Source organism: Calonectris borealis, chromosome Z (assembly GCF_964195595.1).
Source record: "Calonectris borealis chromosome Z, bCalBor7.hap1.2, whole genome shotgun sequence".
Taxonomy (NCBI): domain Eukaryota; kingdom Metazoa; phylum Chordata; class Aves; order Procellariiformes; family Procellariidae; genus Calonectris; species Calonectris borealis.
This window is the reverse complement of record NC_134352.1, coordinates 51541980-51778472: the sequence shown is the minus strand read 5'-3', so window position 1 is coordinate 51778472 and position 236493 is coordinate 51541980. Positions and strand designations below refer to the sequence as shown.

At 40.2% G+C, this 236493-nt stretch overlaps 3 protein-coding genes across 10 annotated transcripts; 1 reads left to right on the top strand and 2 right to left on the bottom strand.

The window, feature by feature from the left end:
• Positions 1-63084: 63084 nt before the first annotated feature.
• Positions 63085-138159, bottom strand: TTC39B (tetratricopeptide repeat domain 39B). The gene is made up of 19 exons (XM_075138073.1): positions 138055-138159; positions 112828-112862; positions 91937-92041; positions 89335-89466; positions 87343-87419; positions 86159-86226; positions 84104-84168; positions 83832-83937; positions 82403-82468; positions 80632-80740; positions 79682-79749; positions 79534-79593; positions 79064-79225; positions 77942-78033; positions 77500-77620; positions 75237-75348; positions 71350-71467; positions 67932-68048; positions 63085-66860 (listed from the first exon to the last, which is right to left on the bottom strand). Exons 1-19 carry the CDS (start codon positions 138100-138102, stop codon positions 66764-66766), a joined length of 1758 nt encoding a protein of 585 aa, XP_074994174.1. The 5' UTR covers positions 138103-138159; the 3' UTR covers positions 63085-66763.
• A 22046-nt stretch (positions 138160-160205) lies between these two features.
• SNAPC3 (small nuclear RNA activating complex polypeptide 3) lies at positions 160206-184666 on the top strand. Of its 2 annotated transcripts, XM_075138412.1 has the most exons (9): positions 160206-160495; positions 167293-167370; positions 168591-168675; positions 170590-170694; positions 171218-171367; positions 179186-179268; positions 180635-180799; positions 181830-181937; positions 183706-184666. In XM_075138412.1, the coding sequence occupies exons 1-9, from the start codon at positions 160275-160277 to the stop codon at positions 183851-183853; spliced, it is 1143 nt and encodes a 380-aa protein (XP_074994513.1). In that variant the 5' UTR covers positions 160206-160274; the 3' UTR covers positions 183854-184666. The 2 variants fall into 2 exon arrangements, with proteins under 2 accessions (XP_074994513.1, XP_074994516.1); XM_075138415.1 differs by lacking the exon at positions 167293-167370.
• A 6641-nt stretch (positions 184667-191307) lies between these two features.
• On the bottom strand, positions 191308-230696 carry PSIP1 (PC4 and SRSF1 interacting protein 1). 7 transcript variants are annotated; one of them, XM_075138406.1, is made up of 18 exons: positions 230596-230696; positions 229851-230031; positions 228701-228777; positions 224417-224555; positions 217916-218032; positions 217139-217204; positions 214511-214618; positions 213868-213930; positions 211515-211653; positions 209702-209777; positions 208576-208801; positions 207794-207912; positions 205334-205389; positions 204048-204118; positions 198156-198257; positions 197232-197451; positions 194825-194936; positions 191308-192076 (listed from the first exon to the last, which is right to left on the bottom strand). In XM_075138406.1, the coding sequence occupies exons 2-18, from the start codon at positions 229920-229922 to the stop codon at positions 192013-192015; spliced, it is 1827 nt and encodes a 608-aa protein (XP_074994507.1). In that variant the 5' UTR covers positions 229923-230031; positions 230596-230696; the 3' UTR covers positions 191308-192012. The 7 variants fall into 7 exon arrangements, with proteins under 7 accessions (XP_074994507.1, XP_074994506.1, XP_074994511.1 ...); XM_075138405.1 differs by having other exon boundaries at positions 230569-230658; XM_075138408.1 differs by lacking the exon at positions 191308-192076 and adding an exon at positions 192819-193452 and having other exon boundaries at positions 230569-230658.
• Between the last annotated feature and the right edge of the window lie 5797 nt (positions 230697-236493).

Below are 236493 nucleotides of genomic sequence, written 5' to 3'. Positions count from 1 at the left end.
CCAGTGCCTCTCTACTCTTCCTGCTATAGAGAGTAACTATGTAAGGACATCAACATAGAAACATATGATGTGGCATTGTTGTCCGAAAAGCGGATTCGTGCCCGGCGTGCAAGTAACCAATTCCACACGCTCAGAAGAGATATTGTTTTATTCAGGCCTGGGTGCTCAGTGGACTTGCCACAAATCAAGCACACCTGGTCTAGTCACCTTTCTGTTTATATCCATGCTTTTCATACATATTTTAAAATTCTCTTTTACATATTCATTACATTTCCAAGAACTAATTATAATATTACATCATCTTAAACACATGCACACTAAAGCCTTTAGGGTCTCCTTGAGGGTCTCGGATGGTCTCTGGTGGTCGTCAGGGTAGTGAACTCTTCATGAACTTATTTCCTCTTTACCTTATAGGGTCGCAATTTGTCCCTGAGCCATGCTTGGACCACGTTTGTTTATAGTTTCCAAGATTATTCTTCACTAGAGTCTAACAATGCTTCCAGGATTCACAATTTAGACTAGTTACAATTCTACACACCTGCAAACACAACACCTGCTAGTTACCTAACTTCTAAGCAACAAGTCTTCGTTGTTTAGAATTACAGAAGCGAACAGTAGAATTACAGAAGCAAGCAGTATGGCATAGTAGATACTGTACCTACTACATCAGCATGACAAAACTGAATTTTTTCTTTTTCACAAAAAAAAAAGTTATCATTCTGAGGCAAATTCAGTGGAAATAAGGAACAAAAGATAATATGGGAAAAAAATTACACAAGCTCCTCATGCCCCCAGTTACAGTGAATCTTTATCTTTCGTGTTTATAAAACTCATAAGAAAAGCATAGTTCTTCTGACATTGAACAAGCACTATTGAAATCCCTATAAGACCCTAATTTCTACAACCCTCCAAAGTAACTGAATCTATGGCCCAAAGAATAGGCAATGGTATTGATTTAATTAAATTTGATAAGATCATAAGAATTCCAAGCTAGTAAATATCTACATTCCTTCAGCTTCTTGTAAATTTTTGGTGCCCTGACTACTTACTTGCACAATCTAATTTAATCACAACCCTACCACCAAGAGTGAGCTTTCCTGAAAGTGAATAAAAAGCCAAATCCGTGTATCTCTATTTTCTTCATTATTGTTAACAGATAAGTGTTCACTCTACTGTTTCCGGCAGGATGACCTTCTGAACAACCTACAATTGTATGCACATATCCACCCAGTTTTACATTTCACTGAAAAATGATCACCAGTTAAGAGCTTCTTTAAAATTATTCACTTCCTAAAGTAACACAAGACAGATCCACTCACCTCAGCTCAGATTCAAGATTGAAGACATTGGGACTAACATGTGTTTAAAGTTAGATGTATGTTGATTATGTAGTCTGGCCTGCAAATCTTAACTCTGGTTTTCTAGCTTTTTATGTGAAAATCTTTCCATTTTGGTCTAAAACTATGCAGCCAGATTGGTCTGAACAAAATCTGAGGGAAAATGTAGAATTCTAGCCAGAGGAAAGGGAATGAAATTCATGGTTGAAAGTTTTTTAACGTATTCCAGAAACAAATCAAAATCTCAATTCATTTTAAAAAAGTTTACTTACACAGACAGCTTTTACTAAACTCCAGATATGTAAATGTGCCCAAAGTACTTGCTAATTTTTGTTTCTTTCTAGTGGGATGGGTATGCATAGCACTTCATTGAAATAAACACATCTGAGACAGCACTCCACTTCCTAAAATTCACAGTTTTGAAACACAGTGTGCAATCCTATAGAGGACAACTTGGAAAAAGTGGGAGGAAAACAGATTACACTTCAGCCTCCAAGTGAGAAAGTATGGTTTGCAGCAAGTGCACCCTTTTAACCTGAATATCTGACTGGCATTTATCACATAGTGCACGGATTGCTAGCATTTATCAAATATAAACTGCATTTCCTTAAAATACCACCTGCAAAACATGGAAAGAAGTTCTGAGTGAAAACCTTCCCTATTGCTGTGCCCTCTTCCTACTTCCTGCATCAATCAACATGAAGATAGGACTGAGGGAAATGAAATAACTTCCTTGGCATATGTCTCATGTCTCCTCTGACTTCAGGCATGCTGGGATCCCTGGCCAGCAGGAAGCTCCTGGCACAGGGACTGCAATGCATTTTAAATCCTTTGACTCCAGCCCTCGATGAAGAAGCAATGCATGAGTAAGTCTCAGCTAGTTTCAGAGGAGATCCAGTTTCTTAAGCCATAGAGGGGCTCAGATAAGAGGAAAATAATTAGGAATTTTAGACTCTGACTAGGACCTGGCAAAGTGCCGAGAGGCAGTCAATGACTCTGAAGCATAGACCTGGTTTACAGCTCATGGCAATGCCAGTAACTTTCTGCTCTATAACACCAAGCTGGGGCATTGATTTACAGTGCAAAATGCCTTTATTCACAGGGCACTAGGTCCCTTATGAAAAATTATAAAATTAAAGCCTGGACAGTTTTGACTTTCTCCACTCCCACCTGGATAGCTACCACAAAAACATGTTATAGTTCAGAGACAGCCTAATCACCAGTTCTGAAATGGCACTGTTCAGGAAGTGTATTGTTCTCTTTACACCTTACATAGGTGCTTACAAGAAAGGAAGGCCAGCTGTCTCTCTCCAACAAGCACTGCCAGAGTCATTCATGCGGAGACGTCTGCACCTCGACTCTGATGAAGCCCAGGTTGATCTGTTTCTGGTGCCTGCCCCATAAACCCCAGCACTGGGTGCAGGTATAAACCTCAGGCACAGGCGGTCATTTCTTTGCTGCCTTTTCTTACCCTGCATCAAACGCTAAGAGCAGAAAGGCTCTAAGAGGAGCCAGGAGCATTTTGGCCAATTTCGTGGGGGTTATGTGAGCCATTCTCTGCTACAAAATTGGTCCCATGTTGTCACTGTGTATTACAGTCTTGCTTTGACTGCTTTTGCTTGCAGGCACTGCTCCTGTGTCACTATACACGTTTGCCCCATAGATTCCAGCAATTGGCCCCTACTTGTCAGCTGCAGGTCTGTCTCCTTATGTGACCAAGTGAAGATCTTGAGTAGTATAACCTCACTTTCTCAATCATTTATCCAATGACAGCAAAATGAAATGACAAGAGGTCCTTTCAGCACATAACAGCAATAAAATGAGAAGGTTTTGGAGTGAATGCCATCAGATTAGCATTCTCCCATCTGTGTGAAGGCCATTGCTTCAGCAAAGTCTCATGTGTGCTACACGCTACTTATGCTGATCCAGAGCGACAGTGCCATGCTCTCTGGCAGGTGATGCCGCTGCCATATTTTGTCGCTGCTTTGGACTTCCTTACTTCTCTGCCCTTAATATCACAGCTGAGCCTGATTCATCCCTGCTATTCCTTGGCATGTCACCTGTGTACCCAGAATGAACAAATGACTGAGGCACTATTTAATTCCAAATGCACCACAATATTTCAGATATACTTAAAGGCTTAATGAAATAATGGTGTTCATGAACAACACATTAGGAGAATCAGTATTTTTAAACTAAGCTGTTTCCTCATTGACTTTCTAAGGGTCTCTCTATATGGCAAAATGCCTAAACCAGGTCCAGGTGCACTGTGTGCCTACAAGCTCACAGAAAGCTACCAGCTTTAGCCCCAGAAGTAAAATAGCCATGTCAGTTCAGTGATATATCATATATTAGTTGTTATCCCTCAGTGGGGGTGGAGCACATGATTTATGAGGAGAGGCCAAGACAGCTGGGTTTGTTCAGCCTGAAGAAGAGAGGGTTTATTGCTGGTTTTAGACATCTAACAGAAGAGTGCAGAGAGCCTGGAAATGCACAGCAAAGAGACAAGATGCAACCCACAAAATTCGCAACATGAGAAATTCACATTAGATATTAGGAAAAAAAAGCCACAGTGAGCATGGTCAGTGGAACGGGTTTCCCAGAAGGGCTGTGGAGTCTCCATCCTCAGAGATATTTAAAAAACAACTAATCCGGGCCTGAGTAGCCTGATGTAACTTTGAAGCTGGACTTGCCATAAAAGCTGGCTGTGCTGAGAGAAAAGGATGGGAGCAGTTACCTGCAGAAGTCTTTTATATCCTAAGTCATGTGATGACTCTAAACTGAAATGACAGAGCTGTCTGGCTTCCAGGACCCAAGTAAATTACCTGGTGGTTTTTTGCAAAACACTGCATTGTATCTGTCCTGATTTCAGCTGGGATAGAGTTAATTTTCTTCCTAGTAGCTGGTATAGTGCTGTGTTTTGGATTTAGTGTGAAAATAATGTTGATAACACACTGATGTTTTAGTTGTTCCTAAGTAGTGCTTATACAAAGTCAAGGACTTTTCAGCTTCGCATGCTCTGCCAGGTGCACAAGAAGCTGGGAGGGGGCACAGCCGGGACAGCTGACCCCAACTGCGCAAAGGGATATCCCGTACCATATGACATCATGCTCAGCATATAAAGCGGAGGAAGAAGAAGGAAGGGGGGACGTTCGAAGTGACAGCGTTTGTCTTCCCAAGTAACCATTACATATGATGGAGCCCTGCTTTCCTGGGGATGGCTGAACACCTGCCTGCCGATGGGAAGTAGTGAGTGAATTCCTTGCGTGCGGGACTTTCGCTTTACCTATTAAACTGTCTTTATCTCCACCCACGAGTTTTTCACTTTTACTCTTTTAATTCTCTCCCATCCCACCCCAGGGGGGAGTGAGTGGGCGGCTGTGTGGGGCTTAGTTGCTGACTGGCGTTAAACTATGACAGTACCCTGCAAACTGTCCAGTAATTCCCATGAGATCCAATATAAAACCATACTGGTATAAAAAAATGGGGCGACAAAAGGGAAACCTTCTTTCCCATAATTAGAGGTAGACTGGCGAAGCTGACCCCGAGATTTGGGAGCCTGGAAAAGGAGTCCCGAAGACATGTCCAAGGCTTTGTGCAAAGGACACTCAGAAAGGGGAACTCTGAGAAGCTCCTCATCTGCTGCCCCACTCTGCAGATGAGCCCAGGGGAGAAGACAGAAGGAGAAGGGGCCTCTGAAGAGGCAGCGGATGTGACTCTTTAGAGTTAACAGACTGACAGACCAGACTGGGGACAATGTGGGGGAGGGTTACTGAGAACTTCAGATGTTAAAAATTTGTTAAAAGTTTCCTCCAAGTGCCAGAAGAACTAGTTTTCCCTCAGGACTGCTGGTGCACATGTGAGAAATGATGCAATGACTAATTACAAACATTAGCATTCTCACCAAATACAACTGGTTTTCAAGATTCTCAAAAAAAAAAAAAAAAAAAAGAGGAAAGAAACACTGTAAAAAAGGAACTCAAAGACTGCTGCAGACTTTTCATCATCACAAAATATCTGACAAAACTTTCCAATTTGTCAAATGTTCATTGGCTTCAGGAATCTGGAGAACTGCGTTAAGTCCCTAAGAGCATCCATGTGTTATTGAAAACTAGATGTTCTTCCAACAGCAGACTCTGGAGAAAACATATATCTGTGCAGGACGCATCCAGAGGTACACATAGAAACTCTCATTTTGAAAATTTTTTTTTGTCATTACAACTCCTGCATGCATGAAATTTACTTCAAAAAATGCAAATATTAATACATTGGTAGGAAGGTTTCCAGAACTTTTTTTTTATTTAGAAGTTATAAAGGTACAGATTCCTGAGTCTGATTGTGAGGAGAGCTAATGTGATGTAAATAAAGACTAATCCCAATGATTTAGATAGCTATCTACCAGTGCAAAACAACCAAAAATAAAATCAGAAACAGCATCAATAACTCTCAGTTGTGATACCTAAAGCCTGACTAGAAAATCTGTAATCACTAGTGACCTTGAGCCAAGTCTTCAGTGGGATTTGGATGAGACCTTAAGAGTTTCTCCGTGTGTGACAAAATCTCTGGTTGCCTGGGAAATTTCACTGAACAACTGGATCCAAAATTGCCCTCTTCTTTTGCAAAGCTTGAAGGGGATTATGAAGGATGATTGTTGTGGGGTGGGAGTTGGACTGATTTGTTTTAATGAACACCAGAAAAAGTTTACAATAAACAGAAAGAACATAGGATTTTTTTATAGAGGATGGGATTAAAGAAAACAAATAGCAGCCTTCCATGATTTCTAGGAAACAAAACGAATATTATTACAGCAATTAAAACTTAGCCCAGGGCAATGAAAGAATCCTGACCTATTAAGTTAGGGGGCTGTCCCTTCAGAATGTGCAATTAACACATGCATCCCTTGGACTGTTTGCTATTTAATGTTTTTGTTCCATGCAGTACAAACAAGGATTATAGGTCACACAGAAACTAAGTGTTCAGCAAGGTATTTGCTCAGTTAAGGAATGGTAGATAACAGTTCCCTTCTTTTTTTCCTTTCTCAGTTTTGGTCTGTGAACAGAAGTCCTAGGCACTTTTTGACAAATCCTGTACACTTTTTAGCAAAGTAAGGAAACAAGAAGTGTTTCATTGCATGGTCAATGAATAGACCTTTCTTCATCAGGGAAAACAGCTGAAGGATGTGAAGCACATCAGATATATCCAGGTTATTAACATTTTTTTTTCCTTTATTTCTCTGTTGTATTAAAGCAGGATACTATAACGTAGAAAAAAACTTTTTCTTCATTCCATCCTCTTTCACATTATAGATATTTTAACAGTGATTATCAGATTAAGACCTAATACAGTTTCAATTTACAGAGATTTTTTCTGACTTCCATGTTCATTCTCAGCGTGGCAGTGTCACTGTCATACACTAAGTTATGATTCACCCAAACTTAGGATATTAGGTAGTGGAAACTGAGAGCAGAAGTATCCCCATATCCTGATGGGCCTATATAAGACTGAAAGCATATTTGACATTACACAAAGGCAGACGTGTAGTGGAGGAGAAAAATCTGAATATAACACCATAAACATTATTGCACCATAATGCCAAGTATTGCAGCTTAATGCAAGGCTGAAAACTGAGGTATTCTTTTCCACACGGTTCGTCTGTAGCCCTTGCTGAAACCTTTTAATTTCCATTCCTTATGAGACCCCCACCTGCATCAACCAGAAGTTGTAAAGCCAGAGGGGCTTCTATCTAAAGAGCAGTGCTCCACTCTTTCCCATTGAACAGAGCTAAGCCACAGGGGGGCAAGGTGGGGGGGTCAGACAGTGACTGACAAGAAAATAAAGGGAAAGAGAAACACTGCGAGGAAGAATTTCAATCAATCAAGAGCAGAGGTACTTAACAGCTTGGGCTTCAAACATTACACAACATACTTTTAAAAAGGCAGAGCAGGTCAGAGTCCCAGACTGAGACTAACAAAAAGGAGCCATTGATTGTGGTTGCCCCTTAAAGACTACCTTGAAGACAATGCATTGTTCCCTTTTAAGTGTTAAATAGATCTGCTTATATTGTTAGAAGTACTTCAAATTTTGAGATAGAGATCGAGATCGCATTGTTAACAGATGACTATTATACTGAAGACAACTGCAAAAACAAATAAAATCAGGTCTTGGCTTTTGTTTTAATAAAGATAAGAGACTAACAGCTAAACTGCATTTTCTGAACAGGTAAATATTTTCTCCTCAAAAGACTTTGCCCTCTACTCTTTTGAGCCCAGAAAACTGTCCCACATAACACAAGTTGAGAAGATAAAGATGAAGTGATTTTTTTTTCTCTTAGTTACTCTTTATGTGTTTTTAAGATCATTACAAAAATAGGAACTGCCACCCTCTGACTACCCATTCTCCACCAGACATAAACGCTGAATTGGAAGAGAGTGCCAATGCAGAAATTACTCTGAAAAAGAAATAATTATACCTTCTTGACAGCTGTCTGAGGAAGTCCATAAAACACTCCAGCTTCCAGTGAGGTTCTTCCACTGATGCTATCCATAGGTTACTATCCTGCACATGACCCCCATCCTCCTGGGTTTCAGTACTCACTGATTTCCCATCTTCCCTTTGGGAATATAAGGCTGTAGGGGATAGCTCTTTGCAGGGAAAGTCAAGCCAGCCTAGGAGAAACACAAATTGAACCAACATCTTTGCTATTTCCAGGACTAATTGACTTTGCAGAGGTCTGAATATTTCCACTTTAAATTTTTTTTCAACCATCCAAACACAGCAAAATATTGGTTTTTTGGCAGTCAAAGGGAGTGTAAATGTTAACACAAACCACTATATTTTTTGCTGTCATTGTTTTGTAGTTTAATATCATAGAATCATAGAATCATAGAATCATTAAGGTTGGAAAAGACCTCCAAGATCATCGAGTCCAACCGTCAACCCAACACCACCACACCCACTACACCATGTCCCTAAGCGCCTTATCTACACGTCTTTTAAATACTTCCAGGGATGGTGACTCAACCACTTCCCTGGGCAGCCTGTTCCAAGGCCTGACCACTCTTTCAGTAAAGAAATTTCTCCTAATGTCCAATCTAAACCTCCCTTGGCGCAACTTGAGGCCATTTCCTCACGTCCTAACGCTAGTTACTTGGGAGAAGAGACCAACACCCACCTCGCTACAACCTCCCTTCAGGTAGTTGTAGAGCGCGATGAGGTCTCCCCTGAGCCTCCTCTTCTCCAGGCTAAACAACCCCAGTTCCCTCAGCCGCTCCTCATAAGACTTGTGCTCCAGGCCCTTCACCAGCTTCGTTGCCCTTCTCTGGACACGCTCCAGCACCTCAATGTCCTTCTTGCAGTGAGGGGCCCAAAACTGAACACAGTATTTGAGGTGCGGCCTCACCAGTGCCAAGTACAGGGGCACGATCACCTCCCTGCTCCTGCTGGCCACACTATTTCTGATACAGGCCAGGATGCCATTGGCCTTCTTGGCCACCTGGGCACACTGCTGGCTCATGTTCAGCCGGCTGTCAACCAGCACCCCCAGGTCCTTTTCCTCTGGGCAGCTTTCCAGCCACTCTTCCCCAAGCCTGTAGCGTTGCCTGGGGTTGTTGTGGCCAAAGTGCAGGACCCGACACTTGGCCTTGTTGAACCTCATACAGTTGGCCTCAGCCCATCAATCCAACCTGTCCAGGTCCCTCTGCAGAGCCTTCCTACCCTCAAGCAGATCAACACTCCTGCCCAGCTTGGTGTCGTCTGCAAACTTACTGAGGGAGCACTCGATCCCCTCGTCCAGATCGTTGATAAAGATATTGAACAGGACCGGCCCCAGTACTGAGCCCTGGGGAACACCGCTCGTGACCGGCTGCCAACTGGATTTAACTCTGTTCACCACAACTCTCTGGGCTCGGCCGTCCAGCCAGTTTTTTGCCCAGCGAAGAGTGCACTTGTCCAAGCCGTGAGCCACCAGTTTCTCTAGGAGAATGCTGTGGGAGACAGTGTCAAAGGCTTTACTGAAGTCCAGGTAGACCACATCCACAGCCTTTCCCTCATCCACTAGGCAGGTCACTTGGTCATAGAAGGAGATCAGGTTGGTCAGGCAGGACCTGCCTTCCATGAACCCGTGCTGGCTGGGCCTGATCCCCTGGTTGTCCCGGACATGGCTCGTGAGCGCCCTCAAAACGAACCGCTCCATAATCTTCCCTGGCACCGAGGTCAGGCTGACCAGCCTGTAGTTCCCCAGATCCTCCTTCTGGCCCTTCTTGTAGATGGGCGTCACATTGGCAAGCCAATCATACTGGTATTCTCCTAAGAGCATGACACAATTGTAAAGATCAGGACCATATTTAATCTCTCTTTTTTCCCCTTTTCCTGTACAAGAAGGGAGAGAGGGATCCTGGAGATTCCCAGTTGGGGAGGGGGCGGGCAGGTGGGAGGGATAGGGGAAAACTAGTGAAAATAGTAAAGTAGAAGGACTAGATTAGCCGTCCTTTTTATTTCATGTATAATCGTACGCACTGGAGAGAGGGAATAAGACCTAGTCTTCTTAAGAGAAGAGCAGTCCATAACAACATGTGGGTAGCAGAATGGCTTCCCCTAGTCCACCCCGAGAATGACTCAAAAATAAAAATATAAACTACCCCTAATAATGGAAACTGTGGATAGGTGAAGGGAGTGTAGTGGATAGAGGAAATCTCCCAAGACCATTGACTTCGAAAAGACATTTCATTTTAGCAAGTAACTAGTGATGGATAGAAAAGAAACTAGTGAAACTCAGCAAACAGCCTAGGATTAGTCAGTGACCATCGTGCTTGTGTTACAAGGACAAAGGCGTTAGCTTCAGTTGATCCATAACTTTGGCGAGTGAAGACAGAAATTACAGTATGGCATTCAGTACCTAACATGACAACACAAGGCTTCCAGCTCTGGAGCCCCATGCTTTTACATGACCTTTGCAAGCTGTGGTCGGATCTCATGCATGAGGTGCTAGATGAGCTTGACTTATGGCAGAGCAGCTCTACCAGTGAGTGAACACATCTCTGACCCACAAGTGTGAGGGTGTCAAAATCCACAGAAAAGGAGCACGAAAAGCCTCCTGCACAAGGAATAGCAAGGTGAGGCGGCAGGGACAAGGACCGTGTGACCAGCTGTCCAACAATGACATTGTTTCTTTACACCATGAACTGCAAGGTCTGATACTTCTGTGAAACAATCGTCGGGCAGTGGTGGTGAAATGCAGAATCACTGGCATCTTGCACCTCTCCATAGTGTTACACATCTGCTCATGTACTCATGTAAGTTTTATGTGATAACACCCAACCCTGCTTTACAGGGAAATACAGAGCAACGAAATGGCAGTGGACTTCCATCTCTGGCAGACTCCTTCTTACAGATAAAAGCACAGCATGTGGTTTTGATGTTTTTAGAATAATTTCTTTATGCACTACTATTGGTTGGCTGGTTAACTGAGCGTGGGGGAGAAGGCTGAGCTTTGAGCTGATGAGCCTTAAGGGTAATGGCAAAGGTTTTGAATTTTTTGAGAAGGAAGACTTTGCAGACTGTTGCTCACAAAAGCAAGCTCACTGAAGGGTGTGCTGCATCTAACAGTGCTAAACAAAAGAAGACTTGCAATCTGCTGCACATGCTACACAGAGGATTTTTTTTGAACGCTTAAATTTTAACAGCTGGTAGATGGTATGGTTTACACTTTCCCACAAGCACACTGGCTTGGTTCATCTCTTTGCACCTTAGATATGTGAAACTTAGATGCTTGCTTGAGCTTTTTGCCAGGATTACTGCTATATTCCAGGAGCAATTGCTCCAAAGAGCAATTCCTTCCTGTTTATATAGCTATCTAAGGGAAAGATTTAGCCCAGACACAAATTTAGGTTTCCAAAGGTATGTGAGGGGACTCCACTGGGAGTTTGTTGTTCCCTACATACAAGTCAAAAGTGATTTGAGGTTCTTCTGTGAAATCTGTAAGTTACTTAGATGTGGTATGGTTGTCTTCAAATTATGTTTCATAAACAAGGAGTATGCACTAGATTAAACAGTTACACATCTCATAAAAATTAATCTACATCCACTACCAAAAAAGCCCAAAACCATAGTTCCTCTTTTGTTAACAATTTTCATTGATAAAGGTATATCCTTACTCACTCAGGATGCCTGCACAGTGCAGCTACAGTCTGTCAGCTAATGTATTCGCATAATGGTTTTAGACAACATTGGTCAGAAAATCAAACACAATCCAGCTACAGTTTATCTTCACAGCCAGCTATTAGTGTTCCTTGAAATACTGTTGCAAGCTTCACAATGATAGCAACTGGAGACAGAAAAAAACACATTTCATTAGGGAGTGTTTAACAACTTTCCAAAAGTAGTCTATTCAGGTTTTTTTACCCAACTGCACAAAAGGCAGCTGAATCATCCTGAGGATCTCGTGTTGCAAGTTGTGAAAGCATGAAGCTGTGCATGGACACCCTAGCTATAGTAATTGTAGCCCACACAGCCATTAGCATGAGATAAGTTAATCTGTGTCCACAACTGACTGCCATGGAATCTCAAAAAATGAAAGAAGCAAAGTTAAAGTATTGGTGACAAATGATCTGCTCAGTTTCCCTTTATGCTCAACAGGTACAGTCAAGCGGATTGCACTTTTAATGTATATCATCATTTAACTAGCATGTGCTATTTTACCATGATGTTTTTACTACACATACTGTTGTTGCCATCAAAATTCGCTGTTAGATTGATGAAGTCAGTGATCATTTCTTTTCCCCATGAATAAATTAATTCCTGTTGTGCTGTAACTAATATTATCATAGACTAATATTATCAAGACTACTTCAAGGACTGCAGAAAGTAAATGTAATGAATGAACAGGCATGAGGTACTTTCATTTTAAAAGTCAAGTAGTTGTCTAGGGACTTGTTTAATCATTTGTCCTTGTACTTGCCTAATTCTTCTCAGAGCACGGATCTATGTTGGAAAAAATGTTCAAAATCTAAAGGTGCCCAGATCCAAACCACCTCATTCTCTAGGACAAAACGATCTGCATACAGTCATGCTGCATGCAAAATAAACCCTAGGGAAGAATCATGAAGAAAATGCTGGCAGGCCCACAGCAGTAACACCCGAGTAAGAAAAAAGAGATGGGACAACTTCTACAGATGTGTGTGCTCTTTTACTGTGAAAGCAGCTGGTGATTTACAGTGCCAATGCCTCCCACAGACATCTTGGACACATGTCAACAGCAGAAATGCATTTTGCCTAAGGTAATATGCAGTCCTGAGTTAGCTGAGGTGATAAACTAGTAGAATTCTCTAACTAGCAAAAATGTAACTTGCAAAATCCCCTTTTAATAACTGTTTCAGGAAAACTGTGTATAATTATCTACAGGATTTGTTGAAGTGTCTCAGCACAACACAGAATGAAAGCAATCTCTAAAAGGTGATGTTTTAGAGTTTGGTTCTAGATAAATACATAGAAATCAGCAGGAAATGTAAAAACTGTGCAAGCATGTATGTATGTGTTCTGAAATATACATAAACATTTACACATACATATGACCAATGAGCATCTGTCTAATTCAGACGAATGAAGTCAGCTGCCTGAAAGTACATGAAAATGTGAAAACTCTTACAGACCCCTACTGCAAAATAAAAGTCTACAATTTTAAAACAAGCATTTAAAAAAACAAGTTCTCACAGCTATATGAAATATATCCTTTAGAAAGACTTGCTAATATTGGAAGTTTTCATTATGTTTTTCAGTGTTTTTTATCACATTCCTCTCTCCCAATGTGTCTTACTAAAAAGACAATTTTAAGAAAAGAAATCTTGCTTAGTGTTTCCAAGTTTTTATAAAAGATAAAACCACAAAGTTTTATTACAGCTGATGGAAGAAAGCCAGCATAGTTGAGAAATCCGTATCAACTTGAACATTAGGATAAACTAAGTTGCTTGGAATCCTTAACTTCCAAGTTAACTTCTACTAAACTACTGGCAGTGCCTGTTTTCCTCCAAAGTTAGAACGGAGCTTTCATCCATCCTGAGTACAAAAATTACTGTCCGGCTGCTTTGCTGCAACATTCAGCAGCAAACTGAACGTTGCGAGCTGTTAAACACTATTACGACCACAAACACAACAGCATTCAGTGTATACAACAAATGAAGCAGATGATACTTACAGGTAGCAGTGTTTCTCCAGGAGGCTGAACATGAGATCTTACTAGAATAAAAGGAATAATGGATGTCACTGACCCAGTAATCTCTGGTTTAAAAGGCTGGCAGAGAAAGAAATCCAATGAGTGGGTGACAGAGAGAAAGACAGAGGGGGTGGGGGGGAGAGAGAGATAGATGAAATTCCAGTCTTTCTGGTCAGCTTGGCTGTAGTTTTCTCCGTACTAAAAATCCACAATAAACACTCTTTGCTTGCTGCCAGACTGCTCCTGGCTGCAGAGTCCCAGAGTACAAACACTTTCGGGCTCCCTATGATAAGGGCATTCTGAGATGCCTTGGAGTGTTTACACTCAGCAATGCTTCTCTGGCAGCCAGCCCCAGATCTTCCTTTCCCCTTCTGCTAGTTAAGTCTGTTGGGACTAAAAACTGAGCTCCTGTTAGTAAGGTTTGCTCATTTTTTCTCCCACTTCGGCTAGTTTATTTCCTTCAACACACACACACACACACACTCTCATGTATGTATTAAGGACTCAAAGAGGTGACTTAAAATCTTTTCAGATCTATCAGTTTTCCCCTACAAGAAGGGAAAGAATCTTTACTGAAACACAGACATGACTAATTTCCTCCATAAGATAATAGCAATGCAGGATTCATCTTATTTCAAGGTGGCCGATGAAATTAAAATCAAGAGAATTATCAATTTAATAGTAATGCATATTGCCTACTTATAAATGTGATACTTTTTACAAGCTGAAATGTTCAGTTGACTGCTGTTCAAAATCCTGGTACCTGTTAAAGTATTAAGTATTAAAATTAACATATATTCATTTTACTGGCTAATTGCAGTTGCAACAAAGGAAAATCCAGAAGTATTCAGGTTTTTTTTTCCATTCAGAACAGCAGGAAAGAGGAAGAGTATAGGCCAAATCCCACCAATTATTTAATACCTCGCAGAATTCAAAATATCTCTCCAGCCTTCTGTCACAAGATTCACATTAGATTTGCAGATTTGACTGGCTGGTGGGAGTCTAAGTAAAATTTGCTACCGCACAGTGGCTCGTTGGTGCGTCCTGAGGAGTAAACTTGACAGCCCACATTTTCAGAGCACAGAGGCTGTATTGCAAAGTCACAATACAGGGACATAATTACCAGCAACAGACCACCCTATGCTCGCCGCAGCACAGGGGCCAGGAGCACTTTTAAGCGTAGGGGACAAACAGATTTTCAGCCCAGCCACAGGGCACTGTTACAAGTGGAAGAGGGACAGCATGGGGAAGCGCTACTGACTCTCAGGTTCCCTGTGTAAGCAGGGGCCAAATCCAGCATGACTGTAACTCTGTAGCATGTTGCCTCCCCTCGCCCCTTTTTGAACAAGCAAGCTGGCTTTGACCCTCATATGGAAACAAAACCGCACTATAAAAATGCAAAACTGAAGTCAATAGTATGAAAGAAAAGAACCAGCAGATGTTCCTGTGGCATGACTTAAAGGCAGATGAAGAAAACAGATGACTGTTAAAAATTAAAATGAACTCAAAGCTACACCATGTGGGCTATATTTGCTTATGAAAAAACACTAGGCAAAAAAATACTTCCTTGATGTACAATACTAGTATCAGAGTGGTATAATGTCCTGGTTTTCAGACCTGTAGCAATCCTCAGATTCTATCAAGTCTCAGAAAAACTTGGAAAGAGTATTTATCTCCTCTGAGTCGTGTAGATGGCTGTGGGTTAGCTTGTGTGTTTGTGTTTGTGCTTGCTGGAACATAGCTTCTAATTCACCGTCATGAATGGCCTGTTTGTATTGTACAGTGGTCTGGTTAGGATCATCAACATAACTGTACTTACAGGCTGATTAAAAAAGTGGTGGCTTATTCTGAAGTATAATGCCTGTGACCCATTAATCCATAACATAATCGCAGAAGCTCTTTTCAAACCAGTTTGATTACTCCAGCAATGAACTTGGCATCTCATTTCTTATTGTACTCCTTAACTGCAATTAATTTTTGCAATCTGTCAAGGTCACATTATCTAAAGGATAGACTAAAATTACCACAGCTTTTCTTGAGAAATTCCAGACCACTGAAGAGAAGACATCTCTTTTGTACACATACTCACTCTTTTTATTTCAACATTTGTCCACACAGGAAAGTGAATAGCTTGGTTTCCTGTAAACGAAACTTAAGCACAGTATATATTCCTTCTTAATTACTAGCTAAAATCATGCAGCCCAGACTGTTGATATGAAGGTAATCAGTCAACTTTTTTCTGTAAGCTTTCTTTAACAAGGTATAGTCATAATCAGTCCCTTTCTTTCCAGGTTTTTATTTGGAAAAGTATAAAAGTGTACCTGAGGCACAAAACAGGCAAGAACACACACACACCCATACCCACACACACCGCACGCACCCCCCATCTCTTCTCTTTCATTTCAACTTGCATTGATAAGCAATGGCCTAAACCGCACATTGTCTGTCATCTGCACATTCAGTCAACACTCCTATAAGGAGGATGAGGTCCTCAAAGTAACAAAAGACTCATGCTCATCCCAAACCTGAAGGCTGTACACAGGAGGATCTGCTGAACTGTGGGGGGAAAAAGATACAGTAATTTCCCAGGTATTTACTACACGGCAGAAATTTTACTCTGTGAGCAACAGTACCTGACTACAGCAGTCTACTCTTCAGTCTCTAATGCAGGCTGAGGAGAACAGGGTGAAAGATCCTGTTTAAAAGGGGAAGTATTAAATGTCCTTCTTGTCCTTCCCCAGCCTATATATACTCTGTCCATAAAAATTCACTGTCCTCCTGGCTACTGCAAATGTGGGAAGGCCCCTGAGTGCACTAAGTTATGTTCTTCCTAAACATAAAAATGCAAGATCAGCAACACGAGGTCAGACAGTGAACAGGAAAATAAGGGCAGATATGTTAACACACAGCTGCTCCTGCAAGGGGTTGTCATTCGCTAGGCTTGCATGGAGATTCGCGTAGTGGTTCCCACAATCAAGTTCATAAGAACATGATAATCATGTTCTTGCCATCAAAAAACCAGAACACTTCCTATAGAAGAAACAAGGATAATCTGGGACTAGTGCAGGCTCGTGGCTGGAGTCACTGGCTGGGACTTCTTCGCTGCGCTGTGCACCGCCACCACAACTAGGAGGGTAATGCTGCTGCTCCAGCCTGTCATTTTCATCCACAATCACCCAGAGTTTACAAGCAAGAAGTTAATAATGAAATCCACAACGAAATGGTCTGCTGGTTATTTCTCCTCTTTATCCAAAAGTATTTTCTGGAGCATTACCAAGCAAGTACTATACAAGATATTCCTTTGAGTTCTCTCACAGGAGACTGAGGATCTGTTGGTTATCAGGTATTACCAAGCAAGAAATGTGCTTAATTTTCACGGTATAAAACAATTAACGTATATAAGACAACAGAGGAGATGGTCCTTGCTTCAGGGAGTACATCCATTTCCTCTTCCACTTTTGAGGCACTGAAAAGTGTCATCCAAGACCAAGACATCAGAAAAAGCTTCTCTGTTTGGTTAAACCCTCACTCACCCATAGTCACCGAGTGGCAATAATGCTCTGGAAAGTTTGCTGCAGTAGCAAACTGAATAGAGAAAGATACCTACGCAGAGACATTACAGCCCGCAGACTCCTTGTAACACGTGTCCTACATATCCTCACAGTTGGAACATAGTCCTGGGTGGGTTTGGTGACTTTGATAACGAACCCAATGGTTTGTGGCCTGGCAATCAGGAGATCTGGATTTAGATGGCACCTACCCCCTTACAAGCATGGACGTGTGATGAAGCAGCCCTTGAGAGCTGGCAGTACAGCTGCGTGAGTGAAGAGCATTGGTTTTGGCTGTATTCCACAAAACCATTCTTGTACTTGGGAAAGAAAAATCCTGGAAATTACATTTTATCAGTGCTACTGAGTTTTATGCGACTTAGGTTTAACTCTCTCTGTAATCAACAATAGGAATGTCAAGTGACACTCCAAACAGTGTGGCAAAAGTTTCTACACTAATGAGTCCAAAATGAAAAGGCATCACACTGTTGACGTTCCTCCCCTGATAAGTATCAGAAAACATTCTTTTCAAAGGACCATTGTCATAGAAACTTGCCAGTATTTTAAAGAATCTCCCAGAGGCCTAATCTTTAGGGAGATATTTTCAGCTCCAGTGACAAACAATTGACCTCTTAATTTATGAACCATGACATTGCTGTGTTGTCTGAAAAAGGAAGCTGTGACCTAAAAGGGGTTTTAACCCCCATACACTTCCACTAAAGTGATAGAAAGGCAAGCTGTTAATCTTCAGGGAGTGAGGGACATTACCCAGATCCAATCCACTGGCAACAGCCACTTACTGAATATGTGGAAGCCTGTATTTACCCTACTGCAAAGCCTCAAACCAGCAGAAAAATTACTGTTATTTACTTCAGATTGCATTTAGAGGTTTATTTTGGATTAAGTAGCATGGAGAATTTCTCCGCAAGCACAGCTGCCCTTCAGCTTACTTCTAACAGGTAATGAACACGGCAGAAACATGCCAGCATGTCAAAATGCTCGCCAGATTGAGCATAACATCTAAAGTTAGAAATTCTGGATAATGGTTGCATCTTAAAAGCTTTAGTCCAGCTTCCTGGAAAGCATTTTGCATCTCAGTTTTCTCTCAAATGAAAACTCCGCTCACCTCAGTCATGTTAAATGACCTGATCCATTGATGCCCAAGTTGTATCAAAGCTATTTGAAGGTATGATTGCTCTTAAGGAGTCAAGGTGTATGCTTGTAAAACACTGAGATTCTCAACTGGAACATGTTATAGAGAAGAACAATGCTATTTATTTCACATATCATGGAAAATGATTTATTTATGTTTACTAAGATTGCTTTCTAAAATAGTGTGGTCTTTTGATTAAAACAAAATGGCAAAAATGTTCTTTCTGGCAAAGGACAAAGGAGAAAAAGAGAGCCAAGGTGTTATTTTTACCTATGTTGCAGCAAATAAAAAGTGGTTTTTATGAAGCTGGAAATCTAGATGAATCATTTTTTGGGTAAAGCCATCGTTTCTACAAAATCTGACTTACACCTGCAAAGCCTTCCTCTCCCAAATGGTCTATGGCTGTGTTCCTTAACATCTGAGATTATTACAGGAAGCCTGGTACAGCACGTAACTCATCTTTAGAGTAAACCCTGCATGATCAAATGAGGACACATCACTTGCTTTTGCAGAATTTCTTCTAAAATTACATGCCATGTATCCTGGCACAACTAACATTTCTCCTCATTTGGTGCGGATAGGCTCATTAGGAGCTCTTTCCGTATTTGTTTCAAATCACAGAATCACAGAATGGTTTGGGTTGGAAGGAACCTTCCAAGATCATCTAGTCCAACCCAATATTCACTACAATAATGTAAATGCTCATCAAGAGTGTTAAGTCTCTCAGGCAGTCACTGTAGTAGAGTCTACCTCAGGCCATGTCCCTGTTTTCGAATTCTCAGCAATGCAAATTTGAAAATGTTGTTGTGTGGTTCCCTTTGCTTCTTCATAAGAAAAATGGAGCACAGCTCTATAATGGTGCCCTGCAGGCAAGAAGGCTGGGAATTGTGATTGCTCATCAGGTATTCGGATACAATAGGAAAGGGCTTGAGGAATAAAAATCAAGTGCATGCTGAATCCATAGTCAGTAATTGACATCAGTTTTTGAAGTCTTCTCTATTTTTAGTAATTGCAACTCAATAAATGCACTATGTGTTTGTGAAAAACAGTTGTCTGATATTTCAATTAAAAGCAAACAAAGCATTGTGTCACAGATGATAGATAAAGGAAATAACCATTAATTGAGCCTCATGTAATGTCAAGCAATGAGTCTAAAAATAACCCACTTCAGGTTTGGGTACAGCTCTGGGGAGTAAAGCCATGTATTGCAATGCAACAAGTGTTAGCATTATAGTCTTTATTAATCTCACACAATTTTTAAAGAAATTACTCTAATGCACTAATGTTTTACATGGAGCACAGCTGTCAGGAGATCAAATGCACTGTGTCACTGCCAGCTGCTTCACTGGGAAATACATGCAGAGTATGTGTAATAGCAAAGCCCTTGATCACAAAGACAAACTATTCAAGTTTTTGACTGCGGAAGAGCCACTAAACATAAAGCTAAGAATGGCATTCTGGAAAATCAAACAAATAAAAAGCCCTACAACAAGGGAGCAACAAAAACATTTGCTTTGTGTCAAGCAGATCCAAAAATCAGAATGTTGTCTGGAATGGAAGTTTGAGACAAAGATGAGTAGCATTTTCAGTAAAATGAGTAGCTTCATTGAAAAATCCATACTTGATGCTATTCTCTGTATTTTTAAACAGTTTGATTCTTCTCAAAGTTCTTCGTATCTTGGGCTAGACCCTCAGTTGTTGCTGAGGAACAGTAAATGGACATCTTCAAGGACTTCAGCATCTTGGCAGCCCCTGCAGTCCTTGGCCTGAATACACCTAGGGCACATCACCACTTCTACGGTTTCTTCAAATTACACAGCCATAAGAATCAGCATACATACTGCAAATTATAAAAACACCTCTTCATAGCCATGGCTTTCTTTTCGGACATGTGAGAGGGACTAGGCACAGCTGGCAGCACGGTAGCAGAGCCCTCTCTCCATGCTCTCCAGGCAGCCTCACTGGGGGCTGCATGGCCATCGGCGCTGTGGGATTATGGACCATCAGATTGGCCTGTCCCGCATTGGATCAGAATAGTAGAGATACATAACGATGCAGTAGGAAGAGAAACTCAGGCTACCACTGTTCTTGCAGAGCATCTTCTGCAGCGTTAAAAGGCATGCTTATGTGTTTAAGCTTCATCACAGAATTTCAGTTCCAGAAACTGTAGTTATGAATATTTGTACTTGTGCTTCCAGCATCTATAAAGGTATTGATTCTTCCCATTTCCCTTCCAGGCTGCTGCCGTACACTGCTTATCTAGGGTAAAAAGATAGAGGTTGGGTTTTTCAAATCTTAGGGTAGCATAGTATGAAATGGTTGGCAGCAGCTAAGATGACCATCAGCATTTCTAACTTCTGAGCGTGGGGACAGTCTGTCACACAGGTGTCACACATGAGGCCCAGGATGAACCCTTTTCCATTCTTTCCTGACACAACCAGTATGCTTACAGAGGGCAAAGACAGGTCTTGAGCACCACAAAAGTAATGAATTTGGCACAGCTGGAGACAGGAACTTAATGAAGGCACTGGAGGAGCAACAATGTCCCCATAAAAGAGGAAATAATTACATTCCAGCTTGTGAAGAGCTGGCCTATTCTTTAATGTACCTGACAAGGGATAGAAAAAGCAATTTTTTTCACATCAAGAAGCGCAGGAGAGAAAGGGTAAAGACTACATGTTCAAAATGTAGTCAGACACCACAGGCTAAAAAAAAAAAAACCCTACATAAAAGACTATTGCATGTTGGCAGTCTGCTCACTCCCTGTAACAATCCTCACAACTAGGCTTCAAAATGCATGTTCAAAATGCCCATGTTTTCCCTCCCTTTCTTTAAAGTCTGTTGTTCCTGTTCCAGTCATTCCACCAAAAGCCTCAGACCACACGGCCCCATTAATGCAGATGGGGAATTGTTCTCATAGTTAAACTACCCAATTTACTACAAACTAAGGGCTTTTAGGAATATTACTTTATTGCCATTAAAATAATATCAGTGCACTCAGAAAAGGTTCCTTAGTTGTTTTAATTGAGATCAATCAAAGTGAACTTAATGAGGCTCTGAACATTTTTACCCACAGCCTTTGAAAACTGAGCCTTTTGGGGGGCAGGGCCTTTATTTTGGCTTACATGGATTTAGACCACAGCTGGCACAACTGGATTTTCATCTCAGTTAATGCTTCTAAAGTTTCACTGACTTTCCTTGTTTAGCTCACACTGCCACTGACTATGAAAAATCTGCAAAAAAAAGTGCTCCCAACAATATCATCTATTTTATTTCATTTTCTGCAGAAAGTTGCAAGTTCTGCAAAGGCAGAATGCTTCTCGGAAGCATGATCAGGTAGGACTAACACGTAACTGATACCACTCCTGACCTCAATCTGTAGCTCCAGTAAACTCATACATTTTAGTATATTGAAATCACACTGTGCTTATCCTTGCATGTGCTATACACAGCAACCATACTGAAAAACCAAGAATGCTAATCTTAATAAAGAATTCCCCTTCCCTCTGAAGTCTATATTTTTACTCACAGCAATGCTTTAATAAGTGTAACAACATATTCTGAAACCATTGCAATCCCTAATTGTTTGGAAGGTATGCTAAAGTCTTTAAGCACAGGATGGTGCTTTAATCTGCTATAATCCTCTAAAAAGATTATTTTCTGAAGAATTTTCATATCTTGGCATTCAACCAAGATATTATTAAGACGACAGTTTAATTAGAGAAAATTGAAGGAGCCTTCTGAGATACAGGAAGAAAAAAAAAACCCACTGACATGCACCTAGAGAGGGCTTGGGGAAATCGAGGAAGGTGTGATATTTTAATAATAACAAAGCCACTGCTTGCTCGCAGTGAATGAAATTATCATCAACTGCAAAAGTCAGACTTCTCCAAAAAATCCCCACTTCACATTAGGTATTCATGCGATTTTTCTGCTTTAACATCAAAGCCCAGCCATGGCCCAAGCAGTATCCACTGTTGTCTGGGCAGATACAGACTCGAGGATGGGAAGTATGCAGGAAGGTAGGAGAGAATGGGCAACCTGGGAGGTTTGAAAGATAAAGCCAAAAAGGAAAGCAAAGTGCAAAACAGAGGCTACATTAGGAAAGGGGAGCTTGAAACCTAGGCATCAGCCGTGGCCTACAGCTCCACCTCATACAGCCCAAGGCACACCTTTGGTTTTGGTACTCTTACGGAATAACATGCTAGTGTTAAGCTATGATCTGTTGAGGCCAAAGAAACACTTCCCCAGCCTGACACAGGTGTACAGACGGATAAAACCCAGCAAGAATTTGATAAGAAATTATGCAAGTAATGCAATTAAGTCAGATCAGTGGAAGCAAGGAATGATTTTTTCCTCTTTTTTTATTTTTAGAGTAGCTCTTAGGGTGACAGAAGATAATACAAGGAGAAGGAGAAAATTCTCAAGCAAGAACTTCTGAATGCCTCAGAAACGGTTTTGAACAAGTGCTTTGAGTTGTGTTAACTTCATGACCTTCCATCTCTAGAAAAGGAAATTGTAAAACACACGTCACAAAATACCTAGGCAAGTTACCAGAAGCCGAGACTTTTCTAAAAATTTAGCATGTAGTCATGTCTGTAGCTGGTAGCATTTTTTTTCTTTAAAGAAACCCAATTCTTCCTTCTCTTCCTCCTTTATTGCTTTTTCCAAGTCTTTAAATGACCAGATGTAGCTTCATTTAAGTTTGTCCTGGAAGTGCACAGATTTTATCCTCTGTCTTTATTCTGTTTCTTACTTGGATTTTTACTTTGTAAACTGGTTAGCTAATATCTTGGTTTCCTAAACCTCTGTGCTAAAATTTGGATGCTCAGATGCTTTCTCTTGAATTGGATCAACATCTACTGCTAGTTCTGGTTTCTTTTTTAGTTCCTCTTTTTCAAAATTCCAACTAGACAAGGAGTCAGAAGTCATTCAGCTTCCTCCTCACACTGGCCAGAGGGTAAACCCAGTAAAAAAATATTAAAGGAAATAAATCAACTTCATTTAAAACCTATTTCAGCTGAGGTTCTTTACAGAGTACAGTCAATGATAATGTGAGACGTCTTTTCACTTGGAAGTTTATCCGAACAGAATTTGAAATTAACCAGACTAGGTCTGAGTAAAAAAGCAAAGGAAGTCTCTTGACTTGCAGTTTGTTGGCCAGAAACAGTGGTGTTTCCAGAGAGAGCTGGGTGTTGTGGAAGAAGAGAAAATTGACAAAGTGTGACAAAGAAAATTCTCCCATTTTTTGACCTTCCCATCTCAAAGGTCAAGGTTACATTCAAATAGCAAGAGTGCTAGATCACAGAAATTGAGCCAGTTGTGAAATTTCAAGGCCACCAACAAACCTCATAGAATCATAGAACCATAGAATGGTTTGGTTTGGAAGGGACCTTTAAAGATCATCTAGCCCAACCCCCCTGCCACGGGCAGGGACATCTTTTACTATATCAGGTTGCTCAAAGTCTCAGCCAACCTCATCTTTGTATGGATTTCACAGGATGGGTTGGGGACACATCTCAAGTGTCGGTGTTAGACTGAAATATCCAACTACTTTATTGATCCACCCATACAGGCAGAGAGAAGAGGCAGCGTCTCCCCCAGAGTCTGGGCAGGGTAGTTAGAGACCTACTCAGCCTTAACAGTGGTAGTGTGCAGGGACATAACTATGGAAATAAGGGGTGTATGCACCTAAATTTTAATTGCCCATCTCAGTCCCTCACAGCTTTTGCAAATGGCTCTTTCCAGACTGAGTTCAGAGCCAAACTAAATGTTCTCAAAAAAATAACCTACCTGAAGGTCAAACCAGTTCAGTTATTTGGAAGCATCTGTGACCACAAGCCCAAAGGAAGCTTCACCTGCAGGACCACCACCATGAGCAAACACTCCCCTGGCTGGTGCTGAATGAGTTCACTTGGCACCCACTGATGTGCAGCCACGTCAACATGGAGCTTTCCCTGGAGGACATACCCTGCTTTGAGCAGAAATAATGAGCTGAGGCATTACACTAACACTCGCTGAGAGCTGCAACGGCATCCGTTTGTCCCCACCTCCCAGTAGCTTCTGACCAACCGTGTTCCAGAGTTCACTGGTCTGAAGCAGGGTCATCAGAGGAGATGGCCTCAGTGCTCCTCAGCATCTTCAGCACAAGAACCGAGATAGCCACCAGGCTATTTTCAGGATGCAGCCAAAACAACTGAGGGTTTAGAACTGAAAACCAGCATGAATTGAGGTTTTATTGAAAGCAGGCAGCTCTACTTTAATCCACAAAAACAGGGCTTTGATCAGACATGATTAAAATCTTTACCAAAAAAAAAAAAAGGCTGTGTTGTGAGCATATATGGAGTTTTCCAATGGTTGGTTGTTCATTTCCAGAAAGATTTGCTCTTTAGCCATCCAGACCAAAGACAGTGCCCAGTGAAATGGAAGTTCTGCAAAACTGAACTTTTTATAGGTTTTGAGGAAAGAGAATCTTTTCCTCTGCAGATGTCAGAATTGACAACTCTTACCTCCTAACAGTTTAGCATGTCATGACCCGTAGCAACATCATTGGATATTTAAGGAGACTTCAAAAACTGAAAAAGACATTCTGTTAAATACCTTTTTTGATTTAAAAGAAAAAAAAGAGTTTTAATATCACAAAGGTGTAGGCTGCACTTGAAATTGTTTGGGAAGAGCAGAAATTTAAATGTGCATCATAGGATTACCATTATAAAGTGTACCAAACTCCTCTTCACTAATGTCCAAAGTTTGAACCAAGACAAGCCAAAAGCCTCACCAGTGGAATTTACTGAACTATTCAGTCTCACAGCCAGTAGCTTTATTAAAACCAACCAATGCAGACAACAACAAAAACTCTATTAAGAGCCTAGCCAAAAACTGTAGTTTGATCCTTTTAAATCACAGACTCAGGTCACGTATGTAATTACATGGGAAGGAATTACACAGGCAGTATCAAAGGCCTCTTACCTGTGGTGATGGATATGATCTTGGCTCATGGTCTTTATAACATACTGAATTTCACTACTTCGAGGCTCTTATGTTCTGCTAATTGCTCTTTCATCCTAAGAAAAGGTAGAAAGTAAAAAAGTAATTAAAGTAAATGAGATTGAAAACATAACCCAAGAGAAGTTTGCCCTTCTTTTCTTCTTTTTTTTTAAAAAACCCCTTCTTTGTATTTCCGTGCATGCAACATGAGAGATTTGAGTGTGGCTACTGTGTTGGGGAGGGCAGGATATATGTTCGTAAGTGATGAGATTCCCCAGTTGGAGCCATTTAAATGGGAACCAAGTTTATAGGAAAAGCCATCCAAACATTGCTCAGGCATCCTTCTCTGACTGACAGTTTAGACCAAATATATGCATCCATAGCATACATCCCCCCAAAATTGGCTTCAGAAGGAAGTAGCACTGTTGGGTGCCACTGTCGGAAGACACTTTGTGCACTGCATATATCCTGGGAAAGGCGAGATCATGGCTGCTAATGCAGCACTCAGCTCATGCAAACCAGCATCAGACAGACCTGCTCTCCCCAGGTGTACTACGTTGGCCCCAGACCATGTGGCCGTACAACACCACAGTGGGAGACACTGGACCTCAACCTGGGTGCACCAGCTTGGGTACATAAGAAGCTGAAGCCCAGTGGTAAATATGAACATGGCAGGAGCTGGGTGGGACCCTGGGGAGCTCGAGGCTGAGCACCAAGCTGCTGGCAGGAATCCCAGCCTTAGCAGACCTGGCCCCTGTGAACACCTGCAAACAGCAGTCCTTCCTCAGGCACGACCTGGGCTGGTCTGGCTTCCCAGTATGAGAGGAAACCGGTCTCCTGTGAACTGCTAGGTCTGACTGGGGCCGGGGTGGAGGACAAGGAAACAGCCGACAGCACGTGTTTCTTTCCTTTTACCAAGCCTGCTCCCTTCTTTCACAACCCTGCCATAGCACTTTTACAGAGAATTAAGGTGTCAGCTAAACCTCATCCTTCCAACACTTAGCTCAGACATACAAGCAAGCATATGGTGTTTTGCTAATGGCTGAAGAAGGCAATGACTTACATAGGCTGTTAGCTTGCTTATGCATCTGGTCTGAAAAAAAAAAATATAAAACTCTGTGGCATTTAAAACAACAACAACAAAAAACTATTGGAGGGAGAGGGGGTCATTAGTACATGTGAGGGAAAAAGTAACAACCTGGTAATTACTGTACATTAGCAAATTATGGAGGGTTTCAGTGTTTTTAACAAAAATGCATCCTTTATACCCTTGACCTCTCTCCACTGTAGCTCCCCAACATAGCTTTCTTCCCCAAAAGAAGAAGAGAACTGCTTACTCAAACTTTTCTAGCCTTCAGGGAAGTACAGCCAATTACATTTATAAGCCTCATCTAAAGGGCAAGTTCTTAACCAGACCTTAGTGTTCAATGTAAACTAAATGTCGACTTCAATATAAGCTAGAGTTGGCCAGAAAATCCCCCTCACTTCCCCACCAGCCTTTCCCTTTTTTCTCCAGCACTATGCAGGATACTGACCAACAAGATACCAGACAAAAGAAATTGTCTGAGTGAAAACACTTCTTTTTTTTGTCTCTAATACTGTGCCTTTATTTCCAAAGCTGACCTGGGTTACATGCAGGACAGCTGAGACACTTAACAGGAATGTTATAAACAGTGATGCAGGCAAGCCACAAAACCACAGAGTTCTGGTCAGGTTTGGGGTGGAAAACCACGTCCACTAAAGCCAGCGAGAGCTGTGACAATGACATTAGTGGTTTTGACTTTTAGCACCAGGCTTTACCCCTTAGGATTCATGGATTTTAATTGAATACATAGGAGACAACCATATGAAACAGATGAAAGACCATTTAGCTTAACCACTGCTTTTTAAAAATCTATGTATAAACCAACAGCCTCAGCCAAAACACATTTTAGACTTTTGTTTCCGAAGTTTTTATTTTGAGTAGGTTGCATGAATAACAGAAAGTTACTGTGTTTCAAGCAAAAAGGAGAGGGGGAAGGTCTCACTGAAGTTATAATAAAAAAAAATTCTTAACTCAGACTGATATCTTGTGTCTTCTGTTTTACCATCTTCAGCCCACGTTTTTTCATTCCCAATCTTCATACAGTCATAGATGTAATCCTCTGGAGTCTCATTTCTGTCAATTCTGAACCCATCTCCTGACAATTTTTAGCACCTTCCTCTTCGCAGGAGTCTCACACAGTCTTGTCAGTACCAGACAGGGCCATGAAACTCCCATGTATGGCAATTTGCAGTTCTGCATTTGGATGTCACCACGAGATACTCTGATTTGCAGAGGTGCTGAGCATCTGGCATCTCAAAACTGCTGGCACCAGGTGTTAAGGGTTTCAAGTGACAATTTCACGCCAACAGAGATTTGACAACAAGATCAGAGTCAGTATTTTAACAGTCTGTACATTTCAAACCAATTACTGGCAATGTGCATCAAAACTAAAATATTTCTGTTTAGAAAACTTTAGTTACTTCATTTTAAACCCTAGTCAAACAGCCCTCCTGTCCTGTGTGCCAAGTGTCCAACCTGTAGTCCTGCAATGAATTAACATTGTCCACCCATAGGTGGATCTTTGCACTTGCATGGATCCTGACTGAAATAAAGTGAGACCATTCAGAGTTTATCAGGGGATCCAAGCCTCGTTGTTTATCGACAATCCAATAGAAATATTATTAACAGTACCTTGTTTTGCAAGCAAAGCAGAAGTCCTGCCAGGGCCACAAAGCCTGCCAAATGGATTGTTAATTGCATTAAAAAATTAGGTGCAACTGCACAGTGCTGTCAAACAGAAATGCCTACTTTCATTTTGCCCTGCGTGTTGAGGGATCCCCGCTATGCTATCTAGCATTCAGCCAGGACCCAGCAACACAACAGTGTTTCCACTGCTCTCTCATTTTGCTAGGCTGAGCTCGGGCAGGCAAGAACTAGAAACCAGAAAGGTCATCCCTTTCTGAGTCTGTTTTACAACAGATGGTTACAATCAGCTTTTTAAGCACAAATGAGCAGTGATGTTTAAATTCTTAGCATCCTCTAGATAACATCTCATGTAAACAGAAGTAAATTGCGTATAAGAAATGTCTTTAAATGTATTTAAAGGGACCACCTCTATTTCAGCATTCCTCTCTGACACTGAGAGCGTGAATTCTTGAATACCCACAGTTCAAGGGGCCCCAAGTTTGCATCTTGCTGGATTAACTAAACCAGCTCTTGCTAAGAGCACTGCCAAATACTGGAGATGACACCATATGGAGCATGTATATCACCCTCCATAAACAATGTAACTACCAGAGTAACTATTCGAGCTGGCTTTGTGCAATATATTTTGATTCTGTAATGAGAACAATCTCTCTTAACTCCCTGTAGCAAATATATTCATAAGATTAGGAGGTCTGTGTTACCATCCATATGACTAATTAGCATGCCATTCTCAGCCTTGCTAAAACGAGATACTAGTATACTGAAAAGTGTATTTCTGAAAGATGGGGGGGTGGGAGGAGCAGGACAGGAAAGTTCCTTAAAAAACCAAACTGCTAATAACTGCAAGTATCAACAAGTATCCATTGCATCATTTACAGTTTAACAGCAAAATAAATTAATTGTTTAGGAAATTAAACTTAACACTACTTACTGCAAAGAAACACATTTCTTTTGCTAATGCTGCTTCATAACCCTTTGCTGCTTACACTGCTGAAGCATTTGCTTACTTTGGAAGAAATTTACGCCTTCCCCATGAGAAAAGTGTTTCCCATAATTTTTGCCATGAGCAGAGAGAGCTCAGGGGTCAGTGGCCAGCCCAGAATATTTTTTGTAGGAATGCCAAAGTAGTATTTTGTTTGTTAGCTTGCAGTCTTACTTTCCCTGCTTCTTTGTTCTCGTTATTCCACTCCCATTTCCTTTAGGGACATATGAAAAAAAAAAAGAATAGAAAGTTCAATTTTTTTAATTTCCTTTAAAGAATTCTGGAAAGAAAGATGCAAGTGTACAAGAAAGACAGAAACTGGGGATGAAAGAGGTCTACTGTAGCAGACACTCTTTTCCTCTTTGGTCAGAACATCAAGTTTTGGCTGCTACAAATTGCTTTAAGATATATAGGGAACTGGTAAAATGATTTTCTCACTAGAGTCAAGAAACTGAAAACCCAGGGGAAAAGAATGTTAAAAACAGACTTTTGGGAACTTTTCAGCTTTTTTTAAAGCTTTTGTTAACAGCTTTTTATCCTGATTTGTAATAATGGTTTGGTTAACACTGTGAAATGTCTTCCTGTCAATCAAATAAGACATGATGACAACACACATGTAAGCCTTGTCCTGGGCCAGGAAATCCTTCACCAAAACAAGCACAGAGCAGGGCAGCTACTCCTGACGCTTCTTAGGAAAGAAAACAACCAAAAAGACTCTTCTTAAAAACAGAGAGATGGTTGGGAAGAAGAACTCAGCTCTTTTTAAAAGCCAGGAAAGCCGAAAAATAGATTAAAAGCTGATTTGAAGGCTCTTTTAGGGGTTATATTTCAGTCCACCACAAAATAATGTAATAATGGTAGTAACAAAGCTTTTGTTTCCTATGCAAAACAATCAAATGTTTACTACTCAGATTTCACTGCATAATCTTTCAGTGCATGGCTGCTCATGAACACACAGAAACTCACTTGACTGGAAGATGTTTGTTTTGGAGCAAGAAGAATGTAGATTGATAAAGTGACATGTTGATAACATGGCATGATAAAGTAAACATATTTATAGTCCTCCTTTGTATTCCTGAGCAGTGGATGGATCCCTTTTCCCACAGAATAGGAAGGACAGTTCTGTAATTCAACACAGATGCATAGTATCCTCTTGAAGAAAAAGCACTTGTTAATAGAATATCCAGTTTAAGTTTCACATGGACTAATCTTCCCAACCATATTCTGCCTTTAAAAAGCATTCAACAAAGTACCTTCATGGTTTTGTCTCTTTTTTCAAAATCACTAGAAGATTTTTTTTCCAGAGTTGAAGGAGTCATCAGATTCAATTCATTATTTCCACAGCAGCCCTGCAAGTTAGAGCAAAATAAGCAGGGGGACAAACCTAAATGTAGGCAGAAAAGCACCTACATTTCACTTGCAGCAATGCTATTAATCCTTGCATTTTTCTGAATCAGTTTCCTGTGACTGTAACAGTAGGTTTCTGTGGTACAAAAAAAGTTTTCCAAATCACACCCAGTTGGTGTGATGGCCATAGCTGGTCCTGTCCAGGACTGTGGTCTCCACACATCGTACTGGTTGCAATATCCACCCCTTGTGAGATGTCTTCTTAGAAATGAAGTCTAAATGTGTTACATGACTTAAATTGCCAGAAAATCAAACCATGAAAAGTCACATTATCTAGCCTGAGCTAATAAAATTACTCTGTGATTAGCATAGCCAGAGACAGCTAGATTTACACAAACTGCACTGAGACCTCCTCTCACTACAGACAGCTGGTAAAGTATAATTATAGTGTATCCCAGACTATTCTGAAATCACAGATAATCATGAAATATAAAGCACGTGTCCCTTAGATCATATATTAATATACTTTAATTGTTTTAGTGAAAACTAGCAGTTTTCTCAGGGTGACTGATTGTGCAGCTTCCCAAAGCATCCAGCGTATGACTTCGCTCCATCATTTTTACCATGCTGCTTATTCACCATTTTCTCTAGAGCACGTTTGGTAACAGTGACAAAGAAACAGTGTTAGGACCTCTGGTGTAACTCTCAGCGTACAGAGGCTTAGGAGAGAAAAAAAAAAATTCCTGTGTTTCTTCTGACAGATTCTTAAGCTCCCAAGATAGCCAGAAAACATACCAAGTAAAGGCTCCATTAATCATTTCCAGTGCGTTGCACTTTATTAATTAAAGTTATGTAAAGTTATGCCCTGGACAAGCATTTAAGTGCTTCAAAAAATTCCATGTTCTGTAAGGCTTAACAATATTTATTCTGAGCTTTGTGCACAGAATAAAGTTAAAATAAGGCCCAACTTACTAAACTAAGCCGCATTCTGTGCTCAGCTAGACGTTAAGCAGGCTGTATTAACTTGATCTTTAATCCTACGTTAATGAAATACTGAAAGGAAGGACAAACCAACAGTGATTAAAATAACTACAAGTAAATATTTGGCAGACTTACAGAATACAATTAGGGACACATGAATGTTAATATAGAACACATACCTGTGTAAACTGTTATTTATTAAAAGTAAGCCACAGGTAATGGAGAGACAAAGCTGCAACCTTAGAGTTGCTAGAAGCTGCTGTTCAATAGGTACTGAATGCCAATACACATGCTATTCAATACATGGTGCGATCATATTGGTGCTTAGACATTCTCAGCAAGAGGATCCCTAGACTCCATCAACCTACGTGGATGATTGTGTCCCTTCTCAAACCTATCTCGTAGTTAAACAGGAGTCTGGTGTAATGGCTAGTGGGTTTTCTACTAAATCCACTGCTGTCTCACTTCTGAAACATTAGCATTTTTAGCATGCAGACATAAGGATTATTTTTTGTCTTAGGACTTTGCTTCCATGGAAATAGCAGAGGTTTCTAGCAGTGACAGGTCCAAGTCATGGAGTGTGGATCTCAGTCTGGGGATGGAGAAATGCAAAGATCCTGGAGAAGCACAAAGTTCGTGGGGTGCTCCCCCCAGCAGTCTCTGGGGGGAGGGGGGAGAGAACAGGGCACAGCTTCAGAATGGTGGCAGAACAGGGAATGAATTGTCTGCTCTTCTCTCCTTGGGAGCTTCATATCAATTCCAGAGGCTACAGCTGCTTTCCATGCCAATGGAGAAATCCATTCACATGCAAAGATTTGCTTTTTACCTCCATGCATCACCGTTTTAGTCCACTAAATCTTAAAAAGGGGAGAAAGGAAATGCAAGAGAAGCTTCTCACTCATCACCGGGAAATGTATTGAAGATACTTCAAGATTTGTAAAATCAGAGAATATGAATACCAGAGATGTGTTTTTAAGTAGCTGATACGTTCCTGCCCTGAGGAGACTGCCATTCAGGAGCAAGCACAATGGCCACGTTCTGCCATGAAAAGCTGCTAAGCTAATTTGCTTATGTGAGGTTTCACTGTCTTCAGTGGGTCTCCTGTCCAAGTGTTTTATGTAGTACTACATCTAGTTTTTGTCAAATGGTTAGAGAAAGTTTCTGCTTGTACAGAAACGCAATTTTTCTTGAAACAAAATAGTTGGGATGTTGCCAGAGACTTTTGGTAGGTCATCAGAATGATGACCCAGAATTACTTTCTTCTAAAATGGACAATAACAAATACTATCCATTCTAATACCAAAATTCATTACCATTAAAAAAATTTGACACAGGCTTCTCATTAATAAAAAATCCTGAGTAAGCATGCTACTACATTCTACATTTAATGATTCTGAAGGTCATTAAATAAGTCCTGTGAACTGATGCATTTCATTCCTCTTTTTCCCAAACGTAGAATAAACAAAACATTAAGAACGCCACAGAGCAAACCCAACCTAATAGTAGTAAATTGTCTTAAAGGGCTGTCTTTTCTTCCCCATTCAGATGAATCTATATACACACCCGAGAGATTTCAAACATGGACTGTGCAAGGGCATATCAGGTTCACACCGCTGCCCACAGCTTGTCCGGTGCAGTGGTAAAGCAATTTGTTCTGTGTCAGTAACAGCATTCATGCCATTGTGCTGATAAGGGGGCCTAGGATGTGATTTATTCCTAGAGCAGCTGAAGATGAAATTCCAGCTGTGTTACATCCTCTTCGTTAAACCAGCTGTATGTTACAGCCAGATCCCTGCAACACGCAGGGAGATACTGAAAAGATGAAAAAGGAAAACATCTCCAGAGACACAGCACCTCATAGGCTCCGGGGCACTTGGCAGTCAGCTTGGCTTGCCTAATGGTCTTCTGTGTGACATGGAACACACGGCTTTCACAGTTAAAAAAGTTATCGAAAAAACATATCAGAAAAGGGGATATTAAACCACAGGCAGCTTCATTTGGTGAAGGGCAAAGGGAGGGAAAGGCAATATCTTACCTGGCAAGAGCTAAAATAAGCCCAAACGTTCTTACTGGATCTGGAAAATGAAAATTACAGCTAATGGAAAAAAATTTTATTGTAGTGTTCCATATGTTCCCATCCATGGAGAAATTCTTCTGGAGTCATACAGCTGAAAGAAAGAAAAGAAACCCCTAAAACTCCCCCAAAAATACTCTTTGGTGGAGTTCCACACCTCTCCAACCTGTTGAATCTGGGAAAAAAGGACTCCAGGGCATTAAATGGTTGTCTGTTTAGGAGCAGTACATGGCCACATTGTCTTTGGGAGCTGCTAGATATAAGCTTGAATTTGCAGTTGTGAATTGTTCATGTACAGCCTGCAAACGGACTCAGGTAGGAACCAGCCTCCACCTCCTATCTGATGTTAAAGAGAGAAGCAGGATAGGCAATAAGAGAGTTTTAGTTCAAATGCAAGTGTCAACCCTAAGAAAACACATCATTGTGATATAACTCCATAACCAGTGTTTAAGCATACTGACTGTTGCCCTCTTTAGTGTTTTTTGCTCAAAGAAACAGATCAACTAGAGCTTCTCAAAGCAAGAAGCATTGCTAAAACTATGCACTTGACCTAAACTCATAACCAGAAATGTCTAAGACACAGTGGATGGACCTCACTCACCACCCTGACAAAACTTTAGTCTAACTTAGGTTGAAGAAGAACCAGGGATCAGCAAGCAAAGCTGGCAGGAGGGGGATTTGCGGCAAGCCCAGGTAGTTACGATGTGGAACTCCTTGCCGCAGGGCAATATGGACCACAACATTTTATACACATTGAAGGGGAGTCCGTTAATGGGGGTTAATGGAGAAGAAATCCACTGAGCTACAAAGTACACAGAAACCATTTCTGGCTCATCAAGATATGAATGGGAAAGACCAAAGGCTTGGACAGCAAGGAGGGCAGGAAGGGGAACAAAAAAGCTGAAATGTCGTGTAGTCGTCCCTCTGTTTCTATGCTCTTTCCTCAGCATCCACTTTTGGCACTGTGGGAGGCAGAGCCTGGGATAGAGACCCTGCACAGATCTAATGCAGATCCATTATATTTTTGCAGTTTTTTGAAAAATATGGTTTTAAGATGAAAATGAGAAGAAAAAGTAGGTCCCCATAAAACCATTAATAACAGGGTTTTAATTCCTTTTCTTATTAGTGGCAGTGTTTACTTTATTGGAGAAAGAGCAGCTTTAGCCAGTGCCTTTTCTGAATAAAGCTTTCCATTTTTATGTGGACATTTTACATCTGGAGATAGTAAAAAAAAAAAAAAAAAGCAAAGTCACATAAACATGTCATTGTCCAGTTGCAGTAAATTTCCATCACAGCACTTAGGAACCTTCTCTACTCTCTGAAATTAAAAGATTAAAAAAAAAAAAAAACAAAAAAACAACAACCCAAATAAATTGCAGCTGGGTTGCTTAAAACAGAAAATATAGCTGCTCTTGGCAGTGTTAATTTGATCACCCCCATTTTCAAGTTGCTTTTAGAAAGAAACAACAGTTTCTTTTTCCATTTCTTGTTAATCTGCTTGCCTTCATTCTCCAGGTCCTATTTAGTTTCAAAAGATATCCATTAAAAATACTCATAAGCGAAAACAAACTGAAAGACAAAAATCACAGCTAAAATCTAACTACAGAAAGTTACACTTTTGCATACCACAGGACCATGTCTTTTCTCTGCCCATCATGTGACCTCTCTGAGGGCACGTACATCTGCCGGAGCCATGGACATTGGACCAACTCTTCTCCGAAACATGAAGGATGCAGGAAGCAACCGGAAGAGAATATTCTTGGAATGTCAACTCCACCCCACTCTTGTTCTGTGTTTTGTGGGCAGGTCCAGACTTGACTGTAAATAGAGCTCAGTACTAGTTAAGGGTGATGTTTTTCCTATAATAGATTCAAACAACCTCAATTTTTATATTAAGAAGAAATGTTATTGCCTTAAATATTTCTGAACATTTCCAGATGGGTATCACAGGCCTGTGAATAACAGATAGTGTGGAAACACCTCCAAAAGTCCAATCTCAGGCTTGCTCAGAGACAATCAAGAAATTACCACTGGAAATCTTGTTCTCCTGAAAATTTCTGCAGGAAAACTCCAATTGTCACATTATCTTCTTAAGTCATTAGTGCACGGTGAAAATATCTGCCATAAAAAGGACAGCCATTTGTGAAGACTTTGAAATTGATGTGTTTTACTTGACTTACAGCTACTACGAATTTTGATAGGCCCAATAAAAATTTCTGCAAAAGTATGTCTGTTGAAAGACTAAGCTGCACTATACAGCATGGACTTCATCAGGTGAGGAGCAAATCCAAACAAGATTACAGTGCAGTTGCAGTGACGGCTAGAGGCATGCAATGAACAAAGCGAGAACTCCCATAGAGATGGCAGCAATTCCCAGCTGACACTAAAATTGGGAAAATGTGTGAGAGAATAACATCTGCGCACTCTAATGAAAGAACAATACCAACAAGACCTCCTCCTCCACTCTGCAAACCAAAAGGTCTTTTATTAGTTAACCAGCAAGACCTCCAGACAGTGGGAGCCGAGGGAGTGAAAGCTGCAAGATGATGTTGCCAGTCTTCCTGGATGACTGATCTGTGACTGCTTAATAGAAAATTAAATTCTCACAAGAAGCAATCAAAGACTGATGGGTGAACAGGACAAACTCCGGCTAAATACAGGGCCTGTAGGCTATAAATTTTGTCTTTCATATCAGATCCCAGGAAGCGTTACGGCAACACAATGGCAGGAGGTCAGAAAACTGTAAGCAGTCAAACCTTTCAAAGTCATTATCCTGCATTTTAACTGTGGAAACTGGGTGCATGTTTTTTCTCCATGGCAAATTTAGAGTAAAATACACTGGCCAAAATCAGGAAGGTGAATAACACTGAAACATTTTATGTCACCAAGCTGTGCAGGTTAGGACCTCCAACAAAGATCTTATATATCAAATGTTAATTTGTGAAACTGCAATTATGAAGTTGTTTCTTGCAATTACTTGCCAGAATTGAAAGTGAAGCAAGGTCAATCAAATGGATACCATAATGCACGAACACAAGTTTTGCAATATCTTCCAGAAAAAGATCTGTACAAGTAGTGACCCCTAATATACCTCTTGTTATAAATGTAACATTGACTTTGTTCCTCAGGTGTTTCTATGAATAACTGTATATATTTTGAAGAATTACTGATTATAAAATAATTATTCCAAATGGTCTAAATAATCCTAAGAAAGGACACAAGAACTGATGGAGAGAAGTCCCACGAAGGTGAATACCAAAGAATGCACCTCAGCAGTGGAAAACTGAGCTTTTTACAGAATGTGTATTGAACAAAGCCATTCCAGAGAGATTAAAAACAGTTGTCAGAACACATCTTCCTGATGGAGAAATTACTGGCATTCATGGGAATATAAACCTATTTAGTGACATTCCTTCTAAACCTATATAGGATTCCTAATTCCTCTACAGATTTTCTGGAAAGCGACTTTTTCTGGTCTTTGGAGGAGAGAATTCAATAATCAAATCCCTCAGGCAGCTAATAATATTGTTTACCAGCCTTCCAGCTTATAAATGGTTGGCCAAGTGCCTTGCAAATAGTTTCATTACCTGAAAGATGCATCTCTATTACTAATGGATGAAGAGCAGCCAACTGAGCCATGAATAATAACTACAAAGCACAAGAGAAATTACAACCAGACTAGCAATAAGTTACTTTCAATTGTGCTTTCGTGCTTTAAATTCCAACAACGAAGCCAGATCAGATATCCCAGTGAGAGAGAAAACAGGATCGTGAAATCCCAGGAATGCCACAGCTACAGACAGGAGGCATACTAAATTTTCACTAGGAAAATTGGGAATCAGTTGGTTACCACTCCGAATTTTCAGAGATTGCACAGTTAATAGATAAACTAAAGGATTACCAATTAAAAAAAAAAGCACAACAAGCCAAACAAAACATATCAGAGCTTCTGAAAGACATCTAAGTTAAGAATGTTACTTTGACTTATATTCAAAACAACAGCACAGCTGGTGAAAGGCAGTTACAGGTGAAGACTTATGAGAATATTAACCTCAATTAATTCTCTCATACAGGAACACATTGTGGAAGATGAGACTCAAACACCTGGGATATCACTAAGACATACATGAAAATACTCAGTATTTGCACCACAGTCAACACTCAGATAACAGATGGGGCCACACCAGAGGTCATTGTGACCACCGAGGACCCACTCCACCCAGATTCTAATCCTGCTGCTGCCCCAAGCCTGTCCTGGATGCTGAGACACGCTTGGTGCCACGCTTGGGTTGCTGCTGTAAAAAGATCACAGCCCAGCAGCAAGATGAGCTCGCCTAATTTCAAATTTTACATCTGCAAGCAGATGGGAAATTACCCTGAGCTGAGGTCTATTAAGAGCTATCAAGACCTTTTTCCAGCTAACTTTCATTTCTGAGGTCTCGCTGGCTTTTAGGGGGCCTGATCACTTGTCCTTTAAATTGCATTACTCGGCTCCCTGTGTGGTCTTCTGCTAGATGCTTGATTAAAAAAACGTTGCCAGAATTAACTGTTAAAGAACATGCCATTGTAAAGCGGTTTTTGGTTCATGAAAGCTGTGGAACATACGGGGGAATATACAGAATAAGACTTTGCAACCTTTTCTGTAAGATTTAAAGTGATAAAGGCCAGATTTTTTCATAATTTTTAATGAATTTGCACTTACATTGTGCTGAAACAAAACAACTTGCAGGCAGTGGAGAAGCTTTACTAAGGATTTTAGCTAAATATATTGGCTGGCTCTCTAGTTTACGGTAGGCACTCCATTCCCCTCACCGCAGCTGTGAGAGATTACAGCAGCGGTTGAGCTCTGACTGAAGCTGGAAAGCTGTGTTGTTTCTTGGGCAAGAATCTGAAAGGTTACAGAGCATGTAAATCCTACATTGCATGGAGAAGCTAAAAAGCCCAGGGCAGCCTAGCTTTGCTGAGTTGGTTATGTACAGCCTGGGCTCCTGAACCCTCTTTCTTTATACTGTCCTGTACTCTGCTGTGTGGTGCAGGCATGAGTCACATGAAGCTGGCTGGTCAGTCCTAACCAGCTCACCTCATTCCTTCTTGTACCTCAGTTTCTCCACCTGTGAAATGGGAAGACTAATATTTTTCACTGCGGTGCTTCACCATCTACAGAAGAAAGAGCAAGGCATGAAAACTACGACCTTGCTATCAGCACAGGTTCTTGTAAAGCTCAGTGGTTATCTTTGTCACTAGTTGTGTATTTTCATTCAAAACTAACCGGAAAATATTTATTCAAACCGAGGACATGGGAGAATGGACACCAGATAGAGTCAGCAGTTCATTCTCACCTTGTAAGCAAGTACATTTGCTTACAAAGCTAAAGCAGTTCTTTGCCACACTTTCAGCTTACAAATGACTGGCCAGGCGCCTTGCAAATAGTTTCTGCAAGTCAGTGAGACACAGTAAATAAAAGGAAGGCTGTTTAGGAGGTCACTTTTTAGAAAATAAAATTGTATTGCACATATCCTTTCATGTGGCACATTCCTGTCCCTATTGTCTTCCCTTTTAGTCTAAAATATTTATTGAGGAAATAAAAAGGTAAAGTTAGCCTCCTCAGACTCCCACGCCAAGCTTTGAACAGCTGTGTTATTACAACTCAGGATACCAAAGAAAAAGTTTCCAGGTTTTTAGCACTCAGGAACAGCAGCAGAATCACTCCTGTGAAAGAGATGAATGAAAATGTGTTTCAATACAGCAGCATTCGGGTTCATTTTTGCAGACCTTTACATACTTCCTTGAAAGGTTTGGAGATGGGAAGGTGTTAGAGAGGTTTCTTAGATGAAAGGAAATATCCAGGTCTGAGAGGGGGTGGTGCACATCTAGGATAACAATACAGAAGGAAATGTCAACAGGAATGTGAAACTGGGGGTTAAAAACCCATGAAATGGACACACTGACTGGGCACCAGCCTGAAAACTGCTCCATGCCCATGACTATCCCTGAAGTGAGCATAAAATGAAAGGTTTTTGCAGGGCAAAGCCCTTAAACACACTCTGGGTACATTAGAGCACTTAGTCCACATGGTTAATTCCACCGAAAGACTGCAAGGGTTTGATGCACGCAATTCAGAGGTCTTTTTTCTATTGCACTAACATCAAGAATTTAAGACAGGAAATAAGATATTGCATATAAGTTCACATATTACAAAAATGAAGGAACATTAATAAAAAGCCATTAATTTCATGTACATACCAAAGGAGAAGGATTTAAAGGGGAATGTAGTGATGTAGCTCATTAGTAGTGAAAAGAAAAAGCTATACTCAAGCAGCAAGAAAAAACATTTTGAAGAGGAGTCAGAATAATCAGTACCTTGTGGGACTGAAGCCCAAGGAATTATACAAAGTTAAAATCACAATGATGAACCAAAGAATACAGCAAAAGATTTAAAAATGTCTGGAACCAGGGAGTGTAGCTCAGACATTCCAGACAAAATGCTCCACAAAAAGGCATCAGACAGTTTTTTATGAGCTCTGCAAAGAGGATATTTGAGCTTTTTTCTATTCCTGAGACTAGGATCCTCTTACAGAGCAGACACATCACTTCTGTTATCAGATACTTTACAGTCCCGGAAAGCTGAAACAGAATGGTCAGGGGGCAAGGATTAGAAGAGGGCCAAGAAAAAGCTGAAAAAGCACATAGCAATTCAGTAGTCAAAGCAGAGAAAGACAATGGGGGTTCCCTTAATGTTTTTCACCGCATTTCAATTTGTTTGTTAACTAAGGAAGGCAATGATATGTGATGGTATTAATCAATGAGCTTTTGGAGAATGAAGGGATAACTAAAAATAAAAGCAGGGAGGTGTTCTGTCAAATAATGTTTGGCATTATTAACCATGCAGACACAATTGTGTGAAAAAACGTGAAAAGAGGTACTGAGGCAAGCCCATAGGCTCTGCTTAGGAGCTTGAAGGCATTGAGGAACTGCTGGAGAGTCTTAAAATCGAGGGACATACTTAAATTCGATGCAGTGAAAAGGAAAACCGGTGAAGAGGAGAGATAAAAAGTACAGCAACGTGGTTAGGGTGAGGGGGGATAAGAAGGCAACGCCTTTGCAGACGCCAGCACGGCCAAAGACAAAGCTAGAGTGACCACGGTGGTGGTGAAGGACTTATGAATGATGTTTGAGGTCCAGTCAGTACTTTGATATGTTGTGGAGCAAAAAAGAATGCAAAGGACAAAAGGGGATGAAGTCAGAAGCCCTCCCTGGTCTAGCAAGACAAAAGATGGTAGATCAAACAGGGAAGACAATGGCTGCAAGATAAGGGAGGGGAGCAATTAGACGGGAAGAGTGGGCAGTTTTTCTAAAGTACAATTCAGCGGTTTAGAGGTGAGTTCTCAGCGAAGCAGAGTGAGGGTGCGCTTTCCGCCTCACCGAGCCAAGAGTCAGAGATGTGATCAGAAGGGGTAAAACACCCACTCATTGTTGCCACAGGACGGAATATTTATGTGGAGGAAAGACTGATACAATCAAGAATTATTTCAGGAACATGAGGAGGCATCTAAGTACGTAAACAATCCAGGTCATTTTCTACAGATTCCCTTTCTAGTGCATTGAAGCAAGAAAGAAATTACTAGAAAAAAAGATTAATTCTGGAGCTACAACCAGGGAAAAGATGATGAGTTAAAGGGTGAGAGCCCAAGTTCCTGGAAGGATCTTCGTAAGGAGGTCATTCTTATTACTCTATTACCATAGAGCAAATTGGAAACTGGTCCGTCCTAAGACAATTACTTCACAGCATGAGAGCTTTTCTGCATTCTATATTGGGCAACTTTTTATGAAGGATTTACACCATGAAAAGGAGCAGGTTATGTTTCTTTGAGAGGAATCAGTGGCTTTGAATAATAGGGTAGTTCACTCTGATTTTGGTGATGAGAGTTTAGGACGGGAGTAGATCTCTAGATGTGGGTATGATTGGCCTAAACCAAGAAAATATCTCTTTAATTTGTGTAAAATATTTCAACAAGTAACACCACAGATGGATTACATTTATCCTCATTTAGAGACACACAGGAATAGAAAGGTGAGCACTGACTTGCCCAAGTTAAACCGTGCGTATAGGGAGGTGGAAGACTTCTGTCTCCAGTCATGTGTTTTCTAACTTCCAGATTCTTTTATGTCTAGGGTTTTTATTCCAGTCCCTAGATTCTCTGCGCTTTACTGAACCCTAACCTTTGCTCCTGTAAAACAAGATGGAAAAAATCAGTAGGCAAGACCTATGGATTGGATGGACAGTATCTAAAAATATCAGTGCACCACTTCTGATCCCTGGAAAAAAGCTTCTGTGGCTCTTGCCAGAAGCTGCCTTTCATTGAGAAATGAGATTTTTATGTTCCAGCGTTCTCTGCCTCACTTCCTGAGGACTGACATAAAACTATGCAGATTATCCAGGGAAAGAGCTACCACAGCTGCTGATGCACCAAAACAACCAAGGGAAATACTCCAAAAATAGTCATAAGGGACTGAATCCACCCAAGGCGTAACTCCACGAGGGGGCAGAGAAGGTGCAATTATGAAAACAGTTCCCATGGGCATGCCTTAGTGATGGAATAAGCCAAACTGGTCTGTGTACTTCCTCATTCTAAACTTCTCCGCATTTCAGACAAATCAGAACAAAGCTCTTTTTTTGTCTTTTCACTTGTTTTCATGCAGGATTTACTGTTTCTGCCATGCCTGCATGTACTGACAGGTGGAACTAATGAGCTAAAACATCACAAGAAGTTATTGACAGTTTGCCTTCATCTCACACATAGGCATTCACTAGCACTAAAATTCCCTGCCTGACATTGGGATTTCAGAGTCTTTCAGAACAATTTCAACTGTGCTTTGCACAGCAGTGTGAGACATGCCTCCTCATGGGCACTGCAAACTCAGAATTTGTCCACAGTCTTCAAATGTATTCCTCAAATGCAGCTCCTGGAAAATTCATGATTCTGCACAGAAAAGCAACAAATGCTTCAGCTTCAGCTAAGTTTCAATCTCAGCTGTGTTGTGTAGAAGAACTGTAGGGCAGGTTGCTTTTGTGAAAAGAAGCCTTGGCAAGAGTGACTGTAGCAAGCTGAGTTTTCTCCCTCATTTCTTCGTAACATTGCAGGAGGAACCAATGTTTTGCCTTCTATTTTCATCTTTTCCATTTCATTCCCCTCATGCTGCACATCAGGAAGAAGGTGAGAGGATAGCTGGACTACTAGGCTATCCGCTGCCTCCAAAACAATGCTTTTAAAAAGCCAACAATCAAGTTTTCTTGACAGAAAACTAGAAATGTGAAATGCACTCTCTTTGGCTAAACTACCTTCAATATTTTTATTCCTAGCTTGATTCTATTCTTACTTATTTTATCTAGTTTGCTGGTGTTGTGACACCTTAATTGTTCCAAAACTACGGTTGGTATTAGACCTTAATGTTTGTTTTTTACTTTGCCACAATTAATACTGAATAATCCTGGTATGGTAACAGCTACATTTCCTCCCACCAGTACTGAACTTCCACTGAAAGGTGGAGGCTAGAAGCCAGGGAGGTTTCGCACATACTATCAGAAGAGATCCTTGTCCACCCTGCTTAACTGTTGTATCCTGCAAAGATCCCAGTCAATGGGGAACTCATATGGCCATTCTGGCAGCAAAGTAGGGTCTTGCTCCCGAAGTTCTTTTCATTCTCACAGATCACTGATCCTCAGAGGAACTGCAAATCCTAGATATTTTTGAACAATTTGAAGCCCAAATGACAGGATAAGTAAATAAACAATTAGAGAAAACGACAGTTAAAAGAAAAGACAAAGCCTGATTTTGTATTGCATCTGCTGAAGGTCCTTTTTCTTATGCAAAGCTGTAGTGATAAAACAGTGTGGCAGCTGCAAGCATGAGGCCAAGTGAGTAGTGAAATGAGGGAAGAATTGTTACAAGTTTTACAAACACTTTCCCTTTTTGTGTCAAAACAGGAATTTGTAAACAATTTGATTCATCATAATTCCACTGAAAAGGACAGTCATTGCTTTTAACGGGTTTTGTTTCTAGCATTTCCAAGCATACAGACCAGAAAAGGTGGTCACAGTAGGACTGTAAAAAGTTACAGGTAATGAAAATCACAAATGACAATTTGGTGTGCAGCTCCAGGAAAGGCACAAAGCAGAGTAGTTTTTGGTGGACTTTGCATTTTCCATACGCAGGCTGAGCCACATGTGTCAAACACAACATGTACTTTTAACCCTGACCACCTGTTCTGAAAAAAACATGTGTGTGCCAAAATCCAGAAAGATGACACAGCCTCAGTGTGGATTACAGTATTTTTCAACTGTGTGTGACATTACTTACTGCAAACCACGTGGCCACAAAGAGGCAGAGAAAGCATCCACTGCACTGCTACTTGCAATTTTTGTCTTCAGCCCCCATGGAGCCCCGGCTAAGCTCTTCCTTTCTCCGGCAGGGAGCCTGTCAGATTGCACAGGACCTCGGTAAACACTCATCTCTTTCTCTCAAACTTTCTTGCATTTGGTAAACAAGCTGGCTTGGCCGGGGCAGGATGCAAAGGAAGGAAGTCCTGGCCTAGGAGGGCAGTGCAGATTGCTTCAATTTGTTCCGCCAGCAGGCAGAGGCTGGGGAGGTGGAGGAACCGCGCTACTGATGTTAGCTGTAAGAGTCAACCCAAAGCCTGTGCAACGGGGGATGGGAGGCCCAGCTGAGTCAGCCCTTTGTGAACTACTGGTTGTCTTGGCCAGCAGAGCAGATCACGGTCCTTCTTCTTCTCCTTCTCATCAGCACCATATACCCCCATGAAAGGTACCTCAGTGGGACTTCGCACTCTTCATAAATACTTACCCTTGTGGTTTTTTTTTAATTTCTTGTCATGTAGTTAAAATGAAACAAGGGGAAAAGTAATTATTTTCCTCCTGAGATGTTTTTGACACCATGTTGCCCCTTTAGGAATATTTAAAAGCCCTTTTCCTGAAGAGGCACTCATTAACCAGCTACTCCCTAAACGCACGGGTGTGTGCGCTGCTAGAGATCCCCGGTGTCCAGGCGCCGCAACCACGCAAAGACGTCTGAGCTGGACTCAGAGCAGCCGTTTGCCTGTTCTGGGGTAGCAGATGGAGAAAAATTCACCCTCTCTACAGCAAAGGCAAGAAGAAACTACAACACTTTTAACAAAAATCGTCTTCCAAGAGGATTTTTACTTTCTCTCCCCTTTTTTAGACTTTCAAGGTTTAATGTGAGAGGAGGCAGACCTAACCCTTGGAGCCTGACGCTCCCTTACAGCAGGAGACAGGGGACTGCAGGCTGGTGCAGCCTGGGTGGGCTGGTGCCTCCCTCCCGCAGCTACGGTGCGAGGCCGCGCGCAGCCGAGGCTGCAGCCTCTGCGCTGTCCGCCTCCCCTCGCTCCCACCCGCGGCCCAGCAGTAAGAAGGGGCACAGGCCGGTGTGGGCACAGGTGGTGATGGCGGCTGAGCTCGGGCGGGTGGCCCTCTGTGCTGCCGGTCAGCGCGGTCCTCGGCTCAGCCGCCTCAGAGGGACCCTGGGCCGGGCCTCAGGCTGTGCCAGCAAGGAGCGGAGAGGGAAAGAAACCAAGCACTTCTGGTTGGACATCAATGGCCAGGTAAGTATATTTCAGCTAAACCCTCAGGAAAATATTTTAAGCTATGTTCAGTCTCCCTCCCTCCCACCGTCCCCACCATCTCCTTCCACCCTGTAAATCATACTGTATTTCCCAAGACACTCACTGCTTGGCTTCCCAAGGGACATGGTTCTCCTCAGCATGAGCTCCACAATGGCTATGCCTCCCTACCAGCTTCTTTCTCTGCGCTCAGCTTGGCACATGCACCTCAATCTGCTTCCACCATTCCCTTAATTTCATCCCCAACATTTTTGCAACTCTCCGGCTTTGATCTCCATTTTCCTCATGCCTTTAAGTATCTGCTTTATCTCGCCTGACAACCTGACTGCATTAGCCAGGTCAGCGCGAGATGGCTCCCCTTCTTCTTTCTTCTTCCACAGCTGGCTGCAAGGGATGAGCCTGAAAGGGCACAGTCTCCCTTCTGGCTTGGTGTCCCAGATGCTTGCAAACATGACAAACCATGATATCCAGGCACCACCTTTGCTCTCCACTTTCCCCCCAGCTGGTGAGTTATAAAGTTCAAGCTTTTTCTTTCTTCGTATAAGGACAGTCAGAGGCAGACCATGGGGACCACCATTTCAAAACCTTTCTCCATTGCTGTGCTTTGAGCCCCTCTTATTGATTAGGAGAGGCACATTTTCCTCCCAGTGCTACACTGGACTTGTCTTCCCACATACAGTAGTGTTTTTCCTCACTGAAGTGAGTCTTAGACTCCCATTTTAGCCCCAAAGGGGCTAAGATAAAGATGCCGATGCCTATACCTACTCAGGAAGGCTATGAGCTCCTACGGTTTTGCTTTGCTTTGTTAGGAGCAGTTTTCCCCCAGGAAGGATGGCTGCTACATCACAAACTGGGGGCATAGATGAAAAAATGAGGATGTGGGTGTACGCAGAGAGGACATGGAAAAAAAGAGGAGGAAACAACAGGACTAGAGTATGGAGAGAAAATCTCACCTTAAACCTTGGGATATGACAAGATTAAGAGGAACACACATTCAGACAGGCTTAACAGGGAGGACCATGCAGAGCAAGAGTAGAGGCATAGCAGAAGTGAGGAGATAGGAAACAGGGTATTGTATTGTGAAAATGATCACACTAGGTGATTGTGTTAACAGATTTACTGAGGGTGCAAGTGGGGGGATGAAGAAATACAAGGGGAGGCGGGGTTTGCAAAGGAGAGTCAAGACTTGATGCAAGAATGAGGAGAGCATTAACAGAGTTCTCCCACAGAAAGCCAATATGCTTTCCTCAGTTTATATGAACCCTGCATGACTGGGCCCTCCAGCTCAAAAACAGATGTCAGATTTTAAAACAACTCTTAGTATTGTTTCAGGACCTCATGGTCGGCAGTGTAAATAAACAGAGGCACAGAGTAATGAAATGACCTGCCCCTGAATGCACAGCTTGTCATCGTGACCACTCAGAAGAGCAAATTCCAGTTCAGACCCCAGTATCTTACCAGTCCAACTGGTTTCAATCTTCCTCTCCAATACACTTCATTCTTACTAATGAAGCTAATGAAGCAAGCAATCTCTCCTTCACAGACCCAGCAACATTCCCACAGAGGACTTACTTGCTGTGGAACAGAGGGGCTTTGTTCTTTGTCTAAACTCAGTATCGTTAAAAGTAAGCCTAACAGCTGCAACAACAGTTTCAACTGAACTGTCCTCCCAACTACTGAAGCTCTCCAGCTCTTTCCAAATCTTATATTTGGAAATGTTTGTTTCTCCAGTTTTCTTCATTCTCTCTTCCTACTGTGAGAAACACTACAGAACAAGCATGTATACAAAATAATATGCAAATTAAGTGCACAATCTCTTACACTGTTAATGTGATAACAAATACTTCTAGAGATTCTGATAAGAGTCAGGCCAACCTGCCACAGCCCCTTATGCTTTAAACTCTTTTCTTAGAGCCCTTGTGCATCAGATGTCCATCTTGTTTCCTTCCAAATGCCTCCTGAGACATCAGTTCCACTGCAAAGCCCACCAATGCTTAGTAGAAATGCTAAGTGAAAAGAAATGCTGACTGAAAAGAAAACGTGCCGGGATCCCAAGGCAGATCCTGTTCTCTGTACCACTCAGCTACTTACTGTGTATCACTACTTGAAATTAGATTATACAGTTGCTGAAACACAGGAGTTGTTTTAGGTATATGCTGGACGGACCTCTTAAGTTTCTTGAAGATTACCCTTGTTTCTATGGTATGAAGAATGCCAAGTGCTCTTCCCGCATTTAATAATGATAGTAAACAAACGGTAGCACCAGAGAATATTTATTACACAGAAAGAAATGGCAGTGCTTTTTCTTATTTTAACTAATGATTGTTCTATGGTATCAACAAACCAGGCCTGTGTTTCATGGATGGAGTTGATGTGAGGTGTTTCTTTTTTAAATAGCAAAAAAGGGGCATTTTCCCTGTTGTTTACTCAACAATCTTAAAGAGCACTACACACAGAAAGCAAATACTCTTTTGCAGCAGCTATAAGCTTTTCACAGATCAGCCCAGAAAAGAAAATGATTGAATTAGGAGCAATAATGGCTCCTTTTTTGCAAGTGAAAGAGACTAAATATTATTTGGAAGAGGTCCAAGCAAAGCTTTCCCAGCACATACTTTTTATTTGAGGTATAAAGGCCTGCAAAAAAAGTCCGGCCAGCTACAGCTTGTGAAGTTTGCCACCTACTGAGGAAAGCACAGCACAGCAACGCCAGAAAAAGGCAAAAAAATTTCAAAATGTGCTGAAGCTGTTATATGATGTAGCCATATTCACTCTTGGAGACTATGGCCATAAAGGCCATATGACCTCTAGACAGCTGACAATGGATCCATTGACAATGGAACAGAAATACTTCTCCTCCTACTACTTTATACACAAAGCCTTAGAGGCAGTGTTTTATTCTGAATCCGTCCTAGATTTTGTCTTACAAACCTAGAAATGACTGAAAAAAAGACTCCCAGGGAACATACAATTTCCTAGAGTTCCAAGGTGTTGAGATGTCCTAAGTCACAAACTGCTAGGTAATAAAAAGTCACACTGTAGCTATTTGTAAAATTATATTGGTAATTTTTACTCACCTCCAAGGCCTATAAGAAGTACTAAGAGTTTGTCTTTACAACAGGAGGCATATGAGAAATATTACCTGTTAAAGTTTAGAAATACCTGTTATGATTTAGAAAACCTCTCAGTATGCTTTTGTGTGAAATGCATGGCATATACGCAGCCTCAGAGCAAGGTGTAGAGTCTTTACACAGGTCATGAAGACATCACTGACCATGAGAGGGTTGCTCTCCTTTCAAATTCACATAGGCAAAATATGTATAAAATTCTGAAAGTGCTATTAAAACCTTTAATGGAGCCACGAAAAAAAAAATCAGAGTGTAAAAGCTTCAGAAGACTTAGAGCCCAGCCTGGTGTTCCTTCACATCTGGTCATCACAGTGTAAATAAAGCCTCATCAAAATAATATTCCCCATCTGCAGATGAGATGATTGCTGCCTGGCACAGCAGAGAGCAACAGCTCCACAGTGGAGCTCATCTCCCTCCCTTTGGAGCAGAAATCATCAGCACTGGCTGCTCCCAGGTGGGCTCCCATTTGAATTTGGAAAGCCTAAGGACCATCAGAGCTACCAGGAACATCTTGCACCAAAAGGAATCACAGTACATCTCTAGCAGGTGAGTACCTCTGCCCGAGCACACGGCAGTGACCTCGTGGCCCTCTGAGGGGAGGGATGCTCAGACTCCAGAGTCAGCTGCAATAAACCTTTTTGTGTCTCTGCAACTACAGAGCAAGCACTAACGGGGGAGAAGAAGTGTTCTGCAAGCAGCTAGAAATTCATAATTCTAAGGTTGACATTGTTATATGAAATTATGCCTAAATGGAATAACTATCCATTTATTTTAAAAAGATGTTTAAATAGCATATATACATAGATAGATATATGCATACATTTTTATACGTATGTATGTATCTGCATGAATGTATGTATATACACCACAGCAACTGATACCATATAAAAACACGTTAATACAGAGATGTACATGAAATACATGGAAAACAAAGATGCTGAACAATGACCCAAATTCTGGTAACTGGGTAATGTCATTCAAAAACATCACCTCTGACAGAAATGGTTCCGCAGACTATCACCCACATGGGTATATATGCAGATATATTGCATCTTACACAGACAGAAAATCTGGGTTTGACTGGCACAAGCTAAAAACCAGACATACTTCTTGGCAATAAATCATGATTATTATTGCAAAGCACTGAGAATGGCATACGCTACTCTACCCGAATTCCTGCACCCACAGTGTACTTTCAGCTCCGCACAAAGGCATAATTCACTACACGCTGAGCTGGTGTCCACTGCTGTGAACTGCTGTGTCAGCACTTTCAGAGCACCACACCGGCGCTCATCGAGGCTGTGCAGAGCCCGCAGGGCCAGCAGTGCAAGGTGCCGGGCAGCTCCGACACACACAAGGCGAGTGAGTTCTGCTTCCCAGAGCAGCAGCAGCAAAGGGCAATTGCTGTTCTTCCAATATACAGGCTGAGAGAGTGACTGGCTGAGTGAGCGGCGTCCTTCTTCAGAAGGTAAACTGCATCCCCTGCCGAGATACTCCCGGTCAATCAAATTGTAATGCTACAGCAAAGCTGATATACTCACTTTATGCTGTGATTAAGAGAGCAGTAGCTTCTAGCAAACTTGTCCTGAGAAAATCTTTTCACTTTGGCCCCTAAACTAATAGCAATGACTTTTAAAATTATCATGGTCGATGCAAGATAATGAAATAGATTTGTACACTCTACATTTCTTTGGCTTTCTTCCTGGTCAGCTAAATTAAGTTAGGGGAAAACATTTTGTTTCTTAAGTGCATTAACAAACTTCATTTACAATTGGAAGTAATTTGTCTCAGAATGTCCCATAAAATCAGCTGCCTACCCACCTGGTCCTCGTGCTTTATTATCTAATATTTCTTGCAGGTCTTCTTTATTTCTTCCATGTCACACTGCTCTGTTAAGTCTCTTGGTTCTCGTGCAAGGTAGCAAGCACAGCAAGGTGCTGGCAGTCAGGACATGTAGCCTCTCTGGGTTCTGCTATGCTGCCCTCCGTGGTCACAGCACGCACAGCTATTTTCTCAGTAGCCCCGGTTTTAAATTCCTTTCTCATTTTGGGCACCTACCTAAAATGCCCTGGTAGGAAAATGACAGATTTTCAAAGTTTTGCAACACTTGCTTTCTCTCCTGTGGATGGAGCAGAACATCAATGCATCAGGACCCTAAGCCCAGTCCTGGCATCAGGCTCAGCATCTACATGCCCACCTCAGTCTGCTCCTGCTCTGCTCCAAAATGGGCACACGCCCCAAGTGTGAATTGCATGAGATCCAAACGAACAATGCACAAGACAGTCTGAGAAGTTTGAAAACAATTAATCTCCATCTGTCTTAACCATCCCCGCTGATGTAATTTCAGATATGTCATTACCCTTCACACCCTAAATATCTGAAGGAGGTTGTCCAGTCCCATATGGCAGTTCTGTGCTTTGGATGTGCCAAATACTGTGTCTACAGGGCTAGAGACCTCCATGTCAAAGTGTACTCTCAGCTGGAATTTTGGCTGTCCCCCGCTCATGTCCTTGTGCGTCTGCAGCCAACAAGGCAATGACCAGTTCACAGCTATGGAGCCAAGAACCCATGACAACAGTTTTTAAAGATGTTTTATCTTGGTGATACCGATAGGATTTTTATTATGCCTTTACTCTCCAGACCTTGCTTTCTGCTTTTGAGACTGCTGTTTCCTCTGTGAATACCGTCTGCATTCAGTCCTCCAACTGCTTCTCCAGTGATCAGAACATCATCCTCAATAACATTGCACACATTTCTCAACTTGCTAATCTTGTTAGGGCTACAGCCATTTCTTTCATATCCTGAGAAATAACTCCCACAGCATCTTGTATTCCCAATTTCAGTTAGCTCCTGTGAAGAGCAACCCCTTTTTCCTCTGCAATTTCAGAGTCCTCCTTTGTTGTTTGTGTCGGTAAGGGTGAGGATAGCTCCTGGCAGCCATCGCTCTCCCTGGGGAGCAGAGTCTTTCCCTTCTGGGAAGTGCTGATCTGGTCATTTAGGTTATTTACTTCGGATGAGATAAGGATAGTAGAGGAGATTAACTTAGAAGAGGGAAAGAAAAAGCAAATGTGAGAGGCTGCAAATCACGAGATTCGTATCGTTCCAGGGTCCCTGCCCAGGAGCTGCTGCCCAGCCACTGCAGTTTGGGGCAGCGCAATAAGCCTGCCTTTTCCGCTGTACTCGTGTCCATCCTGCCTCTGCCATGGTCAGGGAGACCGGGGTGCTTTCCCTGGCATTGGTGAGGGAGCCTGGGCAGCACCCTCCCAGGCCTGGCAGGGGACCAGCTGGTGGGTACCACCCGGCACCGCCGCTCCCCCAGCATCCTGCAACCGGAGCATCGCTGGCGGCTCTTCCGGGAGCTTATTCAGATTTTGTCTGACTGGACATAAAACTGTTCTAAAGCCCCTCTGGATCAAAATGCTTCCTTCCTTTTAGAAATATATTATTCATATGTTTTCTTCTCTCTGACCAATAATGATACACCACTTTTACAAAACTTAAATTATTTAACTGCTTTTTGAATTTGCCTTCCCATGCAAGGCCTAACGTTTGGTAAAGATGCAACCATCCACACTCCCATGGTAGGAGACAAATCAACCTCCCTCACTCCTGATTTCTTTCTGGTGACTGGTTGGAAGACAGAGCAGTTTCAAGATTAAGATCAAGCCTAATTACTAATCAGCTCAATTTCAATATCTGCATCTGTCACTGGAAAAGTGCCACATCACCCACAAGCCCTACTGGGAATGCCCTCTCACGTGTTAAAAATAGTACTCGCTGTGCAGTTTTTTTAAGTAGGAAAGTTCAAAGCTGTAATTTTCTTTACATCATCTACCCTGTTTAAATTCCCTGTTTAATAAGTGTAGGATGGCATCCATACCATCTGTATGAAGAATGCCTGCAGCATGTTAAGAGGTCTGGAAATTTATGGAAGAGGCTCAAGGCCCTGTTTTCGCACACACAGTGAGTGTGCTTATTAATTTCACATGAACAGCAGTAAACATCCTGATCATGACCAGCTCCACCTGCAAAGCTTGAACAGGGAACAGCGGGAAGGAACATTGTGTCCTTGCTGGTCCTGGCCACTCTTTGGGACTGGGACACCCCCAGGCTCTGCTGCTGGACTTCCCTGCCCTGGATAGAGGTGTGGGACCGTGACTAGGTTATTCTCACTAGTGGTGGCTTGCCCCACATTCAGCAGAAAAGCTGGATTTCTCTGCTGGCCCCCTGGCTGCTTCTGGCCGTCCTTTTTCTCTTGCTCTGCAGCTGAGCAGGCTCACAATGTCATTTTTGCTACTGCTGTCCAGCTTAAATGGTCCGAGTGCAAGAGAGATGGCTGATGCGATGCCTGCTGGCAGAACACCTCATGTCCAGCCGGGTGCCAACACTGCAGTTCAAGCCTGGAGAGACTGCAAGCCTGGGGTGCTCTGCTTGGAGGAAAGCCTCACCAGAGAAACCGCTTGGGTAGTTCCCAGCATGCGCTCCCCAGCCAGCAGACGTGATCATGATTGCCCAGCTGAGAGAAGTCTCACTCCATACTACCCGTGCGCAGCAACCCACCCGACAGACTAAGCCCGAGGTCTGGTGAGCCAGAGGTCTCCTGCAAATGTGTTGCTGCCAGAAGCAGGTCTGTGATAGAGAACATAGGGTTCTTGGGTTTTTTTCTGTAACAGGGACATCTTGCAGTTTTTGGCATCATCTTTGTTTTCTCACCTGTGAGCTCATGCTCACAATGTATCCCCATCATTAACCAGGGCCACTTCAACACACAGCCACCCTGGAGGGAATGTGAATCCACAGCAGGCAAAGCCAGGTGCCCAGGACATGGGCTGCTCCCCTTGCTGTACACAGTACCCCTGGTGCTTCTGTCTTCAACACAGCGTGCTCTTCCCCTGCATTGTGAGTTGCTGGATTGTACGTACACCATCTACTCCCTCCATTTACCTAGCAGAGGAAGAGGGCTGTGCAGAAACCAGCTGGATTTGGGCTTGAGTCTTCATGGAGTTAGGAGAAGAGAGAGGTTAACTGGGTCTTGCTGAGGGTGGGCAAAGGATGTAGAGAAAGGGGGCAGGAAATTATCATTGAACAAGACCACCCCTCCCACTACCCCTCCCAGCTTCTCTTCCAGGTACGAACCCTGGGATGGTCCAGACCCACAGAAGGCATCAGTCCAAAAAGGAGAGCGGAGTGTACTAGTGATGAAGGGCCTCTTGTCCACTACAGAGGTTGGACAAGGTGCCTACAGAATAAGATTGAGGAAACAAAACTTTGTTCTGTAACTATTATTTTCCTGCCAGATACTTCTGCCCCCTGTGCTTTCTGCTCAGATTGAATTGCATAGTGCTCAAACGCCTACCTCCAAGCCTCAAAAGAAATGGTTTTAAGTGGCACGTGTGCAGGGTCAGTTGTCACTAAGGTATCTTCACTTTGTAACTAAATAAGCAGTGAACACTCTTCGCCACTACTGGGTGTTTCATCCTACTTTGTTTAGAACTAAACCCTTTCCTGAGTCTGCGAGAGCCAATTTCACTGGTTTTGAAGGAACCAAAATGCTTGTATCCGAGACTGCAATTTGGCCCTTAAAAGGCTCAGACACAGTATCACAATTGTTAGCAAACAGCTGTTTTCATATCTGCTCTTAAACAAATCATATGATGTAAAATAGAGAAAATACAAATATTAAAGAACAAAGGAGGCGTAGGGAAAAGCAAGAAAAAGTAAAAAGTGAAACACTCTGGAATCCTAAGACCCTGGCTGACAAACAGATCTTAAATAAAACAGAAATTAAACACAGGCTAATAGAGTTGTAAGTCTCAGTTAAAAAACTAAAAGCCAAATCTCAGGTGATGTCAAAAGCTGCACTGTAATGCTTATTCAGTAGAAGATTGGATCAGCGAGATCATTAACAAGAAATGCTTTTTATAGCAATGCTAGGTATCATTACAGGCCTAAAATCATATGCTGGGTATCTTAGTTGCTTAAAGGACAAACACTTCCCTAAGCAAGTCTGTTCCAGATTGAAGTTAAAGTCCACTCAAAAATGCATTTCAATAAATTTTCTTAAATCAAAATCTTATGAATATCCACGGGAATATTACTGAAGAAAAAAGGTAACACTCTCTAATGACATTTCAATTTAATAAAATGCAGCTTGTGCAAACTACTAACAACATGAACTGAAAGGAAGTAATATAGCTTAAACTGGCTGAATTTCCAGAACATCAGCAACAAAAAAATCTCATGCTGCAACATAACAATCCATTTTATTTCAAACAAAATGAGGATTTCAATACTATTCCATCTGGCTTTCTTCAAAAGCCTTTGACAAATCAGCCACTTACTGAGTTAAGAGATTGAACAGACCTTTCAAAAAGCCTAAAGTATAAACAAACTTGAGCTCAGATAATCAGTTTCTGCTTGATTGTCAGCTGTTTTTGTGCCATAGAATGTTTTCCTGATTATTCTCCAACATCCAGAAACTGGTATTTCAGGGTGGCTGTGGCTTCATATTTCTTACATGGAATTGTCCCACAAGGCCTCCTGAACTTTTTCTGAGAAGATAGCATCATCCAGGCTCTGTAACAGAAATGTTCACAGCCCCTTCATGGCGCACAGAAACATTACATGGAGACTTTGATGAGAAAATACTTGAAACCATTTGAAAATACTTCAAATTCTTGAACCACCACTAGCTTTTTATGCCTTAAAAATGTCAGCCTTTTCTGGATGAAACTGCCTCTGATGTCACCGGTTGCCAGCTCCCCTGGAAGATCAGTTCTTCAGAAAGGTTTGAGATGTTGGGGGGGTTTTTTTTGTCTTGTTTTTAAAAGTTGCACTGTTTGAGCTAAACTGATCTAAACAAGCTTTTGCTGATGGTATATTGTTTTCTAGTGCCTGAGGTACACGGCAGTAGCCAACACAAGGTCTCTCAAAAATGTCAGCATGGTGCTAGCGGGGCGAAGAAAAAACTACCCCAAGAAACCCTGCTAAATGGCACAGCAGCATGGTGTGAAACTCCAGATGGTGCCACTGCAGCTCTGGAAACTTCTGGTTTCTTCTCAAGATGTTGCCAGGTACTTCTAAACCCTGTTCAGTAATGTAAACCACACAAGTGTTTTACAGTGCTACAGTAATAGCTGGCCATTGGAAACCAATTAGTACGATCAGATAGTCAGGTTACACCAAGTACACTGGAATCTATATGGATGCACTGGGTGGATAACGGTGGATTATTTGTCATTTAAAGTAGGAGTTACAATGCAAACTCTTTCCTGTGAGATCTAGTGGGGCTACTGCCCCAGGCTGCTGCCATGCAATTTGGGTAGCAGCTGCCAAAATTCAGGTAGAACCGGAGAGTTTAATTGTACTTGAGCGTTCACAAAGAAATAGCTGGGAGACAGAGCCTACAGCTACATTTATCTAAGCAACTTACTTTCTGAGAAACAATGTTTTTAATTATAATAATTAACAATACAATGGATTTATGTCCAAAAAACTCCTGCGTATGTCTGCTGTAAACTACCTAGTCACAGCAGCTGAGTCCTTGCACTTTTGCAGTCAGCCTGTTACAACTTTTACCTCGCCTAGCTGTATCGCAGCAGTAAACGGGATTAACAAAGGCTAATACCAATCCTATTAACTTCTCAATCAAAAGTGTATTGGAACATTATCTTTTTTTTTCATTTTTGTATTTGTGGAAACTTATTGAACATACTTCTAGACGTAAACATAGAAAGATGTGTTACGTGACCTCTCCCTAGCTAAAACACTATTTTAAATACTCCATTCATCCAAGATGCCTTAACTGCATGTTTATGACCACCTTAGGCCAGTATGCAAGTTACCAAATGCAGAATGTGCATGTGCTGGGGGAACAAGATGACAGAATAGGATGTTGGAAACATGCTTGATTTATGGATGAACATACTTCACTCTTCAGGTAGTAGATCAGGTCTTCTGCCCATCTCTCAGCATTGCTTCTGGTTCACCACAGATACGACACGGTAGACTCTCTCTAGCAGAAGGACTACTGGACTAGAAGTAGAATAGTCCAACCCCACTCACTCTTTTAATAGAAATCATCAGTTCCTTCGATGGCGTCACAGCAACACATGCCAGCTAAAAGTTTGCCCCCAATCTGTTATTTCAGTGTTATGATTTAACTGCATGCTTTAAATTGGTCAAAATAATGGTTTTCTATTCCGAATGAAATCCAACTTCAAACTTAAGGTTCTGCTTGAAGGTCCTACTGTCTCTCCCCGGAAATAATCCTCTGTTAATGTAAGGTACTTATTCAGATCTTGTGACTGAAAGCTGAGAAACCTGAGAGTTAAAAACTGTGCACGTAAACAGATAGTTCATGAAAGTCCAATGGATTTAATCATTGCTAAAAATTTTCACCTATTGGCAGAGCTGTCAGATCCATGCTACAAAAACAATCTTGTAATTTAAGAAGTTTCATTTACGAAAACACCACAAGCTGCAATTAAAACTTAGAACAGGAAGAGATGAATTGACATACAACATGTTCTTCACGAAAACCTTCAAATTCACAAGGCAGTATGTTACTGCAACACATTCAGAGTTCCTCTTGCCAGGATTACTAATCAATACTACGGCTCTCTCCAGGGGTATCTCTTCAGGGATACTTTTTCACAAATGCATTGCATTTTAACATACTTCTCATGCGCCAAACAACTCAAAGAATTGCGTAGAAAAAATTTTAGTAAGAATATGATTTTTCATGTTGCCTATCAAGTGGCAATGACTTCCACTGGGATTTTTTACTCTGCTCCTTATCAGTGTTTTCTTTATTGTTTTGTGTGACGAGATCTTGCAATATAAGACCTTCACATGGCCATTGCACTACATCATCTCATTTTTATAGTGACTGTTACAGAAATTGATCCATTGAATCGATCCAAGAGGCTCTCTTCCTTGAAAGAAGTATGTACTTTACTATGTAGCTAATTATTTACTGCATTGGGAAATACAGTTAAATTATTCCATACCACAAATTGACTAAAGATGTATGAGCTTTCATTAAATGAATAGCAACAAAGAATGGAGTTTTCTCAGTTATTTCTGAAATAGTGTAATATCCCAGCTCATTCTAGGGGCCCTGGTGCAAAGTTACGTGGGCTTTTGTTTTTTAATGTACACCTAAAACAGGTAACACAGATGATACCTTTCCACCCATCATAACTGTATTACCCCCTGCAAAGAACAAATTACTTAATGAACAGACAGAACTGGGAAGGGAGGCCCTCAACTCCGCACTCCCCCAGCACACACATGCTGGTCAAACATAGATTTATCAGGCAAAGCAGAAAGAAAAATTTGTGGTCTGCCTTCCTCTCCATCCCCTTACACCCCATCTAGATAAACTAAGCAGGTCACCCCATGGACGTACTCATCCCTGCCAGGTGCTGTCTTGGCACAGCAGCATAAGGTATTTGGGGAATCTGAATGCTGAAGAATTCACTTGGTTTTATGTAGTAGTTGGGCATGTAATATAACCATTATGCGATTTATATTTGTATGATTTTATTGTCAGAAATGCTTAGAAATGTTGTTCACACACACAATGTTTCACTGATGGTTTAAAATCAAAGAACCAGTCTGGAAATCATCCAGATCACAGTAAACATGTTAGCATGAGCGTTTCTCATGAAGTCAACTGGTAAAATGTAAACATCTTTTTATAAAGAGTTTGAGCTCTTTCTCAGTGGCTTATGGAAGGCATCCTGCTCTCCCAAACCTTAGACTTCCTACCCAAGTCAGGAAACAAGGGATTAAAGCTTCTTCTTAGCCTGTAAAATGGACAGTCTCTTTGGTTGTATTGGTAAACTATCCCCCTCAAAGTGCCAGACAATCACCTCCAAACAGATAGCACACATTTTTGGATTGAAACAATTTATTATGTAGTGAAAAATACAATTGCTGCAGTCGTATTAGCTTCTGTGTCAAAAAAGCACAATCCACTGAAGAATAGCTTCAAAATTAAGTGTAAAGGTCCACAAACATTACAGATTTCACAGGAAATTCAACAGCAAGAGCTTATAGGACGACTGACAGAACATTAACTAAAACAGCTGTTCAAAAATTTGGAAAAGACTATTTTATTAGCATTCTGAAAAAAGCTGTACTCTAATATCAACTCATTTCTAGCTTTTTCTTCTAGGACAATAGGCTCTGTCCTCTATATCCTCTACTCAAACTGTTGCTGCTATTAATTCACTAAGTGATTTATTTATTTATTTTATCCCCTCAAAATGAGTGCAGGTATTAAACTGTGCTATAGTGGAGAACAGACAGTTGCTACGAAGTCTACAAAAACCCTGTTTTAAGAACAGTGCTCTTGGGAAAGCTGCTTATTCTATGAAAATTGGGCCCACCTAAAACCATTAAATGTTTAACATCTGGCATTACAAAACTTCCATGTTTTTTCCACAACTTAGTATGTTTTTTTAGACATCGGTCAGCCTAAGAAATGGCAATTAGTCATAGTTCTGCAAGGTTTTCACACAGGCACAGAATCCTGTTCAGGCTGTACTGATGACAGAAAGCCTTCATGCAGGAACTCTAAACACCGTTTCTCTGCAATTATCAACAGGGAACTCCAACAACATGAAATCAGCAAGTGCCTAGATTTCAGGAGCTGGAAGGATTTAAGGACTTCAGAGTACTTTGTATTAACGCTGGTTTGCAATTTGTACATTGTTTCTTCGAATATAGTCTCTGTAAGAGCAGAATTCACTCTCCATAGCCCCCTCAGGAGCATAGCTCCTTCTCCCTAATTTGGCCTGAAGGGACATCTGTCCCCATCAGCCCTTTTCTTAAGCAGAAAAAATTGCAGAAAAATAAGCAGAAAAAATTATGTTCTGCATTACCCTCTGGATCATATTGCCTCCTTTTAGCCAGCAAGTGATTACTCTGCACTATGATTTTTCTTACTTGACACTTTTCTATCACAATCGATTTGCTTTATCCTTTCACATTATTCTGTTTGGTCCCACAGTCTAATGTGACATCAATGGTTCAGGTGCTACGGAAATCCCTATCCAATATATCCCTAACTTCTACCCCACTCTTATCCTTCACACCCAAATTTCTCCTGCATTTTCCACCTTGATCCTTTCCTAATGGCTATCCCTCTTTCCCATCTGAATGGGGGCATCTGCTACAGCTAGCAAAGACAAGCAGGTATCTCGGTTCTGCATTATTCCAGGGAAGCAGAGAGCACAGATACTAATGACAGACAAAAGATTTTTCTTTGAAGGCTCTGCTACCCATTTCAGGCAGACAGGTAAGAATAGGATTCCAACCCAGCTGCCATAGGCAAGTAATGAAAAATTCAAGGAAGAAAAATAAAAGCAAAGAAATGGCTCTGTTTTACCTTTTTAGCTTCAGAAGCGTCCAGAAGGAAAACAGCTACCGACAAACTTCTCACTGTTCCAGCTGGGTTTCACACACCAGAAACACTGGGCATGTAAGAGTTTTCAAAGTCCACCAGGATGTCACACTGGAGGGCATTCAGACTGGTAGACCTAATCTCATTTAGGTGCATAGGTAAGATTCCTGAAGTTAAGGAAACTTGCTTCTGTCAGAAAGCAGGAGTTAACTTTCCAATGTCAGTCAGTAAAATTTAAATTCAGTTTTGCAGTGGACCCAAAATCAATTGGTATCCCTATTGCAACATACTATTTGAGTAGCATATAAAATAAAAACCACAAGAGTTTTAATATAAGTTAACTGAAAAAGATAGAAAACAGAGCATTCATAATATAAGGTCCACCAGTTTACCAAGTGGCACTGAAGACTATCCACTGGAAATGTTCAGACAAGAAAAGATAAAATTTGACTTTAATTAGATTGCATGACTCCAGAAATCCCAGAGATATCAATGCAGTAACTTTTCACTTACAACCTGTAAGCAGAACATGAAGCTAGCTTATTTGGCTCCTCTTCAGACTTCCTTAAAAGAGGATGACTTGTTCAATAAGCAGAACTGTTACTACTCAACAGCATACAGTATTCCGGGTGAAGAGTTCTAATTTTCAGGCTTGTTTATTTTCTTCTGCTTAAACTATTAAAATCTTAGTTTGAGGAAAAACAGCCACAGCACATCCTGTAAGTTGTTTCACATTCACTACATGCTAAAACATATGGATTGTCATTGGCCTCGAGAGTACACTGCATTTTAAGTAGCACCCTGTTTAACTGTTCATCTTCTATAGAGACCTTGAACTCCCCACAACGCATTCCTCTTTCAGCCCTCTTCCTTTTCTTTCAGCTCACAAGAATCTGATTTAAAGCAGCTACCACTTCAAAGATTCATTTTGCAATAGACACAATGATTATTTGTATTATTTGTATTATTAACTGGAATAAATTAAATAAATTGCTTCCACAGAATACAGACAGACTAGCAAAATTCATGTAAAATACAGGAGGAGCAGTTTCCATTTGGGTTGTGAAAAGAAATTGATCTTGAACTTTAGTTGTATTATACATAAAACAAATGTAAACTTTTCTTTCAATTCGTTTTCTATCCAAGTGTATAAAACAATGAATAGTAGGTGAAAAAACAGCTAACGTTTTCTGATTGTCAACAATGATGGGAAGTTTTGAATGTTCCTATGTAAAAACTAAAGCAAATTGATTTGAAGTAATTATATTAATGTGACTGTAGTCTGGAAAGAGATTTAAGGCAAGCTTGAGCATACACATTCTAAACCATATAAAATTTTAAACTACAGCTGGGTTCCTTTGTAGAATATTGTTTAAGCAGGTTCACCAACGCATGCAATACACAACCTCTCTTTTAAGAGAGATAAATAATCTAATCAAGGTGAGTTGGGCGTATTGGATGGAAGTTTTATACCTGTACCTCAGCATATTTAGACATTGTGTTTTGCCTGGACATAAGCTCCATCCCCTTGGGTAAAACTGTATTAAAAATAAAACCATACTTAAATTCATACTGCCCTCTTTTCTACACCAAGTTTAATTCTGAAGATCTCCTAATGCTCTGAAACAAGTTAAGCCTAACGTAAGCTATATAAGTAGCATTAACCTAATTTTACATATCCTTCCACCCTGATTTTAGATACTGAAGTAAGAGCAGGTCATTTAAGCATCTCAAAAAAAGTTATCTTAATATAGTCTTACATCCATTTTACAGTAAGAAAATTAAGCTTTGAGATCCACATTTACAAGCTTAAGTATACAAGAATATTAACCTCTCAAGTGGGATTTCAGTAAAACCTTAACAGTTTTCCCACACAGTGGCATGTCATCAACACTGAGTATTCTTCATCCTATGGCTTCAGACGAGGTAGGTAATGAATCTGGCCCACTCAGCGTGGATGCTCTAACTACAATTTTTATGGTACAAAAGCACGGCACAGACAACAGACACCTCCTACTGATAATGCATTTGAAGAAGTTATCTCTTTACATGAGTGACTAAATCTAGGAAGGTATTCCTAGCTGTGATTACTAGCTGACATATAGTTCTCCATAGACTGGAACTGCATGCTTACACTTCTACAAAGAGGAGAATATTTAATTTTGCATTCATTAAACATTGAATTTACTATGCTAACCATAGGCTCTGATTTTTTCCAGAGTTTACTCTTCTACGAACTGCAAAGTTCAGAGCCACAACGCTTAAATTTCTTTATGAAGCTGTCCTACAGGATTTATTAAAAAATGTGTAAATAACAAGACCAGATTTAAAAAACAAAAATCCCAACCAAAAAACCCACAAACAACCAAACTGAGCTAAGGTCCCATCACCACTGATATCCTTCCCCTGGCTCAAATACAGGAAGTCCAAATGTTGAGCTGATCAGGTAACTATAGCTTAGACTTATAAATGTCACATAACTTCTGCCAAATGCTTGCATTAATGCAGATGTAGTTCCTATCTTTGTGCTTATATCTTTCTTCAGTGTGTCTTCTTTTCCTTCTTCTATTCAATGTACTTCCTTTATTCAATACTCTACAAGCACTTTAATCTAGCTTAAAGGTTTTATTCTGGGTTATGGTATGTCTAATAATTGAGAGTAAACTAGTGTCTTACAGACAGCAACAACTATACAGGAGCATCTCCATTCTTTTCCCTTTCTGTGAGCTAAGTTTTCTACTATCTCTGTTCTTATGATAACCATAATCACTATTCTCATAATTCAAACCATGGTAATTAAGTTGACCTATTTGCTGGGAAGCACCAGGTAAAGTTACATGCAACTATGGAATTGTTTAACCATTAAAAAATAACTTTGAATGTTTACTTTCCTAAATGTTACTAAAACTAAGCCCTGCACACATGTAAAAAGATCGTCTTCTCCCTGTTTTTAATGCTAAGATTTTAAAAGAATCCTAGGAGTATATTATGTCTAGTTCTCACTGAATTTAATGACATAACTGATAACAGAATGAGTTAATTATTAATCACTCCTGTATTTTATACCATTTAAAGGTATTCTTTGATCTCTGGTGAGAAATGAAGAGTAAATTAGTTTATTTTATATTTGCTAACTACGTTTCAAAAGACCCTCTGTTCTCTCCTGGACCTTGATAGCTTTGTACAACCTCTCAGCCTGGATAGGTTGTGTAAGAGAGCTATATGCCCAAGATAGCGTGTTTAACCTTGAGATCAGGCCTTTTTTTTGATATTGTTTTGATAAATCTCAGCTGAAGGTTCTTTATGCGCAACTAGAATGCAGTGCCAAATTCAGCACTTGGTAGCACAAGCATAAAATGGAATTTATTCCTCTGAAGTAAGAAACCATTCCGATGCATCAAAATGAACATTTCTACATGCTCTTAAAACCAGAAAGTACTTCATCATCCCTCATCCTCCATTATTCTGACCTTGGTTTTACTCAAGTACCAGATACGAACATGTGCAAACCTCAGTAGTTAAAAAGCAAATAAACCGCACCACCACTGCAAATATAAACATTCTTTGTTGAACTATGCAGTGTAAGAATATACAGAAACAAAAGGACATTAAACATTAAGATTAGTAATAAAATAATTGCAAAGTCTAAGTTGGATTTGTTACAAGAAATTACTTCTTTTATACATCAGTTGGCAAGGTGTTTTAGAAACATAACAGGATCTGATTATTGTACATTTTTCTGGCCATAAGGTGCTAAATACAGCTGCTACCCATGTGTATTAGAAGAGAGATAAAACAATCTTTAATCACCTTTCTTTTAACATGTATTTCCTTTCAATTTTTGTTAAAAAGCTAGGACTTAAAAACCATAATACAATGATCTTTCACCAACAGACTGAACATTTGAATGATATGCACAGACAGTAAGTTTTTTGTAATATTTTTCTAAGTAGACAACTCTTAATCAAACAGAAGCTTTGTCTTACAACCAGGCTACTTCATTATTCCTCGCCTTAAAAAAATATACATCTATTATCAGAAAGATCTTGTCATAACATAACTAGGTAAGTTTAGCTTTGCTTGCCTAAGCTAAGGACTTAGTTTTGCTCTTGTATATATAATAACTCCTACTCTTATCAATGAAGGTTATAGCATCATAGGTAAATGCTCAGATTTGCTCAGTTTCAAAGTTTCAGCACATTATTCAAAATTCCCATGGGACACAAGCAAGTGAGGTGAAGATTATGAAGAGCAGTAAGACTAAGTCAGAGTTGTATTTAAGGCCCAGTACAGATACAGCAGGTAAAAAAAAAAAAGCTATAGACTTTTCATCCGAACTCGTAGCCGCAAATCGCTTAACTTAGATATAATGTACTAAATGATACTGCAACAATGACACATTGTGTTGGGGAGACATGCACTTCTTCCACAGCATTTGGAAGACAAAGCATCTCTACAGCTCTACAGAGACCTACCTTAAATGAAGGGTTACAAATCACTCTCACACATTTATATTTCCACTGTTAGTAAGTTGGAAAAAAAATGCAGAATAAAGCTCAGAATCTTGATGAATCGGGCTTTCTAACAAACGAGTTTGGAACAGCAGCACAGAAAAGGAAACAAGCTGTAAATAGTACTTATGCTGGGAACCGCAGGGCATCAAAACACTACAGAGGGTGCTGCAAACTTGTGTTGATACGCCTGTTCTCTGCATGAGTGCAAAAAGGCTGATCCCAAAAGAGACAAAGTGTAACATACACAGGGCGTTAACATTGACTTTGGAAGGCTGAACTGAAGAAAACAAAGTTCTCTTTTACTCTCTCTGCAGTCAGTATCATTATCCATGAAAAAAGTATACTGCTACATGACACTTTGTACTAAACTTTCAAAAAATCAGCTTCTAAGGAAGCTCATTGTTTACTTTTTGTTAATTTTGATTTCTATCCCAAATCACCCATAAAATACTAACTGTAAGACACTCCCCACAAAAACAAGAGATCAGAGACTACTTCACGCTCCACCCTGAGAGTCTGTAGTCCCAGTTCTAACTTCTGTACAGTGAATTACTATTTGAAACACAAATTATGAAAGTTTTACCGGCAATTGTTTTCACTACCTTTCAGGAGAAAATGAGTGGTACCATTTGATTGCTACAATCCAATAATCAGATTAAACCAAAATAATGCTAAACTGAACATGTAAATACCCAAAGAGGTACTAAAAGTATTGTCTGAAAATACAGTGTACAGAATTTTATTTTTGCTGCCTGCAGCTTATAATTAGATATGTATAGATGGGCAAGTAATTAGAGAAGTCTGCTGGTAGCATATGCTAATCTCCGTTGACAAAGAGACAAATACCTTTTGTACTTCAGCTACAATCAATAGAATATATTTTAGAATAAGCAAGCTGCATTTTTTCAGTGATTCAGTGTCGCAGGTATCTAAGCTTCAAACCTACATGTGTATAATTTTACACAATAATTTAGTTACGCATTTACAATAGGCACAAATCCAAACCAGTGAAGACAACAGACTTTGGATCAAGTTTCCACTTTGAAAGACCCATTATGTTTATTTAGCTAGTATTTTTAAACTCTTACTTCACCTGTATGCCACTGTATTACAGATTTATATGCAATTAAATGACTCAGTTATTTATAAAGTCATAGAAGAAAGCTGTGCTCTCAGCCACTTGAGAAGAATAACCATAGCATTTACACTATATTGACTGCTTAATTAGAAACTTTCAGTTACTCGTTTACTGAAGACATGTTTTTCACCTATTTATTTTGTTCTGTTTTTTCTTGGGTGGGAGTTAAGGGCAGAGAATAATATACAGGAGCATAGTTACTAATTAATTTACTGTGCAGAAGTAAATATACTGGCATTAATAAAATATGGAAATGGGCAAGTTTTGCAGTAATTAGTGAAAAACAATTATTGGGTGTAGACTTAAATAAAAATCAAGTATATTCTTATGTTTAAGAATAGACAGATAGCAGAATCTGCACATACAATGAATTGGGAAACTCAAATTTGATACTGCTGTTCACATATTAATGTGAAAAGAAAAACACATGCACTTATAAATGTACGTCAATTTTACATGGTAGAAAGTAGAAAGTTGTGATTAGAATATGCACATTGTCCTAACTCCAAGTTTAAAAGTGGATTCACTTTTTGATGCACAATCAACTTGCATTAATAAGAGTTATTCCCATTATTAGGAAAATAAATTCTGCAAATTTTTATTTATTTTGGTTGGAATCCAAGAACAGAAAATACCAACAAGGGGGTTAGACTTCAAATATTAGAAGACTGCTTCAAAAAAGGAAAAGAACAATCCTTTCTCCAGATCCATACAAGGGAAGATGAGAAGCAATCAGTTTCAGTTGTGCCAACAATTATTTGGGGTAGACATCAGGAAAAATTTCCCGATCTTCTCCCACTGGGAAAGACATCCTGTGTAAGTTACAAAATCTCTCACAGTGCAAATTCTTTTTTCAAAAAACAGGTTAAACAAATCTGTCAGAAAGGACATAAGACTTGATTCTGCTTTAGGGCCCTGCTTTTCTATGACTGAAAAATATCCCCTGTAACCACTTATTTTGAGTGAAATAGACCTGCAAAGACATTATACTTGTAGCCCTGCTTAACTTTATCTGACAGTGTAAAAATATTGCACTTCAGACAGGTTCATTTTGTTCCCAAAATGAAATTAAGTCAAAGATGATGAATTTTTCCCTCTGGAACACAAATTTCAGAATATGGTATGCCAAATGTGGGTAAGGTTATCTGCAGACTTTGCACTTTTGTTCCAGATGCAAAAAGGTCTCAAGCATACTGCAGAAAATCAAACCTTCAAAAAACGCAGAAATTATCACTAGTTCCACTGCATAACCAGCATCTGTTTTCATATAAAAAAATAAAGTGTTTGCATTAAACTTTATTGCACCATCAACTTTTTGTTAAAATATCCCCCATTCAAGTCAAATATTAAATTATTTTTATCAAACAAAATATAAGGTCTTCTTTAAAGTATCAAGTAGATATAGTATATGCGCTATACAGAGAAAGAACAGTCTAAAGGAATGACATACATCAAATCAGAGATGACAGAAAACAATCATTAGGTTGTTTCTTTTCCATGATTAAAAAAAGATTGCAAAAAGATTGTGTAGGCTATTGAATGCATTATATGCATGAAAAGCATCCCTCCTCATTCAAGGTGTTGAAGCAGGTGACACCTTCAAGCTGTCAAGTGCTGCATGAATTCTGAAGTGCAACCTGGACTCCATAGAGTATTCTTTGTAGTTGTTTCTGTGAACAATAAAGTTATTTTAAGAAAAACATTTTTGGCCTTGATTTGTTCTACTGCATACATGCACTGAAGTACCAAAGTTAACAGCCTTTATTGCTTTAACTGAAAACAGAGGCCGATACACAGATGAGTTATGAGACATTTAAAGCTACATCTACAAACTGAGCAAAGACTTATACCAGTACTAACAATTAAGTGTCCTGATAAACTGAATCCATGTCTTAGCATCTCTCACTTATTTTGATCCTTTCAACAGCCCTCCCAATTACTGAAGCTTGCTATGAAAAGACAATCTAGAAGACTAAAGAAAAGAAAGGTTGTTAGCTGAAAGTGTATGTTCAGCTTCAAAACACAACTCAGCCAGAGTAATAAAAAAAAAAACACAGGGAAATCACATTATGTAATCCAAACGGGGGAGCGGGGGCGGGGGGAAGGCAAAAAACTACTATCTTTCTAAAAAAGGTTTTAGAAGATTGTTTCTAATTCACATTTACAACACTATTGCATGATTGGTATACTTCTCTGTGCACACAAGGGGCAAATTCTACCCCACGCTACAATCTACAGAGGAAGCGAACGTGCTGCTCTACAGTAAATTGAGCTCCCTACTGCTCTTCTGTGACAGGATGTAAAAGCAAAAAGGGAGGTGGTCAGAAGTGTGTATTGCTTTTAACCTGCTCCCACTAACACCTTTACTGCAAGCAGATGTAAGCCCCCCAGCTGCTCTCTGGGACAGAGGCGGTATAGATCCTTTCTCCGGACTCTCCAGCTCCATCCCATGCCTGCAGTGCAGCCTCAGCATCTCTGAAGTCTAAATGAAAAGGAGACGTTTTCCCTTCATGCTGTGTCTTGTTTGATATTGTCTACTCCACTGTGTCTGAAGGACAGAGTTTCTTGAAACTGTAAAATTCAACTCCATCGGACAACTTTTTCAAGTCAAGAACACGGATTTATAATTACTTGTATTTTGCACAGAGGCTGGCGGGAAGAAAAAACATGTCCTCATTGCTAAAGTTACTCAGTTATTCTTAATCTACAGGCTGATACAAATAAAAAAAAAATCAACTTACTTTGCAGTTTCTATGTATCTTATTGCTTTTTCTCTCTCATCCTGTTGTTTGTACAGAAGGCCCAACTCATACAGGGTGAACGGCACCAAATAACTATCATATTTTATTTGCTTCTCACTAGAAAACCAGAAAAATACAGAAGTGGTTAATTACAACCTTTCCTCAAGTGACCGGTTAACTTTTAAATGCAATCACTGCCTGTAAAAATACATGGCCAGAGAAAACATTCTGGAACCTTTTTTCTGGTTAACTGTGCACATTAATTATACCTGTAAAGAGTGAATGTAACATACTACCAACATGACCTTCTAGGAGCAAAAATTTATTCTTTCCTACTTCCCATTTGTATTGCGGCATGAACACAATTCCAAGACAGGGACCCTATTGCGTGACACAGTTCAAGAAAAAACAAGAATTCAGAAAGATAACTTGAGATAAGAACAACAGGTTAGGCAATGTAATACAAATACTTCTTTCCTACACACAGATCCCTTTACCCTAGCTTGCCTGAACAAATCAGCAGAGAAGTAAGAAAATTCCACTTTTCCTCAATACAAGAAATTCTCAGAATCACTGTGGCTGGAAGGCATCTCTGGAGATCACCTAGTCCAATCCCCTGCTCAAAGTAAGGTCAACGGCAGCAACCTGTCCAGGACTGTATCCACCTATGTTTCATATATCTCCAAGGATGGAGACTCCACAGTCTCTCTGGACAACCTGTGGCAGTGTTTGACCAACTTCACAATAAAAAAAAAAATTCTCCTTATGTTTAAACAGTGTTTCCTGTATTTCAGTTTGTGCCCATTACCTGTTTTTTTTTAAAAACACACTCCCTTCAGGTAATCCTTTCAGGTCTTCTCCCGGCTGAACACTCCCCGCTCTCTTGGCTTCTTCATATATGACAGATGCTTCAATCCCTTAATCATTTTGTGGCCCTTTGTTAGACTTGTCCAGTATGTCCATGTGTCTCTCATACTAGGACTAGACACAGTACTCCAGATGTGGCCTCACCAGTGCTGAGAGGAGAGGAAGGATCACCACCCTCGACTTGCTGATGGCACTCTTCCTAATGCAGTTCAGGACACTGTTAGCCACCTCTGTTGCACAGGCACATTGCTGGCTCACAGTCATCTTGGGGATGACCATGATGCTCAGGATCCCCAGGGCGTTTTCCGACAACCTGCTCTCTGGCCAGTCAGCCCCCAGCCTGTACTGGTGCACGGGGTTATTCCTCCCCCGCAGTGGTAGGGACTGGCACTTCCCTTTGTTGAACTTCATGCGGTTCCTGTCAGCCTATTTCTCTGGCCTGTCCGGGCTGCTCTGAATGGCAGCACGCCCATCTGCCTTATCAACCACTCCTCCCACTCTGTATCATCTGCACATTTGCTGAAGTTGCATTCTGTCCCATCATTCAGGTCCTTAATGAAGATGTTGAAAACTACTGGCCCGGGCATTGAACTCTGCATTATTCTACTGGTGACTGGCCTCCAGCTGACTTCATGCTGTTGATCACAGCCTTCTGAACACAGCAGTTCAGCCAGTTTTCAATCCACCTCACTACCCACTTACCTGGGTTGAGACTTCATCAGTTTGTCTGTGATGATATTGCGGGAGACGGTGTCAAAAACCTTTCTAAACTCAAGATAAAGAACATCCACTGCCATCCCCTCATCTACTGTGCCAGTCATCTCATTGTAGAAGACTATAAGGATGCTCAAGCATGATTTCCCCTTCATAAATCCATGCTGACTACTCCTGATCACCTTCACACTTTTGGAAATGGTTTCCAGAATTATTTACTCCACCTTCCCAGGAACTGATGGGGAGCTGACTGGCCTGCAGTTTCCCAGATCCCTCTTCTTGCCGTTCTTGAAGATAGGGGTGACATTTGCTTTCTTCTGGTCCTTAGGAACTTCCCCTAATTGCCATGACCTTTCAAAGATAATGGAGCGTCACAACGACATCGGCCAGCTCCCTCAGCACTCATGTATATATGCCAAAGTCCTATATACTTAGGTATGTCCAGTTGGACATATGCATGGACATATGCATGTCTAGTCTGTTCACACTTTTCCTAACCTGACTCTCCTTCCATCAAGGGTAAATTCTTGCTTGTTCCAGACTTTCCCACAGCTTTCATGGATCTGGAACTCCTGAAAGTCGGTCTTGCCACTACAGAACGAAGTGAAGAAGGCATCACACACCTTGGCCTTTCCTGTGTCTTTCACAATCAACTCTTCAATTCTGGTCTGGATAGAATAACATCAACCAATATTGCAAAACAAAAAAATTCGCAACAAGCACTGGAAAAGCTCTCAACATTTGAGAGCAACGCTTCTAAAGAGGCAACTCATCCACGAAGACAAGCCTTGATGCACAGAAAAGCGTATCTTACAGCAGGAAGACTGCTTACATGATAAACAGCCTGAACGTACTATAGCAGCCCAAGAAATGTAGAGAGCAAAGCTGACCAGAATGTAGATATTTAATTCACCAGAAAACTCCTCCACCTCCCCATGCAAAACATCCGCTTTATGAAGAGGTATTGTCTGAAAATTTTTGAGATGTCTCAGCTCTAAAAGCCTCCACTGGGTCAACTACCTTTGGAGCAAGATTTTCAGAAACAGCATTCCTTTAAACTTGTAACCGATCAAAACCCACTGCCCTGTAACTTGCAAAGTGCTTGACTAAACTCACTTGGGGTCTTAGAAATGGCAAGAGAAGGTGAGATGGCAAGAAACTGATAACAAGCAATAGAATTATACGTAACACATTCTCCTTAAATATTAATTTTTCTAAATAATTTATTAGAAAAATTGCATGTGTAAAAACTGCTTTTTCAGCCTCATTACTCTAAAAATTCTAAAAAGTTTACAACTACAATCAGTACATGACTCAATGTTATATAACGAAAAGTTATTACAGTAGATACGGATCTGACACCTAAAGTATTTGATAAATCCATAACACAGGAGACTCAAGTTTTCAGCTGAAACAAGTAACAACAACAACAATTTCTCCTCTACATAGAGAAGCATTAACAAGTGAAGTACTAAATCCTAAAAAAAACCCAGGAAATCCATGTGAATTATCTTTACTTACATTGATAGTTCTGCAAATACAAAAAATACTAATTCCAAATGTGTTTAGATAAATGCGTTACCTGTTAGTTTGATTTATTTGGTCTAAAATATCACATTTATATAAAGCTATATAATGTTAAATTGCTACAGAAAAATACTAGCAAAGTTTTGTGGTTCTCCAACTACTGTCAGAGCTATTTTAATTCCAGCTCCTTAATAGGATGTTGAAGTTTAGTTATTCAAAATTCTAACATGATGGCTTCTACAGAAGTATCAGAAATTTCACGCCAAGCTACAAAATACAAAGGTTAAAAGTCTGTTTATGTTATTTTTACCTTTGAATTACTTTACTGAAACACAGTTCAGCTTGCATGAGTCTTCCCAAGTGTTTCAGGCAGAGGCCCTTCAGTAACTGCAACATGCACACATCATCCATATAGTATTCACTGCGATCTAAAAGTAAAGGTGAGATACATCAAACAATTTGAAGACATCATGAAAGGGGAAAATTAGATTTTCAGTAGAGAGTATGTATTCAGACTCAGGACTTTGCTTCTCAGATTTTATACCTCAAAACATACATCACCTTCAGGTACAATTTTAAATACTGTCTACTAAAGAAGATGTGTGCATAACACCTATATTTTTCTCTTTAAAGATACAGGCTAAGAAGAAACAATAAGAAACTGAAACATCCAGACATTCCCGAGTCTTCTATAACTGGAAGTCAGTACAAAGCAGGCATAAACTGGCATCAGTTAAAGACTTCTGTACTTGTAACATCTAAAACAGGAAGCACAAGTCTTGGAGCACAAGTCTTATGAGGAGCGGCTGAGGGAACTGGGGTTGTTTAGTCTGGAGAAGAGGAGGCTGAGGGGAGACCTCATCATGCTCTACAACTACCTGAAAGGAGGTTGTAGCGAGGTGGGTGTTGGTCTCTTCTCCCAAGTAACCAGCGATAGGACGAGAGGAAATGGCCTCAAGTTGTGCCAAGGGAGGTCTAGATTGGACATTAGGAGAAATTTCTTGACTGAAAGAGTGGTCAGGCCTTGGAACAGGCTGTCCAGGGAAGTGGTGGAGTCACCATCCTTGGAAGTATTTAAAAGACGTGTAGATGAGGCGCTTAGGGACATGGTGTAGTGGGCATGGTGTGTTGGGTTGACGGTTGGACACAATGATCTTGGAGGTCTTTTCCAACCTTAATGATTCTATGATTCTATGATTCAAAACCTATAGTGAGACTGAAACCTCCTTCGCACTACGTTATCTTAATAGCTTCCACTGTTGCAGAGTACTGGCAGACCTCCAATAGTACCAGTAACGTGAAAAGCACAAGAACACACTAGGACTGTCCTGCAGAACTTTTTGGAAGCATTATTTGGCAGTACAAATTCAAGAAACCATGTTTATTAGTATTCCCATCATCTCTTAACGATTAAGAGGTTTCACTAGTAGTGTATAACATCTGGAAAATTCAAGAAAGCTTTAAGTTCAATTGGATAAAAATATCAGATGGAAGAGCTTTTGTGAAGCGATTCAGAAATATAACCTTAACGAGTGTGGTCCTTTTTTGTTGCCTTAGTTTATAGCATTTGCTGGGTACAGGAAAGGAAAAGAAAGGAAAGAAAACACATATGGATAGACAGATGGAGGCACATACATTAACAATTCAGGAAGCAAAACACGCTCCCTTCAGATCATGTTGTTTACAACTAATTACCAGCTCTCTAAGGTCACGTTAATTTTTTCTTAATAGTCTGCCAAAAAGATCCTACGTAAACAGTTCTGAAACATGCAAGACTAAAGCATCTCATGATTCAGCGAAGCGCTTTGCCACTACATTTAGGTTTATTTCTGTCTGTGTTTAAACCCAGAAAGTCTTGATAGATAATAACTGACAGACTGCGCTTTTAGTGACAGGTAGAAATGCAGTGGGTGAGTATTTCGCACTCCCTCTAGCCTGTTTTGCTAGGCTAAGGCATCGGATTCATGTGGCTGTTTCCTAAAGGACTCATTCATTGAAATTACTGGGGGCAAGCACTGATGTCAGTAAAAGCTTGCCAGTCTTTAACAACTTCAACTAGTATCTCCCTGGTATTTCCCACAGGAAGAAAAGCTATTATGCCAAAACACTGACAGTAAATGACAGTAAAGGCACAGGCCAATTTAATACAGACAACCTTGCAATAAATGTGGGAGAACCATCTTCCCGCAGTCCTCTATACCAGAGGAAATATCATTATCAGGATTACAAAACACACAAGAAATGAATTGTTTGTGGAGTCACAAGTTCCTATTTTATATCTTGGAGATGACACAACTGTGGAAAAATAAGATTTCCAGAAATCCTCAGGAAAAAAAAAATTCTAATGTCTTTCATCTGTTCCTTCTACCATCTCTATTTTCAGCTCCATACAACATAAAACCACTTTCAGTCCTTGACAGATTCCTTGCTGTGCCTGTTCACTTGAAGCACATGAAGTATCAGCAGCTCTCTCTAAGAAGTCTCAATCCCTAAATGACCTCTGTGTATAATTAACACACTTTTTTACAGTACCTTAGCAGTCCTTTAAAGCTATCTAGTACCGACAGCTGTCTCTTAAAATAATATTGTATCCTTGCCACACTCTGCTAATAGCCTTAATCACTTTCTTTGGGTCTCAATTCAGCAGCAATTCTGGTAATCAGAGTCTTTAACTTGTCTGAGTCCGTATGTTTAAAAGCAAATCAGGCTCACAGATGCAAAGTCCAGAATAAAACTACATTTGACTGTAGTCAGTCACTGTAGTTATTACTGAAAAAGATACAGAAAGCATAAAAAACAAACATGCTTCCATATTACATCCTATTTGCAAACTGCATGTTTCCATAAAAAAAACATACTGGGTTTATTTCTGCTTCTTTTATTTTGGTACCTTGTGCATCTCTGCTTAGGAATTTGACAGGAAATTTACCTCACTGTTACAACTGATCAGCACTTATAGTACAAGCCTTTGCATGATGCAGCACTGGATTCCCAACAGCTTCTGCCAGAACCCTTCGCGCAGAACTCACGGGAACATTACTTTATTTGCAGATGTCTTGCATATTGCTACATTTTGGTTTTAATACAAGAACAACACTTTAAGATTTAAGAGGCACTCTACTGATTCTGGACAAATGTGAAGAATAACATAAAAAAAATTAAGGGACCAGTTCAGTCTCGGCCTTGCAAGTAACCCTCGTTTAGTTTATTATACCATCCAGATTTTACTACTATGCATTTCTTGTATGTCTTTGTATAACTTCTGATGCATCACTTCAGTTTATATGTAAATCATAATTAGATGTATTTTTACATTTCATAATTAATGTTTTAATCATGTGGCAAAACTAATTTTTGCTAAATTGTTGGTAAGTGTGATTAAAATCTGGGTTCAATAGAAATTATTTTAGTGAATTACCATTAAAAAAAAGTTTCATGTGTGAAAAGATAATATTTATTCATTCTAGAACAACTCCAAAGAGAAGTCCACTGAGAAGTTCACATGATAGATGAGAGCACCCATCTGACAAACCCTGATAAAGCCAGGTACTTCTGCAGTAAACCTGTTGTAATAATGGAACTCAAGTTCCTTTAGGAATAAGTTATGGACTGATTCTTTAAACATTACCCTGAACATCTATGCTTCAAATACATCAAGATCTAAAACTATGGTCAAAGTTTATTTGTTAAAAATGTTTTACTTTACAACTAGCAAACATGTTTTCTTTTGCCAGAAAGTAAAAAAAACAGACTCATGCATAGTACTTCATTATTTCCTTTATACTTAATCATATTCTGCTCCGTACAGAATATGTACGTGTCCTCCGTAATAAAGTGAAAGTGTGGTTAAATTGCTTTAGAAGAAGTATTTTTCAGACATTTAAGAAATTAGCAGATTGCACTCCAAGAACGCTCTCAAGACACTGGAATGCCTTAGTAAGAATCCGTTAAGTTCTGTAACTAATGACCTCACATCCTTGAGTTTTCTGTTTTCTTCTGCAGCATCCATCAAGCCAGATAAAGAACATATTGAAGAATCACTGCTAACTTTCATGCGGCTCCAAAATTTCCATACTCAGATTTAACAGCACATTGCCCGAGTCAACACTTACCTTACAGAACATTAGTAGACAGAAGCAAAGAAAAATGTCAGCATTTCTTACCAGCTTAATAATTCCATCTTAACTGATCACTTACTAGTTTCATTTTGTAGAGCAGTTTCTTCTTTTTCAATTGTGACCAGTAAGTTTTCAGTGAGGTCTGCTCTTTTGCCCACAATTGCAAAGCCGTTCCAGACATACATCATTTCCTGAGGGGGGCAGGGGGGAAAAGACAACCTCATGGAATTGCATAAATAATTAAGTAAAGAGTATCCTTTGGAAGGCTGTTATGGAAAATTTTGAATACATAAAAATACTGCCTACAGAAACTTGTTTTAAACAATATGAACGGTTTCAAAGCCGAAACACTCACTGTTGAGAAGCCCATGAATAGAAGTATCTGTACGACTTCAAATAACCATCCACAATGAGAACAGGACATTCTGTCAGTTACGTGCAAGTTTACAAAGACAATCACATTTGCCGTAACTTTAGTTGAAGTTTCATAAAAGTATCTATGCATAGGGGAGGCAAAATGACATTGAATGTGTGTGGGCAAAGTTAACCTGGGTTTCTAAGTTTTCAATATTTTGACACCTTTTTAATGGATTCTACCATGTATTTTCAAAGATCTTTAAAACCAAAACTGAACAGATTTTACCACATAATAGTTTACCATCACCCAGGTAACACATCGGCAAAACTGGGTATTTTAGGTTCAACTTGTGGCCTCTGCCACATGAACTAAAGAAGCAGCTGAAAGTAGTTACTTTCTACAGGATTATAGATAAATTTGTGTATTTGTGGGTGTGTGCATGCATATACAGTATACATATATATGTGTGCACCCAAACACACACTCGTACGTGTTTATATATAGATGCTACAATCTATAGGCTGTTACCTTCCATATGGAGCAACACTGGAAGTACATAAAACTTTCTGGAAAAAAATGTGTTTCCAGTACACGCATCCAACACACACTTCCAATATAATTCCTACAAAATTTTATTTAAAAAAAAAAATCAAGGCAAATCCTGGCACAAAGCTTCCCAGATGCTTCAGTACAATAGTAAGCAATATGCTTGTTTTGATGCATTAAATATTATCACATTGTAACACATAAAGAGAATGAGAGAATACACATACAGAGTTCATGGTAAGCAATACGAAACTTTGCTGAGATCTTTACTGAATCATTGCAAACACAAGAGTATCATTTGTTCTACTGTAGTTGAATTGTAATTACATCTCTGAAATATGAAGCCTGATGTCATTCTGAAGCTGATACAATACACTGTTGAAATATTTCCGCTTATATTTGTGCTGTAACTGTGGGTTTTCAGAGGGAGAAAAAAACTGGTTATATCAAAGTCTGAAATAGCATTATTGACACTATGAACTACATTATGCTAGATTCATTTCAGTTCCGTAGTACTGTCTGATTTATGCTTACTGCAGTAATACCATACACTATGTTTATTTTTGCTTAGCTCATGATGGAAAAATTCTTAAATTAAGAGATACTGGATTTGACAGCAAGACCAAAGATATATATTCACAACTGAATAGCACTGTGCTGTACAAGCCCAAGACAACCTTATTACTTAGCTCTTTATATGTAATTGAGTATACAGTGAATTTTAAAACTGACGGATTAATTTTCTTTGGACTCCTCTTTCTGCATCAGTGAGTTTCAACAGAAGAAATTCCTTCTCAAATTATGTTTTTCATCTTCAGTTGTTGCTAAATTATGCATGTACAAAAATTTTAGCATAAACATTTGCAAAGTATCATTGCTGTGCACACATAAACTCACTGTGCACTACTAATGCCTCTGAAGTTAAAAGCATGGGAAATCAGAATAGCAATAGTAAAGTATCATTTCTTCTGCACATTTTACTCAGACTCAATATAAGAAAAAAAACAAAAAAACCCCAAAAAACACAGAAACACCACTCTTCATTTTCACCAGAAGAACAGAAAGTGCTTAAGTACTCCTTAACTTCCTAATGAGTCTGGAGGACAAGGACTGAAATCCTGCCAAACTAATGAACATGAACACATATGCTAGAAACCCATGCAAGTTTCTAGCTAAAAGGTGACTTTCAGCCTCATGTGGCAACAGCAATCATTCATTGTCTGTTTGACCTTGCTGGCTCTGATTTTGGAGTGCTAGTAGTTGGTAGCATGATCCAGTCCCTTGTACATTTCACAAAAATCCCATTGCATGAATGCCATAATTCTTTAATTAAACAAATGCAGACACATACTACCTGATATTATTATTTCCCTGCATAATGAATTACACTTATTTCTTTTCTATTTGAAAAGGACAAAAAGAAAGCAAGCATAAATACCAGGGCAGGTAATATCAGCTTCACTGGTTGAGGACTGGCATAGCGTCGAGCTTTCCTTACTGCAAACTTCTCAGTTGGGATAGATTTTCCTGCAATTCTCTGTTTTAGACCATCCACTTGTCTACAAGGAGGGAAAATGGAAAACAGAAGTTGCTTTATGTAATTTTTACTTCATTTTATTTCATTTGGTAAGATTTGCTGTTTGCCTCTGAAGTATAACATCTTAAATTTGGTGTTTCACACCACTTAGACCGCAGTTGTAGGACGTATGTTTGCTGGCAAAAGAAGCATTTTAAATATTCTGATGCTAAAAGCAAAGAGAAAAACTGAAAACTTGATGGTTATAAGTAGGAAGTAAGTCACACAAGACAAAGATACTCAAGTCAAAAACTTTTATATGGGTGAAAAAGACTGCACATGTAGTTGCTTTATAAATGTTTACCTGAATAAAGAGACAATGTCCTCACCAGTCCTTTTCAAATCATCCTCTGGGAGCATACATAGAATTGCTGCTTTCTGGAATACATATATTGCCTGTTTAAAAAAGAAATAACAACATATTACCACATCTCATTTGCTGTGTTCAGTCAATACACCAAGGACTCTCACCCCACTTGCTGCAGCAAAGTGTTCCAGTAATTCTCAGGCAGGTGGAACTACAGAAGTTTAGCACTTCCTTTGTCACACAATTTATGCTATAATTTTATTTTAATATTCTAAATAAGTTAGTCAGAATACTAAAAGTGTCTCCTGCAAAGAACAGGACAATTTATTATGCAAATCACTGATAAAGAGATGATGTTAAATGACACAACTATTCTGAAGTTCATTACTGTTATTATGTGATCTGTTATATGTAGAGACATGCCTGAAAAAAACAGAAGAAAATATCTGAGTACCGATTCAAGGAAAGTTCAATAACTAGACTTTGCAGAGAAAAAAAGAAACATCTATAATTCTATTCAAGACATTTGGACTCCTTTTTTGTCAAGAATTGGATGTAACCCCTTTTCCACTAAGCATAATAAAACAGTAACCTAGAAAGGAACAGACAAAAATGATGTATCAAAAATTATTTGCACATTGTGCTTGGTTCATACTTTGAGAAACATTTTTACAAGGAAAAGGTAGGTACCCCAACTTTTCTCATGAGACCCTGTCTCCAGCAGCCTCCTCATTTCATGTTACAAACCATCTGCTGAGTAGGCATGCTCTTGTCTGTTTATAATTAACTAACAAACACAGTTTCTTCAGCCAAGTTTTATTAATGAGTGTTAGAACTTGACTTGAGATCAAGTTAACGGTTTTCCTCTCCCTCTTCTTTCTCACAACTCTGGTAAGTACCTCTGGTTTTAGAGGGGCTGAAGTGTTAGTTATGGCTCTGGTGCTTCAGAATGTGAAATAAAATTTCCTCCTTACCTACCTAGTTAAACCTACCATTTTGTGCCTTTGCTTATGGGTTTCAGAAGAAAGCAAAAATTACACTTATTGTGCGAATTGAAATGCAAATGTAACTGTGGAGAGTCTACTGGTATATCATAACAATGTCCACCTGCCCATTTACCTTAGACCACCTGCTCTCTTTGCTGAGCAGGTCTGCATACCGATATGCTTGAAGCCAGTTCTGCTGGAAGGTGTAGCACCACATCAGTTCCCAGTAACAGAGATGATGAATCTGTTTCCACTCTTGCTGGGCTGCTATGCATTCTTGGAACCTCAACTGCGCCTATGATGTAGTTAAGTAAGAATGATGAAAATTGGCTCAATTACAGCTCCACATGAGAGCCATGTCTAATTACAGAGCAAATTCTTTCCTAGCATGCAAGTGGAGAACACCTGACTAGTAAAGAGAGATAAACCTCCCTTTCAGTCTCACTTATAGAAAGCTGGAATCAATATTGACACTGAACATGAACAGGGATAAGAGCATAATTATCAGTGCAACTAAAATAAGTTACTTAGATGAATTAGATATTTTTTCCCCAAGTTGAACAATGAACAAATAAAAACCTTAAAAAGAAAAAATTGATTTACCTGTTCAAAATTTCCTTTCAGTATATCTATTCTGGCAGCATAAAAAAGAATAATGGAACCCTTGAAAGGAGATGAGAAAAATACCCAGTTACTATTTTAAGCTTAAGGAAGTCACATTGCTGTTATAAAATTTGTTGTGAATACACACATTTGGAAATTTCTGGAGGTAGGGTTTGAGGAGACTGTCTGCTTCCTGAAGATTGGCTTCCCCTGTACCTAGAAAACATAACAAACCAACCTCAATGTATTTAAAAAAATGAGTTTCATAGATTAAGATTTTAGTTCCCAAATCGTATTATGGCTTGAATAGATTAATGTATGACTGCTTTTATACAAAAGCAGGATTATTTCATCACATTGTGTTTCTATAAAAATGAATTCTTGTCCTGAAGGTACTAGGTGCTTTTAAGATAGTAAGTGTCTGTAAGTAGAAACAGAATAGAATATATGAATATTCCTTAAACTGTTCCATTATAGATCCTAGTTATATTTTTAAATCCCTTTAATTGCTTTATCAAGTTAGGAAAACATTCCTCAGCTGCCTCCTTTCCTAATTTTGAGCTCAGTAATGAAGTACAGGTGATTCTGAAAGAAATGAAGTTCTCCTTAATTTCCTGATGAGCCTGAGGGACAAGGACTAAAATACTTCCAAACTCAAGAACGTGAAAATATGTGTCAAAGATGCATACAGAATTAATGGTGACTTTTAGCCCCATGTGGCAAAAGCAATTAATTCTCCACGTTTGAACTTCCAAGTAAGTTTGGGAGTACAGACTTCTTTCTGGAGATAGTTTTCACAATATCTGATGTTAATTTATGGATAAGGACTTGTCTGAACTTAAAGGCGTTTTGTGATATTTTGCTGTTGCATGTTGAGACAGCCCTGCAAATGGAACAAGATGTTGGTATAATGGTATCTACCCTCACTGTTTCTGCAGACGTAGCTTTGTCAGAGATACTTGTTTCACATCATAATTAAGCATACAGCAATCTCCTGTTACAAAGCTAATTGGCCTCAATTTTGAAATTAAGTTCAAAAAAATCACAATATCTAGCATAATGTGTAGTATGACTGAACAGCCACACAGTGGGTCTCACCAAGGATTAAGGAGACGTAAGTATGATAAACCAACAGGGTGAAAGTACACAGAATGGCCCTCAAACTGCTGCCAGATGCGCCTTCCCGTAGTTGACAGAGGCCCAACTCCTAAGAAACATCACAAACACATGCAGAATTAACTATCAGTATACAGAGTTACTATTAATAGTTTCTGGCTCCCCCAAATCCAGTTTTCCTTTCAGATGTAAGTATTTTTTAATTCAGTATTTTGTCATCTCAGATTCAATACAACCTTCTACCAAAACAGTTCTGCCACAGCTGATAGCACTCAGCAAGGAGAAGATTAAGCTAACACTGAATAAAATTACCCATGCATCTCAGTGCTCTGGTGAAATGGGAACACCACACAGACCATGCAGACACACAGGTCTACATCCCTTCCCCACTATTTTCTGGTTATGAGCCTTTCAGAGTAACGTCTTTAAATCTATGTTCAGTGAGAAGTTCTCTCAACTGTTCCAGTGCTACTTGTCAGCAAGAATCTTCCTTCACAGAAATCCCTGGTTATCCTCAATTTTCTTCCATCAAGTCAGCCACTATTTTGAGGTCCTGATCAAAATATTAGCTCTGCTAACACAAACTGCTGGACACTGTTTCCAGAAGCTACAATGGAATTTCTGTGCACTGAGAAAAGAAATCCAGATTCATGGAGACTTATTCAGCTCTTAACACATGAAAGTTCTTCCCATCTCCAGTTTCTGCCCATTACATGACAGCTTGACTGCCTGCGGGATTGTTGAGACTAACTCAGAGCTTCCTTGCTCAAGAGCAGTGTCTTTTCAGAAACGTATCAGATTTTAACAGTTTTGCCTCAAAACAAATATTAACTTAACAGAAGTTTTATGGCAGAGCAACTTGATGAGTTATAGGAGAATTCAAGCACCATACAAAACAATGTGCTGATACTCCAAAATTGTTTGTTCTTTTCGTTTCAGCTTTTATTGCCTTTTCAGTCAGGGCAAAAACGTGTATTATGGAAGAGCTTCAGCATGAACCAGGTCTTTCACAAGAATAAACAGAATAAACAGGTCTCCACTGAAGTCTAATTTTACATAAGCAGAACCATATTTGTGGACAAACTAACAGCAATAAGACCATATGGTGACTCTTTGTCTCATTATAACAACTTGAAGTTTAGTTATGTATAATTCTATGGCTTGCTTTCTTTGGTTTGGTTTGTTTTTTTTTTTTTTAATTTTTTATGGGTGCCAAAAGCAGATTTAAAGGGCTGTAAGATACTTACAAAACAAGGCTAGGTTTACAAAAACAAGATTATGATTACAAATACTTTCCTCATCCATGAGAAAAATATGTACTGAGATTCCACAGTGACACATGATATTCAGAAATTCCTTCTCCCAAAGAAATGGGCTGGGATTGTGGGTGGAAAAATGTAGAACTCTGACTCTCCCCTCAATTACTGCTATGAGGAACATTAATTTCTGATTGTATAAACTAGAAAAGAAAGCTGATATCCTCTCTAAGGATCAGCAAAAGGAAAGGAAATTGCAATTTGAAAGTCCCCTCTGAAGCAGACTGGTCATTTCCCATGGTTGTTCAAGACCAGGATATCACCATATGTGCTTTTATGCCTGCATCATTTAGCCCACTTCTCATCTTTTTAACAACACTAAAATACAGATAAACAATATAGATCATTATACTTTTAGTGTGAAAAATGACGTTAAATCCATCCAGTCTTTATCTGAGAAAAGACTAATTTGAAAAAACAAATATCAGCTCCAATACCCTATTGCCAGAAAATCCAATAAATTCTAGAAGTCGGAGAATCCTTCCTGGTAAAAGCGACAGCATCTGAAACACATTTCAAACAAAAATAAGATACTAGAAACTTATATACATTTAAAAAAAAAAAAGTAAAACCACGATAAACTTGAGCCAAAAATGCCAGCTACCATGTTAAAGGCCATTACACATTAGTGAAAAAGTAAAACACAAAAGAACTCCAAAATAGACATGCATGATCAACAATATACAATCAGTCTGTAGCTTCAGGGAAATGCAGACTTTTGATGATCATTCAGCATGGAAACAGCAAGACAGAGTCCAGCTGATCAGAATTGTTCGAAACTTGCGGGTCACTTGGACCAAAGTATTATCTATTTTGGTAGTACTTACAATCTACAATTGTCATCTTTCTTTACTCCCAATCAAATGACAACAAAAGTTCTACTTGTTCCTACTGTGGGAGCACTGAATTAGCAGGCTAGCAAGCATACTTGTTTTAGAAATACTAGTTGTTATTCATCCTTTAGCCCTCTATTACATGCACTTCTTGTTCCCCTTGTAACTACATTCTCCACATCCTACACAACAGAAAACTTACAAAGATCACAACGACCTTTTCAACGAGCATTACAAGAAGGTCTATTTGAAGGTCAGTTTTTGAAAGCTCCATTCTCCCTAATACACTCTGCCCAGCAGAGACTTTTTCTGTTAAGTTTCCTACTGAGGAGACTTGATGAAGAATAGAAGAGGTCAAGAGCACTTATGGACACAGACATCTACCAGTTGCTTGGGTTTTAAAGACTGACAGGTGCAGACAGACCTGCGTTCTTCTGACCATACTCAAAACTGGCCAGCTCCAGTCTGGAATGATACACAAATTAACACACCAGCAGAAATCAACTCTCACCATTGCCACGACGAATGTGAAAAGGCAACTGTAGTAAATTGTAAAGAAAAACGCTAGCGGATGTACCCAGTTTTCTTTTGCACAAACTCAGTAAACTACTGCTCATTCTTCTGAATTTGTAATTATCTATGCTAATCTACAGTATGCCACTGAAGCAAAGGAATGGTATACATGAGGGTGTTACAATAAAAGCGATCACTTCGGGTATCCTGTAACCAACAGCATAAGCATCTTAAAAATTCCTGCTACACAGGTAGATGTAGCTGCTTTTCCTCTTAAGAAATACATACATATATTAGTCCAAGAGAAATAAACACAATTCAGAATAAATTAGTAGAAAGATCTTAGAAGGCATGTATGCAAAAAGGTGCTGCTGTTTTCATATTGCATAAAACCTTCAAAGCTTGTATCTCCATTTTACAAATGTGTAATTTTTAAAACAGGATTACAGTACTGCATGTGCAAACAAAGAATCCTACAGAATAATCCCAATGGCCTCTCTGTATTGTGAAAAAGACATACCAAGTTGAATGCTCCAATTCCAAGTTTTACTCCTCCTTCAAACTGGTAATAAGTTTCATTTTTGCTTTTGTTCCCCTGAGTCATCTGTAGCACCTGATGACATTCTCTTTTGATGCAGGAAAAAAAGAAGGGAGGGAGAAACATGACTTAATTATTATACTTCGTATAATTTCTATGATTGCTATGAAAATACTTATTTTTATTTTGGAGGCATTAATGCAACTGCACCTGCTTATACCAACATTGAATCTAAGTGTTTTCTAATGGCTTACTTGTATATTTGGTAACTTGTCCTAATTTTGAGGCCACCTTTGATAAAGTTGATCATATTTTCATCCTGGAAGAAGAAAATTTAATTGTACAAAAATGTGCATTCAGCTATTACATATAACACATACATAAAAATCTTCCAGCTACATTTAAATTTATTTATAACTTAACCGTCATTGGAAATACTAAAAATGTTTTTCAGTTGTTATCTCTAAGACTAAAATTAACACTTGCTTTAAGTTGTCAGGGAAATATTTCTCTGGTGCATGTTACAAATTTTAAAACTTAAGAGGGGGGTGAAAAGAAGTCAAAGAGTTACTTCTAACAGAATTTTCAATGCATATAAATGAAACAAGGAAGCTCTCCACCAGATGGTGCTGTAGGAACTTTTTAGAAAGTTTTGAAATGCCGATTCTGACACACACCAGCGAGCCCAGGACCTGGCAGAAGACAAACTAAAGAATCCCCTGAACAGATGAATTCCCATTGCTGACCAACAGTAACCACATGTACTACCCAACATATGTGCTTATTAACCTCTAGAAAAAATCAAAGTAAAGCCACAATGTACTAGGCATCAAAAATAAATTCCTGAAAAGCAAGATGGTTAACAGTTCAACAGGGCAGATTTTTTTTCTCTTAGAATTCACACAGAAGGGGAACATGTGCAGGCATTTCAGAAAGGCACACTTAAATATTCGGGGACAGCATATATGATGTGGAAAATGAAAAAGCACAAAACCAGCCTCAGAATCATCAACCAAAGGAAATTCTGGCTTCCATAAAAGAGTCACCATTTCAAAAGACCTCAACTGTTTTGTCTGCAAGACTGAACACCCAAACGCAAGTGTTCTGGTACAAGCATTCTTGCTACCTCTTTCTGAATGGTTACATTTTCTTTACCATCATCATCCTCAGATGAATCAAGGTCAGTCAGGGATGAAAAATATGGGGCATGACAGCAATCAGCAGAGCAGGGTATTATAGTCAACAGCAGTGGATCTCTGACATGATGGATAGCGAGGTGTTGCTTTACAGAAAGTATACCCCTAAGGTTTTTTTCATTTTATACAGTCCTAAACTCACCTCCTTCAACAACTGTTTAAAAATTCTCTTCATGCTTAAAAAAAACCCACCCACAAAATAAAAAAGAGGGTTGCTTCATTTGGTTACTGAAGGAGAAAGTCAGTTATAGAAAAGACTGACGTTCTATTGATAATACTTCCTAACACTTCTGGCTAAAGTACTGTATTAAGTGGTTTATAAAGGTTTGCAAAATTAACTTTTTAGGTCCATCTGATTTTAGTATCTTTGTGCCTTGCTTCTTTTTCATAATTTACACCTGAAGGGATTATCTAAAATACATTCATTAAACATCTGTAAAACTCTCACATACATAAAAGAAGTATGACTAACAACAACTGTTTTCAGGAATCAAATCTCAAATCAAATTTGAAAACACTGTAGCATGAAGCCCCTGAACCACAAGCTAAACAAGAAGCACCAGACAGTATTAAACAGCAGATCTTTCTGTGAACAGAATTATTACCTCAGCAATGCTAAGGCATGCTCATTTTATAATCACTTATTACTATATTGTTCCTGACACCATGTCAAAAGTAAATGGAGAGTGATACTGAATTGGAGACAAGTACATATCGGTTGAAGTTTTGTTAGTTGGGAAACATACTATCCTTTTCTTGCGAAAAAAGAATTGCACTTTCAAACAAGATATTTCCTCATACTTGAACATCTTTTTAAACAAGTGCTGGACACTGTCAGAGGTGATGCAAGTCATTTAAACATACCATTTATATAACAATGCAATATACCTCTGGTTTTTGGTTCCTGTATATCAACATCATCTTTGGTTATTCATATAAACAAACAGAGGATTTGCACAGCATTTACCGTACTTTCAATCACTGCCATGAAATAACATTCATTCAGCAGGAAAAAGTTTGTGTTTTAAATACCGTATCTATTGTGTTTTACAAGTACTAACATCTTTCCATTAAACTGCTACACAGAGATACAAAAAACACAATTGACTTTACCTGTACGAAGGTGAGAGCTGCTTTCTGTAGTAAGCATTCAGCATAGCAGATTTCAGCATGCATTTCCTCTATATAAGAAAGAAAGGTTATTTACTGTCAGCAAAGATACTGTCAATATTCTCTTCTCTGGATCAATGGAACAAATAAAATGCTGCCAAGAAAAGAAAAAAAGCAAGAAACTGCTATTGCTGTTTTGGTAACTGCTGAATAATAGCTGAAACACACAAATCCCAATTTCACTTCTGCCTCAGACAAAATCTTTGATCTTGCCAGAGCTGACTTCAGCCTAGGGCAAAAGCTACTTGTCCTCTCCTATACCTTCCATTGATCCTAATTTTAAATATCAACCTACAGCAACTAGGCCTTCCAACCCTCCTTACATGTCTTAGAAAAAACTTTTACAGATGAATAGTAACACTTACTGTGGCTCAGGCTTTTCCCAAGTCCAGTAAGACCTTACAAACACGTTTTCACCAAGTCATGCTCAACAAACCGAAAGCCGCAGGCAGACTTTCTGCCCTTATGCAGCACTAAAGTACATTTGACTTAACACACATGACACGAGTTACTCTGCACCCATGCTGCAAGACCAACCACGTGCACAAGGCTGCTGTATGTACAGTGCACACGTCCAGTATTACAGGGCATTCTTTTGTGTCAGATTAGGAAAAAAATGCGTATTTGATTCTGCCTGAATCAGAAATAGGAGATCAGCATTTTCAGAGCCATGAACAACGTACTGATACTATTTCCCAAAACACCTTAAGGCAAAACAGGCAAGCACAAAACTTGTTAATATATTCAGATTCCAATGCAACCATTGATAAGGACGTATTCCACAGCAACAATGATTCTTACACTTTTGGGAGCTGTCTTAAGTTTAAAAAAAAAAAAAAAGAAAAAAGAAAAAAAGGAAATTTCTCTTCAGTCCTATAATGTGTTGTGAAAGGCATTCCTTTCTTAATTCATGCATGCTCAGAGCCAAAAAAAATTAGGCTGAATCCCCCATTTTGAGAAGCTCTGCATTCAAATGCAAAAAAACCACCACACATGTGGTTTGTTTGTTTGTTTTTTTACTGTAAGACACCAGTCAAGTTACAAAGTTAAGCATATTCGTACACATCAGTAGGGTGTTTTTGAGCTTTTTTCACTTTGTTATTTTAATTGTATTATAAACCACTTACCTTCACTCAACTGATCCACTGACTGTTTAGAAACTAGATTGGACAAGGATTCCACCACTGTGCTTCTTTTCCTGAATCTAAATCAGTTGTATGTGGAAGAAAAGAAACCCACACAGCATGAGCAACATTTCAAAACAAACTTGAACTTAATTAGTTATAATTCTTAACCATTTCCAGCCATAATTGATAGACATTCTTAGTAAAGTGATGATTTGCCAAATAGTTGCAATTCTTTGAGTAGTCTAATCATGGCCACCAGCATGCATCTAGGCTCAGAAGCCTATCCAACCTTGATGTTCCAAGCATGCATTTAATCTACTTTAAGTGTACAATAGCTTCCACCCACTTCCACCCACCAGCTGCAGAGGTCTCTCTGATGCTGGGCAAGCCACTTGAACTGGACTTCAAAGTTTTATGAATTTCTTTTTTCCATTTCTTAAACTTACACTCAGAATTGGAATGAAAAATCAAAAGGAGCTCTGTTTTCAATATAAATGAAAATATAAATACTTCTGTATTTTATGGTGGTTTATGCCAGATATGACGCCAACACAGTCACATATTTTACTTTCAACAGATCTCAACTGTCCATTTATAAATTGCTAGCTTATTTTAGTACAGCATTCCAAAAACAAATTCATTACCATTTACAACTCAGCTTTACGACGAAGCTAAAGAAACAATTCTACATTCAGAAAAGGAATATACTATGTAAGCCAGGAAGTCATCAATTATAAATACTGCGCATTAGCTTATCGTTTGTTTACACTGTTCTGCACATTGGAAAGCACACGATCCTGACAACGAGATTATGACACTATGGGTTAACATAATGCATACAAAAAAAAAGGTCAATTAAGGCACATGTAGTTCTGGCAATTCTTCACCTTTGAGTGTTTGATTACCTTCATCTTGCATTTTTATGAGTTTTGTGACAGACTAGACCAGAGCACTTATGCATAAAAGTTCATATCCTACAGAGATGGAGGCCCCTATTGAAACTATCTGAAGTACAAAGAGGCACCTAATTTTCAGCCTTACTAAACAACATAGTCCAGATGAAACTGTGAATCGATAGCACACCTGAAAAAGAGGCAGAAACTCCTGACCCTTTATTTTCTTCAGGTATTATCTGATAATTTTGTGCCATTTCCTTTTCTTTTGTTTGTCATTGCTAAGGAGGTGATGTTAAATGTCTAAACTAACAACATTTGGTGGTAATTTCTTTGGAGACCATTCATGATAAATTACGGCCTAACCAATATGATGAAGAACCAGCACAGTAGAATAAAGCACTCATTTCTGGTTTTGTCAGAGCCTTGTTAAGCACTTTGGCTTTGACAACCCATTTTCTAAGTTTTTTCTAATTAAAAAAAGTAAAGGTCACTAATAACTTCTATTTTCTACTCTATTTCATTGTTGTTCCAAGCAAGACCAGAAGCAAAAGGTTCAGGTCATTCTTGATAGCAATAATAGCCCTTTAATTTTAAGGTTACATTTGTAACAATAAAACAAAAATTGCTTTGGTTTTAGAAGAAACCTTAGTACAAGCCTAATCCTATTAGACTAATGGGTCCACCTTTGAAAACAACTTTTAAAAAAAAAGAATATTTTCATAATGAAAGGGAAAATTCAAAATATGGAGCTTTAAAATTGTTGATCCCCGTGGAAAACAAAGTCACAGGTTGAAATAGCTCGGGCAGTTCAATCAGGTAGTGTCAGTTTACGTGTAGGTCTACATAGCCAACCAACCATTTAACTAACTTTAGAGGCTATACATGCCCAGACCCAACAAGTCTGTTGCTTCCACAATACTAGGAAACATATCCTTACTAATAATAATTGGATAGTGAGACTTACTCCACCTTTCCAAATTTAGATCACTATCATACTGAAAATAGCCTGCTTTGCAAGCATACAGACAGCTGGGATATCTTACAAAGAACACTTAGTGGACTGAGTACCTCATAAATGTTCATTGCTTGGGCTTACCTTTGGCAGGTTTGCAAAGCTTCCTTCATTGTAGCAATTCCCATTTGTATATCCTGCTGTTCAAAGGTCATAGCAGCTTGCATAACTAAAATAGTGCTGTACCCAAGGGCATGGTACATACTATCTTTAGACCTAGGGCAAACATATAAATCTTGTGCATTTAAGCAAAACTTTAAATTACAATACAAAATTAAACGCTGAGACACTTGCATTAATTTGTGAAAAGACAGCAGAATAAAGCAGGAAAGTGATGGACATGACAGCATAACCTAGCAAGTATCATCTTCCACTGGGTGCTACATGTCTGCCTCCTCAGGATACTGTCGCAGCAAATTCCAGAAAATATCCAAACTGGGTTACACAAACATTTCTACTTAATTATATCCCATTTATAGTCTGCTGGTATATCTATTTAATTTAGCTAATTAATCCTTGACATAAATACTCGTTCGTCTGCTTTCGCTTAACTAAGAAGTAAGGACATCCTTTTAACATTACTACTTGATCCAAAGACACAAAAATCTGCATTTGTGTCATAGAAAAGTCAGTACACTTGCTCAGTCCTGCATAAAAGGCTACATTGAACCAGCCTGGCTTTCACAACATAACTACACAATTTAAAAAAAAAAAAAATTGTTGGAAAGTGGCCACGGGAGGTCACATACTCAAACCTACTAGTTGCAGCAGCACTACTGCCGATGTCACGTCACGCAAACTCAGGTTTTGTCTAATCAAGTTTCAAGAGCTTCAAGAAAATGAAGACTGCATACCCATCTGGTGGCCTCTCTGCTACTGTACTATCAATGTACTTTTTCCTAATGTCCAGTTTGAACTTCCTAAGCCTCAACTTGTGGTGACTGCCTCTTGTTTTACCATCTGCCGCTATGGAGAAGGATGCCTCTATCTTTGCAACTTCCCCTTAATAGCTCCAGACCACTATTAGATTAACGCCCAAGTCTCCTTTTTGCCAAACTAAAACAAACCCAGCTCCCATGATCTTGATCAGTCATACGTTCTAGTCTTCTAGCCATGCTGCTAGCCCTCAGTTAGATCCTCTCCAGTTTCCTCAAACCTTTTTCTTCCCCTAAATCAAGAAGCCACCTGCCAAATGTAGTTTTGAAGACAGGAAACTTTGGCACATCAAGATAGACCCTTGGGCCAAGTGTTTATTTCTTAAATATATCAACACTTTCCTTACAATTTTTACATTTTTTAAGGACTTAAGTTCAACTTTCATTAAAAGGCTATTTTTCAGTAAAACAATTGGGTTTTTTCTTTTTTAAAAGTGGCTTTTTGTTTCCTTGCTAGGCTAGATCCTCCTTTGCAGATTAGCTGAATATGCTATATAACAAGCTCAAAGTCTATGAGCTGCCAGGGACTCAAAGCATCAAAACCAAGGAGTTCAGAATATTTTTTTTACTTTGTAGCAAACATCAGCTAAAACAAATACTTCACTTTACATAAAAACACCATTGTACGAAACAAGGTTTTTTGTTTTACAACACAAAATGAAATACATATATGTAACATACAAAAAACATTTGGGTTATATGTGTGTGTATTTAGCAATACACACATGCACAATCCTTGCATGTAGGACTTAGTATTTTGCAATACTACCCAAAAATAGTTTTAGCACACACAAGTGTAGGTGGGTCTTCTCATAGCATTGCTTTATTACAAATAACACTGCACAGTGCTCAGAGAAGAGAGCTTGGGTGTAAGTATAGCTAATTTGAAAAGGTGTTACTCCTGCCTACCTCCTCTACACTTGAGCTCTCCATACCACTAAAAGCAAACACTTGGTAGCTGTGTCATCCTCTCAAGGTTTCATTTAACGTGTTCTTCCACCTGTCCATACTACTGACCTAACAACACCAACCCATCATTCTTAATCCAGTTTTACTATGACCAAACTGCAGAGCGAGAACTTTACCTTGCTCAGTGAGATCCCTCTCACTGACAGATCCCTCAACGTCATACACATCTCTGAGAGACAGACAGGAGAACAGTGAACAGGATTCAGATCCCAGTCCTAAAGAACAGCCTCCAAGATTGCCTCCCCATGCAGCTAGGTTTATCCTGTGAACCTTTTGGTATTCTTTAGTTCCCTACATCTGCACTGCCACCAGGCTTTTTTTCTCAGCGGAGCAAAGGCAGAATTAGTCAGAAGATCAAAAGGTGGGCTTTAAGGGTAAACACTACTGTGACTCAAATGTAATATAAAAAGCAACAAAAAGAGTATTCTGGAGTTTTGTTCCAGCTTTGTTGTCTTGTCAAAAGCAGTTCCATTTTACAAATTCTTTGATCAAAGATATATTGCATAAGGTCTTGCTGCCTGCTTTTCCCCTCTGCATGAGGAAAGACAGCTTGAATAATAAACTCTAACAGAACAATTCAGTGCTTCGTTTACAGGTTTTGCTATGGTCTTAAGGAGAAAAAAGCACACTGCTAAAACCCAAAGATACTGAGAAATGCTTTTGGACAAAAGGGAATAAATGAAAACTACCATCTTCAGAGGCCTTAAATTAATCTTCAGCTACCAGATAGCATACTTTACACTATCTGTTTACAGTAACTTCAGCAAATAACAGGAGCTCACCATGGACGAAGTAGTTCCAGGGCTTCAGAGAACTTATTGTTTAGAAATAAGTTCAGTGCCATTGAACATTCTTCCAGAGCACACTTGAGATCCATCTTGGATGCCCTAAAAAAAAGATTCTTAGTTTAGTCAAACTGTAAATATAAACACAAAATTAAAACTTTTTTTTCCTTATATAACACAGAAGGTCTTTTATAGCCATTTTATTATTTGTTTTTAAAATCTAGCTTTTCAAAAACGAGTCATATGCTTAACACTTTATCCATGCTACATGGGTGTACCCTCTTTGTTTATTTAAGTGATGTTTATGGCTTTGTCCTCCTTTTTTTGCAGTCAATATGCAATAGAGTAATTTTTACTGCTACTTATATAACACGAATACTCAAAACTTATCACTGTGTCCAAGCTCTCAATTCTCCATATCAGTATAAATGCAGCTCTGTATTCAGATCTAAATCGAGAGAGAGATGACAAAGTAATATTTTCGTTCAAGAAAGCAGTAAACAGACACTCACTCTGCAAACAGCTACGCCAAAAATAGTCCTGTCAGAAACCTGCGGCTACGCCAAAAGCTTTTATTCTTCCTAATTCACTTGAAGTAAAATCACTTGCACTTGCTTAAGAGGAAGCCATTTAACAAAACCGCTACCTCAGCCAGTTTTGTCTGAAAGACTCAGGAGCACTCACAAATTGCTTCATGGCAGAACTGGTGACAAACTGGACATTCATGGTAGTGACGAATAGCTAGAAGCTACATAGCCTTCAATGTGCACAGCTGCATCTGGAAAAGATAATCTGTCTACAGCTTTAAAACAACAGGTTTAGGCTCTGTAATGGGTTCTATCCAAGTAAGGTCAAGCAGTGGTAACCAACAGATCATGTCAATGAGATGAATATTCAAGTGCTGACCAGAAGAGAAGAACCCTGAAGGAGAAATTTAAGAAGAGACATGACAGACAGCTGCTCTAAATCTGACAGTAACACACACACACACAAAAAACAAACCAAGAAAAAAGAGGACACGAAAACATGGCTGGACGGGTTTTTACACAGCATCATCAATTTCCCCTACCCTCCTCCTCTCTCCATCACCCAAAAGCTTCACAAACATTGGCTCTGTTTTTTGTACAGCCTCTGGGACAGAAAATTAGGATAAGACTAAATGACATCCCAAAACTCTTTTTCAGCTTTATTTTCTGTCATTTTTTAGTGGCAGTACTTGAAAAATTTCACCTTTTGTAGAAGAATAAAATCTCTAACTCAATACTTGGCAACTACTAGAATATTTATTATTGAACATACCAAGAACAAGTCCTGCCCTTCATAATGAAGTACTGAATTGCCCAACAGTTGAAATCCGGCAGTTTTACCATCAGACTGTTACCAACATTTTTAAATACAATTTAAATACCTTTATTTTCTCCCATACTGGGATTCAACTTGATTATTATGTATACAATTTTAAGATTTATGTCATTTTATGTAGCAAAAAACCCACAGTTCTTAAAAGCTGAAGCATTTTCAGCTCTGCTTCAACTGCTACCGTTAGCCACTCGCTAAGCTTTCACATCCTTCGGCTGCATACACACTGCAAGAAAGGTCGTATTCTCAATGCAACCTACAGCCCTGATTTCCAGCTGTCCAAGAAAAGTACCACTGTCACACCAGCGGAGAAGGGGCAGATCCAGTCACCCAGAACAAGTCTTACCAGCAAAGCAGCCACCTCTTTTCCCATGTGCGTAGGATTCCTGCCAGCCCATCACACCCCAGGTTTCATCCCAACATCTAGTCCTAGGTGAGAGCCTGAGCAACAAACACTGCAACGTGGCCCATGTTTTCTGTACTGTATAGGGTATAGGTACAGGTACCAAAGTCTTTATTAACCTGTTCTGATTAGTACTGTACAGCTAGTGGAGAGCAAATCTACTACATTTGTGTTCTCTTCATTGCTGCTATGCCACCAATGCTATACCGTCCCATGGCCACTATCAGTTTATGTTCTCTCGCTTAAATACCCTTAAGCTAGATATCTAAATTGCCTTCCAATTTTCTTAAAGGTATTTCAGGGAAGTTACTGTACAGCAAGTTTACTTAGGTCTATGTATAAATACACAAGTCCAAATAAAAATCCTTCAGATAAAGCAATAGCAGTATCTTTTCTCCTGCTGCAGGGAGACAAAAAAAAGTCACCATTTTGTTGTTGTTTATATACCACTCTTCATATCATAGACTGCACTGGAAAATGTAGAATATAGAGGTATTTATAATTCAGACTACTCTGGTGTCATGGTTTAACTCTAGCTAGCAACTAAACACCACACAGCCACTTACTCACTCCCCGGCCCCCCAGCGGGATGGGCAAAAGTATCAGGAGGGTAAAAGTGAAAAAACCCATGGGTTGAGATAAAGACAGTTTAATAATTGAAATAAAGTAAAATAGTAGTAATAATAATAGAATATACAAAGGACGTGATGCACAATGCAATTGCTCACCACCCGCCGACTAATGCCCAGCCAGTCCCCGACCAGCGATCGCTGCTCCCCAGCCCCCTCCCCCAGTTTATATACTAAGCATGATGTCATATGGTATTGAAGTGTTGGGTTCCAAACCCCACCCCCACCCCACCCCCCGCCCCCCCCCGCCATTTTCAAAGTCCTAAATCTTTTGGTATATAAGCCTGTGTGATTCATCTTTGCAAGATAGTTGACAATCAAGGCTACTCAGTGACAGAAGTGTATCTGAGTAAATCCATAAGTTTATTTTTCAAATTTCCCCCACTACACATACTACATCAAAAGTTTCTGAAACACAGCTCTCAATGAAAAATCAAGATAGGGGAAAAAATAGCAGCGTTTTTCCAAGGTGGTTACAAAATGAGACACCATTTTCACTATGAATTCAACAGGATCATGCACAATTTTTGGTTTCCCCTTTTAATACAGTTTGCTTAATCTCTTTGATTTTTTACTTTCTCCTCTGTCTCTCAAACAACCCAATTAATTCTTTCCATTTGGCTCCTTCTTGATGAGGGGAAAAGGAAAGTGGTATATCAAGCATACGAATTTTTATCAGAAAGCAGCAATTTGCTGCTTTTCAATTGGTCACATAGGGTTTAAAAAGTTTCTTCTTCATGTTTCAGCAGACACAGCTTTTTATCTTTACGATGCTACTTGCACTGAAATTAACAGAGGACTTAGCACTTGAACAATCCTTGAAAAATTAGAACATCAGACATTAAACTGTAAATGCAAATCATCACTTCATGTTTACATCTTGCACGGATTTACAGGCCAAAATGCAAATTGCCTTACAATTCTAACACAGAGACATCTTCCACCATTCCTTCCTGAAAAATGAACCTGTAGACCAAGAAAGCCATGTAGGAGACACGCAGAATATCTCTATTTCCTCACATTGCAAATTCACACCTTCTATACTTCAGGAAAAAAAAAAAACAACCTATCAAGGCCAACCACAAACTCATTTTGTATTTTGCACATTCTAGCTTCTAAATCCAGAAAACAAAATAACCTGGCTAAGCATTTAGTTTGGATACCTGCCAACGCCTCAGCCTGTAACACCTCTTCACATTCCCAAAGTAAAGTTCTTTCCAGATACTGGATCAAGAGAAGCACAGACTCTAGATTACGAAGCATCCCACCTATTTGGCGAAAGAATGGATTTAGCACTTCACACTAAATCTGCTCAACTGGTTAAAGGTTTCGCATTAAAAACAATAATCAGAAATAAGTATGCTTAAGATTCTACACTTCTTAGCCAGTAAAGCAGAATTAAAATGTTTATCAAAACAAATATGAAAAAAGCAATTGTTTTTTAGTGCATTCAGACAACTCTGAAAATGTAAAAAAAAATCTGTCCAAATTAAAATATTTATACAAGGCAGTAGAGAAATGTACGTGTTTACATGTTCTCTTCAAATGTCTTAAATAGTATGCCCTCCAAAGAACAGTGTTAAGAAATAAAAAAGAGACTCCCTTATAATGACTGAAAGTTTTGTAAAACAATTTTATTAGCTGATTCCATGAATACCATCTACTAACAAATCACTTTCAAAGAACTAATTTTTAGCTGGATTTAGAGGCTGTTTTTTTCTCCTGGTACACAAGCAAGGACCTGAGTTAGTCGAGTTAGTCCCTCAATAACACACCATCACCATCACTGTGTGTTCCCATGCTTCCATATCCTCATTTCACATTTGCTTTTTAGGGAACTACATTCCACTCAGTCCATGCCTGGTTAGGTTACACATTCCATTTGCTCTGCCTTTCCCGCTAGGAAAAACACCTAGCTGCTTTCAAATCATTTCTCAAGAAGGGGGAAAAAAAAGGCGGGGGGGGGGAGGGGGGCAGGGAGGATTTTCTTTTTTAACTACCAGATTTGCAGTGATTGTCTTTAAAAAAAATCCAGTAATCAAAGTTGAGATATACTAGATGGCAAAAATGAGTTTTTACTCTCTCATACTTTGCACCACAACTACTTTGTGACTAGCACTGAAGCAGTGCCCCGTTCCAGGTGTCTTCCAATACAAATCCCAGTGGCCATATTCAGTGGGAGGGGGGAAAAAAAAAAAATCTTCATAATTGCAGAGGACAGATGGACCTTCTGCTGTCCTCCCCTCATAGCACGTTTGCTAACTTTGAGGTGGGCCAAGAATTCTGTGAACTATTGGAACAGAAAAACCCAACACGAGGCGATGACCTGCTACAGAGTATGAAGGAACTATGAATGGTCATCTGAAGTAAGACAAGGAAGAAAACCACAAGCGAGACATGTATAATCACATAGTTTATAAAAGAATCTGAGGGAAGGTGGATCATTCATAACAGCAGGTAATTTAACAACTGATCACTACTTTATTCACTTAGTTGTAAAATATTTGGGTTCAGCCTAGAAAGAGTAAGAAAGTTTCCTACCATTTCATGTGAAAAGTAATAGAAAATAAATAGATTAAAGTTTTACAGTACCCCACTGCTGTACTATTTTTCTGAATGCAAGCATCAAGGTGTAAGGGCAATGTCCTATTTCTACTGCTTCATTAGGCCTCATCTCAGTGAAAAGAAATACGTCTTCTGTATTTGTATGCTGTAAATCTGCACACTTCCTACCCTCTAATCAGCAACTGCTGGAATTTCCTTTGGAAGGAAAATCTAATCTTTATTTTGTGTAACATAGCTATGGACATGCTGGCTTTTTAGCTGTTATCAGAGAGGACCATTAGCTATCAGGCTCCTAAATGCCATCATACCACCAACTCTGGCATCACCAGGGTACGTATCAATATTTGTAAAATGATTCCATAAACAAGGTTCCTTAAAACAACGGAGCTCTGGCACCCTGTCAAAACTATCTTTTCCTGTTAAATGGGTAAGCAGCAGATCTCTCCAGCACATTGCTGTCATGTTCTTTTCCTGTGTTACGGACTATTTCCAGCACTGCTGCCTTTATGTGTGACTAAAGCCTGCAGACAATGTAAACAGTATCCCTTATGTCAATACATTTTTCTGTTCCTTACATCAAGCAAGCTTATGAAATTATTCTGCCACTTCAGATATAAAACTTGGGAAGCCCGTTTTCTCAGACTCTTATTTCTGATAAGTGAATCACTTCCGCTACCAAAGAGTCTCACTCCTGTTTAATTATCTTCACATGTATTTTCTACTGTTTTCCTACATCCTGCAGCAGAAGAACATAACCAGACGGAATCACTCCAACTCAGATTTATAACTTGACAACTCAGATTTATAACTTGACACACAAGTGTGTCAAGTCAGAACAGTCAGAAGAAAGGAGCATACTGACTCAGAAGCAACTTGGCTACCTTCGCTGGCAGACAAGGCATATTTCTATGCAGAGCCTCACAAAAAGCACATTTCCTCCTCTCCTCCCAAAACATCACAAACCAATTTTACAGCAAGTTAGCAGACCGATGAACAGTTCAGTGAGCAATGCTCACTCACGCTCTCTTTCTGACTCATGTTCTTCTCCTTCTGACTCAGTCTTATTTTGGCAAACTCATTTTTTTCCCTACCTCCACATACAGTTTCCTAGAATTGACAGAAACTTAACACATTTTATCACCTCAGATGAGCATATGCTTTAATTTATCCTGGAATAGACTAAGTTAACACTACTTCAGTGAAATTACTATGGATTTGACACCCAGTGAATACAGTTCACTTCTAAATGAAAAAAGGAGAAGAAAAATGTGCTATATTGGGTGTTACACAAAGAGAACAATGTCACATTACAAGGAGAATAAAACACCACTGTGTTACTGTCTAGGAACCTTAAGGATACCTTTTCCCAACACACAGAATTTTTTGAAGTTATCTTCTCACTACTATTTCAAACTTCTTTTATGAAAAAAGAATAAACGTTCTGAATTCCAGCAATAGCTTATGTATCTTGGGCTTGGTGCTGACCTACTCGTGAAACTGTTCCAATACAGTGGGGATATACTGTCCATAAGGAAGTTATTAGCAGCTTTAAGTAGCTTCTTCTCATCAGCTACTTGGAGCTGCAATAGAAACAAAGAATAAGAATACTGATTTGAAAACCCTGAGATGTATTGGAATATTCACTATTAGGATGACAATCCTCAGGATGTACACAAAGCAAGAACATTAGTAATTTAAATGTCAAAACAGTTTACAGCTTATTTTTTCCCTACAGATTAATTAAAAAGAGAGCATAACTACTAGCCTAAAACAAATGAAAAAGAGCCATTGCTCTAACATTTAAAAGAAAGCAGTTTAAACATGTAGTGAGTTAGGCAATAACAGCTATCTGTCCACACCAGGGCTCAGTGAAAGAACATTCCTGAAAGGCAGTTATATAGCTAAGGTTAAGTATTAACCCGGTACATGCTGCTGTCTTTGTATCTGCAGGAGATTTAGTCAGCTTTTAATACAATCACCCCTGGTGCAATGATCTACAAACTCTTCTCTTGAAAGGGGATTGAGGAGCTAGAAACAGGAGAACTGCAGAACAGTTTACCTTTAATCTAATTATATTTTCCACATTTTAAATCATATATTTAGGACTGATTTCCACCTCATTTTATTAACATTAGCTGGACTTAAATGTGCAAGCAGTACTTTGCATGAATAGGGATCGCAGAATTTAGTTTTTGAACTTCTAAAACCATTTGTTGGCTCTTTTACAACATAGCCAAAATAATCAGCCTCACCTGATTAATTGTGAGAGACTTGGTTTTTTACAGCTACTGTTCTCACTAACGAAAGTCTCACTGGGCTACAGTTACTGAAAATATTTGAAGTTATTAGTGGTCGCAAGGCAAAACGTCAAGGGGAAAAAAACACAAAAATGTGAAACTAGCAATAACAATTTAGTTTTAAGATACCACATTAAGATGCATATCTGACACAAACAAATGGAGTGAAAATAAGGTCTTCTAAAAATTGGGGATATACAGAGAGGATGCTACTTTGATGATAAGGATCAAGAAAACAAGATGCATTACATCTAAGAGAACACTTTTCCAGGAAATGAATACTTTGGCAAACAAGTGACTCTTAACACTTACAGAAGCTTCATCAGAAGAAGAATCTTTTAAAGGCATTTGTTTGCTTAAACTCAAATGAAAACCATTTTGGGTGTCAACCACAGTATCCACAGGTAGGGCAGCAAGAAACTACCATCTGTAGTGCTCTTCTTGAGTAACATATATGCAGGCATCTGCTAGAGTATTTACTGCCAAGTTAATGATGACAAAACAGCATTGAAATGTATTGTTCTCAGGCTGTTCTTGTAGGATGCTTTGTAGGAGTACTACCTACCTACCACAGAGCAGCAGGTGGCACCACTCCTCATTACAAATACCTACCAACAGTTCTACGACATGAAGCAAAGGCTAACATAAAATAAGCTTACTGCCAAATCCTACTGACATATTCTTGTTAGGTCTACATTTTATGTTCAGGATAATTCAGTGAAGGGTGGCTGAAGGCTTACATGGCCCTTGGTAGCACAATCCACAGACATGCATACAGTGAACATCTGGAAATGTTCATAAAAGCAGAGGAGTAGCTTTCTAGTTAAGTTGGATTTTCTTATTACAAGGGACTACTCCTAAAACTCACAAGTGTGGGACTTCTGTTTGGTTTGGTTTTGTTTTGTTTTAAAATAAATAGAAGCAGAGAACTTGTAGGAACAATTTCTGTATCAAGTTTGAATCTAAGGAACCCTCATGAAAGCAGAGCACGTATCATTCTCTCTGAGGACTACTGACCTGACCCCTCACCCCCACACTGTGCTAGTGCTGGCACATGTCCTTCAGTATCTTCCTGACTCAGGTTCTGAAAAAGCAAGGTGCATCAGGCAAGCCTCCGTGAGGCTGGATTTTCTTCTTCTATCTGTATGCATGCTATGCATTCCTCCCATCTGGAACCAAACTGAGTAACATTTCTCACATTTAGATGTTTCTTGCAGCTAACAAATTAAAGCATGCTAAATCCTTTACGTTAAAGGGATCACAGTATTTTTAAATTTTTTAATCACTTCCAGTTTATGAACAAAAAGGATTCTTAACCCAATGTGTTAGTTTAAAAATAATCAGGGAAAGATATAAGACCATGCTATCAACGTTTTTTCCTATTGTAAACAGAAAACTTTTTGCAAACTGTTTTACTATTTCATGTAAAACCCAGACTTCAACGCCACTTACAATCACACAACAGAAAAAACTTAAGCCATACGGCTAGAGGTTTGAAATTATTTCCAACTTATATAAATCACTTCCTATCCTAGGTTCTTATCATTAATATAGAAAGTCTACAAACTACAGCTATCTGATCAGTATAGCAAATGCTAACTTATTTTATACAGTAAATCCACTAGTCATAGTTTACCTCCACAGCAAATTCTGCATTCATTATGCACACATCCCTTTTTATGAGAAGCATGAATTTTAGATAAATAAAAAGTTAACACATTTAATGGAAATGTTATCAGCTTATGGGAATCATTGAAAAAAAGTTCATGCTGATGCAAGACAGATTTTATTCCTTGGAAGGCGTTGTGTCTTCACTGTTTCAGAATTTCACCAACACATGCTGTAGTCTGTGTGCTAAACATTCATTTAAGGAAACCCAACTGGCAGCAAAACTATTCAGTGCTGTGCTAGTCAAATTTGCAAACAGGCAGAAATTACTCTAAAAGCTTACTATATTATGATCCATTCAACAACAGGCAGTTTCTTAAAAACAAACAAACAAACAGAATCAAAAATCCCCACCTGAAAACACACAACAGACACCCCCCCTCCCCAACAATGGTCATTTAGTTTAAATGATATTAGTTTACACAGCCTGGTATTTTAGCAAAACCATTAGGGTAACACACCTATTTTCACTTTTTCCTCCCTCGGGACTTTCTTGCATGCTGTATTTAAAATGACATTCTATAGCAGACAGAGGCAAATAGCGCCGCTCTTATCCAAGCCCTTCCCGGGTACTAGCTTTCACTTGAATTTTGGAGACATCTATCCACCTACAGAACCAGTAACAGCAGAGGATGGAAATGCCATGCTATGAGGCAATTCAGTTCAGTAAGGTTGCGCCTTCCTCCTCAACGCTACCTGATTATGAGATAGTAGCATTTAGCCAGTTATTTTAAATCTGTATCAGTGAGTCCCTGGATTGTTGTTGCAATACCAAGGGATCTGCTTATATTATCCTTTGCATGATCATGCAATCTCACCTCTAGGGCATTTTCCTTTTCTTTAATAGTGTTTGTTTGGTTGTTTTTTGGGGGTTTTGTTTATTGTTGGTTTTTTTTTTTAATTAGATTCTTTCTTCTCCCTCGTCTTAAAGCTGTGGCAGAAATGCTGGTGCAGAGCGAAAAGAAGAAACAGTAGCTAACTGATATTATACATTTGTATATGTAATAAAATAAAGAGAAAGCATCAAAAACTGTATTTTTCAAAAGGAACAGCTGTAGAAAAGGAGTTGGAGCTCTCAGAAAAACAGAGGCAGTAAGAAGGGAAGAGGTAACTGAGTGAGAAAAAAAGAGGTAGTTGCCCCTGTTGAAAATCAACAATTTTTAAAATGATATGCATGAATGAGCTGAGAATGACTTTACAGTTTTTATCTCTACCTTAGCATTGCCAAAAAAAGTTCAAACTGACAGCTTTTCATAGACTACTGGAATTTCACTAAGAGAGTATTTCAGTTGATCTATCATTAATACCTTACCAGACACATGTAATCCAACGACAGGCGACGGAAGGCAGATAAAGCTCTGTTCCTCATAGACCAGAAGCTGGGGCAGGGAGGCGCTGCTGGCGTTTTAGGAGGGGTGTTTGCCCTCTCTTCCTTTTTAGAAAACCAAGTTCTAATTTTAGCTTTTCTAAACTTCACAGATATATATTTAGCTAGAGAGACAACTGTTTTGTTTTAGGAATTACTACTGCTCACAGCAGTAGAAATATTTGTACTACTGTCTTATGAATGAAATGTATCAAAAAACCCTCAAACACACCACAAAAACTTTATATACAAACAAAAAAATCCTTCTTAAAAGTCTCATCTGACCTTAAACTTTAAATGCCAGACCACCACCTGTCAGGAGTCCGATAATGTTTCTTTGCTTTACGTTCTGCATGTGAGTCTTATTTGTGATCTCAAAGTTTGGGGGCATGCACAGGACTGTCTTTGTTCTAGGTAGAAAACAGCCCAGCACCTACGGTGCTGCTTCATGAGAATTTGGTAATTGGATACAAGAAAGTGATCAAAAGGGTTTGTTTCCAAGCATTTACTTTATGTCCATAACTGAGGGGGCAGGGAAGGGTGATAAGGTAAAGGAACTTTCCTAATGGTCTTTCTTATTGAAAGTGTGGAATTTGCTCATCTATATATTTATTATCAATGCAGTATCTGAACACCACAAGAAAATACTGATTGCTGTAACCTCACATATTATTACTACTCTACAGGTGCAACAAAGCAACTGAATAAGCACAAAGGAAGAAAACCAAGGCAAAGCTGATCATCTGCTTGAGTCTCGGGTGCCACAGGAAATAGTGCCAAGACTAAACTCATCACACTGGCTGACCAGCATCCACCATTGCCAACATCACTATCTGCCCCTCTGAAAAACACAAAGAGACAGGCTACATTTCTAGCCACTTCCAAAAAAAAAAAAAAAAACAAAACCAAAACAAAACCATGAGCATTCACAAATGTTTCCGTTTTGGACTGACCATAAGTCAGATTCAGTAAGCCAATAATCAATTTATTGCAAGTCAGGTGTTTTTACAGCCTGAGGGGAAAAAGAAACATCAGCAGCTTTATCTGACACCAAGTTCTTTAAGTTCAACAGTGAATTGCACTGCACATGCACAGTAAGCAAGACGCAAATTTTCCATAATGAATCAGCCATCCTGTGGGAGCAAAACACATGACAACTACTTGGGTTACTATTTACCCACCTGAATATGCACATACAGTTTATCTGATCACTAAAATGACTGTGAAATAATCCTACTCAAGCATATCAAGTTACTCCAGCATGAATTTGACAAAGCATTGCAAAATATATGTAATCCTAAAAACAGACAGCAAAACAATCAGATCACAGGTATGTAGAAGTGACCACAGTTTGACAGAGGGGAAAGAAAAAACAAAGCAGTGTCAGTGTCAGTTTGCAGGTAGGAGAAAAATCTGCTTTACGCTGTTCTGCTGGACACTAATGGAAATGCACAGCACTATAAAAGGTTGTTATCAGATTTATTAATAGAACTCAGTGGTTCAACGGTATTTTTAGCTGTATGTTTTAACATGAGATCTTTGCAAGTAAAACTGAGAATTTACTATGTTTGAATCCCCCTTGTCAGACTAATACTTTATATCAAATAATCCAGCTGAGGTCAATACAGGCAATACTGTGTAGAAAAATGACCACCTGTATATGCCAGAGAGCGATACTGCCAAAACTTAATATACAATATGTAGATATAAATAGAGATTCACGAAAAAAAAAAAATTTAATCTCTTCAACGTTTCCCTTAGAAAGTAGGTCTAAATAAGACGTACTGACAAGAAAATAGGTTGAAAAAGATTCTCCTGAAAGAGCTAGGATATATAAATAATAATGACAGCTTACTGACAGTTTTACACAAAACAAATAAAAATTCTACTTACCCTGCTATGGAAAAAATAAGAAATAAATCATGCAGCAACTAGGACACCAGATCAGGCCAGATGTTTATAGGACTAACACTGCGTCACACAAATATTGGCTCAGATCCAAAGAGACAATTAGGACAGTGTGATCCTAGTAAGACACTCTTCCTAAACTTCAAACCAATTTACTGGAATTTATTACACAGTGAACTTATAGCTGATGTTGGAGTCCTTAAATTACAAATATCTCTAAAAGCACACTGTATTATACTTAACATTTAGTACTTAGAAAGCACAGAACTGCATCCCATTAAATAAATTATTTATATTTAAGGCAAAAATTACATAACCTCAAATGGTTAAATCAGCACAGCTACCAAGAGTAGAAGACATACTCTATAAATGGAGAAAATAACTACAAATCTGATACTGTCCTTAAATTACCACATTTTAAAGAATGGCCCCCCAAAATACACACCTTGCGGTGTTCTACAACCTACAGCATCTGAGCTGATTAAGCACTGACATCAGCAGAGAAGCTTCTGCTCTCTAAAAGCATTGTTCACCACTGCAAAGTGCAGAGGAAAAACAATTACTTCATAAACCCATTGTGAATATATAATTTTTCCCTCCTTTTCAAGGAAATCCATTTTAAAAAATTTTTTTTTTTAGTTTAAGTGTTCAACATACCTGCCAAAGTAAATTTTCACAGATAAAACCCCATAAATCTGACCACCACGTTCATGATTTCAGGACTAGTAGGCAGAGATAATATACTTACAGGATTAATTCAGTTAACTTCAGGTATGTAAATATAGTCCTTACGCAAAAATAAGTGCTGCTTCTTTCACTCTGTTCTTTTTCCACTGCACACACAAAAACAAACCACAGAAGAAAAGGATAAAGAGAAAACTGATTCTGTTTTATTTCTCAATATCCATGAGGTTTCATTAATGAGTTAGCAAGCAAAAAGAATAAAAGGATAAAAGTTCACAAGCCAGCAGCTGGCATCACAGGCACTCTTCATAGCCGAATTCAAAAGAAATGTCAGAGTGGCAGCAGCTACAGTCAATGCTGGAAGCTGATGCCTCTGCGGGAAGAGGATGCTGGGAGATTTTCCCAATCTGTGCTGCAGCCTAATTCTAATCCATCACTCCTAACTGCAAGGAGAAAATGGAGACACTAGGAATGCAAAGTGATTTATATTTAAAGGCAAAAGGGAGTTACCTCAGTATTTCCTGGATAAAAAAAAAAAGATGCTACAATTGAAGTCAGACAGAAAAGGAAAGTATACTAATGCAACTGCAGTAAAAATAGATCAAACATACAAGAGTTGGTAGCAAGCAGCACTGAAGAAAACCAGCTCGTGTTTGATTTTCATTATTTGACAGTACTCAAAGAAATCAGCATTTTTTTTTTATTAACCCTCTGGCATTTTTTCCCCAGAAATCCAAATTTTTAGCTAGAGTCCCATGAACTAAAATAAATCAGTAGCACAGAGAGGCAGCTAATAAACAGTTATCTTCATGAATATCAGCAGCAATAGGAGAAAGTAGGAGTCAGAAGCAAAACAGCTGCAACAGAGATAGTTTCATCCCCTTGGTCTAATCTCTTCAAATGAGATATGGGAAAGCTCAGCACATGGGAGCTAAGCAGCAGAAAATTAAACTATGTCCTCCACCATTACCTTCAAAAAGTATTCTTTAAAGCTGTACCACCTGGGCTAATAGTACCTATTCCTAGCTATGTTTACTGTCATGAACCAAGATTTACTCACAGAAATGCCTCAAAGAAAGCCTTTAAAACACAATGCAGGAAACTACAGATTTGCATTTACTCATTTCATATGGGTGCTAAGTAATAAAAGCAGTAATAATTCAAACCAATCTATTTAAACAATTTACTTTAGAAAATACAAGTAAGAATGCAACATACTAGGAAAGAGTTGCACAGTATTTCCTAGAACACCTGAGGAAACCAAGGGCTATGATCAGGTAAGCCAGGCTTTGCAGGACATAGATGAGATGGACAACAGTACCTTTAAAATCAGGATGTTTCTACCTTTTCCCTGATAGTGTTAAAGACCAAGGAATTCAGAGATATCCGAGTTCTCCACCACGTGACTTGGAAGCAGTGCTTGTGTATATTGCCACTTATTATATTAACATTATTCGGAGCAGGGAGAGTCAAAGTGCCAGGATTTCTCTCATCTTGATTGCACATGAAAGGTAAACCAGTTTCAAATCAAGGTTGAGCAGTCACATAAAAATCAACTCAGTTGATTTTTAAAAACATACAATGTTCTGTGTTTAACTCAGCATAAGGTGCAGACAGTCCACACTTAAGGCCTCAGAAAGTATTTCCCAGTAAAAGCTGAGAAAGAGTCAGGAGCACATTTTCACAAAACTGACAAAAGCAAGCTTTCTGCAAATATCAACACATGTTCAAAAGATTTTCCCTGGATTGTCTTAAAGAAAAACCCATTAATACACACTCAAGCCACCTTCCACTCAGATTGTTTCCCAAAATGCTCTGCAACAGTTTTAAATCATATGCGGAGGCGGAACAGAAAACAGACCAACAAAACAACCAAAACACAACGTTATTAAAGACCAAACGTTTGTTGCTTTGTGGCTAATCTGGTTTTCAATCCTTTTTCCCTAAAAACAATCCTCCTTCTCAATAGCTGAGCAAGTCATAGCCTGCAAGTTTTTATTATTTTCATCTATGAGTTAGAGCTCATCGTTTCATTTTCTTATCTAAAGCACTAATGACTTAAAGATTGTACCACCAATCCAAAACATTAAGAGTCTACATCCCTTTCAAAGTCTCTGAAGTTACTCAGAGAAGGCAATTCTTGAGTTGCATGACTGCAAATAGCATTATGCAGTCTTCGTTAAAGCACAGGATAAACATTAATTTCCTGAAAGAAATTTAAGAAAGAAAACACAGATGTGATCAGTAGATCATGCATTCCAGCACAACATTGAGATTCCAACATGATAATTAATAGACTCCAGAAGTCTCCAAGAACCCCCCCAAAAAATATTATGCGAGTTTACTCCCACAGTGTTAATTTATTTTTCATGGAAGAGCAAGTCACAAGCAGCAACCCAAGTATTTAGGCTCAAATAAGACAAACTTCTTTTGGCAAACACTGGATCACAACAAAACAGGCTGTGGTATCTTTCTGTGCATGAGCCTTTCAGTGAAGGCTTCCAAGAGAGTAGCATGGTGAAGAAGAGATGCAGAGTTTTGGGCAGTTCTATGTAGCATGTCCTTGAGATGTTCTGTTTGGGGTTTTTTTTCCTGCCCCCCTCCTGTTTTTTCCCCTCCTTGTTTTCTAAGAAGCTATGGACACAGGTGGAATTGCACATTTCAAAGTCAAAAGATACCAATATAAAAATTTGCACAACATGGCCTGAAGACTTCTACTCAAATACACACACGAAGAAAAATCTCACACCAGAGGCAAAAGGTGTATTTGCAATAAACATGGAAGAGTTAGGAATGACATAATTATTGCCCGCTCAAGCCCCTTCAAAGTTAAACATTTTATAATCCAAGAACTGTTTGGGGTACAGAAGGACTAGTGAAATTAGGCTGGTGTCTCAGTACTACTGTTCCAAATCTTGAGACTGACAATATAAAGTAGCTACTATGTCATATTTATGTAACTATGAAAATACTATTTACTGGATCAAAAAATCACCTTTACTTGACTTTTTTTTCTCTTGACCTTGAGGACCAAACAAAAGAAAATAAAACTTTGATCATTTAAATTGTCACATCTGTTTCTCACCATCTTAAGGCAATGTCAGAATTTGAGTTCAAACTTACGGATACAAGCACTGTTCTAAAACGTTTTTGGCTCCCTGAATTCAAATTTGAATTTAGGGCCACTTCCTCAGCTGTTCAATTTCATTCACTGACAAAACACACACATGCGCAGGTATAACTGAAATCTTAACTACACTTCTGAGATTACAAGGATAACCTGCTCTAACTTCCTTAAACACTTCTGGTCCTTAATCTATCACCCCAGTAATACCACACAGAGCTGCTTTGGTAGGATCAAGGATTAACAGTATCAAGCTTTGGGTAGGAAAAGGAAATGCAAAAGAGGAATGGTAATATAGCAATGAAATATGCCTCATTCTGCTGAAATTGATAAAAATAGAAAATCCTAAGAATTCCATTATTCATCAAAAATCATCTGTCTGCTTTTCTACAGAATTCTAACTTCCACCTTTTCACTATTTCATTTTTAAAATGTGTTTAAGTGAGATCTCACTATTTTTCCACTGACGCCAGAACTCAGGGTCTGGTGTCAGAAATTTCTATACAAATAGTGCAACATGAAGACTTCCTCTGCATATGAACTGTTTGCAGCAGTTAGGCAGACTACTGTTTTTCTTCCCAAAGCCAACTACAAAGCATCTTCTGTAAACATACCCAGGCAGCTACCATAATACAGTTACTCTAAATGTTGTTATTCACTTGCATAAGTCTCTGATAATGGGGTGGTAACTGAAAACACCATCTTGCCTTTACCTCAAAGAAAAAGATTGCATGCCAACCAGTACTGTGGAAAAGCATAGTAACTTGATGGTAACTTATTCCTGTCATATACAGATGACGTTTTAAGGAACAGTAAGTAAAATGAGATGGGAGGAAATCCAAATACAATTAAAATTTCATACAAGTTCCTAACAAATTGAGAACTTCAAAGGATAAAATACATATGGAAATCAAAATAGCAGTGACAAGGTCAGTACATGCTAGGCATAATATGGTGATGGTTAAAAATTGTGAGAACTCCAACCTCTTTTAATCTTCTTCTTGTAAAAACAAAGAAGAGATCGTTTACAAAATCATACTCTGGCAACAGAAAACATGGATCTCTGCATTCCACAAAAAGAATTTCTGAATCATTTGGGGAAAAATTAAGGTAGTAGAAATAGATAGGAAAAAAAAGTCATAGAAGTTGAGAATTCTCTTGTTGGGTAAGGTTGAAATTAAAGTTCGTAGTTTTTCCACAATAAGACTCACGTACTGATGAAGTATTTTTACCAAGAATTAAATAAAAGAACAAAACACACATAAATCTGTTCCATCCATGTATGTGTTTGAACCTGTAGATGCTTGGCAGGTAACAGTATTAGGTTACCTTGCGAAACAGATTTGCCCAAAACTTAAAGTAAGCAGACACTCCAGTGGAAACTGAGGGAACTATTTGGTAAAAAGTAGCTTATCACCTCAAAACTTCTTGGCAGAGGCTTGAATTTCCGAAACAGAAAGAAGCATTTGTCTCCCAATTACTAGGTTCCTTTTACAAGAGAATATGCCAACCTGAAACCACTTCTCAGTTAACACAACCATGTAATGGCAAATTTACTTTCACATATATCCCACTTATCCTCTTTGTAAGGTTGAAGATGCTGTATCAAAAGTTATCACCAAGCCCGTACTTTGAAAACTTAGTACCTCTCTTTGGCAGAGAGATACTAGGTGAAATGCTACTGCTTGCTTTAAGCAAAATGGCAGACTAACCTACTTTCTTTGGCTTCAGCACCAGTGAGTAAAGAACTGCGTGTACAGGTGGAGCTCCATTTAATGGTCCCTCCACATTTCTACAAAACAAGTCTTTGGGGCTCATTACACAAACTGTTTTGGAGTTGCTGTGTATACCTACAGTAGCCACCGTAAGTACAAGATCACAAAAGAGTCTAGATAAAGAATCTAATCCATTTAGACAATCGGAGCAAAGACTGATTTCCTCCTGGACCTGCCCTCAGATACGACAGCCAGCACTAGAGATTTAGGGAAGGATTTTACCCTATTAAGATAACTCATTGCCCTTTTAACATCTAACCTGCACAACCTGGTATCTACAGTTAAGCAATAATGTTTAGGGAATAAAGCCAGTTAAAGCCAAGTTAGATTAGCAAAACCATTTGCTAGCATTTACTGGAGCAATATACAGAGCAGTGTTACTCTTCATATTTTACATGAAGAATTAGAGAGTGGTGTAGGAAATACTATGAAGACAGGATTCCCACACATTCTTTCCGAATTCTCTAAACCAACAAGTTGATCTGACAGAACTTGAACCAGCTCTGATCTCGTAAGTAAACATCAATAGTCTTTATAGACACAACTCTATAAAAAAAGGCCATTTTACTTAAATTCAGTCCAATTTACTTAAATTGGGTATAACCAAACTGCAATAAGCCACTAAAATCAATGCCAGGCATATTATTATCACAGAGCTGTAACAATGCCACTTTCTTACCTAAAATAAAAGAGACTGAAACATTGATACATAGGAGAATTTTAAGACGAACGTTATCAACAACAAAATCAAAAAAAAAAATAGATACAGCTTCCTAAAAGGTTGAACCTCTGGTAGTTCATTGTTTCAATGTAATAATGTTTCCAAATTTCTGCTACTGTATTATTAACAGAAAAAACTACCATTAATGCTAGACAGGGAAAGGTCAAGAATAACCAGTGTGGCACTAGATTTGGGAAAGGATTCCCCTCAGGCAAACTACCAGCACCATTTGAAAACTACAGTCAAAGAGTTTCAAGGGAGATAAGATTGAAGACTTCCACAAAAAGTCCCAAGGTTTTTTTTCAGTTCCTTAGGCACTTTTTTAAAATACGTGTACCTTCTGAAGAATTTGAGAAAGGAGAGAGTCTAATCAAGTGAAAATCCTGCCCAGATACAAAAGAATACACACATTTCTGTATAATTTCCGTAACTGCAGAGTAGCTAATTGTCTAAACACAGAGCAAGTCATCAGCAGCAAGTATTCCAGACAAGATTATGCTACTCTTGTTGCTCAAATACTCACAAACTGAACTGCCTCTCTATGAACATCATTTCCAAAGGAAACAACATACACAATTATGCTGACTTTCCACTTATGTGTCCCCACGCTCTTAACATTTCAACCTATTGGCCAGTTTCAATCAATTTGACAGAGAAGCAGTGGACTCAAGAAACAATTAAAATAAATAGCTGGATAGTGCAGAAATATCTGAACGGTACCTACTAAGAGAAAGGCTACAGTATAATACTTAATTTTCTGTTTTGTTGGCCTGCTGAAAAATCAAGCTCCCTGTTGCCATCCAGGAGTATGGAGGACGCAGGTGCAGCGGGGTGAAAGGAGAGGTAAGTAGGTCATGAGGACATGTGCAGGGATGAGTAAGAGCTCAGGGGATGCAGTTACTCACACTGTGCTTTCTCCTAGGCTTGTGCAGGACCACCTGAACAAGAACTGTGGGTGGTCCTACGTCACTGAAATAGGCTGAACTAAAGGCTGTGAAACCTGAACATGGAAAGTTAGTTTTAGAATACACATATACCAGAATCAGTCAACAATATAACAGCACAGGCGTAGTATGTTTGGCCAGTGGACAAGGACAGCAACCAAGTGACAACTGTTCAACTAGAGACATTAATCACAACATGATTTCTGTCTCACTAATATTCTCTCCATCATCCCACATTTACTCTTCTACATAATGGTTATTACAGACAGAAGCAATACCAGTCAGAATAAACTAACATCAGTCTAACTTCCACACAGTTATAAAAAGTGTCTCTGTACAACAGCTATGAGCACCCAAGAGACTCAGGAAGAACAAATCAAAGCTCTGCATGACAATAATAAACATCTGTGCCCAACTCAGATATCAATAAAAACAACAAAACAACCTTCTCATAGAAGGAATGAGTGTTGGATAAATATTCTCACAAAGTAAATATTACAGAGTCACTTTCTTCCCTCTCCTGAGGGACGCAAGGGCCAGAGAGAGAAGTTATCTCATCATACAGCAACTGCTAGGGAGTCAAAGGAAAAAAAAGTAATCATTAACATGAGAGGTTCTCAACACGAATATATTATATTCTTATTTCCTTCCTTCTGAGTCTCAGGAAGCAACGTGTTTAATTTTTCAGCTACAATTTTACATAGGGAGCACACCTTACTACTCTAGGTATGATACAAATAGACAGTCTAGAAAATCTATGAAGTATAACTTGCCAAGGCCATGGAAATTTTAGCAATCAAATTCAGTCCAAAGCTATTGCTCCTGGGTCTACCAGTGTTTTAGCAATCTGAGGATATCACTAGAAGTCTCCTTCTCATGTGCTTCGTGGCACAAAAATGCACTAAAATCCTACAGAAAAACTAAAACAACTTATGAACAGCATCATCTGTTTCCATCACAGCTTAAGTAAGGTGTTGCTTCAGCATGAAATCTAATGCCAGAGAAGTGACTGTATCTCTCTTCATTAGGCAAAAATATCTATGCAGCGGTACATTATGAGGTATAGCAATTTCCATTTCAAAATCTTGCTTCGATAGTTTTGCATAATGTGTGATCCAAAGTTTTTCCACTAATGCTGAGCTATATTTTTTTCACCATGCAGAAACATCTAGAGCCATCAGTATGTAACTAAAAATTACTAAATTTGTACTTTTAATTCTTTACAACTTTCATATTTGTTGACAAATGCTTCATCACATATATCAACCTTATATATATCAACACTTCCATTTCCCAACTCTTGGGAACCTTAACTATTCTGGAAAACGTGAATGTAGTAAGTGCATATAAAATGATGCTTCCCTGGAATGGTGTGCATGCAGTATTTCATTGCTGTATAAATACTTTTAATAAAAACATACGTATTTTAAAAAAATTCTACTTACACGGGGATGTTTTCAAAGGCATCTTCAAAATTTTCCTGCAAAAGAAAAAAAACTGTTTCAATCAAATGTGCATGTATTTTGGAACTCTTTCTGTAACACAGCAGAAAGTTACCATTACCAGATAGCACTTAATTCTGCAACATACAGTAATAATTAGAATATTCAGAGTCTACTGGCCTTTTGTTATGCTTTCAGGGCAAATCATTACCCAAACAGATACATTTCCTATGGGCCTACTACATCAAACCACAGCTAAGTTAAACCAAAGACCTCTTCTTTTCAGACTCCCAAACTTGCACCATATAAATCACAGAAGGCAATACAGACTTAGGCTTCAGGAGTTTGTGCAGCACATCTGACGTATCCAGGATGCACTCGCTGACCAGTATATTTACACATTAAAAAAAATATAAAAATTAAGTGTTCTAAGGATATAGCTGATATGCAGGTTGGCCAGAGTATACATACTAGGACTAGGATGCTTTGTAGATAGCGTGCATATACAGCCAGCTCACGCATTAGTAGCAGTTATGTGAACAGCTTGATCCAGACATCCGGAGGATGTCTCTTTCCACCAGATTCAAACCTCCTTCAATTTAGGTTCAAATTTCAAATTAAAATAAAGGAAGAGATGCACAAATGTAAAAATGGTCAGAATGGTTCAGCTCAAGGGCCATCTGTTTTTGTATCCCGTTTCCAAAATTGGTCTGTAGAAGTGTATAGCAGAGACAACAGAGCAAACAGCCCTCCCTCCTACATCCTTCCCTCCACTCCACACTTTCCAGCTTTTGGTATTCAGGGAATTCCAGGCCTTGATGTGGTTTGTCCATCTGCTGATTTTTCAGTAGATCTCTGTTCCAAGTACTGGTCTAGTCTCACGTTGATCCCATGTAGACTCCTTTTTATTCATGAGGTCATAACCTTGGTAAGGCATTTCACAATTTGTGAAATTTTGTGCAAAATAATCATTTCTACTGGAACCTGGCTCCTACTACCTTTGTTTAAAAGTCCCTAGCTTTTCAATTGAAAGACAGTGAAGAATCAATTCATACTTGCTTCTTCCTAGACACGATTTTGAAAACCTTTGTTCTATCATCCAAAGCATCTCTTTTCCAAGCCACCTTAGTCACTCCTCAAACAGAAACTATTTCCTACTTATGACTGTCCTTTCTGCTCTTTCCATCAGAGAAACTGGAAGCATGATGGAACAAATTGTTCCAATTTTTAACATATCCCAGGAATAACACTGACTTGGTGTGCAAAGGAGTAAGATAATACAAGACTCACACAGAGTATGTGACCACCAGTGGCACAAGCACTACAGTGCTTGCATCAAACCTTCCCAAAAAGTTTTCAAACCAAAGCCAACACTAATAAAAGAAACAACCTAAATGCCTTGCTAAAACACCAATTGCAGCTTACTTCAAGGCTGTCCACCCAGTTAAGACAACGCACACACTTGGAATATTGTTAGACTCACTGGCAGTGAGGTAGAGGACTAGTGTTTTAGTGGTATTTACCTTAAGCATGGTAACATGAGATTGAAGCTAACTTCATTAATACTTCAGAAGACAGACCCATGTTTCATGAAGTTTGCATTTCTCAGCGAATGCACCAGTAAATACAGCTAATAAATAATCAAACATAGTAATGACGCATTACATACTGTTTCTCTGCCATAGGACAAATTCAGCAATACACTATGTGACTGTGATCCACCCTCCAGCAAATGTTACTTTACTCATATTTTTAACAGAGGGAAAATTTCTGTTCACAAAAAACAAACTGTTGCAAAAGGACAGGACTTTTATCAACCTTCACATATAGAATATGCTACTACATCAGTTTTCAACTACTGCAATTGCATGTTCCTTATTGCCTGCAGCTGCCCCTGCCAAGGAGTAATATTAATGTATTTAAAGAAACGTTCTTAACAGACTGCCCAAATGCGCTCTTTCAAGCTAAATTTACCGGACGACAATACTATAGTAGGCAAAACACGACCTACTGTGCAGAACACAGTAATCAACTTAGAAGAAGCCAATAAAACAAAGCCTGATCTGAGAGCGGAACTGAGTTTCGAAAAGCTGAACAGAAACCAACAGGAACAAACATCCTGAACAGAAACCCTGCTACTCGTATCTCACCCCAGACACTGATAGAAGTCATCAGTCTTCTAATAAAGTGCTTCTCTGAAGACTGTTTGCCTCCTTGAGCCACTTCTAGAGACAAGAGGAGAAATTCAGCAAAATAAATAAATAAATAAAACACACTGGCAGCTTTTTGAGCACACCTCCACTTTTCCTATAAGAACAAACTTGACAAAGAAAAGTCAAGGTACTTTTAACTGTCAGGTACTTATAAAGAACAGTAACAATCAAAAGTTTACACCAAGACGTAAAAATTATCTGCGACGTGAACCTCTTGCCTGCTCTTTCAAACCTGAGAGCAGCAGCTATGTACAAGAAGAAAGGGAAAGATAATTTGCACTGTCTAGATAAGGGCCTTTTCTGCCTGGCTACTACTCGATTTTGTTCCCTGCTGTTCACACTGGTCAAATGCATGTCAAATGCATGCTAAAAAAAAAAATACCATTGCTGAAGGTGACTTCTTCTATGCTTAAAAAAGCATAGTTTTTCTGAAGTTCTCTGTGCGTTCCTATTCCCACTGCATGCAAAATGGGTATTAGAAGGCATTCAATTTGACATCTTGTTCTCATTTCCTTAACTGTCTCACAGAAGTTTGTAGTTGGCTCTACACACTCTTAGATTCCCTATATATAGAACAAAGTTGAAGGCACTAAGAGAGAAGCATAGCCATTTTCTACTCCATTCCATGCCTATTACAGCAAAAAAAGTTATATCATCCTTCCTAAGGTGTAAGGGAAAAGACTGCAATTGAAATACCCAGAACAGCTCCTCCCAGATCAAGTTCTGGGATTCATCATGTTCCTACCAAGATATAAAAGGTTTCGGAAGTACTCAGAACATATTCACTTTTTCCAGTAGTCTCTTAAAATTTACTTATAAATTAAGCCTGTTCAAGACGAGAAAAAACTTAAGAGTGAAGTGTTGCATAAAATACAGAGCATTTTGAAGACTTTAGCCTGTATATAATACACAAACGTATAGGTATGCATATAATATATATCAATTAAAAAAAAAAATCAAGTGATTGATAAAGTTTATCCATTCCACAGAGTATAGAAGCAGCCAAAAAACATGGTCAGACACATTCTTGCACATTTGACTAAAGCCTAGTAAAGTTCCCACCTTCAACTGCTCATCCCAACACTGCAACTTCCGGCTGATATGCCATAACCAAGTTCCAGAGGTGCTTGTTCATTTCAGTCTACAGCAAAGCAGATTATTTAATTCAAGCTAAATAGTTTTACTTAGCACCGATGACAGGCTGCACACAAGTTCCTTCAAGCCTAAAGTTGTGTGCAACTAAATCAACCATATTTGTGACCTCTACATTTTATCAGTGTTAGTGTAGGAATACAATTTCTTTTATTTACATGGCGGGAGAGTCTTGACAGAGACTGAGATTAACCCAGTCCTTCATACATTTCTTTCACCTGACCCAGGTCCATCCTGCAGCAAGTCCCAAGGGTCCTGCTTCAGTATATCCTTGTTATAGCAGCCACATACATTCAGTAGACATCTTCAAGAAATACAAGCTGCAATTAAATCCACAAAAAGCGCCACACAGCTTTTTTCCCAGATATGCCTCTCAGAAAAAGAAATATATTAACATTTAAATCAGTACCAAGAGAAACAGTTTAACAACCATGTCTCTCAGTACATAATGCTGGCTAATGCTGCAATCCACACATTTTTATTGCACCTTTTCCAGAAAACACGTCAATCCAAGAATTCAAAACACATGAATTTAAGTAAAACTGCCACTAGATGGCATGACAAAAACTGATTCAGATTTTTCCACAAATTTGGGAAAAAAATTGGCATAAGATTTGACAAAATAAACCTGTCTCAAAATTATTTCTCTTGAATTACATCATCTTCATTTTCTTCTGGTTGATTATTGTACCATTTCACATCTTTTTGATGCATCATTTTCAAAAGATGTGAGCAGGTGTGAAAAGAATTAAGTTTACACAACTTAGAGATAGTCATGTTTTGCAAATCCAAGAAAGTGGAAGTCAAAGAGAGACATAAACAGACAGAGCGTATTAATGAAGAAAAACCGACTGGAGTTCCTGTACTCTTTAGCAATGAGAGCAAAAACCATGCGCAGCAGACCACAATTCACCTATAAAGCCTCAAGAAAAACAACGTGCAAGTGAGACTCTTAAACTACCATAGGACGTTTATCAGTGACCGTACTCTTGTTGTAATACATTGGTAGAAAGTAGAAACAACTGCTTGCCTTGATTATTACAGAAATCCTAGCATCAAAAGTGAACTCTCCTTATTTCTACATTCACAGTAAGTCATTTAACTTTAAGCAACTTTTAGACTATATCCTATGACTCTTTGTAAATTACTGTCTTAAGTTTGCTAATTGTTTTGTCAAGCCAAGTGTTTAAACACTTGCTCTTTTCAAAGTGAAGTTGGCAAACTTGGCCAATCTAAACTATTCCTTTAAAATGCAGATTTATGACAAGATATGATTACCAAGTAAGGTATTAACGATCTAGATTCTCCCCACTGATAACAACGTAACTTCAGAAAACTAAGTCCAATAATATCTAGGATCACTAGCCATGATTTGAAGTCCATACTATACTAGGCAAGGGCTGAAAAAAAAAAGCGCCTTATCTCAAAAACATCAACATAACATGAATAAGGCTGCACATTGATTCAACAGACAACTGAGACCATTATGTGGTCTCATAATAATACTAATGATAATGGTGAAATAATACTAGCCAGAATTAAATACTGTTGCTATACCACATTTACCTGCCTAGTCACAGCTTTCTTTTGTAGGTACTAAATAGAGCACGGTTTAAGGAAAGATTTGAAGAACCATAAACTTAACAGTAATTCTCCTCCCTGGAAAGCCCACATATTAAGATATTGCAAAGCATGGGAATCTATGAAGACAGTTATATACTTAGCAACTTTAAGCTGCTTTTAGTCCTGATGCTTTTGAACAAATTTCTATTCAAGTATGGGTATACCTAATTATTTTTGTCCTCTTTTGTCTTCTGTAATTCAGCCCCATACCGTCCTTCTCATCAAAAAAAATCAATGCTAGGTGAAAGAAGAAACTGATCTACAACACTGATACTATGGACTGATACTATGGAAAAGAGGCCTTCCATATGATCTTTGTTTCTACAGCAGAACCAGTTTCCAGACAGTTTCTGTAAGTCAGCAGTCACTGCACAGTTTTATTACCAAATGGGACAGAATATTAAAAAAAAAAATATTCTGAACAAAATCTAAGTACATATGCTTTTTTTTTTCCCTTTTCTATTATGTAACTTTGTAAATATTCATTTCTCCTTAGCCTTAGCCAGGACTACATTAAAAATGATTCAAAGAAACTGATGGCTAAAAATTTTAAACTCCAAGCCCACAGGATCGACAACTTAGAATCACTGGGCATTTAAAACTTAATGGACATTATAGCAATATGCAAGCTCCTAAGAATATTACTCAAGGATACGAAAGGACAACATAACATCTTCTCCCCTTATAATTGCCTCGGCTGAACTGAGAACTGCTAACAGAGGCTGGAAAATCTCCTGAGTAAACAGCAACGCAATTAGCAAAACTCCCAGATGTGCAGCTACATGAGAGCATGGCTGACTCCAAGCCCACTGTCAGTTCTCTACTCAAGTGTTGCGCATTTGCATTATAAAAATATTGAGATTTTCTTAGTCTTCCAAGTAGACTCTGAAACTTTAACCAAAGAATTGCTAGAATAGCTCAGAGCTATCATCACAGCAAGCAACAAGTAACAAAGACCTCAGTTACTGTAATCTGGTTAACATGACACCAATCTCAGGAAAAAAACAACACAAAACATGCCACAAAAAAACAACACAAAAACCCCACAAAAGTGATATTTAACTAACAAAGAATTAGAGTAGAGTTGACACAGTTTGAAAAAAAAGGCTGATTTGAGAATATTAAAAACCTCTCTTAGTTGAAGGAACTGTAAAGACAAACACTTCAAACCTGACAAGCCCTTTTTTTACATGCTATGCTGATCTAGTTTTTAAGAGGTATCCGATAAAACATACATGTTAAGAATTAGCTGAGTAAATAAGAGGAAAAGCAGTTGTCAGTGGAAGACCGTAATTAAATTGTTTCTAACAGAATTTCTCCAAGGCTTCTTTCTGTTCAATACAGTTTTTAATCAATACTCTCAAAACGAAAATAACGCTAATGAAATGTTCAGTCATAAAGAATTAGTGGAATACAAATCAGAATAACAAAAAATACATTCCCTTTAAGTGACTGGGATCATTGAGTAAGTCACTCTCAAATGAGGAGATGCACATGTAAAAATCAAAGAAATCACACACACGGGTTGAGGTTGTATTATGGAAAGCAACAATCCTAAGAAAGACTGAAAAGTCATTTTGACAAGAAATTCAATATGAATTCCTGTTGTTAATGTGATCCTTAAATTAATCTGCAATCAGTAGAAAACAAAGTTTTAGCGTCCAACGCCAAGAGGATGAAAACTGTAAAATTTTGTCCTTTCCTAGAGTTCAGCCTTCTTGAATGTTGATAAATATGTAAGATAACAGAAAAGATCACATGAAAATAGTTCAAGAGGTAAAACACATGACTTACTGTAAAAGCTACTTAGAAGTTCAATCTTTTTGAATCATCAAATGCAGGATAGCAGAAGTACTTGCTATCTCTGGCTCATCTAAACAAACTCACAGAAACAAAATCAGTACCAGGCAAAACCTCTTCAGCTTCTTGTAAACATTAGTTTTCATTACGCCTTTTTTCTGCTGCGTCAAATTCACATTTTTCAGGCAGAGTGCTAACCACTGGAGAACACCAGTGGAATAACCATGGACACTGTCTTTCATGTCTCCAAATTAAGAGTCTGAAAAGCACACATTACAGCTAAGCACAAATTACTACGTTTGACACCAGCCAAGTGTCATGAAACTGACGGCTTTTGTTACACAAGGAGCAATTATCTGTAGTTCTGACATTACACTATGGAGAATTTGTTTAAATCAACTCATAGGCTATGACTTGAGCCAAAGATGCTTTTATGCTATCAAATTTACTGTCAGAATCCCTTTCATAGAATCAAAACAATAATGCATGTATAGATTCCTTTTTAAGTAGTTTCTGAATACTGCTCTTTCCTAGCAAAAGCATGCTCATTCTCCCTGTAACATAAAGTATCTTTTTCACAGATTACATGGATTTGATCTTGTTGCTTTAACCAACACCTACCCATGCCCCCTCCCAAAACCACTCCACTGAAGCATCAAATATCAGAAATGACTACTTCACAAAAAAGAATGATGGAGATGAACAACAGTGCAAGCTCACTGATCCAAAGTTGTGAAAGTTCAGCTTGTAATACTGCTCAGTTAAGAATAAATACATTCAGCTAAGGAAATTGGGTTTTTTGATTCATCTGCAGTAAGAGAAGTAGGGCAACATGTCTACATCCACAAACTTCAGACAGAACCTGCATGAACTAAAAAAAGAAAAGTAATTCTGAGAACTTGACCTATGAAACATAATCTGTTATGGACACCTTTTCTGCGTACTAACAATCGGATGATTGTGTCACACAAGGACAGAATTCAGCTGTTGCTTAAATCGGCAGTGGCATGAGAAAACATTACCTAGGACTGCAAATTTTTTCAGATACTAAGAGAGAAAGTAATTCCCGGCATTCAACAGGACCCAGAAGCTAATGTGTCAGTTATCTTGAGCTAATTCATGAAGTATTGATGTAAAGAATTAGTATTTTGATGAGCCAAATAACACTCAGGTTTCTTTTCATTTCAAAAATATAGATGCTTTTCACCTACTAATATTTATTCAGAACTGAGAGTATTTTGCACTATAAAGAGCTTAAAAATCACAACTTTTTAGCTACCGCTTCATTAGACTTGATGTAGTCATTTCTTATAGAAGACAGCAGTCCACTTTACAAACTAGCAGAAAAGAAAAGTAACCTGGGAATTAAATGGCATCTTAATGCTTATTGTCAAAAAAACCCAAACATATGACAGGAAAGGCATTTCGATGTTGTCTTGGCAGAGAAACAACTTGGGGGAGTATGGGAGGAGAAGACATCCCCCCAACCCTTCTTCTCTGTTGCTTTATTTGCCACTGTGACACTGGATCCTGGTATTAACAATTCGTAGCCTAGGAACAGAAACACATGAGAAACACTCGGTTCAAAGCGGAAGGAGACAATGTAGCCGTTACAAAAGAGGAAAACGATTTCCCCCTCTCAGAGCCAGAAATAGCCTTGAGACAGCAAGAATTGAAATGCACAAGTTCTGTTCTACTCGATACAATCAATTTTTACATGAAAACTAAAAAATGAAATTAATTTCTGTAAAGGAAAAAATGCATGTATTTTTGTGCTTAGGTATTATTTCAAACTTATTGGTTTGAACTATAACTATAACCCATCTGCTTTTTAAAAATTGTTCTCAAGAATATTTGCACAAAATATCAGTGTTTTTTCAGAGAGCTGAGTGGATTAATTGGTGGCTGTTTTGGAGGACCTGTGTTTTACTAGATATTTTCCACTGCAGATGAAGAACCTCAGCTGTCAGAAGCCAAAGATCAAGCTCGATCATTCAAACCTACTTATTCAATCTCATCCACGTAGAACAGCATGCTACGTTCAAGATCTCTACTACTGTGGATTACTTGTTCGGGGGTCATGCTTTAACAAAAAAAAAAAAACCACACCCCAAAAAGAAAACAGGAGTTGGTAAGATAGAACCCAGCTTTATTAGAAATTTGGTTAACTAACGAGTTGCTGAACAGTTAGTAATCCAAACAAACTTCAGTGTCATTTAGCTCAAAAATTACATGTCAGTACCCACATGAACAAAGGTTTCTCCATTACAGTCTGGAACGCAGTGGCCTTTTGATGCAGCTGCTCACCCCAAAATTACCAGAAGACATATGAAAATTGAGTCTTAAAAAATCCGCCCTCCGTTTTTTTTTTTACAGAAAACAGATGTTTGGAATGAAAGGGCCTGCCATAATTAAGTCCAACTAATCAATGTTTTAAAAAGTGGACAATTCTTACTTTGCCTTCAGCTGCATGCAAGCCAGACAATTCTTAAACGGCACACCAGCCACACTGTATACACCAGGGCAGGACTGAGAATGAACATCAACTGAAGGAATTACATTCAGTGATGTCAGTCGTTGTGGGATGGACTGGTTACATACCAGAAGAAGAAAAAAGATGTAGGCTTTTCTAAACCTACCTCTAAAGATAGGGCACAAGGCAGTCACTCTTTAGTAAACTGACATCAGTCTCGCTTGTTCTGAACGCAACTGCCTGAGTTTGTGCTGTTTTAAACAACACCTCTCCCTCATGACTGAAAAGGGGAAATAAGCAGATTCAGTTACACAGTCAGCAAGTAAAGGATCACAATATACTTCACTTTAATTGACATGCAAATTGCTGCTGTCAACAGTTATTCATGTTCAGATTCATATCCAACATTTTGCATAAAAGCAAGAGCACAGTTTCAGTTAAAGTTGGCTGAATACCAAGCTGGCTTCCCTTACTGTTTACACTGGCACCTTCCTGCTATTTGACCTGAGGGTTTTTTTGCACAAAGAGCACTTCTAAGAAGCAGAGGAATAGGTAGAACTTCATTGCTGCAACAAAGCTTTTTCCTTCGTTTTTAAATTAGTTGACCATCTTTCCTGTCCGTATCACACACATCCCTTCCGACACCCCCCGAGTCCAAAGGAGTGTCACGTAGGTTTGTATTTGTCTGTGAGTGGCGGGGGCGGGGAGACACCAAACACACAACAAAACAAACAAACCACACAGTCAATTGGGAGTTCCCAGTCCAGAACAAATGCACCGAAGTACGCTCCTCGTTGAAAATCTCTGCAGAGATTGTATATGTTACTATTCTTGATCAATTTCATTGGACAAAACCAATTGCCAAGCAATTCTAAACTGAAAGGCAAATACAGATGCACCTTGGCTGGATAAATCTTCCTTTTCTTACTGTATGAAGAGTGATTTGAGAGGAATATGAAGGCAACTAAGGAGACTGAGAAGGAGAGACAATACACAACCATTCTTCTCAAAACAGACACTACACAAGGGAAAACACTGTAAGCTTGTCCTCTCTAGCCGTAAGAAAGATTATTCAATCAAATTAATTCTTCTTGCAGCAGACATGCCTCTGAGTCTTGCAAGAACTTCGTGTCAAGCTCATTAAAGTTTTTTACAAAAACTTCAGTGTCATCATGCAATCATTTCACAGAAATTACATAAAACCCCATTAAAGTCAAAAGTAACTTTAGTATGCTATTTGTTGTGACTACGAAGTTGGCAAGACCCTTGTTACATCTTTCTAGACCTAATTTTTCTGACACATAACCATAACCAATAAGTACTAGGTACATCTCTATTTCCCAGGACACTGGACACAGCATGGATATCACTGTTGAAAGACAAAGCTGGTAAAGACTTTCCTACTTTCAGTCATCAGGATTAGCAATACACATTTAGCAAACTTCTACAAGGTTCCAAATAGACTATTCAGTTATTTTTTTTCATTCAGTAGAAGAGATGAAGACAGAATGAGAGGTTTCAGAGACAAGCAGAGGGTACTTTCAGACACTAACTGAAAGTAAGGCATTAGGTAGAGCATCAGAAACAGAACAAGTGTTTACTTTCTTATCTTGCTTGTATACAGCCAAGGCATGAGCAACCTGAAAGTCACTAGCCTCCCTGCGACTGAAATAAAAAAGCTTAGTCTTACCAATTCAGGGAAAGTTAATATTTCACAGCCAATGACATTTCACCCATTCTAGTTCAGAACTGGCCATCTCTCATCAAGTTTAACTTTCCATGACTGGCTAACCTTCACAGAAATTTCAGCTCAGACTAGACAAAGGACCACTAGACAGTTTGCTGCTAACAAAATGGTATCACTTCAAGAGATACAATCCTAACACATACAGAGGTAAGATGCCCACTTGCACTCATTTGAGTCAACACAACCTAATAAATAAAATAAAAGTTACCGTGAAGAGGAAAGAAAAACATGGTTGGAAGATCCATTCGACAAACATCAGACAACACATCTGTGCTCTTTTTGGAGCTGGAGAATCCCGATTCTACCCCTCTCATGAGAGTAGATCCGTTCAGCAGTCTCACCTAACCTTCCCACCTTCATTCCCGTATTTCAGTGTTCCTGATGTGGATGATGGGGCAAAACGTGGCAGTTTTCATCTAGGCTGCCTTATGCATTACCTTACACTCAAAATAAAAAATAAAAAAAAAACAAACCAAAACACAGTAGAATTGGAAGCGACAACAGCCAATGTAGCAAGGTCTCTAATCCACCATTAAAAGATTTTCAATTTGCAACTGGAAAAGCAGCGAGAAGTGAATGAGAAAGAAAACAAGTTCCTTAAATCACTTGTTCCATACAAATGGCCTTGGACAGGAAGGAACAGTATAGGGTTAATTTTACCCGCTTCCTACTTCCACGTTAGATATATTGCCACCATGAGCATTGATCGAATCATCTGGTAAAAGCAGTTATTTTATGGCAAGTAAAAATATTTTGCATTGCTGTTTTGTTCATTATTTGAAATCTACAACTTCCTATTTTTGCTCTGCAAAACTTCTTCATTAGTAAGTATAAGTATTTGCTACTAAACCAACTTTTCAAAAATCTGAAATCCTTAGATGTCAAGAACCAGTTTATTCAGAACCAAAGACAAAGAAATTATCTCTCCCCCAATCAAATACGTACTTTTTAGTGGGAGTGCTGTTAGTTGCAACTGAACTGAGCTGTTGACCCAGCTGATCAACGTTAGAGACAGCAAAAAACTACAACCAACCAGTACTCAAGACCAGGGGGTTAAAGAACTGGGAGGTAAAACGCATTGAGAAGGTGGTAAACACAAATATCTAATGCTGAAACAGATTATAAATCAAGACCATTTCTAAGCCACCAGTCAAAACATGTAGTAGAAGAGAGAAATAATAATAGCTTTACCCTTCAAGCAATGTGGAAACATGCCTATTTCTTGACAGACAAGGCTTAATCTCGTAATAAACAAGTGTGGGAAGTCAAAAAGACTCTACAAACTGCGTCCAAAAAAAAAAAAAAAAAATCTTTACTCTGGTTTTGTAAGAGCCATGAATCAACTTCAGAGTTATCCTGAATTGAAGACCATCTTTCCAAAACACCTGGCTGTCATAACAAAGAATCAGTCATTGATTTTCTTCCCAATTCCAGTGCTCAGAAGAGAAATAATGCCATCATTTTCACTACATGAAAGGATATCAGCTATACTTTGATGGCGTAATGCTTGATGCCATAGCTATAGGCTTTGGAACTCTTCTAGTATCATGTTTTTTCAGGACAACTGGTGTCTTATCTACCATGAAGAATTTCATAGCTTATACAAGGAGGCTTTCTAAAGATCTCATTTAAATGCACTTCAGTTGTCATACTTCCAGACTTCCTCATCTCATTCACACAACAATGTGCTTTATGGGTTTTAAAAAAACAAAAAAGTACACACAGATTAGTCCAACCAAGACAATAAGAACTGCTCAAGTCACACCTATACTGCAATCCGCTGTAAGAAAGGACTGCACGATCAGCATAAGGGGGTGCTGTTGCTAGAGCATTCACATACTTTAGAGAGAGGTTTATTATTATTGCTTGGTATTTGGTACAACTGGAAGCAGTTTAAAGAACAGGACTCAAATAATTTCTTTTTAAATAATAATAAAGAACTTGCAGTTTTATCTTGGTGTCGTGACACACCGATAGCACATCCGAACAGAATGTGAGGTCTCTGAAGTAAAACATCAACTGTGCTTGTACCATGAAGAGAAACAGTCACTTATGAAAGAGCAAGCAAGAGGAGTATCAGTGCTTGCCATCAGTTTGTCATTAGATAAAATTCTAAAAGTGTTATCGGAATTATTAATAATATGTTCTCATCATTACAAGAGTTAGTATCCAGTTCTGTCAGTCCTGGGCATAAGAGGTTTAACATTGTTTGGTGGTGTTTTTTTAGAAAAAACTATGCTAAAAAAAAAAAAAGCATTTGCGATTGAGATCTAAATACATTTAATAAATTAGCAAGCCCTTCTCCAGCAAAGATCTCTTGTTAGCATACAACAGTTCCCAAGCCTTGATGAGGTCTCCAATTCCACGACCAAGTTAATGTTAAGCATGGGTAGCTTTCAGCAGGAAGCAGCAAAACTTCAGTTCCAGTCTCTCTGTCCTCATCCCACAACATATCTGACTTTTTGTAATGCAACGTACCACATTGCAGACAGAAAAAAAAAAAAACCAACAAAAGAAACAAATTCACATAGTTTTGCCATTTTTTAAAATAGAAGAATCTCACACAGATCAGTATGGATCAAACAGAAAGATATAGTGTAAGTCAAGCTGCAATTACAAACTGAGAGTCAGTCTTGACTCAGCATAAGAAAGTAGACACAGTGGAGACCACTTTCCAGTAAAGGAAAAAGGGTAAAATATAAATAGCTAAGCGGAAGAGCATATTGTGTTGTCCTGAACTTTACTAAACAATTTCAAATAAAGATGCTTGATGCTCACTACTTCCATAGATTCCTAAATCTAAGAAAATTATGTAACAGGTTCACCACACACTTACTATAGACTTATCCACACAAAAGCATCACCTCTTACGAATTACGGTTCCCTTAGAGGGGTATTTTGACAGCGTTCCAGAATGCTTACCAATTTCAATGTAATCAACAATACTAAATAAGTGTCATTACAGAGGCACCACCTTGGAACTGCTGATATTAATACTTCTCAGAGATGACCCCAAGCTGGGGAATAAAACATGTTTACCTCATATTAAAGATGATTCAGTGCCAGCTTTGCCTATAACTAGTCAAAAAAGAAAAATATGAAAGAGACATTAATATGAGCATCTTGGGTATGCCTCTGCCATCTCCCTCAGGTTAAATATCCTCTTGACTACACAGCTGATTACTCATTTGTACAGAATGCAACAGCAGTTGCTGCATATTTATCACCACAAAATTCTATTTCATAGTGAAAATCAATTTAAGTGATTTTTCTTAACTGGTTCATTTCCTTTAAAAGAAGTTCTTGCTGCAATAACAGTAATTCCAACAACCCTATTTACAACAATGTTGTTCTCATTACGGAACTTGAAAGTCTCTACAGGTATCTTCTGATCCACCAGCAGTACTAACTGCAATAACAAAACAGCAGAGCTTTAGAAGCCAACATTATCTACAGTTAGAAGTGTCTGTAATACAGGATTAAAGCAATGACTTTTGTCCAGAGCACAGCTTGTTCCTCCAATGCAAGACAGATACAGGCCACCTTCCATCTCTCCTAGAAATAATCAGATGTTTTTCATCAATAGAAAAGCATCCTTTTAAGGACACAGCAACTTAACCTCATTACTAGTATAAAATAAACTAATTATTAACTGATTTATACACATGTTCTAGAGAGTTTGTTCTTTCCACCAGGAAGAAAGCGAGACAGACAGACACCTAACACAGAAATATAATGTCACATTCAGACCAAGTGTCACATTAAATTACACTAAGCAGAATCAGACCTTGACTTAACCAGGCAGTAAGCTAAAGTGTTAGTTCTTCCTAGGCTACTTACAGGCAAGCACAAACAGAACACATTCTCATCTGAAGTCATGAGGATAACCCTTACCAAAAAAACAAACAAACAAAAAAAAAACCACCACAAGTAACATGTGCCTTCAAATTTCATTAACATAAAGTAAGAGTTAACCTATTAACATCCCCCTTCAGTTTTGTTAATGTGTCAAGTGTCTATGGCTTTCCTTCTTCAGTCAAGACTCGCCCTACTTTAACTCCTCACCCAGTCTATCCCCAAGCGGAGCATGGTATTTCCTCAGGCATTGCAGGACAGCTGCAAGATCCAGAAGAGGGACACCGGATAGACTACACAGGTGCACAGAAAGCAGCATGCATTTCCCCTATAGAAGTCGTAACATTTACTTAAGCATTGAAGCTTGTCAGAAAGGTGCAGTTCCCACCCCACATGCACACTCCCCGTACAGCTTACTGATGTCATGAGGAATTTATAACCTTGGAAGTTCTTGCTGGAGTGTAATAACAAGGACAGAGTAAATACACAGCTGTTACCAGATTCATCACTTCTTCTACCCGAAGGGTCACTTTACCACAAATGTAAGGTTACAGCATGTCAATGCCTCTAGGCAACTGGCTCATGCACACACACTCCCTCCTCCAGAGAGGGTTATAGCCCTCATTTGGTGCTTTGCGTTGTATACTCACAGGCTATCAGAGCACTGGCTCCTTTACACCAAGCCCACACTGTAGCAAGTGTCCGGTGAACTGGCCGCCATGACACTGCGCAAAAGGCAATCCCACATGACCGCACGGTCCAATCTACAGCGCTGAACCTCTGCACACCACTTCCTCCCGGCAGCACCCAGAGACAAAAAAACAGAAAAGCTGAACCCGTCACACAAGACATAGTATACTACTTTTAACTATGGAAGGAGAAGTATCAGCCTGACAATTATTCCAGGCTGCCAGGGAACTATTTATGTCACAAGTGACCTCTGCCCATTGCTGGTATCCATATCCATTTTCACTATACCCATGGTCATTATATACTAGAAAGTTTTTATTAATTTGTGGAGGCTGTTGCAAAATTTTTTGAAATCTCACATGTGACTTTTTAACTACTTCTTCAGACCATGCAAAAAACACTTACCAAAAGGCAAGACTTCAAAGTAAGAAAGATATAATTTAGGCCAATTTCTGCAACTATTAAAATGTAAGTTCAGTAGTTTCCAGAACTCACCTACGTAATATAAAGAGACAACTGCTACTGTAAAGTATGATCTACACAGGTACAAAACAGACAACTCATATGAAGTTTATCTTCCCAGCGTAAACCTGCATGCTTTATTGCCTCTACAGCATAGACCAAAGCTAAAACAAACACAAAAGTCCAAACACAAAACTTCGTGTTTGACTTCAGTCAAGGACAAGAGGAACGTGCTTCAGAGACCTGTGAGAAGGCAAGCCCTGTATCCTGGGTTGCCATCAAGAGATGTAACCTCAGCTTCCCCTTCTTGCACTCTACCTGTCCTTGTAACAGCAGAGGATTTCCACAAGCACAAAGCAACACACATCAGGGAAGTTACGTGGGTTTAAAAGAAAAAAAAACAAAACCAACCCAAAATGTTAACAACACCAGAAAAGTCAGCTCTTTCAGGTAAGTTCCCTTCGCTGCTCCACCGGAGCGACACGCACACACGAACACTGACAGGAATTCAAGGCAACGGCATAAATCCCACTGGCCAAGGGAGGCTGCTTTTTGTAGAGAAACTAGCTAAAACGGACCATAAAGTACATCCCATGGTTGCAACTCTTAAACCATTCAGAGAAAGCACACAAGCCCCCTCCTACTACCCCATCTCTAGTCCTTGTCCCCAGCTCTTTTTTTACTTCTCCTTCAATTGTGCCAGTGCAGTTACCTTTGATGACACACCTGTAAGCTGAACAACTTAGCTGATTCAGCATGAAACCGCAAAAACAGGCACCATGGACACAGAGCTGTACAGTCTCCCCAGTAACTACTTGCTGACTTTCCCTTAGAGAACCAACATCCTCCTCTTCACTCAGGCACATCGCTACTTAAAGCTGCAAGCTCACTTTTTGACGACTCCAATGTACAAACTCACAACAAGCGCTAATTCAGAAAGCAGTTAGGAGGAGTCCTCCACGGTGGAACTCTGAACTGCAGAAGAAGAGAATAAATACAGAGTATGACTTCCAAGAGGGTCCTCCTACCTCGGACCTGATTTGTGATGTTGGCATCTATACTTCTGTTTCCAGTTCATAAAAAAGTACAAAGCTGGGACAACTTGCACTTACTTTGCACTTCCATGACAAACATATCACTGAATCGACTCAAATGGAAGATAAAAATCCCACCATTCAAATAAGCAAAATGGATTTCCAAACAGCCTACCATAATATTTTTTTTTTTACCTGGACCTTACCAGTCTTTTGGTGTTCACTTACTGAGAAATATGTTCACTCTGAAACTTAACTACACAACTTGTGCCACCTCTTCTACTCAGCATGACTTGAATTTACATAGTTCACATTTAGCAGAAGTTGCAGCACTTTGGCAAAGTGTCAGACTAACCATTCCATCTTCTAAAAGGGACTGGCCATGAGCTACCCCGTATTTTCTGCTGATAGAGGGAGCTATAGCCATATATAGCTCTTTAATCCAAATTACATTAAAAGACACAGACACTGAGCTGCTGCTGAATCTCTCTTTCCCAAGGTTTTAAAGAGACTTTGCTTAAGCTCAGTAGAACGCAGCTTAACAGAGCCAGCTACTTCAGTGGTGTCAAGTAGCAGTACACAGGCAGATATGTTTAACTGGATTTTCCAGAGTTGCGTGTGTTTTTCATGCTAAGATTCTCCATCTGGACAAGGCACAGATTTAGATATTCGTTAATACTATGTTTAAGCCACTGAGTCTTACCTTAAAGTTCTTCCTCTGGTCCAAGTCACACACTTAAATTTAGCTAACTGCTTTGTCTCCAAAGTTTAGTTCCTATGCTTTCCACACTTCCCTTGACAAAGAACATAATAATTAACATGACTAATATATGATAAAGATGTAAGGATATAATAACATAATAATTAGATTAAAATGGCTCAAACACACAGACTCCACCCCCTTCTCCCTCAATGCAGTTAACAGGATTACTTTCCAAAATATTTTCCTTGCTGGGAAGGTCTTAACAAACTGTACTTCATAAAGTATTCAGTTATGCTACAGTTTATTAAAAATTAAGTCAAGAAGCACTTAAGCTTCACATCACATACTATGATTCTTTTCAAAGTCATTATTTGTAACTGTTTTCATGACAAATTATTGTGTCCCCAAATTAAAGTGGGAAAGTTTTATAGAGAACGTGGAATACTTCAGTTTTTGACATGTTTCTTCAGCACCTTCTAGCCAGGTGAGCTACAAGAACCCTAAAGATCTGCATAAGCTTGTCTCATCTAAAAAGCCTCTTTACCAAAGCCACAACTGGTAATTCTACACCTCCACAGTATTTTCAGCAGCAAGCTCAGGTTTTGCCACAGGACCTTAGAGCAGCCATTTAACAGTGAATTACTACTCATACTTCCTTTAAAAAAATGAAAATATTAAATGAAAAAAGTAATTTGCTCCAGCCCTGGAAGCTTACTAAGTTTGCAGAAAAGAAAAAAGAACCATGACATAAAGAACAAGTTTAGCTAGCTGCCTCACTGGTGTGGGTATCAACAGTCCTAAGGGACAGAACCCAGGTAAAACATCTTCTTCCTAGTCCATTATTCTGTGTTGAAAACAAAAGCCAGTGTGACATATTTTAACTTTATAATCACACTTCCCTCAACTAAAGCTAATAAGAATATTTCTTCTTTCTTCTGGCCACCTACTACTAGCTACAGCCAAGTATTATTACTCACTAAACACTATGCTTCTTAGAACAACCAGTACTGCCAATAGGTGCCCGGCACAGAAGTTACTGTCTTCAGAAACAGGTTTCCTCCAAACTTCTTCTCTGTTTTGATGACAGACTGTCCTTGTACATCCTCTAATAAGAGGATTTCTGGAGAGCAAGAGTGCGTGTGATGCTGGCTTCTGGGGACGAGAAGAAATCAAAGCAGTGCTGCACACCGGAACACTGGCTTGCAAAGTTTACTTACTACTCTGTTGCACAGTGAATGCATAAGAGAAGTGCAATAAAAACACAATACATTCACTACATCATAACAAAAAATATCACTGCTACTAAGGTCTGAGGTATTAGATTATTTTGCCTTACTCTGTGGTAACAGCGTTGCTTCCTTACTCCAGACTAAGATGACAGGCAAGCCTTGCTTGATAAGAAAATCTTGCTTTTAGCACCTGGTGTTTGGGCGAAAGTCCACAGGTCTGTGATATTTACTTACTATTGGCTTAGCCAAAATGTTCGTTGAACGTGAGAGGGCTTAGAAAAGCAGCAGAAGAAATTTTTAGCACTCATACAAATTCTCACACTTCTGACTATCTAAGCAGACACCTCACCACCTATGGCACAAGGGTCTTGGACATGCACAGGCTCTAACCAGAACACACATCAACAGCAGCACAGATCCACCTCTGACAGCCGATTCTCAGATCTTCAGTTGCACGATTTTGCTCCCTTTTCAAAACAAGAGCAGTGATCCACCATTTCTGCTCCCTCAAGTATAATATTGTTTTTATTAATCCAGAAAAACAGCATGTGTGAAAATCACTGCCAACCAGATGGATGTGGTCTGTCAGGCTGTATTCCTGCCAGCCTGTCGCCAGCAAGTATGATCTTATCTCCACTTTCTGTGCTGGTGCCACACAGGAAGAGAAAGCCCTACTACTTGTTTGAAACTTTCCTTGCTATTGCAAGTCCTTTTTGTTAGGTAAGCTATAGGAGACTTGCTTAACGAGACAAGAGGCATAAGATCACAGACGCTTATCACCTACTCATATATTGAGTCATCCTGGTCCATGCTGCTAGGTAAGGTGTGGTCTGCCAAGAAGCAATTAAGCTCCTTTTCTCTTTCAACATGCAACCTCTTTGCCAAGAGAGGGGCCCAACAAGAATCTTTATCCAAGCCATTGACCTCTGGCAGTTCCAACAAGCCCATCAGGTCTAGAGGTTTTTCCAAGCCTACTGGCACCAAAATGTCAACAAAGGAAGAACATACATTTGCAGAATCAAACATGCTTCCACAAAGTCGTAATTCTCACACAGATTTACTGGAACTACAAGAAGCAATCTATCCCCCTTTAAGTTTATGTATAAAGTAGAACTGTCTTTCCATATAGTGGATGGCAAGCTTTTAGCTACAATTACCAAGACAGCTGTAGCCATAAGGACAGTAACTTCCACTGCTCAAAGTAAAGGCTTCATTAAAACATACTAGATGGTACTTTCCACAACAGAACAACAATAGCTCAAAATACAATGAAAACCCAAAACCTTACGAAAAAAGCTGACTCTTTTTGTTCTACTTTTTTTCCATCTGTATACAAAATAAATATCACCACCTCACCCCCCAAAAAAAAACCCCACAGAAAAGAGAAGTAAAGGCAAATTATAACAGACAAACAAATTCACTTCATGGGTACTTAGCTCTCCCAGAAGTTTATCTGTCAGTTCTGCCTCCCTAAGAGGCATCTGGTGCTTTCCACAGTAACCCCACCTTTTCCCATATCTCCAGTATCTTTTATCCCTCACTCTGAGGAGGAACAGCACACTGATTAACCCAAGTGAACATTAAATAAGAAAGTTTAATTGGAACACGTTACATACACTTCCTTTTCCCCTCCAGGAAACAAATAAAGACTTAAGCCACACTTTTTTTTATCTACCCGGCTTTCAAATTCAGTCACAGGCAACCAAGGGCAAGCTCTAGAAATGGAAAAATGTGAACAAAAAAAATTAGCCATCTCAGAACAATAAAGATAATATAAAATTGGAGTACACATCCCTACCTTGAATAGGTGGTCATAAGGAAAAATGACACCTCACAACAGGTACATCTACAGGCAAAACAAAGTTTTATTTGAAATAAAGAACCTCAGAAACAGAGACAGCAACCTAATTTTATTTAATAAAGAAGAAATTACTAGTCATGCATAGTTTTCCTGTGGTCCTTTTCTCATCTGTGCTGCTGGAATAGCTTGCCCCTCATCTTAGATGTAGATGTGTTCTGACAGTAGGAGAGGCCAAAACAGGAACAGGAAAAACGGATGAGCTATGTGCCAAAGCACAAGCCTTTGGAATAAGCTGACAAAAGGAGTACAAATTTTATGTTCTTCAGTTAGGCAAGATCTACTTCTCAAAGAGACAAAACCATACAAATCAGATTAGAATGTTTTAAAAACAATCCCCCTTCATGAGAGCAAGTGCCCTCACTACCCCTTCCCAACTCCATATTCCCAACATATTCTTCACTTTTTAAGGTAAAAAAGGCACCACAGCGGCTTGTTTCCAGCTTCTCAAAGTCTTTGGGGGACTGCAGCTACCACAGTTTCTCACCACTGAGACTCTTCTTCCAGGCTGGAATTACCAAACAAAACTGGTGAAGAGTCCTCAGTGTAAAAATGAGAGAGAGAACGGCCAGTAATGCATGGTTCTATAATTTATTCTAAGGTACATTATTATATTAAGCTACTGGCGGAAAGAAGCACACCACTAGCAAGTTCTTTGATCATAAGTGCAGCAGCCACTGAAGTAGTGGATGAAAAGCTTGAGTACTTAAACAGAGTACTAACCAGTACTAAACAGCTTTTGAGTTAAAGACAATGCTGGTTTCATTTTGAAATTAGCTCTGAAGATAAACTGTCCAGGCTGATAAAGCCAGCCTATACAGTGTTTGTCCCTGCTTGGGCAGTTCAAGAGAGTACAGCACGCATCATTACCTAAGTTTTCCTTAATAGGTTAGTTTAGAGCTGAGGCACAGATTAGCTGAATTGGCCAAGCTGTCCTTAATACAAGCCTTAGAGTTAACCACAGCAAGGGCACCAAATCACTTTCAGATTTGTGTATAATCCTTAGTCTGGCTGACTGTGGCCAAACAAGGCATTTTTTTTAGCATCTAGATACTTCTTGATCGTGATCCCTTTCTGCCTGGCCACAACCCTCACATGCACAAAGGCCAAGGTTGGGTTTGGTTTTTTTTTTTAATGGATAGGGAATCCCCAAGTAACCAATTAAGCTGGCTTTAAGACTTTGAAAAACCAGGGCAGCACAGAGTGAACTTAATGGGAAGCAGATCTGACCCACTATTTTAAGTAATCTTTAGAGGTTGGGGGGGGGGGGAGAAGGCTTAAAGTTTTGCTTGAAGTCTCTGCAGTAGCTGGGAGTGCTATTTTGCCCTTAAAGCTAAGCATATCTGTCCTAGATTTGCAACCTCTTCCAAAAGAATACTAGTATGAGTACTTTTAGTGGGTGAATTTAGTGTCATATAGCGGTTTATGGGCCGATGGCATATCACATTCTGAGTTCACAAGCACACCACAGGTGGGCACTTTCACTCTGATCATGTAGCATCCAGGAAACTGCTTCCTAGTAGAGGACGACCGCGTGCACTCTAACATCCAGAAAGCAACACTGCACAGGAAAATCCCGAGTTTAATAACCATTTGTGTTCCCAGATGAGCATACCCATAACACCATCTCATTAATACAGCCTCTTCGGCTTAGGTCTCCAATTCCTGTTGGTGTTTTTTAAAACAAACAAACAAAACCCACCAGACTACTACACTTGCATTAGTTGGGGAAAAAAACCAAAAACTTATTTACACTTCATACCACTTCCTCGCCATGCCCACCGGAAGGCCACAGCTGCAGGACAATGAGGCATAAATCAGCAAAAAAATTAAATATAGATAAACATGGTATCTGGGCACTTCCTTGAGCTGCAAGAAGCATAAGGGAAACCACAAATTTTACTCATCAGGGACTACAGCAGGGGGCAGCTACCTGCTACCTTAAGCTTGGACTTTAGAAGCAGGGTTCTTGCTGGTCAGTGTCCTTTTAAGTAGGAAACAACTTCAAGGTTTAACGTAAGATATCCTTCTTCAAAGCTTCAGGGATGAAGAAGTATTCATCTGTCCCCGCAAAGCAAAATTCTATGCCAAAAGCTATGCTCCTATAGTGCTGAGCATGTACACTTAAATCAGGAAGCGGAGTTCCCATCTGCCATGTTCCATGTAAACAACATTATTTAGATGCATGCAGTTCTTATGAACAAAGCTAATAGTAATATTCCTCAGCTTCAGTTTCCCAATATCATGAATGTTGCAAACACTTTAAAAAAAATCTAAGACACTTAAAAGCAATTACCTCGTGCATGAAGTGCTGAAATTGCATCTACCTTAGTAGTAAAGAGATTGTGGTGAATCTGTAGACGCATGCAGCCTACAGTGGTCTAGACAACTTCTATTACAGAAGCAGTGACTCCCCAAGATCAAGCCACTGTCTGCCCTCCCGTCCTGAACTCTGGGATCTCACCCTGAAAAATCCAACACTCGCTCCATTACCAATTCTGGTCTGTTTCAGGCTCCAGGGAATCAAGCACAAGTCTCTGCAAAAAGCATGAGGTCTTTCAAGCTCATCTGGAAAAAGCTTTGCACTTTTAGCAGACTATTGCTCAAATAAAGCCTCTTCCAGGTGCTTTTATGCCTACCTTTCCATTTGTTTGCATGGCAGCTTCTTTTCCTCTAATAAAGCATTGACACTTAACAGCGAACTTTCTGAAGAATATTCTTCCCGATTGCTACCACAGGGCAGCTGGCTACAACTAAGTTGCTAAATACCTGTTTTAACAATTGTGAATTCCAACTACTTGCTTACTGAGAGCAGCAAGAGTTTATTAATAACTTGTTTTCACTGGTACTACTCTTTATATCTGAAACAAAACTCAGCTCCGCAGAAATCACTCCATGACCTTGCAGTGATTCACTCCAGTATACAATGAGATTTAAGCATTTCACATCCTCTTCATGTTATGCCTCCACACTATAACCTTAGAAGTAGCAACTTTTATAGCACGCTCTGAAATACAGACTAGTATATATCCCCACTTTCCAACTGAGAAAAAGCTGGTTTTTATCATCTCTTCCAAGAATGGCTTCTGCAACTGCCAAATACAAAACATGAGGATTCCACCAAACTACATAGCGTACCAAGTCCTACATACACATTTGTCAGTTGCCCTGTTGTATGAAACACTGCCTCACCTCAGAAACGAGGCACTGGTTGCATGCCTGTTTTCAAAACTCACCCTAACAAGTTTTTAAAAAAAAACAAAACAAAACAAAAAAAAAACAACACAACTATTACATAATCATATGATTCATAAGTTTTCTTCAGCAAAGTTCAGCCGGAGGCATGCCTTACAAACCTTTTTGAAGAAGCTGTTGAATGTACGTAATGCTAAAATCGTTCATTTTAGACTGTACAGTCAGAAATCAAGTCAACATTCCCACATGCACAGCCTCCAGTTAAAACTGCCTCAGTTTTGCAGTATCCTTCTCAAAAACTAGCCTAGAAGATCCCTTACTACCACCAACCTTCTGAGACGTGTTATCAACGATTCTGCTATGGCATTTTTCTGGACTGAGAGGATACGAGGAAAATCTAAAAGTTAAAAAAAGGTGATCACTTGAAGGGATCGTTTTTTGGATTAACCGAAACAACAGGGAAATGATAAACTCCAGTCTATAATACCTCTCACATCAAGTACGGTCCTGCCTGATTTCACTTCCCAGCCATAGAACCACCCAACCCGCCTGTGGAAGACCCACGAAGGAGGATCCGCACCCTCCCGGACCACCCGGGCAGCAAAGGCTTTCCGTGCCACCCGCCCCCGCCTGGCGGCCGCGCTGGCCCTCCAGCCGACGGCAGGCAGCGGTGCCGCCCGCACACCTGCGCTGCGCCCCCCGCCCCATACCGGCCGGGCCGGTGGACGCGCGGGGGTCGCGCCTCCCGCCGCCGCCGGGAGAAACGCGCACCGGGGAGGCGGCGCAGCAAACTCGCTCGGAGCAGCGGAGGGGCGCAACTCTGAGGCGGAGCCGGGTTTCAAAAAAAAAGAAAGAAGAAAAATTTAAAAAAAGGAGAAAAATAAAAACAAAGGCGGGCGGCGAGGGGTGCGGGAAGGGGCTGCCCGCGGCTCCGCCGCCGGGACAACTTTCCCCAACTCCCGGCGGCTCCTCGCCCCGCTGGCGGCCGGGCCGGCCCTGGGAGGAGGCGGCTGCCCGGCTGGGCGCCCGCCCGGCCCCAGCGCGGCGGCAGGCGGCGGCGGCGCGGGGCAGGTGGGGGGCCGGGATGCCGGCGGAGACGGGCCCCCGCCCGCGCCTCCCGCCGCCGCTGCGCCGGCAGAGGACGACCGACCGCTGCCCGCACGCCCGGAGCCCTCTCGCCGCCTCCCTCCGGTTACCTCCTCGCCGCCGCCGCTCTCCTCCGTGCCGTTTCCTACGCTCGCCATGTTCCCGCTCCGCTGCCCGCCGCGCCGGGGTGACTGCAGCCGCCGCACCCCGTCCCGCTCCCCACCGCCCAGCGGCGGTCCCCGCCCCCCGCACTTCCCGGCCGCCCCCGCTCGGCCCGGCCCGGCCCGGCCCCGCCGCCTGCCCCCCGCCTCGTCCGTACGGGGCCGCGCTCGCCACCTCCTCCCCGCCCCGGCCGCCTCACAACTCCGGTGGCCGCGCCCCCTCATTTGCATCGCGCGCCCCGCCCCCGCCGCTCGCGCCCTGCCGCTCGCGCGGCGCCCCGGCCGCCCAACGACCGTTAGTGGCCGGCCCCGGCCAACCGCCAACCCTGCCGCACGGCCGGGGCGGCAGGGCAGTGCCCCTGACGCCGTCCCGGCCCCTTGGGCCGGTCGGAGGATGAGGTTGGCCGGCTCGGCCTTTGGGGCAAGCGGCGCGTCGTCCCAAGCTCATGCCGAGGCCTCCTTCCCGAGGCCGTGCTCCTTCCTGCCGCCCCACGCCCAGCCACCCTGCGGCTTGCGGGCCCGCGCCGCCGTAACCACCAACGCCGGCCAAAGGGCCGTGAAGCTTCGTTCAGTCATTCCCTCAGTGTCCCTGCAGTCCCCTCAGTTGCCTGAACGGTGCCCAGTTCACCTGAAGCAGTGCTGCCGGACTGGTGCTTCTGTGCCGTGTGCCACCGGCCTCCTCGCTGGCCCGCCGCGGGGCCCAGCCGGCTGCTGCAGAGGAAGGAAAGTGCAGGCTGTGCTGCCGTGTCTGCTTTGGAGCTTGTCTGAAGGGACCTCAGACAGCACTGCGTGCAAGCGGACCACCCGATGCGTCCGTTGTTGTCAGTCTGCTCCAGGTATTCGCTACCTGAAGTCCAGGAGAAACTTGAGCCTGCAATCCTTCAGCACCCTGCGGCCAGGCTCTGTGGAAGAGCTGCTCCATCACCATTGACTACTACTTGAGAAGAAAGTTTGCAAAGCAGCCGGCTCTCTGCGAAGAACTCTTAGATTCCCCCACCCTGCCTTATCCTGTTGTCAGTTAACAGTATCATAATGCTCTTCGCTAAAAATCTACCAATTTCTGCTTCTCCCTGTTATGCCAGCTGAGGTCAAGTACTACTAAAAAGCAGGTAGTGTGACGGCCATCTCCACTTCCTACAGGTTACTTCTCTGTCACAGGGCCTGTTAAAAAATACATATAGTTTTGATATACTAGTTTTGATTAGAACCAGAGACAGATGAAGCGAGAGAGAGAACTGAACAGAATCAGCTAGCCAGGAGGTAGATACAGTTTAAGAGCTTTTTGCAAGATGGGATTACAGTCTAGAGATAAGCAAGGTCCTTCAGTCTAAGAAGAGGCAGAAATACATGCTTTCAGTGTAGACTAGCAACTTAAGTGTTCCCATTAGTCTTAGGTAGACTGTACTGCTGTATCCGCTCTGCTATTTTTACCCAGCCAAGCTAAGTAAAAGGGGGAGGGGAACCTAATTTGAGTATGTTCATTTGTCCTGCAAGATCGCACTCTTCTCAGTTAAGGTGTCACAGACCCATTGTTCTCCCATATCCCTACTGCACTTGAGTATGTTTCTTCACTGGCAACTTGTTGGAAGATATGCCAGTGATATTAATATACTTCTCCAGGACTGATCTGAAGCACATGAAGCATACCAGCAGTGCAAATGCAGTAGACAGGCCCATACATGCTTTGTATTTGACTCACAGCACAGTCATGTCTGCCCACACAACTCCACCTGAAGCTTGAGATTACCATTACATCAGAATTTTATACTGTTCATGGGAATTATACAAGTTATCATCCTCTGTTGAAGACATGACTCCCTTTCTATTTTTCAGCTCCAAAGGCAATCCCTTTGAGATGTCCTTTTGCTTAGAGCAGCAGGCTACCTCCATTTCAAAAACAGTTTTTAACCGGTATTATTCTATAACAGAATACTGTGGGGTACATAACGTACGAGTAGGATAGCTAACACACAAGGTCTCCAAGTTCTAGAAACATGGTCCTTAAACATGAGAACCAGTTACACCATTCCGTAGGAGCCACACACCTAGGCAGTTATGCACTGCCAGTTTTAGCCACAGAGAATAAAAACTTAGCCTGATTCCTTATGTTCCTGTAGAAACTGTTAATGGACTATAGCACCAGCACTTTTAGAGTTAGGTTGAGGAAATCACACTAACATGCAGAGTTTGTAGTCATGAGTAGTTACTCTCTGCGTAGGAGATAGAACTGTCTGAGTCAGAGGTTCAGTTAATACACTCAGCAAGTTCAAGACCAAGGTCTAGCTCAACACCACTTTGTCATGATTACCTCTTGATAGGTTTCAGTTATATTGTTGTATTTTTTCCTCCCCACCAAGTCCTTTAGCTCATTTACACTCTTTTGGGCAGATTTAAGGCTATATCTATCAGTGACCTTCCTCTGGTCAGGACAAAGATGCATGCTAAAATAATCATGGTGGAGATAACTACATCATGTCATTCCCAACCGAGGTAGCTAAGGCATGAAAATTGCTACTGAAGTATGAGTACAGGCCCTGTGAATGGCAGAGCCATTACTGAGTTTTGCCTGGTCTTTAGCAGGCTGCCACAGGGCATGCTCCCATTTAACTCATTGTAATAATAGTCAAAAGAGTCTCAAAGCCACCCCACCCCTCATCGGCTTTAATCAATTTAATCATTATTCCCCTTCTCCCTTGAAATTTAAGCATTAAAGAAAAGCCTTACAAATTCCTCTTCCTCTTACAGTTTTCCATTTGTAAAAAAACTAAACCAAACAAAAAACACAACTTCTGAAGGAATATGGACAAGAATTAATAGGTCTTAATCCTCTGGGAAGAGAAGCCTGCTGCAGTTCCCAGACAGCTCTAGTTTCTATCCATTTGAATGTAGGTATCTTTGCAGCAAGAATTAGGAGGATTATGAGCTGATTACTAATCTTTCAGAGAGCATTCAGAGAGCATTCCAGTGGAGGTGTTGAAAGGATTTTGCCGAGATCTGACAGAGAAGTCAAGACCTTGAGAGACCGTTCCTCTCTAGCTGGCATAGCTATATAGAATTCCCACCCAGAAGAATCTTGCCTACATTTTCCCCCATCTTCATAAGCCATCACCTGCATGCTGCTGTGTTAACACTACCTGCATATTTGATAGGTCTGCTAGTGTTTCCTCCTGCAGTATAGCTATTCACTGGGAATTTGCCTCATTATAAGAATTCATGGGACAATGAGGAAAAATAAATCTTTTTTTGAGCTTCTGTAATCAAATAGAGATCTGACAAGGATGAAAAGTCTTATTCTGCCCCTCATGATCAGACAATATGGAAGAATAAAATCAACTTCAGTATAAACACCTGGTACTGATCTAGTTTTCTTGAGGACTAGAAAATAGTCCTTGAGAATAGGCCCACAGTGAAAAGCCTAGGAAGTTGCCTTAGCATTCCTGCAGCTACTTTCGAGTAGGGTTAGACTGTCTCAGACCCATTCAAACAGAAGAACTGTAGATAACAATCATCAATTAGCAGATTCCCTGATGGAGGTAGGGCAAGTGAGCAAGACAGAAACCAAGTCCCACCTAGCTCCAGAAGTACTGTTTCATAAACTACCTATTAGGACAATGAGTACTCTGAGCAGTGCAAACTGTATGTGAATCTACCCACATAAATACACCATGAAAGATTTGCTGAGAGAGTAAGAATCACCATGTTTGAGGAATATCTTTCAAGATCAAGAGACTGAAATTTGTTACTGCTGCACTGAGTTAGAAGCCAGCTAAGCAAAAAAACCAATTTGCAGTAACTTAGCAAAGATAATAATTTACAAAAAACCTGTAACAAGAGCCAGATGTAACAGACGAGAGAAAAATTGATGAGGGTGCATTCTGTTATGGATTATAACAGCCATGCCGTAACCTCTAGGCAATTAATTTTTTTTTAGCCAGCACTAATTTTGCCAATTAAGATGAAGCAAGGCCTCTTCCTGACAGGGACCAGTATAAAAATATTGGTTTTTTCGCAGAGATTACTATAGCAACAGCAGTAACCCCTTTAGAGTTAAAACACATGAGAGTGCATTGATGCATACATGTTGTTGTATGAGAAGGCTAAGATTGATTATAAGATTATTTTCTTGTCAACTATCCCCTTCCTGCACACATACACACATGGTCCTTTGCCACTATCCAGCCCTGCAACAAGAAGTCTCAGGTTTTACCTTAGTCTCTAGAAAGAATATTAACTCATGGTCCCAGCACCTGTTTTCCCACACTCAGCTGTAGGGAGAGCTTAGCAAGCCACAGAGCAGCCCACCTAGTCAAGTAAATGCAACAGTTAAAGTTACTAAAAAAAGGAAGGTCAGTGTCCTCAAAATACGTTCTTTGGCCTCAGGCCCCAACAAAAGGGCATAAGGAACTGAACAAAGCACACCAACATACACTTTTTCTGAAAGACATAAAAGAAAGCAGCCTCTCCAAGACACCTCTTGGCATGCATGGAGGCAGTACTATGGCATAGAGTATTCCTGTACTACTGCAGAGACTACAGATACAGACATCAAATAAAGCTTAAAGTACTGGGCTGTTACAGTTAGGAGTGAATGTTTTCTACCCTCAATAAGCTGCTTCATCTAAATCCTGTTTGTTAGACCTCGCAAGAACTTTATTTGGAAGTGAAGAACCTATTTCTTTGACAAATATATCGATGCAGCATTTTTATTTAAATATTTAGACTTTCACCTTCTGTTAGGCACTTTTAGAGAGCCACAGTGGTTTCAAACTCCCAGATCATGTTTCTGTACTTAAAAGTGATAGCTATCTTGAAGTACAGCTACCATTTCTTTCAGTCAGACAGCCGTATTTCCCTTCACTCACCATACTAGTATGTAACAAATCTTGTAGTGGTGAAAAGACATACAGAACTGCTAGTTTACATGCCCGAGACTAGAATAGGGGTGATCAGGCAGTTACCAGACATTTCAGCATAAGCAGGATCTTGAACAATATCCATAAGAAAGCTTCCTCTACTTAGGGAAGCCCTGCCTCTTTCCCAAAGCCAGGGAAAGGACAACAATGAACTTTGGACAAGATATGGTGGTTTACCTCAATTACCATGCAACTTGTTTCTGTGTACCTAAGAGAGGTTGTGTAAGTGATCCTTGGTGAAAGCATAATGCAATTAATGCACCTAGCTTTCAGTCTGCCTTTAGCGCTTTTACCAATGTATCTACACAGACATTATTTGCATGCTAGTTTCTAGCAACACTTCTACAGGTGTCACCTCTAACTTCTGGGTTATTTTGGATTATTTTGCATATCTCCTTATCACCTTCTTAAGGGAGAGCCCTAAAAGATGTCACTCAGAATGATTAGTTAAATTTTTTATCCCTAGAAACAGGCATACCCCCCCAACACTTACATACCACGTCTTTCCTGCTCCAGGTGGAGACAAGATATTCTTAGGCTTACGCCATTTAAATTGTATGTATCCACAGCCAGTGCACAACTTTTCACAACAGTGTAAGTCACAGAATACTTCAGGTTTGAAGTGACCTCAGGAGGTCACCTGATCCACCCACTGCTGAAAGCACAGCCAGGCTCAAGGTTAGAGCGGGTTGTTTATACTGCATTATACATGTGCCTTAACAGAGAACAGCTAATACACCACATAAATACAGACCTCCAAGCAAAACATCAGAGTATTGAGTCAGACTCAGTAGGATGATACATTAGGAAATTGGTAAGCCATGCAGAGTAAAGAACAGCAATAAACAAAACAAAACAAAAAAAAACCACAAAAAAAACCCCACAAACAAAACACCACAGCATTTATTATCTCTTAGGAGGTTTAAAAGTCACCCAATTTTCCACCATTCTAGACAACAAAGCCAAAGACCTACCTCATATTTCACTACATTTGGAAGCACAGATAGGCAATCCCATCACCTAAACTCTTTTTCCTCATGATATCTTTACTGATTCTCTTTTCTCAACGTGCATTGCATTGCATTGCATATCCCATCCCATTCTCCGACATTCAGTTGCGTTCCATTCCCTTTTCCCCTCAAAAAAAAAAAGGAAAAGTTCCCTTTGTTTTTCTTGTATTTATCTCCTCATCCAGCCAAGAGCATTTTCTAGCAGGTGCTTAAGGGGCCCCACCTGTAACGCCTTCCATCAGGCCAGACAATTAACCCTTTCCTGTCCTACAGCAGATGGTACATTTATTTATCTTGATATGCTATGTCTCATCTCTTCGCAGTTTTCTTCCCTTCTCTCCTCTCCTTTACAGCTAAGCAGTTTCCTGCTATTTCAGCAAGATATTCTCTGTGCTTGTCCCAGTCTTATCTCTAAGCTTCTTCCTGTTTATCATTACATTTCATCTTATTTATTTTCATTGGAAGTATTTCGATGTTCCTTCTCCTAGCCTCTCGTCAAAGTGCATGTTTCAGAGAATTATAGAGTAATAAAGGTCAGAAATGACCTCTGCAACTGTTCTTACCAACTCTCCATTTTTTTAAGATATAAAAAGCCATACTAAAATATGGTATTTATTTAGAAAATAAAATACATTAATGTGTCATCACTCCCCCTGATACTAGCATGATGCTTGATGTTTGCATGATATCTTGTGAATGACTGATCACCTCTTCGTGCAGAAAGTTTTGTTAAATAAACACTTAAGGATGTTAGTGCATTGCTGCCATTTAGTAGGGTTAATTTCTAATCGGCTCTTTTTTCCCTTTGAAACCTTTGGTCCTATAAACAATCTAAACTGTATTTTGTCACGTGGTACTTTTACTAGTTTCAAGAAATGGAGCAGTTTACCTGTAAATCGTCTAGTAACTAGAGCCAATGGCATCTTTGAAATGATATTATTTATGTAGCTGAATCATTTCCATGTGCTTTTTCTTCACATACTGTGCTATTTGTACCAGAAAAAGCAAAGGAAAAAGGTCTAACTTCATCTTACAGGAATTTTCTTTGCCTTACTAACAAAAGTTTTCAAAGTTACGTTTGCCAGAAAATATGTTACATCTTTTGTCTATTCATTTTGTTATTCTTTCATTGCTCTGAAAACAACATGTTCTGGATTGATCCATCTGAACAGATGGTTGTTATGTGTCCAAGTCATCAGGGAATGAAAATGCCTGAATGGAACCCCTTCCTCCCCTCCACCAAAAAAAATCCCCAAAACCAAACCTGAAATGTCACGTATACATAACAATGTTCCCACAAGGAAACAAGAATTGTATCTCTGAGTGAGGATCCTATGACTTAATGATAGGACAGCAATTTATAATTGCTAGATTGTACCCAAAGGCCTTTCCTTCACACTGTAGGAAAATACATTTTTTTTTTAATTCATTTATTTAGTTAGTTGTATTTTAACTCCTCTTAATTGATGTAATATCCACATCAAAGGTACTTTTTCTAAAAAACAAAGACCTGCAAAACAGATGTGTGTGCTTCTTTCCTCTTGTCATGTAGGCTGCCATGTTCAAAAGCTCCTACTGTAATGGCAGGTCTGGGTCCCTCTGTTCAGTGAAGAGATTTTGCTGCAGATTGGGTAGGGACTGTCTCTGTGCTTTGCAGCTAAATGCATACGTTTAGCCGAGAAAAGGCTAAGATGTCTCATCTGGGGACATAAACCTTGTTCAGTACATCGTGGCATTTGGCCAGTATATTAGTAAGAGTTCTTGCAGCTTCAATATTACACTTCTGGCTCCAAAATTCCACATTAGCCAAGGGAGAGAATGGCATGTGTTAAGAATAATGTGAGGAGTTGTACTCTCCTACTAATATTTATTAGAGTGAAAAGTATTCATTAATAACTTAAGTGCAAGTACTGTAGGTTTTAAATACTCCCTGTTTCTAGAGTTTACTTTGAATTTTAACTGTATTGATTATTTAATTAATTCATTCAAGCCACCTGTTATTTCAGAAGTCCTGAAAATGCAAGACTTAGATAACCAATTTCTTTTAAATGCTTTTATTTACTTTATCAGTAAATGAATAAACAGATTTAGAGCATGGACAGTTACAGATAAACCCAAGCTTGCCTTGACCACGCTTTACACAGGTTGTATCTGATCTAGCTCTTAATCAAAAGCCCAGTAGGCACGTTAATATGATGCTGCGCCCAAACTAGTATGCTTTCACGCCAGATTGGTGTGCAGCAGTTTTCAAATGTTCCTCCATTAGAGCTGAAAATACGCATTCTGTATCAAAATCTTCACATAGTACTTTGTGGCAGCTCACTTGGCCAATGATTTGGCAGACCCTCTGAAAGAACAGAGAAACAAAGATAACTACTTCCAAAAGGGATCTGAGAATGAGTGGACTTGTGGAGGACTATGCAAAAAAAGCATCTGCTGAATTTACAGTCTTTTTGTAGCTAATTTTGAGCTTCCTAGAGAAATGAGCTAATATATCCTGTAGAATGCTCTCCTGCAGCTATGCTCTTTGTGAAAATATTTGGTTTTGCCTTATGCTGACTGTAGGCCACAGGCAGACTCTGATAAGGAAATCAGTGTACTAAGGGCGTGCATTTGCCTTGTTTTGATCCAGTCATAAAACCAGTAAAAATTCTCCTGGATGGATGGAATTCAGATGGATGCTTCTGTTTGCAATGAAGAGAAATTCTCTCGGGTAATTCTGGCTTGATTAATATCCTCGGCACAAGTCCAGATGTCAAAACATGAAGTAAAGGGTAGATATTTCCTGAGTAATCATTTCCTTTACTGGCCACATATAAGCAAAAGAAAATTTCTGTTCATGCACAGGCAAAATACCAAACGTTGAAGAGCATGTAGTCAGGGATTGCTGGACTGTATACAAGCTGTGAAAAAAACGTTTTCTGAATGCTCTGAGTTTGATTTACAGAAAAGTACAAGGAGAAGCTTTCATCTGAGAAATAGACGGGCTGGGGCACACAGGTATTCTGACAAAAAAACTGACAACTATGTCCTTGTCCAAGTCATCTCAGGATATGAGATCCTTTGGGGGACAAGGTGATTTGGTATTCCTATCAGTTATGCAGTGAACAGGTCCTTTGTAAGAAAATCCTTTATTCTCAATCCACTTAGGGGACAAGAAATAGTTAAGCAGAGCGGTTACATTGTGTCAGTTTAAGGAAGTCACACAGGAAGCATGTGGCAAAGCAGGCAACAGACTCCAAGTGCTGTCCATATTCTTGATCTTGCGAATCAGGTCAGTCAATGCCTGGAGGTCATGAAAGACATGATAAAAAACGGGAAAAGACCAGCTGACAGCAATCAGTGCGGTGCTCCCCCTGCTAGCATGCATATAGCATGCATTTCCAAACACTTGTCACAGAGCTGTGTTTCATTCAGGCTCCTCAGCACCAAATGCCTTGGCTTCTTCCATGGCAGCAGCAATTCACATTCTCACCCTTCTGGCAGTGGGAGTGGTGGTGCAGTGACTAGGAGTGCAGGAAATCCCAAGACTGCTTCAGAAGCTGCAAGCGGCCTTCAATTCTATGATGCAAGGATACGCTGGGATTTCTTCATCTTTGCAACAACCCTGGAACTCCCTTCCATGTTGAGCCAGTTTACCTTTGTTAGATGTGGGTACTATGTATTTTATGAACAGAAATATGCACATAAGGATTTCGTTGTCCTGGAGATCATAAAGTGGTAAGAACAGCTGTGCTTTACATGTTCCACAAATGTGTTCCTGTTTGTTACCTGAAATGTGAGTGCGCTCTTTAATAACATCTTGTAAAAAATATCAAGTCCTAATTTGATCTGAATTCCATTCTTTGCCAATGAGATTTATGAGAAACCTTGGGTTTTAAGTCTTTTTGCATAATCACATTCACAAATATATAGGTAGTCTAGCAGAAACATAATTGGGTTGCTAAATAAATTTTGTGGCTATTCCTGGCTCTAGCACTGGTCAAAAGACAGTTTGCTGACAGTCTGAAGTTAGCTAACATGGAGAAATGGAGAGTTCCCAAATGTCAAACTGAGGTGCCCCCAACACCCCCCACACATTGGGGAAATTAATGGGTTTGGCTTTTTCTCATTTACATTTTGACTGGTTATTGAATATGTACTGGTTATCTGAATATGCAACCAGGGCTAGAGGACCAGGAAGGGTTTGAGGCAGCTAATAAATGCTTCCTTACTACTGACAACAGTCTAATAATCTAATAATCTTTTCAACTATCAATAATGCAAACGCATCTTTGAAGCACTACCTCAGAGAACTGCTAGATTGCTTAGACCTCAAAAAAAAAAAAAAAATCTGTGCAGACACTTATACCTAGATGGAGACAGCCTGAGACTGCAATAGATGGAGAGTGAAAGAGAAAAAAAGAAAACCTTTGGGTTTTGATACTGTTTACAGACTAATGCATGTGGGCGATCTCTTACTGTAAACACAGATGGCTGTGAGCCACAATAGGTCATACTGCGAAGCCAAGCATATATTTGCAGGCTTCCTATTTCCCACTGAAGCAACAATTACTCGGCAGAAAGCATGTATTTGTAGTCCTTAAAATAAAATCTTTTGGATTAGACAGTTTTGAATTAAAATACATTGTAGATGTATCAAGTTGAAGCTTAAGAATGGTGTGTCTGTTCATGTTTTCTTTACTGAGTGCAAGAAAGGGCTGCAGATTTAGGTTTCAAAATTTTCTTATAAAGATGGAATAAGAAATTCAATGTCATGACATGTGATCACAAGATTTTATGCCTGTTTGAGCCAGTGTGCAAGGTAACCAATCATGCAAAATAAGATGGAGCACTGGATGCAGCCGCGTGCAAAGACATAGATGGATAGGAAAGACAAGGCAGAAGTTCGAAAACTAGTCTGGAGCTTGAGTAACTAGTTCTACTGCCTGCCCTGGTACATACTGACTGGATGACCCTGTGCTGGCTACCTAGTCTTTCCATGCCCCAGTCCTATAATATGGGATAACAAGACTGGCTTGCACCAGCAGGGTGTGATTAGGATTGGTACTCTCATAGGTATTTGTATAACCCTGTGAGACCATATAATTACCTAGAATATATATACACTACCTGCCTATAATAGGTCTGTGTACAGATAGCCCAACCTACAAAGGTCAATGGGCTTATCTCCAGATTAGTCTTGGCTTATAACTACATATTCCTCTCACTGGGAGCTGTGAGGTCGGAGGTAAGGAGAACCACAGCGACTGTCGTCTTCTATCGCCAGTCTCTCCCTGGGTCAGTCAAACCAGAGCAATGGCATTAGTAGCTAATAGTAATCAAAAGGAGTCTTGTCTCCTAGGGAGTAGCAGTAGTACTTAAACCTGTGTCCCCATACCATAAACCCCTAGGACAGCTGAGATGGCACCAATTCATTTGCTTTGTAGGAGTCACCCCATGTACTGGCAACACAAAACAAGGACCTATCACCTGATGTTTCTGCAGCGCAAAGCTGTTCTGTTCTATAATGGCAAACAAAGGAGAGTACAAGGAAGCAACTGACCAGACGGTGATAGTTTAGTTGTTCCTTCCCCCTGTACTGCTGGATTGGTCCGTGGCTCAGAGGAGAATGTGGAGACCATCAAAAATTAGAAGGCCCGTGTGACGCAGAGCCAGGCTCAGCCAGCTGCTGTACAGAGGGCACATTGCCACTGAGAATGCGGACAGCAGACATCCTGGGAGCCGCAGAAGAGACAGCACAAATGCAGCCAGGGAGAACAGTATTTTGAGGACCAAATCAGAGTAATTCTCTGAGGTCACAAACCATCTCTAACCGTGCTCCTTTTCTTGCTGTTCTGTTTAATCAAAGTGTCCAGTTATATACAGTAATTCACAAAGAACTCAGATGTGCTGAAACTGCCCATTTAACAGAATGCAGAATTATTAGCACAACATTAATAGATATTACTTAAATGGTATTTGTTGTAGAAAATCTCATTAATTTAAGCATCACATTTGCAAAATGCCATTTGTAAGAAATTGAAACAACTTTTCAACCCAGCGTTTAAATGTTCAAAATTTTGTCTCACACCTACAAAGCTTACTTGCATGATCAGTAAAAAGAGGGGCACAGATGATGCTCTCCTTGAATTTTTTTCTATGCTCTTGTGGCCTAATAGTACAGTTCCCTTCCTCATGCATTCCTCCTCTCTCCCTTTCATTGACACTAGTGCTGACCTGGTCACACATTAAGATCAGCTCTTTGTTCCAGATGAAAAAAATGCAATAACAGCAGCAACAAAACCCACAAGAAAAAAAATCGTTTTTAAATGATTCACATGAACTGCCATTTCATTCTTATTTCTTTCAGTACTGGAAACTCAATTTATTGATTAATATTTAGATGAGTGCCCGAACGCCCTAAAGAGACGACTATAGAGGTGAGGATTAAGCAGTCTTTTTCATAAAGGTTTGAGAGATCTATTTACTCACACATGCAGTATTGTTCTGCAGTTATCTATGAGTTTGCTACATCTGTGTAATCAGTTAATGAATGCTCTGTGTGCTTGAAAGCTTGTCATCTTTTTCCAGCTGTACCATCTGGTCTCACAAAAGATCTGATTTCTTCCAACAAATCTCAGGCAGCATAGCTTCCAGGGTGCAAATGAATTATAACAACTTCCCTTTTTCCTTTGACCTAGTCTAAATCTCTTCTACCAGAAAGATGATTTCCTCTTTCATCTGACATCCCTTATTTTAACAGGCTTTAGGCAACAATTCCTCCTTATTTTCAAATTGAAACTGTGAGAGGCAGTATAGATTTCAGCTACTGAATACTAGCTTTTTCCTTACTGAGAGTTATTGTTAGAAGCTAAAAATTAAAAATTTTAGCCTGAACACACACCCATGTGAAAAACTGCCAGGCTGTCCCTATTTTGGAATGTCTAAATCTAGACCGCATTAGCAACCGGTGAATAATCACTAGTAATTATCATCACTGGCATTCGACAGATTTGTTTGGAGGAATAGCTTCCAGTTTCTGATCGTAGCGTACCTCCCTGAATTATGCCTACACAGTAAGAAATGTGTGTGATTATTGTCAGTCTTGTCGCTAACAGCTGGGCTTTATTTAGTAGATGGGAGATTATTCTGTTGGTGATGGAGTGGGAAGCCTATGTTGAAGGAGGTTACCATCTATTTTGTTCTGAAGACATCAAGGTTTGCTTTTATTCTATTCTGGAGAGGCAAGTTGCAAATTAATTTGCTTGGCAGCATGAACAGTCTATCTGCCTCACACAGTTGATATTTTTACATCTCATAAGGAGATGAAGTGATGTAATCTCTCTAGTAACTTGGACCATAGCAAGATATGAAGATGATGACTGGAACGCTGGATTTAACCTAGAATTCCAGAGAAAGCCATAGGTGAGGCTATACATATTGGCAGCTGAACAAAATCGCAGTTTTTATGCTTGCTTGTGGTTTTTCAAAAGTGTTTTTTTTTAACCAATTTGTGTAAAAAACCAGAATAATCGGCATGGAAAATCATGCTTTTGTTTCTGTGCAATGACACTAGAACGTACAGGAAGCTATGCAGATCCATTGGGAATGATCACTCACAGCTGAGATTTTTCTGTTCGTGATTGTCTGGATACTACAAAATACTGAAAATGCCCACTGAGCAGTCCAGTTGTCTATACTCAGGATCAGAGGTCAGATGCTCTCAGCAGAACATGATATGATGGAGATTGATGTGCTCCCTGCCCTATCAAAACATCATTTCACTCTTTGCAGCACTCACTTTTAACCTAAAGGTCTTTGCAAAAACCTCAAAAGATTAGGGTTACTCTTTGTGCCAGATGAAAAGGCAGTATACAGTTATTTGCCTATTGCTAGCATTGCAATCTGTGCTATCACTCAGAAGATGAGTGATTTTTTTTATTAATTTCCAAGCCCTCTGATTTTATGCACCGTTTACTAGTGAAATAGAAAGTAGTTGACTTGTGCACAGCACTGCTTAAAGGTAACTTTTCTCTGTGTTAGAGTTTTGGATGCTATATAGGATGGAAGACTCCATCATACCTATTAAAGTATAAATGGTACCAACAGAATAAATTATTGTAAGATTAGCCTAACAGAAAAATTAGCCAGTGTCAAAAATAAACTTCCAAAAATTCAGATAAAATATCCTGCTATTATTTCCATTCTTTAGAAACTCCGGTAAACATTTCTTGAAAAGATTCATAGGCCAATTAATCCCTGCAGTCTGGCCTGGGGAGTACTAATGATGATGGAAGATGTTCGGTGAGGGTGGGACTTTTCTGCACCTTTTTCTCTTAAAAAGTAAAACAGCAGTGAGCTGAGTGCAATAAGAACACAAAAATGGCCACAGTGTCCATCTAGCTTTGTATCCTGGCTCTGCCACTGTCAGAAAACACAGGCTTGCAAAGAACATGAGAAATGGCAAATATGTATAATCCTTTACCCAGTTCCATTATTTTGCAGCTCAAGAATTTCTTGAGCATGTATATAAGAATCCTCACCAGATTATTCTTCCATCAATTTGTCTGAACTTCTCTTTAATCAGCATAAACCTTCAGCATCCACCACTTTTTGTGCAAGAAACTCCACAGCTTAACTGAAGAAGGAGTTTCTTCCAAAGCAGAACATGAGCTTTAGCCCTTTAGATTCAACTCTCACAAACTACTCATTGAGCTACTCAAAACAAATCAGACTTGCTGGTCTGGATATAAGGGACAAAGACTGTGAGTAGCGCAGCACAGAAAACAGCCTAAGAGGCCCAAAACACCTTTCTCTTGATGTCCCTTCAAGACCCAAGGTGATAGATCTATGTACAGACAAACTGGCTTGCCCTCCGATTGATAGCTGAGAAGCCTGTCACTTTCATAACTGGAGAGACTGATGACCTCAGCGGAGTTTACTAAGCAAGAGTCTAACTATACACAAAAGCATGTATCATCCCTTGGTATAACAGAAAGACCTTAAAGTAGCACAAAAATTGTTGCTAGGGGTAATCTGTGGAGATGGTACAAAGGGTAAGATGGGGACAAGACCCTCAGGTGCTGTCGAGAACAATCATTGTCAGGCTGGAATAGGGAGGGGACTCCTCAGTCGGACATCACTGCTGGCACCCTAGGCAGAACACTGTGTCACAGCTATTTACTGAACCAAACATCTGCGGCCACATTAACACTGTCCTCTTCCTCTCTTTGTTCTGTGTACATGGCAAAATGGGGTCCTTGCTCATGACTAAGGCTCTTGGGGGAAAAAAAAAATTAAAAAATAAAGAAATAATAGTTGGTTATCTATCAGATGAAGAACATACCCTAAAATACCAACAAGGGCTTCTATAGTAGATTTGAGAGTCAAAAAACAATAACCACAATATAGTCTATAGGCTATATCCATCTCTTTGAATGGACTCCTTGACCATAAAATAATAACAAATTTATGATATTACAGCCTTGCTGGAGTGGTCAGCATATGTCCTTCAGTTCATCCTCTTCTGACTTAAAAAGGCAGCTGACAAACACTCATGTCTGTTTTCAAGTCAGTCTCTCTTCAGGAACTTCGTTCCTTCCCTTCCATTCTTCTTTTTTTCTTCTTTTTTTTTCTTTTTTTTTTTTTTTTAATGATGCCAAAGTGTACAGATTAAGAGCTGGTGATTATAGCATAAAATGACTGTTTATAGCAATTACCCAATTCGCACATTGAAATACTTTTCTGAAGTCAAAATGTTTCATAGATACAAGGACTTTATTTACTAATTCAAATTTCAAGGAAAGTTAGTTGAAATCTGGCTCCTTTGCTTTAGGTTTCACAACTAAGCTACAACTATTCAAAATGGTTTGTTAGATAGATACAGTCTTGCATATTTCCAAGCCAGTGAAATTTTCACTGACATCAAATGCATCTAGCTTTTCCTTGAAAGATATACAAGAACAGACAAGTCAAGTTCTTTTTCCTAGAGAAGTAGAGAGTACTCCTATGATCAGCCCTTCGAGCCTATAAAACAGAAATTAAAAATTTGAGCAATGAGTTATAGTGTTGTGTGACAAGGTTTCCTTCATACTCTGTAAAGGAAAATTCTGAAATTGTGGGGACAGTTACACATCACGCAAATGAAAGATTCCCTACTGAGTCTTCAGCCCAAGAGAGCTGATGGATCAGATGAGACATCTTGCAGGACCTTGGCTATAGTCCTGCTTTGTGTTGCATAAAATCTTTGCACATTTTAACTAGAAAATACTTCTACTACAAAGGAAAAAGTGCCTGGAAGAATTTTATAGTTTCTTAGGTCTTAGTACAATCACACTGGAAATTTATACTGGCAAAGTGCTAAGTAATTCTGTTGTAACACTACCTACCCCTGCAGATCTGAGCCTTTTCTATACTATTTCACCTCCTCATATAAACTGATATGTAAAACTGTACCAGTAAACATTTCCTTAGTCTTTTTTTAGATATGTGATATACAGCTAGACTGGCAGAAGGTTCCCATGCCATAGGAAACAAGTAGTTTGGCCTTAGAAGCTGAAGTTTTGTTCACTGTCATTGAGACTCAGATCAAATTTTCTGGCAAGAAGACTTAAACGCCTAAAATTCTTGTGTATTTTTGAAATTATTTTAATGGATATATCTAAGAAAAAAGCTTCAGGTGGTCTGGTATGTAGTCTATAATGTTGTTAAGAACCAAACTCCTGCTTGTTAATAGTCTCAGCTGAAGTTGAAATGTGACACATTTTCATTACATAATTTCACAGAATCATTGCTTATATGACTGTATAAAGCATTTTGCAATAGTCCCCAGTCCACAGTTCTCTCTGAGATAAATAGATTTTGGATCTTGATGATGGAAAAACCTTGGCAAAAATTTCCTGAAAGAAGAATGTATATGATCAAAGACTAGTGTGAACCTCGAAAAGAGATCCCATCAAGGTGGATCAAGAACTTAATATATCCTACATCTTTATGTAGGATACAATTCTTAAATTGTAATTGTCCCCATAGGCTGTATTATTCCCCTGATGCAAGAAGCAGTTTATGTAACACCGTCTTCTGTTGTCTAAAATGCTTTTCATCCATTCATCCAATCTGAAAACTCCATTAGTTTCACAAAAACTCAATTTTCACAAAAAGAAAATGAGTAGTGTATCTGAAGAGGGTTTGACTCTTAGGCACTAAGGAATAAACCCAGAAGGTTCTCTGACATGTAGGTAAAATGCAAAAGCATCTTCAATTAATAGAATTCCTTGTCCTACAAATATCACAGACATGTCATGTTTTCTAGCTGGGAATTTCACCAATGGAGTTTCAAGTCCAAATGTGATTTCCTGAAGCATTCATTTCCAACTTGTAACAAAAAGCAAACATGATCTAGTGCATGCCCAAATCCAAGAATGTTATTTATGCTGAATCTCCAAAGAAGCTGCCAGTAAAAACAGCATCTATAGTTCGCATTTTTGTATTGCTGGAGTGCTTCACTGCACAAACCAGCTTTGAAATGAGAATGCTGGGAAATTACCACTGGAGTAGAAGTTTGGTACTACTGCAGCAGCTTGAGTTCCCAACCAAAATGTTATTTATGGATGTGCTTGCTCATGACTGAAAAGAACATGTAACATACTCCACAACTGTAGATAGTGTCTGCTCTGTGATACTACTGTTGCTTTGTGTCTGACGTTGTTTTTTCCTTATTCCAGTAATATACCCAAATTCAGCTGTAAAGATCAAAATGACTTGGGTCAGCAATATTTAAGCCCTGAAGATTAGACCTCTGTTTGGTCTGGTTTGGACTGCATTTTGGACTGCATCCCTGTCATCGTCTTCCTCTTAAGCTTGTCTTCCTCTTCCACTTTCAGCTGTTTCAATGGCCAACAAGAACAAGCATTAGACGTAGATGGAAGTCAGGGAAATCATTCTGACTGCTCAACGTTCATGAGATGAAAGCATCCTGCGTTCATTTGACTCTCACTCAGGTTATGTAAAAGCAATATTCACCCATGAAGTAGTTCAGAAATTACCAACCACAGGATGTTTCCTTCCTTTTTTTTTTTTTTTTTAATTGTTTCTGTGTACCTTGGGTGATAGCAAAACAACATGCTGTACCCTGGCAAAACAACATACTATCCTTGGGAAGTCCTCTCACTTTTGGGGAGAGATGTAAAAATCAGTTTAACTTCTGTCTTTGGACAGAATTATATTTTAGTTACACAGCTTTCAAATTGCCTGCACAGTTTTTTATGTGATCTCTTTAAACATAAAGATCTGTGCAGAGTCTTTACGAATGTATTAATGTGTACTAATATTTTACCTTATTGTAAAAGTAATATAAGCTACTTCTTGTCCTACCTATAGCTACCTTTTAGAAATGGATCATTCCTGTTCAGGTGTGATAGTGAAAGATGCTAGTGGCTGCCTTTGAGTGTCTTTGATGCAAAGATTGTTATACCCCGAGGCCACTGTTCATTGGCATGGGAATTTTGGCAACAGTAAGAGGCAAGACATTGCTAGGCCTTCCCATTCATTCCCACTCTCGGGGAACACCAGGCTGGTTGTACCGATGCAACCCTGTGTGAGATCATACTATAAACACTATGGCTTATCTTAGGCCAAGTTTAAAACTGCTCCCCCAGAAGGACTGGTGGAGTACTTTCAACTGCGTTTGATGAGTGCTTTGGGTGCTGCTGTTCAGAAGACAGCTGCATCCTCAGAACAAAGGCCTCCAGTACAGGACATGGACAAGAAAAACTGACAGCTGTTGAAGCCCCATCTCCTAAATTATAGCCCTGGAACCTTTCTGTATCTCTGTAATTGCTGTGCTGAGACAGTCAGTGCTTAAAAAACAATGACAATGTTCCTTGTCTGCCAAGATAGAAAGGTACCATGGAGCTCAAGACTGAGGTAATGAACAAGGATGGAGCCAATTCTAAAATATCGAATAAAAATAATGCTTAACACAGATTCTCCAAAGTTTTTTCAAACTGCCTACAAACATTAATTTTGTTAGTGTCATGACACTCCTGTTGGAACGTAAGTGATGATCTTGGTGATTTTTCTGGGCTGCAGCAGAAGCCCAGGGTACTTTAAATGACTTTTCTAAATTTAGTGATGTGAGCCAGGGCTGTGAATAGCATAAAATCTGATTTATGATTAAGCCAAAAAACTACCCTTTCATAAACATTACCATGTCATTATATTAAGACTATGTCTGTTAGAGCAAGTACTATTCAATACTGCTATGGAATGTGATTAGCTTGACAAATATTTATGTATTTCTGAGGCTGTGTGAATCAAGAAAGGAATGAAGGGTGTTTCTTGTGGTGAAAGACTAGCCTGGAACTAAGCGGTTTTAATTAAGGTCTTTGCCTTAGACTTCCTGGACGATTTAGGACCGGCTTTTCAGAATGGTTATGTATCCACAGTGTTTACTGACTGTAGCTGGAGTTGTGCACACGTGAGCTCTGAAAATCAGCCTCTTAAGCTCACAGGATACCAGAGTACTACAAAATACAGGCTACCTGATTACTTCAGTAGCACATTAGTTACAATTTCTCTTTATTCCTCGTGCATGTAGGGTGCTTTTATTAGCTTGTCTTCCAGTCGTCTTTTGCACTATCTCCACTTCTCCTCTAACTTTGATGGTCTTTCAATGCTCTTTGGATTTCAGCACTTCTTGTCTTAAAGAATTCAGCTTAATACCTGCCTTGTTTACACTGCTTGAGTTCTTCATACATCCTTCATTGCTTTAATGTTGAATTATTAAAGTCTCTCCAGCACAGAAAAGTAAGTACCTCTTGGAAACCTTGAAATGCCCATGTGCCTTGTGCCTAGTATATAAAGGGCAGATTAATTCCAAGCTATAAAAATAAATAGCTCTCTTTGTTCTTAAGAGGATTTGGATTGAGCAGAGTTGCTTTATAAGTATATGACTTCTTAGTATTGAAGTTTGGAAATGAAACAGAAAACATATTATCCACTCATGGCTAAAAATTATCAGCTTTGGCATTTTCAACTTAGCTGCTCCTTGAGCTTTTACTTACCCTGCTTGAGGTTTACGTGCTTTACATTGGGGTTTTTTAACTAATACAGAACAACTCCAAAATCAAACCTGTCATGAGGAGAAGGAAGAGAGGCAGTGAGGGAAATTCATGTATCTAACTGAACAGCTCAAAGGGATTATTCCAAGAAGCATGAATAATTACAGCATAGCAGTCTCTAAACCCTTTCCAAACCATGCTCCCCTCTGTGATAGTGCTGTGGTTGGCAGTGACTGCCCTTGTACTGGGGAATTCTGTGATGTCGTTTTCACGTAGTCTTACAAAAAAATCCAGCCCGCTAATTTCCACACGATTTGGCATGTTTGGTTTTCCAAGGAAGGTTTTTGAAACCAGTATCTTACTTCCTTTCTATGAACACTAAAAATCTCTGATAGTTTTCTGGAACAGTAGGGTTTAATCCTGCTACTCGTAACCCAGATTGCTCCTACACGTTTATGTCAACACTGCAGTTAGATCAATACAGCCCTGATGTGGCTACATCAGATAAGTGATGGCATGTTTTCAAAATTCAAGTGATGTTGCAAGTACACAAAGGGGAAAGGTATGTTCATAACATAAACAGAGCATAGGAGATAACAACAAACACATAAAAAGGCAGGCATGGTTTTGGAAATTGGAATGAGAATCCCTCATGGAACAACTAGTAGGTTTCAGGGAGGATACAACAGGAAGTGAGGGCAACAGCCCTTAATCAAGAGCTTCTTCCAGAGCTGGGGAGTGTCATGGTGCACAAAGGTGATGGATGAAGAAAGCAGAGGGTGTAGCTGAAGAAGGAAACAGAGATTGTCAATAACTACAGGAAAAATGGGCTGAAGCTTAGCAAAACTTCCATAATGAGGAATAATAACTGCAATTAAGAGGCAGAGGTGAGTGAGAGCTAATAAAAGTATTCAGCATTGAAATGCAGTGCATTTGTAAATATAACTGGGGGAAGTAGAAGGGCTTTAGACCGTGCTGTTATTGCTAAACAAGGCAAAATATGCTCTTATATCATAGGGCTGTGCTATTACATTCTTACCCCCTCTTAACTACATTCCTTTGCGAAAGTGGTAGGCAAATGGGACAACCTTCTACTCTTGGCATCCTACCCTTTCCACTCAGCTTGCAAAACCCAATATCCTTTCATGAACTTTTTCTGGGCTTATCTTCACCCTCCGCTCCAACAAACCACCAGCTTCTTTTTGAGTATTATTTTCATATTTAAAGAAGTAATAGGTTATTTTGGCTTGAAGCGAATGAGAAGGCTGTGGTTCAGCTGGTACGTGCAACAGGTGTATCAGGTTAGCTCAATCCAGAATTACTTCTGCATCTTTCTTAACAGGTTGTGCTCATGGCAGCTTTGTCACACTGTTCCAGTGGGGCATTCCCAGGTACTCTAACACAAGAATATTCTGCAATGGTCCACTGTGGCATTCTTTGTATATGCCCTAAAAAATCTCTCCTGGAGCAACTGGAGTGCATTGTTAATCCCACATAGCTAGGAGGAAAGGTGGAGGCCAGCGGTTATGTTTTTTTAAAGCGATGGTGCTACTAAAGTAAATTGTTACCTATCTCAGAAACCTTCTTCATTGTATTATTAAACACCCTAATGCTATAAAAGAAAGCGTTGGCAAGCCGTCAGTGTTCACTTTAAGAAGAGAAAATTCAATTTTTCAATAAAGCATGATGAAAGTCTTTGTACCGCTTTTTTAATGACTTGAGATTTTTTTTTTTTTAGAGTTTTTTAGCGAACGCTGCCGGGCACTTTCAGGCATGGCAGGAGGCGCTCCGCAGCCGCTCTCCCGTCCCGTGACCGCTCCTCTGCCCGGCACGGCGCCCCGCGGGCTCGGAGGCCCGGCACCCGGTCGCAGCGCCCCTCCTTCGCTCCCCGCAGATGCCAGCCGCTCCGGCCGCACCGGCTCCTGGGGCGGCAGCCTTCCCGCCACAATTCCCCCTCAGATCACCGCTCGGCAGGCACCGACAGCGTTTCAGCCAGCAACGGGCGGCTGACAGCGTCCCGGGCAACCTCCCTCCAGCCCGGACGCCGACCGCTAGCGACCCGCCGCGGGAGGGCCCCGCCGCTCCCCGGGCCCGCCCACAGGCCCGCGGAGCCTGAAGCGACCGTGACGCGTTTTCGCGGCGGCCGTTAACAGGCCTCGCGGCGGACTACAGGCCCCAGCGGGCCGCGCGCGGGCCCGGCGGCCATGGCGGCGGTGGAGGCGGCGGGGGCTGCGCCGGACTACGAGGCAGCGGAGCTGTACACCCGCGTCTTCCGCGTGGGCGCCCTTGGCCGCTGCTGGCGCCAGCAGCTGGGACCCCCCGACCTCTCGCTGGCGACGGAGGCGGCGGCCGAGGCGGACGCGGCCGTAGCGGCGGAACTGGGCTGCGCGGCGGAGACGGCGGCTGAGCTGCGGGCCGTGTGCAGGTGGCGGCGGGACCGGCGGCGGGCGGGGGGGGGGGCGGTCCGCGGAGCCCCACCGAGAGCCGGGGCTCCTGCCGGGGCTGCTCAGCTCAAGGAAGGGCTAAAACGACCGGCTTTCTCCAGGCGGGGATTTGCGGCCGCAGTCCTAGCAGGAAGCTTTCGGCCTCGCTCGGTGCTGCGCAGGCGAGGCCGCCCCGGGCCGGCGGTAGTACGTGCTGTCGCTCAGACGCTGCACCGATGCCTCAAAAGAGGCGGGAGGTGCCCGGGCAAATCCGCTTCTGAACAGCTTTTTCCGGGTCTGTGCCATGTGGGGTTTTTATCTCCTGGGTGAATATGAAGTGGAGAAGGAAGGCATCGTGTTTCTAGAGGGTAATGCTCCACCGGCGGAAACTTGCATGTTACGGCCTTGAACTCACGAACAAACAGTTCAGCACTTAACAAGTTATTTAAGTAAATACTTAACAACATATTACTCGTTAGGTAAAACTTAAGATATCTAAACGTGTACATTGTTTCAGGAGGCCCCAGTTGCAAAATTAAAGGCATACCTTATATGAAGAAAAAGCGCCAGGCATCTGTTTGTGTTAACGTCATTTAGCTGAGTTCTGGTAACTGGCAACATACATTAACTGCTGAGCTTGTCTGGGCCCTTAGCCTCTGCTAGTTGTTTCTGTCAGGGCTGGTGGTGAAGTCAAAGCTATGCAAATGCTTCTTTGTGCGGGGCATAGTGCTGCTTGCCCAGGCAGCCGAGGTGGCACTAGGGCTGGGAAAGGAAAAATGTTCTCTTGTTTTGCACTTGTAACTTCATTCATATTTGTGGACCAGTGAATTGCAAACTAGTGTTGAAAGAAGAAGAGAACCATCTAGGGGTTGAAGCAGGGGGATCTAACATGCTAAGGCTGAAAGGCTCTCAGGTCACATGAATAGTGAGAATCATCTCTAGCCTTTAGAAAAGGTCTGATTTCAGGCAGTAATTCCTGCAGAAGGCATCATAGTTGATAAGTTGTCTGTAGCTCATCCGTAAGGAAGACATGCCACAGTCCTATTGCTATCTGTATAGCTTTGAGCAAGTTCTATCCTTCAGTTATTGTTTCCTCAAAGGTGCAGAAGTATTTACGAGCTATTTCAAATGCAAGATGGAGGTTTTTCACTTTCATGTACAGAAGAGAATAAACATAATCTCAGAAGTGATGCAGAAGGCATAATTTAGTGAATGTAGCTCGAATTGCACTATATATTGAGCTCTTCTTGACGGCTTTTCCTTCAGTGCCCTGCATGCAAGATGCATATAAAAAAATGCAGGTGGTGTGTCGTGAGCATGTCCTTCTAAATGTTTTCAGTTATATCCCACATTATGGGGATAACATGACAGCAGAAACAACATTAGCAATGTTATCTGAGATAAAGTCATTAACTGGACAAAGTTCATTTAATAATTATTGTTTGTTTAAATGGTGATGGTGCTTCAGAGGAAGGAGAAGGATGGGTAGGAACATCTCTTGCTTTAGTAAAAGGCAAGGAACAAACAGAGAATAGGAAGAGGAGCCCAGGAGCACGGAGTTCAATGTCTGAGCCAAAATATACCGATGTGAGTGTTGTGTGTATTGGTGAGAGCTTAGTAAGCCATTCAGAAATCAAGACTTTTAGAGGCATTTTTAATCAGGAAGAAATCAACACTTAGTGAATTATATCTTGCCTTGCCAACAGAGAAGAAATTTGCCAAGAATTCGCGCTTTTTCTGATGCTAGCTTAACTAAAATAATGCTTTACTTCAACTGTCATAGTTCTGGTGATAATTGGATAATTTTTTACCGTTACTAGGCTTAGTAAAAATAGAGGCTGATTTTAGTATTAAAAACAGTTCATGTATTCTGGTGTTGCAGCAACTGTGGGAATTATTCTGTAAGCTTTCCCAGTGCAGATGTAGTCTCTGATTGCTGCTATGCCGTGGCTTATTCGCTGCAGTGGCCCTGTTGCTTGAGCCTGTCTATTGCTATTTTCACTTTAATTCCAAGCAGATTTTCTATGCTTTGTTTATTTTTCCCTTCATTCACTCTGCTTCTTCTTCTGTTTTGCTTTCTTCAATCTATGACTGCTACATTTCATCTGCTGTCTGCGTTTGCTGGTGTTACAGAGTAGTGCTTTCTTTTTGCTGCTGAGTGTACTGTGGGAAGTGGTGCTGTGTAGGGAAAAGGTTTGGGAAAGAAAAAAAGTACAGGCAGTCTATGAGGGAGAGAGAACAGATGATCTGGCAGCTGCTGTTGGCTTTGCAAGAGAATGAAGATAAACCTGCACATCCTGGTGTGACCTTTCCCCTGTGCAGGCTGAAAATCCCAATCCCTAATCTCCATGTGCTTTTGCTTTTAAATTAAATAGTCCTAGCCTCTTGAGTCTCTCCTTAACATTGGCCAACCTCAAATCACTACCTGTGATCACTTTCACTCGCCTGCTCTGAGCTGTTTGTATTCCTCCCGTGAGAAGGGATGAGAACGCTGGACTACACCAAGATCTGTTCTGTGGTGTCTTGGGGTCACATTTATTATTGGCATAAATATAGTTTTCTAGGCACTAGAGTGAACACGTCCTGTGTATAAACGTATATTTTTCTGACTGTGAACTACTTGTAAGGGAACTTCTGGCAAGTTAAGGAGGTTTTATTTGAGTAGAAGAGAGATGGAAGATGTGGATAGTCCTCCTGTATCTATTTTTAAAATAGTAATAGGTTAAGAGAATCTTTCAAAGACTGAGGATAAAGTTTTTCAATATCCATAGTTAAATCTTTTTTTAGAATACAGTGACATAGTGTAAGTATTCTTTATGATTTAGAGTCTCCTGGTGAGGAAAAATGGTGTAATGTTTAAACGTTGTTTAACTCTTTGTGCATCTCAGTGTGTTGTAGTTAATTTTTTTTTTTCCTTTTTCTTCTGTTTTCTTCCTGTAATACATTTCTGCAAACAGAATGCAGAAAAAAAATTCCATCTTCACTCACTTGAATTTGACTCAGTAAGAATGCTTTGCATACTACTCAAGTTGTATGCAGACAGTTGTTATAGAGATTGCTTGGGTTTTCATCAGATTTTAAACAGGTGTAAAATGGTGTCCTTAGCTAGGAGATTCCATCAATAGTTCTCTTAAATAACCAAGGTGTCAGGAGGGTAAAGTTTTAAGTTTTGTTCAAATGCCTTAGCGGTCTGTGAGCAAAGAGATTTACCTTGGGATTCAGTGCTGGTGGTTGAGCGTTTGAAGTGCTTGAATGTTGGAGATGCTAAGTTATGTTATTCTGTTTTGCCTTCTGAGTGATTTGTTGTGTACATGTAGGACAGGCTAAGACTCAAATCAGTGTGGATTTTAGGTAGGTCAAGGAAGATGAGGCTTACAGATACCTTATTCCACTTCAGCCCTAATTCACCTTCTTGTTTTATTAGAAGGGGTAGTTGTAAATATCTCTAGGGATGTGTTATAAAGCTGCATTAAGCTAGCATTAGCGTCTTAACGTATTAGTATTTAGCGTCTTGTAGTATTAGTGTCTCAAAGGTGATGAAAGTACTGCCCTTAAAATATATGCAATATAAAGAGTAATATAAACACTGTATCTGCTTACTATGAAAATATCAGGCAAAATGTGAAAGCATCTTCTAATTTCTAAAACTGAGAAAGCTTGTTGTGCTGCCAGAGTATTCTGAGAAAAGTAACGTCACAGTGATTAAAGGCTTCGCTGATAGTCTATTTCCATGTCCAAATTTCCACAGACTTGCCTTTGGCCTTTTTATTTCTAGACACCTTAAAATATCTTTCTCGGGGACATAAATTTCATATAACACTTTGCATGTTTTTTTCAAGTGAGACCTTCGACTGTTGTTCCTTGTCACTCTCCTGCAGTTCACTTCAGTGTCCATTAAACAGTATGGCCAGTGTTTTCCCCTTTACCATAACTGAGTGCACTGAGTGTTTTTATCTTGCGTGCAGGGAATATTCTGTGTGGGCCCATGGTGGAATCCCATGCTTGTGGCTCTCAGGAGTGAGGTGTGCCCGGTGCAAACTTTGTATTGCCTGCACTTTCATCTGTTAGGTGACTGACTACTTAGCCTTAATTCCTGGAGGGTTTAGCATATAGTTTCCATTTGTAAAGCCTGGTTTCCTCAGGACCATGGACCAAATATTAGTGATGTGGTTCCACTGGCTGCAGTGCAGTTACGTAGGAGGAGCTCCAGCGTGGCCTGTGTAAAAGGCCATATAGCAAAGCCTTTCAATGCTTCAGTGCATGTGGTATGATGACATATGTAATGAACTATTGGACTGATTCAAAATACTGAAAAAGGTTCTCCGCGTATAACATTCCTTTAGAAATTGAGGGTTTCTGACTTTCCAGGAGTGAGAAATGGCACTATCTGGGCTCACAAGGGTCCTCGGAACTTGTCAGTGATTCAGTGGCAGTTTCTCTTTGTACTAGCTACCTTTCTGTCTTTACAAGGAAAAAGAGGAAGCAGCTTAAATGCCAGCTATTTTACACTATGTCTGCTTGGAGCTGCTTTCTGGGGAACATTAGGTTGTTTTCCTGCAGCAGGCCTTTAGTGGGCATGGTGTGGATACCACAGCCACAGATGCCTGGTCTAGAGCTGTGGGAGGGAAGGAAAGCACAAGTATTGTTGGTGAGTTCTGACATCATATGTATGCACAGAAGGGAAATGGGAAACTGTCACCTTTGATGCAGGTGAAACTTCACAATGGTAGGTAATAGACATTTTCAGATCCTGCAAATAACCTATGCGGTGTTAAAGACCAAAATACGCAGTTATTTCTTCAAAATGGCAGGTCTTCAAGTGACTCAGGGCTTTTTGGTGAATGGGGTCACTGAGCCATGTGCAGGAAGACGTAGATAAATAGTCTGGTCATGCTGGTGGGTTGTCAATTCCACAGAAGGGTCAGTTGTGAGTTGCTTACCTGTCAGGGGCTACACATTACTTCATTAGGTGGGTTGTTCATAACACTAATCTATGCTGAATGGAGAACAGCCTCATCTAAAAGCTAATGCTTGCTCTGTATTCTCCAAAGTGCTGTTCTTCTCCTTTACTTTAAATTACTCTTCCTCAGCAGTGGTTCAGTCTGCACTTGATACAAGACTCAGTCAGTTGCCTCTGCCTCCACTCCCTCAAGTGGGAATCTAAGGATAAGGTTGATTCTGTTTCCGAGAGGTTGTAACTAATCGCTGCATAGTTTCTTTTGAAATGGTGCTTCTGAAGGAATCCTCTTTTCTCAAAAAGAACGATTTTCTGTTTGGGATGAAATCTGTAAGACGGGAAGGTTAAAACTCTTTGTGTACTGTTGGATGGTAAGAAACTAACTAAACAATAGTAAACTCAAGTTATCTTCAATACAGAGTGACTTTATTGGGTCATCAGAACTAGGCTATCTACCCCCAACCAAATTTTGTCTCTGACTTTTGCTTATTGTCAGCTGATACCAGTTGATTCCAGACTTCCATTTCTTAATTACTGTACGTTCCTATGCAGCTCCACTCTAAAAGCTTATTCATTACTGCAGTGATGGTATTACCTAGCTTAGTATTGTTGACATAGGGAACATTATAAGATTATGGGGAACATTTTAAGATTATAATGAAAAAGAATGTAATCACATCATAAATTATATCGAGAATAAGTGGTACACTCCAAAAATTTTTCCTGGACTTCACCAATGGTTTGTTTGTCCCACAAAGACATGGGTTTGCACAAGAGTTTGCTGGGATTCAAACTGCACAGGGACTTAGGCAGTGGTATAAGCCCTGCCTTTATATAGACTGCAAACAGTAGAGAGACAAAAGAGATCAAGTCTGAGTCAAAATGGGTGATACTTCTCTGTTTTAAATAATATTTTCTCAGACTATTTTTAAGTTGGACAAAATTCTTTTGTGATTAATATCAAAGTTATTACTGTCTTTGAATCAGCATTATTCTGTATGTTTCTAAACAGGGGAGCAGATATTCAATTTTTTGTGGCATGTTTATGAGAAATTTCATCTTCATTTATGTTAATGAAAACCGAGCGTTTGTATAATCAGTTTAAATCATTGCTGCAGCCAAAAGCAGTTCCATTTTTCCTTCCCACATCCTGCAGTGATTTGCACTACAGCAAAAAACTATGGTTAGCTATATTTTGGATTCTGTGCAAACACAAGAAGAGTGAGGGTGAAAAGGGTCTGAGGACGGAAAGAAGGATGCAAGGAAGAACAGACCTGTCACTTTGGGCAGAAGTGTTGTCTTATTCCCACTGGAAGAAATGTGGCATAAAATAATGCCTTAATACAGCAGTGACAGCTCGTGTAAATGTGGTGGCTTGCCTGTGTTTGTACCTGAGGGTGGGGAGTGTTAGCTTTACCATATAGGTTGAGGTTGATGATTCCTTTTGGTTGAATCAATTTTGCCGTATATCACCAGAAAATCAGAGTAAGTGGACGAGATTTGAAAAAGTCAAGTGGCAGTTTTAGTTTATAAAAAGTATTGGACACATATTTTGAACGGGGCTTGTTAAACCTCTCTAGGCAGCTATGCTCCATTAGGCAGAATGCAAAATAAAGATAAAATTTAGCCAATCTCTGTGAAAGCCAGATATAAACTCCAGGACTCTTTGTCTTCTGGTTCATTATCTTAACAACCGTACTGTCCTTTTGCCCTGATTTAGGCTATACAAGCTGTCTTGTTTATTCACATTTGTCTTTGTTCCTTTTAAGAATAGCTTAACTGATGTTTGTTATGAAGTAAGTCTGAAAAAATGTATAATAGTTATTTTCTTTATTGTCCTAGCATTGATATGTTAATGTCTTCTGATAAAGAAAAGGACCCAGATGTTATTCCTGAAGATAGCACTCTGCTAACTCTTAGGTATGTCCTTACGGTGTACTCACGGTGCCCTGCTATGGGGTGGGGTGGAAAACAAGCCCAAAAGCATGGCTGGCTGCTTGTTCCCTTTCCAGGCAATGGTGTACTTTCTGAACCAGTGGCCAGAACTACTCTAAGGGCAGAAACACCAGCCTATGGTGGGATAATTGGTATGAGCCTTCTCCCTGAATGTTACTTAGGATTTTTTAATTAAGGTATACAGAATGTTCCATCTTTCTTATTGGAAAAACTTAGGATTTCTGAATCTAGGTACTTCTGAACTAGAACCTAAATTTGGAGCATGCAGGGGACTTCTCTTGACCATGTGTGGGAGGTTTCTCCAAAGCCTTGTGAAATAAATCTGTAGCTCTTACCTTTAGTAACCCACAGTCACATTGTAACAGGCAAAGTGTAAGTACTAAAGTCGTAGCCAGATACCTCTTTATCTGAATCCACTCTTTATAGAATTCATTGATACTACTGGTGCATTTCAGAGCTTGAGCAATATATGCTAAGTTTCTATCAGTTAGTGAACTTTGAACTCATACTTGGCCAGTTCAGACCTTTGCTGTACTTGAATTTCAGTTTGCGTAGTACTAATGTAAAGAAATGTGTTAAGGTTGTGATCAGTGTTAAGTTTGATTGTTCCTGAAAACCTTCAGGAAGGTCTGGAGGGTAAATAAATTTGTCCTGGAATTTAAAAAGGATTTGGTGTTTGTTCAGTGGTTAAATACATGTGTTTTAGTAGATATTCTATGTATGATACTCTTTCTTCTACAGATGATACTGAAGTTTTTATAGGAAAGTATCTATGTCACAAGGTTCAGAGTTTGTGGGTTTTTTCTTGGTTTTTGCTTGAACAGGAATTGAATTTCTCTGAAGTGGGAGGGATAGTTGAAACAACTTCCTCAAAGTTAACAAAGTGTTCTTTCTTGGAGAGCCTCTTCAGCCAACATTTTGTTGTTTTTTCTCAAACAACCTGTAATTTGCACATAAGGGGAAAGAAAAATACAAGCTGAAATCCACAAGCTGGCCTGTGTACAACCAGGTTTTATGGGAGTCAGGAGACAAGAGTGTTGTAAGTTAGTCTGTCATACTAAGACAGCCACAAATCCTGCTCTTTGAAAGCTGCACTGTAGTAGCATGTATCGTTTAAAAATATACCTAGAGATTCTGCATGGAAGTTGTTGAATGAAATTTTGTCCTGTTTTCCTGACCCTCAGAATTAGAAAGAAGGCATTAGAGAGGAGAGAAGAAACAATTATTGTGGATCGAGCTTGCAGACAAGAAACTCTTGCTTATGAGATGGTAAGTTCCCTGTCATCTCGTAGGGTCTCAAGACAGTTACGCACAGCCAAAATCCAACTTCTAGTTGTTTTTTTTCATCGCTATGAATCTCTGTACACTGTACATGTTTGCAAATATGAGTTTGCAGGTAATGGTTAATATTAAAGACATTTTATAGAAAGATAGGACAGGAACTCTGCTCTTACAGTCTGTTAGTACCGAATGTAGTAAGGAGGAATTCCAGCTCATTACTACTGTATGACTGCTTTTATTTGGTTGCTACTAAAGCATTGTGTAGGGGATGAAGTCTACAGAGCATCATGTGAACTTATCGTAGAGCTAGACAAAATACATAATGTTTTTGCTCCTGGAGTCCTGTGTTGGAATCTAAGCTTTAATGTGTAAATGATTGAGCTAGTTTCTGTGGGCCTGAAAGAGGAAGACAGTAGGAACATGATGGCAGTAAGTTCCTAATTCTGAGCTTTGTAACCCAAGTTTCTCAGCCATTCTGAGCTGTCAGGAACCAGGACTGTAGTGATCAGCCCCTCAAAAGCCATCTTGGAATTCCTTTAACTATTCTTAGTACCTCTTTTTTTAAGATTTCTTCACAACTGTTAAAGTCCTAAACAGGAAAACTTAAGTTCTTAAATTTCACAGTGCTGGAGTCCATGGCTTGAATAAGCAAGCCATGAACTACTGTAAAAATTAGGGATGGAGGTGTAGTGAGGAAGGACCCTCACCTGTGACTATTAAACATTTTTTCCTCTTAAGGTTTCCTGGTCTGTCATGAGTGATTTTGTTTCAACTGTCCAGAGGCCCAGGCATATGATGTAAACATCATGCGTCCGCTGAGATGCATCATCTGTGTTGGGCTCTTAGCCTAGGGCATAGCTGAGAAAATATTTGCAATAGGAATCTTCATAAAGGGTTTCAATGAGTGGTGTATTATTTCTATTTCTGAAGAACGAGCACGTGGTCAGTTACTGCATCCTTTAAGCAAGCTGTGGTAACTGGTTTGTGTGTCAGAGCTGGTTGTGACCATGGTGTCCTAGAACAGGATGAGAGCATAAAGAAATGTGAGTTTGGAATGTATTGCATGAAGAAGGGAGATACAAAGCATAGAGCACAAGTATCTCTGAACTGAAATCTCACAGAGTACATGCTCCTGTTATTAAATCTGAAGAGCACTTTGTGCTGGTGGAAAGTGTTTATGCAGTCAATATTCTCTCTTGATTTGTTGAAAAAGGAGGAAACTGACTGCCACAGCAAAGTGCCCTCCCTCATTCTCACAGCTAGGCTATGTCTTAAACACAAAGTAGGATGGAAATGTGGAAATGCTTTCACTTCTTTTCTAAAATATAGCAGTGTGGCAAGGGCAGTGCTGGATTTTGGTTTTGGATTTTGGAGAAATTGAGACCTCCAGCTATATCAAGCTTCCCTAATAAGAGGCAGCGTTGCACTGCTGCGTATTTTCATATACTTCATCCTATGGCTAGCTTCTAGGTCGGTCTTTCTCAAGTTGAGGGTTGCAATCCCCCTTTACACGTGAAAGCATTCAAAGAGCATTTCAAAGCATTAAGTGATGGAAGTTGGTAGCAGCTGGGTTCCATGAGGGCAGAGTGGCAGCAGGCTTTAATTCCTTTATGCAGGGCCTCTCAGTAGCCAAGGAGTAGCCAGCTGTGTCATAATTGCTGAAAGCACCTCAGCTTCTTCAGGGCTGAGGAATGAAGCAAAATGCTTGAAATCAGTAATTACAGCAGTTTCTCACCTTTTCATCTTGAAGGAAGTAGGCTGTTACCAATTCAGAAGGCCACACAGTTAAAAACGAGTTAATAGTTAGAACAGCATTTCTCAGATTTTATCCAGGGTCTATGATATATAAGTGGTTGCCAATAGAATATATATATATATATATATGTATCTTCATTTTTGCAGGAGTCACATGCAATTGGAAAGAGGCCAGACAATCCAACAGATCTAGTTGAGGAGGGAGAACTACTTTTAACTCTGAACATCTTCTATCCTGTCATATTTCAGAAGGTTGGTACTAAATTCTCTAGGTTGTATTCTGATGTCTCTTCCCTACGCAGGTAATATCTTCCCAAGCAGTTAAAATCAGTGAGTCCGCTGAGGGAGTGTGGTAAACCTTTCAACTGTGGTAACTTCTTAAGGCTTTTTCAGAATTTGGCTTTCATTCTCTTAGTGGTTTACAGAAAGAAATTTTTACAATAATTACTCAGCAGTTAATTGATTTCACAGGAAGCTCAAAATCTGAAACTAAATACATGAAAATTACAGTACTCTTTCTGGATTTGGGATAAGTGTGCTCAGACTTTCTACCTTTCCTGCACTTTCCGATGGGGAATGTGACTTTTGAGTTTCTGAATAAAACTAATAAATGGCAGCCTTAGGAGAGGCTGAGGCAAGATGCTGTTTAAAATCTGGTGCAGAGAGGTGGTGTGCCATATGCTGCCATTAATGACCTCAAGCTGTCAACTGAAGAGCAGTACCAATGCTGACAAGTGATTTTTATTTGAAGCTTGTATGTTCCTCTTCTTCGTAGCATAAAGATCACAAACCCTATCAGACAGTCCTTGTACTGGGCAGCCAGAAGCTCACAGAGCTGAGAGACTCGATTTCCTGTGTCAGTGACCTTCAGATAGGTGGTGAGTTCAGCAGTCAGCCAGATCAAGCACCAGAGCACATCAGCAAGGTAAAACCTTCTATTTGGAACCCTCTACATGTGTAAGAGCTTCGAAAACCTACAGGAGAGAGGGAGGCAGAGTTTTGCTTTGTTGTTTTTTCTTCAGCACTAAATTAGGCTGTGTTGGTTCTTCCTGTGGGTTGCACTGCAAATACTTCCTGGTGGCGTTACGAAGCTGACCTGTTTTGTGTGATGTCAAGAAAAACATCATTAATGCTACTGCGGGGAAGTAGTCACACTGGCAGCGAGTTCTTGCATAGATGTATCCCTGTGGACTGACTTTACTTTGAGCTGTATTCTAAAACACCAGAGGTAATAGAAAGCTAAATGTAGGCCATCCCTCTCTGAACTCGCATGCTTTGGTGTTTGCAAGTGGGTGGTGATCAGAAGTAGGAATGAAGATTATTCCCCTCTCCCACAATTGCCAGGTGTTCTCTGGGGATGTGCAAAAGGGTGTATGAAAAGTTGAAAAGTTGAAAAAAGTTGAAAATACTGAAATTGCATCATTTTGATAATATATTATATCACATATATATCATATCACAGAATGGTTGAGGTTGGAAGGGACCTCTAGAGGTCATCTTGTCCAGCCCCCCTGCTCACGCAAACGCCACCTACAGCCAGTTGCCCAGGACCATGTTCAGATGGCTTTTGGTTATCTCCAAGCCTCCCTGGGCAAACTGTGCTAGTGCTTGGTCACCCTCACAAGGAAAAGCATTTCCCGATGTTCAGAGGGAACCTCCTGTGTTTCAGTTTGTGCCCATTGTCTTTTGTCATGTCACTGAACACCACTGAAGAGAGCCTGGCTCTGTCCTCTTTGCACCCTTGCTACAGGTATTTGTATATGTTAATAAGATCCCCCCTGAACCTTTTCTTCTCCAGGCTGAACAGTCCCAGCTCTCTCAGCCTCTCCTCATAGGAGAGATGCTCCAGTCCCTTCATCTTCATGACCCTTGTGGGACTCTCTGCAGTATGTCCATGTCTTTCTTGTGCTGAGGAGCTCAGAACTGGACACAGGACTCCAGGTGTGGCCTCACTAGTGCTGAGTAGCGGAGAAGGATCACTTCCTTCAGCCTGCTGGCAATACTTTGTCTAGTGCCGCATAGGGTCCCATTCGCTGCCTTTGCTGCAAGGGCGCATTGCTGTCTCACGGTCAAGTTGATGTCCACCAGGACCCCCAGGCCCTTTTATGCCAAGCCGCTTTCCAGCTGAGGGGCCCCCAGCATATAGTGGTGCAGGGGGTTGTTCCTCCCCAGGTGCAGGACCTTGCACTTCTCCTTGTTGAACTTCATGAGGTTTCTGTTGGCCCATTTCTCCAGCCTGGCGAGGTCCCTCTGGACAGCAGCTCAATCATCCGATATATCAGCCACTCCTTCCAGTTTTGCATCATCTGCAAACTTGCTGAGGGTACACTCTGCCCCATCACCCAGATCATTAATGAAGATGTTGAACAGGGCTGGACCCTGTATTGACCCCTGGGGTACTCTGCTAGTTACTGGCCTCCAACTAGATTTGTCCCACTGATTGTCACCCTTGCGGCCCAGCTGTTCTGCTAATATTGTATATTAATAATATAGTATATTATCAATATAATAGAAATCAAACAATATATGTTATACAATCATATCGCATGGTTATATTCTCTGAGAAACCAGAGGATGTTATATATTTGTATATATAATAGTGAAAAGATTGCACATTCTTGTTTAAGGAGACTGAAAGACATCACAGATAGTAGTCTTTTCATTTATGTAAAGTAAATGGAAGAGTCTTTCTACCATTATTTAATGAAGCACTAGCTGTTGAGTTCTGAGACTCTTCTCTGGGCATGCAGAGGAGTCATGTGAGGCTGTCATGGCCTCAACAGGGTTGAGATTAGGCTTCCTCACATCAGTAATTTCCCTAAAGTAAGTGCATGCCACTATGCCTAGCCTCCCAGCAGGAGCTGTTAATGAACGGTGTGCATTCATTCAATTTGTTTGTTTTCCTCAAGTATGATTGTGAATTTACAACTTGCGTTGACATATAGGCTCAGTGTGCGGTAAGTCTTCACAATAAAATTCGCATGTTGCTGCAGCAGACAGGTAATCAACCATCAGTGGGGTAGAATTTTCTTCCTTGCAGTCTAGGAAGGAACGGGCACCATGACCTGCCAGGTGTATGTTAGCTTTTCCAAAAAGAGAAAATAACTTCTCACTAATTTAAGGATCTTACAGACTGATTTAAATCAGAATGGCGCTCTGAGAATCTGCGGGAAAGAAGCTGTGTAAGTCAGTTAGCTGCTGATGCCAGCTTTCGCTTCTCTTGAAGTGCAGTTTGAGCACACAGGCTGAGTGAAAGGATCAAGTTGCCGCTCTCATTGGTTACGTAAACAAGTGTAGCTTGTCAGCTGATACAGAGAGAGTAAGAGAGACTTCTTGGGTTTTATTGGCATAAATACATCTAAGTTCTCTTTCATTCTGCTACTTTTGGGTTTTGTGATTTTATTTTTTGCTTTTTGTTCATTGGGCAATGATTAATGGGATGAAATTTAGTAAGTCCAAATGCCGGATTCTGCACCTAGGACAGAGTAATGCCAGGCACAAGTATAAATTGGGAGAGGAGTGGCTGGAGAGCAGCCCTGCAGAAAGGGATCTGGGGGTGCTGGTCGACAGCAGGCTCAACACGAGTCAGCAGTGTGCCCTGGCAGCCAAGAGGGCAACCGGCGTCCTCTCGGGTGCATCACAGTAGAGGCAGCCGATCAAAAGAGGGGATTATCCCACTGTGTTTAGCGCTGTGCGGCCTCACCTTGAGTACTGTGTGCAGCTGTGGGCCCCACGATTTAAGAAGGATGTGAAGGCACTTGAATGCGTCCCGAGGAGGGCAAGAAAGCTGGTGTGAAAGGGCCGGAAGGCATGTTCTATGCGGAGTGCCTGAGGACTTTGGGCTTGTCAGGTTTGGAGAAAAGGAGGCTGACGTGCGACCTCATTGCTCTCTGCAGCTTCCTGAGGAGGGGAAGTGGAGAGGGAGGTGCTGACCTCTTCTCCCTGGGATCCAGCGACAGGACATGTGGGAATGGTTCAAAGCTGCGCCACGGGAGGTTTAGACTGGACATTAGGAACCATTTCTTTACTGAGAGGGTGGTCAAACTGACACAGGCTCCTTAGAGAGGTGGTCGATGCACCAAGCCTGTCAGTGTTGAAGAGGCATTTGGACAATGCCCTCAATAACAGGCTTTAACTTTTGGTCAGCCCTGAATTTGTCAGGCAGTTGGATTAGATTGTCATTGTTGGTCCCCTCCAACTGAAATATTCTGTTCTCTTCTATTCTGTGCCTTTTTTGATTTGCTTTGGTTTTTTTGTAAACAAACACCTTAGTCAAACCAACATCAGGAGGATGTTTAAGAGACCTGGGCAATATTGAGGTATTTTATTCCACAGATATGGATACTTTTAACAAGGATCCTGACTCGTTTATGTGGCTACTACTACTGTTGGGCTTCCCTGGAGAAACATAATAGGGCATCCCTCCTTGCAAACTGAAGGATAATGCAAAATCTGGGAGGAAGGAATGTCTGAGTCATACCTCTGGCCAGCACTAAGCAGGAAAGACCTGACTCAAATTCCCAAGAAGTTTATAACAATGACTCCCTTGGCCTTCTGTTCACTGTGACAAACAGCTGTTTTCTGAAGTTTGGAGCAGCTTTAAAGAGCTGCTGAGACCCACGAAAGTTGGTAAGGAGTTGCCAGAGTGTGGCAGTACTTACACTTTGTGGCTGGAGAGCCAGGGAGTGTGACAATAACAGAGCTGAAACACATTGTCTGAGTGCAAAACACATTCTTACAGCTGTGCCTTTGTGCATGTCATCTCCAGTCATGAGTCCCATCTCTGGCCTCAGTGTCTGCATTTCCTGTCTTTTGACACCTTAGAGTTCATAGCTCAAAGAGACCTCTGGGCACAAATGAGCATTCTTTGATAATAAAGACACATAAGACTGGTCTGGGGATCCAGAGTGCCTAGTTGTCCACGGTTTTCTTATTTGATTCTTGTTTACTCTGCTTATGCCTCTGTACCCAGCCTGTAAAATAATTCATGTTCATTTCTTGTCTTCCACTCTTTCTCTGTCTTTTCCGCTGTAAGCTCTTGCAGGCCATAGGCTGCCTCCCAACAGACATGTAAAAAGTTCATCAGGATTCTGTGACTTAATGAGCAGTGAGCAACTCCCAAGTTATAGAATTGGAGTGAGCCAGTCACCATGTTAATCATGGAAAGGAACCAAGCTCCTTGAAGTTACCTTCCCCAGTCATTATCTGTCTGACCTGCCTGCACACGCATCTGTTGATGAATAAATATAACCTTTACTTATCTGAGAGCGGCACACAGTGTAATTAGAGACGTAAAGGCTGGGACGACTTCACTGTGATAAAACTGTGTCAATGCACATTGGAGAGATACTTTATCAAAATGCGGTTAAGGCCCATGAATGACAGATCTCTTGCAGTTTTCCATACACTTAAAGAAAATACAGGATTTAAATAGGCTTTGCGCAATAGCTGAATGCCAGTATATAATTGCAGATAATGATTTTTTCGCTGAAAGGTCATGAAACACTGCTTTTCTTCAAAGTGCAATTGAAAATATGGAAAAAATTTTATGCTGTAACTTACAGGTCAACTGTATGTGTATACAGTGTGTCTTAGCATCGCTTGTATGTATTGTAGCTGTGCATAGTTGCATATACAGCATATGCAGAATGGCTCCCTGAGCAGCAGTCAGTACAGAAGTGTTCCACTCTGAAGTGATTCAAGAGTTTAGTCCGCGTCCTTCAACCACTCCTCAGTAATGAGTGCTGTGCAAGGCAGCTGACCTCTGTTCCCCAGCACAGGATAGACTTGCGTGTTAGCTGTATTGCTCTTGCAACAAAGGTGATTTTTTTTTTTTGCTACTATTTTTGTTCAGCAAAATATAATAAAGTACCTAAACGATATGGTTCCTTGCTTGCGGTGCATTTTTTGATCTGAGGCATCTCCCTGCTTCAGGGTCCACTGCAGAAGGCTGTGTCCTGCTTCTTGTAACTGTTTTTTAAGCCCTTTACATGCGTTGTCATCAGTTTGATAACGTACACTGCTATCTGACCTCAGTCTGTAAGGGGTATAGCACAAACCAAAAAACCACACTCTTATATGTCAGAAAGAATTGGAAGAGCACAATTTAATGGTAAAAAAGTTATATGAATAAAAAAGCACAACCTTTCCTGGTTGTCTTCTCTGCTCAAGTTACTTGTTTTTATAAAGGCTGTTTTGACAGCAACAACAGAAGATGGAAATTATGGGAAGCAGATAAATGCTTTAATTAAGCAATTACTCCTTTCTTAGATGTTAAATGACATTTATATCTAAATAAAAAGTTTGTATGTTTTTCCCCTCTTAATTTTGGCTCTATATATGTATCATGTAAATCTGTTCCATTTCTCTCTCCTGTTGTATAGCTGTTTTTAAGTTGCAAAACCACACACAATATTTTGTGTAGAATCATAGAATATTTCAAGTTGGAAGGGACCTATAAGGATCATCGAATCCAACTCCCTGCTCCTCGCAGGACTACCTAAAACTAAACCATATGACTAGAGCGTCATCCAGACACTCCTTGAACTCTTGACAGGCTTGGTGCTGTGGCTACTTCCCTGGGGAGCCTGTTCCAGTGACTGACCACCCTCTCAGTGAAGAACCTTTTCCTAATGCCCAACCTGAACTTCCCCTGGCACAGCTTCATTCCATTTCCTCATGTCCTATCACTGGTCACCATAGACAGGAGATCAGCACCTCCCCCTCTGCTGCCCCCCGTGAGGAAGTTGTAGACTGACATGAGGTCACCCTTCAGCTTCCTCTTTTCCAAGCTGAACAAGCCAAGTGACCTCAGCTGCCCCTCCTAAGTCTTGCCCTCAAGACCTTTCACCATCTTGGTTGCCCTCCTCTGGACACACTCTAGTAGTTTGATGTTCTGCTTATATTGAGGTGCCCAGAACTGCACATAGTACTGGAGGTGGGGCCGCACTAATGCAGTGTAGAGTGAGTGGGACAATCACCTCTCAACTGGTTAGTGATGCTGTGCTTGATGCACTTCAGGACACAGTTGGCCCTTTTGGCTGCCAGGGCACACTGTTGACTCATATTCAACTTGCCATCAACCCAAACCCCCAGATCTCTTTCCACGGGGTTGCTCTCCAACCTCTTGTCCTTCCAATCTGTAAAAATACAATATGCCTCTAATTTTTAGCTTTAGGAGAAGACAGCTCTGTGAATGTCATTGTGCAAGCAGTCTGGATAGATAAACAGAACGGTACTTGATTGTGCTATTTCCACAAGATGTGTTCCTGTTCTTATGTATTTTGTTCCTTTTCAAGGCGATGCTTGCAGCTGGAGTCTGCTTTTTTATGGATGGATATGATTTTATCTAAATAGTTCTGTAGTCCTGCTGCAGAATCTATTATACGTGTGAGGGAGGCTCATGGGTTAGCTCCGTTTCTTGAGATCATTTGGAATCTGATGACTCTTGCACTGCCGGTATGAGTGCCATAAATTGTTAATTATCTTTGATAGCGAAAACTGGTACAAATGGCCTATCTGCGTGTGACAAACTTCGTAATTAAGGGGGAGTTTTGAATGATGCTAGATTTTCTTCTGAGCCCCCAGAAGTGAGGTGATTGGACCTTCCAAAATTGCATGTCTGTCTTGTTTAGATGGATGTGACGAGGGACTGCTCCCATGTGGCTGTCGTGTGTGTGTGCGCACGTGTGTGCTGGGGACAGGACTGCAATAATTCTCTGTTACTCCAGCAAAAAGTATTTTCTGGTGTGGTCTGTCCTGATCAGGTGTCCTGGATCTGGCTGGGATGGCGTTAACTTTCCTCACAGCCCCCAATGTAGTGCAGTGCTTCGCTTTTTTGGCTAGGCAGGGTTGATAACACACCAGTGTTTTGGCTATTGCTGAGCAGTGCATGCAGAGCCTTGAGGCTGTCTCTCCAGGTCCCCTCAAGACCAGTGGACTGGGGGTGGGCAAGAGACTGGGACACAGCTGGGACAGCTGACCCCAGCTGACCAAAGGGATATCCCATGCTGTATGACGTTGTGCTCAGCAGTAAGAGCTGGAGGAAAGGAGGAGGGGGGCCATTCATGGTTAAGGCATTTGTCTTCCAAAACAACCACTATGCATGCGGAGGCCCTGCTTCCCAGGAGGTGGTTGGACATCGCCTGCTGATGGGAAGTAGAGAATAAATCTCCTCTTTTTGCTTTGCTTCTGCGTGCGGCCTTTGCTTTTCTCATTAAACTGCCTTTATCTCAACCCACGAGCTTGCCTGTCTTACTTTCTTTCCCCGATCTGGTCGAGGAAGGGGAGTTAGAGAGCAACTGGGTGGGGGGTCTGGCAGCCAGCCAAGGTCAACCCACTACATCTTGCTAATTTTTTTAAGTCTTATTAGTCTTTTTTTAAGGCGGTGCTGTACAGTTACTTAATTAGTGAGATTTGTGCAATGATGCTTGTGTTCTTGTTCTGTGTTTTTGCAGAAATCCATAACTGCTATAATGGGAATAGTAATAAAAGAAGAGCACTAAAATAACCTGTAATGGCTTGAGATAATATCAGCAGAGCCACTGCATAGCCGGCAATCAAATAAGCCTTGTTGTCACATCAGCATCTAAAACCAATGCAAAGCTTTTCTTAGAAAACTGTAGAATGAGATCTCTTAATATAATTTAGATACTTAAAGTACTTGGGTTTTGACATGTTCTTGTTTAAGATGTTTAATCTCTCATAACACTAATGCAGACTTACCTCTCTCTCTCTCTCTCAGGATCTCTACAAATCTGCTTTCTTTTATTTTGAAGGCATCTTTTATAATGATAGAAGATGCCCAGAGTGCAGAGATCTGAGCAGGTACAGTATCTGTAGATGTTGACTAAGGAAAACCTTAAAGGACAGGAAATTTACTTCATTTTGTTTATGATTTGTGGTGGTTTTAAGACTGGAATGTCCAGTGTGTGAAGCTAGAATGGACTTTTCTTACCATCTTTTCATGTTGAATTGATTTTTACATAGAAGTTTAACTTTACTTGCTCTACTTACTCCTTCCACTCACTTCCCTTCTGAAAAGGGAATGAATGTGGTTTTTCCCTGGCAATCCTGTTTTGCTCTGTTGGGATGGGATTGCTGTGGACGGTGCCAGGTGCCAGTCTGTAGTGGCTTTTTAAGTGCCTCCCTAGTTGTGATGACCACCAAAAGACTTGCCTGTGAGGTAGAAGATGGATCAGAAAGACAACAAGCTCAGCTGTGTGGAAGTCAGTTGTTCTGCTCACTGTGAATATGCTGAATGCCTTCATGGTAAAGTCAACAAGGGGACTGTGTGACTGTTGGGAAAAGAAATCTGAGATGACATTGCCAAGAGTCTCAGGTATCTCTTGTTTAGAACTATAGTTCACACTGGTTGAGCATAAGTCATATCCATTTAAACTATACGTAGTAGTTTATTTTGAGGAAGTATGGGCTTGCTGACACACTAGTGAGATTTAGGAGATCAAGATATTAAAATGGATGGTATGGAAGAGCTGTGAGTTTGGATTCTGTTCTTGTTATGCCAGACTTGGTGTGTGACTTCAGAGAAATCAATTATTTTGCTCCTTCTCTTTCTGTCCATGAGCAACATTCATCTTCATGGAAGGACTTGTGATAACATACGCAGTTTGTAGAAGTAAGATGCTTTGTATGTAGGAGTGTGCTGAAAAGCCAAGACGTAATTGCAACAGTGGCCAGTGCCCTTCCAGTGCTAAATTTTGGAAATATAACTGTGCAAAGTTGTCAGCTTTGTATTTCTCCTTGACAGAAACAAAAAAAGCTTTTTAATACTTTAAAACAAAGTTATTGACCAAGGGAGTAAAAATGGCATGCTGGTAACTTGAATTATTGGAATGCTTGAGAAGTGTCGTTCTGCAAGCAACTTGACCTGGATGGGTGCCATCAGGACACTAGAACGCTGACTGGACTCTGACACTCTGACTAGAACTCCTCGGGAAGCTGCTTGGTGGGGATTTAAAGGCAGGTGTTCCACAAGAGCAGTGCACAGTTCTGTGGGATTGTGGTATTGCTGTGAAATTACCTTAAATTGTTACAAAATGTTGTGAGCTATTTTGATTTTTATCTTTTTAACTGTGTCCCAGTGAAGAGTTTTGCATGTCCCCCGAGGCTTTCCTTTTCTGTACATTCACAGTTTATAGCATTGCTATGCTGATGACCTTTCTGTTTTCAGAACAATTATTGAGTGGTCAGAATCTCATGACAGAGGCTATGGAAGTCTTCAGTCTGTTAAAATGGAGGACTACACATTTGGTGATTTGTCCCTCAAAATTGGGTTTCCATACCTTTTCTGCCACCAAGGGAACTGTGAACACATCGTTATCATCACAGATATAAGGTAAGTTACTGCTCTTTGGGAGTACTTAGGCAGTTGAAAGCAAGGCTTCTGTGGACATTAAATGCTGAATATTTGTTAGACTAACTTTAAGATTATTCTGCTGCCTTCTGCAGGGCTTATTTAAGATTTTATTCTGTATACATGTGACTACCTCTGCAAGGAAGAAAGTAATCTCCCTTGCGTATTTTTTTTTAAATAATTTGTATGCATAAAAAGACTGCTTTCTAACTAGCATGGCATGACTGTGGTATGGGAGGCGTAGCACCCACAGTGAAAAGCCCTTTCTATGCAGAGCCAATATGTGGCAGATGTACATACTGATTCTGGAGCACCAGGGAGCAGAATGCTGTTAATGGCTCGGCTGAAGTCAGCTGGACTTGTTAGTTTAGACTTGGTGCTAAGGGGCAGGAACTGAAAAGGGAACAGAGGAGTGGAAATAGTGGGCTGAGGTGAATAGGCAAGGGAGAGAAGGAGGAGGTGATAGCGGCTGTGAGGTGGGAACCACATCAGCAGTAGAACTATTGTGTATACTCTGTTCAGGGTAGAGAGAGCACTCCTCTGATTGTCTGTAGTGGGTGACAGATCATTTCCAGTTCCCAGAAGCCTGATGTACCTAAGCATTGTTAATAAATGGTGCCTCCCAGGAGGAATATAACCCAAAGAAGAGATGTTGCAAGTAGATGATCTCAGGATTATGAGCCTCTAAACATTCACCTGGTGATGTTTTTGCCTATTAGTCTATGTAGGAGACAAAAGTTTTGAAAAGACCGTTTAAAGTAGATGGTCTGAAGACTTCCTGAGTTACTACACAAACTGAATTTACTCCTGACCATAAAATCCACAGATGGTGCAACTAGCAGTCTATCTCCAGGACTTCATCTCTGTTAAGAAATACTAAGCAGAAGTCTAGTCATAGTTTACACAGGAATTTAGATCATGGCTTATCTTCAATGTCCATGCCTATGTTCAGATAAATTCCATTGTGGCTGAGTCTTTATTGTATTTTATGTATTTATTTATGTCCCTCAAGGCTCATTCATCATGATGACTGCCTGGACAGGAACCTCTATCCCTTGCTAATCAAGAAACATTGGTTATGTACCAGAAAATGCTTTGTGTGCAAAATGTATACAGCCAGGTATGCTACATTCTCTCGATCTTTTTAAGTTGTCTTCTTAAATAAGTCTTTCTAGGTGCTGCTACTAACTTTAAAAAAAAAAAAAAAAATCAAAGCTCTGTATGTATTTGATAAGGTGTGTGAGTAATCTTCGTGCAAGTATTCCGAGATCTTACTCTTCAGGCAGTCGTCCACTCCCTACCCAGGAAAAGCCCTCCTGCAGGTAGTGTTCATTTGGAGATGATGATTTAGGATGATCAAAAGAACTGAAATGATGGAGAGATTAATTATTTGGTTCAGGTTCTTTTGCATACATAGAGCTCAGCTCTCGATCAATTACTTTTGAAAATCTTACTTTTGGGGGAAAATGCTGCATTTTTCCCCTATGACAAGACAGACAGCTGATTCCAATTCATTTGCCAGAAGTCGTACAGAGCTTTCATTAAATCTAGCATCTAAGTAGAAGGAATTATGGATCTGTCTAACTTTAATATAGTAAAATCTAGAGATTTTTAAAAGCCATGTAAGCTCCTAACCTCTACCTGAAAATTCTGTGCTGTGCAGCTGTACTTGAAGGAACTTTTTGTGATGCACAGATTTTCTGCAGATGGGAGAGCAGAATGTGAATTCAATGCTCGTTATACACTTTAGTGCTGTTTACTTAGATGTGAGAAAGCCTTTCAGCAGACACAGTAGAAATTTCTCTAAAGGAGTTCTGCAGACAGGCTAGGCTCCCTGATTTTATAGGGCTGAATGATTTATTTACAGAAACAGGCAACTGCCCTTTTCCTCCCCAGGGCAGCTTACACTCTCAGCCTCAGTTTGACACAGCAGCTGTGTCCTTGTTATCTTGCTCCTTTGGCCTCAGACTTCCCTGGAATCGGGCAAAGAGCCAATTCCCCTCGTGATGGGAGCCCATCCTAGTGTTCCTAGCAGAGCACCTAGGATGCCTTCACAAGTGGCTATAATCTGCGAGGCATTTGGCCATAAGGGGAGGTGGAGCCAAAGGGTCAATATGGGGGAAAGATGGGATGGGGAGGGCATTACCAGAGGTGATGTAAATGCATTAAATTAAAACCAGGATTAAGCACTAAGCTTAAGTGGGGAGATGCTAAACCATGGATAGCAGAGCTGCTTTGGCTGGCTGTCCTGCATGTTCTAATCTGTGCAGATAGCGTCTTTAATCACTATAGGCCTTGAGCTGTCACGGCCTCTGAGTGCTACCATAAATTAATTGCTTGGTGACATGGCAGGCCCTCCTTGTGCTGGCAGCTGCGTTCATGTTAACTTCAGTGCTTGCTGGAGTGTGCAGCAATCCTCTCCTTCTCTTGTCTGCATCATCCAGGCCCTTCTTTCAGACTTGTAAATGGCTTCGGTTATTACTCAGAGTAGTTTGGGTCAGTCACATGTCTGCTCTGTATCACAGTTTCTTATCTTAAAGGAAAACATCTATCTTTTATGACTTAAATGGCCATAGGACGGACAAAAGATTCCTGTTCTTTTTTTCTTTTTTGGTTAGCATTGTACCAGCTACACAGGTTTGGCGAGTTCCTCAGGAAATGCTGCTGTAGCAGTGTAAGATAGCAGCTGGGATTGACACTGGGTGGGTGTGGTGGTTGGAAAAGAGCTGTATGCCTGGAGTGGGAGATATGCAATAGGTAGTACCTGGTCAGTATAACATTGTTGCTGATGTTTGTTGCTGCCATCCCCAACTCTGAGTAAATGTTGAGATGTTTGTCACAAATATGTTGGACTCGCATGGAAAACACTTGTATTTTGTAACCTGCAGGTGGGTAACCAACAACGACAGTTTGGCACCAGAGGATCCTTGCTTCTTCTGTGATGTTTGTTTTCGGATGCTCCATTACGATGTGGAAGGCAATAAACTGGGGGAGTTTCTTGCATATCCTTATGTCGATCCTGGGATTTTCAACTGAAACTGATACGAGCCAGAATGAATTCAATGAACTACATTGGTGAATCTGTTGCTCTGGCTGTTAAAAACACCAAAAACACAGTTTTGAGCGTGCTGCTCTGCATTTTGGGTTAGGCTTTTAATCCTCTCTCCTGAGGTGGAAGGAGCCCTTTGCACTTTAAGTCTTTCCAGTGTGCTTTTCTGAGTAAGTAAGTATGATTTTAAAAGATAAGTTAGCATGGAAAAATATGCTCAGACATCTACTTTATTTTAATCAGTTGCATTTTTTTAATAAACTTTGACAACAAGACAGTAGTTTGGAGACTATGGACTCTAAAAATATGGATGTTTAAAGAGAGAATACCTTGTAAAAGCAGCAGTGGTTTTGAGAAGTTCTGTGCATCCAAGGCTCTGTTAACCTCAAAGGATGAGAACATGGTCTTTGGGCATTTTACCTTGAAAACTCTGTCAGTTGTCATCTCTGAACAAGGGTGGACATCACTGAATTTGTGGGGAGGAGAATACTTTCTGAGAGAGAAGCTCAGGGTGCTTGTTAAGTTCTAAGGTCTTTCCTGCAAACGGGGGTGCTTGTGTCTGTGAGCTGCTGCTATCCTTGCGTTCTGACTCTGAGGGCTGATTTCATGAAGAGTAAACTACATTTTGCCAATTACTGAATTGTAGCTTGCCTTCCAAATGACTGTGTTAACTGTTCACAGTGCATGCAGTTTTAACTGTTCCTAAAGTAGTGTTCATTGTGCACTTCTTTTTTTTAGTATCACTCTGTTATTGTAATATTGTTGGTTTTTATTAGAACATGACCAATTTGTACTTGCTAGTCTGATGTTAAGTTGAAACTCTGCTTGCCAAAACAGAATATACTTACTTAGTGCCTTGCTTTTTAAAGTCATCTGAATTCAGAGGATTCTAGGTGATATCTTTGCTGTTTAGGAAAGCTAGTAGTGCTAACTGCTTTTCTTTTGAAAGCTTCAGCTAGTTCTCAAAAAAAGCCTAGTTCTGGTTGGTGTAAAAGACTCTGATAACCTGCATACAGAAATATATTTGACAAATTGAATTCTGTTCAGGTCCTGTAGCCGCAGATTCTGCAAGTGCTTACTTGATTATCTTAGATGTCAAAAGCATCTTAAGTGTTTGCAGGACTCCATTCATCATAGAATCATAGAATCATAGAACAGAATCATAGAATCATTAAGGTTGGAAAAGACCTCTAAGATCATTGAGTCCAACCATCAACCCAACCACCATACCGACTACTCCATGTCCCTAAGTGCCTCATCTACACATCTTTTAAATACTTCCAGGGACGGTGACTCAACCACTTCCCTGGGCAACCTTTCCCAAGGCCTGACCACTCTTTCAGTAAAGAAATTTCTCCTAATGTCCAATCTAAACCTCCCTTGGTGCAACTTGAGGCCATTTCCTCTCATCCTATCGCTAGTTACTTGGGAGAAGAGACCAACACCCACCTCGCTACAACCTCCCTTCAGGTAGTTGTAGAGTGCGATGAGGTCTCCCCTCAGCCTCCTCTTCTCCAGGCTAAACAACCCCAGTTCCCTCAGCCGCTCCTCATAAGGCTTGTGCTCCAGGCCCTTCACCAGCTTCGTTGCCCTTCTCTGGACACGCTCCAGCACCTCCATGTCCTTCTTGTAGTGAGGGGCTCAAAACTGAACACAGGATTCGAGGTGCGGCCTCACCAGTGCCGAGTACAGGGGCACGATCACCTCCCTGCTCCTGCTGGCCACACTATTTCTGATACAGGCCAGGATGCCTTTGGCCTTCTTGGCCACCTGGGCACACTGCCCGCTCATGTTCAGCCGGCTGTCAGCCAGCACCCCCAGGTCCTTTTCCTCCGGGCAGCTTTCCAGCCGCTCTTCCCCAAGCCTGTAGTGTTGCCTGGGGTTGTTGTGGCCGAAGTGCAGGACCCGGCACTTGGCCTTGTTGAACCTCATACAGTTGGCCTCAGCCCATCGACCCAGCCTGTCCAGGTCTCTCTGCAGAGCCTTCCTACCCTCGAGCAGATCAACACTCCCACCCAGCTTGGTGTCGTCTGCAAACTTACTGAGGGAGCACTTGATCCCCTCATCCAGATCATTGATAAAGACATTGAACAGGACCGGCCCCAAAGCTGAGCCCTCCCAAAGCGAGGGAACACCGCTCGTGACCGGTCGCCAACTGGATTTAACTCCGTTGACCACAACTCTCTGGGCTCGGCCGTCCAGCCAGTTTTTTACCCAGCGAAGAGTGCACCTGTCTAAGCCGTGAGCCGCCAGCTTCTCTAGGAGAATGCCGTGGCAGACAGTGTCAAAGGCTTTACTGAAGTCCAGGCAGACCACGTCCACTGCCTTTCCCCCATCCACCAGGCGGGTCACCTGGTCATAGAAGGACATATCTGATTGCTTTCCAGTGATGTATTAGGTCATGTGAATATAAATCTGTGCTTTTTTTAGGATGAAAAAAAGGTGATTTTTATTTTGGTCTTGTAAGTCAGCCAGCTGTTGTGTATTTTGAAAACAAAGTAGTGAACCAAGTACTTGTAACAGCAGGTGGTGGAGGCTCCGTTATCCTTCAGGAATCTGCAGAAGAGGGAGTGCCCTGCTCACCACAACTGTCACCCGTTGAACTGCTGGGGCTGGACTGCTTTGTGGTGCTGTAACAGCTGCTTCAAAGATTCCCCGCAATACAACTCCGGCTGCAACTTCAGCATTTGCCTCATAAGTTACTACTCTTCATCTTTCCCCAACCTTCTCCTCTTTTAGGTGGTAACATACGGGCTTCCCAATCCTCTTCAGTATTGGAACTGAGATCATGTAGACAGCTGGCATGATTTCTAAAGATATTGTTTACTTGTTTGATGGCTTCTTATGCTGCATTCTAAGGCGGCAATCAGTAGTTTTTTTCTGTGGGTTTTTTTTTCTTCCTTTCTTTAGCAGTAGGGAGAAGGGAGTGGCCAAAATGTGAATTTATTCTTTCATTAAACTAACTCTGCCTCAGTATGCTATCTTTCACCCAACCCATTTACCTTCTTTCCAGTAAAAGTTATGGTCAAATATATTTCAAAATTGCTGTCCCTGCAGGTTAAGGAATTTTGTTAGGGCCAGTGCCATACTTCCAATAAGGCAAAGTGAAGCTGGCCCCACTCTGGGAGGGGGAGTTGAGTCCATCACGTGCTTAACTACAAAACAGAGAAGAACCCGTACTAGAAGCTGCTGTTTATGTGTTCCGGTCCTATTTCATATTCAATGATTCGACTTAAATGACAAATGGAACAAAAAGGTTACACTAAGTCATAGTTTCAAAGATGCTGTGCTTCCCAGGAGCTGTCACAGGACTGCTGGGTCTGATATTGATTTAACGTGTCTTCTGAATGAGCCCTCTGAGTGAAATCCAGCATTGCACCCAGCTGCCCATTTATTGTTAAATTTCTATGACACCAGCTGGATATTTGTGTTTTGGCCACTTGTTAAATGCTGTTAGTGTTTCAGTGATCAGAAATTCCAAGTAGGTTTATTACTTCACGATGAAAAATGAGAAAATTTTTTTTTAATAATCCCTTGTGTGTATGGTATTATCTTTTTTTTTCCTTTTTTTTTTTTAAAACAAGACGCTCAGCAATTTTTTTCTATAAATCCCTTTTTGTAATACACTGGATATAAGGGTATGGAACTTGGAGATAATATTTGAGTTATATTTAAATAAAAATTTAAGGACCCTGCCTGCTAATACGTGAAGACTTGTGTCTGTACTTACCAGGGGAAGCAAAAAGGCTAGCATATTAAAAACTGTAGTTCAATCATCTGTTGAATCTAAAAAGCATTAACCTCAATCTGTGGTTGGCTTTTTGCTTTGATCTTTTTTAAACGCTTAATGATTTGGCAGTATGAGCCTTTATAACTTATTTCAAACTTCCAAAACGTCTTGGGGATTCTCTCCCTGATGAAAGTTCTTGCCTTGCTGGCAAGATGGCAATACAGAACGCTGTTTCTTGTATTGAGGAAGAGGAGAAGCCCCTCTGATTTTACTGTCGGTGTAAAGTTCCAAAGCAAAACGTGATTCATACAGAGTGTCACTTTCCACAAGTGCTAGCTGGGCACTTGTAACATTATCACAACAGCCCCCTGTGCACTTGAATGATGAGCGACTCAACAGGGCTGCACAGTATTTTAAGCTGTAGTAAACTTGACTCTGGAAGTAGGGATGCTACTGTCAAACCTCACTCTGCTTTAAATTTTGTGTATTATTAACTATGGTTTGTTTCCTTTCTGCAAAAAGAATGAGCCTTATTCCTTGGGAGACTGAGGAAGTTTGAACTGCCTAGTCAGTTCTCAGCTCTCAGAAATTTTATTTGTATCTTTCAAGAGACACAGCTCATGGATACTTGGGCATCTTGGAAGGTGAGATGATCATTTCTGCAGTCAAGTGAGATTCTGTGAATTTAGGTTATTTCTGGTTTGTACATGGGCAGTAAATTCAGGCAGGAGAAGCCCAAGCAGCTGAATGGATTGAGCATGACTTCAGTGACTTGCAGCATACAATCAGGAGCATCCATCTCAATTAACCCTTTGAAGTACTGGCATGGTTGACCCGTTATCTCTGAAACAGTTGTGAAAGAGAGACGTGTGTTAGCTCATCAACACTTGTGTGAAAACAAGGTGGATTTGGCATACTTGTCAAATACACAGTACCCCTTTTTTTGGTAAAAGGGGTTTTGATACAAAGGAATGGTCAAAATCAGGAAGTGCCTATGTGAAAATTTGGGTGAACATCTTTACAGAAACACTTTTGAGGTAAAAGTGGAAGCTGTTTTCCTTTCCTAAGGCAGTAAAATACATCTCGTGAGTAGCTGTATGTAGAAACATGCAAATTCCAGTGTGCAGTAACTACCTGTATTTGGAAGCTGTCTGATCATCTAGCTGTTCTGACCGTGTTAGTCTCTCCCCTTAACAGCAGTCTGTTGTGAAATACTAGAGATTGCCGAAACTCAAGATCTGTGGAGGCGAAACATCGTGACCATCTGCTGAGGACAATTTCGTACTGGGAGCTGCCAGGGCTATTGATCTTCCAGGTTTAATTTGAGGTACTGTCTTCAAGATCTGAAAGCTACTCAGTTTTGGTATATAAACACCTTCCATTTCATTACACAAACAGATACTCATTACGCAATGAAAAGCTTTGCAAGCAATTTTAGCATTTAGTTTTGTAACTACATGCATGTTTTTACCTGTGTGTGGGAGGAGATTGCTGTCTTCCAAATCTTAACCGTATTGCTGACAACTAAAACTTCTTTCCATGCCGAGTTTTAACTTCCCATAATCACCTAAGTGGATTCTGCTTTGTAAATACAGGCTTCAATATTTAATCATTAACCTTTCTAAATGCCTGTAGCTTGATACTTTAAGTTCCCACGGCAGCCAACGTGTTACTACAAAGTGCTACTGTAACTGAGTGCCACTGTATTTTGAGCAAAAAGTAGTTTATGAGTGTGCTGCTTTGAGCAGCAACATGGAGGCCTTTCCCCAGGCACTCTTCACATCTCTTTCCCCTTTGAGTAATAGAGCTGTGAAGAGAGAATAGGGAGTTGTAGGCTGCGTGCAACTTCGGGCAGGAAGGTAGAGTGGAAATAGTATCATTTTGTAAACATCCACAGAACATGTTTTTGTTAAGGTTGGTACAGCTGCATACATGTGCATATGCTTCTATTCATTGACATAAATGATAGCGGAGTAATAAGGAATGATTAAAAAAATCCCTGGATCTGTAAAACTTGAAGTACTCGATGTAGTGAAGAAGTCTTTAAAAAGCATGCACCGTATTCCAATATGACGAAGTCTGCGGTACAGATGCAGCAAAACTTCAGCTGCTGGTGAACAGTGTTGTTTGAATGTTGAAACACATATTCTTCTGTTGGCTCTTCTATATGACCAAACCTGTAATCCTGCCTCATCTTAACATTACAGATTACTGAGACCAAAAATAAACATACTGAGTTCTGGTTAAGGACAACCTATAGAAGCTGTTAGCATCATCTAGGTGTACTACTGTGTAAATGGACAGTTAAAAGTTGGTCAAACTACTACGAACAGGCGTTAGCAGCAGCTTATGTGTAATGACTACTCGTTGCACACACAGTCTCTGAAGGAGTGGCATATTTAGCAAGGGGAAAAAACCATTCACCGTGATGGATTCTGGCAAAGTTACATAAGAAAGTAACTACTAGTGCAAACCAGCAAAGATGACTAAATAGCAGTTTTGAACACAGTAAATGTAATGCTGCTTGTGCAATGAGTATCAGATATGAGAGTTCTGATTTTGGGCTTTTCATGCTTCTTCCTGTGCTGCTGGTCACTAGGGAGGATTTTTTTTGTTACTTAAACCATGCAAGTGAAGAGAAGGCGAGATTAGGGCTATGATCCTAAAACTACTGTACAGTTTACTATTCTGGTCTGTTAGGAAGAAGGGGAAAAAAAAGCAGCAAAAAGGCAGTGCTAGGGAAAAGAGTTTTCATCTCTTCAGAATTAGGAGACGGAGAATAAGGAGGAGTTACTTCATAGTAGTGCATGATTTCAGTGAAAAAAAAGCATTAGTCAAGATAAATCTGTCACTTTCAGGTTCTGGAAACCAGGTTAGTTTGAAAGCCGTGCTGAAGTTATTAGACCTTCACCTGGTCATGACATACAAGTGTAGAAGTTGCTTTTTCCTATTACTGAATATCTAGCTACTTAGCACTATGGTAAGAGTAGAACTGCAAACAAAAATAAAGATGGTACTGAGTTGCTGAACTTGAAATGGGGAAAAAGCTGTATGCCTTGTTTTATATATGAGCAGAAATCCCTTTTCTCCGTACTACCCTGGATAAGACCAAAAGAACAACAAAAAAAAACAGGTGGGCTGACTGAAGAACCCATGACAGCAATTTACAAAGCATCTAAACAAGAAATAATTTGACTTTTCAGTATTTGACACCATGCTGTTTTGGTCATGCTGCAATACTGAGAACACTTCGTTGTTGAATGGTGTGAGTTAAAGCTTCAGAAGTACTGGTCTCCACCAGGTTGTAATCGTGTTTTTCTGTTGCTGCCTTGAAGGCAACACAATAGAAGGTGACAGGTACATGTGGAACACTGCCACCTTCCCTGATAGTTCCCTAACAAGATTCTTAGTACTATTAAACTTTAATTTCTCACCTGGCTGGTGAGAAATCCAGTCACATACAAGTTGTTGCTAGTTCGGATGTTAGGCAAAGAGTGTGTTTCAAGCAAGAATTTTCAGAGCAGCTTGTACCCGTTTCATTCCCTTTCATGCCTTTAGGAATTTTTCTTAAAATACTTCACCAGTGTTTCTGTTAGAGATCCCCGAGTTAATGCCAAGGCAATAAAATTGAAATGGTATACTAAAACCAGATACTTGTTGTTCCTATGAATGTTTTAGTCAATACAAGTTAGTAGTAAGAACCAGTCTCTCTTTATCAGTTTAAATTCTTTAATTTCATAAAGTGTTCAAGACAGTGTTTTCCAACCAGGGTGCATCAACAGGTTCAGTGAAAACACCAGATTTCTTTTTAGTATACTTACTATACCAAAATTATACCATGAAGTCACATTGCAGTAAATTGGCACAATGAGTTTTGCAAGAACAGAACTAAACTTGTTTAGAAAAGGTGATTAAGTATACTCATACATTAACATTTTAACAGCTATAAAAACGCTGCCTTCAACTCCTACAAAACACAGTGAAAAGACACCCCAACAAGAGTTGAAAAACTATGCACAAACAGAGGTCAGTATCATAGGAAGAGAGCAGGTTTTATACAAATGAAGCAATTAGGCAGTTAAAAGTATTTACACTTTTTCCTGCTATTAGCTAGACAAACATACAGTAGTCAGATAAAAATATACTACAGCTCTAAGTCCTGTAACATGTAAGCATTTGTTTTCTAACTGGAATTTTCATCTTTTGAAATGTGTTACCTGTTAATACTGGACAAAACTATTGGCAAAAGTGTTTAAATACTTTTAAACCAAGATTAAAGGGGCTTTTATTCCACAAAATTTAACCTTAAAATACTATGCTTATAAAATTATTTAAACTTTCAGCAGTCTATAGATTTCAAATGCAAAACTTAACAATCCTCTGTAATTTGTATTTTAAAAAAAGACTCCAGTGGAGTCATTTGCTTTCAAAGGCAGAATCTTTTGCTGGCTTTTCAAGCTCTCTCTCTTCACCACATGTCCTAGAAACAAAATAAAGCAACATTAATAATCAGATAAAAATGTGGAGAGCAAGACTTATTCCAGATGAATTTGTGCAGTCCAGAGAAAGTGACGCTAATGTACATTCAGCAGTAGATGAAGTCTGGAGAACTGAAGCAGGCAGTGATGACAGCTGTCTATCTCCTCTCCCACGCCGACTGCCCCCAAAGGCGAAGCTGAGCTGGTAGTGATGAACACCACACTCACGTATGTGACCAGCTGCGGATGGCAGCCATTCAGACGTGGTTTGCGTTCCATTCCGGCAGTCCTCCCCAGTCTGCTGCCAAGTATGTCTCAGCTCAGGTGGAAAAGCACGCTGGCTGAACATACCTTACCAATGTAGCTTTTCTTAGTAGCCAGGAATAATCCACTATGTGTCGCAAACACTAAGGTAACCTCAAGAAGCAGTATGTATTTTTACCAAACGAGAACAGAAACATGTTCTTAAGTGCCAATCACTTCAGAAGTATTAAGTTACACAACTTCTGTCTTCCAAAATTTTTGAAGTACATCTTCAGAAAGGTACGGACATGTCTTGCTTCTACATATCAAAGGCAGTAAAGTTCAGAACTGAACAGCCAGCCCTGTGATTTGAGAAGTTTACAAATTATTTGCTTAGAGTCAGTAGCGGGAATTGCAAGGGTGTTTTGAACACTGATGATTTTTTCACATTTATTTTGCTTACTTTAGAAGTTTCTCACTTCTAAAAAACTGAATATTGCAAATAAAAACATGTGAAAAATACTGAATGAAAGGAAGTTTGTATGATGGAGAGACACCACTCTGTAGCTTAACTGAATTTAGAACAGGTATGTGGATGCATTTCTTAACATGCAAGGTATTTGCAAGAGGCTTTACAAAATCTGGTTTATAGCTGTTGGCAAACAGTAAGTCCACAGAAGCTGCTCCCAAGTAGCCACACAAGTTTTTTTTGTAAAGTGGGTTTGTTTGTTTGTTTGGTAGTCAGTGTGTTGGAGTGTAGAGTTCAAGGCCATAGCAAACACCACACACACTTAAAGAGATAAATGTTTATTAGCAGCACATGACACCCCCACTAGCTCATTCATGGAAGATATACTTGCAAGTTTTACAGATACAATCGCAATTACTGAAATATTAAAAATATAAATTGTCTTGCTTCAAAGTTGCTTTTTTGAGATGCTCTTTATATTCAACAGCCTTCTCCAGGCATGTTGGGTAACTCTCTGAAGTACCTGCCTTAAGTGTCTTTTGACCGATGTCCATTGAGGTGTCATGCATGCACCCAAATATTCTTAATACTTTTAATCACAAATATAAAGGGCCATCTGACTGAGATTGTCTCCCTGAAACTCAAAAATCCAAGTGTCGTCAGGTTCTGCAGGAACAAGGAAAGGAGCAGGCCATGAAAAAGATTCTACCCTGGAGAACCAGTTAGTAGTCATTTATTTTTAAATACTTGGCCAAGTGTATTCTATTATTACTGAACTGCCTTGCTATTGATTTCAAGTAACTTGCGCATTGCACTTTGTTAGTACCATATTGTGATCTGGCCAAATCGCCTATTTAAGCAGTGTGCTAGACCTGTGTTAGGAACCTACACTTGTGCCTTCCTTTCGTTCCCATAACACACTGCTTGCTCAGACCAAATGACTATTTGGCATCACTGGTTGAAAACTCCCAAATGTCACTTCTGAAAGCTGTGTAATCAGAAGCCAGTAGTTCTGAGGCTACCTCCCAGCAAATGCCAAATTCATTTTCATCTTAAGGGGTTTTTTGGTTGTGTTCTGTTTAAGTTTACCTTATTGTAAATAACGGTCAATATTCCACTCATTTGCACAGTTTTAACTTGGCAGACAGCCAAAAGAATGCTAGGCCACTGCAGTTTCTCCTGGTCTGCATGAAGAGAGTGATGAAAGGAAAGCTCACCTCAAGACATACTGCTGGACAAAAAGAATCACTGAGCATAAGGTGCAGAAATGCTCAGAGAAAACAAAGTGGTACTTCAACAAAACAATTCAGCTCAAGGATAATTCTAGGCCTTCTCCTCACTGTTTATTAAATTCTATTAAGTATTTATCATATTCTACAAGACATTCACTGCTTGTTGTTCTTGTTTACAAAACAGCATTTTTCAGTGAGGCTAAGGTTTAAATACTTACCTCCTGACAAATTCAAGCATTCTTATGGCTTCTTGTTTGGAAAAGGTAAAGGCATCAACCTCTATAAAGCGTTCAGAGTTCTGAAATTTCACAGGTCTAAGTTCTAGTCTGCAGTTTACCTGCATTTGGGCAATTCTATAGCTACACTCTAGAACACTAATTAAAGTGGCTTGGCTATTGATTAGAATACATGATTTCACAAAAAACTTGATAAATCCCATTAGTTTCTGTAAGACTTGGTTCAGGCTTCCTTTGCTTCCAATTTAATAGCATCGAGCCATCTAAAACATTGGAGAAAGCTTATACTTTTCCTGTCTTACCACATGCTGATTTTCTCCTAACAGAACATCCTGTAGTTTTTTTTCTTTACGTCTCCACCACAGCAGTGAGTGAAGTAACTTTTAAAATGTTCATTCAAAACTTTAACAGAAGACTTGCACGCTATTATCATTCTCTAAAGTTGAGAGAAAACTCGGTAAAGAAAACAGTACCGCAACATCGTTAAGTAACTTCAATCTACTGCTGTTCTATGTACATCATTTTGCTAGAGCAGAACAGATCCTTAGTTCAGTAAGGTTATTAACTCACTTTTTCTTACTGCCAACTTCATGCTTATCTTTCTTTTCCTCAGTGTTCTCTCCATTGTGTTGTGACTGGTTGGTGTCTTGAGCTTCAGACCCTCCATTCAGAACCTTTGAACCTTTAAAATCAAAGAGCAGGGAAAGAAAACAGTACTGCAGGCAGGAAAACTGTGCTACAAAAAGCCCCAGATAATTTCTTTACCTTCATCAACTCAAACACTATAAATGTTTTCCCCTCACCTTGACACCCAGCAGCTAAAACAATACAAAAAGCAGTAACTGATACGGCTTCAACATCTGAAAATTCCATGCAACAAGCCTCATCCCATAATTTTAATAGTGGGAAATGAACAGTGTGTATATATTTAATGAGATTTCAAGGAGTTCTTGTGCTCGCTACGCTACAAATAATGGGACTAACGCTTATTTATATTCTGAGCAGTGAGAGAATATACTTCAGCAGTACATTCTGTTTACCACTCAGACAATTTTGGTGGCTTTCTGATACTTTAACCGGAGGTTATTAGTTCTGTGGATTCTTGTTGACTCTCAACTCTAACGAATCTAAGAAATATGCGTATAATAAAAATTATGACAAACAGTATATATAAACAGTAAAAATGCTTAGTTATAGCATGCAGTTATCAAGCAGGAAAACAAAGCACTATGTAGAAGCTGTATTTAATGAAGTCAAAGCAGGAGTATTTAACCTCTTCAGAATTTCTGTGATGAATAGATGTTTTGCTCTGGTATTAGAAGCCAGTGAATTTTAAGTGAATTGTTGACGAATGTCACTTTAAGTCAGAATTGACAGTCCATTTTATTTGAAGTTACAGGTTTATCAAAAAAAACCCTCTTTGAAACTACTGTGCTACAGCAAGAAAAAAATACCAGACATTACTCATCAGAATACTTACAGGCTAAGAGATGCTAAAAAGCAGACAAGATCATTTTAAGATGACATTCTAGTCTAGACTTGCTCAGAATCAGTTCTGAACTTGAATGCCATGGGAAGAATTCAGTGAAACAATGAATGCTATAATCCCTTGTTACGAAGTAGATTGTCAGAAGCTGTACTTCAGCTGAAGTACAAACTTCTGTAATTGTTGTGCTTCGTAAAGATAGCAAGAGTTCACTGGTTCAGTTTTTAACGGGCAGAAGTACGAACGTAAGGAACCAGAATTACTCTTTGTAGCAAATAAAGAAAAATCCACTTCCATGAAATATCCCCCTACTTCTTACCATTCTCCATTTGACTAGGCAACAATATGGTATTTCAGTGCGTTCTGTTAAGTCTCATGTTATCCTCATCCGGAGTAGTTTCATTAGTCAGACTATTCTATGTGGCAGAATCTTTCAGTTTAGATTCTTTGGTAAGATATTAGCTGTGCTGATCACTGGGTTGGGAAAAGATCTCTGTGGACATCCTTGCTTTCTTAGCAGTTACAAATACAGTGGCATTTCCACTACAGTTATTCTGAATCCTTGGCATCCTCAATCACCTCAGTTACAGTAACTTGTTTATTTCAGATCCAGATGGTGTAACTTCCAGTTTTCTGAAACAGTTTTGCTCCCAGGATTCAAGTTCAAAGTAAATACAATTTCTTTTCAGTGGTTGTGGAGATCAAGGATCTAAATAATTTTAATAGATGGGTAGAACTGCTACATCTTCAAGGATTTAAACAAATTTGCAACACAGCTTTCCAGTGCGTCTGTCTCATTTTGTTCCTTTATTTAAAAGTGCAAGTACCTATTTGACTACATTTCTTTTTTTTTTTTTTTTTAAAATAACTGACCTAAGTTATTGTAGAGCATGCTTACTATGGAAAGCTATCAATATGATGCTGTACTTGTACAAGTGCTTATGATTAACCTGCAATAGTACTGCTGAGAGCATAAAGGCCTTTTCTCCCTTAAATGATGATTATTTCTTCACTGTTAGACAGAACTACTGAAGTTGCATCAGAGAAGTGGTTAAAAGCTGCTGCTACACAAAGTAGCATGCATGATATAGGAAGAGGCTAGTGAAGGACATTAAGCAGTTAAAGCACAGGTGGAAGTCTAGGCACCAAAAGGCTACTTGAGGAATGGAAGGTAGTACATTAGTCTACTTCATATTTGATGTTTTTCTGTTCTGTAAGGTAATAAAGTTAGAAGATTTACAGAAGTAAGAAATGCTAAACTCAATTCTTGCGAAAGCCTGTCCCTTCAGGCAATAAAGGTATAATAGGCACGGAAAACATTATAGCCTTGAACTTGAAAGTTATAGCAGTATTATCCTTGACTATTTCAGGTATGTAAAGGTTTCAATAGATGGGTACAATTCCTACATCAAGGATTTTTTGAAGCTGGCTCATGAATTGATGGAGACTAGGTCTTTTATATGACAAGAAACTAAAAATACAATGACTTACCTGTTTGGTCCTTTTCCTTTTCCATTTTTTTGTTTGTTCCTTTCTTCCACTGTTCTTTGGTTTTGTTGGCTTCCTCGTGCTGCTTCTGCTCAGCAAGTGATTTATTTAGTACTTGGGAAAGAACAGAATCTCCTTCCCCAACCAGAAACATGGTCTTGAACTTGTTATATAGCATTGTAGATTTCTCCATGATAACTTGGCTAACTTTGAATTTCCGTATCTGAAATCAAAGTAATAAAACATGAGCTCCACTTAGTCACTTAAATACCTATGTAATTTCATCACGTGCTAGACAAAATTCTTAATTTAACCTGAAATGAGATGATAGACTTTTACACTCTCTGAAGTATCACAGAATCACAGAACAGCCCAGGCTGGAAGAGACCTCGAAAAATCATCTGGTCTAACCATTCGTGGGAAAGGGAGCCTGGATGAGATTATCAAGCACCCTGTCCCATTGCATCTTGAAAACCTCCAGCGATGGGGACTTAACCATGTCCCTGGGGAGGTTTTTCTAGTGAACGATTGTTCTCACTATAAAAAATTTCTTTCTTTTTTATATCGAGATGAAACCTCTCCTAGTGCAACTTGTACCCATTGCCCCTTGTCTTCTCCATGTGGCTCCTTGTGAAGAGAGAGCCTCCGTGCTTTTTGTAGCAGCCCTTTTAAGTGCTGGAATGCTGTGATGAGGTCTCCCAAGACTTCTCCAGGAAGAAAAGACCTAACCTCTTCAGTCTCTCCTTATAGGGCAGGTTCTCCAGCCCTTTGATCATCTTCATGGCCTCCTTTGGACCCTCTCCAGTCTATCTGCATCGTTCTTGAATTGTGGGGACCAGAACTGGACACCGTACTCCAGTAGTAAATAATGCTGATATCAATTTAAGAAAACACACAAGTTACTTTGATTAACATTGCAAATCTCACCTTCTTTAGAGTCAGAATCATCTCTGTATGTTTCTGGGCTTGTTGCATTGTGACTTGAAGGGATGCAAGCTCATCCAGAGCCTCAATACACCTGTTCACATCCTGTATATTAACAAGAAATTAGTTTGAAGACTTAACTTACATGTTAATAATCCTTAATTAGCCATACTAAATTCATTTCCATGCTCAGTGATACCTTCCTACAATATCCTTAATTTGACTGTGTACTTAATTTTAGAACAATTTATACAGTCAAGCTTCCAAACAAAGATTACTATTAGTTGCCTTTCAGCTACTTCCATAACAAAAGGCAGATACTATTTGAATAACTTAAAATTTTTAAGAATAATTTTATACTTTTGAAATACAAACTCGAGCTTTATGCCACTTTCACAGTTCTAGTACTTCCCTGCTTGAAGCTGTTCTCCATAGTCAGCCTTTTCCATACACAATTTTTCCCAAGTGACTTGCCACTGAGAAGGTAGCAAAGCATCTTAAGTGGACTGCAGTTAATATACAGAACTGTATCTTTGTAAATTCTTCAGTTAAAAGTTTGATGAATGACACACTATGCAGGACACCCAGAAGTAATGGTGTGAGCTTCTGATCCATTTCTAAGAACCACTGTACAAAGTCTTCTTCCTGTAATACTTAGTTCTCAATTTCCTTATCTTCAGCTACTCTTGCTTATTTTAATTCCTGTTCAGAACTAGTAAGATTCATCTCCAGCACAGGTCATAATAATATTCTGCATCTTGTATAAAGTTGTAGCTCCTGTTCTCAAGGGAAATTAGTATTAAAAAAACCCAAACAAACATACCAGGACTATGCTCAGCAGAATTCTTATCATCATCTTTACTTGATAAATACAATTATGATAAACTAAGTGTCCTTGCTGTATCTCTACAAGCAATGTTCTTCTCACACTGTAGGATATTTGCTGCATTACGCTTCTGAATTAAAGGTTTGGTGGGGTTTTGGGGTTTTCCGTTTTTGTTTTTTACTTACTATTTTAGGGGAATTTACTATCTGGCTGAGGACGGAGTGATTTGTTTAAGCCACACCATTAAGTTGTGAAGTAAAAGCTTTCTGAATTTTATTTAAGGCAAACTATTATTTTGAGACAAAGTATTGGCATAGGCTTAAATAAAATAGTTTAAGAATAGGCCACACGGGAAATGAATGTTTCGTATTTAACACTGTGGTGGGTTAGCCTTGGCCAGCAGTCAGATGCCCAGCCAGCTGCTCACCTCTCCCTCCTCAACAGTGCCAGGGGAGAAAATAGGATGAGAAAGCTCATGGGTCTAGATAAAGACAGGGAGATTGCTTACCAGTTACTGTCGTGGGCAAAACAGACTCGACTTGGGGAAAATTAATTTATTACCAATTAAAATAGATTTGGGTTTGTAAACAAAGACAAATATTAAATCAACACTTTTACTTCCCCGTCCTCCCATGCTCAACTTCATTCCAGACTCCCTCCCCAGCCCACCCCCAAGCAGTGCAGTGGGAGCAGATGGTCAGTACATCACAGTTCCTCTCTGGAACTCCTTCCTTCTCACATTCTCCTCTGCTCCAGCTTGGGCTCTCCCCACAAGCTGCAGTCCCTCAGCAGAAATGTCCAGCATGGGCCCTCCACAGGCTGCAGTGTGAACATCTGCTCCTCCATGGTCTCTTCCACAGGTTGCAGGGGAATACCTGCTCCAGCAACATGGAACACCTCCCCTGTCTTCTGTGGTGTTTCCTCTGCTGTTTCTCACTCTTTCCTCTCCTCCTCCTCCTCTCTCTGCCCAGTGTGTTTTGCCCTTTCTTAAATAAGTTTTCACAGCGGCGCCACCATCTTGGCTGAGGGGCTCAGCCATGCCCTGCGGTGGGTCCACTGGAGCCGGCTGTGTCCAGCACGGGGCAGCCCCCTGCCCCCACCACCAGAACCTTGCCTCCAACACAATGCTGAGCTCCTGAGTTGGAGCAGCTCACTGCTTCTCATGCTCCTGTACTTCTGCACTGACACTCATATTTTCTCATTGTACAAATGGCACTCACAAAATGAATATAGTAAACCAAAGGCTGAATCCCTTTCAGCACCATCTCTGCAACGGTACTCTGAAAAGACCACGTAATCAGTTAGGGAAAGTCCTCAAACTGATGTCACTCTCACACCTCTCCTTGGCCAATTAACAGTGGTAGTGAGAATTCTCTTGTCTTCAGCAGTAAATAAAGGCAGAGATGGAATAAAGCCTTTTACTTGCTTTTTCAGTTGTGTAAATGGACTTTTGAAGATTTGCATCTCGTCCAGAACTTCAAATAAGAAAGAGACTTTGGTCTGGTCTCATGATCTGAGGTTTCAGTTAGAGAAAAAAAAACAAAATAAAAACAACAAAAGCACAAATAAGCTTGAATTCAGAAAACCTGGTAGTATTGTTCTAAAGCACCAAAGGCATAGAAATTAAAATAGGCTTAAAAAAAGATACAGCTCTAGTCCTTCCCTATCTGTTTTCACTGCCCAACCTCAACAGTGGAATCCAGGGTGTAACAATTCAGACGAACATATGTGAATGCTTGATGACCCTCTGTAAAAAAAGCTTTTTCTTATGTTTAAGCAGTATTTCTGTATTGATATCAGTGCTCATCGCCTCTTGTGCTTTCACTGAGAAGAGTCTGGCTCTGTCATCTTTCCACACTCCGTTCAGGTATTTACGCACATGGAGAAGATCCCCCCTCAGCCTTCTCTTCTCCAGGCTGAACACTCCCAGCTCGCTCAGCCTCTCCTTCTATGACAGATGCTCCAATCCCTTAATTCATCTTTGCAGCCCTTTATCTTTATTGGGCTCCCTACAGTATGGCCATATACCTATTGTACTGGGGAGCCCAAAACAGGATCCAGTGTCTCACCAGTGCTGAGCAGAGGGCAGTCATCACCTCCTTCCATGTTACAGCAACTCTCTAATGCAGCCCAGGATGCTGTTGGCCACCTTTGCCGCAAGAGCACATTGATGGTTCATGGTAAGCTTGGTGTCCACCAGCACCCCAGCTTATTTTCTGACAAGCTGCTCTCCAGCCAGTCAGTCCCCAGCCTGTACTGGTGCATGGGGTTATTTCTCCCCAGGAGCAGAACTTGAAACTTTGTTGAGCAGTTTTAACGGTATTGCCTACTAGTGACTGGCCTTTAGCTGATCACAGTCTTTTGTGCCCTGCAGTTCAACCAGTTTTCAGTCCACCTTGCTATCCACTTATTTAGTCCAGACTTCATCAGTTTGTCTATAAGGCTGATTTGAGAGGCAGTGTCAGAAGCCTTTTTAAACTTAATATAAACAAAATCCATTGCTCTCCCTCATCCACCAAGCCAGTCATCTCACAGAAGGATGCCAGTTTTGTCAAGCATGATTTCCTCTTCATTAACCCATGCTGACAACTCCCAGAGACCTTACTGTCCTTGGAAACAATTGGAAACAATTTCCAGGAGGATTTGCTCCATCACCTTCCAAGGGATCGATGTGAGGCTGATTGGCCTGCAGTTTCCCATATCCTTCTGGAAGATGGGGATGATATTTGCTTTCTTCCCGTTCTCAGCAACCTCCCCCTAATCACCGTGACTTTTCAAAAAGAGAATGGAGTAGATGCACAATGACATCATCCAGCTCCCTCAGCACTCTTTCGTTTATTTCAGATCAGGTCCCACTTTGTTTAAATGTTCCCTGATTTGATCCTTGTCCACTGAGCGTCAAGTCTTTCCTGTTCTGGACTTTCCATTGGTCTCAGGGACACAGCATTCCTTAAAGGAATTGTACAAGCAAACTGAGGTCAAGAAGGCATTGAAGTACCTTGCCCTTCTCCTTGTCCTTTTTCACTAGGTGCCCCACCCCATTCAGCAGAAGGCCTACATTCTTCCAGTCTTCCTGGTGCCGGTGAGGTACTTGAAGAAGTTTTGTTGTCCTTCATTTCTCTCCCCAGATTTAACTCCAGGTGGATTTTGGCTTTCCTAAGCACATCCCTTCATGCTTCGACAGTGTCTGCATATTCTTCACAGGTCACCTGTCCCTGCTTCTGCTTCCTGTATGGTTCCCCTTTTTGCTTCCTGACTATAGTCAGGAGCCTCTTTTTCATCCATATAGCCCTCCTGCCACATTTGGTTATTTTCCCGCTTGTCAAGATGGATCAATCTTGAAAAGGAGGTAATCCCTAAAAGTGAGCCAAATCTCCTGGTCCCTTCTTCTCTCCAGCATGGTATCTCAAGCGATTCTTCCAATCAGATCCCTGCAGAGGCCAAAGTCTGCTCTCCTGAGCCCAGGGCTGTGATCCTTTTTGCCCTGCTCCCTCCTCCCATGATCCTGAACTCCATCGTCTCAGTCACTGCAGCCAAGCTTGCCTGTGACCTTCATATGCCTGATCAGATCTTCCCTGTTCCTAAGAATCAGGTCCAACAGGGCGTCTTCCCTTGTCAGCTGCTTGATAACCTGTGTTAGGAAGTTATCACACTCCAGAAGCTTCCTGGATTGCTGCATAATTTCCATGTTGTTCCTTCAGCAGATACCAGGATGATTCAAGCCTCCAATGAGGACCAGAGCCTTTGAACTGGCAGTGTTTCCCAACTGCCTTAAGATGACTTCATTCTTTACTTCTGCCTGAGCAGGTGATCTGCAGTAGGTATCCTCATGATGTCACCCATATTGGTCTGCCCACTAATCCTGACCCGTAACCTCTCAGTTGGCTGAGCTCTGTCCCAATGCAGAGCTCCACACATTCCCACTGGATTCTCACATGAAGAGTTATGCCGCACCGGGTCTTTCCAGCACCCATCTTTCCTAAAGAGCCTGTATACATACATGGCAACACTCTGGTCCCATGGACTATCCCATCAAATGTGTCATGCCAAGGAAACCATAGCCCTTCAACGGCAGACAGATGTCCAGTTCTCTGGTTTGTTCCCCATGCTGTATGCATTAGCACACAGCCACTTCGAAGAGGCACCCAGTTGTGCTGATTTTCCAGAAAGGTTATGAGAGCTTTCCTCATAATGCTGTGCTGCCAACACCTCCTCATTTCTGTGTATGTGCTTGTGGTGATGCCAGTTCAGTCCTGTTCTGTGGAGGAATTCTGTTGATTACAAGGCCAATTCTGTTTACATCACCCTGCACCATTTGATTGCCATCCTGCTCCACCACTTCCTCACTTTCCCCTCCGCTACTGCTCCTAGTTTAAAGTCCTTTAACCAGATTGGCCAGCCTCTTGGCAGCAATACTTTTGCCCCAATTAGTTAGGTGGATCCTGCCACCTCCTAGCAGTCCTATCCATTCTTTCACAAGCTCCTTCCTCAAGAAAGAGACCACCACCTGGGTCCCTATACCTTGACCATCACCCTTAGAGTCACGCAGTCATGCTTGACACTTTGCAGGACTCCCCTGACCGTATCGTTGGTGCCCAACTTAGAAAACCAGCAGCAGTTAATAAATAGTCTTAAGGCCAGACAAGCTTCAACCATCTTTCAATAATGTTCCAAATCTGAGCCCCCAGCAAGCAGCAGACTTCCCTCAACAATGAGTGGGGTCAGCAGATGGGAGCCTCCATCCCTTGCATCAGGGATTCTGCCAATACTACACTCACTGTGTCCTTCTGTGTGGCTCAGGCTGAGCTGGCACAGATGCTTCATTTGACAGAATTTTGTCTGAATGTTTCCAGTAAATAATTTATTATGAAGTATTTTCAAACAAAACCAAACAAACCAAACAAAACCAAATTTACTTGCTGACATTGATCTTTTAATGTCCGTAGTAACCTCATTTAAGCAGCAGTTACCTTTCAAAAATTCCATTCATTCTCAGAATATTAATTAAAAACAAACATGCATTTCCTACTGGAATTATACACATAAATCAGTTTTAAAAAAATACTTACAAGATTATCAATTTTCAGGGAGTTCTTAATTTCTGCATGTATCCTTTGAAGCCTAGAATCCATTGATGTTTCTGAAGATTAAAAATAGTATGCATGAGTATTTGGTAATCACATCAGGTTTGTTTTTGTAGAAACCTTTCCACAAATCTGAACTTCATACAGAATGCCGAAAATATGGGCAGGCACTCTACATCAGATAACCATGCAGGCGCACACATAAATACACCACAGGGCTTATTATCAGAAATAAAGTACGCAGCTTTTCAAAATTGAACACTACTAGCAACCTACAGAGTTTTCTCCTTAGGAGTTACAAACTGAAAATGATTTTCTATTTCAATATACAGCTGTCACCCTCTATTTGTGGGCCAGGTTAAAAGCAAGTTTCAATAAACACCGAGAGTTACAAAGCTCGAAAACCTTTACTGACAGGACATCTGGATGTTTTCAGTAAATTGGACATGATTCAAGTCCAAATCCATCCAAATAAAATATCCCCAGTACGCATGCTCCAGCAGGTGTACAAGATGGATGAACATGCCTGCTCGAATTCACAGGCTGAATGATGTTTGGATTTTTTCATACACAAGTGGTACGTATTCTGAACAACACTGCAACCAAACAGGGTTTCCTTCAAGTTAATCCATCTTGGATGGGTTTGGATATTTTTTTTTAATCCCCTTGCCAACACTGGGTTGGTTGGAGTCCATGCCACTGGATCTGTACTATACTACAAATTACAGCCAGCAGTTTGGATTGCCCTTAAACATGGGAGTACTATAAAAGGAACGACTTATCCCTATGAAGGTCAGTTTGCAAGTCTGGGTTAGTAGACAAGACCACAGTAATCTGAATCTAAGCCTCTTGCTTAGGAAGAACAAGCCTCTTGCTTAGTAAGAGGTAGTATCTAAATACTTTCAAGAGGTCCCTCAGATTATTGCGTTATGAGATAATAGAAAGGAAAATCTGACGGGAAGAACTAAAGTGATTCAGTTCAAAGAGTAAGAACTTCTGTTTCTGGTTCACAAACAGAAGGGATCATCAAGGTTTAAAAGCTCAAATGACAGTAAAATGGGAATAGCAAAGACCTGTTCTAATGCACTGAAGAAAGAACACAGAAGAACAAGAATGCACTGTTTCACAGATCTGAAGGAAGCAGTCATGAATCAAACATCTTGGACTGAGACCCCAAAACCATCCTTAGCAGTGAATTATTTTATCCGAGCAGATAATTCTGTTCAAAATTTAAGGTGACCAAAAATACCGTTTAGCTTCTTTAAACTAACCTCTCTTCTTCTCCATCTTCTTAACTTCTGTCTTCTTGCCTTCTTCTTTACTCTGCCTATCAAAAACGTTAAAGTGTTTTTACAATGTTGTAAAGTCTGGGTTTCAGTCTTTTTTCTTCCCAATTTTTAGATGAGTTGCAATGTTTTGAGGTATCATTTCAGAAAAACATGAGCATGCAAAAACCACAAAGAGCCAAACCCTGTTTTTCAGAGACTGAAATGAACTAACAAAATTAGTTAGCTGAGATACTGCTGATAAATCCTCCATACTGACAGACCATTTTCCCTAGAAGCAGCAAATTAAAGGATTTTAAAAACAAGTCACATTTCTAAACTATATTTTGTTTCAGTTGCATGTACAAATTGGTAGAATGGCATTGTACAGAACTAACTTACGGAGAATAAAATATGACAAAAAGACTAAAACTATTTAACATTACCACAGGGAATTACAGAGAGATCAATTAGTCATAATCAGCTCCTATGTGACTTATTTTCTAATATATAATTAATTATCAGTATAAGTATCCTACAACTGACCATAAATGTATCAGGGATAATTTAAATATTCTTGAAGCAAATAGTAATAAAGGAAAAAGATTGATTACAAGGTCATTGAAACTCCTGGTTCTTTCTCTAATTATATCACTAAAAATAAACCTGGGACTCAAGAAAAACAAAACAAAACAAAATTTGTCTCCATCTCAGTTATAGGATGAAGATAGGCAGAAGTCTTTCCAACTAGCTTTTGAACTCTTTATTCAGAGAAGATCATGAACCCCTGTTTAGCAATTCCTCAGTCTTGTCTTACTGAGAGGTTTCAAAGCCTCATTTTACAATTTGCGTATTTCAGTACATCATGACTAAATATTCTGTGACTCATTTTCTTCCTGTCATAGTAATAGCATCCATAAAATATCCAGGCCTGCATGTCTGTCATCTTTCATGTTCCTTTCATACTCCATCCAGTTACAGAATCAACAGTTTTCAAGTACATAAGACTTATTTTACTTCAACTGGCAGCACAGGCTCATGCCGTTTAAACAGTACATGTAAACTTTATATATATACAGAATGGTGTACAAAGCACTGTTATTAGACGTAAATAAATATTAACGAAGTAGCTACAAAGACCAGAAAATGGAAACTATGCTGATGAGAAAAGTAACCAAAAAAAAAAGTATCAGCCTATATTCAGTGTATTAGTAGAGGAACTTGAAGACAGACAGCACAAAAAGAAGCCTTAATACTTTTTATCAATATTGAGTTTTGTGGTATTAGTCATCAGCTATAATTAAATTCATTATGCATTCATTAACTACTACTCCTTTATCTTACTGAAACAAAGCTCTATCTACCCTCCAATGCATAAAATATGACAGCTATTTAAAAGTAGAGGAGATTTGATTATTATAACCAAATCAATATATGACAGTTTAATTGCAGAAATCAATCAGCATACGTCAGATTTAAATAGTGATTATATTAAGAGTTGTGAAGATGCCAAGGACAATTTAGTATCTCTGGAACTGGAAATGCTTAGGTTTGCTACAGGCAAGTAGAGTAATTATGTTGTTTCCAGAGAAGGAGTGACAGGAATAAGAGGAGAAGAAAGGGCTAGAGGATAAAAAGCCCCAAACAAACTAGACTCTTGTTAATGGATGTGAAAAAGGTAGAATTCTGTTGTTACGGGTGAAGGGGACCATTACCCTCCTCCTTTTTCTCCGAATTTTTACCTTGTTCTCCCTTTCTTCCGCCCTCCCACCAACTGTGGGGATGGGAACATCATGCTCTCATGGTGGCATTTGCAGAATAGCTCTTGAGAATGAGTCAGATTTCTTCCTATTGTCCCACCCCCCCCGTTTCTGGCAGATCTTCTCTCCATTCTTATGCTTGATTCATTTGTGATAATTTATCTTCCGACTGCAGACTGCTCTTGGTATCACTCAACTGGCTTTGCAGTGCTAGAATAGAATAATTCTTAATTTTTTCCTTGTTCTGTCTGTCAGTGTGTGCTCCAGCTGCCAGACAGAGAAGGAAATGTTTTCCAGGTAACCCTATGATTTCACAACCTGATCAAAAATCCATAACCATGGATTAATAAGTCCTACCAGTTCTCAATCTAATGTATCCAAAACAGTTTTTTACACTGATCCCTTTTCACATGGATATTACTAGGTTACTGCTAAACAGAACCCTCCAGCTGGCTTCTGCTAGAAATTCTAAGTCACTGAAAGACTGACATCACTTAATTTCTAGGTTCAATTCTTCCCATCCTCCCACAATAGAACATATTGGTTTAGAGGGGCTTTTTACTCTCCAGTTAAAAAAATAGGCAAAAAAAGGCTGGGGGGAGAGAACAACAGAACACAGTGCAAACCAGATTGGAATTTTTTCGGATATTGTCTCCTCCTGCTAGTTTCAACAACTTGCAGACATCACATGTTAAAACATACTCACGATTCAGATTCTGTCTGTTCCTCTTGCTTACGCTTTCTTTCTGTTACTTCTCTCTCATGTTGGCCTCTTACAATGTTTCTTCTATGAGGAGCCTGAAAGCTTCTTCCCCCTTTTTTCTTCTGTTTTTATTTGGGATTTTAGAATTGGAAAGAGAAAAGGAGTCTTTATATTACTGAAAAGCAAGATTATTACATCATTGTTTTTGTATACAAGTAAACCTACCTACACTAAATATCTTTGAAGCAACTCTGCTCCATGGAACAACCTGACAAGAACTGGCTTTCCCCACAACTAAATACAAGACCTCCACGGTAGTAAGTTCTGAATTTCTTTAGTCCTTTCTCCCTTTTTCCTCTTCTAATAGAAGGCAAATATCCTAAGCACCAGAAAAATGAAGACATTCCAAATGATTGGCTAGGGACAGCTTTATACCTTTCGAAAACTTGATTTCAAGCCAAATGTTCTCTTAGACGCACCCAAGGAAAAAAAAGCTGCATTCCAAGGAACATAGATGGAAAAAACTTTTTGACAAAATAAATAACCATTACATTTAAATCCTTTGTTAAAAAGAAAAGTGTCTTAGAAAAGATGCTTTTCTTAGAAAATACCAAAGAAGTTCCTGAAAGAATTATTTGACAAAGTTCTGCAACTTTTATTCTATATATCTTATTAGCCAGCCACACGGCTCCAACCTTCACTAAGATCTGGCATTAACTTCAAGAAAGATCGTCAGTGATACTACTTTCCTCTATAATAAATATATCAGGAAAGCAAAATTATACCTTGTCACCTTCTTGTTCTTCTCCATCATCTTCAGAATCAGACGCTGATGCAGAACCCACTTTCACAGCATTTTTCCTTTTTGGTTCAGCCTCTTTCTTTCCTTCCTTTTTGTCAAATTCCTTCTTTGATTTCTCCTCTTCCTTCTGATTTTCCTCATCTTTTTTCCCTTGCTTTTTGGGCTTTTCTTCTGGTCCTTTTTTCTTTGCCTTCTCCTCCTCGTTAACACTAAAACATGAACAATATTTAGGCATCGTACCCATTATCTACACTGAGTTTAGAACATCACATTCTTTTAACTCAGGAAGTTGATTTTTTTTTTTTACCACAGAACATTAAAAATTATGAAGTTAATTCACTCTCAGTTCATCTAATGACTCTTCAAAAAATACTCAGTCTTTTCCTAAAATTGTAGTCCACTACCTATGCAAAAAAAGAAATAAATAATAGTATGGAGGCCCTAATGAAGCTAACGTTAATATATGTGCATAGATCCAAAACCAAAAAGTTAAAGCTCAGAAGTTCTCCACACACATCTGCGTCTGCAGGGCCAAGACTGCATACACTGTAAACTAGTTTTATAAGGTATACTTATTTAAGGTGTACGTATACTGAAATTGCATCTGCTAATCTACAGAAAACTACGCTAATGCTCAACTTTTCCTTCAGTTACTAGAACCACTAAGGACTTGACACAAGAACTGAAGCGGGTAAAAACAAAATTTAGTAACAAATAGTGTTGGAATTCCATCAGAAGATATTTCTGAAACAAAAATGTAAAAAAAATTCAATATTTTAGTTTTACATGATCTTGTCTTTTCTCTTAAAAAAAAAATCTTTTCCTCTTCACCGAGCATACAATTATATAAGGAATTTTGCGCAGATTTTACAAGTTAGGAAGGTTAAGATCTTCTGTCTCTTGTTCCAGAAATGTACTACCTTGAGTTACTATGTATTAATTACTTGAGCTGTAAATAACAACATCAAAGCAAACAGTAACTCATACTGAATACTAAAGGGGCAAAAACCTATCAGGAACTCAGTACTAGTTATGAAGTCTTAACATAAGGAACAACATGGTTTACAATGAAGAAGGTTTATATTAAGAAACAAAACAAAACAACTCACGAGTCACTCTCTGAAAGACAAGGTGGTTTCACCAACTTGGGTCTCCCTCTTGGTTTTGGAACCTTTATTTCAGAAGCTAGTATTTACACAGAAATAACAGGTTAGTCCTCAGCCACCATCTGCTTCTTGTCTACGAGGCAAGATTCTTACTCAACAGACAGAAGCTACACCTAAATCAAAATAAATACCCTAACTTTGTTATAAAAAATTCAAGTGTTAAGTGAGTACCAAACTTTTATCGAGATTTCTTTGAAAAACTAAAGTGTTGGTAGTTTTTTTAGCTAATTGGTAAATTAAACTTCAGTGGTTTTTTAGCCTCAGGCTCCAACTACCAATTCTTGTGGTTTTTTGCACTCTGTATAGTTAGGATTTGTTTCACATATTGCATTAACTAATATGACCAAGTCTGAAATTAGAGAAAGTTTGAAATTGGAGAATGGAAAGAAGTAATTTAGTGTCCACATTTAAGCAGCCTGTTTGCAGTATTTTTAGATGTATCACGGGGCTTCCATCAGTTCTCTTGATAACAAACCACTGTCAAGAAGTTCTACCACCACACTACAGTACAGAGCAAAACTTTGCATTTCCTCAGATTCACCATATTGTTAGGAATAAGACAAATAGTGTATTTGCCTTCCTGACACTCATATGCTTCAAATTCTTGTCCAATACCACAGTGAACACGTGGTTAGGAAACCCAATATTCAGTGTTTAAACTCCTGTTGGTGTTATGCGTGGAGCACTGTTAAGCAAGAGTTGCACGCATCATATCAACTTCAGAAAAGGCTGCATAGTACATCTTATAAAAAGGCATTTTATACAGGGGGGAAAGCATCTCCTGTAGATCCTTTCCTGCTCTTACAGACAGTAGTTAGTAAAAACAAACAAACAAAAAAGTAAAGATAAAAACACATACAAATATTAAAAACATACATTTAGTACATGTAATGAAAGGGGGGAGGGGGAGGGGAGCTGAAATAGTACATAATTTTCTCACAGCTTCCAAGGCTAAAGTAATTACGTCTAGTTAACTGTGGTTGCACTTCCTAAAAGTTATTTCCATATTGTCAGCAGATACAGATGAGTATAAATTATTTGTTTCGCAGACTAGATGCTCATACAATGTACTTAACTGCTGCATGTTTTCCAACGTAGTAGTTAATGATCAATTCAAGAATATCTGCAAGCTTACCACAAAAATTCCAATGAATTAGATCACTGCTACTTTGAAAGAAACAAGCACTGCAGAATTATCACCAAATAGTTCTAATTACGTATTTTAAAAAAAGCAGTTATATCTTCTTTTCATTTGTCTATCAATCTACACAGACTGCCTTAAATACCGTTTTAAACAAGTCTCTCCAGCTCTGTTTGTTTTTACTGTCATCTGAGCTCCACCGATAGGCTCTATGTCCACTCAGTTCTTGTGTTTTATGGATATTCTAATACAATTGAAGTATTTTATAGACCTTTAATGAATATAAACCTTTACGGAACAATAATGCAAGAAGAGCTCTTATCGTATATCTATAATTTAGCAGCATTCTATGAAGAAGGCTCTTCTAAAGGTGATACCTGTACCCAAAAACAGTGAGTCTTATTTAGAGGACTGAGCATTAATGCTAACAATTTAAATCCATTTACATCCTAAAGTCTTCAATTTGAGATGAGGTGTTTTCTCATTACAATCCATTAGCAAAGATTGCCTTTAGCATGAGAAAATATCCTGTAGTACTTTAAGGGACAGCTCCCTGACTAATTCTGCTAAAGTATTTCTGTGATGAAAAAAATTAAATCTTTCTTTTAAAGTTACCTGCTGGTCTTCCTCTTTTGGGGCTTACTTTTGGAGATACTGGCACAGGAGCTGCTGCTGCCACTGCTGCTGCTACTGCTGCTGCCACTGCTGCTGTTGCCACTGCTGCTGCTTCCTCAGCTTCAGCTTGTTTTTCAGCCTAATTTAAAAAATGAATTTCACAAGTGAAAAAACACAAGGCACCAATTTCTCAATTACTTTCACAAACAACAGTTTTAAACTTCTAGAAATGCATCATTACACTATTGCTTCTACAAATGAAAAAAAAGTTTAAAAGTTTCCAAATTTAGTAACAGGTTATATTTAAAAATCACTAATTTCACCCTCTCCATACCATCACTACCTGATATAGTAATGTTTCATATCATTTCAACCAGCCCATTCATCTTCAGAACAATAAACTATCTTGGTACGACAAAGGAAAAAGATTACTTGTAGGTATTTTTAAGATCACCATAACAGTATGCAAAAACCCAGCTTTAAGCAGGCAAGTTCGCATTTTTTCCCCCATACACAAATACCCTTCTTTCACATGCGATCATCTCCCCTAGCTGCATCAAAGTATCAAGCCAGTAGATGGAGCTATTCAGAAAAAACACCTGCTTCTAGCTCTATAGCCAATTATTCACAATGAAAAATTTTATGTTGACCTGCACTAACTGGACATAATGACCTTCACCTATATAGTCATTTTAGGGGGGGTGGGTTGTAAAGACAGATAGAACTTATGACAAAAGAAGATCTTGATGAAAGGATATATATCTCCCTATAGAAACATTTCACATCCATACACACAGATAAAATGAATTGAGAAAAATCCCAGCTAGAGAAAATATTCACAGAATTTAGTGTCCTGGATGCAGGAGCATCAGCTAGCAGCAACAGAAAAGTTATGGGCAAATACATATTTATCTTAATATTCTTTGTGGGCACCTATAATAAAAGACAATTTTGAAGAAAGAGACAAACTTAAATCTAGCACAGAGTAGAGGTACATCTCCGTATTAACTGTGCTTTCCATCAGTCTACAGGAAGACTGTTTAAACGAAGACAGAAAAACACCTATTAGAATGCATTTTTACAATGCCAGGAAAAGAAAACATCATGTTTCTTAAGGCAAATAAGAAGTGCATTTAAAGTCATAAAACTGCATAGCCAACCCTCTTTTCTGACCCACAAGCACAGACCACATCCCTCAAAATACTATGTTTTTCCGTTCAGCAATGGCCTGTAGTAATGCAAATGTCTGCTTAAAACCCTTGCCACACACAGCACATGCCAAACACAAGTCTGTCAGCTGAAGCTAGTAAATGTGACAGAGGAAATCTTCTTAGGCCTGCAGTGCCTTATGATGCCAAAAAAACCCCACCTCACACAAAACAAAAGAACTAACACCAAACCATAGGATTTGAGTGCTTTTTGAAAGAGTAAAGAATGAGATCTTTTTGTTGTGTGTGTCATCTGTGAGGCTTCTCCCACTTACAAGCTAAAATCACATGTATGCATAGTCACAGACATACTTTACACTTCTTGCTGTTTCAGACTAGAAGCTTTCTTTGAATTTTATTTTAGGTTTTTTTTTTAAATTTACTTTTTTTTAAAATAAGGTATTCTTTAAATTGTACTTTTTAAATATTCAAGTCATTTTTGTACGAGCATCCAAACACATATCTTTCTTTTTCATGAAGCAAATGATACTCAGCATGCTACTTATCTGCGATAAACATACTAAGGTCACAGTTATTTCACACTCATCCCATCCCTGCTGTCTGCAGTAATGTTACAAGTTAAATGGTTTCAAATTAAAATTAAACTTTGCCCCACTTTAATCTAGTTTTCAGTTGGGTCAGTTCCCTGATCTGGTTTGCTGTGTGACCACATGAACGTTAAGGCTGGTGCATGCTGAGCAAGCAGCTGGAACTGCCTCTTTCAAAGTAATTCAAATTTTTCCCAGGTTGAAGAGACCACAAAATCACAACCTCGTGAAAAGGTGGAGTATTTCAGGTATTACTTCAGTGTGATGAAGATGATAAAAGAAATTTTTCAGAGCTTCAAAACAGACTATTTTATTAGCGGTCCAGCAACAGTTTATATCTTAGTTTTTCTTATTTGCAATGGACCGTTTGAGAAAAGATGGGAACTCCCTACTCTACATTAAGTTCAAACAGAATTAAGACTTGTAAAACACTCTCTGGGAAAAATTCCATTCCGACAAATCTTTCAGCCATTTGAAAGGGGGGAGAGGGGTGTCAAGCACTTCAACTTATGCATAATCTGTCATTAAAGAAAATAATATCCAGTATCATCATATCCAAAAATTCCAGTAAGGTGAAGTAATTAAACATACTATTACCTTTCTTTTTCTTCCTCTTCTAGCAACTTTAGGAATAGAAGCATCATTTGTTTTCACCACATCCTGTGAAGATTAAAAATGGTGCTAAGAGTCTTAATAAAACAAAGACGTATTTTAAATGATACTAAGTTTTTTTCACAACTGAAGCTTCTCACACATGATTTAGACAAGAATCCTGTAATATATATGAAGACACCTCCTGCTTTTAAATTATTAAAATCCTGATTATCTGATAATAATCAACTGATTATCTGGTAACCAGGACTTTTTGCTGAAAGATAAGAAATAAAATAAGTACTTAATAATATTCTATTTTAAATAAAGGTATGCAGTCATGTTTTACTCTGTCTGAACTCTTTATCTAGTCCTTTAAATAAGTACATTTGCAATACAGAGTAAGTGATGAAAAACACACTATTGCACCTGTTTTAATTGAACTTACAGACAAGCCAGACTAAAAGTTTCCTCTTTGATGAAAGCTTCAATACAAACATGAACGAACACATAGGTATTTTTATGTAATTAAACAGCTCCTGAGACTGTCACAGTAGTAAGAACTGTAGCTTCTTAGTACTCAGTAATACATTTACATCAATTGACATATTAAAATGTTCTCTGGTACACAGAAAAAGCTTTCACATACTTCTTTACTGTTTTTTTCAGAAGGTAGATCATCCTCCTTTGAAGTATCCATCTCCTTTTCTTCTGTTTCAGCTTCTGTAGGTAAGTTATTATCCACTTTAGGGGATAACTGCAAAGGCAGTCAACACAGTAACAAAAAGTGCATTAAGAAGTATTTCATAGTGAAAAGAGAACATGCTAATAACGATCAGGCTGCTTTTCATTTTAAACAGTTTAAGTCTGTAGATACACTCCTTTCTTGAGTACACATTAAAAGCCTAAGGCAGAACCACTTTCTCCACTACACGATTGCAGATGGTTGTCAGAAGACGTCAAAATACAGCAATGTACTAGGGTGGAACTTCAGTTACACTTTGTGTTCATGAAAACATAACTCCTCTTTTTCACCATATCACCATTACATGAGTACTTTTAAGTGTTCACGCCAACATTCAAGATTCATTTGGATCACTGTTTATCTACACATACAGATGGATATCCGAGTCACAGACCACATTTAGCAAAGAATATCACTCTACTAAACAAAGACTTAATGTAGTAAACAGACCACAAACAAGTTGTTTTATCATGTGTGAGATAGTAATTAGTGATAACTGGTGTCATCTGATTTATGCCTTTTTTCCTGTTTTGTTGGGTTTTTTTTAAACCTTAAAATACAAGTTTTCGTTTTAGGTGAGCAGTTCAGACTTGAAAAATCAAGAGTTTGTAATAATTCACTTGAAAATAATCAATATTTCCTTGCAGCCTATGTATGTGCATGGTTTTTAGATCTTCGGTTCACTCTCTCAACTTTAATACTACTGCCTTTTCCCACTTGCAAGCACCTTTTGTGAAACTCCCTTTTAAAGTAGCTACAGTTGTTAAAATTTCAACATTGAATAAAGCAACCCAGGCACAAGATTATCATGCAGTATTTCTAATTATTTGAAGACATGCAATATCACTGAGTCTTTTTACAGATTACAACTGTAAGACAGAATAATCACTGGTACACTAAAACCACAGAAAACTAGAGTACAATGACCGGTTAAAAGAATGTTATAGCTACATTAGTATCAGAAGAAAAGGAGTAAATTTGCTCCATATTTTGCCGTGAACTGTAACTGTTTGAGATTAATTACAGAAATCTATGTAAAAGGACCGATTCAGGATCTTCCATTCTATCCTTGTGTTTGAACGGCTCTTACGATTTCCTGTTTGTCTTTCACAGTGACAGCTCAGGATAGCCTGAAAGCACTCTTCAGGAGAAACATGAAGCTTAAGTCATTGCCATCCCCACTAACACACGCTGCTTGCTGCACAAATTCACAGTGAAGCAAACTGGTAAATTTAAAAGAATTTTCCCCCTTGCAGTAGCAAATTCTGGGGAACAAATGCCTTTATTAGCATTGTGCATGGCCAAGAACAGCAGCACTGGTTTACTAACACTACCAGGAAATTACATATTGAAAAGTGCTTATAAAGTATAACTGATAGAACCCAAATAACACTGACTTTCCACAGGTTGAATTACTAAATTAAGGAACACTCTAAGCAGTAAGAAGTTGGGAGAAATAAGCCATCAATAAATCCACAGTCTCCAACTCATCAAAACAATTCTCAACATCATCTACCAGTGTACTACCAGTACACTAATTTTTCTTTTTTCCTCAATCAAAGGTCTTTTTTCCTCTTGAAGAAACAAGCTATTACAGCTACTAGACACTAATCCTACATGAAGAACAACCACTATGTATTTGACACATTCTTCAGCTGCAACTGTGAATCAATACTAAAGGACAGCCAGCTACACCTACAGAAAAACTACATTAAATCTTGGCAAATAATCAAAAACAGTCAGAATTAAGGCAAGTCTATTCAAAATAGTTTGACACTTAATTTAAAGGCACTGCTCATCCTGTAGAGTAGTAATATCCAGAAACAAGTTAAAAATAAATGAGATACCATAAATGCATGAATCCCATCTGCATCACAATTTTTGTCATTTTAGGATTCTATTCTCCTTAAAAAAACTGAGAAGAGATGACACACAACATCTCTTCCATGGCATATGAAAAATAGCCCCACATGAACAAAACAAAATAAATATTCAAGGATAGAGAAAGTTCAAAGCAGTGTGCTACACTAATATCATTAAGTGTAAAGTAAGCTAGGAAGGTTCACCTCTTACAGTACAAACTGCCCAGCACCAGTGTCCTAGTTTTGGCTGGGATAGAGTTAATCTTCTTCCCAGTAGCTGGTATAGTGCTGTGTTTTGGATTTAGTATGAGAAGAATGTTGATAACACACTGATGATTTAGTTGTTGCCAGGTAGTGTTTACTCTAGTCAAGGACTTTTCAGCTTCCCATGCTCTGCCAGGTGTACAAGAAGCTGGGAGGGGGCACAGCCAGGACAGCTGACCCAAACTGGCCAACATACCATATGATGTCATGCTCAGTATATAAGCTGGGGGGAGTTGGCCAGGGGGCGGCGACCGATGCTCAGGAACTGGCTGGGCATCGGTCGGTAGATGATGAGCAATTGTATTGTGCATCACTTATTTTGTATATTCTATCATTATTATTATTATTATTCCCTTCCCTTTCTGTTCTATTAAACTGTCTTTATCTCAATCCACCCTTTTTTTACCTTTTTTTCCCATCCCACTGGGCAGGGGGAGAGTGAGCAAGTGGCTGTGTGGTGTTTAGCTGCCAGCTGGGGTTAAACCACAGCAAACAACAAGCTGAAACAAACATGTTTCAGACAGAAATGCATTTTCTTAGTACAAATATAATATTTAAAGAGAACACAATCTTGTTTCGTAAGTATTCTAAGGTATGCACAATTACAAAGCAAAGAAGCTAAACTCTGTCTATATAAACTACTGTATACCGATTACTCACAGATACTTTCCTGACTTGGAGTTCAATTGATAAAGCTATTAAATCCTTTATATTCTAATTAGTCCATTAGGAGTATGGCCTAATTCAAACTGATTCTTATAATCTGTTCAGGCAAATACACTGAAGAACCCTTTCAGCCCAGACAGAATCTAATGCTCTGTTAGACTTTTCAACAAAAACTGTCATAACTGAAAGAGACAGTCATACCTGCCTATGATATTAAAAAGTCTTCAAAAACAGAAAGGGAAACTTAAAGCTAAATCTTGGTGATTATTTCCACCTTCTCCTGCCTAGGAGGTACTGTATGAATTTAGTTTAAGTGTATTATGATTTAGAAATATAGACCAGTAAAGAGGAATACAAAAGGACAAGAATATTCCTATATGTACGTCTGAAAAGAAGCAAAGGCAAGGCAGTTACAACAGTAAAACACTGTTAGTTTAAAGTACTTAATAAAGTTTGGCAATACAGTTTTGACTTAAAAACGTTTCTGGTAGAACAAAACATGAATTCAGTCACTTACTTTTGGGACAGAAGACTTTCTTCTTTTGGCTCCTGCTTTTTCTTCACTCCCCTCAGCAGGCTCCTGACTGCTTTCTTGAACAGTTTCTTTGATAGGAGTGTTAACGGCTGGATGGGACTTCGATACAAAAACATCAAAAATGAGATCTAAATCCCTTCCTGAACTACAGAATAACGATACCAAGAGGTGTTCTGCCACCTGTAGGTTACTGAAGAAGGCATCATCCTAAAGAACCTCTTACTAGAACTTCAAGAATATTAAAATATATCCTGTTTTATTAATTTCCACACTTTTCAGTTTAAATTGCATTTTCATTAACAAACTTTCAAGCTCTAACGCTATAACAACTTATTTTCACACTATAAATATTGCAATGTAAGGTTTTTCTTATGTATAATTTAAAAAAAAAAAGTTGTTTTTGGTCAAATACAATTTGTGATGCTACTGCCAAGAAGTGCATTTTTAAATAAGCTATCTCAGTCCTAAGCAAGCCAACTACCTGTTCCTGAAAAGATGAGCAGAAAAAAAAAATTCTAATAAAGGCTAAAGAATTAAAGTTAAAAACATAGAAATAGAGAAGGTAAAGCCAAAATTACTCCTTTTTATTCCATTACATTGCGCATAGCATTCTCACTCTTAAATATTAGCTCCTTCAAACAAAGCTGGCAGAACTCCTCTGATTCTTTAATTTTTCCCGCACCGAGGAAGTGGTTTTGGATTTAAGCCCAAGCCACAAGCTCCCTTCTGCCCTCCACCTCCCTTTCTAGCAGTTACAAGCAACATCTGCAAAGTATAAATAGCGCTTTCAGAACATTCCAGCCAGTTCTGGCAGTTAAACAGAAAACGTGGCTCTCAGAAGGACTCACCAGGACAAAATATGCCAAGTAAAAGGACAGAAAAAAAGAAAAAAAAAGGCAAGTGAATCCCTCTATGTCAACAGCTGACAAATCTGTCACTTTAATATTATCTTGTATCCAAAACAAAAGCTTGATTTTGCCAACATCTCCATGTGATTACCCACCCCCCTCTGACCTTACCTGCTGTGCAGCCAAACACAAAATTACCTACTCACCCTGAATTTTTAGGCTCTGACAACTGAACTGACTTCCCTGCTACTGTCCAGTAAATGTGCTTCACTTAACTCTAAGAACCCTTTTTAAAATCAAAGAATTGTATCTAGATCAAATATAGAGATCAAGGAGTATCTTAAGATACATTCATTCATCTCCAAGACCTCAGCTAAAAAACCTGTCCCTTCATCAAAGTGTACCAAATACTGCAACATATTAATAGGCCGTAATACACTGTTCTACTTTAAAATATTGTTGGAAAAATAGTGTCTTCGCTTATCAGTATGCTTATGTTACCTTTCCTCTCAGACTTCATAACCAACTACTTGCCTTCCCTTTCGAGATGGCTCGCTGCCTACACCGATCTTCTGTCACGCACTGCACCGGGGAAAACAGCTGGCAGGTGCCGGCGACCCCTGCGGACCCGGCTCCGGGACTGCCCCCAGCCGGTCACAACCGGTCCCAGCTGGCTCCGCAACCGCCAAACGGACCCACGCCACACCCCCAGCTGCGCCCACTAGGGAGCGCATGGCGCCTCCACCGAAACAGCTGTGGGAAGGAGTCACTGAGAGAAGAGCAGCTGCCCGAGAAGGGCTGGAGAGGTGCTGCAGAAGGGGGATGTCCACGCACAGACAAGACGCCTGCGCAGGGCAAGAGGGACACCGAGGCAAGAGGAGCCCAGGGCAGGAGGGACGCTGGAAAGAGGAGGCACACGAGGAGTCACCCGAGCCAGGCTCCTGCCCAGAGAATTTGCCTGAGCCAGCCCAGAGAGGGGACAGAAGGGAAAGTGCTGAGGGGATTGCAGGCCGTGGAGGAGCCCACGCCCAAGTCGCTGAGTAAGAAACAAGGAACAGCAACAGCAAAGGAATCACTACACACCAGCCTCGGTCTTCTGCGCTGCCATCGCCTCACCCAAGGGACCGACTGTGACGTGCAGTGAGGGGACTGGCGACCAGCAAGGGGGAGCAGAGGTGGCTAGAGGGAAGCTGAGGCATGTTTCTCTAAGTGTTTGTCTGTCTCTCGTTGCCAGGATCAGAAACAAAAAGCTTATGTGAATTGGCTAAATTCCCTGACCTGAGTGTTTTGTTGCCTATACCATACCCCTCTTTGGCAAAGATGGGCCCTCAGAAGGTGAGCCCACCATTTGAACCACTCTGCTATCCTTAAAACAGCTACAAGCTTCCCCATAAACTCCCAAATAAAACTGTCTAAATATCTACATCGAGCGCTCTTAAACTTCCTTTCTTTCCCTAAAACATCCAGAAGCTCTACCCCTGAAAAAAACCCACACACTCTTAGCTGTTCGTTAAGACAGCCACAGAGACTGTTACCAAGCAGATAAGCATCCTTCCCTCATTACCAGGAGGGAGAAACTGTACACATTCATTTCTCCAGCTTTGAGAATAGGATGCTGTCCTGGTTTCAGCTGGCATAGAGTTAATTTTCTTCCCAGTAGCTGGTATAGTGCTGTGTTTTGGATTTAGTATGAGAAGAATGTTGATAACACACTGATGTTTTCAGTTATTGCCGAATAGGGTTTACATAGTCAAGGACTCTTCAGCTTCCCATGCTCTGCCAGGTGCACAAGAAGCTGGGAGGGGGCACGGCCAGGACAGCTAACCCAAACTGGCCAACAGGGTATTCCATACCATATGATGTCACGGTCAGTATATAAGCTGGGGGTAATTGGCCGGGGGGCAGCAACCACTGCTCAGGAACTGGCTGGGCGTCAGTCGGCGGGTGGTGAGCAACTGCATTCTACATCACTCGTTTTGTGTATTCTATCATCATTATTATTATTTTCCCTTCCTTTTCTGTTCTATTAAATTGTATCTCAATCCACAAATTTTACTTCTTTTTTTCTGATTCTCTCCCCCCACTGGGAGGGAGGAAAGAATCCCCCTATCCCACTGGGGCACGGGGGAAAGTGAGCGAGCAGCTGTGTGGTGTTTAGCTGCTGGCTGGGGCTAAACCACGACAGATGCTAAGGCAACACCCTCATGAACAGGAAATCTGCAACATAGTCAAACGCCAAGGGAACTGACAATAACATAAAATAAGGTACCTCTGAAGTCTCATCACTGTGAACTGTATATTATCCTGCAAAGTACTGAAGAAATAAAGCTCATTTCAGCACATAAGCTGAAACAAGTAAAACAAAAACAAAAACCAAGTATCACATGACAATTTTCTTATTCTTGGAAAAGTGGGATGTTCCTCCACCTTATCTATAATCTTTGGCAGAACAGTGACATAATATTTCAATTCTAAGAATTAAACCCAAAAGGAAGTGGTTTGTGAAAAAACATGGAAGATCCATGACTGATTGACTTGACATCATCAAAGATGCTCAAAGAAACTATCTCTGAAGTAGACCCTTATTGGCGGTTTTATTTCAGATCAAGTAACACTTACTCTGCCTGTTATTATTCTGCCTGATCCTGACTTATTTTACAGAATGTCAAATCTAGTCAGCCATTTGCAGATGTACTCTTTTAGCACCAAAAAGAACCGCCCACAAGTAAAAACAAGAGCTGGCTAAATCCTAAGGGCTTCATTTGCTCCAAATAAAACTTGCTTTTAACAATGCATAGCACAGGATAGAAAGAGAGGGCTATCAAAATAAAGGCTTTCTAAAGTTAAGGTGAGAATTCAGAAGAAAATTTGGCCAAGTCTACTGCATTAGTTCCATTCATTCAGTCTGGTCCAAGCCCCCTGCTCAAGCAGGGCCACCCAGAGCCGGCTGACCAGGACCATGTCCAGACAGCTTTTGACTATCTCCAAGGATGGAGACTGAACAACCTCCCTGGGCAACCTGCACCCGTGCTTGGTCACTCTCAGTGAAAAAGCGCATCCTGATGTTCAGAGGGAACCTCCTACATTTCACCTCCTATGTTGATGCCCATTGCCTCTGGTCCTGGAACCGCCACTGAAAAAAGCCTGACTCCGTCTCTTTGCACCCTCACTTCAGGTATTTGTATACATTGATGAGATCACCCCTGAGCCCCCAAGGCTGAACAGTCCCAGCTCTCTCAGCCTCTCCCCATAGCAGAGATGCTCTAGTCCACCATCTTCACGGCCCGTCACGGGACTCTCTCCTGTATGCCCATCTCTCTCTTGTACTGAGTAGCCCAGAACCGGACACAGTATTCCAATTAAAACACCCCTACTAAGAAAAGTTTCTTCTTCGGTAATTTTAAAGCTCACTTATAGGAACAGATTTTAAATATGACTTGTGGAAAGAAAAACTTCGGTTGTTTTCGATTTTTTTTGATTTGTGGGTTTTTTTGGGTTTGGTTTTTTTTTTTGATATAGTTGGAAAAAGATGGCAAAGAACAACCCAATGGCTCTAGACAAAATCTGACAAGTTCACAGAAAGGTGTCATCCAAGATGAAGTGAAGTATCTGAATGGAACTCAAAAGATGGAAAGGATTATCCCACAGAAAAGCTGCTAGACTACAGCCTGTATGCATCTCTTCGCAGCACGTTTTGTGTATTTCCAATTGGAAATGTATTTAGGAATGCCTGGGATGCTATGAAAGCAACCCAGAGCACTGCTCAATTGAAGTTACTGATCCCTGCTGTGAAACAAAAGATTAAACAAGCTTGTTACTCTTGATTGTTTATACCCAGATTTTCACCTTGTTAGAATGACTGGTAATATATAACTCAGTTATGGTTCACAACTGCCTCAGCCATCCACAGAGCACCTCTCCTAAACTGTCACAAAGAAAACAGTGAGAAGGTATACCAACTCATTTTTTCTGGTAGTAGAAAGAATCTGTCCCTTATCACTACAGTCCTTCCCACTGCGATGAGGGGATTAGCACCCTTCCATATCGCAGAGCAGAAAAAGTGTACATCTGCAGTACATCATCTTATCTCTTGACTCTACTGCAGAAACTCCTTAACTCTTTGTGGCAGGTGCACCCGCCCTGAGGAGACCAGGGGCATTAGGGACTGCAGCGTCCTTACTTTTCGCGCCCTTCTTTTGCGCCTTTAAGGTGGCACGTGTGTCCCTGACATACACACTTTTGGTCACGTATACACTTTGGCCGAGAAGTAAGAAAGTTAAGGCCCCCGGCCAACCAGAGTTGACCACAGGTCAGATTCGACTCGGGTATAAATGGAGCCCCACCGGAAGGCAAGTTGAGTCAGTCCTTCTCGGAGCAGCAGGTCTGCCATCGGGGATTCTCCCCTTGGGTCGGGATGCCGCCCAGGTAACTTCTCGAGGTCGAGAGCCCTCATCTTATAGGCGAGTGATTGTGCACATTCTGGATCCTAATTTGTAAAGCCAGCTGTGCAGTATTAATTCTTTGTACACCATCCTGAACCTGCGTTTTACTGATGTTGTCGGTGCATTGAATGATTTTGATGAGCCTCATTTCTAGTTAGTTTTCTGCTAAATGATTTTGGTTTAAATAAAGTTTATTTTTTCTATCACCTGCCTAATTTGATTTTGTGAGCCTCCGTGACACTCTTTATCCATGTTCTCCTTCAAACTAGAAACACAGTAACTTGGGATATCTTATGAAACAGAGATTAACTGGTGCTGAAATGGCAATCTGGCATGTCATGTAAGACCAGCAAGTATTACCAAAAGATACCCATTCTTTTATTACTGCAACGTTGCCTAGAGGCCCCAGTATGTGATCAGAGCCCAGTGTACATAGCAAGGCCAAGAAGCAACAGAATGTTCAGAGTAGGTAGGCAAAGTCAGAATGAGCAAGAAAATTTGTCTTCAAATTAAATTTGGGTCTTTTTATGGGTAGCACTGCATAGCTCCAGTTTAAGCTTGGAAGATTTACCAAGAGGGCAAGAAACAAGGACCCACTGATGGACAAAAATTGAATCAAGCAAGTCATGTGACAGTTTGGGGGCAAAAGGCAAGAATCACAGTGCTTCCAACCACCAGAAGGACAATACTGTATGCTAAGAAAGCATGTACTGAAATCTTACAATGATACTTATGGAGAGAAGCACTTGGGTTTAGAGGACAGAAAAAAGTAGAGTGACTGAGATTCCAAAAAACCACCACTTTTCAAGCACAGTTGTACAGTTCCAAAGGAAGTATCTTAGGAATATATGCAGTTGAAAGTATAAATAAGTAGGTATATGTATAGTTCTAAGTAAAACTAGATGTGTACTGTAAAAAGTATTAAACTTTTAGTCTTGTGCTCTGAAACTGTCAACATGATCGTCCATGAGCTTACTCTAATAAACAGATACTCCCATTAAAAAACACCCCCCATCTCTTCTAAAGATCAATTAAAAATAAAACTAAAAATTTTTAAAAAACTAATATACATCGGTCTAAGGTGCAGTTGAACGACAGCAATAATTGGTTATCCTACAGCAGGGAAACACTGATTGCCTTTTTTTTCCCCCAACAGTATAGCAACAAAGATTTGCAGACTCTGCATAACTTACCTGCTGATGAGAGAACTTCACTTTGGGATTGTTGTCGATTTCCCACAATCCTTCATTAAAACCCTTTCTTTTATTTGGTTTGCCGTATTTATCTTTATTTTCAGAGTAAGGGAATATGTCCTTTGGTCCCAAAAATGCCCTTAAGGAGAGAAAGAAGAAAAAGAACAAAGTTTCACGTTTCAAATGGTTAGTCTTTTCAAAGGAGAAGTAAGCACCAAATGTTATTAAGATATGAAATTCATTACTACTGCAACAACTAGTTCTGCTACGTAAGCGTCTTTAGTTTTCTCATCTTTTGCCTTCAACAGCCCAAGTTTTCCCTTACTGCCACCACACATGGACTCCCTCCTTCCCCGGGTGTTCAATGTCTGGGCAAGAAAGAGCCAATGCTGCATCTTAAGATTGCAGCTGATAGGACAACCAACTACTGCGAACCAGAGCAATTAAAAACTGAGTAGCTTGCAAACAAACTGAAAGAGCAATTGCTTCCTTAGAAAAAAATCAGGCTTAACTGTTAAGAATAAAGAATCCTTGAATTTGGACAATTCTTAATGAAGTACATTTTAAAAATTTGATTTTTATTAAAGGTACTCTTGTAGTAGAGGTCTCAACACTGCCTGCATATCTTTGTCAGACAAACAAACAATAGTCCTGCATAGCACTACCCCTACTGTAAGCTGTGTAACTAACGCTTTTAGCCTAGTAGCTTTTCTCGTATGTCGAAGTCACAGTATCCACACTACTAGCTTCTCTAAGCTAGGCTTGGGAAAACAAGGTAGCGTATTACTGAGAACCAATGTTCTGGTTTTTACTGAAGAACGTCAAAATCTGTTTAACTCCTGCTCTTCTTTCATGACCTTTTAAGTTAGGATTTCACTGTGGCAATCCATATGCTGCTAACAGAAAAAGACAACACTTTGGTGGTACATTCTTATTTTCATATTGTGCCTAGACACAGCTTTGTCTGATTGTATATATGTTAGATCCAACTATTTGAAAAGTTGCAGATACTTGCTTTCTAAAGTATTGGCTCATAGAAAAGTTAAATAGATACTTCTAAGCTCCACTCTCCTATTTTCATCATCTTTAAAAAGAGCTACTCGAGACTTACACTCTACTAAACAAAAAAAAAAAAGAACGTATCATCATCTAGAAAGCCTAACCATTTCCTACTCCAGCGGTAAAACACTCACCTATGTGTACAAAGTATGAAGTAAGCCACTGTGACAGATTAGATTGCAAATCACCCACCTCTTTGCAAGACATGGTTAGAGAGGATTCAGCCAGTGTGGGAAACATGCACCTGCAAAGCCTACTTAACCTGACCAAAAGGATGGGGAGGGAGACAAACAGAAATGGGGAGAGACAAAAATAGGAAACGGTGCCTCCTTTCTTCCCTATACTCTGAAGGGAAGCATTTTTCCAAGGTCTGTAACCCTCTACCCGTATTGCTCAGGCTTTGAAAAACACCAGGAACCGGCGACTGTGAAGAGGTCATGTAGCTTACTGGGTTGCTGTAGTTAAAGCCCCATGTACCAAAAAGAAAAGGGAACAAGAAAACTGAATTAAGAGAGATTACCCTAATATATAGGGTCCAGAAACTAAGAGTTCAGTGTGACTTTCTGTTTGCCTGTGACTAACCAAAATTTGCACTGATGTGATTTACTGGCACAAGAGATCCAAATAAAGCTTTTATTAAAATAGTATCTATTTTATTACTCTCTTTTAGAAAAGGGTACTGTTGCTGCATTAAGATAGTATGGAAATAAACAAACCAAACCTCAACCAAATTCCCAAAGCATATTTTAAGAAGCGCGTAACTGTTCACTGCACAGGTAGCAACACATTAGTTGTGTTTTGACAAAACTTAAGAGAAAATCAACAATAGCAATCAAAGTACAAGTTACACTTGTTTAAAGTAATCTGCAAAACTGAATTATTATTATTCCTAAAAATCAAGTAAGAATTATTCCCAAGCCAATCTTGTTTTTGTTTTTCTCCATAATTCCTCCTTTCCTACTGTAACTGTCCACATAGCTAGAAAATGTCATCCTTTATACAGAAGAACTTTTTAGCATGATTAAACTCGTTATCTGGATTTTTAGGGTTGCCACTACTCTAAGATAGGCTGTATATGGACAGACTACTAACATGCTGAAGGTACATCGCATCTAACTTTGCACAGGTGTGTAACTCGAACTGTAAGAAGCACAGTGGAGATCAAGTTTACCAAATTTATTTTAATTCCCATGAAAAAGTACAGAAAATTGTTAGCTCTACCTAATTCCTGATGGATCACTAAGTCACTATTTACAAACCTAAACAAAGTTACATGCCATAGCACAGCATTCTCCTTTTTTACCTGTTCTGCTCCTTCCTATTGTTACTTACAGGTATCTGCTGTAAGCAACAAGAAGTAAGAGCAAGAAGCATGGGAGCTTCACCTGTTACTACTCTAAGGAGCACAATGGAAGTGACATGCTTAAAGAACAAATGCCACATGACAGCTCGGTCATGGAACATCCTGTACTTTGCGATGTGTGTGAAACAAACACTAGAAGTTTCTCTTATATTGTATAAATCTCTGAAATGTAGTAACCCTGAACCTAGAGCCTAACAAAAACCAGATGACAGTAAAACTTTATTTTGTAAGAATATCAAAGAGCGAGGAACAGACTTTTCAAATTTACCTATGTAAATTGCAAAAAAAAAAAGAAAACTTCCAAACGCAAGCATGTCTTAGGAACCTAAGCTAAATTTAAAATTGGCCATGATGCTTCTCAAAATTTGCAAAGGTATTTTTAAAGCTTTAGATAAGGAGTTATTTCTGTCTCCCTTACATTCAATCTGCGTCCCTGAACTTATTTACAACTGCACAAAACCACAGTACAATCCAGAATGACATGCATTACCAAGGGCAGGATCAAAGCAATATTGTGTTTTCAGTTGCCAAAAAAAATTCAGCCAGGGAAAAACAAATTAAGAAAAAACGGTAACCTGCTGCATGGTTTAAAATTATCATTAAAAAAAAGGGACAAGATTCAAACCTTGAATCAAATTCCAGGAACCCCTCTTTACCCACAAAACCACACACACACAAAAAACCCTCAAACTACAAGAAGTGAGCCATTGAACCATGAGAACAATTAAAGAGATGCATGGGTGTAAGAGCCAAGCATATAGAAATCTTTTCCACAGGGAAATCACTTCTTAAAAAAGAACAAGTAACAGTAATGTCAGAGAGAGTAGAGGATGCTTACTCTTTAATTCAACAGGGCAATCTATCTTGTCCTAGCATGACTTACTAAAAGATAGATGCGAAGTACTGAGTTAAAGAGATTTCAATGGTATTTAATAAGATAAAGAAAAAATCCAAGGTCTTTCCACAAAATGCAAGAAACATAGAGTATTTGTATACACAACTTCTATCTCTGACCTGCTTACATACCGTTTGCCATTTTATTAAGAAAAACGGCAGAATTTAAAAAAACACCATTATAGGTTTTGGTTTGGTTTTTTGTTTGTTGATTTGTTTTTTAAACAAATCAGAGAACAAATGTAGCACTGAATTTGAAGTCTTACAAATCTACAGTAGGACAACCAGTCATGCTATAAAGTAACATGATAATTTTCAAAACGACAGAACTGCGTAAAACCCTGCATATTTACAATCAAATTTAGTAGTGGAAGAAATACAACATTTGCTTTGAGGGACTGTATGATTGCAATATGCTAGCATTGCTGAAAGTACCCAAAGATAAATATTTTGCAGGTTGACAGGTATAAAGCTAACTGCACTTCCTCATTTTTCTCTCCAGATCTTTTAAAAACTCAACATCCACAACCCCAAAACTCTCCCGAAAAGAAACAAAACCCAATACGTGATTATTTGTCTGTTTCTCAAATTTTGCCTATTCCATTGTTCGCAGCCTTATTTCACTTTCTTTGAGAATACATTGTTGAGAATTTTGAGGATATACAGGACTTTAATTAAAGTCCGTTACTGAGGAAAGAAAAACGTATCAGTCCCATCACCATGGGTAGGATTTTTTTTTTCCTTCTGACAAGGAAAGCGTACATGGTATGGTTATGGTCTACCATTCCCTTGAATAGCTTAAGCAAACGTTAGAGAAGCATGTCTTGTCAAAAGAGACTAATTTAGGAAGAGTTGGTCTGCTACTGAATACTATAGTTTAAAATACACTACATTCAGACATGCCGTTAACTTCTTGTCACGTCACTCTACCATAGGAAAAATATGACCCTTAAATATAAAGGACTTACGTCTCATGGGTGCCAAAAAAGAAAATAGGCATTTTATTCGTAGGAGGCTTTACTGCTCCATCAGGAACTTCATCCACCTAACGAAAAGACAGACTATAGTTAAAGTCCAGTAACATTTCAGAACAGTCTAGGGGGAAATAAGTAAAAGTGTTAAGCATTAAAAAAGAAAAAAAAAAGCTAGAGAAGTAAAGCAGGACTCAAGATCTCTTTTTAACTGTATGTTAAAAAATACAGCAGAATCAAAGACAATATTGGCAACAATAGGAAGTGACAACACTTCTCATGCTACAGCAACACTTTTCTCAAGACTGCTTTCTTTAAGAGGAGAGACATGATGTGCTACAGGTAAAAAGCACAATTCAATTCCATCCAAATACCACCCCTCCTTCAGCATAAACAGTAGCAAGACTTCCTACCCATATGCTGAGCTGGTAACTTGCCCAAGCCCAAATGTCAAGTGCTACAAAAAGGAAAGGTCAATAAACTTTTTAAAAAACAATTCAAAGCCAGCATCTTAACTAAGTACCTCATAATTGGTCTTACATCTACATTCCCACAACCACCAAATGACCTACAGCAGTCACAGAACTTGCCATGCTTCGTCCAAGGGAGCAGAGAGAATGCGAAAAAGGACTAGACAACTTCTCATATACACTTAGCTTACGCTACAGGAAGCGCTACAGGAATAACTGACTTTAAAAGTAGAGAGCAACCCTGCCATAGCTTTGTGTTTTTCTTTTGTCAAAAAAGAGCAGTCGTTTGGCAACCGTATTTTTGTACAGCTCCCGTGTCATGCTACCATACAGCAGTCTTCATTTCTAAAAGCTAAGTTATGCAAATTAGGACAACCAACGACTACTAGAGAGGGCTATTTGTTACAGGAGAAGCGACTTACAGACAAGCGTAAGGCAGGAGCAAACCAGAGCTCGCGATCTGCCATGCGATTGAGAAGCCGGAGCACCACCGTGCCCTCCCTGAAAGGAGGGCAGCCTGAAGCGCAACACGGTTTAACCGCGCTGCTTTCCGCAGGTGCCTGAAAACGCTTCTTGCGACACCGGGACAGCGGAGGGGGCCGGGAAAGGCGGGAGCGGGGGGCGGAGGACAGGTACAGAGCAGGAGGGCGCCGCGGCCTGCGGGGGGGGTGCCTTACCCTGGCCGGCCAATGGGGATAACCTTTCATCTTGGCAAAGATCAAGTCTCCGGGTTTGAAATCTCGGCTCATGTTTTCTCACCGACGTGACGCCTGTTGCCGCCAGGCGAACTGGGCCGAGGGGAGGGGTCTGCACCTCCGGCCCCCGCCGCCGAGGCGCTGCCAGCCGCCCGAGGTCCCGCTGCCGGGATAAAGACACCGGGGCGGGGGAGCGGAGACAAGGGCAACACAGGAGGGGACATCAACAGCGCGCTCCGCAAAGGGCGGGCGGCCCCTCGACCGGCAGCCGGGGGACGCCGCGCCGCGCCCGCCCCTCACCCCGCTGAAAGCCCCCCGGGGCGCCCAACGGTCGCGCCCGCAGCCCCCACCCGCGGCGCGCTCGCGGCACCGACGCCACACACATACCCACGCGGGCCGGGCCGGGCCGGGCCGCACGCAGCCAGGAGCGCCTGCCCGCCGCTCGCTCGCCTGCCCCCGTGCGCGCACGGCTCGGCTCGGCTCAGCTCCGCTCGCCCGCCGCGGCCGAGGCTCCCCCTCCCCAGCCGACGCGGCTCCCGCCACACGGACGCGCCGCCTGCCCGCCCCCCACATATAAGGCGCGATGGCGCTGAAGCGGGAAGGGGGGGCGCGGAAGCGAAACTCCGCCCGTTTGCCTGCCCTCCCTATCTTCCCCCCCACCCCCGCCTCAGCCGCGGCGGTCTGGCGCCTCGCTACCCACCGCGCTGGCGCCCGGCCCGCAGCCCACCTCCGCCTGCAGCAGCAGCAGCAGCCGCCGCCGCGGGAGACACGGCCGCCCTCCCTCCTCCCGCCAGGCGGGGCGGTACCAAGCGGCACGCCGCACCCGGGCGGCGGGGGAGGTCGTGGGTGTCGGGGGGGAATCAGCGCAGGCCCTGCCGAAAACAGACGGCTCGGCTTCTCCCGCCTCCGCCTCTGAGGGCAAATGGGGCAGCCACGAGAAGAAGTCGCCCGCTCGCCCCGAGGCAGGGAGAGAGGAAGGGAACGACCGAGCCTCATTCACCCCCTCTCCCCTCAGCCGTGGAAGTGGCTCATTCCTCCTTCCGCGGGGGCGGTGCGGGGCGGTGCTGCGGGGGGTGGGGGGGTGAGGAGGAGGAGGAGCCGGGGCGGTGCGGCCCCGCGGGCCGCTCTCGGTAGCCGCGGCGGCGGGGGGCGGGGGGAGGCGAGGCGAGGCGAGGCGAGGCGAGGAAGCCGCGCCGCGCCGCGCCGCCGCGAGGCGCCCCGCTTCCTCTCCTGTCCCAGGCAGCGGCCGTGGTCGGCCCCCCGGGTCCGACCCACACTTCGCCCCGCGCTCCCCCAAAATGCGGTGGCAGCGTGGGTGACAGGAGCGGGGCGGCGCTCCCTCGCCCACCCGCTGCGGCCAGCCGGGGACAGGCCTGCCCGGGGCCCTCCGCCACTTCAGTCACAACTGGGCGCCGGGAGCCGTTCTCACCAACGCTTAGTCTGTGGCCTTGGCTGGGGCCCTACCCAGCCGGGAATGTCGCCCCGCTCAGAGATTACAAGTAGCTGATTATCGCCACCCTCGTCTGTGGAGGGGTGTGTTTGTCCCCGCTGGTCCCATGGTGTTTCTCCCGCCACACAAGCCCCATTACAAGGCCGCCCTTTCCCGGACTTCTCATCCCATACTGCTGCCAGCCCCGAAGCGGCTCGTGTTCCCCGGGCACTCCTCACCTACTGCTCTCGGTGCCGTGACTTCCCCCAGCATCCCACCGTTTCAGTCTCTTTGGGCCTACAGAGTTCTTATCCGCAACTTTGTTTTGGTTTGGTTTTTTTTGTTTTTACTGAGGTTACTGTTAATTCAGACTTGGTGTTACTCCTCTTGTCCTCCCTCTATCTAGTCTCCCCTGGCTCGTTTACCTGTCAGTATTGGGCTCACTCCTCTCCCAGCACCTCAGCCACTGCGCCCTCCTCTCCTCTTTCTGTCAGATCAGGCACCTCCTGCCCCTCCACACTTCCCTCCACAAATACCTTTCTTCGAACAGAAGACCTCAGATCCAGGTTTTTACTCAACAGCTTCTTTCTCCCTGCCTGCCTGTCCTCTTGGGTCTAGTTCTAGTTCTCCCTCCACATCGAAAATTAGCCGGCCTGTCAGCTCTGTAGGGCTTTGGCCCAATTTGATGGTCCCACACAGCACCACCTGCAAGTTACTATACCATATGTTTGTTCTAACGCAGGTGCCAAAACCAGCAAAAAGTGGTAAGAGCAGTGGCACAAAAAGTTACTTCTTGCAGTTACGTTGTCTCACAGGGGCAGACCTAACTGTTTTGTGCTTGAGCGCTCCCCTCGGCGTGTGGCCTGGTGCGCAAGTTTGACAGGCCAGTTTTCTGCCAGATGCTACTTGCACACAAAGATAAATCCTGTGAGAAGAATCATCCTACTGCTTTCAGTTTTGATACTGAAACTCAAGTCAGGCCCCAAACACCAACTGCAGTTGCTACAGAGCAAGTTGTGCTTTGTTCTAGGCTCTCTTCTCCTCAAATGCAAAGAGGTCATTTATAAATATTAGCTGCAAAACTTTACTCCATCTGTGTTGAGCAGGAACAAACTGCAGTCAAATTTGGTTGATTTTCTTGGAGGCCCGTGAAGCTCATATCCCTGACATAAATATCAAGTTTCTACAGGGTTAGACAAGAGCTCATCAGAAAATAGAAAATCGTCAACACGTTAGACAGGAAAAAAACTTTCTTCCTATGCACAAATGGATGGCCACTTAGGGCAAAAGTTGTTTAAAAAAAATTAAGACTAAGGTAGACTGTACATCTAGAATTGTTCAGAGGAAGATAGAAGTTTGACAGTGGTAGAAATTGTACCTGCATTGGAAGATATGTAAGTATTTATTTCGCGACATTGAATCATTCCTATTTCAGCAATACATAAAGTTTCATATTTTTTTCCTAAATGAGAAAGTGTTGAGTCCTGCAAAAACTGTTATTAATATTTTGCTATGCAGGAACTGACAATCTGCAGGGCTTCCCTTAGCTAAGTCACTACTTTGTTTAATCATATAGTTACATTTGTCTTCCATCTCAGCTTAAGTAAATTCATATTTTAGTTTTGAAGCAATGCTTTTGGAATCTCTTGAGGACATTCTAATTTCCTCAGTGTTTTGAATCTGAATTTCGCAGGAATATGAAGCTTTGCACCTCGTATTAAAATCAGTGAAGAGCAGCTGAAAATACTCCTTTTTTTCCTAATTAAGGAAGCAACTCAAGATGACTTGGTTTCATACAAAAGTGGGGTGTTCTTCAAAAGAGACTAACTGACTAAAGCATTTTTTAAAGGTAAAGAAAGCAAAGTAAGATTTGATTTAAAGGGTGAAAAATAAAATTGTTTGAACAAGTTATATTTTGTGTGTAGTCAGGCTCATTTGTACATGTTAAGTAAACAAGAGATTGAAGACAAGTAGTACAGACACAACAGAGGGAAAAAAATGTGTGTTCCGCAATCCAGACGTCGTACTTGAAAGACAGTAACATGCCATACTGATGCTATTGAACTTCAAGGACCATATCAGCAATTTTTAGCAAACAGTTTCATTTTGAATGACAGAATCTGTAGGGCACCAGCCAGACGTGCCACCTGATGCTCGAGGTCAGTACACTGACACGCATTAAGTTGCTACAAGCCATAGATGAACTTTGGAGGTGAAAAACAGTTCTTCCTGTGAGGAGTTCTATGTCTTGAGCTCGCCTGTTTGAAACAGCCGTTCCAACTGATTTCCTGCAGGCACGAGTTAGGTTGCATTGCAAAGAAGCACACTGGCATCCTGTCTGCAAGTGAAGCAGTTGCTTTTCGCTCTGCCAAGGCCGGACCCACACGGAAGCACCATGCTCTCTCTCATTTTTCCTGAACACCAAGCACTCTTTCTAAATACATCATGGACAGGTCTCTCTGAAGAATAAGCAATAAGTTAATGTTGAATTCCATGTGTGGTACGACTCACATTTATTTCCACATTTCTAAAAAAAACATATATATGTAGGGTTTAGACCAAAATATTCCTTGAACTGTGAAGAAATCCCTAAGACAGCATATATATGAGATGTATTTTTCAGTATGGGAGGAAGGAAAGGTGTTTGTTTAGCTGCACGCATGCAGCAGCAGTATTGCGTCTAAGGTAATTTTTGTGAATCAAGATAAAAAATGATACGTGTGTTATTTTGGGCAGCTAAGCTCATCTTATTGGTTCAGTATCTGGTAAGTTATTATGGTGCCAAAACCTAACAGAACTTGCAGACATGGTGTTAAATCTCTATGATTCCTTCCATTTTATCCCATAATTTGTATTTCTTCATTAGCCAAGGCAATTTTTCATCACGTTCAATTTTGGACTACTCATCAGACAACAGCAGAGAGGAAGCCCTGTTCACTATTGTATTTTTGATGAGCAAAAAGATGCCATGCTGTTATTAAAAGAACTGCAACATAATGAAATCTTCCAATTTCGTGCACCTGGGCAAAGAACTTCCGTGATTTGGCATAAGACATGTAAAATAACTGCGTGATGCAGAAGTAGCAAAACAACAGCCAAAAGCCAATTATACAGATCAGGTCACAAACCAGAAATGAAGTTTTGAGACTCATCTCAGAGGGTGTAAAATATTATGGCGCTTTTTGTCTCTTGCAATTAAAACTTCAATCTGTACCTTCAAGGATATCAGTATCAGGCTATACTTCACCACACATCTTAGAAAATCTTAGCCCAAAGTGGTATTTCTGCAGTTAAAAGCAACAGGAAACAACTTTGGAATAAAAAGTCATAGGGCACCTTAAGCGCTGTGGCCGTACTTGCAATCACGAAGTCAGTCATGCTGACCTGTCAGCCAAAGCAATTAGCTGTACTTTGAATTCAGTATGAGTGTTTTCCTGAGTGAGGACCAACTGCAGCTCTGTGGTTAATGTAAGCTGATTTTAACTTCATAACTAACTATCTTTAGCATAATTTTGCACCTATTGGGGAATTCCAAGTAGAAGAAAAACCCCAACGATTTTAATGTGTTTTTATAAATATAAGTATATATAAACTGTTTTAATTTAAATTGCTAATAGTATTTCTCTGTAGATTTTTTTGGCATTATAAAATCTGAGACCTTTAAGTCCAAAAGTCTGAATTAAAGAAAGGTTAAGACCTCATTCTGCTTGTTTCCAGTTGTTGCATCCAGACTAAACAGTCACACTAAAGCTGGAGAGGGGGTTACCAGGCCGAATACAACCTAGAAAACCTGGGAATAGGTAATGCAACACAGCTCCCCATAGTGATAAGACAGCAGTACTTACATAAGCAGCAGTACAGTGCATGCAGCCTGTCAGACTGATGGGTGCTGCATACCCAGTGCTGAAGAAACACGGCACCTTACACAACTCAGAGATCAAACTCAGAGAGTTGTGTAAGCTCGCTAGAGCATTGTATCCAATCCTCATGTGTCTCCACCTATGCTAATACTTGGGGTCAACTTTGATTACAGTTAAATTATGTAATCCCTTCTATAGACACGGATAATTGAGTTTCCCACAGAAGATTTTTTTTTCCTGTGTTTCCATATACGCCCACTCTGTGCACTACCCGTCAGTGCATTGTTCTTAAGTGACTTGTTCATCTTCTGGACTGTGTGTTCTCAAATAACCTAGTCATTTGTGGATTATATATTTTCCTAGATAACCTGGTAATCTGTGGACATGATGATACATTTTTCTTCTTCAGATGCAGACCAATGTTGTTTTAAGAGACTATCTTGATGATGCTTTTCCAAGTGTGGTTTGTGATAGCTTTAATACAATCCTGCTCATGCAAGAAGACCCAGATTTCTCATGACCTGTTGAAATTCAGGTCACGTGTCAACAGTGAAAGAATATGTATAAAAAGTACCTTTCGAATTACTTGTTATTCAGACCTTAACGTGTATCTACTTACGATAACGTCAGTGGTAGTTATTGAACATGTTAACATTGTTTTAGTTCCCTTCAGCCCGTAAGACACTTCCCAGATGAATACCTTGTCCACTTTTTTAGGATATTATAGGGTGGATTTTATTCAGCCTCTTGTGCTGTAGTTGTTTGGCATCATGTATGCTTACATATGGGGCTTGAAAGCTCTCAGTTGAGGTGTTTCACAAGAACCTTTCCATTTGTGCTGTGAGGCAAAGGGGAGTGGTAACCTTGTTACCCATCTCTCCCATCACTCCCCTGCTGTGATTTTGTCCCAGGATCTTTCAAAATCATTACCTGTTTGTTTTTCTTGATAATCTGGGTGAAGAATGTACCGCCCCCTACTTGAGGACATCCAAGTCTCCATCTGGCTTTCACCTCAGTTGGTCATTTTCATTTCCTATACATACATTCCCTATTACTTATCGCAGGGATTCAGCATCCCTAAAACGTGGCTGGGATTGCCAGCTGCAAACACGCCCGCAGGCCAGCAGCTCTGGGGAGGAGGGTACAGCCACCCTCACCGCTGCGGAGCCTGGCTGGGGAAAACCGCCGCTGCCTGAGGAGACTCGCGCGCATCCAGAAGCTGCGAGTGGCCCCGAAGCAGCTCCTAAACCGGACGAAGCGCAAGTCCTCGGGGAGAGGGCGGCAGACACCGCGGGGACGCCGGGCCCCTCCGCCCGGCCTCCCCAGCGGTGCTGCC

What these genes read in the sequence shown, in the direction of transcription:
- TTC39B (XM_075138073.1), bottom strand. Translation starts at nt 138,102, where the DNA reads ATGGCGAGCGTAGGAAACGGCACGGAGGAGAGCGGCGGCGGCGAGGAG. An exon ending in GACATTGTCTCTTTATTCAG is followed by an intron (nt 77,621 to 77,941) that starts GTAAACATTTAT and finishes CCCTCCTTGTAG; the next exon opens with ACAAGTGGATGGTCTAAAAC. An exon ending in TTCAGTAAAGTAATTCAAAG is followed by an intron (nt 68,049 to 71,349) that starts GTAAAAATAACA and finishes CTGGTTTTCTAG; the next exon opens with TGAGAAGCAAATAAAATATG.
- SNAPC3 (XM_075138412.1), top strand. Translation starts at nt 160,275, where the DNA reads ATGGCGGCGGTGGAGGCGGCGGGGGCTGCGCCGGACTACGAGGCAGCG. An exon ending in GTTATCATCACAGATATAAG is followed by an intron (nt 180,800 to 181,829) that starts GTAAGTTACTGC and finishes ATGTCCCTCAAG; the next exon opens with GCTCATTCATCATGATGACT. An exon ending in TGCAAAATGTATACAGCCAG is followed by an intron (nt 181,938 to 183,705) that starts GTATGCTACATT and finishes TGTAACCTGCAG; the next exon opens with GTGGGTAACCAACAACGACA.
- PSIP1 (XM_075138406.1), bottom strand. Translation starts at nt 229,922, where the DNA reads ATGAGCCGAGATTTCAAACCCGGAGACTTGATCTTTGCCAAGATGAAA. An exon ending in CTGAAAAAAACAGTAAAGAA is followed by an intron (nt 213,931 to 214,510) that starts GTATGTGAAAGC and finishes TAATCTTCACAG; the next exon opens with GATGTGGTGAAAACAAATGA. An exon ending in AAAGGAAAAGGACCAAACAG is followed by an intron (nt 194,937 to 197,231) that starts GTAAGTCATTGT and finishes TTGATTTTAAAG; the next exon opens with GTTCAAAGGTTCTGAATGGA.